Genomic DNA, 286858 nt, shown 5'->3' with positions numbered 1-286858 from the left:
AGGCAGGACACCAGAGAGACAAATAGCAATTCCAAGTGTCAAATAAGAAACATTAGAAGTGCTGTCGGCTGGCAGAGGACTGCAGTAACTCGAGAAGGCTTCCTGGAGGAAGTGGGCTTGAACTGAGCTTTGAAGTAAAGCTTTGTGGGGAGTGACCTCGTTCAGGACACAGCCATGGCCAGGGAAGAGAAGTCCATCTACCCGCTGCCAACTCCGGAAGAGGTAGGTTGCCATGAACGTCATAGGGCCACACAGAGCAGCACGGACTGAATAGCTACGAGTGAGGGGACAGCGAGAACCCCACTCATTTTCTAGCTGTGTGACCTTGAGCAAGATGCTTAGCCTCTCTGTATCTTGATTTCTCCATCTGTAAAATGGGCTTGAATAATTCCTATCTCATTGGTTTGTTTTGAGGGTTAAATGAGATGGGGTACATTTTACTCCAAATACAGGGTCTGGCATGGGGTTGTTGCTTGGTCTGTGTCTGAATGTGTTCCATTCCCTCGTCTTTATATATCTGCATAGGTTCAGGCCTGTGGGTATCTGTGTCCTTGAGGTCCTCAGTGTTGGGGTATTTTGTGTGTTTGAGAGGGAGTGAATTTATTCGCCTCTCCCGGTGGTGAGGGCTGTGGCCCCATTCCTCCTGTGGATAGTGCAGTGGGGACCAGGGGTCCGGATGGAAGGTGTGTAGGCACCCTCGGCCCCCACACAGAAGGGTCCCACACACCTCTGGGTCAGTCACTGTGAAGGCTTAAAAGTAGAAAGAGGAGCAGATAGAGACGGGACAGGGTTGGGTGTGGAGAGTGGCCCCAGCATGCACCTCGGTGACTCCTTGGAGCCCTGGCATTCCAGATGCCCCCGAAAAGGCAGGGTGCCAGGGGTGGGACAGTGACAGTGCAGGTGGGACTCCTCAGGGACCATGGGCTCCCCGTAGGGTATCTGCAGGGGGGTAGGCCAGGGACTGTGGTTGAGGTAGGGCTGAGCTATCGGGGTGGGGGTTGGTGAAGCGGCACGTCAGGGTGGCTCCCGTAGGTTGGTAAGGAAGATGTGGGCTGAGGTGAACAAGCTGCGACTCAGCTCTAGTTCAGTTGTGCCAGGTCCTCACCTCCCAGGAGAAGAGGTGTCTCTCTGATTCCTGGGGACCTGAGGGAAAGCTGACCAGGAAAGTGGCCGCTGTATTGCCCAACCCCCTGCCTCTCCTCCCTCCTTGCGTAGAAACTCGGCTCAGCACATTCCAGCTCTGTGCAGAGCCTAGTAACGTGGGGAAGACAGGGCCCCCGCCCACGTGGGGAAGACTGCCGTGTAAATAAATAACTGAACTTGGTTGTGATTGGTGCTCTGGAAGAGGCCCTGCACTGCTCCGCTCAGGCCCTGGGAGAAGTAGGTGATGCTCACAGGGGCTGGATGCGCTGTCGAGCGGCAGAGGGAGGTAACCTTCGGAGGAAGCGTTGCTCCTTGCACTACCTTAGGGGAGGGGTTGGGGGACCCAGGCAAGGAACAGTATCTCCAAGTTTCCGATACTATTCTCAGACCCATAGCTTAAAGGTAAGTGGGTGAGTTCAAGTGACCCCATCCCTCTTTGCGTTTCCCTGGGCTTCGAGAGCTGGGAGGAGAAAGGCCTGGATTGGAATTCTTGCCTACTGCTCAACAGCTGTGTGTTATGTGGGCATATGATCAACATCTATCTCTAAGTCCTTTTCCCCAGAAGAGACAAGGTTGTGTGTGGAGTAATTCAAATGAGATGCTCCTACTGACATGGTTGGCACAGAGCCTGGTACATAGCAGGGGCTTGATAAACTGTGGCAGCCGCAGCAGCAACAGTATTAATTGTACTGTCCAAGTGGTGGTAGTTGCTCTGATCCAGCAGCCGACCCTGCGGTGGGTGGGTGGGGCCAGGGTTTTTGGGACCAGGATAAAGGAGGGACTTTGTTTGGCCTGGCAGAGGTAAGGGCCAAGGGGCGCAGAAGCCCATTTTTTTCCTATCTTGAGCCATTCCTCAGGACACCGCTCCTTGCCCTGCATGTCACCTGTCCTAGAGGGGAGCCTAGCAGTGCTGCCCTTTGTCCCAGGGGTGGTGAAGGTGTGGGCCCAGCACCTCCTGGAATCCCCTCACCAGAGGTGAGCTTCACTGCCTCTCCTCGGGCATCTTATCCCGGCTGAGTTGCCCTTTGGGGCCCCAGGGTGGGGCAGCTATTGGGCATCTGCAGTGGAGCTGGTAGCAGAGCACATCACTGACACAGGCTGTCACACATCCTGACTTGCTCTGACTCACTTCTCTCTCGTGTCAGCTTCTTCATCTGTGAAACGAGAAGTAGCCCCGAATGAGTTCTCCCACAAACTAAGAGCGATGGTCGCAAGCAGCACTTAACCCCGTGCAGGCGGTGCGCTGCATTTCTCCACAGAACCTTCACATCTGTGTATGAGGTCACTGCTCTTTGTAGTTTCGTTTTACAGATGAGCAGAGTGAGGCTCAGGTGCCAGCACCAGGGCCCTGCATCTAAGTTGGGGAGGAGCCAGGAGCACAACCAGACATGTGAGGACCAGAGTCTGTGACATCCCCTTCCTGGGAGGTGGAGGCTCGGGGTGTTTGGCCACAAGGAGGGCATGGGGTAGAGCAGGATGTGCCAGGGATGCCAGGAATTAAATCCAGGAGGGGAATACCGGGCCTTCCTCACCCCACTCTGTTCTGCCCTCCAGTGTCCTGGGCGTTGCCTCTTTCAAAGGCTCAGAGCCAGGAAACTGGAGGCTGGAGCTCTTGGGGTCTGGACCCACCTTCCATCCTTAGCTTTTCCCAGGGATGGGAAGCCCTGATGCTTGTTGGGGTGGGGGCTCCTATGGCCCTGGTCAGAGAAGAGAGAGCATCAGGAAGGGGGTGTTGGGGGGGGTGGTGAGGCTATCTCGGGGTGGGGTATGCTCAGGCAGGGATGAGTTATCCCTGGGTGAGGCGTGGGTGAGTTCGTGTGGGGGTGGGGCGAGGCTGGCTTGGTGAGGCTTTGAGCCATAGGCAGTGTGGGCTTTCAGGAAGTCTATTTTCTGAGGTGGGAGCTGGAGGGAGGGAGGAGTAGGGCTGCATATGGTTAAAACCCTAGTCTTCAGAGCCAGACAGACCTGGCTTGGAGTCCCAGATCTGCTGTTTTCTGGCTGTGTCACCTTGGGTAAGTTACTTTGCTTGGCTTGCCTTGTTTCCTCATCTGCAAAATGGGGTAAAGAAAGGGTCCTATAGCCAAGGCTTTATTTTTTTCTTTGAAGATTGCCGGGGCTGTTGCTCCTCACGCCCTGAGACCGCTGGCACATGGTGAGGTTGGTGTCCTGGAGTGGTTAGACAGTGGTGGGCAGGGAAATCCCACCAGCGGCTGCTGGACCCCAGGCGTGGTCTGTCACTTGACTCTGGAGTTGCAGAGGACGCCTCTGGCATTACCTTCTGGGTCCCCTAGTCGGAGGAGACGGGGTGCCCGGGGATCCCCCGCCTGCCTGGGGCCGGCAGTGGGCCTGGGCCGCAGCCGCGCGCAGCCGACGCGGCCCGAGGCACCCTCAGCTGCGCCCCCGCCTCCCGGCTGGGCAGGTCCAGCCTCCGGCCGCCCTGCCCCCGCCCGGCCGGCCTCGGGGATTGGCTGGTGAGCGCGCCGCCCCCTGCACACCAGCCTCGCCGGCGGCAGGGAGGGGAGCCAAGCCGGCAGCTGGCCGCCGCCTCCTCTGCAGTGCCTCCCTCCGTGCGCTCCGGCGGGGATAATGGGAGGCCCGCCGGCCCATGCACCAGAGGAGGCCGGCCGAGGTAGAGCGCGCGTAGGGCAGGGAGGGACAGGCTAGCCCGGACGCAGGAGGAGGGGCAATGGCCTTCTGGATCTTGGGAGGGTGGAAAAAGGGAGAAATGAAAACAAAAACACACTGGAAGGCGAATGAGCCCCTTCACCGCGCGTCTGGGCGGCAGCTGGAGGCAGGAAGATGGTCCCCGTTGTCCTTTCTTTCCGAAGAGGCCCCCTCCCTCCCATCCTCCCTCTTCCCCTGCAGCGGTGCTGGAGGGTGCAGCAGAAGGACTTCGGTTCTCTCCTGCTGTCAGCCTGGCTCATCAGTTTCTCTGGCCTCTTTTGCAGGTGGAAATAAAGGCTGGTGAAGGAGCCGGGCCGTGGGGACAAGGGGCTGCTGTCAAGGTACCTTGTGCGTGCTTGTGTGTGTGTGTGTGTGAGAGAGAGAGAGACAGAGAAAGAGAGAGAGAGAGAGACAGACAGAAGGAAAAAAAGAGGGAGGGGGGGAGAGAGAGAGAGAGAGAGAGAGAGGTGGGGGTGAAATGTCTGACTGGATTGGATAAAAATAAAGGGTCTCCTCGGGTGATCCCTTAATCTCCCACTGTGTGTAGCAGCAGCTGAGGGGGAGGGGTGGCGGGGGTGTGGGCGGCCAATGAATTCTCAGGCCTGTGTGGGTTTTGTTTGGATTCTTTTTGCTTTCTCAGCTGGATGGTTTGGGTGCAGTTGGGACTGGATTTGTTGAACTGTGTGTCTGTGTGTTTTTTAAGACATGCAACCCACTCCCCACCCTTGCCCCTGGAAATCTCTCGAGAATGTCCCTGGCACTGTTGGTTTGCTTCCAATCTGCAGAAATCCCTGGGTGGGGAGGGGTGGGGGTAGAGGGGAGGGTAAATTGCGCTCCTGAGTCTGAAGCTGATAGGGTGTCATTAGTCATGCTGCTGTCACCATGGAGATGGCTGGAGGGGAGAGGAGGTGGTGGGGGTGAGGATATTTTGGGTAGGGTGGGGGCTGATGCAACATCATGACTGAGAATCTGGCAGGCAGCTGCTGTTACTCTGTGGCTTGGTGTCTGGGGAAGCAGGAAGGGAATGTTACCAGGTGAGTGGGAAGCGGAGAAGGGGCACTGAGCTGCTTCTCCATGCGGTTGTCTGAAGGTCAGGGCTGGGGTATTTGGGATAGGGCAGGGTCTGGGGGGGTATCAGCCCCTACTAGGAAACGCAGGTTTTCCTCCCAGGTTGACAAGGACCAGGATCAGTAGGTTTCCTTGGGCTTGGCCCCTGTTTTCAGGGCTGGGGACCCTCTGTGATTTTGGGATTACTCAGCAGTATCCTCTGCTGGTCCAGGGCAGAGAAAACAAAGCAGGAGACAGCTCCATGGGGCTGGGCTGTCTAGTTCCAAGCAGAGAGGCTGGGGAAGGCTGGGGACAGGTGGGCAGGGGCAGGACCAGATGGGACTTATCTTAGGAGGGAGGGAGCCCATTCTAGCCCATCTCGGCCCCACCCTCCCCTTGGGCCCCTGGAGCCTGTAGGGAGCTGGGGGAATCTGGTTGCTTCGGGAGCAGGTGGATGAGCTGCTCCTGTCCCCAGACGCTCCTCCGCCTGCTTCCTGGGAAAGCTGTGGGAGGCTCTGTGAGGTGCTGGAAGTCGCACTTTGCCACCTCACTGCCTGGGTGGGGACACTGGCAAGGAGGGGCTCTGCTTCCCTACGTGGGATGGGGGCTCCTGGGCGAGGCAGCAGGGTAGATCAGAAGCTAGGGTGGTTCCTTGGCCTCCTTCCAAGGAACTTGAGGCAAGGAAGTAGTTGGGGGAGGGCAAAAATGTTGCTTCTGGAGCAGCTTCTGGGGTAAAGAGAAGAGCCAGGCGGCATTGGCTTCCCTGGGGAGCTAGGCATGCCTTGCTGAGGCTGGGAGAAGTGGGCGGTCACCTGGGACCAGACCGTGAGAGGCCCCTGAGGCACGCAGAGGGTGGTTGACACTGGCGATGCTGTGGGTGGGGAGGAGAAAGCTGTGAGCTCACTCCACATGCTCTTCTCGGAGCAGAACCCCCAAGTTCCACCTCCACTTCCTCCCCTGGCCTCCCACTGCAGATGGGGAAGTGTAGTCACCGAGTGCGCTGCTGAGGTCTGCGGGCATGGAGATCATGGAGTGCACCTGTTCTGTCCCCCCCCACCCAAAGCAGGACGAGGCGATGAGGACAGATGGGCTCAGGGAGGGTACAGCTCCCTCCCTCCTCTGTGTCTCCGGAGGCTCCTGGGCCAGAGCTTCCCTCTCTGCTGGGAGGAAGGACTGCTGGCAGGTTTGTTTACTCCCGAAAACACCCCCTCCCGTGCGGTGGTTTCTCTTCAGCTCTTTCCAAGTGTGTTCTCCATTATGCCCTGCCTGCAAATATTCTCCTGGCCCCGCAGTCCTGTTGGAAGCTTCCAGCCTAGTACCTTGACGCTTGATCTTGTAGGCATGTGTCAGGGCTACTTGAAAACCAGAGGAAGCCCTTCATCTTCCTCCTTCCTGCTCAGAGTGGAGCCTGAGCTGGCTGTGTTTTTAAAGCTCTGAGGTTGTGTCTGTGCTTGCTTTTATCAAGTTCTCTGTTGAAGAATCACTGCGTCCTTCTGGCACGCCTTGGGTACTGCCAGCAAGCACTGGGAACTGAGTTGCCTGTTCCTGGTGCCGCACCAAGTTTCCTTGGGTGACCAGTTTGGTGCAATGTCCCACATGGCCTGGATGGGGCAGTTTGGCCAGGTGCTCTTCCATCAGCAGGTCATGGTGTAGGAAGACATCGGGTGCATGAGCTCATTCTGAGATCAGGCCAAGACTCTGGCACACAACAAGGGGGTCTCATCATCTGTTCCCATGGGATGGGTGCAGGCTGGGGGAGTTCCGGGGTGAATGGTACTAGTGGCCTGTGGGAATATGCCCACTGACTGTGTGCCAAGTCCTGCCAGGGTTTCAAGAGCATCCATGATGTAGGGTGTGTGGAATTGAGCTTGATAAACACAGGTTATCACTTTGCTGTTTAGTGTGTTATGTGTCTACTACCCACAGTATGTGAAAGACCAAGCCAGAGCACACACTGTTGCTATTGCCTCCTACTTGGCAGCCTGGACAGGAGTGAGTGCCCAGTGCTGAGAGCATCATGCCACCCGACTTTCAGGCTCCCACGCTGCTCCCACGCGCCGCCCCATGGGAATCCTCAATTGGCTGAAGATGGCTGGAAACTATTTTGGGACTCTGCCCAGGATCTTTACCTTCCGTCTCTGCTTTTGACCACTGCAGAAATGCCCCTTTGTTGAGGATCTGTGGTCCTCAATTTTCCGTACACTGTGGGTGACTCCTGCGAGTTTCTTGCCTGCTTTGCTTGCTCTTCCCATTCTCCAGCCCTTTGTGAGGGTCCAGCAGGAACTCTTTTATCTCAGAGGTGCACTTACAAGCAGTCATGAACTTGGGGGGATAGGGCAGCAGGTGAGCATGTCAGGCTAGAGTGAGAAGTGAGCCAACCAGGAGGATTTCGAGTTGAGTTTGAGGACAGGGAGAGGGCTTCCCCAGTCACAGCAAGAATGGCAGTTAGAGTCTCAGGGCTCATTTCCACCTCCTTGGTGACTCCCAACTCATTTTTGAATGTCCTGGGAGAGAGAAAGGACTTTGCAAGGTAGACAGGTGAGCGGGCCCAGGGGAGCCTTCCGGCACACTGCAGCGCCCACAGGGATCGCAGCAGGGCTCCCGCAGCCCTCTTGCCGGCTGGCTGCGGAGGGGCCTGGCCCTGGGCCCCCTCCAGCTGCAGATGGACGTTTCTGCTAGAAATGGTCTTTGTGGTCTTGCCAGCTCCCCTCCCAAAGCCCCGAGGCTGTAGCAAATGGTTTGGCTGGCTGAGAGTGGGTGCAGAGAGTGTGGGAGGGGCTTGGTTTGGCTCAGTTTTTGGGTCTCCCAGTCCTCTGCAGCTCTCTTTCCCACCATGACCTCTAGGCCTTGTTTCCTCTCACACTTGAGAGTCTGGCAGCCAGCCGAGGACTCCCCCTTTGTTCCCAGCATGTCTGCAGTGTCTGAGGAGGAGATGGCTTCCTTGTGGGTTAGTTTAGGAAGCCTTCATGCAGATAGAGGACAGGGATGGCTCAGGCAATTAGACTCTATGGATTGTCATGCTGTCCGGGACTGTGACCCCATCCCCTTCCCGTTCCCTTTTCTCCTTCCTTTGTCTTTGAACATTTACTGAGCATTTACCATGTTCCAGACACAGTAGTGGGTCCTGGAAAATAAGAGAAATCATTATTTTATCTTCACAATACCACTAGAGGCAAGAGACAGTGACTAAATTACCTAAAATCATAGGTCTGTGTGGGTGAACCAGTATTGGCAGTTTTTGTTTTTATATAGTGAAAGCTTTTGATCTTTGTGTCTGGGACTCTGAACTTGTATGAGGCAGACCAAACCCTCGCCCCCAGCTGAGCCTCGCTCTTTACCTTTGCTTTCAGCACTGGCTCAATGGACCTCACGGGACTTTGAAGGAAGAATCAGCATGCCAGGCATGTGTTCAGTAAGTTAGCGTTTCTGGGATCTGGCAATTACAGATTAGGGTAGCGGGGTCAGGAGTGGAACAGCTGGGAAGAGAGCTTAGTTTTGAAAGAAAAATGTTAGCTTTAGATGTGTTGGGTTTGAGATTCAGGTAAGGCTGGATAGAAATACTGTGCTGGACATTTTACCTGGAACCCAAAATTGCCTTCTACGCATTGCACGTGTATGGGCCCTGCAGCTTTGACTGCTTTGGGGGGCTCCCGCGGAGACCCCTGGCTGACACAAGAAGGGTGAGAAAGTGCGGTTGTCCCACTCCTTTTCCTCCCAACCCCCAACTTTCCTTCTCGGGTTCTGTCACTGGCCGGGTTCTGTCACTGGCCATATGGAGATAGATCACTTAATGTCCCTGGTCTTCAGTTTCCTCTGTAAAATAGAGGGGTTACTTTCCAAAGTTAATTTTTCACAAACTAAATGTGGCAAAGGGCCAGGTTTTGTTTTTTTTTTAAATACTTAATTTCCAAAATGTTGCAGACCGGTACACAGTCCTACTTTGTACAAGTAGTTCGCAGCTTACACTACGCATGGCTTGAACGTTAGCACTGTCCAGAATGGTCTGTGAGCCATCGAAGGAGGCGAGTCTGGTGAGCTTGCCCTTGCATGTCGATGCAGGTTCAAATCGCGGTGCTGGCTCCTAGAGGCCTGCTGCCCGTTCCGGCGCTTATGCCGTGGGGGACTGGGGATGAACAATTTACGGGCCATGCCCCGGACGGCACTGCTTTTGAACAGCACTCCTTCTAGGAGAGCAGAGGGTCTCTGTTTTGACTGATACTCCACCCCTTTTTGGGCGTGATTTGCTCTCTCTTCTGTACTGTCCCTCCTGGGGACAGGGCACCAGTTGGAAGAGTAAAGATCTTGCTATCCCAGAGTTTCTCTCAGAGTCCCTCACAAGATTGCTTGCGTCTCAGCCTCTCTAGGTAAGGATGCCTTCTGTTTGCCCAGTCATCTCTGTGAGTTTCAGATTATTCTGATGGAGAAGTGTCAGAACCTGCAGAGCCCCTTCGGGGGCAGGACTCTGTGTGTGAGTGTGAGTAAACGGCGCGACATAGAGGGAAGGGACAGTGAAGGGCGAGGCCAGGTCTCTGGTCGATGCTGGAGTAGACCTGGGCCCTGCAAGACAGTGAAGCTCTGTTGTCTCAGGTAGGGCCCCTTGAATTCTGAGCTTTTCCCATTCATTCAGTGGCTGTCAGTCATATAGAAGTAGAGCCCGTTTCCTCTGATCACAAATTCTGCCCTGGTGTCTGTAAGGACAGACATCCCAATATTTTTGATGGCGTGAGTTTGGGCATCTTCTTCCTATTTCATCCCAATTCCCTCCACAAAGCTTTCTTTCCTGCTGAGGATCTGCTAAAGATTAGACAAAAAGATAAAAATACTAATTTCCTTCTACCCTGGCTGCCCAGTGTAGAGGAGAATGGGGAGGGGGCTGGGGCCAGGTAACACAGTCTTGCCACAAACATATTCCTGAAGAGGCAAACTCCCAAGGACAGTGAGATTAGAGTCCGGGCAAATCCTGGTTACCTCTGTGGCCTGGAGCTCTGTGCCCTTGGTGCTTAAGTAATTGGATTTCTCAACCCCGCCTCCAAGCATTTTTCAGTGTAATCCTAACCTCCTGGGCTTTGCGAAGGAAACAAAGACATTGAAAGGGTTTGCAACTTGTCCCTGACAGGGAGCTCCTCCACTCCCTGCCCTGGTGACTGGGTTTTCCTGCTTTGCTTTCTCTGAAGCATCGACACTCCCCTCCCCAGGAGCCTGCTCTCAGCCTGTGGGCCTTGGGTCCCAGCCCTGCTAAGCAGATGGTGTTTACAGAAGGAGCCAATTCCTGCCAGCCCACCTTCCTGTACCTTAGGAAGGTCCATCTCTGATTCCTGCTGGCCACTCTGCAGAAGGGAGAAGAACCGGGGGGCCAGCAACTTCTGGCCGAGGCAAACACCCTGGAGGGTTCAGGCTGAGAGCCCAGGCAGGATCCCCAGACAGACTCTGTGCTGCACCTTCTCCCTTGAGTGGGCCCCCTGAGCCAAGACACTTCTCTGCTGGCTTAAATGTTCAGGATGGGTTCAGAGGCCACCCCCGGACTACCCCAGGCTCTGCTGGACGGGGAGAGGGGAGGCTGTGCCTTCCGAGTTGGGATCATTGTTGTCCTGCACCCTGTGCTCTGGGGGGACACAGAGATGGATTTTCAGTGGAACGCTGGAGGCTGTGCCTGAGAAATGCCCCCTCCTTCCCCTCTTTCCTGGCGCCATGACCCCTCTCTCTCCTCTCTCTGTGCGCTCCATCCTAGGACACTCTTCATGGCCTTAGCCCATCCTCACTCTTGTCCCTCTTGCTTTGAGCCCAGCTCTAAGTTCTGAACTGAGCAGAGAGGGTCTCTGAGGGCACTGCTTTGTGGAGCGTGGTCCAAGGGCCCCTGTGTCAGAATTGCCTCGGAGCCTGTGAAATGCTGCAGGGCGGCTGGGCCATCTGCTGGGGTCAGACGCATGGGTTCCCATCACACAGCCGGGCAGAGTGGATGCGGGGCGAGGGTGGCGTGGGGTCCCCAGGGATTAGTGATGGAAGCTCTGGGCAGGTGGGCCATGTGGCATCCCCCTCCTCACCGGCCCTGCCACTTGTCCCTGAGCCAGGTCCTATCTGATGATTGAGCTATATGCTGACCTCTGCCCTGTGGCCTTTCTTCCCACTATTATTTCTCCTCGGTTTCCTGTTTTCTAGCTGTGGGTTCCCAGTGCTGTCATTTGGACCCTGGGTAGTATTTAGGGCTTAGCTCTGGGGCCGTGTGGTTGGAGTGGTGTATGTCTTGGGGTTGTCCTGGCAAGTTGTCCAGAGCAGCCTGAACACCCGCTGATGGGGGCCGGGGCCCAGGGTTCTGTGCCCACCCCCTGGGGAGCCCCTCCCCTCACCGAAGGCCGCCTCCTCCCTGCGATGGGCATCGTCCGCATTGGGTCCCTGCCTGAGGTCTGGGGGAAGAGAGACGTGGAGGAGGACCTGGGTGGGTGCCAGGGCACTTCTGCCCTGAACACTAGCTCCCGCCCCCGCAGCCTCCACCAGGATGGGCAGGAGCTGCGCACACGCCTCAGCTTGCCTAGAATTTACAGTGGCCAGTCCCTCTGGTTCAACTAGTTTAGTAGTTTTCAGTCCCATTGCATATTAGAATCATCTGGGAGTTTTTAAAAAAGAAAATATCAATGCCTGGGCCCACGCCCCAGAGAGTCTGATGTCATTGGTCTGGAGTGGAGCCCGGGCCCCAGCATTTCTCACAGCTCCCCAGGTGATTTGGATGTGCCTCCAGGGTTGGGAAGTCACTGCCTTTGTCCAGCTAGGCTTTCCCTGTGTCTCCCATGCCCCTGGGTTGCCCCAGAATTCTTTTCCTCATCCATTGATAATTTCAGTGATAATTAATACAGAGCCTGGAAAAATCAAGGCGGTGAGATATGTCCAACAAAATACTGGGTTGAATGTTCTGTTCCATGAGACGGATCCATGAGTTCAGATTTATTAAAACCAGAGTTTGAGGGGAAACTCTGTAGCAGATGACAGAAACCCAGTATTCTCCTCTCAGTTTTTAATTATTCAAAAACTTTTCATTGAACTACAGCATACACACAAAAAAGCACCCACTGTGTACAGCGTGGTGAGTTTCCCCAAAGTAAACCCACCTGTGTAACCAGCAGCTGGATCAAGAAATGAGAACCGTCACCCCATTGCCATTGTCCAGAGTTTCTGTGGCCTGTGGGCAAAGTCAGGTCAGGCTGTGTGTAATACAGCAATGTGTGCTGGCTTTGAGCCCAGAGGACTTCAGCCTGTCCTCCGCCAGGAACATCGTTCCCCACGTGTGTGGGCATTCCTGAAGCTGAGTGGGTTTTGCAGCCGTAGGGTGCAGGGCAGAGGAATCCCGCAAGCCTTCCCCGGTGTCACCCAATTCCCTGTTACCTTTAGTTCCTCTTCCACCTTTGCCTTTAGGCTTGCCAGTCACCTTGGCTAAATCCAAACATCTGTTTCATGTTTTTGGCTTTTTATTCTCTCTCTTGATTATGCAGATAGTACAAGTTCTTTGGAAAAATTGGGAAGTAGAAAAAAAAATCTAAAAAGAGAAAAGAAAAATTAGGAAGTAGAAATAGAAGGGGAGGAATTCGCCCACAGTTTCGCAACCCTGTTAACCGCTGTTAACGGGAGCCCCCTCCAGACTTGATTGGCTGCGTGCATACACTTGTTTTGTGCTGTTTATAAAAATGGAGTCACGCCGCACCAGAGCCCACTTTTCCTGACGTGATGACTGGCTGGAATGCTCCGTGTGCAGCGCCTACTCTGTGTGGGGCACGGGGGTGGCAGAGTTTCCCTTGTTCGCTCCCCGAATTCTCATGACAGCATGATTTGAAGATGAAATTATATATTTTTCTTTGCCTATTATTAAGATGAATTATTAAGAAATAGTAAGAACATTTCTTAATATTGTACTATCTTTGCATTCTTTGACTATACCGTACTTGATAATGGGGTATTTTTTTAAACATGCTGTTTAATTTGAATTATTAATGTGGGAGTTTTGCATCTGTATTTGTTAATGAAATTGACCTATAATTTTCCTTCTGTGTTTTCATTGTCAGATGTTGGTAGTAGAGTAATAGTGAGTTCACATACTGGATAGTGAAGCTTTGATTCCTTCTTTATACTGTGGAACAATTTAAATAACACAGTTTAAATAATTTTATTCCGTAAGGATTTGGAAAAAATCTGCTTGTGAAACTGAGCCTGGTAGCTTTTCTGAGGGAGGGGTTTTTGTAGCTTTCTGATTTGTTTTTTCCTGTGGCAGTTGGTATAAAATGTTTACTTGGTGTTTCATGTGAAGGTGAACTACTTTCAAATGTATTAGCATAATGTGTATATAGTTACTGCTTTTCAGTTCCCTTAGTATCTGATTTTTTCACTTTCTTAATTTCTAATGTTGTGTATTATTTTTTTCTCTTTTCCTTAATTAGCTTCGCTAGAGTTTTCTGTTACCTGAAAGCGCATAGATTTGTCAGCTGTGTTTTCTGTTTTTTAAAGCTTTAATTTCTGCTTTAGTGTTTATTGTCTTTTCCTTAGGTCCTTTTGGTATGCGCTTTTTCTAGAATCTCAGGTGGATCCTTAGAACACGGTTTTTTGTCCTTTTTCCTTCTTTGATCATAGACACGTTTAAAGCTATGACTTTTTCTCTAAGTTTTACCGCGGCCTCATTGTCCAGGGTTGACGATGTTATGTCTGCTAGAGCTTGCGGGGAGGTGCTGAGGGCCTCCCTACCGTGCAAATGAATGCCAGGTTCTGACTCAGCCTGATCCCCCATCCCCCCAGCTGGAGCCCCATGGAGAGACCCTGCACTTTGGACAACACAAAACCAGAGAGTATAGTTCTTGGTTGCTTTTGGGGGCTTTGTCTCCACACTCCTGGGTAGGCACGTAGTGATAGCTGACCTGCTTAGCACCCAGGGCCTACGGAAACCTTTTTTAACCTAAATAAAGCAAAATCTTTTGAATATATTGCCTAGGCCCAGAGCATCTCCCAAGCCCAAGTAGAAGTTTTAATAGTATTTAGAAAAGCCTCACACATTAGCAGCAGAGGAAATGAAGCTAGAAGCTAAAGAGAGTGAGAGAGGGGGAAAAAACATTTGACTTAGATGGCTCAGCTGAGCTGGCATAGGCCCCAGGTTTGGGTCTTCTTCCCTGTATCTTTCATGTCCTCTAGAAGATACGACCCAGTTGGTGTCCCAGAAGGCGGGAACAGTGTCCTAGGCTGGAGCAGACGGTAGGAGAAGAGACGGATCATAGTGCCCGGAAGACAGGGTGGGCATCTCTTGGGCACAGCCTCCAGCGCAGGGGGTAGGGCAACAGTGACCCCAGCTGGGAAGGCTCGGCCTCCCTTGCGTGGTCGGGGGCGCGTCCTCCGAACCCATCCTGAGCTTGTTTGAGTCAGCAAGAAGTGGCTTGGCCCCGGTGTCCCGCTCAAGGGAGAAGGTGCAGCACCTTGCGGGACAAGTGTTTTTTTTTTTTTAAACTCTTCATCTTGGCTCCATAAAGAGCAGTGAAGGCCGGTGGGGGTGAGGTGGGGTATGGGGGGTGGGTAGAGACAGAGAAGGGGTGGGTTTTGAGGTCAACTAAAAAGCAGTAACACTCATCTTTTTTCTTCTCCCCCAAAATGGAAGAGAAACTTTTGGACATTAAGTAAAAGTAGTACATACCCATTTAAAGAAATAAAATAATATAAAAATATATCATTGGAAACTGAAAATCCTTATTTCTTTTCCATCCCAGCGTAATCTCTATGAACAATTTATACATATATTTCCAGACTTTAAAATGAGTACTGAACTTCCTCTGTTTCCCGCAGAAATGTGTTTGTACCATACTTTTTTATTTTAGAATTCTTATATTTACTCATTGATATGTTGGGGACATCTTCCCACGTCAGTATATCTATCTTAGCCTTTTAAATGGCCATGGAGTCTGTCATTTTATAAGTTTGTTGTAATTTGTTTCTTATTGAAGGACATTTTAATTTCAATATTTTCCAACTATAAATGATGTAATTTACATATTTATAAATGTATTTTTTGTTATTTGTCTAACAACAAAAGTATTTGTATAGGACAGAATCATACAAATGGAGTTTTAATTGACACTACCAAATTACCCTCCCGAAAGGTAACTTGGTAATATCTATCAAATTTACTGTCCCACCTACACTGAATGAGGAATTGCCAGTTTCTTAAAATTATATTTTGACTACGTTACTACGATTGTCCAGGTTTTTTCCCCTGTTGCCCCCTCCCCCCAGCACCGCCCACTCGCTCAGACAGTCCCCACTCCGTTGTTCGTGTCCATGGGCATGTGGCTCAGTTCTTCGGCTGCTCCGCTTCCTCTACTGTCCTTCACCTCCCCCTGGCTGTTCCCCTCACCTCTTCACTCATTCCCCCAAACGCCCCCTCTTATCTGGAACTACCAGTTGTTAATTTTTGCCAATTTGGTAGGTAAAAAAGATATCTCTTATTTTACTTTATTTTATTAATGAACTTGAGAATGTTCTAAGTGTTAACCATTTTGCATTTATTCTGTGTATCACATATTATATCCATTACCCACTTTTAATTAGACTGTCTTTATTGAGCCATAAAGTTCTCATATATTATCAGTATTAACCTCTGTTATATTTTGAAAAAATTGTGGCCTCTGATTTCATCGTGTCTGTCATTTGGACATTTCATTTTTATACAGTTGGAATTCATCAGTATTTTGGCACCCAACTTTTTCCTTTATAGTTTTATTTTAGATACTTAGATCTCTAAGCTGAGACTTATTTTGTATATGGTGTAAGATAGGGATTGAATTTTTCCCAGATAGAAGAGCTATTATGTCCAGTCTTTTATCAAATATTTATTGTTTCCCAAAAGGTTTATAATTCTACCTTACACATTTTATAAATACCCATGTATTCCTGGGTTTTTTTAGGGCCTTTCTTTAGTTCTGTTGAATTATTTGTCTGATGCTGTGTCAGTATTTCATTGTTTTAATTACTGCAGTTTTTATATAACAGTTTGGGGTTTTTTTTTTTAAAATCCTCAAAAACTCATTTTTTCCACAACATTTGTTTGGCTTTTCTTTTGCATTTCCTTTTCCAAATAAGCTTATAAACAACTTGTCAAGTTTTATGAAAAATGTTTGGATTTTTCAGTTGAAATCACATGAAATTTTATAGATTATTTGGAGGAGAATGGACAGCTTTATAATAAATCTTGCCATCCAGGAAATCGGAAGTATATCTTTCTGTGTGTTTTAGTCTTTTCTGTGTGTCCATCAGAGTCCTAGAGTTTTCCTCACGTGGCTCTTACACATTGCTCATTACGTTTGACCCGAGGATGTTGTAGATTTTGTTGTTGCTGCAGTGACTGGGATCTTTGCTGTTAAACTTTTTACCCCGTTGCTGCAGGTATATAAGAAATGCTCTGGTTTTTGTCAGCTGCTCTGTGATGCCATCTCTGGGCCCAAGCAGCCCCTTGTTCCCTCAGTCCCCATCTATGTTGTCTGTACCTCCATAGCAATACTTTAGGGCTTGGTATGAGTTCCTAGTTGGTGAGGTGCTCATCTTACTCAAGCTGATTCCCCAGTACCTGGCACAAAGCCTAGCAAGCAGTAAATCCTTTTAATAAATGCTGTGGAATCAGATTGATGAGAGAGACAATGAGCTTCACCTCCCCAGTGTGACATCCTGGGCCGGTACGAGGATAGAATCTAAAGCAGCCCTGGCTCCAAGCCTGGGGGCTGAGAACCGGACAACAGAGATGGGGCACCTGCCCTACTCCCACAGTAAAGGGAAGGTCCTGGGCCATTTTCCCGCAGGCGGACATCAGGGAGGGGCCCTCGGATCTGATACCTTGTAATTACCCCGGACTGACAGCCCACTAGTCATTAACCCACATTAGTACTAACTAGTAGGGAGCGCTGCCTTCTTGGTTCCCAGACACCTGAAGGCAGCACAGACTTACCTGCAGCTGCTCTCTGGGGACGAGGAGTCATCAAGCCTGAAGCAGAGCTTGTAAAGACCCCTGGTGACATTGGCTCCACGTCCGTGTGCCTGGTTTCCTTAAAGGTAGTAGCTTTCTCCTTCTCCCTGCTGTTTTCTGGAGTCTGTGGCCTACCTGCCCCCCAAGTGATTTCTAGGTGAAGTTCATTCCTATCAGTGTATCAGTCCTCCTCATTGTGTTTGCACTTTAAGCTTGTACTTGTAACTGGGGAATGAAAGACCCTATTTCTTGAAGGAGCTGTCCAGTGCAAGCCTCTGTGCCTTGCGCCCTGCTATCCTGCAGGTCCCTGTCCCTGCGGCCACAAGAGCTAGGGTGGAGATGGAGCTCTCTTGCCTGCCTGGAAAGGCGGGTCTGCCAGGGCCTGTGAAAACGGGGCCCCTCTGGGGCACAGGGGCTTCAGACCTGGAGACGTGAGGACCCTGCTGCGCTTAAGCAGAGGGCAGGAGTCCTGCCCGGGAGAGGGGATCAACTCGGCACACAAAAGGAACCCCAGTTAGAGGGGAGCCGTGAGCTGCTTCCCAGTCAGTCTGTAATGGTCCTCATGCATCTGGTTCAGCATGTCACCAGGTTGTGTTTGACTGTGGCCGTGAACGGTTCCAGTTAGCCTGCGGTCTGTGCTTCCCCTTCCCTTCGACGCTTAGGGCAGCAGAGGAGATAGAAACATTTTCTCTGGCTCCTCTTCTAGTTTACTTAAACCCACCAGGGAAATAGTGGAGCCAGGGGTACACCCGGGACGTTGGGCCCCCACCCCATCCGTGTCTTACTCCCTCTCCTAGTGCCTATGTGGGGTCGGGGAGGAGGGCTGGGGACAGCCGCCATGGGCCCTGCCGGTGAAGTGCCAAGTCCTCGGGCCCCTCATGGCAGCCACGGCTGGATCTCTGCCAGCTCTGGAGGAGCCGCCTTCTCAGGGCACCCAGCAGAAACTCTGACAGATGGGCCTCTGCGAGCCCATGGAGTTGTTCCAAATGACTCCTCCCGGAGCAGAGCGAGCTCTGGCGGTGAAGCTGCGATGCTGGACTGCTCAGGGCTTCAGCCCACCTGTTGCGGGAGGCCTTCCCCACCCCCGCCCCCTGCCCACTTGTTGCCCTCTTTCAGAGAGCAGACGAGCTGACCACCAGCTGGCCGAGCCCAGGAGCGCAGGGCCGCGTGGGTGGGTGGAAGGACTGCTGCCCGCTGCTCCTCCAGAGGACCCTCATGTCACCCAGTGTCTGAACCAGTTGGTTTTCCCCTTTCCTGCGTTCACCCTCAGCCCCATAGGGTTGTGGGAGGAGGGCAGGGACGACCACAGACACACGGGGTTGATCTCTAGGGGTGGGACCTGGGAACCTGCGTCTGTAGCCAGCTCCCTACAGGTGATTCCTCTGGCAGCTGGAGTTTGAGAACTGCCAGTCTGTGGAATAATGTGAAAGGGCTCTGTTTACTTGGGTTCCCAATATTTGATGAGGACTGAAAAGACATGCCTTTAAGGGCTGCCATGATTTGTGAAAAGGCCAGGCCTTACGCAAACATTTGTGAAAAACCAAGAGAGACTTAAGTGTAAAAGCTGTTAAATTTCAGATAAGCTCAAACTCTAGGAAATAGTTAAATTTCTTTGTTAATTTTGTATTATAAAGAATGCAGATTCATTGCAGGAAATCAGGAAGTTCATGTAAGCAAATAGAGAAAATAAAGCACCCATAATTTTACCACTGAGAGAACTCCTGTTAATATTTTGGTAGAATAATCATATGTATTCTAAAATTTTAAATGTCTATTCATTTTTCTACTGATTATCAAAACAATACGTGTTTATTATAAAAATGATTTATTTTTAATTGGTATGAAATTGATGTAAAATGTTTCGATTTGCAAACCTTTCATTGCTGTGTTTAGTTGTGATCTGCATCTCTTTGTGAGTATATTTTTATTGGCTTTACCTATTTTACTTTTGTGAGGTTTTTCTTATGAATTCATAAGAGAGCCTCATATGTTAGTGATATTAACTCTTTATCGTACCTTGGCAAACACTGCAAATGTCTTTTAATTTTTTAATGTTTGTTTTGAGTTTTCTTTGGCAAACATTTTTTTTACATGTTTATACGATCTAGGTTTTTAAAAAAATTTTTTGTCTATTTATTTATTTTAATCCTCACCTAAGGACACGCTTAGATAGGAAGGGAGGGAGAAAAACATCAATTGGTTGCCTCTCACATGCACCCCGACAGAGGACTGAACCTGCAGCCCAGGCGTGCGCCTGACCAGAAGTCCATCCCGAGTCCTTTTGGTTTGTGGGATGATGCTCCAACCAACTGAGCCGCTCTGGTCAGGACTCAAATCTATTTCTAATAGTTTATCGAGTTGATTGTGTTTGCCCGTTGGCCAAACAAAACAGGCACTGCTTTTGTAAATTTAAGAGGAATTGAAGAGATTGGACAGTTATAGGCCAGACCATTGTGTTTCACATTTTAATGTTCATTTAGAACACCTAGAAATCTCTTGCAATTCAGCAGGTCTGGGTGGGGGCTGAGATTCTGCATTTCTAACGACCTCTTAGGTAATGCTGATGCGGCTGGTCATTCGGACCACACTTTAGTAAGGTGGCCAGAGTTTCTACACATGAATGATCACAGAGGTACTTGAGCATTTGGAACACAGTTTTCTGGGTCATCCCCTGGAGATGTCTGGCAGTGCGGCTGAATCCCAGCTGGGCCACATCTGGCTGGGTGACTTAGAGACAGTGCCTTCAACTCTGACCCTGGGGTTCCTTATCTATAAAATGGAGAGACGGTGCTTACCTCAGAGGGATCTCGGAGAACTAAATGAAAGAATAAAGAAGATCAGCGTTTTTTATGAGCTAGAAAAATAATGTAACATAAAATCACTGGGCCTGGTGCCCTTCGCGGGGTTAGTTCTCTGACAAATTTCTACTTCTCTGGTGATTGATATTTTCAGTATTTCTACTTCATGAGTAAATGTTTCTAGAAAATTGTTCTTTCATCCATATTTTTAAAGTTTTAGTAATGAACTTCATCTTATTTACTGACAATGGTATCTTCCTTTTCACTTTTCTAATACTGCTTATTTATATTTTTAAGATGATCATCCTTGCCAGAAGTTTATTTTATTGGTCTTTTGGAGAGTCACTTCTCAGATTCATTTATAAATGCCAGTACATTTTGTTTTAAATCAAATATTTCTGTCTTTATCTCTACAGATTTCATTTTCTTACCTTTCTTAGTTTTTATTTTCTCGCTTCTTAGATGGACACCTTCATATTTTTCCTTCTTATTTAACAAACGTATTTTAGAAGCATGATTTTTTTCTCTGTTAATACTTATTGTTTTCGTTGATATTAATCTTCAGATCTGTAAGTGTGACTTTTTTCCCACAGAAACAACTCTATTTTTATACTCATATCAGTTTATGTATTAATGATATTTAAAGTATGTACTAACCCTAATAAGTACAGCTAGCATAAACAGATTGAAAATAAATGTAATTGTGATTGTTTTCCCCCTTGACCCTGGAATGGTTTAGGAGACTTACTTAGGATTCCCAGATGTTGTATTTCTTTGGTTAGAGAGGGCTCTCCCGGGTCATTCCGGGCTGTGATCCTGTGCTCCACGTGGGCCTGCGTGCTCTGGCAGAGCTTGTGCATGTGTGTCACCGCAGCTTCGGGCTAGCCTTCTGGGGTGCGCAGGAAGAGCCGCCTGTGTCCCCTGTGGGTGGAGGGAATGGGTCTTGAGAGAAGAGCGGGGTGGTCCCTGTTCTGAGGCTCTCGGCTTCTCCTGACAACAGCCAGCCCGGACACTGTCCAGATGGCCCCATCCTACTTGCCTTTTGCTGGTCTGTTCTTGTCCAGGGCCTGCGGTGGCACCTGGGACTCACTGTCACAGGGTGATTGGAAGAGCTGGAGCTTGGGGGAGAGGGGACTTGAGTCGGAGACCCTGAGTCCCAGAGCCCTCCTGCTGCTGCTGTTCCCGTTCCCGTCCGTGAATGCGGATGACATCACTGTCTCACAGAGACGAGAAGAGTCTTACAGATCATCTAGTAACATAACTCTTAAATTTTTTTTTTTCCATTTTGGCATAATTTCAGAGTTTCAGAAAAGTTGCAGGAATAGGACAAAGAATTCTCTTCACTCAGATTCCCAAATAGTAACATTTTACTACATTTGCTTTATTCTTTTCTGTCTCTCTATAATTTTTATTTGAACCATTTGAAAGTAGGTAGGAATACCTACGTGATACCCTTTACATCTGAATACTTAAGGGTGGATTTTCTTTCTTCCTTTAAAAAAAAATTTTTTTTTAAATTTATTTTTAAGGAGAGGGGAAGGGAAGGAGAAAGGGAGGGAGAGAAACATCGATCGGCTGCCTCTCGCACACACCCCAGCCGGGGGCCCAGCCTGCAGCCCAGGCGTGTGCCCTGACCAGAAGTCACACCGGCAGCCTCTCGCTTTGCAGGATGACGCTCAGCCAGCTGAGCCACACTGGTTGGAGCTGAGTGTGGATTTTCTAAAATCACATAAATAACCCCAGTGCAGAGATGAAAATCTGGACATTAACACGGGTACAGCACCACTGCAGACCTAACCTATGGCCCTTCTGAACCCGAATGTCACTGCTTACAGACCTTACTCAAATTCTGTCCCCTGTCACAGCCTCTTCTGTGTTCACACATATTCAGTGGTCAGGCTTTTTGTCTCCTTTATTCTGGGGCAGAGCTTCAGTTTTTCCTGACATTTTAAAATAATTTTAAAAAGCGCATGAGGGCCTTGGCCAGGTGGCTCCGTTGGCTCAGTCGGTTGGAGTGTTGTCCTGTACACGAGAAAACGTTTGTGGGTTGTGGGTTTGATCCCCAGTTAGGACACATACGCGAAGGAACCTGTCAACGTTTCTCTCTCATATCGATGTTTTTCTCTCTCTCATCAATGTTTTTTTCCCCTCTCTCTCTCTCCCTCCCTTTTCCCTTCCCCCATTCCTTTCTCTGTAAAATCAATAAAAATATCCTCAAGTGGGGATTTTTTTTTTTTTTTTTAAAAAGCAGATGAGGAGTGTGAAGCCCAGCTAAGTAAAAAAAATGACTTGTCCAGGGCTTATGGCAAGGCAGCCTTGGGAGAGCGGGGGCTGTGAACCTGGTCTCCGCCGCGGCCCTCTCCTCCTTACACTCCTCTTCCCCCTTCTCCCTGCTCCTGGGGAACACCTGGCTCCTGGGCCTTTATCATCAGCCTAGTCCTCAGGCCGAGAGGTGGGGCAGACCCAGTTCCCCAGGGAACTGCTCTCCCTTGCCCTTCCCTTTTGCCCCTCTGTGTGCAATGCCAGGCCCCAGCACCCCCCCCTCCACCCCTTCCCTTGCTGGTGAGGTGTTGGCAGGGGATCAAGGCCATAGCTCAGGAGAGAGGGACTTTAAAACTGGTCTAGCCACTGCCTCTCCCTTGAGAACCGGGCTGAGGAGGAAGGATCATTGCCTTGGGTAGGGCAGGGCTGCTGCTCCCTGAGGAGTGGCAGCCGCGGGTTGGCGGTGTGGGTATTTAACCCCCCTTGGCAGTTTTGGGATTAGTGGCTGGGCCCTGTTCATCTCAAGCCAAAGTGGGAGCCTGCGATATGTCCCTAGGCTGGGCCGGAGTAAGCAGGTCACCTGTTCACCTGCCCCTGGTCCTCCTGTACAATAGGTTCTGGGGTGGTCATGCGCATTACAAGGGGGACATTGAAGAGAGAACTGCCTGTCAGGTTATCTTGCAGTATCAGCACACTCTTGTATTGTGGGTATGAGAAACGTTCATTTTTTTTTCCAACAAAATGATTTGCGTATGTCTTTTTAAGGGTATGCCAGTTGCTTAATACATATTCTTGTTTTTGTTGTTTTTATTTTACCGAATCTTTTGTGAACTCCCCTTTTCAACTCTTTTTTTTTTAATAACAAGGACCTTTTGAACCAACCTATAATTCCTGTCTCACTCTACCTGCAACTCTGCTTAGCTGACCAGCAGGTTTTATGCCATTGGTTCTTGGATTTAGGGACCCCCGCCTGTGTGTTTTCAGAGCTCACCCTTTTCTTCCTTGCCCCAGAGCTCCCAGCCGCACCCACGCCCTGCGGTCCTGAGACGGTCTCCTGTTAAAGCTCAGCGGTGGCGGGGGGCGTGGCCTCCCCTCTGGACCACCGCCACCTGCCCTGGGATAAGGTCTCTCTTGCTTTTTTCACTTTCACTGGTCACCCAACGGGACATAGAGGGAGGGATAAATGCTGGTGACGGAGTTGTGGAGAAGAATCTTTCACTGAAGTTCCTGTCACTCCTTTTGTCCTTCTCACTCTACCTCCGGGGGCGGCAGGTGGGGGCAGCATCCTGCTGGCTCGACCCGACCCTCCTTGAACGAGTGTTTAGTTTCTGCTTTTGTCTTAAAGCTTCTTACCAAGATGGAGAGGGAGACTATGGTTTACTCTAAAGATTTTTAAAATTGAGATATAATTCACAGAACATACAATTTACCCATTTAAAATGTACAATTCAGTGGTTTTTAGTGTATTCACAGAATTGTGCAACCATCACCACAGTCATTTTCAGAACATTTCCATTGCTCCAGAAAAGAAACCAACAGCAGCCACCCCTCCTTGTTCCCCCCAGTCCCCTCGCCTCAGCAGCCACTCATCTTTTTGTCCCTATGGATTTGTCTTATATGGCCATTTCATATAAATGGAATCACACAATATGCAGCCTTTAGTGTCTGATTTCTTTCACTTAACATAATGTGTTCAAGGTTCATCTATGTTGTAGCGTGTATCAATACTTCATTCCTTTCTATGGTTGCATAATATTCCTCTCCAAGGACAGAAGACTCGAAATACCTAAGCTGTCACCCAAATGAGATGAAACCCTTGTGCTAATGTGATTAAAGTCCTACCTGTTGTTATCCAGGTTTGTTACCTGCAGTCTTTGGGGCTGGTAGAGCCTATCTATTCAGCCAACCAGAGCACTGACTTTGTGCCAGGTTTTCTATCTCTGTCCTCAGAGGAATCAAATGCCCAAAGAGATGTGGGGAAAGAGGAAAAAAACCATCTCAGTAATCACTATGTGCCATGATAGAAAATAGACTTTCAACCTCAGGGGCTATACATATGCTATATATACTAGAAAAAGCATTGCAGCTATTAAAAATGAAACTCTTGAAGAATAGTTGAGACTATGGAAAATACACTACAGAAAGGAAAGAAGTATAGCATTTTTGAAAATCCCAAATAAGCCCTGGCTGGTGTGGCTCAGTGGATTGAGCGCCAGTCTGCGAATTGAAAGGTTGCTGGTTCGATTCCCAGTCTGGGCACATGCTTGGGTTGCTGTCCAAGTCCACAGTTGGGGCATGTGAGAGGCAGCCGATCCATGTATCTCTTGCATGTTTCTCTCTCTCACTCCTTTCCCCTGTCTCTAAAAGTAAATAAATAAAATCTTAAAAAAAAATTTTTTTTAATCTCAAAACAACTTTGCTTCTGAAAATCTAATTTCAGTAATAAATACAATAATTTATACCGAAAAAACCCCAAATATACTCAGTGACTTCCATTTTGTAAATGAAGTCTATGTTGCATAGGAAAGAAAAGGCACCAAATGTAAACTCTGGTCATCTCAGGGAAGCCAGACTCTTGTTTTTACTTCATTTTCCACTTGGCAGTGACAAAACTTCCTGTTCTCCCATCTCTCTCAGCATCTTCAATTGAAACTATTTTTTACCTTCCTCATTATTTTGTTTTCATGACCTTTCTTTATCATTTTGGGTCATCCATCAGGGCTTTCCCTGGCTGTAATGAGTTCTTGTCTGCCTTTGATATTCTATCAGTAACTACACAAAGGGCAGCTTCACTCAGAGATCAACTCACAGTTAATATGAGTTTCATTGAATTCGTCACATGCTCAAAGCCGCGGAGTACATAACAGATTGATGCTGCCACACACGTTTAGAGATAATGGTACAGTGTCTATCCTAAAGGAACCTGTTTTTGAATGGGACCCAAGACAGATCTAAATATCTGGAAAGTCTCTGTCCATGAGGCAGGGACAGCTTGCTCACTGGTGTAGCCCCAGTGCCTAAAAGTGAACCTCACGTAGTAAATGCTCAGTACCTATTCACTGAAGAAATGAATGAATGCATAATTACATGTACCATACGTGAAAAGTGTGGTTGCCATAATGTGCTGATAACATCAGTAGGTGAAATTTCATGATTCCGTGGGGCTTCTGTAGCTATTTCCATTTTTTAAGAAGTACCTTCCCTCTTACGACATTTACATGCACAATTTTACATAGTTGTAATAATCTTCATGTACAGTGTGATATTCTGCTATTTTTAATTCCCATTTTATCCAACATTTTCCCTCAGTGTTTATAGTTTGAGTTTTGATGACTGTATAATGTTCTACTGAGTTGTATCATCATTTACTAAACTGTTGCCCTCATCGTGAGTTTTCAGCTTTCACTAATGTGTAGAAAAAATTTTTGAAGTGCAAATTTACAAACCTAAGTTTCTAGGAGCCTCACTATGAGATGGAAGGGTCTTTATTGCCCTTGATACATTTGTTTGTCTATTTGCTTACCTATTTATTTGTTTACTTATTTTTACTCTTTGAACCAAAAGAGAAGATTGGAATTGTGAATTAGCAGGCACCCTCACTGGGGTGCTGGGGAACATGGGTTTGAGGCTCAGTGGAATGAATGTGTGTCCAACAGTGTTGTGCTGTGGTGAAAGCAGAGGGGATAGCCTGCCAGTGAGCCAACTACTGTGATTGTCCCCATGAGAAATGAGTGAGGAGAAAATGGAAAGAAGGCAGATCTGAAATCTTCTCAAGAGGAGCAGTTGGCAGGGCTAGGCTCTGCTACCGTACGGAAGCATAAAGAGGAAGACATCAAAGAATATGGCAGAGCATCTCAAGATGCCCAGGAAAGGCGGACAGGTGCTAAGTTAGGTTTTAAGTGTGTTGGGTTTAGTGGCACCCAAGTAGGAAGATGTCTCGTAGCTGGAGAGCCTGAGAAGCAGTCCAGGGGAAGGAAGCTGTGGGGCTCCTGGTGCGGGCTGAGCGGTGGAGTGTTGGGTGGAAGTGAGGTTTCCAGGAGAGCTGGGAGGGCGAGGCGGGAAGGGTGGAGAGCAGCTCTGGTGAGGGGGTGGATGGGGGGACAAGAGAATGGTGGAGGTCCAGGATCCTTTGGGGGGACGTGTGGGGTGGGCAGGAGAGGGGGGGTGTGCCTCAGAGAGGCTGGAGGGAAGATGACTCCCACGGTCTTTCTTATCAACCCTGACCCTCAGGGAGGAGATAATGGATGAGGAGGGGCCAGGAGGTCTGTTCCCCTGTTCTCCAACATTGTAGACAAGACTTTGAGACAAACGTGTACAAGAACCCAAGTTACTGGCATCTTTCCATTTTCTGGGCTAACAGACCAGTAGGGACTGTGGATAATGAGACTCTACACAGAGATGTGTTGTGTGATGTTTTTCCAGGGGTTTAGGATAAATAGAATTATCCACACTCCCTGATTCGCTGCCTTCTGGACAGCACCAGGCTTCCCTCGATGGCAGTTTCCCCCTTTTCCATTTCCCAGCCTACTGAGTGAAATTGGTTTTATGGCTGATGGGTGAAGGCTGTTCTGCCAAATAATTATTTTTTCTTCAGATTTTTGGGTGGATAATTTGGGAAGAAATTAATTTCTTCGCATGAAAGGAATTTAAGTCTTCTTGAGTCCTTGGGAAGGGAATGCATGGCGAAAACTCACTAGCCAGGGGTCCAAGTGAGAGGCCGAAGTCCATAGTTACTGAGTCCCCCACGAATGTGGGGGCTTATTCTCCAAAAGATGAGAACTGTGGCAGCTGGGAGGCCAAGGGTATTCACCGTCAACTCTGATGTTAGACTCAACTTTTTGCCACTTGCTAATCATGAGCCTTGGTTAACCACTCTCTGCCTCATTCATTGACCCACTAAAATAGATACTGGCTTGTTGGAAGAATTGCAAGTTTACATATAAACAAAAAGGCCTACTTAATCCATAGTTCCAGAATTTTATCACCCAGCACTCAAAACTGTTAGCCGTTGTCATCATGGTGGTTCTCTAGCCCCTGCCCTTTGCACACACCCGAATGGCCAGTGGGTTATGTGGGATCTTGGAGCACCTTTAGGGAGGGTGCGTGGGACTATTAGTCAAGATCAGTGGACTTGACGTAGGCAGTGTTTCCTTAATCGTGCCCTTAGCTTTTTAGACTTTGGGGTAGGAGGTGAGTGGTGAGAACTGGGTAGGAGCCCGGGTGGGTGGAGCTGTGGGAAACCCCGCCCTTTCTGGGAACCGACGGGGCTTTTCTGGCCTGAGACGTGCGCTGCGTGGCCTGGGCCCAGTACCAAGCGAGTGCTGCTGGAGTGGGGCGGTGTGTGTTTGCACGTGTGTGTACGAGCGCGCGTGTGTACGCGTGCATGTGTTAGGGAGTCGGGGCTCTCGCTGTCTGGCTAAGGAGCCGTGTCAGCGTCCTGACCTGCTTCTCGTGTGCTGGCGGCTTTGGAGGCAGCTGCTGCTCCTTGCGCCAGGCCTCAGATGTGGTCGGCTCAATTTCCTCCCGCTGGCCTCCGGCCGCCAGCACCAGCGGCTTGAGGCAGGGGCTTCCGTCAGAGCGCTGGCTCCCGCTCCGGGCGCAGCTCTAGAGGCTGGAGGGGGAGCTGGTAGAGCAGCCTGCTGCTCGGTTTCCCCCACCCCCACCCTTCCTGCCACGGCTGCCTTAGGGGAGGACCAAGCTGGGGGTGGGTGGCGGTTCTGCGTGGGTTGGAGGTGGAGGGCTTTACTTTGGAGCCCAGCAAGTTACAGAGAACTTTTAAGGGGGGCAGCGGGGTGGGAGCTTCCGAAGACTCAGTACCGCACCTCGGCCAGACCCTGTCTTCCCTCCCCCTGTGCTGCTCGTCTTGTCGAATTTTTCTTGCTTTCCGCATGTGTGATTGTGTGTGTGTGTGTGTGTGTGTGTGTGTTGTTAACAACTCTCTAGCAACAGAAATAGCAAGAAAGTAAGTTCACCCAAAATGCCTTTCCCGGAGGCTCCCTTCCAGTCTTTGTTCGGAGGCGAGCTTAGTTTGTGAAAGTTTCAGGTGTGTGGTAGGTGCTCTTTACTTAATTGCCCCCTCCCCCCACAAAATGTAATACCTACAATAAATTCTGGAGACTGTGAACAACAAAATGTACTCATTCTCTACCATCAGAGGTGAGTCCTGTCGACATTTCTGAAAATTTCCCCTCAGTGTGTGTGTGTGTGTGTGTGTGCGCATTGTTAATGGAATTGAATTCTTACATTGGGCAACATTTTGAATCCTGTTTCTTTTTCTCCACTTCAGATAGTATAAACACTTCCCTTGTCATAAAAACCCTCAGCATCTATAAGTACAAGTATATTCTTAAGTTTCATTTTTATATTTAAGACAGTTCCCTGTTTTTATGTTCTCATTCTGTATAATTTTAAGGAGTTATACATCTAGTGATGAAATACAATGTATTGTAATTTTTCTTATATATAATTTGAAACATACACTTAGTATTTTATATACAGGCACACCTCATTTTATTGCGCTTTGCTTCACTGAGTTTCACAGATGTTGCGCGTGTGTGTTGTTTGTTTGTTTTTTATACAAATCGAAGGCAAGATTCTCCACCATTAAAAAGATTATGACTCACTTTGTTGCGAGTCTGGAACCAAACCCGCAATATCTCCGACATATGCTTATATGTTAAACAGATGAAGCATAATAATAAACACATGTGAATTCCCTACCCAAGTCAAGAACTAGAAAGTTCCCAACCTAACTGAAGCTACCCGGGTGTTTTCCCCAACCCTGTAGCTCTTGTCACCTCCAGGTATAACCACTACCTTGACTTTTGTCAGTCCCTTCCTCTAAGAAATGAGGAGAATCTCAAGTCAACAAGTTTTAAAAGTTTTAATTACATGTTTATTCCTACATGGTACATTTAGTTTTTTTGTTTGAGATTTTTAGAATTGAATTGGTAGACTACAAACTTCTGGAGCTTGCTACTTATTTTATTTATTTATTTATTTTTTACTGAGTGTAGTTTTCCGAGATTCATTCATGTTCCTGTGGTTCATTCTTTGGCACTGCTGTAAAATATTCCGTTGTCCATTCTGTGGTTGGTGGGCACTTAGAATATTTCTGCAATTTGGTTTTTATGCGTCATGCTGCTGTGAGCATAGTGTACACATCTGATGCATGAGTACGAAGGTTCATTTCTCCACCATTGGAATTGCAGAACCATTGGATACATGGTAGCACTGCAAGACCTTTCTGGATTGCTTGCTCTGTTATACCCTCTGCCAGTGGTGTATCAGAAAACGTTTCTGCTAAATGCCACCAGCGCTTAGTGTTAAATTAGAAAGCCTGTTTATGGTGCTTTTTACCAGACTATGTACCTCGTGGTGTTGTTAAGTATTCTTCATTTATTAACTTGTTTAATCGTCATATCAACCCAGAGAGTTTAGGTACTTTTATTAACCCCCCATTTATAGATGAGGAAATAAGACACAGAGAGGTTAACTATTAACCACACATTTAGATGAAGTAGTACACACAGAGAGGCACAGAGAGGTTAAGTAACTTGCCCAAGGTCACGGAGCTAGTAAGCAGTGGGGGCAAGATTTGAAGTCAGCATTCTTGGTCTTAAATTCTGTATACTGGATATAAAATGAAACTCACAGTGGTTTTATTTTGTATTTCTCTGATTACTAGTGAAGTTCAGTATTTTTTTCATACATTTATTTCCCATTCTCCTTTCATGAACTATCATAACGTTTTAAAACCATTTCCCTATTGTAGGGTGCTCAGGTTAGTTGTAATTCTTTACTATTAATACTTCTGGGAAAATCTTCAGCACATGTAAATTTTATTTCTTCTGCTGTCTTACATATTTTGTTTCCATTTCCTGAAATAAGATTAAGAGTAGTATTTAGTGGTTAAAAATGGCTGTGCCCTTCTGAATTGCTGTGTGATCTTGGGAGAGTTACTCCATCTTTCTGTGTTGTGTCCTCATCCGTGGACGTAAGTCTCTACCTGATAGGAGTGTGTGATGATTGGAGGAGATAGATGAGTATGCAGTGATTAGCATGATATTCAGTACATTACAAGAGTGTCCCATCAGAATTATGTAGAGACTTTTCTTAGTTCCTCCTCTTCTTTTCCTTTCCTCCCTGAAGCCACATTGATTACTCTTGGGTCAGAGGGCATGAACAGTCACAGTCCCTGCGCTTCTGCCAGATGTCATGACCTCAGGGAATTTGGCCTCGGTTCAGCTTTTTCCTAAGCATCACCCCAGCTGTTGAGAGATGTGCTCTCTCCATTTTGTAGTAGGAAAATGTCTTACAGATACGTACGTCGTAACCACAAGAACAAGTGCCTCTTCTCACCTTACGCAAGAATACCCTCTGCCAACACGTGATAATCTCGATAAGTTAGGCATAACCTTCCAGGATTTGCTGTCTGCAGAGAGAGTAGCTGTGGAGAGTACAGTCACAGGACCGGGCTAGACAGTGTATACACACACACACACACACACACACACAGGTAAAAAAACTGGCCAATGTGCACATTTTCTCAAAGGTTTCCCTAAAAGTCTCTTTCTTCACTCAGTTTTTTCATTAATAAGTCCCAAGAAAGGAGATCCTCTTAGGAGATGAATAATGGATCAAATCTAGACAGAATGTGCCATGAATACAACCCATGTGCTGTTAGAGGAGTGGGGCTGCCCACTTGAGGGAGAGGAGGAAGGGGTGGAATTCGCGTGGAGGTGGACACTCAGCTCTGGCACTGGGGGGAAGGGTGGAGCTGGAAAGCCCAATTCCTTGGCCAGCGACTGGAGAAATAGAGCAGCTGAGCTGGTGGTGCTGGTGGCCCGGAAAGCATTGGGTGGGATTTATCGGCCAGGTGGGGCCCCGGGGCGCGGGGAGCAGCCACGCTATCTTCAAGTCCCCTGAGAATCCATTCTCGTAGATTCCACTGGGGAGGATGTGCCCCACATTGGCTGCTTCCTGGCCACTGGGAGGTTGACTGCAGACTTTCCATCCTGGATGAAAATATCTCCTTGGACCTGTTTCTTCTAAAATGGCACCTACCTGCCGAGGGTTAGTGGAGCCGCCTGCGGGCCTCGGTGCTCTTCTCACTTCCCCTTTCCTGAAGGCCCTACGAAGATCTGGTCAGTGAGGACTTTGCTGCCTCAAGATAAACAGTTTTTATCTTTGCACATCCCTTTCATAGAGGATCGTTGAGCTGGTTTTGATGGGTTGACCCTCTGAGAGATGGGAAAGCCTTGGAAACCCTGGTGGTGTTTCTGCATCTCTCATTGTGTAATGGACCAAATGAGGTATCTGGAGGGGCTTTGGGGCCCCTCTGGTGGGGAGGCAGGCCGTGGTTGAATACCTGCGGAAGTCGGGGCGGGGGGCAGCTGTGGGAATTTGGAAGCATAAGAAAGGAGTTGGCTGTAGAGCAGGTAGGACCTTTGAGTCCTGACCAGGCAGGACACAGGGACAGATTCCAACAGAGGTTTCCAGAGTCCTCTGAAGGCGAAACTTGTGACTGGGGGTGGCGATGCTGTACGCACACATCAACTCTTCAAGAAGTAGCATGAGAGCCAGGTCTCTTCTGGGATCTGAAAAGGGCATTTACCCTGCTCGTCTTCCAGTAACAAACCCCTGCTGCCCCAGAGGAGGGGAGCACACCCCCAGCCTGGCCAAGACCAAGCCTGGATGGGCCAGAGGCCTCCGGAGACGTTGTGGGACAGGGAAGAGACCTCGTTCAGGCTGGGCGCGCAGGTTTCAGTGAGGAGGGCAGGGCAGGGTTTTGTACCTGGAAAGGTGGCTGTAAGGAGGGCCAGAGCTGACACCTGTGAGGGGCCTCTCTGTGGGTGGGCGGCGCGCCTGTTTCAGGATCAGTTGTCAGGTTCCTGAGTTCCTTGTGACAAAGGCATTCCTGACGGCACTGGCCGTTTTCAGACTTCTCCTGTGTGTGCACGGTGACGGGTGTCGTCACGGAGGAGACCACTAACTGTCCAGAGCTGCTGCGGGCCACCCGCTCAGAGTCCTGGGGTGAAGAGGCTTAAACCAGCCGGGTCTGGGGAGGAAGCAGCAGCAGTTCTTATGGAACACATGCTGAGCTCTCCCTGCGAGGTCCTGAAGGTGCGGGGGAAGCCTAGTGCCCTGGGAGCCCGCAGTGTAGTCGGTAGTGCGCTCTGAGGGAAAGATCCCCAGCAGAAGGCATGCTGACTGTGGGGTCTGGGCCAGACCCTGGCGGGCAGGACTCGTCATGGGGGACTGTAGCAGGAGGCGTTGATTCCGTTCCTCGTCTCCCCCTCTACATTTAATCATTTGCCTCCAGAACCACGCTTTATCCCTGACTCTCTGCTACTGCCTTAGTTCAGGTGCTCGTTATCACTGATCTGGACAGTGGCATTAGTCTCCCAAAGGGTCTTTAGGCCACCAGAATTCAACTCTGCGGTCCTCGCCCTGCCAGAACGCTTGAGCGCCCCTCCTGAGATGCAGATCTGCTCTATTGTGTTCATGCTGTGAGTCGCACACCTGGCCTCCCCACACTTGATGCTCAAGACACACGTGCTGACAGCTCACCCTTCTGCCAACAGTTTGCACTTCCCCAGCCCACCAGGCCTCCTTACGAGTCCGCGCCTTTGCAGTGCTAGCCCCTCCGTCTGCAGTTCCTCCTCCTTCCCCCTCCTCCAAAACACCTGCCCATCTTTCCAGCCTCGTTCTGAAGGTGAAACCTTTCTTGACACACATGTTCACCTGCCCAGAGAGAAGCGACCCCCTCCTACCCTGTATAGACTGTTTGTACTGCACTGATATGCTTTAGGGGCATTTCTTTGTTTATAGGTCTAGTTCTTGCCTTTTACTTTATAAACTTCTTGATGTTGCTAAAATAAAGAGTCTGGCATATTCTTTGGTAAGAAGCCACCCCCAGAATTTAGGGGCATAAAACAACAGTCATTTAATTATGCTCACAGAGACTACCGATCTGGAAGTCAGGAAGGACACAGCGCGCGTAGCTTGTCTCTGTTCCTTGATGGTTAAGGCATCAGCTGGGAAGGCTCAAAAGCTGGAAGTAACTCATTGACTGGACTGGAATCCTCAAAGCCCTTCTTCACTCACACATTTGGCAGGTGACGCCAGCTGTTGGCTGGGGCCTCAGCTGGGCACCTACACACGGCCTCTCCATGTGACCTGGGTTTCCTCACAGCGTGGTGGCCGGGCTCCAAGAGTAAGTGTCCCAAGAGAACTGTGCAGAAGCTGTACTGCCTTGCGTAATCTAGCTTTTAAATCCACGTGGTGTCACTTCCACCACTATCACAAGCCCATCTGGGTTCAAGGGGAGGGAACGAAGACCCCCACCTAGGATAAAAGGAGTGCATGTGGGTAGAGGGATTGTAGCGACCACCTTTGGAAAATGAAGTCAGTCACACATGCTAAGAACTGGGCGCATGCACATGGTGTTCTTAAAATAGGAAGGTTGAGCAAGGAAGAGTTACGAAGCTGGTAGCTGGGAGTCTTGAGGCAGGATGAGATATGATCAACAACAGAGATGGTAGGGTGGAGAAAAGATTCTGTGTGTGCGCGTGTGCACATGTATGATGGGGAAAGGGACTTAGGGGTGTGTAGAGTTGCTTAAAAAAACCACTGTCAGGTTGGAGAATTTTAAGATGTGCACACACTAAAGCCCAATTTAGGAGAGCAGGAACAGAAAGAGAGGAGATGGGATAGAGCATGCATGTTTGGAGTTGTTTGGATCTGAGGACTGGCTGTGTTGAAAGAGTGTGGATGATGTTTGAGCTGGAGACATGGGTGCGTATAAGAACCCTGGCAAAAAAAAGGAGAGTTGGAGAGGGAGCCATTGGAGGTGAGGAGGGGAATTCAGTTCCATTCTAGATGAGCTGACTCACGTGGCCAGAGTTAGCGGGAGGTCAGCTGAGAGGTTCAGACAAAGGGCAGACACTGAGTTGCATCCTCAGTGTGGCGGTTGCCGGAGCCCAGAGGGGAGTGGCGATTGAGGGAGAAACTGTGGAGGGCTTTAGTGCTGGGGCATATCTGAGCTGGGAATTTGAAAGGGCATAAACAGCCCCTGCTCTCTTTGCCCAGCATTGGGCATAAACAGCCCCTGCTCTCTTTGCCCAGCATTGTCCTGCCCGCCTGTCAGCAGTCACCAAGTAACTGCTTGGTTTTCTTTTCAGCATCTCCATTGATTAGAGCTTGCTACCTCCTGGTTGTTAGAGGGACAGGGGTTGGTGGAATTTTTAGTATCCCCACGTATTAAAACTCTTCCCCAAACTGAGCCAAAGTTCTTCTCTCTAAGGCTTTATCCATTTTCTAATTCCACTTTTTAGCACCACTATGAAACAAGTCAAATTCTTTCTCCAAATGACAGACCTGCAGGTGTTTAAAAGACATTGAGTTTTATGTTCTTTAGAATCAAAGGGACCTGTTTGGTTTTTTTTTATGGTTTTGAGCTGTCCGGCTTGCTCTCCTCTGCACCCCCCTCAGGGGTGCAGCCCCAAAGAGAAGCCCATGTTTCAGGAAGGGGCTGTGTGGGCAGAGCAGGGCCATTGCAGCCTGTGCTTCAGGTCCTGTTCTGGTCAGGCCTGTGTGTCCAACTATGGGTTGGGACCCGTTAGTGGACTATGAAATGCAACCTACAAGAAAAAGGGAGGGAAGGAGGGGGTCATTAATCTACTAAGGAGAAATACTATTTTGCAAACTTGTTACATATATAAGTATGTAATAGGTCATGGTATCAAATGTATTTCTCACTGCAGGTTGTAGTAAAAAAACTTGAAAAAACCCTGGGTTACAAGACCCTTTAAAGCTTCCAAGTCGCATCATGTTGGGCGCACCGTCAGAGCCTTCTGCCCCCCCTGAATCCTAAGATACCTTGTGTGCACTAGTCATAAAGCCATCTTTATCTCCTAGTCATTGTTGTGTGCTTCTTCCATCTTTAATTCACACAGCTGTGGTTTGGAGCCTAAGTCGGGGGCCCTGTTTACCCTGTTGGATGTTTTTTCTCTCCAGCTTGTTGACCTTTTGAACTTGGTCCTGTCACTTAACATAGGTTTATTCCTCTCATGTTGAGCGTCTGTCCATTTGGTAAATGTGCCTTTGCTGTCGTTGTTAGTAACTGTGTTGAACAGGGCAGTTCTGAGGACAGAGCGCTGTGGCAGACTTTCCCCTGGGGGACATGCCACGCGCGCTCTGAGCAGGGTCGTTCAGCCAGGTCGTTCAGCCAGCGGTGAGCCGGCCAGCCCGGCCTGTGATTGCTCTCTTGAGCTGGCCCTCAAAGGGGTCCCGGCCGACCTTGTGAAACTTGAATGTCTGCAGCCCAGGTCACAAATGCCAGTACCTGCAAGGGCTTGGCAAGTAACACAAATGAACAAAGTAATAATTTAGGCAGCTGGTAAGTAATCCCTGACCCCTGGCCTTGGTTTCAAGAAATCAGTGCGGAATGGTGAAGCTAGGTATGAGCAGGAGTGGTAGACAGAGTTGCCAGGCAGAAGTGTGGACTCTCAAGATAATCTGAGTTTCATTTGAAATTTGTTTTTTTTTTTAATGTTGGCAAAACAGGCAAATAAAAATGCAACACTGTACAAGTTTCCCCCACTCTCTGAAAGTAGAGTGTTTCTGTGAAACCTGTTGTAAGGTAAAGTGGCATAAAGTATAGAATAACCATTAATTTATATGGAAAAAATTTTGAGCATTCCCAGTTCCTAAATAAACTATCAAATCATACTAAATACACTGAATTATGTCCAATTTTTAAAAAATATTTTATTTATTTATTTTTAGAGAGGGGGCAGAGAGGGAGAAAAAGAGGGAGAGAAACATCAATCAGTTGCCTCTTGCACACCCCCACCTGGCGACCCGGCCTGCAGCTCAGGCACGTGCCTTGACTGGGAATCGAACTGGCAACCTTTCCATTTGCAGACTGGCACTCAATCCACTGAACTGCACCAGCCAGAGCTAAGTCCAGTTTTGTACCAAGCACAACACCCTTACAAGCTCTTTTTAGCTTTTCTGATACCTTAGGACACACCTTGCTGAGGGATGCACGAGATCTAGATAAACCACAGACACGACACAGTTCAGAGTTATGGTGGCTTGATGCTGAGATTCTGAGTGTAGTACACGGGGCAGCTTGGAGGTGCCACGCCTGCTGCTCAGGGTGCTCGCTGCCTCTGCAATGGCTCGCTGCAAAACAAATGCTGAACACTGTTTTCACTTTTTGCCTTTTTTTTGTAAAAGTTAAAATCCTCTGTGGTTTTCTTTCAGTTAAGCGAAAACAAGTACTAATGTCGATGTTTCATAAAAACAAAGCAGCGTAATGCGAACTTTCAAAAAACAGGGGACTCCTGTATAGGCCAAACAAAACAGATCTGTGGCTAATTTGGCCCACAGCCCTTTAATTTGTGACCTATCAGACAGGATGTCTCCTCATCTCCTGCTCCAATAACCACAGGACACAAAGCTGTAAGATTAGTTGGACATTAATGGGTCGATGGCCTTCGTTGAACCTGCCCCCTGTAGTTCCTTTTGTTATCCACTCAGGAATCTTACCTGAGGCTGTTCTCACTCACTGTCCTCATAGGTGAGACAACACTTGTCTTTTACCCACCTACTGGCACCTTCCCCTGAGCGTAGGTTTCCTAAGGATCCCCAGCAAGTGTGAGGAATGTATGAGTGGGCTTCCCTGGCCAGAAAACTGGAATTTAGAATTTCTTCAAGTCTCCCACCTACCCTGGCTTCAGTCCCCACATACCTGTGTCTGCCCTTCCCTTTCTTCTTTTTTTGGTCCAAAGAGCATTTTCCTTCCCAGGGAATTCAGAAGCACAAGAGCGGGCTTTGCCCTTCCTTATTCTTATTCACACACCAAAAATAACTTTTTCAATCCTTTTTGTTGTCTTGACCATTTTGGGGAAGCCTCAGCTCATGTAGCATTGTTCTTCCTTGGCACTGTTTTTGTGCATTTGTGCTTCTCTCTCATGTTTCTTCTTGGTTATGAATGCTCATTTCGGCTTTTATACATGAGCAGGTAAGCTTTGACCACCTCGGATTTTGTAGCCGTGGCAGCCACGTTAGTTTAGGTTTCTAAGACGGAAGGAAGGGAGTACTGGGTCATCAGCCACATTTCCTAGAGGAAAGGTATCTGTTCCTAGTCTTCCACCAGGGGCAGGGAGAGGCCGGCTTATTCTGTGGGCCGTAGGAGGTGGGCGGCCTTTCACTGGGCTCAGAATGTGTTGCTGCCACAGCTACAGGCAAGAAGCACAGAAGTTAGGAAGATTTGTACATTGCCTTGGAGGAACCACCGACTAGTGGCGGAGGCAGCTGCTTGAATAATAATAGTGGCATGTGATAGGTGCTTATAGAGACATCGCTCAGGTGCCATGGGAACCCAGGGGGAAGAGCCACAGGCAATTCTGCCAGCCAGGTTGGGGAGGAGGTGACGTTGTAGGATAAGCCAGAGTAACTTCACAGAGGCTGGGAAAGGCATTCCAGACCGTGAGAATTGCATTGGCAAGGCTCAGGAAAACATGAAGGTCCTTTGTGTTCACAGTTGGGGCAGTGATGCGGATGGTGTGGAGCCACAGGCTGGGGCCTCTGCTCACCTCCCATGGGGCTGACCCCACCCCCCAGGTTCCCAGCACCACTCTGGGGCCCATGCTGGCCATGGGTGCCAGGCTGGGGACTCATATCCTTTTGGTTATCTGTTTGATACACTTAGGCTCCACCTGAGGGACTAATTTTTTTTTTAACTTTTTATTTCAATAGAACTTTAAAACTTACAAAAAAGTTGCAAGAAGAGCACCTAGGATTCCCACATACCCATTTTTTTTACATGTTTCTTTAATTGATCTATAGATATATAGCTATATTTATATGGATATACAGTCACTTGCTGCATAATGACATTTCAGTTAACAACAGACCGCGTATGCGATGATAGTGTACTATAGAGCCTAGGTGTGTAGTAGGCTATACCATCTAGGTTTGTATAAGTGCACTCTATGATGTCTGCACAATGACAAAATCACCTAACAACACAATTCTCAGACCGTATCCCTGTCATTAAATGACACATGACTATAATTTTTTCTGAACCATTTGAGATTAAGTTGGAGATAACTGTGAACCTTCACCCCTGAACATTTCAGTGTGTGTGTGTGCCCCGAGGACAAGGGCATTCCTTTCCATAACGGTGGTGCGAAGATCCAAGTCAAGAAGACTGAGATGGACACAGTATGATCTTATCCATAGCCACATTCAAATTTCATCAGTTGTCCCAATGATGTACTTTATAGCTATTTTTCCCCAGTCCCAGGTCTAACCCATGAACATGCCTCTTGCTAGCCTGTCTCCTTAGTCCCATGTAAGCTGGGAGAGATGTTTGTCTTTCTTGTCTTTGAAATTGGTGAAGGGGACATTCCAGGTGCTTTCTAATATGCCCTCAGTTTGAGTTTATCTGATGTTTTCTCATGATTAGATTCAGGTTATAGTTTTTGGCTGGAGTCCTGTGAGACTAGTGTTAACACCCTTCGCCGTGTATCATATCAAGAGGCACATGATGTTGGTTTGTCCTGATATTTGTGATGCCGGTCACTGGGATCATTTAGTAAAGGTGATGTGTCTCCCACGTTTCTCCACGATGAAGTAACTGTTGTAATTAAGTAACTTTTGAGGACATGTTTTGAGACCAGGTGTGCATCCTGTGCCTTGTCAAGCTTTCTTTTCACCTGCTGGTTGTATATCCACTGACGACTTTCTAAATCCATCATTCCTTCTATATATTTTTTAAATTGGTATTCTACTGTAAGCAGGAGCTTTCCTTTCTGGAGGGATGAATCTTGCAAATTCAACTCTGCATCTTTGTATTAGCTTTTAGCTTGCTGGACCAACTCCTTGGCCCGCGTCCTCTTGCATCCTCCCCACGCTGTGTGCTTTGGTGGACATTGGCTTCCTGGGCTTGGGGAGGGGCCTGGATTGCCTTCCAAGCAGTAATGGGCTTGTCATCAACAAGACCAGCTCAGCATGAGGCAAAACACATGCTGTGTCAGACCATCAGTGTTCCCGCAGGCCTGGGACTGGGACTAGTCCTGTCCCACACCCTGAGCTCACCATGGGCTTAAGTGAGGACAGTAATGGGCAAAGGAAAGAACTGTGGGTCCCTTCCCACAGAGAAGCTGTGGCTGACCCCATTCCTGGCTAAATTTGTTAATCAAACCAAATTTGTCACACATTTTACACTTATGGTACATTATTACTTGGTGTGCTTGGGTAGCTTTCTTTCTTTTCTCTCTCTCTCTCTCTTTCTCTCTCTCTCACACACACACACATACACACAATCAACGTGGTCCTTGCGTCACCTTGGTCATTGCGAATTCAAGGCCTTTCTGTGTGTCCTTAATAAATGCTTAGTTTCCAGGGACCCTCGTCAGTGTCATCGGTCTGAGGCTCCAAAACGTCTGAGCAGCAATCAGAACTCTGCCCTAGGAGCTCTTAAAGCTCAGCCTTCCACTTCTGCCGATGCAGCCATAGCTGGGAAACGGGACATGGGAAGATGAGCTGAGGTTCAGGCTCTGTCAGAGACAGAGGGTTTGCCGGAAAAAACAGGGTTTAGGTGTGCATCTTCGTGGTGTGAAGCAGGACAAGCTTTTCAAATATTATGGCTCATCTTTTTCCTTTTCTCTCTCTCTCTCTCTCTCTCTTTCTCTCTCTCTCTCCAGACAGGCTCAGAGCTCAGCCCAGTTGATGGACCTGTTCCAGGTCAGATGGACTCAGGGCCAGTGTACCATGGGGACTCAAGGCAGCTAAGCACCTCAGGGGCGCCGGTCAATGGTGCTAGAGAACCCGCTGGACCCAGCCTGCTGGGGGCTGGGGGTCCTTGGCGAGTAGACCAGAAGCCCGACTGGGACGCTGCCCCAGGCCCAGCTCACACTGCTCGCCTGGAAGATGCCCACGATCTGGTGGCCTTTTCGGCTGTGGCCGAAGCTGTGTCCTCTTATGGGGCCCTTAGTACCCGGCTCTATGAAACCTTCAACCGTGAGATGAGTCGCGAGGCTGGGAACAACAGCAGGGGACCCCGGTCAGGGCCTGAGAGCTGCCCTGCTGGCAGCGAAGACCTTGACACGCTGCAGACGGCACTGGCCCTTGCTCGGCATGGCATGAAACCACCCAACTGCAACTGCGATGGCCCAGAATGCCCTGACTACCTCGAGTGGCTGGAGGGGAAGATCAAGTCTGTGGTCGTGGAGGGAGGGGAGGAGCGGCCCAGGCTCCCAGGGACTCTGCCTCCTGGTGAGGCTAGCCTCCCAGCACCAGGCACCAGGCCGCTCCTCAGCTCTGAGGTCCCCCAGATCCCTCCCCCTCCGCCTCCCCCTCCCCCAGAGGGCCTGCCTCTGTCCCAGAATGCCCTGAGCATCGCCAAGGAAAAAAACATCAGCCTGCAGACCGCCATCGCCATCGAAGCCCTCACACAGCTCTCCTCTGCCCTGCCCCAGCCTTCTCACTCCACCTCCCAGGCTTCTTGCCCCCTTCCTGAGGCCTTGTCCCCTCCTGCTCCTTTCAGATCTCCCCAGTCCTACCTCCGGGCCCCCTCGTGGCCTGTGGTCCCCCCTGAAGAGCCCCCATCCTTTGTTCCCGAGAGCCCTGCCTTCCCCCCCGCCACTCCTAGAACAGAGTTTCCTGAAGCCTGGGGCACTGACACCCCACCAGCAACTCCCCGGAGCTCTTGGCCCATGCCCCGCCCAAGCCCTGACCCCATGGCTGAACTGGAGCAGTTGTTGGGCACTGCCAGTGATTACATCCAGTCAGTATTCAAGCGGCCCGAGGCCCTGCCCACCAAGCCCAAAGTCAAGGTTGAGGCACCCTCTTCCTCCCCAGCCCCAGCCCCAGCCCCAGCCCCATCCCCCATTCTCCAGAGGGAGGCCCCCACGCCATCCTTGGAGCCCAGCACCCACCAGAAGGCCCAGGCTGCCCTGCAGCAGCACCTCCACCATAAGCGCAGTCTCTTCCTGGACCAGGCCCACGATGCCTCCTTTCCTGCTTCCACGGAGCCTCCTGCTCCGGGCTGGTGGGTACCGTCAAGCTCACCTGTCCCGCGGCCTCTGGATAGACCGCCCAAGGAGAAGAAAAAGAAGCCCCTGACACCAGCTGGAGGTCCCCTGGGAGCCGAGAAAGCCACTCCTGGGATCAAGCCCACTGTCCGGAAGCCCATTCAGATCAAGAAGTCCAGGCCACGGGAAGCACAGCCTCTCTTCCCGCCTCTGCGGCAAATCGTCCTAGAAGGGCTGAGGCCCCCAGCCACCGAGGATGCGCAGGCACATCCACCTGCCCCTGTCCCTGCCTCACAGGGCTCTGCTGTCCCCCTGCCCCCAGAACCTTCTCTTGCGCTATTTGCACCTAGTCCCTCCGGGGACAGCCTGCTGCCCCCTACTCAGGAAATGAGGTCCCCCAGCCCCATGGCAACCCTGCAGCCAGGCTCTGCTGGCCCTCTTCCCCCCACCGATGACAAGCTGGAAGAGCTCATCCGGCAGTTTGAAGCGGAATTTGGGGATAGCTTTGGGCTTCCTGGCCCCCCGTCGGTGCCCATTCAGGACCCTGAGAACCAGCCAACGTGTCTCCCAGCCCCCGAGAGCCCTTTCGCTACCCGCTCCCCCAAACAAATCAAAATCGAGTCTTCAGGAGCCGTGACTGTGCTCTCAACCACCTGCTTCCATTCAGAGGAGGGAGGCCAGGAGGCCACGCCCACCAAGGCCGAGAACCCACTCACACCCACCCTCAGTGGTTTTCTGGAGTCACCTCTTAAGTACCTGGACACACCCACCAAGAGTCTGCTGGACACACCTGCCAAGAGAGCCCAGGCCGAGTTCCCCACCTGCGACTGTGTCGGTAATTGCCCCTGGGTGTCAGGGAAGGGCAAAGGGATGTGGCCCGGTGGGCTCTGGGTCCTAGGGCTCTGTCTTTCATCCGGCAAATAGTTACGATGTGTCAGCCAGCACTCGGGGGGTCTGGGGACACAGAAATCAGCTCACAGGCCGATGGAAAAGACATTGAAGGGAACTAATGATGGTGTTTTGTGGTGCGTGGCATGACAGTAGAGGTGGGCACAGGTGCTCTGTCGCACAGATTGAGGTAAAGGCATCCTGGAGGCCTTCCTGTGGGAGGTGATGCTTGTGCTGAAGCCTGAGCTTGGTGGCTGTGAGAGGGCTGTGAGACTTCTTGGTCTGGGGGGAGCAGAAAGGGAGGAGGGGTATGGGAATGAACAGAAGGTGGCTTGAGAAGCAGGCAGGGGCCAGATCTTGCAGGGCCCAGCGAGCCAAGGTTGAGAGTTTGACTTGCTCTCATTGGTAATAGTGAGCCCCTGAGGATGTTAAAGCAAGTAATGACTGTTTGCTTCTGAAAGACTCTTGTGGCCTGTGGTGGAGAGGAAGGATTGGTGGGGGACCTGTAAGAAAGGTGTCTTGAGTCCAGCAAGAAATCACAAGGGTCTGGATTGAAAGAGTGGGTGGGTGAGGGGCGCCGAGTGAGTGAGCGGGTGTGAGCGCCTCCGAGGAGGAGGGAAGGTAGGATGAGGGCAGCTTGGGTCTCCGCCTTGGTGGCACTGGTCGCTGAGAACACGGGCTTGGAGGAGAGGTGGTGATTTCTGTTTGGACAACCTGAGTTTGGAGGGGCCGAGAGACTGGAATCTGGGTTAGGGGTTGGGATGTAGTGAGCTGCTGGTGGCGGTTGAAGCTGTGGTGTGATGAGAGCACTGAGGAATTGGGTCCATTTTTTGCCTCCCAGAAGCCTTCCAGGCTTCTAGACGCAGTCCTGAGCCTGGGAGGGCTGTCCCCATGGACTTCGCTGTCTGGGGCAGGTGGCGGCGGGGGGCATGCAGGCGGGGGTTGCACTTGATGCGTTGGCTCCAGGGGCACCTTAGACTCCAGCTCTCTGGTATTTATAGAGAGTTCCCTAAAAGAGATGTGTGTCCCTGATGTTGACCAAAAAACAGGTTGATGGTGGTGATGATGAGCACGTTGAATTTTTGAGATTTTATGATATATAGGTTCTCCAAAACAGGCTGTCTTCTTTGCTTGTAAAATAGATTAGGATCAGGTCCACTGTGTGATTTGTTGAGACATTGTGTCCCTGTCAAATGGGGAGGAGCTGGGCTGTACTGCCCAGCCCAGCTACCCCAGACGCCTGGGCGCAGGGCAGGGGAGCATGACAAGGAATCACTTGGGGAGCAGGGCAGAATTGGCTCCAGGGCTTCTTTCTAGGGGTGGACAAAAACGTGCGGGGTCCTGCTGGACGCCCACAGACATGCTGCAGTGTTGTGGTTCCACTGAGGACCAGCCCTGGACCTGACTAACAATGGTATGACTTTGAGGGCCCCTTATTTCCCAGCATTTGGGAGAGGCTTGTTCTGATCATAGGAGTTGGGCTCCCTTTGCCCTCTTCTCCCTTTGTGTGTTTGTATGTCTGTCCCCTCGGACTTGTGTTTAGTGCATTGTTAGGTGTTTCTGCTCCTCCAGGGTAGGAAGTATCCTTACCTAGTGCTTTGGACATACTGATCCTTACTAAATGTTTCAATTGTGGGATTCAATTATATGGGCATTATGTTTGATCAAACTAGGTTTTTTTTTTTTAAATTTGAATTCTAATTCCATCATTTCCTCATGCATAAAATAAAAATAATAATAGTACCCGCTTTCCAGGGCTGTTGTGAGGAGAAAATTAGTTAATATGTGTGAAGCTCTTAGAACCTTAGAGAACATAGTATGCTCTCTAGAAGTGTTCACCGTTATCAAGCTTGTTGAATGCAATGAGGCAAGAAAAAGAAGTAAAAATATATATACTGGGTTGGCCAAAAAGTCTGTGTAGTTTTTTCTGTAAAAGAGAAGACATTTTTCATTTTCACCAATAACTTTATTGATTTGGATATTTTGAGTATGTCGGCTATCTCCCGCTGTAGACTCTAGTGGGTAGAGGCCAGGGGTGCTACTAAACATCTTCCAATGCATGAGATGGCCCCACCGCAAAGAATTATTTGGCCAAAATGCCAGTAATACCAAGAAACTTTGCAAACCACTTCTGACACATTCAGTCAGTCACAGCACCTTCTCCACACACTGCAGAAATCTTTTTCTGGTTTCAGTTGTGTTTTTACCTTTCTTCAAATAATGAAGCATAGTATGCCAAAAATGTTGCTCATTTTCTTCCATTTTCACTATTAAAATGGCTGCAGAAAAATTCACCAATTCTGATAAGTTTTTTTAAAATGCACACTGGTATGACAGCTGTCACAACACAATCTAGCAAAATTGTTTCTAATGAAGTTAAAGACAACTAAGACTACCAGAGCCATCGTATGGAAAAAAACAAACAAACTTTTTGACCAACCCAATATTATAAAGAAGAAAAGTGTTGGCTGTTGCTTTATTCATCAGTCATTGATTGATTACCTTGCTCTGTGCTAGGGAAATAGTCCATCTCTGAAGGACTTCGTGGTTTGTTTGAAGAGACAATATAAACGGTAAAATATTCAGTCGCCCATTCAACAGGTGTCTGCCAGGTACCTGTGCTGCCATATGGAAATGCCCTGAGCTGTAAGAGCACTCTGAAACACCAGGCTTGGTTGTCATTATGGAGGGTAATGTTTTATTTAACAAATTCTTGTTCAGAGTCTTGAAAAATGCAGTGAACACAGATGGGGAGAGACAAGAAGGGGGACCCTCCAGACCGAGGAATGCATGAGCACAGTCTTCGGGGTAGCAAGGAGCAAGCTAGCAGGAGGTAAGACCAGTAGTGCAGGGGTAGACCTGAACCCTCTGCATTCTCCTGTGTTCCTTGCCCCAGAGGCCCCTCACCTCACCCCACCCCACCCTGAGATGACAGGTCTTGGCTTTGCAGCTAGTGGGCAAAAGTGCAGGCAGTAGACTGTCAGCATGAGAGAAACCCGGCAGTGGCCGCGCTGGCAGCTGTTGCCTTGGCAGACGGGGAAGGAGATGAGGGGAGCGGAGATCCCCCGCTGCCAGTCACTTACAGCTCCGGTCATGTCTAGTGCTAAACAAAGAATTAGAACCAAACCTGCCCTGTGAAAAAATACAGAGAAAAGACTAGAAGGAAGTACATCAACAGTGGTCAGACTATGGGTGACTTTTCCCTGATTGGTATTCTGAATTTTCTGTAGTGAAATATATGTACTTTATAATCAGGAAATATTTTTGAAAGTACATCCTAGAAATAGCACGGAAGATGGATTGGTGAAGGGTGATAATATTTTTTTAAGTATATTTTATTGATTATGCTATTACAGTTGTCTCATTTTCTTTCTGCCTTTTGTCCCCTTCCGCCCTGCACCCTCCTTCCCTCCCTCCAGCATCCCCCGCTCCTTAGTTCATGTCCATGGGTCGTACATATAAGTTCTTTGACTTCTCCACTTCCTATACTATTCTTAACCTCCCCTTGTCTGTTTTGTACCTACCAATTATGCTTCTTATTCCCTGTACCTTTTCCCCCATTCTCCCCCTCCCCTTCCCTGCTGATAACCCCCCATGTGAGCTCCATTTCTGTGGTTCTGTTCCTGTTCTGGTTGTTTGCTTAGTTTGGTTTTGTTTTTTAGGTTCAGTTGTTGACAGTTGTAAGTGTGTTGTCATTTTACTGTTCATAGTTTTGATCTTTTTCTTAGATAAGTCCCTTTAACATTCCGTATAATAAGGACTTGGTGGTAATGAACTCCTTTAACTTGACCTTATCTGGGAAACTCTTTATCTGCCCTTCCATTCTACATGATAGCTTTGCTGGATAGAGTAATCTTGGTTGTAGGTCCTTGCCTACAGAAGTATTTCACAACTTCAAGTACTTCTTTCCAGCCCCTTCTTGCCTGTAAGGTTTCTTTTGAGAAACCAGTTGATAGTCTTATGGGAACTCCTTTGTAGTTAACTATCTCCTTTTCTCTTGCTGCTTTTCAGATTCTCTCCTTATCTTTAATCTTGGGCAATTTAATTATGATATGTCTTGGTGTGTGCTTCCTTGGGTCCAACGTCTTTGGGACTCGCTGAACTTCCTGGACTAGCATGTCTATTTTTTTCACCAGATTGGGGGAGTTCTCCTTTGTTATTTTTTCAAATAAGTTTTCAATTTCTTGCTCTTCCTCTTCCTCTGGCACCCCTATGATTTGGATGTTAGAACATTTAAAGTGGTCCCAGAAGTTTCGAAGCCTCTTATCTTTTTTTTTTTTTTTTTTTTTTTTTGAATTCTTGTTTCTCCACTCTGTTCCAGTTGAATGTTTATTTCTTCCTTCTGTTCCAAATTGTTGATTTCAGTCCTGGTTTTCTTCCTTCACTGTTGGTTCCCTGTGTGCTTTTCTTTATTTCACTTTGCATAGCCTTCATTTCTTGCTCTATTTTGTGCCTGTATGCAATTATTCTTGTGAGCATCTTGATTACCAGTGTTTTGAACTCTGCATCTGATAGGTTGGCAATCTCCTCATCACTTAGTTACTTTTCTGGAGTTTTGATCTATTCTCTCATTATGGCCATATTTCTTTGTTTCAGCACACCTGTTACATTGTTAAGGAGCCTTCGGTATCTCCAGGGCTGGGTCACTTCGCTGCACTGTGGTGTAGCCTGGCTAAATGTTTCTTCTTTAAGTCCTTGGTTGTTGACTTCCATACAGTTCTATTTTCTGGCAGTTCTGATTGTTTTTTGTTTTTAAATCGGTTGTTGTTCTTTTGGTTGTGTGAGGAAGTGAAGCATATATACCTACACCTTCATCTTGGCTGGAAGAAGGGTGATAATCTTGTTGCAAGACATCAGTTAAGAAGAAGAAGCAGATGATGATGATGATGATGATGATGATGATGATGATAACAACATAATAAAACCTTGTCCAATTTCAGGCATGGTTCCAAGTACTTTACAGTCACCACCTCATTCAAGTCTCATAACATCCATATGAGGAGGATACTGTCAGTACTATAGTTCCATCTTCATTATGAAGAAAGTAAAGTTAGATTAAGTAATTTACCCAGGCCATAAAGCTAGCAGATGGTGGAAGTGATATTTGAACCTAGGCAATGGGACTCTTACGCATTTTATACAGTGACTGAGATTGTTTAGTTGAGAAATGAGTCCTAACCCCAACAGTGGTATTAGGAATCATGAGGGCCAAAGAAAAAGGGATGCAGTTGGAAACAGTTTCTAGAGGTGCTGGGGTTTGTGTTGGGGAAAGCCATCCTATTTTGCAGAAATGTCTGGACCCCGCATCTGGACAGGTGCTTCCATCAACTGCTGTGGCTGCATGGCGTTTGTGAACTTGGGCTCAGGACAAAGGTTAGGAATAAAGCTGCTCACTCTGGGATTCATGTCAGATGGGAACCATCTTCTCTTCCAGAAACTCACCCCTCAGCAGTGATAGGTAGAGGGGTGCAGATTGTATGCCAGTGTGAGGAAGAATTTCCATAGAAGTGGCAGTGAAATTTGGAGATGCCCTTAAGAGCTTACAATAAATGATTGATACTTACTATAAAAACAACTTTATAAATGCATGAAAATGTTGTATAGCAAAAGAAACAGTATTCAAGGTCTCTGGTGATTTTTGCCAAATACACAACTTTGGCCAATGTGGGCATCACCAGGTAACCAAAGACCCAGGCACCAAGAGCATTGTTTTATCCTTGTTTTAAGACCATGGGGCTTCTGAAGGAATGGACGGGATTCATATGGCCTCGTTCTGTGAATCTGGAAATACTAGAATTAAAGACACTCTTGGAAGCTTTAAAGAAATAAATTTAAAAGTCCTGAAAGGAAACGCCTCACTTCAGAAGGTAGTATAACACATACAGGTTTGAGAAAACTTAACACATGTTGAAGTTCCACATTGAATCATTAGGGGAAGAGAGTATTGATATAGTTCTAATATTCTGAGGCACACATTGGAGATCCTGCCAGCCACCCCTTAACCATCCTGTAAGCACTGTCAGGGATAGGGCAGCCAGCTGCAGGCCTGGGGGCTAGGCCCTTTTGTATTTTATCTATTCTCAGAAGTAGGGAAATTCACAAAGAGAGCCAGTTTAGGAGGAATGGATCGAGAGGATGTTTTAGTAGGAAAAGCATCCTTTGAGATCATCTGCTTATCATTTTATAGATAAAGAAATAGGTCTGTGTTTACTTTTAAGTTTAGTCCTGATGTCTCTGAGGCACCCTTCACAGGTAGCTGTAAGCACATGAGGAGACAGGGATATTAGGAGTTGCCTTTATAGAGATGCTGTATTTTTACCCAGTTGATCATCCTGCCCTTAAAGAGTAGTCAAAGACCAACACAAGAAAAATATCTCCTTTGCCTGAAGTGTGATGACATTTTGGCTGAGAAAGGGATGTCATCCTGCAAATGTGGCTGACCGCAGGATCCACTGGGTCACCTCAGTGTGGACCACAGTCTGAGTAGGGGACACAGAGACTCATCTCTGTTTACAATCATGTAAAGTCTACTTTCTGCAGTTTTTTATGAGAATGTATTTCCACCGTTGCATTCAGTTTGAGATAAAGAGGAACTTCATCATTTATTTATTTATTTATTTATTTTTTAAGTAGTGGGATATTTGGACACCAGTATAAAGGTGGGGAATCTGACTCTGGGTAAGAGGGTATCACAGAGACCTTCCTGGAGGAGGTGACGGCTGATCTGAGTTTTAAAGGATAAGAGAAGTTTAATAGATCAAGAAGGAAAAGGTAGAGTGTTCCAGGCAAAGGGACATAGAGCTATGGAGATGAGAAAACACAGAGAATTACAAGTCATTCCGGTGTGACCAGTGTGTTAGATGAAAGATTGGGAGTGGCCAGAGAGGAAAGTTTCAGGGTGAGTGGGGATGCTACCAAAGGCAGAGAAACCAGTTTGCAAGCTCAGGCAAAGTTCAGGCAAGAAATAATAGGTGCCTGAACTGAAAAGGACATTGAGCAGGAGGGAGGAGAGGAGGGGGTTGATAAGAGAAAGAATAAGGAAAGGAATGAATCGGCTCAGTGACCAGTTGGATTTGGGAGTAAGGGGGAAGAAGCAGTCACCGGTGAATTCTGAGTTGCCAGGTTGGGTGACTGACGGGGCGGGATGGTGGTGCTCTTCGCCAAGATGTGAAATACTGGGAGGGAAGCAAGTTTGGACGCGCAGCCTTTGAGCTGTCTGGGGGGGTGTGTCTGGTTGGATCTGTGAGTTGGAGGTTCTTCAGCAACCTGATGGTAGCTGAAGTTTCCGTTAGAGTCATTTCACCAGGCTGAATATGCAGATGGAGAAGAGAGCTGAAAACACAGGACACCGACATTCTGGGGAGAGAAGGTCGAACAGGAGGCTCCGGGGGAGGTGTGGGAGAGATGGGGGAAGAAATTGAGGAGGGAGTAGGGTAAAGAGCGCGCGGACAGTGTGGGGGGCGGAGGGGGCTGACAGCGCCAGTGCTGAAGAGGAGTCAGGATTTAGGGCTGGTTCTTCTTTGTCCTCTCTTATTTATTATATGTGTATGTGCTCTAGTGTTTCGAGTTAAATCCCAGGTTCATTAAAAATAGGGACAGACTATTACATTTCTAAAGCATCTAGACTGGTGCTGAGCATATGGTAAGTTCTTCCCATACAGAGTGGGGCAAAAGTAGGTTTAAAGTTGTGAGTGCACGAAACACATAGTTTAGTCTTGCATTATTACTTATTAATTACTTTCCATGTGAACAACTGTAAACCTACTTTTGCCCCACCCTGTATTTTTTTGTCAACCGGTCAACCTTATTTTACCTATATATTTAAACTCTACAAAGACATCAGATTGGTTTAGGCCTATCTTTGTAGAGTTTACAGAGTTATCAGTGAATATGCCCCAATCAGTGACAAAGCCTCTAATCTTTGTCTTCAGTGAACATGCCCATTGTTACAAAGGTATTTCTGCCTCCTGCCGGCAGACCCTCCATGCTACCCATGAACTTATAGGCAGCCGATGTGAGATTTTAATTAAAAAAAAAAAAAGTTCATCTGGTACACCCGAACCAGGGTAGGCCCCAACCCCTTACCTCCCCTCTGTGTGGGTTTGCGACTTGCAGGAGGTGTTGGGCTGGCAGCCATTGACGGTCCTCGAAGTGGAACCTAATCAGCTATGTAAGCTTAGGCTGTTTGGCTCTAAACCCACTAACATTACAGCAGGAAACTGAGGCATTATATTGGATTGTTTGGAAAAAGAGGATAAGCTGCAATAAAACCTTTGTGTGATCTTGACACCTATGTATTAATTGTGCGCCAGTTATCAACTGCCTCTCTGTATCAGTGTCAGAGAGAAGTTCCTTAGCCTAGATCTGTACCCGGCAGGAGGGCCCTCACTGGGGAAGTGTGGGTGCCCCTTTTCCTGTTAGGCAGTAAGGAGGAGTTTCTTGTATTCTGTATCTCTTGCTGATAGCAGAGAGGATACATTTCACTTTCTCCCCTTCCTAGTGCAGAAGTGGAACAGAGCATATTTTCTATATTAATGAGTTTAAAATTAAGTGCACAGGGCAAAGAAAAGCACCTAGAGCCACATAACCAGTGTTTGTCAAAAACTGGACTTTTTTCTCCTGAGCTCTGCCCTAGAACTTTCTACTATGTATTTTAGGGGGTGGGGGGAAGAAACTTCTGCTCTCACTGCTCAAGGTGAGACATGAGACAGATTTTTCTTTAAGGAGGGTTGAGCCGTTTTCTTGCTCTGACACTTTTACCTCTTTGGAGAAGGAAGAACTATTATACTGGGGACTAAAAGGGAAAACGGTGACTTAACAGCAAGACAGTAAAATATTCCTTTCCTGAAATGTAGTGAAAGAAACCAAAAGAAACAAAAATAGAAGGGAAATTTCATTAACTGAAGTTTGGAAATAGCCCCAAATTTCAAGGGCTGTCTGCCAGTCTAAGGTCAATTTGAATTAAAATAAAGCATGACACATACTCAGTACTGGTATACAACTCCCACTATTGAGAAACACAATAGTGGAGGCTCAGAGGGACCCGACAGCTGGGAGAGATAGGCTGGAGACCACCCATCTAGATGGCATGCTCTTTGGAAAAATCAGGATTGTAAACAGGCCCCCTCTTCCTCTTTGCTGCAGCTTCTGATGGGGATAAGGTGCGGGGCAAGGACGGTTGGCTGGAGACATGGGAAACCATATCCTAGGAGCTAGCTTTGTAACCAAGGGCCAGCAGCACCAAACAAAGGCCATTGTGCAGAGAGAAATACTTGCCGAACCACCCAACAAAAGTCCTGCAAACCGTGGGGCTTTATTTTAACTTGATGTCTTATCAGAATGACCAGCTCACTCCCGTAGGAGGAAATAAACCAGAATCTTAACATTAGGACAGAGTACAACCCAACCCACAATGCACAAATACAGAGGTGTTGGCCTCAACAAACAGAGAGCGTGAGATGGAATTTCCTAGTTCCAACTGTCCCTAGCCAGCCCCAAGTCCTCCCATCCCCCCTCAGGCTGCTGAACTTTTAAACTAATAATTGAAACATTTGTGACATCAGTTCTCTAGCCTAATTTCTAAGAGAAGAATTTGAGCAGGTCCAGGTAGAGTGCAATGAGGAGATTCTACTCATTTTATTTTTGAGCAAATAAGTCCAGACTGGTGGCTTTCCACTGGGGGCTGTTTTTATCCCTCTTTTCCCCAGAGGACATTGGACAGTGTCTTGAGAGCATTTTTCACTGTCACAACCAGTGTGGTGCTACTGGCATCTAGTGGGTAGAGCTAGGCGTGCGGTTAAACCTTCAACCAGGCACAGGTCAGCCCCCACGGTAATTATCCAGCCCAGAGTGTCAGGAGTGCCGAGGAGGAGAAATCCTGGTGATCAATTTCCTCCATTGAAAGATTAATGAATAAGCAAATAAACACTAAATCCAACATACACCCCATTCAAATTCTGAGGGGGAAGTAGAGGGATTAATGTAATACTTAAAATGAAGGTTTATATTAGAAAATAAGAGTTTGAACAATTTAGTTATACCTTCAAGGAAGTTGAATAGAATGTTCACAGTGAAGCCAGAAATGAGCGATGAGGTGCTAGAATAAAGTTACAGAGAAGTCACAAGAGGTACGGATTGAATTCCGCAAGAAGCCTGTCCTCGTACAGGCGTTTGCAACTGTACAGGAACTGCAAAAGGCAGAGTCAGAGTTACCGAAACAGCAAATCAGTGAGGAGGAGAAATGGACTTGAAAGAGTGCTCCAGAAGAGGAAAAGAAAGCAGCAACGAGCATCGTTAGAGTGGAGATAAAGGGAGGGTGGGGGTGGGGGCGGGGGCGGGGATACTGCACACGGATTCAGTGTGTGGGAATGCGGAGTCATTCATTGGGTCTCCTGAAGAGCACAGAACAAACCAAACAAAGGCAAGGGTCAAAGAATAAAAAAACTTTTCTAGAGTGAAAAATCGACAATGATCCTGAAGAAGTTGTTGAATTTCAAGAATGAAGTGCCTACACATAAATTAATCAAAAAATTAAGTTGGTCACACATACTTAGTTTTTCAAACATTTTTTTTTTACCTTAAAAAATACTGTCTTAAAAACATTCTTTTAATTGAAACACACGTGTAGGAAAGTATGTAAATCTTAAGCACACAGCTCAATATGGTTTTACAAAAGGCTTATACTTGTGTAACCACAACTAGATCATGAAACAACTTTACCAGCCCCTCAGGGGTCCCCTCAGGCCCCTCCCCAGTTATGGCGCCTGACCCTCTCAAGCAAACTCTGGCCTGCAGACCAAATCTGGCCCACAGCTGTGAGCTGAAGACAATTACTACGTTTTCAAATGGTTTTAAAAAATCAAAAGAAAAATACCTCAATAGTCATGAAAATTACATGAAGTCCCAATTTCAGTGTGCGTGAGTTTTCATGAAACACAGCCATGCTCATTTATTTATGCCTTATCCGTGGCTGCTTTTGCACTGCATCAGCGAGGATGAGTAGTTGTCACAGAAACTGCATGCCCTGCGAAGCCTGAAATGGTTGCTATTGCCATGTGTCCCTTAACATAAAAAGCTTGCTGACCCCTGTCCTGAGGTAACCACTATTCTAACTTCTAACATTGATCAGTTTTGCCTGTCCTTGAACTTCATATGCATGGAATCATGTATATATGCATACTTTTTCATATTCTGTCGTCTTTTGTTCAGTGTTGTATTTGTGAGATTCAGCTGTGCGTGGGTAGTAGTACCTGTAGTTTGCTCATTCTCAGTGTTGTAATTTATTTTATGAATATACCATCATTTATCCATTAGATGGTTTATAGTCCTTTGGACTGGTTCCAATTTGGAGTTCTAAATCATGCTGATATAAGAGTTTCTTATACATGTCTCTTGGTACATGTACATATACACTCACATGTTTCTGTAGGGTGTGCACCTAGGATGGGAATTGTGTGTTCAGCTCTAGAAGGGATTCTCCATTTTCCAAAGCGGTTGTAACGGTTGGAGCTCCTGTCAGCAGTGCCCCACATCCTCACCAGCAGGGGAAGGGGATGTGAACAGTCTTTCTGCCATTGTGGTAGGTGTATAATCCCATCTCCTTGTGGCTTTAATTTGCATTTCCCTGATGACTAATGTGGTTCAGCAGCTTTTCGTAGGTCCCCTTTTGTGGAGTGCCTGTTCAAGCCGTTCGCCCATCTCTCTTTTGTATTCCTGTCTTTGTCTTATTGCTTGGGAAGTGTCTTATATTTATTCTAGATAGGAGTTCTTTGTTGGATATACGTATTGCAGTTCTCAGAATACTGAGATAAAAAGTCTGACCTAAGAATTTTCTATCCAATAAAGTTGATATTCACATGTAAAGCCTCCATAAAAATATTTCCAAATAGGGGATAACTCATTTTCTGGAGATGAATCAAATAAGTGGCAGACTGGGGAAGCTGTGGTATGAAGGGGCCGGCAGGGAACACTAAATGGGTTCAAATATTAAGTCTGAATTTAAATAATTGCGATAATTATTTTTTTCCAAGACCACAGGTAATATGTTTACTTTATACTTGAAGTAAACTTATTTTTGTATTAAAGATCCCTTTTATAATAGAGAGGAAACAAACATGTTCACAAGGACACCAACAAAAAGCAGGAGGTAAAGTGAGAGAAGAGGCAGGAGAAATTATGAAGGTACTGACCTCTTTCTCTCCTGAAGTACCATTACCATCACTAAAAACATACTGTAGACTTTTCAGTATACGGGGGCGGGGGGATGGTGGGTAAAAAGAAAATACAAAATTATAACAAGAGAGAGGAAAGAAAGAAAACAAGGAAATAGAAACATGGAAAATAAAGTGACAAAACACTATGCATATGTCACAACAATAAATGTTAAGTAGGGTAAACTCACCTATTGATTTTAATATTAAAGGTATTAAGCAGCACCAAGAAGGTTAATAAACCTTATTTCACTATAGAAAACAGAAACGTATTGGTCACTGATTCAGAGCATCATATATAATATATGTACTGTATGTTGTATGCATATATAAAATGAGGGTATGTATAAAAATTAGGATACTGGTAATTAAATTTGTAAGTGTCTATTAGTTTTATAACTAAGCATACTTGGTTATAAGTCCAGTTTCTTCCCATAGAATGCCTTCCCTCTGATACAGACACATACTTAGGGAAAGGGATGCAATGAAAGGAAGCAGTACTTCCGTAAGGCTCCTCGGGCTGCCGTGCAAACTGCTGAACGGGAGCGAGTGCCTTTGGTTTTGTTGGCTCCTGCGCCTGTGTCTGCCCTTTGTGCTTTCATGGCTTTCCCCAGAGAAACCTGGCCGTTTGGCTTCCACGTTGGCTTGGTTTTGGAGTTTCATACCTTTTTCCTAGCTGCTGGGATAGAGTTGCGAAGATTTGGCCTGCATCGTCTCCTTGAAAATCTCCTTTCTCTGCCCTTAACAATGTAAGTTTTGAGTTTTTCTGATTCGGGGCACAAGGTAGTTCCCAAGAGCTACATTACGTTCTCGTTCCAATGTAAGACCCTGCAGTCAATCCATTACTTTGACTTTTCTCCAGATAATAGACACTGGAATAGAGCCCAGAAGTTCTGGCATGTCCTTATGTTTCATTTTCTGTATGCTGTGTAATATCCTAGTGCCTATAAAAAGCTTTCAGACCACTACCTCCAGCATACACATTCTTGTGTTCTCCTTCCTCATCCGCCTCGATCTCCTCCCTCCCCCACATCATGTGCTCCCTTCTGTAATTCCCTCTGTCTCGCCATTCAAAATAGTGTGTATTTGGAGCAGGTCATTTTTAATCCTCTAGTTGAAAATATTCATGAAATATTTAAGCATCGATAGGTTGAACTGTACTAGGCACCTTATATCTCATATAGTAATCAACAATTCTAAATAAAGTGTGGAGACTTTAGTTTCACTGCTTTAAGGATCATAAGGGTTGTAGTAACCTGACTGAGGTCATAAATTGGATTGGCGGAGTTCGGACAGCGGCCACCTGCTGAGTTCATGTAATGCACCAAACACTGCACTTAGACCTGTGGAAGGCATGAGGGTTAGAGGATGGGAAGGTCACCCCTCACAGTTGCCCAGGGCTCTGCAAAATCCATGTTCATTCTGCTTTTCCATGGTAACAGTTAAAATGAACTATGATATGTGCTTTGACATTTCTGTTGCATGCAGGGTGCTCTGGGAATCGATAGGAAAAATGAACCTGAGAGGTGCAGTAGGGTGTCACAGGAAAGGAGGCATTTGAAACGAGGCCTGAAAAGATGAGTTTTCCAAAGAGGGAAATAAAGGAAGACACTTCGTTGTCAATGAGAAAATGTTAAAGACTGGGATGTTGCCTGAATGTGGGGAAGGAGCTGTGGAGGCCGTTGCAGGATGCAAGGCGGGGAGGGGTGCAGAGGCCTCCGCGGGGGCCCTGGGGACCGTGCTCTGGAATTTGGGTTCCGTCTTCTGTGGAGCGTGGAGTCATCAGTGGCAAGTGATACGGTCAGATTTCTGCTTTGGCAGTATACATGGTGCTGTTGGGTAGGATGACCTAGGAGGACTGAGGCCAGCCAAGGACCATGGCAGTAATTCAGGCAAGAGCCTGACCCAGGTCATTAGTGGGGGGTGAAGAGCCTCCATGAGCAGAAGCCCTAAGTGGTAGGCAACTTGCATCAATTTACGGGGCTGCACACAGGGCCAGACTTGCTCTTACACTCATCGTTAGTGTGCATGTTGGCCTATACACCTTCATGCTTGCATATGTGTGCGTATATACTGATCTATCTGTGATTGTGTGTATACTAACTGAAATATTATACATGCTATACTGAAACTTGCTTGTTTTCCCACTTAAAATACTTGGAGGTCATTTTTTTATCAGTAAATCTTGAGCTACCTGATGCCTTTTGATAAGTGGTTAGTATTTTATTATATGAATGTAACGTAATGTATTTATAACACATAATGTATTATGATGGACATTGAGATTTTGGATACTGTGCCATTACAGATGACATGGTGACTCTTCTAGTATGTACATATTTTGCACATGTGAATGTATATCCAAATTCCTAGAAATAAATTCCTGCAAGGATTTGACATTTCTTTGAAATTGCTGAGTCAAATGGATGGGGCAGTTGTGCTTTTACGGTATTGCTAAATTACTTCCCATACTGCCTGTTTTCCTATACCTGCACCAACACAAGAAGTTATCAGACTTTGATGGTGACTCATCTGAAAGGTAAAACTGGTACCTTTACATATATTTGAGCCATTTTCATCTCCCTTTAAAAGAACCATTTTTGTCCTTTTTTCATTTTTCTGTTGCGTTATTGACCTTATTTAGCCATGGGAGCTCTTGATATAGTAAGGAAATTAGCCTTTTGTCTGGTGTGAGGTTCAGCTATTTCTTCCCAGTGTAGTATTTATCTTTTGATAGTAATTACTACAAGTTTTTCTTTAGTTAAATCTATCAGGATTTTTTTGTCGAATATACAGGGCTTCTAAACTTCATGTCATATATGTAGAGATCTTACCACTTCATGATTATTTTTAAAAATCTTTCTTTCTTTTTCTTCCAGATACTTGTATAGTGTATTTGCTTGTATTTAAAGCTTTCAATCATTTAGAATGTGTTTTGGGATAGGATGTTAAGTATGGATCAAACTTTTCTCCCCGTCGTCCCAACACCACGCCTGAAAAAATTAATCTTGCCTGTTGACTTGAAATGCTGCGAGTTACCTTCTTACGTGTGGGTCTTACCCACCGAGCCAGATGACGAGCTTCGTAAGGGCCCAGTCAGTTACTATTCTGTCGTGTTTCCCCATAAAGCTGAGCAACATGTTTTGCATAGAACAAGTACATTAATATTTTTACATTTTAAAAATTGTATATTCCATATATTGTATAGAAAAGTACACAAAACATTCATATACTATTTAATGAAAATTTATAAGATAAACACTTGTGTAAACACCACCTAGACCAGGAAATAGACCTTTCCCAGTTTCCCAGGCGTCCCCTGTAAATACCCTTCCAAACACACTCCTCCCCTGTCGCGCACAGGTAACCGTTCTCTTCAATTGTGACAATGATCTCCTCATTTTTCTTTAACTCAAGGTTGAACCATATGAAATTACCTTTTTTCTGTAGGTAAAAAACTGTTGAATATCTGCAATTTTATATTTTAGCCTCTTTACCACCTGTGGATCTCTAAACAGTATAGTTTAGTTGAGCCTGGTTTTGAATATTATTTCAAAGTAATCTTGCTGTATTTGTCCTGTGCTGTTCTTCTTCCACTCACTGTGGAGTAGTATTCAGTCTTGCCGCTGCAGGTTGTCCGTTCTCGTGATGGATGGATGCCATTGTATGACTCAGCTACATTTCATTTATCTGTGCCACTGTTGCTGGGTTATGGGTTGTTTCCACTTTTGACTACTGCAAATAATGTTGCTCTGAAAATCCTTGTATATATTTCGATGCATGTGGCCAAGATTTCCTCTGAGATAGACAGGATCAGCAAGTTAGGGCCCCTTGCTTAGTTTTTTGTTTTTGTCTTTTTATTTTTTAACTTTTGATTTTGAAATAATTTTACATTTATAGTAGAGTTATAAAGTTGGTACAGAGAGTTCCTGTACTCTCTCTACCTAGCTTCCCCTAACATGTCTTACACAATTATGGTGTATTTAAAATGCGTTCTTCCACTAAGGTATCTTTTCTGTTCTAGGACCCAGTGTAGGGCACCACGCTGCATTTAGTTGTCTTGCCTCCTTAGATATGAAACAAACTTTTTAACTGTAGTGTACTATTTATATAAAGTTCTCTATAACACATCCATGTTGTGTGAATCAATGGTTGCTTCCCTTTAAAAAAAATTTTTTCGTGAACTTTACATGCCCTGGTTGGTGTGGCTCAGTGGATTGAGTGCCAGCCTCTGAACCAAAGGGTCACTGGTTCGATTCCCAGCCAGGGCACGTGCCTGGGTTGTGGGCCAGGTCCCCAGTTGGGGGCATGTGAGAAGCAGCCACACATTGATGTTTTTCTCCCTCTCTTTCTCCCTCCCTTCCCCGTCTCTAAAAAAGTAAATAAATAAAAATCTTTTAAAAAAATAAGTGAACTTTACATAACATAAAATTAATAATTTTAAAGTGCATAAGTTAGTGGCATTTAGTACATTCAAGTGTTGTGCAACCACCACCTGCCTCCTTCCAAAATATTTTCATCACTCCAAAATAAAACCCAATAAGTGGTTACTTTGTGTTTCTCTCTCTTCCCCGCCTCTGGCAACCACCAGTCTGCTTTCTGTTTCTATGAATTTACTCATTCTGGATATTTTATATGAATGGAATCATGCAATATGTGATCTTTCATGTCTGGATTCTTTCATTTAGCCTAATGTTTTTGAGGTTTAGCCACATTGTGGCATGAATCAGGACTTCATTCATTTCTTCTTAGAATTGTAAAATACACATAACATAAAATTTGCCATTTTCACCATTTTTAAGTATATCCTGTAGTAGCATTACTGTCATTCACAATATTGTGCAACCATCACGACTTTCCATTTCTAAAACCTTTTCCTCACCCTAAACAGAAACGCTGCCCCCAGTAAGTAATAGTAGTAACTCCAGCTTCCCCCTGTCCCCCCCAGGCCTCGATAATCTCCAACTTTTATGTCAATAAATTTGCCTATTCTAGAAAATTCGTATGAGTGGAATCATGCAATATTTGTCCTTCTTGTGCCTGGCCTGTTTCTCTTAGCCTAATATTTTCAAGGCTCATCTGTGTTGTAGCAGGTGCCAGACTTGATTCTTTTTTGTGGTAGACTAATATTGCATGGCCAGACCACATTTTGTTCTTCTGTTGGTGGCCACTTGTGCTGTTTTCACCTTCGGCTCTTGTGAATAATGCTGCTGTGAACATGGGATACAGGTACCGCTGGGTCCTTGCTTTCAGGCCATTTGTGTGGATACCTGAGTGGAGTTGCTGGCCGACCCCTGGTCTAGAATATGTATGATGATAAGCTAAATTCCAGTGTGGTTGGACCACAGTGTTGACAGCACCTGGTTTTATTATATTTTAAAATTATTGCCAATTTGGCCTGTGTGTGGTGGTATTTCATTTAATTTGTATTTCCTGATCTCTAATGCGGTTGAACACACTGTCTCATGTGTATAAGCCATTTGAATTTCCTGTTTTGTACTGTGCCCATTAATTTTCCTATTGGTTTGCCTTTCCAAATGAATGTTGATGAATGTTGTCTCCAATTAATGTTTACTCTGTGTTTCTGCAGAACAAATAGTGGAGAAAGATGAAGGTCCGTATTACACCCACCTGGGATCTGGCCCCACGGTAGCCTCTATCCGGGAACTCATGGAGGAGCGGTGAGTGCTGCACAGATGTCCAAGAAGAAGTGGACAAGTTGTTAAGAGAACATGGATTTTAAACACCTCTCACTTTCACTGTCTTGTGCTAGACAACATACAGAAAGGAATGTTGGTATTCCGACTGTGGAAGGGTGAACGTGGGGTTCTCACTGCTGTTGCTTCTGGGTTTCTTTCTGTCGATGGGTCTGCCCTCCATCCCTCTCCCTCTCCCCCTTTCCTCTCTCCCTCTTTCTCTCTCTTGAAACATTTCTTTATGGAAGAAATGTGGTAAATGGTTATATGTCTTACAGAATTTCCCATGGTCTGAATTTTGCTGCTAGCTTTCCTGTAGTGTGTTTAATAGGTCTTCTGCCCTATGTCCTATAAATTGGTAGTTAGATCTAAAGGCTTGATCAGAATCCGATTGTTTTTCTTTCTTTTTTTCCCAAAAATACTTAATAGGTGATATTTTGTACCTCAGTTAGGAGGCATGTATTGTCTCATCGTTGGCCAGTGGTTGCCTCCTGAGTCCTTTTGACGTGATCCTAGGAGTGTAGCATAGCTTTCTTGATTTTTCGCATGACAAGATGTCCTGGGCTCACACCGTACATTTATCCAAGAAGTCCCGGTTCCTTTCATTGTGGGAAAAAGTATTTAGAAAACAGACTCTGGGCGCTGGGCATGCTCATTGCCACTGGGGTGCTCCTTGAAAGAACGAAGATGTGTGTGTGGGTTTTTTATTTTTGTTATTGTTTAGAGATTAAACACATTGTGAGTTTATATTGACACTTCTAACTCAAACTGAAGACTGTAGGGTTTTTACTTAATATCTCTTTTTTGGTTCTGAGTCACTCAAATTCTCTGTGACTCAGCTTTCTTATCTGCAAGATGGAGTGATAGAAGTGCACAAACTGCAGGAGAGTTGTGAGGACAAACTGAGTTGATTGTACATAAAGCACTTAGTGTTTACAAGTACTACGTAGAGTGTCTACCTCATATGCCCATGGGCCGACTGCATTATTTTGTAACAAACATTAGTATTTCATTAGTAAAGGCAAAGATTATGTAGACATAAACATGTTTGTTCATACATATACATACATGTGTGGCAGGCTGAGTGGCTCCAAGTTTCCACAAATTTGGGAACCAGAGTTTGTCTGACTAGGGGAGCCAGATTAATCCTTTCATTAATATAGCAGGGAACATGATTTTTAATTAGATAACTCAGAGCATCCCTGAGTGAATAAAAGGTAAGGTGCATGGAGGACAGTGAACTGCTGTAATCACTCTTGATTGCCCTGTACCATCTGGAAACATTTATATTCGAAGTGGCCCATTAGAAAAGCAGTTGGTCAGAGACCCAGTCTGCAGATTCAGGCCTGGTGCACCCCTGAGTCAATGAGAAAGCCACACACTTAAAACAGGGTGTGTGCTGTATGTGCACGCCTGCGTGGTGCAGTTTCATTGGGAGGGGCATTGTCTTGGCCGTTGATTTTTTGTAAGGAATTCTCACACTAATATTTGCAGGTGGAGGGCTGCCGGAGAGCCAGATGTGCAAGTTTGTTCTGGGATACCATGTGTGTGTGTTTCTTGGTCACAATTTTACGAGATTTCTGGATAGCTGTCTAAATAACTTTTAGTTATAGAAGACTTATGTTTTCAAACGGGTTAAGAGATAGTGATAAAGTTGAGATTTCTTCATTCTTTTCCTCGTTGCTTTAAAAATAACAGCCAAGTATAGATTCTTCAGAAACTGATCCAAGGGAGGAGTTTCTTCAAGACCAGGAATATTTGTGTTTTTCCTCAGTAACTGGTTTATTTTTATCTTGAGGACCTTGTAAATCATGTAACAGCTTGTGTTTGCATCTTTATGTTGGCTGCTCGTAAGCTTAGAGCCAGATTTGTGTACCCCCATTAGGAGGAATGTAATTTCTCATCTTTGGCCTGTGGGAGCCTATTCAAGTTCACTCCTGAGTCCTTCCGACCCTGAGGAGTCTCCGTTAGCTTCCTTGATTTCTCATGGGATGAAATGTTCCCAGTTCATCTCAAAATTACACACAAGACCCCACTCTTTGCATTTTGTGTACCAGCATTGTTTCTGTCTGTTTCCACCTTTCCTCTGATGCTGTCGCTTGCTGTTTTTATCATATAGACATGTCTTTAAGTTCTTATGGAACAAGAAGGGGAATGAACGATTGATGAAAAGCGCTTGGTCGGAGTCTAGTTTATGAATGATTCAGGCTGTCTCTTTCCCTAGACCTTCCCGCTTCCTGCTTCCTCCGCAAGGACCACTCCGCTCTCAGGAGGTGGCCAAAGGCGGGAGGGGAAGCAAAGGGAAACCAAGGAGACACTGGTGCTTTTAGCTTACCTTGTAGAGATGTGGGGGAAGGCAAGGGAGTCAAAAGGGAGCCCTACAATATTATCCCAGGTTATTAGGTGCTCTCTCCCTCCTGGTGACGCAGCTTCTCATTGTCACTGATGGTCGAAGTTGCTTGTTCAATCGTGTGTCTGAGAACAGTGTGCTGCTTAGAGCATATAGCCTCTAGCTGGAAGAGGATTCTCTGCAGACAAGGAGTTCATTAAAGGTTCATTCTAGAAATGAAGAACCAGCACTATTCCTCTGAGTAGTGAGGAGCTGCTCTCATTACTGTGTGGCAGAGGTAACCCCGAGGAAGCACCACTTTAGATCAGTGGTTCTCATACTTGAGGTGCTTCAGTCCTTTGGAGGGCTTGGGAAGGCACAGGTTATGGATTCCCAGCCCCAAGTCTGTGACCTAGCCGGTCTGGGGGTGACCCCGGAGCATGCTCTCCTCCCGGGTTGCTAGGGGATGCTGGTCCTGCCCCCACCCTTGAAGAACCACTGGCTAGGATGATCAAGTTACCCTTGGGGATAAGGTTTCAGCCCATTCTTGCAGGCTTCGTTTAGGGTCTGGGAATTCATCTGGATTCTAAAAGGGCCTCTTGATGATAGGCAAGAATGTAAGACATTTAAGAAGAAAAAAAAATCTAGAGTCAGTTGGTTGTCTTTAAACACTGAGACAGTTCTGGTGTAAAAAAAAAAAAAGAAAGAAAGAAATCTAGCTGATCATTCAGTGCTTGGCCCTTTTATTTGCTCTGGAATATGAAGTTCACGGCAGGAAGCTTTTCTCGCAAGGGTGGGATGGTGGGGCAGGTCCTAGCCAGGAAGCCCGAGTCAGTGTCCTCAGCTCACCCTCCTGTGGGGAACACGATATCCTGTCCGTTCTGGTGAGAGCAGTGTGGTCGCCTCCGGCTGTTCTTCCCACAGCGACCCCAGCACTCAACGAGCGCCCAGCCTCTGCCCTCATGGGCCGCTTCCTGATAAATCTTTCTGAATTGAAGGTTTTCCGGGACCCAGACAAAAGTGGCACTATCTGGTCTTGTCTTCTTGAGCCAGACCACGCTGTGTAAACTCCCCAGAGTGCTGTCTGCAAGCACATTCTATACGGGACTCACATAGCCTTAGAATTTTAATGTGGTAATTATCAGAAACAGTTTTCGCCTCTTCACGGAGACCTTGGGTGAAATGGAGAACTCAGAGAAACCTTAGATCAGCATTTTTAAAATATTAGTTCTCTTTCCAATTACAGAAATAAAACATGTCTGTAAGAATCCTTTTCAAAAAAGTTTAGTGTAAATAAAGCTCTTTAGCAATTCGGCTTCCTAGAAGAAACTAAAAAAAAAAAAAAAAAAAAAAATGCTTACCTTTAAATTTTTTGTAAGCATTTACAAAGATCTACAAATGGATATAAAGAAATTTTTAACTAAGTGGGATCAGTCACACTGTACCCACTGTTTGCAGCTGCTTCCCTCTTCCTTAACTTCGTCCATGTCAATACATGTAATTCTGTCGCATCCTTTTAGATGGCTACATGGTTTTCATTGTATGAAAATTTATTATATTTTATTTAGCCAGTCCTATGCTGGACACTTAAGCTGTTCCTAATTTTTCCGTTATTGGTACAACAATGAATATCTTGTTCTAAATCTTGGCGTATTTGCACAATTATTTCGGGTAGAGATTTCTAGAAGTGGAGTGAGATAGAGCACATGTATAATTGTGTATGTATGTTAACAACATATATAACTGTAATAGCTATTATAACATTACCCCCTATTAAATAGTCTATTAAAATGATATGCTGTGACCAAAATTGGATTCACTATAGAAATCCAAGGATAGTTTGATTTGGAAAATAGGTTAAAATAGCATTCCATGTTAATTGACCAAATGGGAAAAACCATTCAGTTATCTCGCTCCATAGAAGCTAAAAATGTATTTGATGAAAGTAATCAATTTTTTAACATTTAAAAAATGTATTAAATTTATTGGGGTGACACTGGTTAATAAAGGTAATCAATTCTTGGTTAAAAGCCCTTAGAGCAGGAGACCCTTTTAAAGTAAGGAAGCCTCTGTCTCTGTTCCATAATCAGTGAGCCTCCTGCTCCGTGATGAATAGCCGGGAGCATTGCCGGTAAAGTCAGGAAATATGCCAAGATGCCTGCTAGCGCTTCGGTAGTGCTGGTCAGTACCGAGATAAGAGACTTGAAATAGAGGCTTAAAGAGTTGAAAAGGAGGAGGTGGCAAATGACCACTATTTACAGGTGATATGATACTATACCTGAAAATAAAAAGCTATTAAAAATAATTCAGTAAGATGACTGTTTACATTATTAAGAATAATTGATGTTTGTTGGATGAAGTTCCTTCATGCCAAGAACTTCAAAGCACTTTAAATAATGCACTCCATGTGGATTATACCTTGTTTGATCTTTTTCCCAAGCCTAGGAGGAAGAAATCATTTTTATCTCCATTTTACAGTTGAGGAAACTGAGGCTTAGAAAAGTTCAGTCATTTGGCCGCCGCACTTACAGCAAGAAAGTTGCTGGGCTGGCAGTGCAGCCCGGCCTGTCTGACCTCCAAGGCTGCACTTTAAGCGCCATTACCCCCAGCTAGTTGTGTGGCCTTGAGCAGCCAGTTCCGCTCTGGGGGCCATAGTTCCATCCGCTCTGTAGGTGCTTTGGTTAATTAGGGCTCTCAGGATCCCTGGGCGAGTGCACGTGTCTGTGGGCCAGGGCAGAGCGTGTGCGGGAACCGGTGTGTTTACTGTCCGAGGGAATCTCGGAGCCAGTTTGTGCTTTGAAGGATCGATCCTCCCGGGCCGCAGCTGTCCTCATCATGTTCAAGTCAGCTGGAGATTGTTGAAAGAGAACAATAAGGATTTCCCCATTTGATTTCTTTGTTTAGTTGAATTTATAAGTAGCTAGCTCTCAGGGCGGCCGGGCTAATGGGGCTAGACAGAAACGCTTGTGTTTGGCCCTTGGTTTGCCTATCTTCCTAGCAGCTCAGAGCCAATAATCAGGCACAGTTTGCTGGACTTCTCCCTGGGACAGAACTGGGCCAGGTAGACCAGAGGCCTTGGGAACCTGGAAGTGGCCACTGTGTCCCCAGAGGCTTTTAGCGCAGAATAAACATTTACACCTTTCTCTTTCTTTTCTGTTGCCCCCACAGTAACTAGAAACCCACTGAGGCTTGCCTTCTTACTGTAAGTTGCTCTCCTTTGGGTTCCTCTGAGCGAAGGGTGCTTCTGTCTCCCTCTCCAGGTATGGAGAGAAGGGGAAAGCCATCCGGATCGAGAAGGTCATCTACACGGGGAAGGAGGGGAAGAGCTCACGTGGCTGCCCCATCGCAAAGTGGGTGAGTATTGTGACCCCGCCGCCCAGGCTGTGCCTCACTCTCCAGCACCGGGGTGTGGGGAGGAGGCAGGCCTGTCTGCTGTCCAGGGAACCTTGGAGCTGGCCTCTGGTGCTTGGTCAGGGTCCTTTTCCCCCAGTCTCAGCTATTGATCTCCTTTGGCTTTGATGCCGGTCCTGGGCACCCCGGGCTGGCCTCGGAACTGCTCTAGTCACTAGACTTGGCTCACACCGTCCCTACATTTGAGGCTGGAGATGGCGTCCAGCTGAAGCCACTGCAGACTCCTCAGCCCCCTCCGTGTGCCCGCAGTTTCTGGTGGTTCCATCCTGTCTGGAATGGGCTAGTAGGTCCGGCAGGGTCAGGGACAGCCTTGCTTCTGAGCCACTGTCTCTTGGAAGGCAACCTGGGTGTCTCAGCAGGGAGATGTCCGCAACTCAGACCCCGATTTCACCCAGAGTTTTCTGACCTTACACTTCCAGTCCACAAAGAGATTTCTAGAGTCACTGCAGCATGAGGAACAGCAGCAAGGTCACCGCGTGGCTGTGAGCCCCACGTTGTGCTGGGTGCATGGGAGGGGGACATGCAGGGAAAGTGGAAAGCCCTGTCCCTGTGTTCCAGCTGCTTATGATGCCGAGAGACACAAAATAAAATCACAGAGCATGAATAACCGAGGTTGACGTTTGAGAGGCAGGCTTGGTGCCATAGTGCTCGGGCAGGGACACCAGTGAAGGGAGGGGCGTCAGGCCAGGTTCCCCAGAGAAGGTGGGTGTGCTTGGGGCCGTGAATGCAAGGCCTCGCCGACAGGCCGAGGGGAGAGCAGAGCGTTCCCTGGTGAGGAGAGCTGTGTGGGCTGAGGCAGAAGGGCAGAGGGAACGTGCACACGGACAGCCTGGAGTGAGGGACGGTGGTCAGTGACCTTTGTCAGCCTGTGTCTATCTGTGCACATGCCTGTTCTTACCTGGTATCTACCCCATGCCTTTGCACCTTTGTGTTTCATGAAGGCTCAAAGCAGGAACTTGTGGCCCAGAGGTGTGTTTTGGTTAGCAGGTAAGGCTTCCTTTAAAATTTCGAAGGAAATTCTGACACATCTTACAACCCAGATGAACCTTGAACACATTTTGCTAAATGAAATAAGCCAGTCACAGAAAGACAAATACTACATGATTCCACTTACGTGAGGTACCCAGAATAGTCAAACTCATGGGGCAAGAAGGTAGAAGGGTAGTTACCAAGGGAATGGAGAGTTAGCGTTTAATGAGGACAGAGTTTCTGTTTTGGAAGATGGAAAAGTTCTGGAGATGGAAAACTTCTGGTGCTGATTGCACAACAGTGTGAATGTACTTAATGCCTCTGAACTGTGCACTTAAAAATAGCTAAAATAGTAAATTTTATGTGATGTATGTTTTACCACAATAAAAAAAAGTTAGATTTGGTGCTCACGTCTTTTTTAAGGAGAGACTGCACGTAATAATCTGGATTCCTATTTTCTTCTTACAGAGTTGCTAGAGACAGCCGCATTAGGCTGGAATTCCCTTTAAGCAGTGGTTGATGAAGGCGAGGCCTTGCTTCCTCCTTTTGAAGTTGCAAGTGCTTTTTGCTTTGTCATGGTCCACACCACTCCCTCGTCTTACATCTTGTCCGTTTTCCTCATTTTTGTCGCCTGCCTGGAGGCGCCTTCGACACTGACATACCCGTGACTGAGTCTGTCTCCAGCTCAGAGTGTCCTGTCCTCCGGACCCCGCCGTTGGGCCCGCTGGAGATAGGCACTCAGGTGCTGCGAAGGGCCTCCGCCCTGCTCGTTCCCATCAACAGCGCCGACCAGTGCCACCACCAGGAAACACCACCTGCTCGCGCTCCCACAGCACAGAGTGTGGAAGTCACTTAAGACTTTTCCCTGTCCCTCCCTTCCTGTATTCAGGTGGTCCCAAAATCACCTTTCTCCTAAATGTCTCTGGAATTCATTCCTTTTCCTATTTTATTCCCCGCTGCCCTAGTTCAGGCCTTCATGCTTATGTTATACCTGGTCTCCCAGTCTCCCCCTCCCAACCGTCTGTCCCCCCATTCTGTAGCATGGAGCTGTTTACATAAGCAAGTCCCTGCTTATGGACCTTGGAGCCCCTTCCTTAGTCCTTGTCCCTCAGTCTGCCACTCAGAGCCCGTCCCAAATCCCCACTTCATCCACACCTACATCTTACCTGGTTACAGAGTTACGTGGGATCTTTGGGGAGATTCAGCCCCCTCCCTCCTCTCCAGCTCCCGGGACTCTGTGCCCTGACCTACTGTCTGGTGAGCCAGGACAGAGCTGTGGGAATGAGTGGGGACTGGGCGGGGGGGCCCGGGAGGGAACGGCCAGATCCTGAGGAGCAGAGCAGCGTGGGCCCCAGGCCTTTGCTTCTGAGGCAGCTGCCTGATTGAGATATAACTCCCCTACTAGTGACCCATGTAAAGTATATAATTCAGTGGGTTTTGGTATATTACATTATTGATTTTTAAAAATTGTATTGAAAAGGACATAAAATTTGCCATTTTAACCATTTTTAAGTATACAGTTCAGTGGCATCAACTACATGCATGTAGTGATGCAACCATCACCGCAACCTATTCCAAAACTTTGTCGTCCTACCACACTGAAACCCTCTGTCCAGTAAACAAGCTCTCTCCATCCTCCTTTCCCCAGCACCTGGCAGCTACCATTCTACTCTCTCTGTGGATTTGCCTATTCTAGGTGCCTCATGAAAGGGGAACCGTATGATATCTGTGCTCCTGTGTCTGGCCTCTTTCACTTAGCCTAACGTTCTCCAGGTTCATCCACACGCTGTGGCATGTGTCAGAATTTTGTTCCTTCTTAAGATAGACTAACACTGCATTGTATGGATAGACCACATTGTGTTTTTCTGTTCATCAACTGATGGACCCCAGGCTATGTCTGTCGTTGGCTGTTGCAAATAACGCTGCTCGGAACATGGGGCTACAAGTATCTGCTGGAGTCTCCGCTCTCAGTTCCCTTGGTTATATCCCTAGGAGTGGAATTGACTAGTTATATGGTAATTTTATGTCTAGCTTTTTGAGGAACTGCCGAAAGCTGTTTTCCATGGCACCAAGGTCCTTGCTTTTTAACCAAATACATACAGATGTGCAGCATTTTCTCTGAAAATGTTTTAGGATGACATAAAATTCTCCTAATATATTTTGGCTTACAGTTTTACCTTTGTATCTGTATTCCTAAGTCTACATATGTCATTAATAACTTAGCTTTTGTAATAATCATCATCTTAAAAAGATAACTTTCGTGTTTTTCGTTTCCTAATTATAATGGTCTCAGCCTCCGTGGTTGTGACCCCCCGCAGGGCCCTGCCCCCCTGGTGCGGTCCGCAGAGGTGAGGCGTGAGGCGTCCTGTGCAGAGGAGCGAGGGGCCTGGCTCCCTGCTGTTAACGGCCCCTGCCCCGCCCCTGTCCCTGCAGGTGATCCGCAGGCACACACTGGAGGAGAAGCTGCTCTGCCTGGTGCGGCACCGGGCGGGCCACCACTGTCAGAACGCCGTGATCGTCATCCTCATCCTGGCCTGGGAGGGCATCCCCCGCAGCCTGGGAGACACCCTGTACCAGGAGCTCACCGACACCCTCCGGAAGTATGGGAACCCCACCAGCCGGAGATGTGGCCTCAATGACGAGTACGTGGGCAGGGCCCTGGGCGGCGGCAGCAGGGACTCTGGGCGGCTCTGGGGAAAACACTTGTCCCATTCAAGACGCTGTTTGCCTGCGGTGGAAGGAATACTTCCCCACAGTCCCAACCTGGGTTCTGGGTCCTGGCCGGGGACGGTCTGTCGACGTGGCTCAGCGTTGCTGTTGTACCTGATCAAACCTGAGACTGTAATGATGGGAACAAGTGTGGAAAAGTGTGTAAGTGCCCCACTAATACAGGGCATCAGTGATAGTCACAAAACCCCCCCTGAGATGAGGGGGGTTTTTTCCATTTTTTAAATTAAGGTGTTTTTACTTACCATAAAATTTATCCTTTGGGGTATACAGTTTGAAGAGTTTTGACGAATGTTTACAGTGATGTCGCAACGACCATCATAATCAAGATACAGAACAGCTCCATCATCCAAAAAAATTCCCTCATGCCCCTTTAGGGACAGACCCTCCCCCTGCCCCAGCAACCACCGATCTTGTTTCCCATCCCTACATGTTCGCCTTTTCGAGAACATTATATAAGGGGATCCATATGGTGTGTAGCCTTTTGAGTCTGTCTCCTTCCCCTGAACACAGCGTTCCCACACATCTGTGGGTGTGCAGCAGGGGCCCGCTCCTTTTCACTGCTGAGGAGTAGTCCACTGCAGGGATGTACCGCAGTCTGTCCGTCCCCCCAGTTGAGGAGCATGTGGGTGGTTTCTGGATTTGATTAAGGTTTGAATTGTTACATCAAGTATTTGTTTAAAGGCCTGTAAGCACCTGGGCCTGCAGAAGCAGGTGTGTTTAAACCTTGTGGTGCATATCGTTCCTGTCTGTGTGGTCTGCTTTAGAGCTGGTCAAGGTCTTAAAGTTAAGGCAAAGTATAAACCTTACTGGTTTTTCACTAGATTCTTCCCCCCGTGTCTCAAACAACCCACGTGCTCCTCCCAGCAGCAGACTCTCAGACCTCCAGGCTCAGGAGTGGGAACAGAAGAGGCTGCAGAGAGGGGCCTCTCTATCCAGTGAAACTTGAGAAAGGGAGTGAGGGTGGGAAGGATGTGGTCCCAGCCACTGGGAGTCCAGTGGATGCCAGACCCCAGCCGGGCCTCCCTCTGAGGGAGGAGGAAGACTCCACAACAAAGAAACCTATCTATGCCCAACACGTGATGTGTGTTGCAGCCGGACCTGCGCTTGCCAAGGCAAAGACCCCAACACCTGCGGTGCCTCCTTCTCCTTTGGTTGTTCCTGGAGCATGTACTTCAACGGCTGCAAATACGCTCGGAGCAAGACACCTCGCAAGTTCCGCCTCGCAGGGGACAACCCCAAAGAGGTGAGGAGCTCTAGGGAGCAGCAGGACCCCCCGCTCACCCTGTCACACCGCATGTCTTTAATTTTCTGGTGGGATTAACACACACAACTCAGATGTACAGAAAATGGAGCTTGCTTTATTTTTGTTAACTGACCTTATCTCGCTGTGAAATAAGGTTACATGGGAAGGTGCAATGAGGGAAAAATTAGGTTTCCCAGTTACAAGTGCTTTAGACTCTTCCAGTTTAAAACCATTTCTTTAAAGTAAATATTCATATTTCTCATTAGAATCTGACCCTTTTAAAGGGTAATTTCTTTCCTTTTTCTTCCCAAGACCTCTTTCTGGGCCTCGGAGGTGTCAGGAAGAGGGACCCTGGCCCTTGGCCCATTCTCTGGGCCAGTGCCGAACTTCCCGAGGCGTCCCTCATCCTGCCTGGTAGCTGGCAGGACACCTGTGTGCGGTTGTCCAGTTTTCTCCTTACCAGGGGCCCGGCCCGCTCCCTGGGCACTGGGCTGGCATCTGTAAGGTATGGCCTCGAGGTCTGAGGCCTCCTCTCTGCAGTTTCCTCATTGGAGGCCAGGCCTTCTTCCCAACCCAGCGACAGTGGGACTGGAGGCCTCTGGGTCTACGCTGATGGCCATGCTCAGGCTGTGGCAACCAGGAGCACCAGGTCAGGCCACCGCCCACTCTGCCACTTCCCCTCTCTTGACCATGGGATGAAGGCTACCGGAGAGGTGGTCTGCACTTGGAGTTCCAAGTGCAAAGAAGGTGCATGCGTGTCTTGGCTCTCTCCCTCCATTTCTCCTCCAGCCTCCCTGCCTCTCTCCTGCCTGAGCTCCCGCAAGGGTGGCATTCCGGGTCCCTTTGCTAGGTTCCACGCAGCATCTTGACCCCAGTGACTAGGACTCAAATCTCTCTTAAGCTCCTCAAACCAGAGGCACTTCCCCCTTTTCCACATGCAGGGACTCCCCTGGCGCACATTTTTCTACACCAGAAATGAACTCCTATGCTCAGACTTCCAGCTTTGCTTTTCAGAAACAAAAGGAAGCATTTTCAAATTTAGAGCCTTTTTTTTCCCCTTAAAGCCTGCCTGTTAGACTATTGTGTGAGCGAGTCTGATAGCCTGGCTTGACCCTGGAATCTTATTTAGGACAGCATCTGCTCTCCCTGAAGGTCCCTGAAAGCCGTTGCCTCAATGGATGCAGGAGCCTCAGGGCCACCAAGAGCTAGGAGATACCAGGAATGAAAATGCATTAGTTTAATTTCTCACAAATACTTCCCTTATTCCATCAGCTACTGTTTCTGTGTACTTACTAAGTGCTGGGTACTCTGCCCAGCACCTCACAGGTATCTCAGTGAATTTCACAATGCCCTTATGACCTAGGCACATTACTCCTTACTTTCTAGGTGAAGCACGTGGCTTGCCCAAGGCAATAGGGTAGTAACGGGGAAGCCACGCTTTAAGCTCAGGTCTCTGTCTTTCTGGAGCTTGTGAGCTTCACCTTTGCTATCCTGGCTTTGGGTCTATGGTGCTGGTGGCCGCATCGGGGCGGCAGCCAGGGAGGGGCAGTTGTGGATGGCAGCCATTGGTCTCTTTCATTTTTAATCCTATGAATTTGGTTCTTTTTTTCTTCCTTCCTCCTCCTGCTTTCTTCCATGAAAACTCTTCATGCCTTCTTTGGAATCTCTTCGAGGCCCACGAAGAGCTTCTGCCACCCTACTTGCTATCCTCAGAGGGCCCGAGATTGGCTGTGGACACCTGAAACTTTCACCACGTGTAGCTGGGGGGCTGCTGCTTCGCTTAGGGCGGAGCTGTGCTTTGGAACCTTCAGTGATGATGGGAATGTTCTCTGCTTTCTAGTACAGGAGCCACAGGTGCTACATGTAGCTATTGGGCATTTGAAACGTGGCTGGTACAACAGAGGGACTGAATTGTAATTTTAATTAAAATTCATTTATATTTCAGTAGCCACACATGGCTTGTGAGTAACACATGTGATGGTGCCAGGTATAGAGGATGGAGCTTTGCAATCTGTCCGTATTCCTGGCTCAGGACGGACTCTGGGCCTGGCCAGCTGTGAACTTCTAGCACAGACCTTGACCACACCTCTCAGCCAGTGTTTGTCTGTGTGTAACATGGGAAGGAGGATCCGCACTCATTGCTCCTGCCTTCTCGTGCTGCCATACCACCCTCGAACCTAGGGTGTGGAGCGCTTGCAAGCACTGGGCTGGAAGAACAGTAGCTTAGCAGTCAGGATGGCTACCGGTGGCTTTTTCTGGTGCACTTGTGTCTCCAGCTTTAAAGCAGACATGGCATACCATCCCCCTCACAGAAGGAACGCTGTGAAACAGTCTGGTGGCGCCTTGTCTCCGATCTCCCTGCTGGAAGCCCAGTGGCGGTTCTGGGGTGGTGGCCGATTCCCAGTGTGCAGAGCTGGCTGGTCGGGCTGCTCTGGACGTGTGACCGCTCTTCTCCCCACAGGAGGAAGTGCTCCGGAAGAGTTTCCAGGACCTGGCCACCGAAGTCGCTCCCCTGTACAAGCGGCTGGCCCCCCAGGCCTACCAGAACCAGGTACTGAGTCCTGGGCCTTTCTCTGCCCACACACCATCACCATCCCTGCCCAGGTGTCCTGAGGTGGGGCTCCGCACAGGAAAGGCCCAGCCAGAGATGGGTCAGTGATGTGGCTCTTTGACAAGACCCCTTTTTCACACCACACTGACTGCATCCCAGTCCGACCCTCCTCCATCCTTGGTCTTCAACCCCCTCTGCCGCCTCTGGTCTGGTTGCTACTGGTGAGGCTTGAGTTGCTCTCCTCTGTCACTTGGACCGCACCTCTATCCTAGGGTGTGGAGCACTCCAGAGCGAGAACCATTTTTATGCGTCTGAGTAGCACATTAAATTCCCCTCCAGACAAGGCGAGGGGCATTTGAGATAACCCGTGAGGAAGTGATTCCTGCCGGGGCCTCAGCCAGAAAACCTCCACCCTGCAGCCCAAAGGCAGGGCAGCTGTGATCCTGAACTTCCCTTCCCCAAGGCCCGGCCTACCCAGGTGCATAATCAGGGCCACTTACCTCAGGTCACGTGAGCAGCTCTCCCTGGTCATCCTTGCAGGTGACCAATGAGGAAATAGCGATCGACTGCCGCCTGGGGCTAAAGGAAGGGCGGCCCTTCTCGGGGGTCACGGCCTGCATGGACTTCTGTGCCCACGCCCACAAGGACCAGCATAACCTCTACAACGGCTGCACAGTGGTAAGGGAGCCTGTGTGCTGTCACAGGCCCACGGGACCCCACAGCTCCACGGGACCACCCCGGGGTGGGCTGACTAGTCTGTGTGAACACAATCCAAGCAGGCAAGGGATGAAGTGGACAGGTGGGCTCGAGGAGGGAGGGACCTAGACACAAACTCTTAGATGCTGGCACTACCCGGCCAGACCGCCCGCCCCTGCCCACCTTTCTGAGGAAACCCTCGCCAGATCCGGGCCCTGGCCTGGCCTTGTGTTCTGTGATTAGGTGAGTGCCACAGACTGCAGCTCCTTGGGCACAGAGCCCCCCAGTTATCTGAAGTGTGGTTCCAGGTCTCTGTGAACATGTGGCTTAAAAAATCCAAACACCCTCTCGATTCATTCACTCAACGAATGTTTACTGTGTCCAGATATAGCTTTAGATGCCAGGGAATAAAACACACCATGTCCTTCCCAAGTATGTGATCTGATCTGCTGTTCGATAGAGGTGAAGGCTCTGAGGAAAAGATCAAAGCAGGCAAGGGATGAAATGATGGGAGATATTTCAGAGACAGAGAGGCCGCTGTGAGGAGGGGCACCTGAGCTAAGACGTGAATAAGTGAGGGAGTAAGGAGCTGAATGTGGGGGTGGAGTGCTCCGGGCAGAAGGACCGGCCCAGGCCCAGGCCCAGGCCCAGTCCCGGGGGGATGAGGGCCAGGGCGCAGGCGCAGGCCAGGGCGCAGGGAGCCCCAGAGGCCCGGCGGGGCTGCGGGTTGTGCACTAAGTGTGATGGGAAGTCCGTGGAGGGCTCTTGAGCTGCGAGTAGTAAGATCTCACTTATAAAGTTAGACAAGCTCTCTTGCTCCAGCAGATGGAAAATAAAGTATGTGGGGCTGGGGGAGAGGAGGGTGGGAAAGAATCAGAAGAAGGAGGTCAGTCATGTAGGAGGCAGGGACCGTTGTCTCGGCCAGGTGTGACAAGGCTTGGGCGGGAATGACAGTGAGGAGAGGGGGGCAAGTAGACAGATTTTGGGTGATTTTGAAGATACGGCTGAGAGGATTTACTGATGGACTGGATATAGGATCAGAGAGCGAAGACTGGAGGACCACTCTAAGGTTTTTAGCAAAGGCAGTTGGACAAGTGTTGGTGTTATTTATCGAGATACAGAATAATGGAGGAAGACCAATTTGGGGGTGAAAAAAATTAAGAATTCTGTTTTGGGTGCTTGCTAGATGTCCAGGGGGAGATGCGGGATAGGCAGCGGGGAGGAAGGATCTGGAGAGATGGACGTGGGGCTGGAGGGCATGCAGGCCATGGTGAGAGCCGCGAGGCTGATGCCGTCAGCAGGGGGAGCGCGCGTGGGGGTCCGGGCTGGAGTGGGACCCCCCGAGGGGGTGAGGCCTGCTCTCCTCTTTGTTCTAACCTGGATGTGGGCAGGCAGGGCTCCCGAGGACTGGGGAGGAGGCAAGGGCACCGGCACGTTCAACTGAAAGGGGCCCCAGGTCTGGTGTAGCTTGTGTCCCCATGGAGATGGATGACCCAGCCCTAGGATTCCATTTCTCGGCCTTGTCTTCCTTCTCCATGTCCAAGGCTGAGAAGCAAGATGGGGCAGGCTTCTGTCTCCACTCTGTTGTGGGGGTTTCTAGCTGAAATAGGGAAAGGGAGGTGGGCTGTCCAGGATTAGGAGAGGTGTGGGGAGGAGGACAGGGCAGCAGGAGAAAGGAGCACAAGGTGGTTATTTGGATCTCAGCCTCTAGAGTTTGGAGTGAAAAAATGTGAAGTTTTTCCAAAATGAATAATGTATTTTACTAATTGAACAACTATTCATTGTAAAAACATTTAAATAACATAAGAAAGTATAAGTAAAGTAAAAATTGCCTGAAATTCCATAGAAATAACTAGTGTTAGCATTTTGATGACCATTCATTCAGACACCTGAATGTGTGTGTGTGTGTTCACATACAGCTGTATAAATTTCACATAAATGGGATCCCTTGCTTTCTCCCTCTCTTCTCTCTCTAAATATGAAGGGTGGGAGGGAGGGAAGAAGGGAGGAAGGAAGGAAGGAAGCAAGCTTAAAAATTAAAAAAGAATTGTGTATAAATTGAGCCCTGGTCAGTGAGGCTCAGTTGGTTGGAGCAAACCGAAAGGCTGCAGGTTTGATTGCCAGTCAGGGCACATGTGAGAGGTAACCGATAGATGCTGAAAAGAACTTTGTACAAATTGAAATGTCTGTGTACTTATCCTCAGAACAACCAATAAAATCTTAATTAAGAAAGAAAAAAAAAAGTAGAGAGTAAACTTGAGGGAAAAACTCAAACCTTGTTAGTAATCGGAGAAATGCAAACCAGTGAGATACATTTTGATAATGAGCAAAAAGTTTTTAAGAAATTGACGGCAAAATTATCGGCAAAAGTATAGGAATATTGAAACGTACATTCTGCCAATATGGGTTAAACACTGGTGATAATTATTGTGGGTAGCTTAGCAATATGTGGCAGTTCAACTTCATAGTTTTTAGTCTAAGGAATTAAGTATCCTAAAAATGTTAGCCAAAGGATAATGTATTATTTATGATAGGTAAAAATTCAAAACAAGTTTAAATGGTAATGAAGGCTTAGGTAAATTAATGTGTTGATACAGTAGAACCAGCTCTTAAATCATACTGAAGGAGAATATTTACTGTAGTTTTTAAAATGAAGTTATAGAACCACATGCGTAATATGAAAGTGTTTACAGGGATTGTATCTGGGCGATGGGATTAGGGAGATAATTTTTACTTCCTTTTTGCTGGTCTAAGTTTTCTATAACCAACACATGCAGTTTTCAATAAAAAAAAAAGTTATTTTAAGAGCAAAAGGAGGCCGAGTGTTGGGGCACAGAGGGTAACGGTGGGAGGTCTGAGGCTAGGAGATTTGGCAGCTGTGGCAATTATGCTGGTCGGGAGGGCGGAGCACATCTCCCAGCCCTGAGCTGACCCCCTGCCCGCCATGTGACCCTGGGCCAGTCATCTCACCCCTCTCAGCCTTATTAACACCGCAGGAGACAGTGTGAATGGACATGCTTTGAAAGCTATAGAGCAGACTGAATGTTGGTGATACTGTTCCTCTGTGGACCAAGAAAGAGATGCTTTTTAGACCCTCCAAGGGGCAAGAGGGAGCACTAGGGCCAAGTGGATGGCTGGTGCTGGGGCTGCGTGGGGAAGGGGTGTCATCAGTGGTGGATGCTCAGCTCCTCCTCCCAGCACTGGGCTCCTCCAACTCTGTGCCCCTCCTCTCTCCGCTGGGGCAGGTCTGCACCCTGACCAAGGAAGACAATCGCTGCGTGGGCAAGATTCCCGAGGACGAGCAGTTGCACGTGCTACCCCTGTACAAGATGGCCACCACGGATGAGTTTGGCAGCGAGGAGAACCAGAACGCCAAGGTGGGCAGTGGGGCCATCCAGGTGCTTACCGCCTTCCCCCGCGAGGTCCGGCGCCTGCCAGAACCAGCCAAGTCCTGCCGCCAGCGGCAGCTGGAAGCCAGAAGGGCGGCAGCTGAGAAGAAGAAGATTCAGAAGGAGAAACTAAGCACCCCAGAGAAGATCAAACAGGAGGCCCTGGAGCTGGCTGGCATCTCCACTGACCCAGGTGTGTGGGGAGCAGGCATCCACCGGGGGCGGGGTGTGGGTGCTGTTGGGTGGTGGATCTGGACAGCTCCCTCGCTGCCCCCGCCCTCCCTCAAGATCACAGGAGAGTCCTGGGGCGCCTCTCAGCCACCTGGACTATCCCATTTTCTTAATTTCGTCAGCCAGGGTGAGCGCCCCAACAGTCCCAGGACACCAAACCTGGCAGGCCATACCTGGGGAGCCAGTGTAAGGAGATTGTCTTATCTTCCCAAAGAGGAGCTGGGTTTGCACTCCAGCTTGCCTGCTGCCTCCCTGAGAGTCTGCGGAGGGCCCCGTGGCTTTAGGCACATGGGCCGCAGTGGGGCAGCAGGGCGGCCGGCTCTCCCTTCTCCTGGCCCTTGCCCCTGCAGTGGCCAGCAGGAGGGGAGGTGCTTCAGTGAGGACTTGTGCATTCGCAGGGGCTGGGAGAAGGAGGAGTGATGCGGACGGCGCTGTGCGCTCTGTGAGCCACTTCTCCCCAGGCTTCGGCAGGTCTCGCGGGGGGGCGGGGGCGTGATGGTCAGCACCCAGAGCAAGTCCGGCCTTGCTTGCGGAGGGAACGTCTGAGGGAGAGGAGCGGGGGCTTCTCTCCCCAGTCCTCCTGCCCAGGGCCTTGGCCTGCTGTGGCTCTGCCTGCTTCTTCTCTGCCTTACCTCCTGTTCTCCCCAGGTCTGTCTCTGAAGGGTGGATTGTCCCAGCAGAGCCTGAAGCCCTCGCTCAAGGTGGAGCCACAGAACCACTTCAGCTCCTTCAAGTACAGCAGCAACACGGTGGTGGAGAGCTACTCGGTGCTGGGCAACTGCCGGCCTTCGGACCCGTACAGCATGAACAGCGTCTACTCCTACCACTCCTACTATGCACAGCCCAGCCTGACCTCCGTCAATGGCTTCCACTCCAAGTACGCTCTTCCGTCATTCAGCTACTACAGCTTTCCATCCAGCAACCCCGTCTTCCCCTCTCAGTTCCTGGGGCCTGGCACCTGGGGGCACAGTGGCAGCAACTGCAGTTTCGAGAAGAAGCCAGACCTCCACGCTCTGCACAACAGCCTGAGCCCGGCCTACGGTGGTGCTGAGTTTGCCGAGCTGCCTGGCCAGGCTGTTCCCACAGACACCCACCATCCCACTCCTCACCACCAGCAGCCTGCTTATCCAGGCCCCAAGGAGTACCTGCTTCCCAAGGCTCCCCAGATCCACCCAGTGTCCAGGGACCCCTCTCCCTTTGCACAGAGCTCCAACTGCTACAACAGATCCATCAAACAAGAGCCAGTAGACCCACTGGTCCAGGCTGAATCTGTACCCAGAGACCCTGGTAAGATGGGCAAAACACCTTTGCCCGAGGCATCTCAGAATGGAGGACACAGTCACCTATGGGGACAGTACTCAGGAGGCCCAAGCATGTCCCCCAAGAGGACTAACAGTGTGGGTGGCAGCTGGGGCATGTTCCCTCCAGGGGAGAGCCCTGCCATCATGCCCGATAAGATCGGTTCTTTTGGAGCTGGCTGCCTGACTCCTTCCCCCTTCCCAGATGGCCAGTGGGGGCTGTTCCCTGGCGAGGGGCCGCAGCCGGCTTCCCAGCCTGGAGGACGGCTGCGAGGCAAACCGTGGAGCCCCTGCAAGTTTGGGAACAACACGTCGGCCTTGGCCGGGCCCAGCCTGACTGAGAAGCCATGGGGGATAGGGGCAGGGGATTTCAACTCTGCCCTGAAAGGTGGTCCTGGGTTCCAGGACAAGTTGTGGAGCCCCCTGAAAGGGGAGGAGGGACGGATTGCAACCCCGGGGGCAGGCCAGCTGGACAAAGCCTGGCAGTCCTTTGGCGTGCCCTTGGGCTCCGGCGAGAAGCTGTTTGGGGCCCTGAAGTCCGAGGAGAAGCTGTGGGATCCCTTCAGCCTGGACGAGGGGACAGCCGAGGAGCCTCCCAACAAGGGGGTGGTGAAGGAGGAGAAGGGCGGTGTGGAGGAGGAAGAGGAGGAGCTGTGGTCCGACAGCGAACACAACTTTCTGGATGAGAACATCGGCGGCGTGGCTGTGGCCCCCGCCCACGGCTCCATCCTCATCGAGTGTGCCCGGCGGGAGCTGCACGCCACCACGCCCCTCAAGAAACCCAACCGCTGCCACCCCACCCGCATCTCGCTGGTCTTCTACCAGCACAAGAACCTCAACCAGCCCAATCACGGGCTGGCCCTCTGGGAGGCCAAGATGAAGCAGCTGGCAGAGAGGGCGCGGGCGCGGCAGGAGGAGGCCGCCCGGCTGGGCCTGGGCCAGCAGGAGGCCAAGCTCTATGGGAAGAAGCGCAAGTGGGGGGGTGCCGTGGTCACCGAGCCCCAGCATAAGGAGAAGGGGATTGTCCCTACCCGGCAGGCGCTGGCTGTGCCCACAGACTCCGCGGTCACCGTGTCCTCCTACGCCTACACGAAGGTCACTGGTCCCTACAGCCGCTGGATCTAGGTGCCAGGGTGCCAGGGTGCCAGCGTACCTCAGCATCGGGCCCGGCCCGAGCTGCCTCTGTGGTGCTTTTGCCCTCAACACCTGGGGGCGGGTTGGGGGTGCAGAAGTCTTTTTATCTATATATACATATATAGATACGCATATATATGTATTTATGGTCCAAACCTCAGAACTGACCCGCCCCTCCCTTCCCCCCACCTCCCCAGCACTTTGAAGAAGAAGCTACGGCTGTCGGGTGATTTTTTTCGGGAATTTAATATTTATATCTCCACATTGGCTTTTTCCCCCCTTGTTAGGGGGGACTTTTATTTTCTCTTGTTTTTAAAACTCTATCCTTGTATATCACAATAATGGAAAGAAAGTTTATAGTGTCCTTTCACAAAGGAGTAGTTTTAAATTCCATTTAAAAATGTGTATTTATTGGATTTTTTAAAAGCGACAATAGTAATGGTAAAGGATGGTCAGGATAGGCCAGAAGTGCTCGTTCCTGCCCAGTCTGGCTGGGCCCGGCGAGCCTGGCCCTCTAGGGAGCTGACGAGGTTCTCTCAGCCACCTGCCCCTCATGAGCCAAGTGCAGACTGTAGCTACCCAGTCCGTCCCTCTGGACAGATCCGCCTTCCTTTCATGGGAGGGAGCCCTCAGGATGGCTTCTGTCCTCTCCGGGAGGATGGAAGAATCTGTAGAAAAACATCTGGGGCCCCTTTTCCAGGCACCGGCTTGGTGTTGGGGGGAGGGGGCAGGTGCACCCCAGGCCAGGCACCTGAGAGGCTGATGTAGATTTCCCCAGAAACCAGGTTGGAAGTAGACAGCTTCAAGCTTGCTAGTCTCCACACTGAATCCTCTCTGTCCGTTATTTATCAAGTCACATGATGTCATGGTTCCCTAGGCAGCACCTTGTGATGGAGCTGGAGTTGAGAGGCTCTTAGGAGCCTTTTTCCACCAAGTCAACAAGCCAATGAATAATACTGGGCTGAAGGAATTTGTCTTATTGGCAATATTTAAACAACGCCCCAAAGTCCATGCTGATATTGAAAAAGGGCTACTGTATCTTTAAAAACAAGAAGCTGAACCCAAGCTGTGAAAAGCCAGCCTTGCCGTCCGTGCAGTGCTGTGCAGAGCCTGGTGCTGTAGTATTGTGCTGGGACTTCCTTGGCTTTCAGGCAGGTCTCATCCTGCAGGAGCTCAGCACACCAGTGTAACAGCAGTTAACACATCTCTCCTTATTCCTGGATTTTCCCATTGGGTAATGGTGCATGCCTCACACCCGAGCCCGCCCCCTCTATGCTATCACTTGGGGGTGGGCCTACATGTAACAATTTTAAAATACAAGAGTCAAACGTTTTCAGCTGGTAGCTATGATTTTCCTCCCTAATTGGTGCCATTTCTCTATTCAGTCATTTTCTCCTTTCCTTCCTCCCCTCCTCACCCACTTCAACACACTCGTTCAAAAATTCTGGTGCATTCGTTCAGTTCTTTGAAATAAGAATGTGGTGCTTAATTTTCACGACATTGTTGAGAGAGGTTGGGCCTGACAGGTGGAAGCCGCATTTGTGGACAGCAGGTCGCACCTCTTGGCAGGTTGGTTTTCCCTGTGGCACGAGCAGCAGTGATGTCAGTGTGGACGCGTGGTGAACGGGAGGCTTCGTTAGGACACACGGAGGGGAACGTGGCCACACAGTGAGTGACCACCGAGCCCGGAGAGAAACGTCAGATATTTATTGAGCAGTTTTATTCAGATGTGGGTCTTCCTAAAACGAGTTTAACAATCAGATGACGATGCTGAAGGCAAGTCCCTGAGCTTCCAGGTGCCTTGTTTAGTAGGAGCTGAGAGCTGCCCGCTGGGTGTTTACTGTAACGGTCCAGAAGCACTGGCGGAGGGTCGCTGTGAGATGTCCTGAGCATTTGTGTGGTCTGGTTTTAACTGTAAATAGTGAAAGATTTTTTTAAGCACTTTTGCCTAGATTTAAACAGCAACTTGAAAAAATAAAGTATGTTTTAACATGTAATTGTGGGAGAAATTGTAAATAGTAGCTGAATATTTAACGTGCTTTGTCTATCCTTCACTTTTACCATATTCTGTAAAGTTGCATTTATTTTACAGGACAAAAATGAAATATTATTGCTTTTGAAATAAATACCCAAGAGCTTATCAGGATTTAGAATTATTCAGAACTCAGAATTATAGGAAAACCTCTGACCTTCAGTTTGACAAGCTAAAGGAAGCAGAGTCTTTAATGAGCATGCTGATTTTCTAGTTTTGAGGAAAAGTTGGGTCCTTTAAATGCTATTTTGCTTATCGCATCAGTACTTTTATGCAGGTCTCATTTGACTCCGTGCTTAGGTAGATACGGGGGTGCCTTGAAAACTTCATTTTAAATGATCTTAAGCAAGAAATACAATATTTTACGAAACATTTGGAGAATGTGACCGTCTGTATGGCGCGGGAAAGCCCCAGGTTGGCTGTTGGTTTGGAAGGTCCCGAGTGTAACCCAGGTGATTCTGATACTTGGCATGTGTGAGTCTTCCTGATGTATGTTAAATACACTCTTTCCCTCATCGCCCTTTGGTAGCAAAGCCATTAGATGAAAAGAGAATCCAATACAAGCTCAAAGCATGTGGTATCTGTCCTCCCTGCCCCCGCCCCCCCGCAAGCTCAAACAGCCTTTGGTGCATAAATTTCTAGATTAGCAAACAGGCTGCTGAGAGGTGAGTCGAGAGGCAGTCTCCGCCGGACGTCCCCATCCCCTCCGAACGGTGTCCCGGAAGTTAGGTGGTGCTGTTGCCATGCTCAAGCCCATGCTGATTTGTACACACTACATGTATAACCTACCTCAAATCTCAGTCATTAAAATTAGCATGCTTTAGACGTATATTTAAAAAGTAACTATGCACAGCTCTTTATCCCCCCCTTGCTGCTGAAGGTTTCTTAAAGAGAAAAATCAAATTTTTATTTTTTACTGGCACTATCATTTTTTAAGTCCTAAAGATGATTAACAGACATTTTTATCATGAGAAGAAAAATAAAGCCATTGCAACTAAAGAACCTAACAGCATGACCAAGTTTTAAGAGTAGTATTATAGCAACAGAAAACAGTGGAGTCTTACAGTCATCTCCCCAGTGTGCCCATCCACAGACACCATCCACATGCAGCGCTGACGATTGGTTCCTCTTGTTTTGTTTTGTTTCCCATGCCTTTTGTGTGCAAGGAAAGTGCTTGCAAAGTTCTGTGCTAAGAGATTTTTAAAATAAAAATTGCTTCTCGGCAGGTTCTCACAAAATAACTGGTGCTAGCTTAGGAAACCATTATCTAACCATCAGAAATCTTGACTAAAGGTGTGTATTTCATGGATTTTGAGATGTTTTGTTTTCTTTGTTTTTTTTGGCGGGGCCTCAGTTTCCCACCCACTGGCTTCGTGGGCACTGCTTTGCCTTCTCCCTGAGATGACACTGGTGCGTGGAAAGAGGTCCCACCCTGCCCCTGCTTGGTCCTTCCACCAGCCTCTCTTGGGTACCGTACCGTGCAGAGCAAGGGATTTTCAAAGTGCTAAAGCAAGGAAAGAAGTAGCAGCGCTTAACTGTTTTGTACTTAGCAGCAGTAGGTGTGTGAGGGCGGTTGACGATGAGTTGGTAACCTGATTTCATTGAGAGAAATCCAGCCAGACTTTGTGACAGTCACAGACCAAGGCAAAGCTGGTGGACCATTTAAATGACATCCCTGACGTGCCTCTACCAATCTCTTTCCTTTTGTTACTGAAGTGTGTTTTATGGACTAGGAAGCATTTTTATGAATTGAAATAGTCTAAATCAAATGGTGCTATGGTGTTTTAATGTGACTGTCCTTGATCCTGTTCCTGCTGAGGTGCTATTGAGGTTCTGAAACCACAACCAACCAAAAACAAGGTGGGCTCCAGTCTCTCTCGGCTTTTTTTCCCCCTCCCTATTTTGGTGCTGTCTCCTTAGACCCCTGTTTACTGTGCTGTCACCTGGTCTGAGCAGTATTTCTGTTTTGTTTTATTGTTCCTGCCTTGGTGGCCAAACGCAGAAAGGCAAGTCGCAAAGGCAGCTGGCTCCCTGCTGCGAAGGGGCGAGGGGCTGCCTGGCTTGGCTGGTGCTCTAGTTTCATATCTGTCTTCTCAGGCCTAGTGAGAAAGGAAGGGTGAAGGGCTTCTTTTTCTTCTTCTTCTTTTTTTTTTTAGGAAGGGGAGTCAGGTTCTCCTGCCTCTTCTAACATGGCAGGCATTCTCATAGCCAAGGACACACGTTCTGCAGCCCAGGGTGCCAAGTAGACCTCTCTGAGAGTCCCAAAGGTGCTCTGCATGCCAAGGCGGACCACAGGATCTCCCTCCTCCCCCGGCGCTGGCCAGGGCCGTGGTGGGCGAGGGCCTGGGCTCCTTCCTTGGCTCCTCACAGCCTTTGCCCCAGTGTTGCTTCTGCCCCTCATTGGTAACCCCCTCATGGTCAAACTAAAGGAAGGAGCTTTCTTTGCTCCCTCAATGCCACTGAGGCTGCTTTTTAGTTGGTGCTATTCTAAATTTCTTCTTGGGTCCACAAAAGTTGATGTTTTAAAAACTCAACAGGAAGCTCCATTTTGTGTCATCCACTGTCACGACAATTTTTTTTAAATACCTCAAAAACAGGACATCACGACAACTTCAGTAACCTAGATTCTGTGAGGGTCTGATACCTGCAGCTTGTCCATTTGATGATGTACTTGACCTTGAAGTATCTGAGGTCACTTCATTTTTTATTCTTCAGCAAATGGCAGACCACCTTAAGGAAGGAGCATGGTTGACTTTATTTCATTTTCTTCTTAAGTTTTGCTCTTCAAGAAAATGTGAATTTCCTGTGCCCATCTCATTGAGCTTTTTCAGTCATTGTTGCTGTCATTTGAAATGACTCCCTCAAAACCTAGTTTTATTAGCCAGCTGCATCTACGATCGTACATGGCTATTTCAACATACCCTGGACCAAAATGAACACTTTTTGAGGTGCGTACTCCCAGCATAGGTTATACAGCCCCACACTCACACCTGCAAAGTTTCTTCCTACGTGTGAGGCCCGGCTTGGCACTCCCAGCCCTTCTTCCTGCAGAGCTGCCTGCAAGAGCAAAGCAATAGGCTTCTCCCCTGAACAGAGACTGCAGCACAGAAATGCAAGGTCTAACGTTGCTTTTTGCCTCAGAATCAGTGAGTGATTTGGCCTACTTCCTCGTTTGCTTCTATTCTGATATCAGGGATGCTTTTTGTAGTGGTATTATTTGCGCTCTCTTCTCACTTTGACTACCCGTCATTCAGGGATAACTTGTCACTATTCGCGTGGGGATTTAAAAAAATACCATTTGACTCATTTGAACATCCAAATTTTCTTGGTTCCAGAACTTTTTTTTCTTTCGAGGGGAAAAAGGAGGAGAAAAACAGGAGTGATGTTTCTTTTTCATGTACTCCAATTTAAAAAGAAACAAGGGCAGGCCATTTTGTGGCATATAAATCCATTAGATTTAATTTCAGACCCCTGTAGCTTTTTGATGTGTTTTATTTCTTCTCTCTTTGAATTCCTGTTTGGTTACTTGGCTTCCAATGGAGGTGAACTTAACAACCATACTTGAATATTCCGTCTTGACTTTGTAACTGTGGCTACTTGAAATGAAGTTTATCTGGGGTTGATGGATGAATGGTAGATTTTTGCAATGTCTCAAGGCAATAGGATGTGTATTATTAAACTGTAGATATTCTTAGTACAGTAAATTTATGCTGATAATTTTATTTTGTATAATTTTTACCTTTTTGTTAATATTTTCCCTCCCACTTTATTGGTTTGCCTCCTGAGCTACCCCTCCTTACCCTCCCTTCTCCCCCAGTGTTTCAGTAAATTTAATTTAGGGTGCCTAGAAATTGCAAGTATGTATCCTTTTTTGATTTGTATTTTATTATAATTTACACAAACAACTGGGTTTGTGAACTGTATTACTCCTGGTATCTTTAAAATATTGTGGGTGTTTTAATAAATTTTATATTTATTTTTTGCACTCAAATTCAGTGTGGGTCCTTCTTTCTGCGTCCCCTCCCCCTTGAAGCAAGCCCCAGTCGGGGTATTTAAGGCTCACTAAGTCCTCTCTCTCTCTGTGCATTGCAGATGCACAGACAAAGCTCTCGCTGATAGTAGCAATGATTGAGTCTGTCCTCCCATTCTGCCACCTGCAAAAAGTAATGTTGAAAAGTTACCAGCTGTTAAAACTGGCCAGAAAGGGGCAACAGAAGTGGCCATTTTCTCATGTGTTTCTCCTTTTGCTTTCTTTCCTTTTTATCTTTGTTCCCTTTTTTCATTCAATTTGGAGACCAACGCTTTCCCCTCGCCCCATTAAAGTCGTTCACTTCTGTTGTTATGTTTGCTAAAGGATCCCTAATCCTGTTCCAGTCCGATGGCCTGAATCCATGTCTAGTAGGGAGGGCCAAATACGGGGACTAGTTTCTGCTGTCCTTGGGGCAAGGAGCTTTCCCACAAGGTCCCATCTTGGGGCTGTCAAAAGTATCAGGAAAATGGCAGGTAAAAGATGCTCTTAGTTCAGATTGCCAGTTTGGGTTGCTGGTCTTGAAAAGGAACTATAAATCAAGGAAAGCAAAAGAGAGAAGGGTACTTGGGAGGGGAAACCATCCTCTCCTGCTTGAAACATGGGACTGAAACGGATTCAGCATCTCAGAGACAAGCAACCCAGCTGTCCATGAGCCCTCAGCACTCTTTCTAGTTGATGCCAACATCCTGCTAGGTCACTAGACGGGAGAGCGCCTCTCCGAGGGCATCGGAGTGAAAGCCCCACACTCCTAATGGGGCTCCAGAGGACAGGCTCTGAGGCTTTCCTCTGCATTTCATTTCCCTCGCAGTGGACCCCAGGGAATGCTGGGCAGGCGTGGCTATGCAGGATCGTCATACACGTCTGCGTGTTTTACAGAAGTGGAATCACACTGCTCGGTAAACTGCTTCTTTCCACTTGACACCTTTGAGTTGAAAGAGCCCTAGTCCTGTCCCCTGTTCCAGGGCCTGAGGTGAGGACCAGGAGATTCCTGCCTCTGCAGGTGCTGACTCACTGCTGGATAACTATAAATATGCTTGCTTCTCTTCTTACACAAATTCCATGTTAAACATAGAAAAGTTAGAGGACTGGAGTTTTTTTAAATGTTTCTGAAATCCCATTACAAGAGAACCACATCTTGGTTACAAACATTTTCTAAGTGTGTAAATATAACCATATGTATACATACATTTTAAAATGGAATAATACTTTGCTGTAATCTTTTTTTCATTTAATATATCTTTAAATACCAGTCATACAGAACTACATCTTTTTAAAGAATTTCCTGTATTTCGTCGTATGGCTATGGAAGCATTGAATCATTCATACTATGACTGAACTCTGAAATCCCAACTTGTTGCAATTATAAATTGAACCAATCTAAACCTGCCTCCATCTAAGTCCCACCCACTGAATTTCTTCCTACTCTAAAAAGCATACCAGCTAATCCCTCGGTCACACAACCACATCCTTAATTCCCTGAGCCTTCTTGTGACATAGCTCTAGATTCTCTCCAAACCCACCCCTGTTCCCCATCTTTAACACCTGGAGTACCTTATATTGGGATTTCTAGAAATGAACACTTTGTTCCAGATGGGATCTGACTGGTTTAAGCCAAGCACAGAGACACTAAGGAACCCCACAACCTGGACATGCCATTTTAATAAACACACACCGAGGCTCGGTGAAAAGGACATGGCTCCCTCACTTCCCAAGTGTGTGATGTGAGATGAGCCATTGCATCTCACATCATTTTATTTGTCTATAAAGCAGGCTAATGAAACTACTAAAGATTGAAACAGCGATTAAGAAAAAAAAAAACCTGCAGTGAAAGTACCAGGTATTCAGGCATGGCAGGTGATAGATGCCATCATTATCGCTCATGACAGATAAAACTATAGGGCACTAAAGTGTCCAAGACTAGTCGTAACTCACATAGTGACCTCTTAGGTGAACTACTGCCAAGTCAGTTCCCCCAACCCCCACCTTTATGCAATTCATCTTGTTTTTAATTCTACACACAGCACTTGAAATTTAGCCTTCTTAAGTGGACTGTTTAACTCATCCCCTCTTCTGTTTTGGATCTTAATTCTGTCAGCATTGGTTTTCCCTACCGAGCTCATCAGCCTTATCCCAGGTTCTGCTGCTGATGCTCTTGTAGGCTTAACCTCAGAGAGCTGTTAGTCATCTTTATGTCTCCCATGAACTCTGAAAATAATAGACACTCATCATCCTGTAAGAGGAAATGAGTCCTTTCATACCCCCGAGGCATGGTGGTTCTAGTGAAAATATGTTCAACACATACAACCCAGGGCACATTTGTCAGAGCCACAAGCACCATTGAAGACACACGAGGACCACACAGAGAACACCGTCAAAGCTCATCAAAATCTAGGTCCTTCCAACTCCATGCCCACTCCTACCTCTGGAAGCCTTGGCAGATACCTACTGTACTCTACCAAGAAGCCCGATTCCAGGCCCAGGAAGCTTCCCTGTTTCCTTTCCCGTCAAACATTTTCATCACTTTCCTTCCCACACACTGATCCTTACTCCTCTGGGCTAACTGCCCCCCATGTTTTCCCTTGGTTTGTATCCTTTGCTTTCCCTTTGCAAGGGGCTTCATCCACTCTCCGCTTTCTGCGGCCCCTCCCCTCCCTGTACTCTCAGGTCCCTCAGCCTAATCCTGCCCTGAGACCCTCATATTCACTACCTTTCGTGCTCCTTCCTTTTGCTACCACATTTCTGCAGGTGTGGACAACCTCCTGGCTTCAACTCCCACACCACTCACTCACCTGTGCTCTTGTCTCTCCAGAAAGAGCTGTCTTCTAGGCCAAGGATCCTGTTCTCACTCACCCGGCCTCCCCCAGAAGACTCTGTGGACCACTGAAACCTTCCACTCCTGGGCTGTACCACCAGTAACTGCATTGTCTCAGGGCCCTAAAGCTCTCGTGGCCCCTTTGTGCATTTATGTCCTTTAAATACAGATGCCCCCAAAAGAATGAGCTCAGTATTTGCCATGGCCTATAGGCTTCCCCTCAGAGGCCTCGTTCAGCCACGAGCCTTCAACTCTGACCCCAATGCTGATGATTTCCAAAACTGTGTCTTGCCCTGACCTCCCGTGTGTGTTCTGGCTGCTGGATAGCTCTGAGGGGCTATTTGACAGGGCCAAAGTCTTAACACACCTAAAACTGGCTCCTTAACTCTCTGCCAAATTTCCCTCTGGCTACTAATGGCCTCCTCATTCTCTTGGTCACATCTGACACCTACCAAGTCTGGATTCTATCCCCTCAATGTCTTCAATCCTGCCTTCCTTGCCACCAATATTAGCAACCCACACTGTGCATTTCCACAGGCTGGGTGCATTGCAGAAGTCTGGACGGGCGCCACCCATACAGACCACTGTGTGGGCTTTGGTCCTTGGCATTGACTCCTCAGCCATGAGCAGGGGCAAGCTGGAAGAAGACCCACTAAAGTGGGGGCCCAAGGCAGAGGCTTCTCATACTGACCTAAAACGAGACCTTTCAGAAAAATTAAGTGATTGCCCAAGACTACCCAGCTAAGAAGCGGCAGACCCACACTCAAACCTGGGTGTGCCTAACATCAAAGCCGATGCCCTGTCCAAACGTACCCCTTTCTCCTGCATCTTAGCGCATGTCCCTGAGGGACACACATGGTCCTCACTCGCAGGAATCTACCCACAAGCAGAGCTTAGGGCATGGCCAGCACCCTAGCCGTCTACAGACACAAGAGGCCCTGGTTACAACAAGGTGGGTGGGCAGGGAGATGTGTGCCGTTTGGAGCTTTTTCAAAGGCCATTGATATTTGAAGTCTGCATTGTAGTGCCCATTTGATCTCCCTGCCCTTCACACTAAAGCCAATCTCTCCTTATCCAGCTAGTCTTCCTACCAACCAGATGGGGTGATACTCTGTCCCTGTACCACTCCTCAATCGCTCCCCTTTGGGTACAGCTCTCAGGCTAAGGTACAACATTTTAACTTTGTCATAGGGCCCTGCAGGACCTGGCCCCAGCTTGGACCTCTGGTACCACTGCAGACCGCTTGGTGTCTTTCTCTGGTTATCTTAATATCTCACCCCCCCACCCCCAGTGGCTTCTCAAATATGAAGTGGCTTTTCAGCTAATGGCACTGCAAGTAATACCACCAAGAACTCACTCCCTTTATTTATTTATTTTTTTACGATTTAGTTATTTTTAGAGAGGGGGGAACAGAGGGAGATCAAGAGGGAGAGAAACATCGGTGTGCAAGAGAAATTTCAAATTGGTTGCCTCTTGCATGCTCCCAACCTGGGACCTGGCCCACAACCTAGGCATGTGCTCTGACCAGGAATTGAACCAGCAGCCTTTCACTTTGCCACATCCAACCCACTGAGCCACACTGATCAGGGCAAGAATTTATTCCTTTTAAAATCCATTAAAATATTGACATAAACTACAAAGCAACTCCAAATAAATTATCAATGAGAACAAAAAGATCAACAAGAGTTTACTTAAAGCAGCATGAATAAACAGGAAACCAAGTTATCTGACACCAAAGAGAATCTTACTGCATAACGAACAACAGACATTAGGACTCCAAAGACCAGCAATGAGCCCTTTGCAAGAAATAAAAAGTTAGACCGTGATTGCAATCTATTTTCAAGATTTTAAGATTATTTAGGAGGGGTTTCTGTGGGCTGCCAGGGTGCGGTGTGTCCTGTGGACAGAGCTGTCAGCACCAAGCCGGCCCTGGCCCAGGTGAGGCGGGGAGAAAGGGGTTGGGGGTGCGGATAAGATGCGGCAGGGAGGGGAATGGAAGGAGAAGAGGAGGGGACTGACGGGGTCTGTGTTTTGACGGCATCATTCTGGCTGCTGGGTCAGCGGTGAGAAGTGCTGCCCAGAAACAGGAAACATGAAGTCAGACGGGCGGTGAGGAGCCCTAAAGCTGGGGTCTCTGTTTTCGCAGGGTGCTCATAGAAAGACTGCCTCCTTGGGAAAGCAAACTTGTTTCTGTTGACATTCTTACTATTGCTTCGGTTACCATTTTAACAATATATGTGTCCTGCAGAGGAGCACATTTTTAAATGACTTACTCTTTAATAAACATTATAGTCTATAGGCAAATTAATTCCAAGTCAGTCCCTGCCACGTGGACTCAGCCACGTGCTTTTTTAAAAAAAAAATGATTACTGTCATTTGGTTTAAAGTGGGGTTTTCCCTGGCTTCGTTTACTTCGCAATTTTTTCAATTTATTTTTTGTTGGAAAATGGACATCACATAAAACTTACTATTTTAATTATTTACTAGTTGACAATTCAGTGGCACCGAATACATTCACAAGGTGCAATCATCACCATCCGTCTCCAGACGGTTTTATCATCCCCAGCAAAAATCCCGTACCACTGGGCGCCACCTCCCCACTCGCCCCTCTTCCAGCCCCGCACAACCACCTTCCTGCTCTCTGTCTCTATGCATTTGATTACTTCTGTACTTCACATAAGGGAAATCATACTGCGACAGGCTGTTAGAGAGACATGAACAGAGCGAGGACAGTGGGCAGACAGAAGGCACCAGGGTGGAGAGCCCCAGGTGCCTAGCAATGGGCAAAGCTGGGAAACAGGACCTCACCCCTAGGGTAACCTTCCCTCCCCTAGCATATCACCGGTCATGTGGTTTGGACCCCCTGACCTTTCCTCCCTTAGGGACAACATCAAGGCCTCAGCTGTGTGTCAGCTCCAGGCCCAGAAAAGCAGCAAAACCAGACAAGCAATGCCATGGCCGACATCAGGACCAGATGTATGGACTAATGACTCCCTGCCCTGGTGCCCACCAATCAGTGGAGACCATAATGCATCCGTTGTTGTTCAAAGTAGTGACAGTTCCTTTCTTTTTATTGCTGTATCCTATCATGTCCTGTGGTCAGAATGATTTGTTTATTCCTCGCCCAGTTCGTGGGCATCTGGATTGCTTCCAGTTAACTGCACTTTATTTGTATATCTTAATATAAACCAGAAATAATTCTGTATCAGTTTATAGAGTTCTTTCTTACTCTCTTCCCTCCAGTTTTTTTTCACTGTGGATTTTATTTTTTATTTTAGTTTTTCCATTACCATTTATCCTCCTTACACTGCGCCCCCCTGCAATCACCACACTGCTGTCCGTGTCCATGCGTCCTTTTTCCTTTTTTCCCACCACTTTTATTAGCTTTTTCAAATAACAGCTTTTTGGGGGGCATAAAGCATAAAATTCACCCTGTTAAAGTGTACAATTCCATCATTTTTAGTATGTTCATAAAATTGTGCATGAATCGACACTTTATAATTCCAAAATATTTTCCTCACCCCAAAAAGAAACTCCAAACCTATTAGCAGTCACACCCTATCCCTAACCCTAAGGATTTGCATATTTTTGGCATTTCATGCAAATGGAACAATATGTTGCCTTTTGTGTCTGGCTTCTTTCACTGGGCATAACATTTCCAAGGTTCATCCACATTGTAGCATGTATCGGTACTTCATTCCCGTTTACAGCCTTATAATATTTATTGTATGAATATGCCACATTTTGTTTACCCATTCAGCAACTGATAGACTTTTGGATCATTTCCACTTTTGGCTATTATGAACAAAGCTATGAATATTCATGCACAAGTTTTTGTGTGGACATATGTTTGTCCTTCTCTTGGGTAGATACCTAGGAGTGAAATTGCTGGGTCCTGTGGTAACTCTGTTTAACCTTTTGAGAAACTGTCAGACTGTTTTCCAAAGCAGCTGCCCCACCAGCATATATGAGAGTTCCAATTTCTCCATGTCTTCTCCATATTTGTTACTGTTCATGCTTTGCTTTGCTTCTAGCAAGGCTAGTGGTTGTGAAGTGCTAGCTCACTGTAGCTTTAATACTTATTTTCCTAACGGCTAATCTTATTGAGAAGCGTTTCATGTGCGTTTTGGTCCTATGCATATTTCTTTGGTGAAATATCTATTCAGATCTTCACCTAGAAGCCTGAGCAGCAGCGCCGCCGAGTCCAAGCTGGCAGCGGAAGCAGGGGCCGAGGGCCCACAGGAAGAGCAACGCTATGGGCTGTCCTGGGGGCGGCGGGGGCAGGACACCACCCCCGAACGGCAGGTGAAGCTCAAGACCATGATCGTGATCTACCAGAGCCACAAGAACTTAATTCCTTCCCCCACTTTAATTCAGTCTCAAGGGCTCCAAGGCCTTGTCAAAATTCCCCCAAATAATCCTGTCAATAAAGTGCATACTTTTAACTTCGATTTTTCAAACGTAGGTAAAGACAGCCCTCAGGGCAGCTTTGACTGCATCCAACTAAGACGTTCTCCAGCTCTGGAGCCTCCCAGCTCAGCTGCCTGGGATTTAGACAAGATAAAATTACAGTGTGTGCAACATGCTGCTGGTATCAGATAACATGAGAAAGAATGACCCGGGCAGTGGAGGAATCCCACAACCGAAGCACAAAAGTTATCAAACCTGGGGGACCATAGGTGGGAAACAGACACAGATTCAGAGAACACCTCAGGCTGTTTTAGATGCAGAGCCTGAGAGGGAAAGGTCAACCCCCGCAAGCTCCCAAGAACTATGGAAGCAGCAGTGTTCCTCAGAGGCCACACAGAGACAGGGTGGTTCGTATACTGGCACTGAAGTCCTATAGGAAACCTGAGCTTCTGGCGCAACTGCAGAAAGATGGTGTCAATCACAAAGACAAGGACTTCCCCAGAGCAATTCTGCAACAGGTAGCCAATCTGAATCCTAAGGACGTCTCATAAACCATAAAGGATTATGTTTTTAAAGAGTTTCAGAGAGAGTGGCCTGGATACAAACCAATAGAGGGTCATTAGAGCAAGTGCTCTCAGGAAAACGAAATCCATCTTGATGCTGTTGGCACCAGCCATTCTGTATGTTCTAGTTGAGACGCTGCATCTTCTCCTCAGAAACAGCTTTTAGATTCAGATTTCATTGATCCTTTAATGAATAAAAAAGCCTGAGCCCTGGCTAAGTGGCTCAGTTTGTTGGAGTGTCAGCAAATACACCAAAAGGTTGCGGGTTCAATTCCTGGGTTGGGGGGGTGGGGTGATGAACGGGAGACAACTCGTCCATGTTTCTCTCGCACATCACTGTTTCTCTCTCTCTCTCTCTCTCTCTCTCTCTCTCTCTCTCTCTCTCTCTCTCTCAAATCAGCATGTCCTCAGGTTTGGGTAAAAAAAAAACCCAAACCCTTCAACATTTTACCTGACAGATAGAGCACTGCCAACATTAAAGGGTTACATCAATTCCACTAGTGAAAAATCTGCCCTGCGCCTCCCGCTGCCCTTGTTCTCCCCACTGCTCCACCACTGCCTTCAAACCACCTGCGCAGCTAACTCCAGTTCCCCTAGCACTTCATTCAGGAGGGCCAGGGGACTCCAGACCTACCTGTTTCAGTCAAAACAGTAGTATCTGTGAGGACCAGCTAGACAAATACACCTCTAGGACTTCTCTGGAAACCTTAGCCTCTGATTCAGTCCTAAGCCTATGGGAGAAAGCCATTCAATGTCTCACCAAAAAGAAATCTGAAAAGCACGAGGACAAGGATCTTAAGAGATGAGGGGGTTGCCAAGCTGAGTAACTCCAGTCCAGATTTCAGTGAAGGAGTTCGAGAGGGTTGCACTGCCTCCACAGAGCCTTCTTCTATTGCACTCACAGATTATTTGATAAAACATATGCTATCATCCCCAATGAGCAACGTCAGGATTACAAGGATGACTTCGATGTGGAGTTGAATGGGTACAGGGCTTTGCACACCAGAACAGACACTGTAGCTAGGAGATTCATCAAACCAGATGCACAATGAAGTGACTTCCTCCAGGCTCAAAAGAGTATCAGAATGTTCACGAAGAAGTCTTAAAAAAATATCCGAAGATCAAGCAGTTTCATCCCAATTGCCATGAAGTTATTACCTACATGAAATATGTATTCAAAGATTTTTTTTCTTCATCCTGGATGCCAGGAATATAAAAAAGAGCAGATATATTTAACCATAACACACTGTGATTCATCAAACAGCACAAACTTTCATTTCATGGGGTTTTTCTGTTGACATTCATTTAAACTATCACTTGTCTTACCATGTGGGAACATAAGTTATGTCAAAAATGTAAGGATTTTCAACTAATGTTGCTTCAAGTTGTGTTGTCTTATCGTATTGTCTTTTCAAAGTGCTGCCAGTCAAAAAGAGAGGAATTATGCTTACAAATCTGTTTTGAAATGTTTGCCAAAATTTTGATAGTATCTACAGTAAAGTTGTTTGTCCCCAGGGAAAAAAATCTTTTGCCTATTTTTAAGTTGGGTTATTTGTCTTTATTGTTGAGTTGTGTCAACTCTTTTTTTCCTCTCTATTTTTTTTAAAGATTTTATTTATTTTTAAGGGAGGGAGAAAGAGAAGGAGAGAAACATTGATGGGTTGTCTCTTGCATGCCCCCAACTGGGGACCTGGCCTGCAACCCAGGCATGTATCCTGACCAGGAGTTGAACCAATGACTTTTTGGTCTGCAGGCTGACACTCAGTCCGCTGAGTGACACTAGCCAGAGCTGAATTCTTTATATATGCTTTCCTCTAATATTTGTGTGATTGCCTTTCTAACATTTAGATCTCTGATACATCTGCCTTTTTTTCCTGTTTATGGTGTAAAAATGGATCCAATTTTATTTTTCCAAGTTGTTCTTTAGTTGTCTCAACACCATTAATTACGAATATCTATCTCTTTCCCAGTAAGTTGAGATGCCATCTTGTTATATATTAAATTTCTGTACTCTGGTCTCTCTAGCCTCTTCCTCTAGTCAGTCTATGCATGTGCCAGTACCTCACTATTTTAATAGTATATTATATTTGTATTTATAGTATATTTTAATACTAATATTTATAGTGTATTTTAACATCTGGTAGGGCTAGTGTGCCCTCATTGCTCTTCATTTTTGGGAGGTTCCTGGCGATTCTTTTATGTTTCTTTTTCTATATGAACTTCATTTTAATTAAGTTTATTGGGGTAACATTTGTTAATAAAGTATTATAGGTTTCAAGTGTACATCTCTATGATGTACATTCTGCGTATTGCACTGTGTGCCCACCACCCAAACTCAAATCATCTTCTGTCACCATATATTTTGCCCCCTTTACCCTTTACTACCTCCCCACCCCCTTCCCTCTGATAACCACTATACTGTTGTCTGTGTCTATGAATTTCAGTTTTATAGCTAATATATGAGTGAAATCATATGGTTCTTAGCTTTTTCTGACCGACTTACTGCGCTTAGCATAATATTATCAAGTCCCTCAGGGTTGAGGCGAATGGTAGTATTTCATCTTTTCCTATAGCTGAGTAGTATTCCATAGTATGTATGTACCACATTTTCTTTGTCTAATCCTCTTTTGAAGAACACTTTGGTTGTCTCCATGTCTTCACCATTGTGAATGATGCTGCAATAGACATAGGGGTGACTATGCCTTTGAGAATAGATGTTTTTGTTTTTCCAGTAGATGCCCAGAAGAGGGATTGCTGGGCCATATGATAACTCTGTTGTTCATTTTTTCAAGGACTGCCATACTGTTTTCTATAGTGGCTATACCAGTTTACATTTCCACCAACAAAGAATGAGAGTTTCGTCTTCTCCACAGCCTCTCCAACATTTATTATTACCTGTCTTGTTGATAATAACCGGTCTAAAAGCTATGAGGTGGTATCTCATTGTAGTTTTGATTTGCATTTCCCTAATAGCTAGTGAAGTTGAGCCTCATTTCATATATCTGTTGGCTATTTGTATGTCTTCTTGGGAGAAGTGTCTGTTTAGGTCCTCTGCCCAATTTTTTAAAATCCTCACCCGAGGATATGTTTACTGATTTTAGAGAGAGAGGAAGGGAGAGAGAGAGAGAGAAATATTGATGTGAGAGAGAAACACCAATCCATTGCTTCCCTTACATGCCTCAACTGGGAATCGAATGCACAATCTAGGTATGTGTCTTCAGCAGAGATGAACCTGCAGCCTTTGTTTGGTGCACGGGATGACACTCCAACCAACTGAGCCACCCAGACAGGGCTCCTTTGCCCATTTTTTAATTGGATTGTTTGTTTGGTTGGTTGGTTGGTTGGTGTTGAGTTGTATGACTTCTTTATGATTTTGGATATTAGCCTCTTTTTGGAGATGTTGTTTGCAAATATCATCTTCCATTGGTTGGTTGCCTTTTTGTTTTGTTGTTGGTTTCTTTTGCTGCGCAAAAGCTTTTCAGTTTGCTATATAGTCCCATTCATTTATTCTTGCCTTTACTTCCCTTGCCTTTGGGATCAATATGAACTTTAAAATAAACTTGCCTAGTGCCAGAAAAAAAATACTTGTTGATACTTTCATTCGACTTGCATTAAATGTATAGTTTCTTGGAACTGACATTTTTATATTGTGTTCCTCTATTCCAAAATAAGATTATATTTTCCATTTGTCCAAGTCTGCTTCTGTATCTTTTAGGATGCTTTAAAGTTTTCCTCATATAGGTTTCTTGTTAAGTTTATTCCTACATATATTATCTTTTCATGTTACACTGTAAATGAGGCTTTCTTTCACTTTCATTTTATCTTCTAACTGGTTATTGTTTTTATATGTGAAGGCTATTGATTTTGTATGTTAATTTTGTATGTTGCTCTTTTATTGAATTCTTTTATTATTTGAGTTAGCTTTAAAATAAATGGTTTTGGGATTTCTAGCTATGCTATGCCATCTGCATATAGAGATAGTTTTACCTTTTCCAATTCTTATGCTCTAATTCTCTTTTCATCTAATTGCATTGGCTAGTAATTCCAGTATGATGCTAAATAATAGTAGAGATTATGGGTATTCTTGCCTTGTTTATGATGCCCGCTAAGTATGATGCTAATTCTAGAACTGCCATATAGAGATATAATCATGCTTTTATTTTTTTAATAGTTAAATTTTATATTAATTTTTTAATTTTTAAATCATGTGTATCCTATTACAGTTGTCTCAGTTTTTCCCCCTTTACTCCCCTCCACCCATCCCACCCCACCCCCCGCTCCCACAGTCAGTTCCCACTCTGCTGTCCATGTCCATGGGCCATTCATACATGTTCTTTGTTTAGTCCCTCCTCCTTCTTTTAAAAACCCACTATTTTATTGGCTGTTTTGATCAGGAATAAAAGTTAAATTTTGTCAAAAGGCACAAACCTGGAGAATATATAGTAAATTATACTAATGGATTTCCAAATATATACTATTTCTGCTTTTTTCCACAACACACTTGGGCTATTAGGTTAGAAATGTAATATTTTATTTAACTTGTGAGATTGATTTATAGTTTTCATTTTAATGCTAGTTACATCAGATTTACATATTAATCTTGTACTTGCTTTACAAAAGGGTTTGGCAGTTTTCCTTCATTTTTTAGTCTCTGGAGAAATTTATGCCACATTGAAATTATATGGTATTTAAAAGTTTGCTAGAATTCCCCTATCCATAGGTAGTAAGTTTATTATTTTATGGAGATTGGCCTGTTGATGCTTTCAATCTCTACAGGGATCAATTTTGGTAAACTGTATTTTCCTGAAATTATTCATTTTAATCTGTGTTTTGAAATTTATGTAAAGTTGTATAAAATAATCTCATTTTTAAACTTCCTTTGTTCCAGTGGTTATTTCCCCACGCTACTCCTTATTTTGTATTTTTGTGCTTTCTTCCCTTTTTTATTAGTTTAGTTATTGGCTTGTTGATCTTGTTAATTTTCCCAAGGAAACAGCATTTTGATTTATTATTTCTACTATCTTTTGTTTCTTACCTAATTAATTTATACTTTTATGCATATTTTTAAGTTTTTTTTGTTTTGTTTTGTTTTGTTTTGAGACAGGGGAAGAGAGGGAGAAAGAGAGGGAAACATCAATGGGTTGCCTCTCATATGCACCCGCATGGAGGGAGCAGGACCAAACCACACCCAGGCAAGTGCCCTGACCAGAATCAAAGAGCCAGCCTTTTGGGCTACAGGACGTTGCTCCAACCAATTGACCCACACCACCCAGGGCACAAAGGATTTTGTTTGTTTGCGCATTTGTTATTTTTGTTGTTGTTGTTCTAGTCAGCCTGTGAATCTAGGAACAAAGTTCCTTCTAGAAAAAACCTTTTTCCTGAATTAAGGTTATTATCAATACATATACCTGTGAACATGAGCCCTTGTTCCACATGGCAAATGTTTACCACAGGAGCAAGCTACACCTGTCACTTCTGAGACATTGTCTACACCATACTTTGTAACTCTGAAATTTTGGTTGAAGTTTTAGATTATTGAGGTTAATTATCCAATGATGGTTGGATAATGACATTGTCTACACCATACTTTATAACTCTAAAACTTTGGCTAAAATTTTAGATTATTTAGGTTAATTATCCAGTGATGGTATTCCATTTCATGTTTAGCTTTGGCTTAACATATTATGCCATATGGTCCACTTGTACTGGGAAGAGGGGAAGGAAGTTGGACGGGTACAGTCTAGTTTAGGGGTGGCCATGAGAGAAAGGAATGAGGAGGCAGAGGGAAGTCAGGCTTGAAGTGCCAGGAGAAGACCCATCAGTGGCCCCAGAGTCATGTTACCACTAGCGCTCTGGAACAGTTCATGGGCCGCCTCCCATCTCATACGAGAGGGCCTCTAGGATTTGCAGGTTCCTCCTCAGGGCGCTCCAAGCCCTGCGCACTGCATCGCAGGGCTGATTGGGCTTCTTTCCCCGGGCTGCTCCATCCCTGGGGCCAGGATCCGAGCTCCCTCCCGGAGCAGTCTATTCCTGAGCCTGGCAGGCAGCCTCCGCGGCAGCAGAGGGCGGCCTCTCGGTGACAGCTTTGTGCCAGGGCCCGGTGCAGGGTCACAAGCTTCCAGGGCGTTGGCAGCGGACGTCCACATTCCTCCGTTTGTCCCTCTCCCAGGTCTGCGCGCATGTGGCCTGGAGGAACGCGTGTGGTCGCTTCTGGAGTTGGGCAAATATCCTGGTCATTTACAAATTAAAGTACCCAGGGCAGGTGCTGGGGTTGGGTGGGCGGGGCCAGTTGCTCAGGTCGTTTTTTGCTGAAGAGCGACAGGCAGGAGGGCCCGCTGATGAGACTCACTTGGAGGCCGAGAGGAGTGTGGAGGCAGACAGATGGTGAGGGAGCAGACCGCCGAGCCGCGGCCGCGGCCGCCTGCACTGGTACTGGGCCACTGTGCTCCGGGGTCAGTTTGATTTAGGAAAACACACACATTGGGAAATTGGTATTCTTGAGAAATACATCGCATTCGTTAGTCAAGGAAAGCACAGAGATTGAACTCTGCTATGCAAGGCAACTCCGGAATCTTTTGCGGAAGCACCAACCTAGAAGGAACTCGGAGGAAGAATACAGGAATACATCATGTAAAGCTTTCTTAACACCCTGGGAGCAAAATGAGCGACCACACTGTGCAGCACTATCTTATCTTCAAGAACATGACCTCCCAGATCACTCTGGATTTAACGGGCTACGTTCAAGACCTGAGCAGGAGTGGAAATCGCCCTTTCATAAGGAAAAAGGAACCACCCATAGATACTTGCGGGAAGCACCTAAAATCAAGTAAAAGAAGACTTGAGAGGGATTGCAAAAAGACCAAGAAAGCACAGTAGTATTTTCAGAAAACGATGCTGACATGAATTTTAAAAGTAGATGTCCAAACAGCACACCAGCAAGCTCGAAAGCGTCCCCATTGACAGAGGACAGCAAAGGGGATCAGTCCTCAATTCTTCAAGAAATTCGACCATGAGCTGCATAAATATTACCGTCTTCATATTTCCAACATCCTTCAGAAAATGCAAGATATGGAGGGAAGGAGGATAGTCAGCACTGGAGAAATCACTGGAGACACATAGTGGGGTGATCAACAGGCAATAACAATCAACGGGAAATGGTTGGCAGCTGAATCAATAATCAGGAAAATGTCACAGCTGATAATAGAAACTTTGGAGTCAGAATTTGAGCCTCCTTGGAGACATCTGAAGAGGACATTCAGCCAGTCTGATAACCGTCCTTCAAATTCCAGAGAAGGCAAATCAGAGGACAAAACTGGTAGCAAATCCAAAGGAAAGTTAACTTTTATAAAAATAAATGTCTCCCTTGCCCTGGCTGGTGTGGCTCAGCGGATTGAATGCCAGCCTGTGAACCAAAGGGTCACTGGTTTGATTCCCAGTCAGGGCACACGCCTGGGTTGCGGACCAGGTCCCCAGTGGGGGTTACACAAAAGACAACCACATATTAATGTTTCTCTCCCTCCATTTCTCTAAAAATAAATAAAATCTTTAAAAATAAAAAAATAAATGTCTCCCAAACAGAAAAGGTAATCCTTTGTTTCAGTGAGGTCATGATCTCCAAACCCCAAATTCACTGCTTCAAAAGACTGAAATGTAGGGATTCCACACCAGAGGATTGCAGCAGTCTTCCACCTCAACAAAGAAAGAAGAAGCTATAAAAGAAAGTCAATGAATTAAATAGTTTTCCTCAGCTGGTTTGACTCTAATCAAGTTTCTCTTGCTAAGATGGAGTTTTACATTGAAAGCTGACAACTGCTAGTTTATAACTGTGTCATTTGACTTCTGACAAACAATTCTTTTGGCAGCATTTATAAATAACCAAAAAGTGTTGGGTTCTACCTTCTAAGCATTATATCTGAATCAAAAATATAGCATAATGGAGGTACAGAAGACTGAAGCTCTCTTATGTATATATATTGGCTGCCATAATTTGAAATACATTAGAATGCTACATATGTAACTTAATAAATTGTCTATACCAGTTTGTTAAATTTTACCGTCATTTATTTAGAGGAAACTGTGAAAATAAAATCTCACACCTCTTGAGTGAAGAAGTGTATCAGAAAATACTTAAACTAGGAGACTCTAGATGGTGGAGGAGTGAGTGGAAGTCACACTGACCTCCTCCCAGGACCAAGCTAGAATTACAACAAAGTTGTGAAGAAATCACCTGGAAAACAACTGAATAATAGTGAAGGAGGAGCCTTATAACCTCAGACAAACAGAAGAATCAGTTTTAGCACAATCTAACTGGTAAGGAGTATGGTAGAGACTCGAGAAGGCATGCGGGGCCCCCACGGGCAGCAGCAGCAGAAGGATATTGAAACGGTCAGTTGGATCCCTCTGAGAAGAGTGGGGTCTAAACCATAAGCAGAGATCTCCAGCCTACAGCACCAGAGCCCAAAAAGTACAGATAACAGCCAGCTGAGAAAAGAAGCAGGGTTAGTCTCTGCCAGAGACAGGCGGCTGGAGATGCAAAGAGCCATTTAAAGGGCCGACGCATAAATTTTTATTTGCAGTCACTTACCCTCGTCTCTGGGAAAGGCAGGGCAGAGTGGGCTACAAATGCCTGAGGAGAGACTGAGGAAGGAGGCTCTGGGGAGAGAACTGAGAAAGTAGCTGGTGAGATCCCGGTGCTGACTCATCCCCCGTATGGCAGCAGCCATCTTGCTCAGGCAGAGACCACTCCCCCTGAGCGGCAACAGCCTGAAAGGACACAATAGCCCCGCCCCCAGGAGGGACTTGACCCTGCTGAGTATAGAGTGGCAACCACAGATAGTAGATCCGTGGCTAAAGGGGGCGCAAAGTGGTCTAGAGACACTCAAGGAAAGACTGGAGACTGAGGCTTTGGAGAGAGAACAGAGAGAGCAGCCAGCTGGATCCTGGTGCTGACTCCTCCCCAATATGGCAGCAGCCACCTGGCTCAGGCAGACCACTCCCTTGAGCAGCAGCAGTGTGAGAGGGCCCAATAACCCTGGCTGGTGTGGCTCAGCTGGCATTCAATCTGCTGAGCCACACCAGCCAGGGCAAGGGAGACATTTATTTTTATAAAAGGTAACTTTCCTTTGGATTTGCTACCAGTTTTGTCCTCTGATTTGCCTTCTCTGGAATTTGAAGGACGGTTATCAGACTGGCTGAATGTCCTCTTCAGATGTCTCCAAGCCAGCCTACTGAATGCAGAGTGACTCTAAGCCAGCCTACTGAATGCAGTGACTCTTTAGTGTCTCTAAGCCAGCCTACTGAATGCAGAGTGACTAAATTAACAGCTGAAGGAGTCAGCCACAGACAGTAGATTCCTGGAAGTCTCAAACAGACTGCCTAAGTACAGACAGGGTCAACATCTGACATCAACAGAGGCAGATCCAGAAAGAAAAAACAGCGGTCTCCTACCATAGAAGTTCACACCACAAAGTCAGGAAATCAAGACAGATTAGTTTAAAAAGCAGAAGCAAAAAAGAAGAGTTTCACAAATAATGGGAAGGCAAAGAAACACCCCCCAATCAAAGGGAAAGGAGGAAACTCCAGAAAGAGAACTAAATGAAATAGAGGCAAGTAAACTATCAGATACTGAGTTCAAAACAACAGCTCTAAGGAAGCTCAATAGCTCAGTGAGCTCAGAGAGGATTACCAAAAACTACAGGGAAACTATGAGGAACTTACCGCAAACTATATCAGCATGAAAAAGGACACAGAAATTATCAATGAGACAGGAAGAAATGAAGATTACAATTTCTGAATTGAGGAACACAGTAGAAGGCATCAAAAGCAGTCTAGATGAAGCAGAGGATTGAATCAGCAAGCTGGAAGACAAGATAGAAGAAAGCTCCCAGAAGGAGCAAGAAAATGAAAAAAGACTCAGAAAGAATGAAGAGGCATTTATGGAAAGGCAGAACAACCTGAAATGTAATAATATCCATATAATAGGGATACCAGAAGGAGAAGAGGAGGAGGAAGGGATAGAGAACCTGTTTGAAAAAGTAGTAATGGAAAACTTCCCTAATTTGTGGAGAGAAAAAGTCACACAAGTTGAGGAAGCACAGAGGGTCCCATTCTAGAAACCCAGTGAGGCCCACTCCAAGACGCATCATCATTAAAATGGCAAATATCGAAGACAAACAGAGAATCCTAAAGGCAGCAAGGGAGAAACAGGTAGTAACATGCAAGGGAGCCTGGATACGGCTAGCAGCTGACTTCTCAACAGAAACACTACAAGCCAGAAAGGAAAGGCAATAAATACTCCAAGTAATGAAAAGCAAAGGCCTGCAACCAAGACTGCTCTACCCAGCAAGGCTCTCAATTAAAATGGAAGACAAAATAAGGGATTTCCCAGACAAAAGCAGGCTAAAACAATACACCTCCACCAAACCAGCATTGCAAAATATGCTAAAGGGACTGCTTTAAGAAGATGAAGAAAAAGAGTCTATGATTACCCAATTCCTTTCACAGTCACCAATACTTGATATCAGCAATATTTGTAATACTTATTAATCTGATTGTGACAATGATGTATTATTTTGTTACTTTATTATTTGTTGAAACTAAAACTGTTTTTATATATATCTTGCCTATTTCTATTATTTTTAAAAAAGCTTTAAATGACTTATTGGTATTCTTTATCCATTTTTTATTAAATGTTTGTAGAATTTTTTCCCTAAACCTCCCCCACAAAACTATTAACCCTTTTTTAGATGTGTTGCAAATACTCTCCTATTCTATTACTTGCCCTTTTTTTATATGTATATTATTTATACATGTTTAACACCTTAAATGTTTAATATAATCATATTGTCAATATTTTACTTTATAGCTTCTGGGTTTGAATATGTTACTTGAGGGTAAGAAAAATATTTTGTATTTTCTCCTAAAACTCCTTAGATTTTACATACTGATTTTTAACTCACCTGAATATTTTTTGTATAATGTGTGAAATAGGGCTCTATATTTATTTTATTTCAAGTAATAGTGGTCCATGCACCTTATTTGTTGAATAAGCCTTATTTTCCCCATTGATTTAAAATATCAATTGAATCATATATTACATTGTTAGATATATACATTCGTTTCTAGAATGCTCCTTTTATTTCATTGATTTACTTGATTATTTCTGTGCTGGCGTCATGTTTTAATTGCTGAGACTTTATAATGGATTTAAATTTTTTGATATTTTATAATAGACCTTGACATTTAAAAAATAAATAAATAAAATCAAGCTGCATTAAAAAAAAAACTTAAACTACACATTTGTACTTTTCCTTAAATGTGGTTAAGGTCATGTATACTTTATCATGATTATCCTGTCATTTGATCCCAACCGAAAGCTGGAAAAAGTTTGGTCAATTAACCCGTTCATTTTTAATTATGATACCAATTGATCCGTCCACCAAACAGACATTGTAGATCAAATGTTCGAATGCTGTACAAACACACTCACAATGCAAGCAGTGAATGCCTACTTCTTAATCATTTTGGGTCTATATCAGCTGGAGGTTTTGTGGCAAGAGTAATTGTGTTCAGCTCACACTTTCCTAGGCTGAGCTATAACCAGAATGCAGTGAGGCAGTGACTGTAGGAACACAGAGACACAAAGCTCCTCATATTCTTTCAAAGGGTAGATTTTTAAATCATTGGCATCTTTAACACCTAAATTTTGAGCTTGCTGGAATTTTTTAAAAGCAGTAAATGTAAAGCCTCGCTTTAAAAAATAATATGATTAACTTTGGCCAAAATAAAATGAAATGTTCTTTAAATGAAACCATCTTTGAAGAAATCTGGTCACATGAATAGACAGCTACCAAACCCAGTACTTAATCTTGCCCACTAACGAGATCGACCCAGAGATCACATAAAACCAGCCGTAAATAGGTCAGAAGGAGGGCTTCGGGTTGAGATTTTCCTTTTTTAAAAAACTGTTACTTTGGAAAAAACATGTATTCATATCTCTCCTACTTTTAGAAAGGAAAATTAGGTTCCTGCCTTTACATGTGGGCTCATTTCATAAGCTGAGGTCAGAGAATCACATAGTGGCAGGAGAGGCTCACGGATGGCTCTGGATGGTGGTGGATCAAGGTTCCGGCAGTGAGTTAGCTCCCGTTTACTGGGGTTACTAAGGTGCACTGGAGCAGACTTTACTCAACGGCAGCCTGACTTACAACTGTAATTTTTTAAATGTTGAAATTAAAATTTCTTTTTATTAAAATTATTATGCCCTCACTGATGTGATACTGATGAAGCTGCTATCTTGACCCAGACCTCTTCAGGCTGAGGGGTCGGTTCTCCTTTCTAAGCATTATAACAAGAAAATCAGCTGACCCTTAAACCGAGGGGATTTTTTTAGAGACCCATAAATGCTTCCTTTCCCCCACCTCAGCACTAGTAAATTACCTGCTTTAGGCATTTAACCAAACGAATGGGAGGCTGAAAATATTAAAATCTGACCTTCCTAGCCCTAACTGGTATGGCTCAGTTGGTTGGGCATCGTCCTGCAAAGCAAAAAGTCAATGGTTTCATCCCTGTTCAGTGCACATGCCTGGGTTGTGGGTTCGGCCCCTGATTGGAACATGTATTAGAGGCAACTGATTGGTGTTTCATGTCGATGTTTCTCTCCCTCTCTTTCTCCCTCCCTTCCCCCTCTCTAAAAATAAATAAATAAAATCTTTTTTAAAAAATAGAATAAAATCTGACCTTTTTATATCAGATGATGAACTCATTTCCAAACTATTAATTGTTAGAGAAAACAAACTAAACCCCCAAAAGCCTAAAACAGAGCAAGTCAACAGTAGCTTCTAAAAACCTGCCTTGAAAAATATCCTGTTCTTTGAAGCCTTTTTTCTTTAGACTTGTGCAAATTTGATTCAGAAAATAGCTCAGTTGATTTGTTATTGAGCAAGGATTGTGTATGGGGCAGGGTTGTATGCATAAACATATAATCATTGTTTTAAGTTTTATGCCTCAGCATGGAGAACAGATGAAAATGGGGGACATTGACTAAACAGGTTAAAATATTTTGTAGTTTTAGTTCTTCTAGTCAATGTCTGACGTACTAGAAAAAGTACTGAAACAATTTCCAAAGCATCAGGAATTTCCATTTCTACCCAAAGTATTTGTTTTCTTCCAACATTTCTCCGTTAAATAAAAGAAAGAAAATTCCCAACATGGAATTTTCCAACATGTGTATAAAGTTTTTTTCCTTTTTTTTACCGGTTGATAGTAACACACCTACAGGTCAAAAATGCATGTGTAGAAGCTTTTCCTTCCTAAGCTTGTTTATAAATCTATCAGACCTCACCAGCCAATGCCTTCCTTTATACTCACCCTGTTGGGATGAAGCTGCTATTTCCTGATGTTCCTAACACAGGCAGTTGTTTGATTTTTAATAACACCAATGCACTTCTTTAGTGTGGTGTCTAAGATGTGGTTATTTAAAGTTTGCCAAAATGTTTAGAATAGCGTAACTTTCAAATGGTCGAATGGATTGTGATTTCTTCTGTGGTCTTGATTTTTTCAAAATTGCTTTCTGTCAAACACATTCATACAGAATATATTTGTATGTACTGATACTTAAAAACTAAAGGGTCATCCAAAACAAGGTCAGCCTGACAAACTGTCATGGCCAAGAAGAGCCTGAGGAGCCATGACAACTAATGTAATGTGGTATTGTAAGGAGAGACCTCGTAAAAGACATAAGGGAAAAACTAAGGAAATCTGCATAAACAAAACAATGGGCTTTAATTTGCAATACTGTGTCAGTGCTGATTCATTGTTAACGAAAGTACCACAGTAGCGCTGAGCCTGCCTTCCTTCCTTCCTTCCTTCCTTCCTTCCTTCCTTCCTTCCTTCCTTCCTTCCTTCCTTCTTTCCTTCCTTCTAAGAGAGAGGGGAAGGGAGGGAGAAAGAGAAGAAGAGGAACATCCATCCATGGCTCCTACCCACCCTCACCGGGACCAAACCTGCAACCCAGGCCATGTTCCCTGATGGCGAATCAAACTGGAGACCTTTCGCTTTGCCAGATGGTGCCCCACCAATGAGCCATGCTGGTCAGGGCAGTAGAATAAGCCCTTAACTGGGGAAACTGGGTGGGGTGTAGAGGAATTCTGTACCATCTTCTCAATTTTCTGTCAATCTGAAACTGTTCCAACAAGTTACAGAAAGTTGTATAAACTGCTCTAAAAATAGTTTATAAGATAAAAAACTGAAGTTATTAGTTGAACTTCAGTTGTTTGTTTAAACTTTTTACTCTTTTACCCATTCGTTTAGCTGCTTATTCTGCTCCCTAACGACCTTTTGTTTTCATAACTGCTGGGGAGGTGCTTGCTGGATGCTACACAGGAAAGGATCATAGACACTTGGGTTCTGAATAAATTGCATTTGAGTAAAGGTCATCATGTTTGTTTCTTTTTATTATTATTCTAAAAGAAAATGTCTGGTGCCCTGGCCCGTTTGGCTTAGTTGTTTGGGCAATGTCCAGTGAACAGAAAGGTCGCCAGTTTGATTCCAGGTCAGGGCACATGCCTGGGTTGCTGGTTCAGCCCTGGTCTGGGGGCTTAAGGAAGGCAACCAATCTCTCTCTCTCTCAATCTCTCTCTCTCTCTCTCTCATTGGATGTTTCTCTCCCTCTCTTTCTCCCTCCCTTCTCCCGCCCCCCCTCCTCCCCAAAAAAGTCTGGCATCTTTTAGTTGTACCTTTTTATCTGCTTCTCTAATAAACATATTTGTCTCAAAAAAATTAAAGTGCATAAATGTTATTTTAAATTCACAGTAACATGGTACCTTACCACAATCTCTGAGATCAATATCCTGAAATGAAGTTCCTGACTATAATTAATCCTACCAGCATTATTAGAGCAAGAGCAAACGTAAAAGGTGTCGAAAGTCAGGTTCATTGCACAAGGAGCTGAGATGCCCTCCAGCGGGTGCTGGGGAAGCGTTGTGGGAGGTGAGCAGTGTGGCCTGGGGTTCCTTAGGATGCCTAAGCAAGCCAGCTGTGCCGCCTCAGGCCGCGGGGTTCAGATACGTGCTGCATTATAGAGTCTTCTGGAGAAAGTGCTGGGGAGAAACGCGGTGGGGCCAGGCCTGCTCTGCTCCAGGTGCTCCCAGGGAGCCAGTCAAAGCGGGTGTCACGGATCTGCAGGCCAGATCCCACCAGGTGAGGTCAGGGGACTCAGCTGGCAGTGGCGCTCTCCCGCCCTTTACCCTGTGGAATTCAGGGCGTTTGGTGAGGTCTCCCAGACGGGTGGAAGGTGGAGGTGAGCAGGCAAACTGCCGCACGTGCGGCAGCTCCCTGGAGGGCCAAGGGGGTGCGCTGGGCAGGCCTTACTGGAGTACCCCTCATGACATCTCCCAGGCAGTCCTTTGCTTCTCTTTACCTGCCCATTCTCTCCATTTTCCTGATTTGAATGCCCAGCTTTGTTTGCCCTGTGCTTTACACTAGTTCTTAGTAGCTCCATGGCCTGGGTATCCCTGGGCCACCCTTTCCAGTTTGGAGTCCTAAGAAAGGGAATTGGAACTATCGACCCCTTGCCAACAGATGTGTGCCAACAGGTCCTGACCCAGCTTGCAGGCCAGCCTGTCCCATGACCACTACCTGGGTGGCCTAGTCAGGGGTGAGAGGGGCCCTGCGGGAACCCATGGAACCAAGCGGGTCTGAGGGGGTGCTGTGGGCAGGGCCCTTCCCCTTAGGTTGACTTGCTTAGTCAGCAAGCACCTACCTCAGGACTGAATTTTCCACTGGAAAACTACAGTTTTTAAAGACACTTAGCTCAGAAAATGTATCATCTTTCATAATTCAGCAGTTTCCACAAGAGCACTTAATCAAAAACCTAGGAGTTGGCTCTATCAGATGCAATGTTATACTCTGGCCACTAAGATGAACAATTTCTTTTTTAATCGACTAAAAAGAAACCCTGTGATTTCTCTTCCAACTTTCCTTTTAATTTTGGTGGAAGAACAACTTGGGCGGCGGGGGGGCTACTTTAAAATTTTCTTGTTGCCAGATTTGGGTGCAGACATGCAGAACTGATCGGATTGACACATTTCGCTGGGTTGAGAGCCCCCGGGGGTGGGGGTGGGGGTGAAGCAGAGGGGAGAGTGCAAGTTTCTTGCGTGTCCCCAGACTCCCAGGAGGTTTGCTAGGCCACATCACCTTTTCCTCCAGTTGTGAACACCTGTTGCTTTGTTCCAGCCTCTTCTTTGGAGAACAGAAGCCCTACTTCTTTTGGCAACTGCCCCTCTTCACTCCAGTCAAGAGGGGCTCTAGTGCACATCTGGATGCCAGCTGATTAGTCCAGAGTGGCTCCTGATTCAATAGGGGCAGATCAGAGGCCTTCCCTGGAACTTGGAAGGAACGTATGCCCTTCTCATGGCTTGGACATTAAGAAATAAAAATTAAAGTATGGTGTCAGGTGGGTACTGGGCATATCAGAGGGAACACTTTGTAAAGTATATGATTGTCTAACCACTATGGTGTATACCTGACACAAACACAAAATGCTGAATGTAAACTGTAATTGAAAAATAAAATAAAAATATGTACAAAAATTAAGAGCTACTGGCAATATAATTACCGCTAATATGGTGAAAGCCAGTGCAGAGTGAGAGGTAATAATGCTGATCTGTGGAGGGAAGCAGACAGGGGATGCACAGGCCTGGTGGCATCGTTGTTCCTGACATTTAGCTGTGCCCATCCTTCCTGCAGCTTGGCTCTTCCGCCCTTACTCCAATATGTGAAATGCCCCAGCGCTCCCAGTAATGCACAGTGCCAGTCATCTACCCCTGCCCGAGTCGATGCACCATGGCATCGATTTGCGCACCCCTCAACTGGCATCACTTGCCCCCAATTCAAAGTCCGGGGCAGAGCTCTGTTTGGCTGAGACTCGATCATCTCTGCCTGTGCCTTACTTTCAAGGGAGCTAGGAAAGCAGGACTCTACAGCTTCTGTTGCGGGGAGGTGGGCTCCACCTTCCACCAACATGCAAAGGATGGGGGGTCGTCAAACACAGGAGAAAGACCATGGTCCGGGCAGCCGCAGCTCCTGGGAGTCCACTCCAGGGGGCAAGAAACCAAGGGTCCAAGGTCACTCTTGTAAGAAGTTTGGAGGGGAAAGGAAAGAGAGTGGTAAACTATGGGAACAGAAAAACCAAAGGATGCTTTCTTTTGAGCAGTTTCATAGATGAGAAACAAGGAAGTCTTATGACAAAAGTAGCTGGCGCTCCATTCTGCCTCTACAGCAGCAGAACGGAACTGTCCAAAGATGAGACCATTCTGGACAAAAGCACATTACTTCTGAAATAAAGGAACTAGAAGCATTACAAAAGACTCAGTTGTCTGGTGCCTTTAATTAACCTCGAAATAGATAACATATTCTTCTATAATTATAATATGGAAATGTCTATGAACAAAATAGATACATTTTTTGGCAAATGCCTAGGAAAGATTGGTCAAGTTCATCCAAGGTTGTAAGCAGCAGTATCTATGCAGCCGAGGCGTGGTCAGTGTTTGGGGACAGAGGTAAATATCCGCAATCCATGCATTCCTTTGATTTCTTCTTTTAGAGCCTAAATAAGTAAGAGATTATCATCATTTTTTTTGTATTTGACAGTGATTACAAAAAGTCCCTCTGAGAGTATCTTTATATAGCTCTATGTCTGTAGGAGACGTTGCATACACATTTTGTTTTGGCAGTTTTTCCTTTTTTGGAAAACAATACACTTTTCATTTTTTTGAGTCAGCATCTAACCTGGCTCAAAAATAAAGACACAGTGACCTCTCCCTCCCACACCCGTCCTCTATCCCCCAGCTCTACCTCCATCCCAAACAGAGAACTGTTGCTAGTTTCTGTGCATCTTTGCAAGGATTTAAAAATGCATATTCAAGCTCATATGAATACATAGTCTACCTCACACTAACTTTTTAAAATAAAAATGGTAGCACTTCAAACACAGTGTTCTACACTTTGCTTTAAATAAAGCTGTAAAATAATTGAGACTTGTTTAAGGATGGACCGCTGGAGTTTATAATCAGTGCAGAGGAAGACTCAAAGTCCTTTATAGTAGATCCAAATCTGATCATTGCAGTGGGGTGGACTTTTTTTTTCCATTCTGTCCAGTAATCTCTCTTCCCCTGGGAAACAGTTCCTTTAACTGTGTACTGCTGGTGGGACCACCAACTGGCCTGGTATTGAGGGATCTACGCGCCCTTGGCCCAGCCTGTTTGGCTCAGGTGTGACGCATGATCCAAAGTGGGCCAATTGGAATCTCCCCTGGGATTTTTTAGTATGGCGCCTTCTCTCTTGGGTCACTATACTGGAATAATGTCAGTCAGAGGCAGCTGGGGGCCACGGTGCCCACCAAGAAGCAAAAGCCCATCTCCTGTAGGAGAAAATGAGGCTAACACACAGAAGGTGAAAGTTCAGAGAGGACAGGAAAGAGTGCAAGCAAATGAACTTGTTTAAGACCCTGAATCTAGATATGCTAGAAACCAGATAACAAAGGGGCCAATTCATTCCCTTTGTTTGCTTATGTTAGTTTCAACTTGTTCTCTGTCACTTCCAAGTAAAAGAATCCAAATACATGGTCAGATTTATCAAGTAAGGAGTCTTAGAGATAATCTTGTCCTATCCCCTTCTTAGCTAAAAAGGATATAGAGAGTTTACTCCTTATCCAAAGTCCACAAGTGACTAGCAGATAGGCCCCGAACCTGGATATCCTGCTGTCCTGGACATGCCTGTCCAGCTGGTTCCTGTCCAGCCCTGATGCTGGGAGCTGCTGTTGTGCTGGGAGCCAGGGAGCGGCCCCACAATCTCCATGTTCACATACAAGCCTCCTCAGCTCTACAGACAAGCAGAAATGCCCCCGGAAAGAACCTCACGTCATCTCTGGGGGAAGGGCACACAGGTCCCCGGGCCACAGACTCTCTGCTGTCTGCAGGCACAGAATGCTTCCTAGAGGCTGTCCCTGTATCTGTACCAAGGCCACAGTCCCTAACGCCAGCATGGCCAGGCAAGGGCGCAATCACACCTTCACACGAAAGGCCTCGACCCCCTGTGTCCTAAGCGATGCCTTCTCCCAGCTCTCCACCAGCCTTCTGACGGCTCCCCGACACAAGTCACAGGTCTTACAGCTACAGCGGGCCCCTGGGTCAGTTTACAGTTGAGGAAACTGAGGCCCTGGAGGGGAAGTGAATTGGCCAAAGTCCCACAGTTTATAAGATGGAGCTTGGGTAAACATATTTCAGCATCTGCTATGCCCACAGGCACACGAGGGGGCAGACTAAGGCAGGCCGCACAGGGGATTGGGAATCCCAGGCCAGGAGAGCCGGGCTGGACTCTGTGGGCAACCAGGGCACACACCGAAGAGCTCTGAGCTGGGGAGACACAGACAGAGGCACCCTTGGGGGAGGGAGGTGATGGGCAGACAGGAAAGAGGCCAGAGAAGGGGAGAGGGCAACTGCTATTTACCAAGTGCCTTCCACATGCCAGCATGAGGCGGGCATGTGTGGTCAATACCTCATGCGATCTTTGCCAAAGGGGAAACTGAGGCTCAGATCCCACTGTGAAGCAGAGGGCTGAGTCGGGGCTCACTCTTCCCCCTACAGCTGCTCCCCAGCGTGGAAACAGGATGGAGGGGCTAGAAACACTTGTCATCCCGGCATCCCTGGGGCCTGGTCCAAAGCAAATGCCGGTGACTATTCCAGAAGAGAAGGCTGACGAACTGTGGGAGCTGGGAGAGGCTGGGCCACGAGTCAGCAGGGTCCCAGAGGGACAGTGAGCTCACCTAAGGGTGGAGCAGGTGTGAGTTGTGGTGGCAGGGCCCCCCCGCCCCCTGCCCCCCGCCCCCATCCGCAGGGAATCAAGCAGAGACTGGTCTGGAGGAGCGCAGTGGCTGCTGTTCCACCCGACTGTCCAGACCCCCGCACGCCTTTGGGCTGCAGGCAGCCACGTGCAAAGTGAAGGGTTGGGCTCCATGATGATCCAAACAGAGATCCAGAAGGGACCAGTGCGCGCAGGGCTGACAGGGCCAAGGACAGAAGGCAGGGACTTAAGTAGCCAGGATTTGAGGCAGGAAATGCTGGAGTCAGAGGGAAGGCATTCATCCCTGCTGGGCAGGTAGGGAGGCAGCATTTGAGCTGGACAGAGGAGGGAGGAAGGGAGGCCTGCAGGAGGTCTGGTCTGGGCAAAGATCCAGATGTACAGAGGCCAGTGGGCAGGGGCGGAGGGAGGGTGCGCGCCAAGACAGGCAGGGAAGGCCTCAACGGCAATCTGGCACACCTGAGCTGGACGGGTAAGTGGCCAAAGAGGAGATTCTCATGACCAAAACTGTGCTTTACAAACGTCAAACTACCATATTTTGCCATGTATAATGTGCTTCTGTGTATAGCGCACACCTACTTTTCTGGCCCAGACTTTCAGGAAAAAAAATCTTTCATTTTAATTCAATTATTTATTTATTTATACTTAGAAACAAAACTGATTATCGTATTCCAGTGTATTATTTTGTATACAGACATTGTTACTGCTTTCTAGAGTTACAATTTTAAAGCATAAGCATAAATAAAAAATTAAAAACATTTATGTAGACATGGAATTAGTACTACCCATGTTTAATGTGCACCTTTATTTTCCCCTAAAAAATTTGGGCAAAAACTACAAATTATACAAGGCAAAATACAGTACTTCACAATGTTCAAAGCTTAAAAAAAATGATGTGAAGACTGAAATTAATTCCAAGTAAAATAACTGTAGATGATAAATAAACTTGGCCTTGTGTGCTTAAATCTGATGTTTCCGGCCTTTATTGCCTGTCACTGGGTCTGGAGGAGCTGAAACAATTCTTGACCATGCTGTGCCTCAATTTACCCATCTGTAAGGAGGTTCTAAAGAGAGGCTAAAAAAATCTTCAAAGCTGGGAAAATGCATCTTTTAGTATTCCTACACTTGTTTTCAATTTTGAATAAAAGTCATATCATATTTGCCCAGGTATCCACCTGCATATCTGCAATCGGATTCCAGACTATATTTTTCTCAGGTCCTAAGTCCTGTTTGCATGGCTGCGATATTGCATTATTCCTTTCCAGGGCTGCAAGTAAAATCCCATTGCCACTCGGCAGGCCCTTCCAGATGGAGGAGGCTGGTAGTGGAGGAGCGTTTTTGCCACTACTGACCTGATTTACCATCTGGTGCTGCTGGACAGTCCTCTTCTCCTTAAATTCTTCTGACTCAATTTGGATTTCATACATTGCCCCACAGCCTCCTGCAATAAATGCAATTTGAAAGCGCCTCAATTATTAAGTTAAGGCAGCCACAGTCCCACGTGTCCTCGAAGTACCGTTTCACCTCAAGGAGCTCTGAATACTACTAATCAGCAGAAAGTTGCTAAGGCTGTTAGAAAAAAGGTCATGGCTTTCACTCTGATCACACACTCCTCCTGGCAGGCTGCCTCCATCTAGAACGTGTTCCTCTCTGTACAGGCACTTGTGCCACCCAGGATTATTATTTGTGGAACAGAAAAGATAAGGCACAAGGTACGGAAAATGTCAGAAATGTAGGTTTTCCTAGTATTTCCTTTTACTGAGCCAACAAATGCCATGAAGGAGGGTGGGAGGGATTGAATTTCAGTGTTCCGCCTTCAAAAAATACCAGCAATCTTTTCAAGTACCAAACTACACTAAAATTCGGTCTGAAAGTTGTGTGATAATATCCGAAAGAAAAGAAAGGAACATGGAATTGCAAGAGAGACAGAGACATAGCATTGCAGTACAAACGGCAGACATGTGGGCCCCGGAGCGGCTGGGGTCTCCCAGCACCTCCTGCTCTATAAGCAGCACTGAGTATTTCATACGGGACTTCTCCCGGGACACATAAGAATTCAAATTCTTATGTGGTGGACTTATCCTCCCCCGACCAAGCTTTGTCTCCACACGGCTAGAGAGCTAGTGCTGATGCCTGATGAGAAAACATGCCGCTCTGGCATGAAACAACCTGGGCAAGAAAGAGAATATCCCCTGCGCTGCTAACGCCAGGCCACTGCTCTGCCATGCTCCTCTTCTGAGCTCTAGGAGGCCAAGCTTTGGTTAAACCAAAGTTCTCAGCCTCAATTCCCTTTCTGTACTCAGTCCACAACTGGGAAGAGTCAGACAGGAGGTCAGTTCCAGCTCAGCCCTGCTTGGGCCTGGGGGCAGGTGCAGGACTGACGACATCAAGGCCTCCGCGTTGCTCTGAGTGCTCACCCGACCTACCATTTCAAAGGATCTTTAGACTAATTTCCTCTAGTTTTCAGAATAAAAACTTTCTTTTTTTTTTCTTTCTCTTTAATCCTCATACAAGGGCATTTTTTCATTGCTTTTTATTTTATTTTTAAATATATTTTATTGATTATGCTTTTACAGTTGTCCCAATTTTTCCCCCTTTGCCCCCCTCCACCTGCAATTCCCTCCATTCCCTCCCCCAACCCCCCACTTAGTTCATGTCTGTGGGTCGTGCATTTAAGTTCCTTGGCTACTCCATTTTCTATACTGTTCTTAATGTTCCCTGCCTATTTTGTACCTACCAATTTGTACTTTTTAATCCCTGCACCTTTTCCCCCATTCTCCCTCTTCCCCCTCCCAACTGATAACCCTCAAACCGATCTCCTTATCTATGATTCTGTACCTGTTCTGGTTGTTTGCATTTGGATTGTTATCCAAAGTTTGTCATTTGGATTCAATTATTGACAGTTGTGAATTTATTGCCATTTAAATGTTCATCGTTCTGATCTTCTTTTTCTTCTATAATTTCCCTTAGCATTTCATATAATAATGGCTTGGTGGTGATGAACTCCTTTAGTTTTACCTTATCTGGGAAGCACTTTATCCGCCCTTCAATCCAGAGTGATAGCTTTTCTGGATAGAATAATCTAGGTTGTAAGTCCTTGCTTTTCATCACTTTGAATACTTCTTGCCAGTACCTTCTAGCCTGCAAAGTTTCTTTTGAGAAATCAGCTGAAATTCTTATGGGACCTCTTTTGTAGGTAACTATCTGCTTTTCTCTTGCTGCTTTTAAGATTCTCTCTTTATCTTTAACCTTTGGCATTTTGGTTATGAAGTGTCTTGGTGTGGTCCTGTTTGGGACCATCTTGTTTGGGACTCTCTGTGCTTCCTGGGCTTGTATGTCTATTTCCTTTACCAAATTAAGGAAGTTTTATTTCATTATATTTTCAAATAAGTTTTCAATTTCTTGCTCTTCCTCTTCTTCTGGCACCCCTCTGATTTGGATGTTGGTAAGTGTAAATATGTCCCAGAGGCTCCTTATTCAATTCTCATTTTTTTAAAATCCTTTTTTCTTCTTGTTCTGGCTGAATGCTTTTTTCTTCTTTGTGTTCCAAATCATTGATTTGATCCTTTGCTTCATCCACTCCACTGTTGGTTCCCTGTAAATTTTTATTTCACTTAATGTAAACTTTATTTCTGCCTGGGTCTTTTTTATGCTTTTAAAGTACCCAGTTGAGTTCCTGGAGTATCCTGATAACCAGGGTTTTCAACTCCGCATCTGGTAGGTGGCTTATCTCCATTTCATTTAGTTCTTTTTCTGGGGTTTTGTTCTGTTCTTTCATTTGGGCCATATTTCTTTGCTTCCCCATTTTGGCAGCCTCCCTGTGTTTGTTTCTGTGTATTAGGTAGAGCTGCTTTGACTCCCTGTCTTAGTAGTGTGGCCTATTGTAGAAAAGTGTACCTGTAAGTTGTATGGGGTGGAGCCTTAGGTAATTGCCAGGGTGGGGCAACTCATGTCACCTCTCCGTTGCTCTGAGTAGGGGAGGGCTCAGAGAGGGGACAATGCCGCTGCCTGGCCTCTGGAGTTTTCTCTGGGAAGAAGCTGCCTCTCAGCACTTGCCCTGTTGCCAGTCACTTCACTCTCTCATGCCACTGGTGTTCTTCCAGCTGTTGCCCTGGTGCTGAATCCCTGAGAAGGTGGGTCTGCATGAGTCTTAAAGGGCATGCAGGCCCTTTAAGAGGTGTCTCTTGAGAACCCCACAATGTCTTCCACTGCTCCAATCGCCACTGGATTTTATAACCAGTAGTTATGGGGACTTATCTTCTGGCACTGGAACCCTGGGCTAAGTGGTCTGGTCTGGAGCTGGGATCCCTTGCTCCCAAGGTGTCCCTCCCAATTTTTATCCACCACACATGGATGTGGGACCACTTGACCACATCTGCATGTTTGTCCTTGCCTCTCTGTGCCTCTCCGTCTCTCCCCACCTCTCAGCACCTTTCTGCACATCTCTGCATCTCCACCCCTCCTGCCCACCTGGATGAATATGATTGTTTAAATCCTTGGTTGTCGGACTTCCATACAGCTCAATTTTCTGACAATTCTGGGTGATATTTGTTTTGTAGTCTAGTTGTAATTTTTGCTATAGTTGTAAGAGGAGGCAAGGTGTGTTTACCTATGCCTCCATCTTGACTGGCTCTGGAATGCTTTTTTAAAACAGTGAGTACAAAGAATAAAAAGGTAGAGGCGCTGGGGGACCACACTACAGCAGTGCTCCTTCATTGCTTTTTAGAGAGAGAGGAAAAGAGAGAAGGAAAGAGAGAAACATTGATTCGACAGAGGAGCATTGATTAGCTGCCTCCCATATGCGCCCAAACTGGGGACCAAATCTGCAACCAAAGTTGTGTCCTGCCCACGAATTGAACCTGCAACCTTTTGGATATGGGATGATGCTCCAACCAAATGAGCTACACCAACCAGGGTACCATTTCTTTTTATTATTTATTTTTAAGAGAGGAAGTAGGGAAGAGGGGGAGAGAGAGAGTGAGAGAGAAAGAGGGAAATGTCGATTTGTTCCACTTATTTATGCATTCATTGGTTGATTCTTGCTATGTGCCTTGACCAAGGGTTGAACTTGAAACTTTGGCATGTCAGGATGATACTTTACTACCCACTGAGCTACCCAGCCAGGGGAAGAAACCACTTTCTACACCTTTTCCCAATCCTTGTAAATATTATGTCCTCAGAAAAACCTGTGAGCCATTGTGGCAATGCAGAGTGGCAGAGCAGAGTGGCCAAGACCGAGGGTGGGTGTGCCGAGTCAAGGGCACACCCACTGCCAAGCTGCTCCATGGGTGTGTCTAGAAAAAGGCCTTATCATCCCCATCCTGTGGGTGCAGAAGGTGATTGCCCAGCCTGCCCTTAACACAAAGCCAGCCTGAGCTGTGAGGTGCCAGTGGCCATATGAGAAAGGCAGGGTCTGACTGGGGCAGGAAACTGGGCTCAGGCCAGAGTCTGCCCTGGGTCCTGGTCCTGGTTCTGTCACCTCCTCCCTAAGAGAGACTGGGTAGGTTCCTCAGCCTCCCTGGGCTCATCTCCTCATGGAAAAAGTGAGGCAGTTACTTTCCTCAAAGGGACAGTTCCACTTGGGGTCCACTCCAACTCTGACATTCAAGGGTATCAGAAGAATGTGGGGAAATTTTTGTAAAGCCCACCTCGCAGTCAAATTAAAGATGGTGGACCAGAGCCCAGGGGTGACTGAGAGAGACCTTGTCCCCACAGTTTCCCTCGATGTTTCTGTATCCCCACAAATATATCCACATCTGCCCCAAATCCACACCTACTGAGAAGTGATCAAATTCCCTCTGCTAAGCCACACCTCCCAACCCCACACTCTGCCCCGCCAGAGGGCAAAATCCTACCAAACTCTGTGAGAAGATGAAAGAAAAGCTTACCTGAAATGTCAGTGACTTTGATAGTTGTAGCTTGAGGAAAGTTTTCTTTGAGAATTTGGGTTACTTTGAGCTCCCCCTCAGTCTGCGAGGCAAACATCCGCTGGACATAGTGTAGAAGAGGAAGCTACCACAAAAGAGAGAAGAGTCATGGCTGAGCAAGACAACGCTGCCCCCAGTGTCATTCTGCACCCATCTGGGCCACTGTGCAGGACCTGTCTGCCATTTTCCTTCTGGGCAGGGCCAGCACAGCCATGGGCTGAGTCAGAGGGACTGTGTGGTGTCAGGTGTCCATTTATGCTCCACAGGATGCAGAATAAACTGTCTTGTGGTGGAGGTAGGGGTAGTTGTAAATAACTCACTTTCACTCTACAGACAAGGCCCCAAACCCCATTCAATAGATGTTTAACTTGTAATGATAATGCCATGGGATACTATCATGATGCCAGTTTTATAAGTGAGAAAACAGGCATTAAGTAATGTGCCCGAGGCTGGATCCACGAGTAAAAAGCAGAGCTGGGACAGGCCAGGCAGCGGTGCCCTGCTACCCCTCGGTGTAACTGACCACGCACTTGCTGAGGGGGCCAGACAGCCCCACCCTTTAGGCCTGGTTAACATTCCAGTCTCCGCAGTGGGATATGACCTTGTGACCTGCTGCTCAGTAAGCCAGCAACCCTTCGCTACGTGAACAAATTCGCACTGAGGAAAAGCAGCAGAATCCTGTTAAACAACCTGAAGGAGAAATATTCCTGAATTTTTTACCATTGGCAACCACTCTCCCTCCTCCTCTAATGGCTACCACAGTGAGCCAGTGCTTCTGAGGGGAACATATCTCAACCCTTAGGGATGAAAGGGCAGAAAATCAGGTCTGCAGCCCCTTGACTGGGTTGATAATGACAAGGGAGACTGAAAAGAGTATGGCAGGCCTTGAAGGTCAGGCTAAAGATTTTAGACTTAGGCATCTTGGTGCCAAAGTGACCTGCACAAAGCAATGCCTTCTGAAGCTAGCCAGGAAAGATGCTCGGGCGGGAGCAGCACCAGCTTGGGTCCCTGACTGGAGGAGGATGGCAGGTAGGAAAGCACCGGCACTGTTTATCAAGGGCCGGTGCTGAAGGTGCCTCCCCTCCACCTCTCAGTCCTGCCCATCCTCAAGCCTTTCGCGATGGCCCAGCCCACAGCAGGGTCCTGTGTTACAGAATCTCAGGGCACCTTCTTTGAAGTGACCTGGACACTGGCGCTTTCACCAACTGCTCTCAAATGCTAAGACTGAGTCTGTCCTGCTACTGCCACCTTCCAGAGCTGAGCCTGGGGTAGGCCCTCAGGAGGACTTGGGTGATAAATGGATGGATGGATGGATGAATGAATGAGATGGGGAAGAGCCACACAATTCAGCACATGGCTACTCGGCAGCCGCATAGAAGTCTGGGAGGCCGTTGATTTGGACTTAGGCTCTGTGGAGGGAGACAAACGATGTTGTAGACCCGGTTAAGAACGGGGTGTGCGGTGGGGTGGAGCCTCTTCTGAGGAAGGCGCCTTGCGGGGCAAAGCCAGCGAATAATCATGTGGCAGGCGGAAGGGTAATCACTAAGGAGTGAGGGTAGTTAGCACTGCAGATTGCTTGGGAGAAGCCTTCCCTTCATCTTAGCAGCTTTGTGGGGCAACGGCCTTTAAGCAGGCAATCTACTGACAAAAGCCCCAGATGTTGCCGGCCCACGCTAGAAGTCACCAGTAGAACTGTTTTCGAGAGGCAGATTCAAGACCAGCAGGGGAGAAGGAGGAATATGGGAGAAAAGAGAAAGAAGTGGATGAAGTGAGGAAAGGATGAATCAGAAAGGGGGAGAGAAAATTAGGAGAGCGCGTGGTGAGTGCCCTCTGCTGGGCTTCGACTCCGGGTGTGTGGGATTTTCGGCGGGCCAAGGTCAACGAAGCCAGAGGACGTTCCCACAGTCCAGACCCCGCCACACTGCCAGACACCCACGCCGTGACTATGGGCTGGCTATGACTCCTATGTGTTCGACTCGATAGATCAACGCTGCCTGCCCGTGCCGGCTATATTACGGCTGTTAAGGTGTCTGTTTCCCTCGGCCGACCTCCACCCAGCTCGGGAGGACCCCCAGCGCTACAGGCCCTGACACTTCTCCAATGCCGGTTGCCCCAGCCCACTGAATGAACGAACCAAGGAATGAATGAATGACAGAAAGGACGGGGAGCCCCCTGCCCCGGCCACGCGGGCCCTCCGCAGCTCCCGCCCCGGGGCGTGCTCACCCCGCGGATCCGGCGGAGCAAAATCGCTGCCGCGGCCGGGCTCCACGCCGCCATACCCGGCCGACGCGACCCGCCGCCCGAGGCCGCCGCGTCTTCCGAAAGGCGCGGAGCCCGGGACCGAAAGCCGCCGCGGTGGGCAAGGCCGCCCCCTGCCGCCCGGAGGCCGCGGGCCGTCCGCCCCACCTTCCGCAGGGGCAGGTCAGTGTCCCAAGCACGCCACTTCGAACAAGTCGCACCGCCCGCTCAGAGCCCCACCTTGCCCCGCGCTTTCGCGGCGCTCCGACACCCTCCCTTCGGCATTGTTCCACCAGCGGGTCCATCCCCCTCAGCCTAGAAACACTACTCAGCGACCTTCCTTTCTGCCTTACCTTCAGCCCAGTGCCCCTCGTGTCCCGGCGGAACTTCACTACACCCCACCCCCAGCCCCCGCCCCGCAACCTGGCTTTTCAACTGAGGAGTTTGGGTTTCTTCCTCTAGAAAAGGGGAGCCGAGGGAGGACTCTAAGCAGGGATGTCGTTTTCAGGTTTGCGTTTTAGGAAAGTCAACTTGGCTCCTGCGAAGGACTGTAAAGGGCTGGATTGGAACTGAGGAGGGAAGCTCTCAATCGAGATGAAACTTGAGACCGAACTAGAGTAGCGGCAGCAGGGGAAGGAGGAGTGGATCGAGATATTTGGGAGGTGAATGGAATGCAGCGACTGGATTAGGGATGAGGAAAGCGTCTGGGATGATTCCCAAGTGTCCGGCTTGAACAATGAAATGAGGAGGAACACGCTGGGCGTGAGGGGGAGCGACAAATTCAGCTTTGGACTTGCCTGAGTTTAAGGTACCTGCGCGACACAGCCCACCAGAGGCGTAGGCTCCACCGGCCGTGGAGTCCCAAGAATGTAGTGGAAGCTGACAGCAGGAGGTATGATTGTCGGAAAAAAACAAAAAACAAAAACAAAAACAAAAAACTGCCCGGCCTCTGGAGTACATCAGACAGAAGTTAAGGCGAAAATTCTACCAAGCCCTTTCTCTAGCTGTATTTGTTTGCAGCACGTAGTCTCGTATATACTGTAGCCTTTACCAGTTCTTTTTACTATTTAATTCCGCCTATCCAAGCAATAACCTGCGTTTCAAATGAATGGGTTGGTCAGACCTACAGTTTTTTGGTGGTTGTTTTTAAAAAGATTTTATTTATTTATTTTTAGAGAGAGGAAGGGAGGGAGTCAAAAAGAGGGACACAGAAACATCTTCATGAGAGAGAAACAACGGATGGGTTCCCTCTCGCCCTCCCCCAAATGGGGACCTGGCACACAACTCAGGCTTGTGCCCTCACCGGGGATCAACCCGTGACCTTTCTGTTTGCTGGACGAGGCCCAACCCATTGGGCCACACCAGTCAGACTATATCTGTTTGAAGTGCTCAGCTATGCTCATTCATTCCAGTATTAATCGAGTGACTCCTATGTCTTGGGTCTCATTAAATTCTTCTTTGAATTACTGCAATAGCCTCTAACATTTTTTTGTTGACTGCTTAAAAATTATGTTTCGAGTATCAAGGACTTTTTTTTTCACTGATGTCAACAATATAATAAAAACTGCCAAAAATATTTTATCTATTGGTGTAGTGGTGAACCACCCCTTTGCAACTCAAGCCACATAGTTCAGGTGAGGAGTGATCACTAGACCCAGGTCTGTCCAGTCAGACACAAGGATTGGTTTAGGGTTGGTCACAATGAGAAATGGCTGAGGGAATTTTCTATATTATTAATCTTTAATTAACTAAAGATTATTTCCAACTGGATTGCCAACCTGGTAGAAAGCCTACTGCTGGCGGCAGTCTTTGCAACTCTTGTGGCAGAGCCACTTTGGAAATGAAGCAGATACAGAAGCAAGCAGAGCGGAGAGGAGACAAGTTTGACATTACTTGTGCAACTGGAAACCAGCAGTGCCAGATGAGTACTAAAGTTCTTTTAGTTGGCTAACTTAAAAATAAAAAGAACTTTCAAAATGAGAAGCAAACAAGTGTTTGTCTGAGATCAGTAAGAATAGGTATTTGCAAATTATTCAGGTAGAAGCCCACAGATAATGTTCTGATTAGGCAACAAAGGCAATGAGTATTTATGAGAAAGGAAAGGGAACAATTACATCAATAGAAGGAAGCATTTCTATTGGTGCAGATACCTTAGTGATGTTTATTTTTAAGTGTTTTTAATTTTCAGTCCAGTAGTCCTAACAGCTGTTTTGTTATCTTTGCAAACAGTTCTTTGGGAAACAAGGTTGCTTAGGCCCAATCCATTATTCCAAGGTTTGAGTTGTAAGGCATGCAAGGCAGTTCCCCTGGCATGGCAGATACAGCTTCATTTTGAAATGTCTGTTTATATTTTTGTGTACATGTAGTTTGTCACTTGTAACTAAGAGACCCATGTTAAAGTCACTGATTTGTATTTGCAGAATTTCTTCTTTCCTTTATTGAAAATCACTACTTATCTCCAAAGTTCTTCCCATAATTTAACAAGTGCTCGCATGACCTGTTACTTTGGACTACTTTGCCCTAGTATTCTCCCCTGCTTTTCCACACTGCTATCAGCACCATCTGAGATGAAAATCTGTCCATTATTTGCTTAAAATCCTTGACTCCCCATCATCTACAGGCAAAACCCAAGTTCTTCCATATGACTTATCTCCTACCTACCTGAAATCTACCCTTTGCTAATGACTGCTTGTACCTCCTTGTACAAGCTATGCTACAAGTTTGATTATGCACTTACCCATCTTTTACGCCAATTCAAGCCTTTCTTCTCCAGAGAGCCACCTCTGACTGCCCCTCAGTAAACTTAAGGGCCCACAACTTGTATATAACTTTTATTGCACATACAGGCCTTTAGTACTATGTATGTTTCTCTCCCACTGGCCCATAAGCTCCATGAAAGGATCTTGTTTTATTCACTTATTGTATAATCAATGGCCCAGGATGGTATGAGACAAAAAGTGTATGCATTGTAATTACTGAACATAACTGACAGTGGTTTAACAATTCTGGTTCCACAGCAAATCTGAACATTTTCAGAAAAGGATTTATAGAACCACCTCACCAATCTTGGGCTTCCAAATTAATTAAACTGTTAAATTAATTAACAGTTAAAGGGTGATTTTTCTTTTTTATGACAGCTGCAAATAAAAGGCTAGTTTCATTCTAAGTATAATGCCTTTAGTCCCAGGTCTCTCTCTTCTGCACTTTAATTTTTGTTCTGAACTTGAGATTCTCTTACCTTCACTCATGTCGGTCCATGACCACTCCCAGCTTTCATAGCTACATTTACATCTGAGCTGACTGCAGAAAACTCCTTAGGTAGGATATCTTTGAATACACCTTTTATACCTTATCAGTAAAAAATTAACTGCAGCCATTTTATAGAGCCTCCTAGCATTTTGAACACAGAATTTTGAAAAAATGCAATTTAGAGGAAAAGAGACTTACCTCACTATGAAAGAGCTATTTGAAGTCTGAGCTTTTGTGACACTGAAAAAGTCCTAACATACATCTCAATTGCCAACCCCTTCCCCAGGCTGCTCTAAGGGTTAATGTGATAGCCCGCTGAAGGACTGCCCTAAAACAGGTAGGTTCCTCTAAGGAACTGGTAATCAAAGTGATGGTCAGCCACAAGATAAGCTTGGCCTGAACTGGAAACAGTAATCTACTTCCTTCATTTAGCAAATATGCTACAAAAAAATGTCAGGTGAGCTAAACAGTGTGCTCGGATACTTACATTCTGGTGAAAACCCTTTATCTTTTCACAGAGCAGCAGCCAGTCCAAGCTTTTGGACCATCCAGATCTTTTAAATAATGTTGCTATAAACTCTGAACCCTTAAGTAAAACCAGAAACTTTCCCCCAGTCTCTCTTGCAGCCAGGACTGAGGTATGTGATCTAGGAACTGTCAATCAAAGGAATCTGTGTTAAGTTTTTTAGGTAAAATCCTTCATTCTGGTCAAGACACACGTATCTAGCTTTTGGGAGTCCACAGACTGACATCTAGTGGTCAGCGATAAGGGTGCAGGCTGTGTGCCCACATTGAGCCCTACAGCGATGGGGTATTTCTTTGCTGGAAAAGGATCAAGGCATGGATTTGGACATAGTTTTTGCTGTGCAGCTTTGAAGCCTGACTCCTGCCTTTCCAAACATTATTTATACTACTCATTTATAAAGGTTGAAATAACTTTCAAATTTAACCCTTAGACATCCATACAAACAATATTTTTGTGGTCAATTTTAAGCCTAATAAAAAAGAACTGTCTCCCAAAATCCAAAACTGACTAGTTTTTACCCGTATCTTAGACAATGAGTGTTACCCCATATTATTTAGTCACACTCATTTTTTAATTTTAACTCTATTCAAAAAAGGTCAAAACTATTTGACCTTTTCAATAGGTCAAAGCTATTTTGAATAGACCTAAAAGTTAGTTCTAATAGTTCTCCAATATTGAAAAATCACTCACTGGGAGGAGGGGGGTTGTCTTTCAGATAATGCTGAGTACTCAGTTTCAACACCAGAAAATTAAGGAACCCAGTCTCTCCTCTTCCCTTTCCTGTCTCAGAACCAGGAAAGTACAAGAGGTCAAGAGCTTGGAGACTAATTGTTTCCCCAGGATGAGTTTTAGCCACTGCACCCCTATTTCTAAGAGTTAAGAAAAAATTTTAATTACTAAATGATAACAAAGACAACCTTCTACAGAAGCTGCAAAGTTATCAAGTTTCAAAAATAAGCGTGTTGAGACATAGACTTTAGTCATTTCTTTCTTTCAATATATTTTATTCTGATGAAGTTACAAAAGTAGATACAAAATACTTCTTTTTAAAGTACAGTTAACTGACTTAGAAAAATAGATAAAGCCCCGAAAGGTTTAAAAATACAACATAAATTTTTTTGTAAAGAACATTTAAAAATATTTTAGATGGTAACCAAGACTAACTTATGCAAGCTATTTTTCTATATAGACCAAACATAGAATGTTCTATAACCTATAGCACACTGGCAATCCATTTGGATTTACAGAATACTTGTTTGGAATAGAATCTGATGAGAGAAAAAACCCAAGTCAATTTCAATGCAGTTGCTTCAATAAAATTAACTGCTATCACATATAATATCCCCCCAAAGGCTTTTACAGTCTTTAATATCAAAATGATGCAGAAACACAGAAAGACTGGGGGACTATTTTCCCTCAGTATTGTGCCAGAATTCTACAATAGTAAATCCACGTATTGAGCAGGTATCAGGAGGAAATAATATCCTGGTGGAAGGTGCTCAGTTTGGTGTCCCAGCCGTATTTTTTGGCTACAGCCAAGAGACAGGCTCCTCTAACCAGGCAGAGGTAACACCAGTGCCATAACTGGGGCTGCCTGGAAACAAATTTCTGGGACTTACATTCTTTGGGCCTGGTTTTTTATGCTTCTGAGGTAATAATGTTAAGTATCGAAGCTCCACTTCTAGCATAACCTCACTATTCAGACAAAGGCCAACAGTATAACCAGGAAACCTCAGCAATGTTTGCAAAAGTTAGAATCACCAGCAGGATTCCTCCTCTTGCCTCACACTACTAGGACAACTTTCCTTTAGTTGTTATCAGAGTCCTGATGACTACTCATTTGCATATCTTGAGCTTGCAGCCAGGTGAGCTAGGACTCTACAAATTTTTGAAAGGAAATACTTGGTTAGCGTGTGGCCCTCTAAAATCACTTTATTCAGTCTGGAGAATAAAGGATACATTTGGCTGTCAATACAAAAACTGCAGTATGCACATCATTGTCCAAAAGTTTTTGTAAAGGCCTGGAAATAAAAGCACCAAAGGATTAACTGCATAATTTACAAAGCACTCTCCACCCCATGATTGTTACCAGGCAGGAGGAGTAGATCGGACACCCAGAGATGACTAGTGATTGGGAGGGGGTCAGGGTAGGGAGAGCTGTCAAACAGGCAGATCCTGGGCACAGGGAGATAAATCAAAAGTAAGAGGAGTCAAAGACAGGCTGATTTCTTCCAACTCTTCAAAAGCTGGCCCTCTAGTCAAGTCAGGAAGGGGCCACCCTCTCCCCATTCCTCCAGCTCTCCTGCCCTCAACTCCCTGGCCTTGGATGTAAACAAACAATACTAACACTGAAGTTCAGGTGCACTGTTGGTTAAGCCAGATTAGCACGGGAACCTGGTGATGTTTTTATTTTTTAAAAAGGACATTCTGATTCTCAAATTACCAACAATTGTATTTGAGTCATTAATAAACTGCCTTTACAGTATTGTAATGTGACCATCTTTGGTTCATTTTGAGGCTGAATCAAGAAGAGAGGGAGGACTTCTAGCACTGAAAATAAATGGAGAAAAGTGAGAACTCTCTTGTTTGAGAATATTTGAAATATTAGAGATGATAATGAAAGTACAACCCTGGTTGAGAAATCTAATTTTATTCCTTGCAGGCTTAATTAAAGCCATTGAGAGAGGAAGTAACATTCTCAGTGGCACCTAGAAACCTGCTTTCTTGGTTGTGAATGATCAACATAAACATACAGCTCACCTAACAGGGACCTCTGAATAAACTTAAAATGTAGTTTGCAAATGTCTTACAGAAGGCTTTTCTTTTATTTTGTATGTGATTATCCCAATCTTTAATTTCTGAAACGAGATATGATTTCTGCCTAAATAAGATGAAATGTTTTGTTTCCTTTAAAATTATGTATATATTTGCTACTTTACTGAAATTGAGTTACAAAAATGGCGTGTCTAAGCAACTCTTTCCTTTATACTCCAGTGGAATAATAAAAAAATAACAAAAACCCTATCAAAACTAACCTTTGCCAAACCCTCAAGAGGTTGGTGAGTACTTTGCAAAAGTCACAACTCTGAAACAGGATGATAAACTTAAAGTGGTGCCAGTCTGGCAAGTCTTTAGTGCACCTGTGCCTCAATACATTTACACAGCATTTACTAAATCCTATAAACCTAATGAAAATCAAATCTGTTCCTCGCTAACAGGGAAGATTTTTACTTGAATAGAAACAGAATAATTTCAAGTTTTGATACAAAAACAATTAACAGGATAAAACCCCTATCAGGGCTCAATCCATTCTTTGTTATTAACAGAATGAAGGTTTTTTTTTTCACTTATTCCTCCTATTTTTTTTCTCATTTAAACACACGCACACACACAAATATACACAGGCAAGAACCGGTGACACACCAAACTTTGGGCTGTGTTATAAAATGTGTACACCTTTCAAGGTTTTTTATTGTGGTTTTCCTTAAGTTTAATCCTTATTGGGATAAAGTTGGTGCATTTCTATAGCACTCTTCACTAAGTCTCAAGCCACAATAAAAACATATAGAATTATTTAAAAAAGGAAACTCAAAACAAAACAATCAAGTAATCTGAGTACTTTTCTTCCATTCTCCTAGCCAGATTTTCAAGGCCTCTGAAAGACAACGTGAATGAAAATAGTGGTTTGAGACCTAAATTTGTCATAATTTTTTGGAAGTTTGCCTTTTGTCAGCCAAAAGTTACATGTTCAAATTAATCTGAATGAAGCATTCTAAAAAAATCTACAAAACCACCTTTAGATGCTCTCAAAAAATTATTTCTGATACATACATACTAGGAGCTAGGAAACATTTAGATATGTTCATATGTGAATAAAGTCCCAAAAACAGATTAAAAAATAAAATCACTTTAGAAATAACTTTGGTTACTCCCATACATGTTATAACAATTTAAATTGCAATCATGGATTTTGAAAAAATATACATATATGTATTATCTATAAAAACACTAGTATACAACTTCAAACTAAAAGGTTATCCAAAGGGACACAAATGTTCTAAATCTTTAGGAAACTTGAAAATACCTCTTCTATTTATAAAATAAAAGCGGAATAAAACTGATCTGAGTTTTGAGGAAATCTGTTGTGGAAACTTGCTAATAAATTATTGGTGGAAATTCTTAGTATCCATTATGCTGTAACCTGAAACAGACTAAATCATTTTCTTTAGTAAAAGAATCCACATGTTAAAACCAAGTGTAACTCAGTGACAGTAACAGGAGTGGTCACAGAGTGCCTCAGATTTGGCTGCGTCCTGAATTTCTCACTCTGAAGATATTAGGTCAACCTACCTTTGGGACAATTTTATCAGTAGATGCAGCCAACAGGTCTTTATATCCTGTTTTTTTTTAAAGTCTGTATCACTAGTCTCTAATAGATAGCAATGATATAGCTCTAGCAGAAGATGAAGCAAGAGAGTAACTGTGTTCTAGAAGAAACATTTATCTGTCTTTTGATCCAAGCTTTTCAATTAATTCCTGAAGAGGTGCCAACTCACGCCTATCGATCAGATTAAACTCCTAAAAAGAGAAGAAAAATAAAATTTTAAAATAGAGTTAAAAATAAAATTATGTACATGTCATTCAGAGAAGGTATTCCCAATCCTAGTTTTCTGAAATCCAAAAGAATGATGAAATGGGCTCTGTGAATATTTTAAAATGAAATCATTTTTTACTCCTTTTTAAAATACAGGGGACTTATTAAATAAGCAACTGTACATAATAGCATGATGTTCACTGTGTAAAACATTAAAATCAAAACTGAGTATGTTTCCATTTACACAGAAATTATCTGAAAACTGTATACTGAACCTTTGGTAGTGGCCACCTCTGGGGCAGTAGACCTTTATTTATTTATTTACATATCTATATCTATATATATCTCTATAGATATATATATCTACCTACAGCTATACTGTAGGTCTATGCCAAGCAACAATCTCAGAAGGAAAATAGAGAAGAGCACAGTACCACCTCCTTTGTATGATCCATAGAACTGTCTAATACACGATATCGACTATGGAGCTGCTGGTTTTTCCACCAAAAAATAATATCTGGACATATTTATAGTTTGCATATATTGGGTTGGCCAAAATATCCGTTAACATTTCTTCTGTGTAACAGCTCTCACACCCTTAGCTGTCTTTAACTTCATTCAAAACAGTTTTTGTTAGATTGTATTGTGACAGCTGACGTTATCAAGGTACATTAAATAAACAACTTAGCAAAATTGGTGAATTTTTGTGCAGCCATTTTAATACTGAAGATGGTAGAAGATACACAACATTTTTAGTGTATTATGCTTTATTATTTCAAGAAAAGTAAAAATGCACGTGAAATACAAGATTTGTGCAGTGTATGGAGAAAGTGCTGTGACTGGATCCAGCATGTCAAGAGTGGTGTGTGAAGTTTCTTGGTACTATTGACATTTTGGCCAAATAATTCTTTGCTGTAAGGCTGTCTTACGCATTGGAAGATGTTTAGAAGCACCCCTGATCTCCACTCACTAGAAGCCAATAGTGGGAGATAGCTGACATACTCAAAATATCCAAATCAATAAAGTTATTGGTGAAAATGAAAAATATGTCTTTTATTTTATGGAAAAAACTTAATAGACTTTTTGGCCAACCCAAACAGAATTCCACTATCTCTAAAGTGAGGCTAAAGGAGCACCAATTCTTTAATATCTTTTTCAAACAATGTGAATTATACTGATCTTTACACAGTTTCAATTCCAACTAAGGGTTCATAAGGAAATGAGTCACATTTCTGAAGGCAGTAGGCTTTTTTGAAGTTTCTAGCTGCTGCCTGCACAAGCTTTGGCCTTAGGTGGTGGGACTTTTGGAAACTGAACCCAAGACAGCAGGTAACAAGTTCTTCCACAAGTTTCTCTTCCAGGCATAAACATCTCATGAAACAATCCTACTTCAGACATTTCTCAGTGTCCTCCCACCCAGCAGTGGTGGAACAGAAGGGTATGGACAAGTTTCTTGAATTTTTGGTGCTCTTTGTCATATCCTAACCAGAGACCTGGGCAGTCAGAGGCAAAAAGCCAAAATGGAGGTGATGCTTTCTATGCTGCTAAACACATCAATGAAATAAACAATGTGGCAAAGAGAGCCCTGCTTAAAGTTAGCTTTATATCTATAAATAAGACTCTATAAATTGGTCTTTATTAAAGTTACCAAGCTAAGTATGTCGAAGTCAAAGGAGACAGAAATCAACATGGTTCAACTTACCTGAACAAAGAAAATAAAGTGCTTAAAGGAGGTGTTGAGGTGGGCCTCCTCTTGCAGCTGCATCACAGAATCAAAGTGCTGGTGATAAATATGGGCATACACCCTGAATAGACGCTTTAGAATGGTCTTTGCCACAGACATAAAGTTTTTGGGAAATGGGACACCTATAAAAAATATACATATCATTAGTCTTTATCCAATTGAACAGCAGAAGCTTTAGATATGGCCATGAACAACTCTGATAAACATACACATTCACAAATTCAAGTCTACTGCCATATATTTTTTTAAAAGGCAAGGGAAAAAAGAATCCCAAACCTAAGTATATGAGATATATTCACATACCACTTTTTCTGACTGCCTTAGAATAGCAGGTCACAGGTATCAGAAGTTATATATAAGAAGTTACTGAATCAAAGTTAAAATAAAACTAATTTTAGTAGTTTAATATTGAAGAGTTTCTTTGTAAGATTAAATGCCACAAGAATAAACATTTTGACTGTAAACAGAAAATTTTTACTTTTTGTAATCTGTAACTCTAAAAAACTTTTTTTACACTCAACTAAGACTGGAAACTCTTCTAAGCAAAAGGGAAAAAAAGGCACATTTCACTTCAAGTGATCATAATCTACCATTTACAAGCATTTTATCTTCTGAATTATTCTTGAAAAGACAGTTTTCTTAAACTAGAAGTTACAAACTTTTATTTTTAAAATTTTCATTTTTCTACAGTCTAAGAAGGAACAGACTTCCTGAAAAAGCAAAGAAGGGCATATCTCTATTTTTCAAAGAAAATAAACACCTTCTTAGAAAAGAAATGGGGAAGGGTTTGGTCATGTCTCTCCAAGCAGTGCAGGTAGGGATGCAACTGGTTACTTCCTGAGTATTTTGGCTGACAAGACCAAAGTCTCTTAGAAGGTAGGGATAGGAGAAAAACAATACAACTGGCACGGAATACAGTAAATGAACACCTAAGAATGTATCTGCTTCCAGAATCACCTAGATTAGCTGCCCTTAAAGGTCTGTTCCAGAACATTACTCCTGAAACATTTTCTTTCTTTTATCCTTACGAGGACAAAAGCTAAAACACTTTCTCTTTCCCTGCATTTTCTCAATTAGTCCTTAGTAGCTTGAAATTTGGTATATTTTGCCTTTGTAAACTTATTTTTGTGGGGGATTCCCCCCCTTTCAAGCATTATTCTGGAGTATATATGGGTATGTTTTTGTGAAATAGGGCTTCTATTCACGTACTGAAAGATGGATTTTTATGTCAAACTCCTTTTCTCTCAGAATTTACAAATGGATGTCTTGCTAATAAAAGGAACAGTGATAACTTGGATATACTAGTTTAAAAATGAACAATAAATTTTGTCTAACATGAGTATATAATTGGCTTAAGTAAGATGTAGATAATAGCTTAATGAGAGGAGAAAGAATTCTAGAACATCGGAATAAATTATTGATGAGTGGGACACAGAGAAAAGAGAATTAAGGCAAAACTATTCTTTATCTTCCATGAGAGGAAAACTTTAATGAATAAAGAAATATAATTTGTTTTAAGCTAAGCACCTTCCATGCTGAATTTAACAGAAACATTCAATCACAGTCAATATACAACAATGAATCTATGAGAAAGGAAATAAAATGCTTAATAATAGAATGGAAAAACTGACTAGTAGCAAACAGACCAAGTGTAACATGATATAACTTTTTCTCCTGAAAAAAACCTTTAATTAGACTTCAAAAAAGGAATCTGCTATGATCTGAATATTTGTGTCAGTGCACCCCTCCGTCCCCTGGCAAAATCCGTATGTTGAAGTCCTAACCTCCTGTGTGGTATCACTAGTAAATGGAGCTTTTGGGAGGTGATTAGGTCACGAGGGCAGATCCCTCATGAATGGGAGTAATGCCCTTATAAAAAGAGGCCCCAAAGAGTTACCCTTCCACTATGTGAGGACAGGTGAGAGGCTGGCAATCTGCAGCCTGGAAGTGAAACTCCCCCAGAACCCAAACATGCTGACATCTCGATTGCAGACTTGCAGCCTTTAAAACTTTGAGAAATAAATTTCTCTTGTTTATATGCCAGCCTCTCTCTGGCATTTTTGTTACAGCAGCCCAAACAGATAAGACAGGATACAACAATATGTTGTTCATAAGACACCCTTACACTAAAAATGACAAGTCTCAAACTCATTAATAAATACCAATTCCAAAATCTTATTCAAAATATCAGCAAATAAAAAACAGTCTTTCAGGCAAACATAGAAAAAAATAATGGAGAAAAACTTATGGCTATCAACAACACATACTGGAAAAGTAGCTGATAAAACTCTACAACCATACACCTCACTTAAAAAAATGTATAAAGTAAGATTCCTGCTTAATGCTAAGTACTAGACGTACTCATAAAAGGAAATGAGAAAAGGATGTTTGCCATTATCGCCATTAGTCAGCAATGCTCTGGAAGTACTAGTTGGTAAGTACAATTAGGAAAGAGTTACACAAGAAGTATACATTAGGAGAAAGAAGCAACATCACTATTATCTTAATATAATGGAACTGTATGCTTTAAAAACACAAGAAAACAAACCCAAAACAACAGAAACATTCAAAATCTGACGATCAATTATAAAGTTTATATAAAAATCAACAGCTTTTCTACATACTAAACATTAACCAGATGGAAACCAAGTATCTATAAAAAACATTAAATGCCTACAAATAAACCTAAGAAACTTGAAGTATTAGCATAAAGTAAACTATAGAATTTTACAAGAGGAAATAATAAGTAAGAGACTTAAAAAAATGAAGAATATACCTTGTTCTTGGATAGGAAAACTCAGTATTGTCAAGAAAACAAGAATCCCTGTATTAATCTACAAATTGAATGAAATCATAATAAAAATTTTTTGTTTTTTGTTTTTTTACCTTGAAAAAAATGATTGCAAGTTCTTTGGAAGGACAAATATCCTAAAATAGTCATGAATATTCTGAAAAGAGCAAGGAAGAGAGACTAGCCCTACAAGATGCTCAAAGATATGCAGCCATGGTTAATTAAAACTGTGGAATTTCTATAGGAACAGACAGAGATTAAAAGACTCCAAAATATATGGCAACTTCATAATCAGGGGAGAAAAGACTCATGTGTTTGATAAGTAGCCTTATCAAACTGGACAACCTGACTAGTATTTATAATTGGGGGGAAAAAATGAAGGGCAGAGTAAGAAAAAAATTCCTGACCAAGCAAAGACTAAAATGTAAAAACAAATCACAAAAGTACTAAATGAAAACACAAGACAAATATTCTTTTAATACTGGAGCAGGGAAAACCTTTCTAATCATTGATTAAAATCCAGATGTCATTAAAAAGAAGATTAATAAGACAAAATAAGAAAGTTATATATAATAGCAAAAACGCTTCATGAATACATTTAAGACAAAAGGCAACCTGGGTAAAAATACATAAAGCATTTCTGATAAAAAAGCAAGTATCCTTAACATCCAAAGGATATAGAGAAAACACACAATGATCGGTAGAACAGTAAAATGCTCACTCTCATCAATATCTTAAAAATGTACCTTAAAACAAATTTATTTACACAAATTATAAAAATTTAAAAATGAGTAACAACCAGTCCTGGTAAAGGAACACAGACACAAACGTGTCTGGAAGAAGTACACATTTATAATCTTTTTGGAAAGAAATTTGGCAGTCCCTGTTACTTTTTTTTCTTTTTTAAAGGAATAGAGAGTTAAAAAGCACACATTTAGCCCTGGCTGGTGTGGCTCAGTGGTCTGAGTGCTGGCCTGTGAGCCAAAGGGTTGCTGGTTTGATTCCCAGTCAGGGCACATGCCTAGGTTGTAGGCCAGGTCCCCAGTAGGACTGCATGAGAGACAACCACACATTGATGTTTCTCTCCGTCTCTTTCTCCTTTCCTTCCCCGCTCTCTAAAAATAATTTTTTTTTAAAAGTACACATTTATCACCAAAAAAGAAAACAGTTCTACAACATTAACTCACCAATCTTAGAAGGAAAAAGAGTTTCATCATCAAGTTGATCTTGAACCCAAGTCATCAAATAGTCAATGTATTTTGGTGCAGAACATTTGATTGGCTTTTTAATATTAGTACCATCTGCCCAATGATACTCGTATCTGAAGAGGAAAAGGTATTATGGATAAAGTTTTCACATTAACAAATGTGCAAACTGTAATCAAAGTAGGTTCACACTTTGTCAACACAAGTTATATAAAGTTATATATATTTTATATATATATATATATATATATATATATATATAAAACTTTAGTAAATTAACTAAACTTCTACTGAAGATTATTGAGTTTCCTATATAGAATTATTTTGAAATGCGATGGTTATGACTGGAAGAAAAAGAGAAGATAATGTGGCAGTTGGCAGTGCTAGAATATAACACAACCCTGGGAAAGATAAAAGAACTTCATTCCTGACTGTCAGGCAGAAGGTGCTGTGGACTGGGGAAGGGACTGATGGATCACCACATTCTGAGATCCTTGGCCACCAAGTTATCACCAACAGGTCAAGATTATAAAAACCCATTTCTTGGAAAGGGTGTTAAAGAAACATCTTTAAGCATGCATCTTTTGCACCCTCACCTTTGCTGAGCTAGAGTGATTAACAAGACTTCCAGAGAACTTCACTGTATAAAGCATTTAAGCCATAGATAAGTTTAGTTTTCCTATTCATTTTACTTAAATTTCTTTTAAAGAAATTTGAGAACTAAAATTTAAAACACAAAATAAAAACATCCCTCCTAAAACACTGTAATAAAAATATGACTATGAACTCACTGGGGATCTATGTATCCTTTATACCTGTAGCAAATTTAGAAAAGATAAGTTTTCCCCCCAAGGTAAATAAATATCTTAATACCATCTATCATCACATAAAATCAATCATTCACTATAGTGAAAAGACTGGAAGGAAAAACCTAAATCACACATCATCACACCTTGAAACATTATGGGTGACAAAGAGTTCCATCTATTTCTCAATATTTCTTGAAATTTATTATAGGCAAAATTTTAAAATCTAGCATCTTTAAGCCAGATTGCTAAAGCAGCAAAATTTAGAAGTAATTAACACCAAATAAGCACATACAAAAAAGAATCAAATATTAGAGTCAACTACATACCTGATTTCAAGAAATTATTTTAAAAACCATAAAAAGAACCATAATGTTAATAAAATTCTAATTTTTTTTCTTTTATTCCTCCAATTCAACATTGACCTTACTATAATGCAATTACAAAATCAAACACTAAGGACCAAATGGCAAAGTATTTAGTAATAACTAAAAGCTTATAGGTAAGCATTCAAAAATTTGTAATATTGAACTGCTTTTACACAGGCAGACAAGAAAAACAAAAAAATATTATTTAATTTCTATCAACTAGTGATTGTCTTTACTTAGTAATCCAAAGACCTATATAAAAAGGAGTAACCTGTACCTTGGACCTGCAGACATGACTGGACAGCTTGCTTCAGTGCAGAATTCTGTAATAGTTCCATATAACATGTTAATCTGGTTGAAGAAATCCACAGCTGGAAAGATAATAGAATTGTGTTAAAATATATATGTAAATACAACAAAACATCAGACCTCTCAGTTGAAAGAAAAATAGATTAGGTACTCAAATTCTTGGGAAATTCAACAATCTAGGATACTGTAAATTCTAAGCTGTCACACCTAAGTAAACTTTTAATATACATTCATTTTTAATATACTAAGCTTTTAAACAGCATATAATAGCAAAAAAAATAAAATCAGACATACTTCTAACTTAATGGTAACTATTACATCATTAGCATATACAATTTGATTATACCCAAGGGAATAAAAAAAAGCCACAGTTTCTATTCATGTGGACCAGACATGAACAGAACCATGAACAGAAATGATATTTGAGTGAATAAAGAGTTGTGCAATACACTGTGAGTCAGAAGGCATATTGGCTGTTATCAATAGGCATTTAAAAAATCTAATACATCATTAAAAAAAATTGAGGCTATGCATATTGAGGACATAAAAAAGACATGGGATAATGTCTCTTGACCTGGATTTTTCCACCAACAGAAGGCACAAATTAAAAGTAAATAATACAACATGTAAAAAGGTAGTTATACATGTAAGTGCCATAGTTCAGAACAAAGGCAACATTTTAACAGTTGAGGTTGTCCAGGAGTACTTTCTAAAGAAGCTTCAGCTACATGTGCAAAATAATGAAAGGAATGGGGTGAGTGAAACAACTTAATTGACTAAAACATACTCTGTACAAAGAGAACCCCGTAAGCCTTAAAACCACACAAGTTTTTAAAAATGTTTTAGTTCCCTATCTAAAGGAGTACCTAAAAATCCATGAGGGCTTTTCCAAGTTTCTTAAAAAACATATTAAAGGTACTTTGTACAAAACTCCCTTACTGACAAACCTTTCTCTTAGTCATGTTTCTAAGAAAGTGATACTTAGGCATTCAATATTCTTTTAAAACCATTATGTTCAGATGGTGTGCTAGTTTATTGGTCTAAAGCAGTAATTTTCAGCTGATGTGTCAAAAGAATTTTTAAAACATGCAATACATGACTGTTTAGTCAGGGGCACTGACCTCTTTTCCCTCAGATTATCAAATTAAAAAATGGTAACAGCCGACACAACAATAGCCATCTGGAGTGAACCAATCAAAATTATACCAATTCTTTTTTTTTTGTCACAGTGCCAAAAAATATATTTTTTGGTGTGCTGCAGAATTTAGTAACTAGTTTATGTGCCATGAGATGAAGGTTAAAAATCACTGGTCTGAAGCAAGTGCTCTCCAAATGTGATCCAGGGATTCCCTGTTTTTGGGGGGTCCGGGGGGATCTGTGAGGCTGGAACGATTTCATTTGCTCTTTTCACTCTCATTCCCTCAGGAGGCACATGGGAGTTATCCAGTGGCTCCAAGATGTGTGATAACCACAACAGACTGAAGGCAGGAGGAGACATGAGAATCCAGCTGTCTCCTATTAAGCCAGACATTTAAAAAGATTTGCAAAGATGAAAACAATGCCAAATTTCTCACTAAAATTTATTTTGAAAAAGTCATTTTTATTAAAATATTATATCACTATCCAATGGGTTTATTATTATTTTTAGATGAATCTAAAAATGAGCAATATTTAAAATTTCTAACACAATAAGTATCACTAGATATAACCTATACAATTAAAAGCTCTTTGGAGTTCTGAATAATGTTTTATAAAAATTTTATTTATTTTTAGAGAGACAAGAAGGGAGGAAGAGAGGGAGAGAAACACCAACTGGCTGCCTCTTGCACACCCCCAACCAGAAACCTGGCGACAACTGACGCATGCACCCTGACCTGGAACAGAACAAGTGACCCCTCGGTTCACAGGCTGGTGCTCAACACACTGAGCCACACCAGCCAGGGCTGGGGTTCTCAATCATTTTTAAAAGAATAAAGGGATCCTGAGACCAAAAGGATTGAAAACAGCTCATCTGGAGCACGAAGTCACAAAGAAAAATCTAGGCGTGAAGACGGCCAACAAAAACCTTCAGAATAAAAGATGATAATGTGAATAAGGTTTAAAAAAGGGGGCATCTTTTCTAAATATGTAATACTTCACATGACTCACATATCAAGAAATAAAGAAATATACAGTGAAAATAATCTAAATTCTAACTACTACAAATCCCCCCACACGTAACTACTATATTAATTTTTTTCTTTAAAAGTGCCCTGTAAGTTTCTTTGCCCTGACTTACACAAAAAGTAATATATTACATAGTTCTACACGTTTTTTCTTTAGTGATATGAATAATGGCATTTTAATGAGTTGAGAAAAATAAAATTTTTCTTAATGTGGTTCCTAGGAAAATTTAAATTACATTTGTATCTTACATTATTTTTTGAAAGATTTTGAAAGACTTTATTTATTTACTTTTAGAGAGAGGGGAAGGGAAAAGGAGACAGAGAGAAATATCAGTGTGCAAGAGATGCATTGATCTGTCACCCCTTACATGCCTCCAACTGGAGACCTGAACCGCAACCCTGGATTGTGCCCTGACTGGTAATTGAACCAGCGACCTTTTGATATGCAGGCTGGTGCTCAATCCACTCAGCCATTCCAGCCAGGGCTTCTTTTTTAAGATTTTAAAAAATATTTTTATTTATTGGTATTAGAGAGAGAGAAAAGGAAGAGAGAGAGAGAGAGAAGGGGAGAAAAGGAGGGAGATGAGAGAAAGAGGGAGAGAGAGATTTGTTTGTTGTTCCACTTATTTATGCATTCACTGGTTGCTTCTTGTATGTGCCCTGACGTGAGATTAAATCCACAACCTTGATGTGTATCTGATGATGATGACCAACTGAGCTACTAGGCCAGGGCCAGAAATGATACACTGTAAACATTCAAATCTCTAGCCTCAGCATATTCTTCTATGCCTTGCCCTCACTTTCTTGAACTCAAGAGTGACTTTCAGGTCGTGGGTCCCACCATTGTCTCCCATCTCTCAAATTCCTATGACAGCTCTTAAATCCCAACAAATAAGTGACTGAAGGTACGAACTGTGATCGACTTTTCCGTATACGTGGTAGGCAGATGAGAGCTTCTGGGAGTGGAAGCACAACTATACAGATGGATTCCCTACAAAGTCATGTTCCACCACAGGTAGAATCTTTGCACTTATCAATCTTTTATTTACCCTTACTCAGCTCCATGCTCCCCAGAAATTACCTCATCATTACCTCATCAAAACACTCATCATTTCTCTTTAAGTCTCTCTATTCAACCACAAAAGCTACAACCATGTACTTACATGTTTCTTACAGATAATCTATTATATTACAACTCTTATGTACAAAATAAAATTCATTTACAAAAAGATTTTGGCAGAACCTTCCTATAAGCCAGAAAAGTTGAATGTTTTTAAAAACTTACTGTTAACAGCAATCCATTCATTGAGATCCTCTCCCTCTGGCAACATAACAGCTTGTCTCAGATTTCCACTTCCTAGAGTTGCTTCTGCATGTTTTAAGAGTTCATATTGATGAGACCCTTCAGGGATATTCTTCTTTGGTTTGAATGTTTTAGAAGAGCGGCTGCTGCTGTTAGGTTAAAAGAAAAAGTATATCAATTTTAGGACTAGAAGCAGAATGGCATAATTTTAATGGCATAATTTTAATGGCATAATATAAACTCTCTGTAAAATAAAATTAAAAAAAATACTCCCTGCAAAGTGCCAGGATTTGGAGGGCAGGGAGAGTTGATCACAATAAAAGAATGCTTTAAATTTCTTTTCTCATGTAGAAACAGAATTAGTAGCACAATTTCACAAAGAAGACAATTTAACTACACCTCATGAAGCAGATTGGTATAATAAAAAGGGCACTTGAACCAAAAGAAGAAAAAACCTGGATTTTAGTCCTTGATCTGCAGCTCTCTCCGTGACTGCTTGAGAAACCTAACCTTCTTTTGGCTTCTATTTCTACCTACACAAAATGGTGCTGGGACAGAAGTAACCCTAAGGTTCCAATAGCTCAAAAAAAGTTTTTATATCAAAATATCTAGGATGCCATCAAAGCAAACCACAGCCTAAGTAACACTTTTTTTTAAAAGTTTTTAGCAGGAAAAATGAGACAGAGACAACTGGGTATTGGGGGGAAAAAAAGAAACCTTTATTCCTATCTGTATACACCATCCACAAAGAAGGTCTTCTTAACATGTCACGAAACCCAGAAACCTTATATGAATGGATTTCAAATCTTAACAATTAAAACTTCAGTAACAGTCCTGGCTGGTATGGCTTAGTGGATTAAGCGCCAGCCTGCAAACCAGAAGGTCGCTGGTTCAATTCCCAGTCAGGGTACAAGCCTGGGCTGCTGGCCAGGTCCCCAGTTGGAGGCATGTGAGAGGCAACCAATTGATGTATCTCTTGTACAGTGAGGTTTCTCTCTTTCTCTTTCTCCCTCCCTTCCCCTCTAAAAATAAAATAAAATCTTAAAAAAAATACAACCTTCAGTGAAAAAACACAACAAAAAACAAATAACAAAAAAAGTACTTGCAACATGTATTTCAAAGGATAAACTGGATAATAATGGGCTTCTATAATCTGTTAAGACAAATGGGCTAAGGAAATGACTAGGCAATACAGAAGGAAAAATACAATGATCAATGAAATCTGAAAAGCTGTTTAATTAAAGTAAGATTTATTCTTCCTTAACTGAGTGTCAAAAGTTAAAACAATCAACGTGAAGTGTGGTGAAAATGTAAAGTGTTTCTGGGAGAACAATATGGCAGTATATGTTACAAATGAAATGCTCCTCCATTTACCTCTTCCGCTTCTAAGTATCTCCCTTAGATATGGGTATGGATGTGTTTTCCAAGATTATTTTTAATAATGAAAAACCTTGGAAACAATCCTAAGACTTATCAGAATGACTAAATAAACTATGATATATCCACATCATGGAGTATTGTAGTTAAACAAGATAGGACAAGATAGAGCTACATGTGTTTACATGAAAAGATCTCAAAGACATGGTTAAAACAAAACCAAATGTACAGCAGGAGCCCATCTTTGTTTTTTCTTTTTAATTATATTTTATTGTTTATGCTATTACAGCTGTCCTAACTTTCCCCCCTTAGCCCCTCTCCCACCCCTTGTCCATGTCTATGGATCATGCATATATGTTCTTTGGCTACTCTACTCCCTATGCTTTACATCCCCAATTATTCTGTAACTGCAACTGTACTTCTTAACCTTGTCATCTTTAGGAGTCCATTCTGTAAATACACAGAAAGTATCATAAAGGATACACGTCAAATTGATACTGGTGACTACTTTAAAGAATGGGAAAAGAATAGGACTGTGGGCTTTACTTCATCTGAGTAATATAAATTTTAAATAAGACTGATTAAAAAGTAAAATCAGCCCTGTGTGGTGGCAAATTGAGCGCCAGCCTGCAAACCAAAGGGTTGTCGGTTCAATTCCCAGTCAGGGTGAATGCCTGGGTTGCAGGCCAGGTCCTCAGTACACCCCGTGAGAGGCAACCAAACATTGATGTTTCTCTCTCTCTCCCTCTTTCTCCTCTGTCTAAAAATAAATAAATAAAATAAAAGTAAAATCAAATATGGACAGTTTTTGACATGGTAAATGCCTACATTTAAATGGGAAGTACTAAATGAGATGGAATGGCCTTTTACAGATAGAAAGCTGTGAATGACAGGAAGTTAAATCTGGAAAACACGAACCAACGGCTCAATATTTAAATATGACCTTTGTCTAAATTGACTTGTGATTCAAATGACACCATCAAGACAAGTGAAAACAATCCACAAAATGGGAGAAAATATTTGCAAATCATAGATGTAAGAGTGACTTGTATCAGAGAGAAAGAATTCTTGCAACTCAGAAATAGAAAGAATCCAAATTAAAAATGGCCAAAGGTTATCAACCATAGTTAAAAACAAAATTTTTTTAAATGGTCAGAAGACCTGAATAAACATTACCCCAAAAAATACATATATACAAATGGCGAATAAGCACGTGAAAGGATACTTCACCTCCTTAGTCATTAGGGAAATGCAAATTTGCATCACAATGAGATACTGTGCCATTTTACATCCACTTCTGATGGTTAGAATCCAAAAGACAAGGGCTAGTGAGAGTGTGGGGGAAATGAAATTCAAAGCTGGTGTGAATGCAAAATGGTGCAGTGCTTTGAAAAAGCTTGGCAGTTCCTCAAAAGATTAAACAGTTACCATGTAACTGAGCAACTCCTCTCCTAGGTGTAATACCCAAGAAAAATGAACAAATATAACCAATACAAAAAAATCTGTAGTACATAAAAGTTCATAGCAGCATTATTCATAAAACCCAAAAAGTGGAAACTCAAATATCTATCAAAAGAAAGTTCAAAAGAAATATACAGCCTCATTTACGTTCAAAGAGCAACTAAGCAACGTGCATACACAAACATACCGCCAAATAAACATTAACTCATAAGAAAAAGACTTGAGGGACGGGAGAGATTATTCTAGTAATATAGACATTTGCAATTAAAATATAAATCATACAGGCTTTTTGACATGGTAATCATATTTTGGAGCCTATACCCTAAAAAAAAAAAAAAATATCAAAAGGAGGGAAAAAGCGATTTGGACAAAGATATTTTCAGTAGTACTAATTTATAAGTAGCAAAAGAACCCAGATTTCTCACAATAAGGAACTAGGTATACTAATTCTAGTTATGAAACATGTAATTTTAAAATGTAATAAAAATGTCAAATATGAGGGTAATGTCCGTAACTGAAAATGGATATTTATTTAATCATACAACATATATTTAAGCAATACGTAGAGAGCGCTACCTGAGAAGAATGAATAAGGTGCTAAAGCAATCTTTCTCAAACTGCAGCACTCCACGTTTTCCTGGGGCGGCATTTTTCCGCGGGGGTAACAATACTGACGGTAATAAAACGGGACAAACGGTGGAGTAAAAGGCTAAGTCAGCAGGAATCGTTACTAGAAGGCTCCAGACTGGAGAGAAACTGGGAGCCCGTGGCTGCGCCCCCCAGGTTGTCCCCGCGCCCTCAGGGGTGTTGGGGCGGAAAAGTTTGGAGGCGCAACGGCCCTCGGGGCCTTCTCGCTCCGTTTCCTTTGCGTCGACTTTTCATCTCTGTCTACCCTCGGCCCACATCCTAGCCTCTCCTGCAACCCCAAACCGGGGCAAGGCAAGCGCCGGCCACTTCCACCCCGGAGCCGACCCTCGCCTCAGCCGCCGGCTCGCCCCTCCCCGACCTCCACCCTCAACGCGCAGCCCGGGACCCCTCGGTCGGACCCCACTCACAAGAGGAAGCTCATCTTTTATCCTTAGACGGGAGGGGAGGGGCCGCTGGCCCCTGCCGCGGTCAGGTTTCGGAGCCCGCACGGGAACTGAGAGGTAGCGAACAGTCCTTAGACCGCCGAAGGCGAAAGCACTGGCCACCGTTGCTCCGAGCCGGGGTCCAGCGGATATAACCCAACGTAAACGGCTGCGCCCACCTTGCCCGCCTCCCCCACCTAGCAGAGCCAAAATGCGGAACCAGAATAATCTCGCGAGAAAAGGCTTCGTTTAGCCCCGCCCCTCCCCCCAGCCGAAAAGTACTGAGTTTGCCCCTTTTTGCCCCACCCTCTTTTACAACTCACCCAATCACCATCCCACAGGCCGGGACTTCCTTCTCTGGGAGGCGGGGTGGGATTGCGGTCCTAGGCCCCGCGGAGTGTCTGGCGAAGTTTTTGGCCCAGCGTGTTGGTGTTGGTTTACGTTTCCTAAATAGCGTGGGACGTCTATGAACGCTGCAGTTTAAAAAAATTTAATTTGATATTTAAGTCGAGATGTAATTCACATAGCACAAAAGTCACCCTTTTAAAATATATGCTCCAGTGGGATTTCTCGTATGTTTACAGAGCTGTGCAACCCTCACGACTATTTAAGAGTATTTTCATATTCTAAAAGAGTTTCACCACAAAAAGAAAGAGGTACCCTTTAGTAGTCCTCCTTCTTCTCAACTCCTGGCAGCAACTACTCTACCTTCTTTTTATATGCATTTGCCTAAACTGGACATTTGATATAAATGGAACCATATATAATGTTTCCAAGATTCATCTATTTTGTAACATATGTCAGTACTTCATTCCTCTTTATAGATGAATAATATTTAATTGTATGAATATACCTTACTTTGTTTATCCATTCATCTACTGTTGGACATTTCCTTTTCTACTTTTTAGCTATTATCAATATGTTACTAGGAACATTACCCGGTTTTATGTTAACAAATTAATTTTCTTGAGTATACTCGTATATCTAAGAGTGGCTAGTTCATGAGGGGAAGCAGAGTTTGCCATCCCAAAATATCCCTTTTGGGATATTGATTTTTTTTTTAGCTATTTATTTTCAAGAAACAAAAGACTCAGAAAGAACCTCTAATTGCCCCTAAAATAAGTTAGATAGAGGATCTGCTCAAGAAAGGGAGTTATTCCCATATGTAACTAAAGCTTAATATGAATTAAGTATGACAGACAGGGAGGAACCTAGTAAGACCCTCTGATCAAATTCCTCTCTGTGTCCCATTGTTACGTTTATTTACCAGGCATTTGTTTTTTCATCAACCTTCACCCATCCCCTTCTTTTAGCTCTAGAGGGCATATAAGCCTTAACTGCCAATCTGTCCACCAGTCCTATATTCATAGGGAATCCTTATATGTGCATACATAATAATTTTGATCATTGTCTCCTGTTACTCTGTCTCGTTAGATTATTAGTCCTGTCAGAAGAATTTAGAAATGTAGAAGTAAAATATTTTTTCCTCGCCACACTTATATGGTAACTTTTTGAGGAACTGTCAGACCTTTCCAAATAAGCTGTACCATTTTATATTCCCACTGGCAAATGTCAAGGGTTTAAATGTGTTCTCATTCTCAATAACATTTGCCATTGTCTATCTTTTTTATTACAGCCATCCTAGTGGGTATGAAGTGGTATCTCACTGTGATTTCGATTTGTATTTCCTTGTTGGCTGATGCTGAGAATCGTTTTCTGTGCTTATTGGCCATTTGAAACAAATGTATTTTATCATACTTTCAAGTTAGCTCAGGCCTGCAAAAGAACCATCCAACAACTCAAAAGGGCCTCTGGTCCAATAATAGTCTTTATTCAGTCTCCATAACATCACCAAGCCTTTTTTCTTCAATACCCCTAAGTCCAGATTCTGCACCCTGTCTACCCTCCCACAAAACTTGTCTCACCAAGCTCTCTAGTGTCTTAGTTTATAAATCCTATGGGCATTTTTTAGTCATTATCTTACTTACTTACTTATCTTAATTCTCTCTGGTCCATCCTACCAGATTCCTCATTGATCACAGTGATTTTATTTATTCAAGAATATCTTTGTTACTCCTGTGTTCTGGCTTCTATATGGTAGGAGTTGGGGTACAGAGAAGAGGAGGCCGTGGCTGAATTTGTGGTAATAGTCTACTTCAGCTAGGTATTTTTGGTGGCAAGTGACAATAATCCACACTGTTCATATTTCCACCAGAACTATCTTACATTTTCTTTCCCACTAGACTGTAAATTCTTTTGTGGGACAGAGATGTAGACTGTTCATTTGTCATGCCCAGTGCTCAGCGTAGTGCCTAACACACAGAAATGACTCAATAAGTGCTCATTGAATGAACGAAGGGGTATATATACTGGAAATCCCAATCTATTAGAAGAGATTGATACAGAAATAAGTGGTAATTAGTACAGTATTACCAGTACTGATAAGATAAAAGGCAGAACAATTCTGGGCTTTTTATGACTTGGCCTTTAGTTTTCTGGTTTTCTAGCTTTGTTGCTCAAGGCAGTAATACTTGGGCTCTTTCCCCTGGACCTCGCTGAGTCCCTGCTCCCGTCCTTGCAATTCTTTCTCCCTGGAATGCCTCAGCATCCACATCATATTCTGTCCTTTAAGATCAAGCCTGAAATCCTCTTTTCTTCCTCTGTAGCCCTTTATCCATATCCTTCTTACAATATATAATTATAGTTCCAGTTTTTAAAAAGTGGTACTTACATATAAACAGCTGTTGTGTTAGGTGGTAGGAATTTGAAGGTATATGTTCTCTTCTACTTTTTTTACTGTTCCAATTTTTCTCTAATAAGCAAATATCCATATTATTTTCAAACTTTTTTTAAAAAAGAGAAGCAAGATAGAATAGTCACTAAGAAGCTCATATTTTAGAGGTGATGGTCTGGACTGAATCCTGCTAGTGCTACTTAATAACTATATGACCTTGATTATTTTCATAACATTTTGCTTCAGTTTTCTCATCTGTAAAATGAAGGGGGGCAATCTCATAGTGTTGTGAGGATTAAGTGAAAGGTAAAGAACTCACTTAGTTCTTAGAATGTAGATACATTCAATCAACATTTGCTATTTAAAAAGGAAGAAATTTTGACATGTCTTATCACCTCTAAACGATGACCAGCTTCCTGAAAGAAATCCCTGTTTATGTTTATATTTTGCCTGTGTCTACTATGTGGTCTTGTATCAAAACAGATCTTCAGTCTACGGCCATACCATCCTGAATGTGCCTGGTCTTGTCAGAATAGATATTCAGCAAATATTTGCTAAATGAATGCAATTGGATATTTGGCTAAATATTATTTTAGACCAATATTTTTAAACTGACAAGGTCCCTTAACTTCAGAAGTTTTGTGTGGCTTGGGAAGTAGTTGCATCTGTTTGCCCAGAGAGTACTTTCTCTCTCTCTCTCTTTCTCCCTGCCCCACCCCTCCCAGCCCGATGGGTTTCCCCAGGTGAGAACAAACTTTCATTAAATGGCAGTGAAATAACCAGATACAGCAGTATATATTTTCAGGAAGGAATGGAAGTGCCTGGATACTTCGCCAAACACTTTTACAAGGAAGCCATGTAGGAAAACCACAGAGACATATCACTAGGATACTGGATTGAGAGCCACAAGGAAAGTCCTATGTTGGTTTGGTACCTTTGGCTTATAAGAAAGAACATAGCCATTAAATGCTAAAGCAGTGGTTTAAACTGGAAACCAAATCTATGTGTGTTGGATACCAAAGTGTTTTCTATGAGAATTTTTTATATGGTGTTTTCAGTTTGTAACACATACTTTCTCTCACACACAATTATTTTAGACTGTGTGGTCTAATAGAAATATAATGTATGATTTAAATTTTCTAGTACATGTATTTTTTAAAGCAAAAATAAACAAAAATCCCTGATGAAATTAATCTTGATAATATATTTTATTTAACCTAATACTGTATATCTGAAACAATGTGATTTTTTAACAAGGAATCAGTTAAAAATTTTAAAATGAGATATTTTACTTTTTTTCATTCTAAGTCATCAAAATATGATGTGAAGTTATTTTAAATCTATAGCTCAATTTGAACTAGGCACATTTCAAGTGCTCAGTAGCCACATGTGGCTAGTGGCTGCCATATTGGACATCACAATTCTAGGTCAACTGTATGATCTTGTTATAAACACAATTTCAGTATCATGGGTTCACTTGTGCTTGCTCTTGTTGGTACCAAAATGCCAAGTTGTTGCTATCTAATGAAACATTAACAGAAGCATACAATATGAAAACAATGCAGTAGCACCATGTGTTAGTCATATGACACCTTGTAGGAATGAAAAAAACAAGGAAAAGGAAAATTATAGGAGAATTCAGTCACAGCTCAGCAAGTGGTGATACTGGATGCCCAGCGCAAGAGAAAATCATGTTGCAAGTGATTTTGTTTCATCCAAAAATCACCTGTCATATTAAATAATGATCTTATTTTGATTTTAACTTTTGTAGTTTTTTGGTGTTTAGTTAATAACCATGTGTGATTTGATAGTGGTGTAAGCCGCACTGCGCGGCAGCTAGATGGGGGTGTCGCCGCGGGGGACCTCCGCACAGAGAGCATGGAGCTCCCTGAACCTGAGGGAAACCGGCTGGGGCCAGCTGAGGTGGGAGCAGGGCTCTGAATCCCGCAGAGCCCTCCCCGGGTTGTCACAGATGAGGGGGATAAACACAAATCGTTGCAAACATTTCTCTGTTTGCCGGGAGAGCAGACGGGGCACTTCCCTCTCACCGGAGAAGGCCGTGGCACATCCCTCTGGTGGAGAAGGCCCTGTTGCCCTTTGTTCCAAGGCTTTTATTGAAAATCTTATCAGTGGGGCTAGTAACAGGAATGCATACGTAATCTCGTTACATTAGTATGTTAAGTTTCACAGAGAATAGATGCTTTTAAGAAAACAAGTGACAGGAATACACTGATTTACATGGGTCTGAGAGGAGACTAGTATAAACAAAAGAGAAAGAAGATAAGGGCAAGTGCCTTAATGATAAAGGGTAAGGGGTGTAAATTATGTGAAGGTCCTTCACCTGGCCAGAGATCTCAGGGAGGAACAGAGCACACTCTAAAGAATTAACTTTTAGGCCTGTTTTATCTGGCAACCGCCAGACCTGATTTGGAGCTGACTCCTGCACTGCTTCAGGCCTGAGCCAGGTGTGGGGAGGGAACCACCAAGAGATAAGGGGACTGCTTCTCGGCTGCAATGAGGACTCCGGCCGTGTCCAAGCCAAGCCGAGAAGTGCGGGGGCCTTTTTGCCCCTTCTTTGTGTCACCCAATTTCTTGTCTGCTGCCTATATCGGGGGATGCATGGCTTAGGTTGCCCCTCTCCCGAGGTCTTACCCGTCATTGACAGGGACCATCACAAGGCAAAGCAGAGAGGCAGGAGCTACACACCTGCCGGGGTGGGGGTGGGGACAGGCCAAGTCTCCTCAGAAGCCTGTTACTCCAAGGCCTCCTGATTATTTCCAGCCTTGGGGCCCTCCAGCCTGTTGGCAGCATTACAGCTCCTGAAACCAGGCAGGGCGTTCCCCAACAGATATAAAAGCTATAAACAAGGATACTTATAGATATGTATTTTTATAATTATGTTATTTAAATAATGTAATTACCATAAAAATATTTCCAGAGAGCATGCGGAGAAAGGAATTTATGAAAGTCCCCTTCCCCTCTCAATGACATCGTTCTTCAAGTTGGAGAACCACTGAGGATATGGAAGTTCAGCTATGTGTTAGGAAAAGCTTTCAGCAGGATAGTGAGATTTGGGAGCCTTAGGGATTTGGGAAAAATCCTTGGCCAATATTTGAACTAGATATTAATAAAGATAGGATGAGAGAGAGAGCACGTGCTAATTGCTGCAATTTGATCTCCCCAGACACCCCTATAGTTTACAAAGACTGGGAAGGTTTTACTCTTTCCTTGGATCAGCTGGTCAGTGAGCTCACTGCATACCATCTGGTCATAGCACATGCTTGAAAGCAGAAGCTAAGCAGCAAATTATAAGCCACCAGGACTGACTTCCCTAAACCACCGCCACCCCCTCAACCCCATTTCCCCCACGCCCATTCATCACACAGTTCCTCTTTCCAGCTCCCTGAGCAGGATTTGCAACCTTGCATTTTCATTCTGTGTAAGTGACCTATCTCATCATTTGCAAAACTCCAACTTTACCCGAACAGCCATGCCTATGCAGGGCCTCTTCCCACTGTGGTCACAGTAAGATTTTTGCCCGTCCCAACTAGTTGGTGCTCTCTGGGGTAGCCTGTGTTTTAGACACTATCACAAGTGGGTGAAAAAAAGATAATAAAGTTGCTAAACTGTGCTTTCTGTCATCTTAAGATTCAGGTCAAAGATTATGAAGGAGAAATCCCAATTTATCAGACATGAAAATTTCCACTTTGGTCTAAAGTCAAAGGTCAGACCTCTGTTAGTCATGTACATTGGTGGATAAAATACATGGCCCTTCTGGAGATTACGTTCAGTTGGAGAAGATATTAATCAATTACACAGTAAGTACTAAAAGGAAAAGCACAGAATGTATTAAGAATATTTAGAGAGTGTAACAGGCCAGGAGAGACCAAAGAGACTGGAGAGTCTTAGGACATGTTATTCAGGCCAACAGCCCAGAAGATGAGTTAACTGAATGAAGAAAGAGGGAAGATCTTCTGCTTGGAGTCAACACCATGTGCAATGGTTTTGAAGCAGGTAAGAGTTCACTATGGTCAAGAAACTAAAAGAGCCAATGTGATGAGAATGTGGTAGGCAGAGGGAAAGGAAAGGGGGCTGAAACCAGCCACCAAGCTTATTTGAAGGAAGGTGGCCAGCCATTGAAAGGTTTTCAGGAGAAAGATGATACCATCTACACTTTAAAACGCTGAGTCAGCTCTGGCTGCTGTGGCTCAGTGGATTGAGGGCTGGACTGAGAAGCAAAGGGTCGCTGGTTCGATTCCCAGTCAGGGCACATGCCTGGGTTGGGGGCCAGGTCCCCAGTAGGGGGTGCATGGGAGGCAACCACACAGTGATGTTTCTCTCCCTCTCTCTCTCCCCCCCTTTCCCTCTTTCTAAAAATAAATAAATAAAATCTTTAAAAATTAAAAAAAAAAAAAAAAGCTGAATCAGTTAAGATTCAACTATAGCTATTCTATTGTCTGGGCAGAAGATGGAGTTGACCTGGACTAGATCGATGGAGAGTAATAGGTGGAACTGACATCTCTTCTGGAAAAAGAATATACAGGTCTCAACAATGAGCTGGATGTGAGTCAAGGCTGAATCCTGTGTTTCTGGCGCAATCAACTAACTGGGAGCTGGTTGTTTCTAATTATACTGAGATGGAAAAGCAGCTTTGGGGGTAGATCAGTTCTGTTTTAAATATATTAGGTCTGAAATGTCGATAATACAGATATACACAGATCTGGAGCTCAGAGAAGAGGCCAGGATGGAGATAAATTTTAAAGTTGTCAGCATATAGATATGTACAAGCATGGCAGCGGATGAAATAGCAAGGGAAAAGAGTAAGGGGTGCCAGCAGAGAACCTTGATAAGCCCTGATATCTAAAGGCTGCATACAGGAGAATATTCTGGCAAAGGAGACTGAGGAAGAACAGTAAGAGAAGCAGGAGGGATGTGATAAAAGCAAGAGCAGAGTATTGAAGAATAAGAGAGGGGTCAATTCTATGGAAGGGCCTTCAAAGTTCCAGTACGACAGGCCTGAAGGGAGAGCCACGGAAGCGGTGACTGTGGGGAATCTCCTGACAGCACCCTCATCTCCAGGCTCCGCTGCAGTGATTCGGAGAGAAGCCTTGTAAATGCCATGGGTGTGGGGGAAGGGATTCAGGCAGGAACAAGATGTACTGATGAAAATCTTTGTCACCCAGGCATGTCCTGCGGCACTCACTGAAGAGGCCTCCTTTGAAAATGTACTCTTGAGTGAGAAATGGTGACAAAAATTTGGGTCATGGCTTTCAGCCATGGTGTGACCTCAACAGCCCTGGAGTTTTTAATACCTTTCTTTTCTTCTTCTTTTTGTATCTTTTCCTTTGCTATCCTAACTCTAATTTCCTAACTGTGCGCCTAGGGCAAGTTATTTAATCCCTTTGTGCCTCAATCTCTTCATCTTTAAAATAAGGATACTGGTAAAAACATCAGAGGATTGAATAATACATGTAAAGTACTCAAAACAGTGCCTAGTATATTTGGCTATTATTATAAGACTCAGAAACTAAAGTTTGTGCTATTGACTTCTTTTAAAGTTCAAGAACAATTGTATGTGTGTCTTAAAAAAAAAAAAAGGAAAAAAACTGGGTTTGAAAATTAGATCTGCCATTTACCAGCTGTATGATCTTAGGAAAGTTACTAACCTCTCTATGCCTCAGTTTCCTCATCTATAAAATGGGGATAATAGTACACTACTTTATAGGGTTACTGTGAAGTTGAAATGAGTTATTATGCATAAACATTTAGAACAGGCCTGACACATAGTAAGTGCTACCTGTCAGTTGTGTTATTCTCTGCAAGAAATCATTTCCCTCAACATTGCTATCATCTTTAATCTTGAATACATTTATAATAAAATCAGGACAAATAGTGTATAGAAACATTTTCATGATAAAATACATGTTATAATTTTTTGTAATTACTTGTAAGGAAATAGGCAAAAAACACAATGAATTGACATCTAAGTTCTGAAGTTTGGAAGACAAACAATATTTTCAATAATGGTTTTCAGTGCTATGTGAATCATGTATCTTTTTTTGGACTGATTTTATTTTTTCCCTAGTTTGTTTTTTTTAACCATCTAGTAAAGCATCAGCTGTATTCTTTTTTAAAAATCATACAAAATTTTGTAAATCTTTAAAATTTAATGAGTTCTTTTTAGGAGGCCAAAATTAAGAAAAAGGAAGAAGAGGAAAAAGAGAGGAAGGGAGGAAAGAAGGAAGGTAAAAAGGACGAAGTAAGGAAAGGAAGGCTTATTAGAGTATAATTTTCAGGAAGAATCATTTCCTTAAATGTTCTGTAACCTTGTCAGGATTACTTGTCCTGCATTCTGGCCAAAGCATTCTGCCAAAGTCCCGTCTTCAGTCTGACCTAACACAATAGTGACAGGCATGTTTCATGGGAGAACATGAGTTTGGATGAAGAAAAACCCATGTTTAATCCTGGTACCGCCATTATTAGCTGGTGACCATGGGCAAATTACCTTTGTAAATTTGTCTCTTATTCTATAATACAGAGATAATAATATAATGACCTCAGAGGAATGATACAATTACATGAGTAATGTAGGGAAGTGTCTGGCACAGTTGCTGGCATTTGGCTAATGTCTATCAATTTAGTTCCCTTCTTCCTGACCCTCTGACTTCCTGTCCCCTTTCCTATCTTGTTAAATAAGGTCCCCTTGCTTCTTGAAATTAGAAGCAGACTAATTTGTATCTCTTTCACAAATACTGTCCCCCTCCAAGATCTAGAGGAGTCCCTTCAGTTTTCTCTAACAAGAAAGAAAAAAATTAAAGAACCTAAATCTTGAAAATTCTGAGGCTGATATTCTCCAACCACAGGATCCTTAAACAGTTGCCCCTTCCACCCCACCAATGGTTCATAAAGGAGATATACAAAGGGTCCCTGTAAATCACTGAAGGGTTTTGTGCAGTCTTCTCTATGAAGTTTCTAGTATTTAATGAGCTGGGGTGCACTGTCTATGAAACTTTAGGTTCCCTTTTCCCAGTCTGCCTTAAGACTGCCAAAAAGGCTGAACATACTCCTCAGCCTTCTTTCCCAGTCTATACTTTCGCTATGGCCATAAAGGTGACCCTAGTTTAAAGGCAAGGAGGACTTTACCATGAATCAGTGGCCCTTCCTGTAAGCTCCCAGGACCCTCTGGGCATACCTCTGTCACCTGCCCACTGAGCCACTAACATGATTTGTCTTTCATCCTGCTAGGCTAGAAACCTGGTTGGGTCAAGTTTGCACCTTATTTAACTTTTTTATATCCTTACTCCCAAGTACAATGCCATTTATCTAAACCTGGGTGTCTCTGATTGGTGATATAGTGTGTCATTTTGTCTCTGCTTCTTAGTCCTTTTTGGTAGATGTGCGTGTGTGCGCGCGCATGCGCGCGTGTGTGTAACAGGCATATGAATTGCTTTTAGAGTAAGAAAAAAAGGCGTGGCCCTCTCTGGCTGGATGTTTTGGAGACTGGGCTGTCCTGCTCTAGTTCTGTCTGCTTTACTGGTATTGAAATAAAAGGCATACTGGCCAAGAATTAGAATGTTCTGAGATGAGAGAAATTCAGGGAATATGGAATGGATAGGCATGGCCCAGGCTGGCCTTGGGTGAAAGCAGGGTCATGGTCCAGGTGTCATTATTAATTTCCCTGGCAAGGGATCCTAGGGTATGATGATGGGGGTGTGGGAAGACAGGTTTTATCAATTGGAAAAGAAATACTTTAATATTTTCACAATCGTAATGGCTATCCTGTTGCATGCAGACTTTTTATAAGCTCTAGGTTATAAGGGGTGAAACTTCAGTGCCAGGCATAATCCTTGCTTTGAAAGTGCTCAGAAATGATAAATGTTCCTTGATTTCTTCAGGTTAGTCAGTTAAAATGGAAGTTCGACCTGTGGCGGAATGGGTTGGAGACCATAAACTCTGTGGTTCCTTCCAGACATGCCAGCTCTGTGCGTTCCACCACCATTGCCTCTGCTACCCAACGGTTATCTCTTGCCCATTCGTATAGTTTTAAGTGATTTTGCCTGTGTGTGGCCTGGATTCCTCCCAATCAGTCTATAAGACATGCAGGCCCACATCAAGTGGAGGGCCAGAGGCAAGGCTTTCATGTCCCGCCCACCTGGGGGTGGAGCCTGCCTCATCCTGTTGGGTGAGTGACTTTAGGTACATGGCCAAGTCTCTCTGAGTCTGTTCTTTTTTTAAAGATTTTATTTAATTATTTTTAAAGAGAAGGGAAAAGAGGAAGAAAGATAGGGAGAGAAATATCACTGTATGGTGCTTCTCATGCACACCCCACCGGGGACCTGGCCCGCAACCCAGGCTTGTGTCCTAGCTGGGAATCAAATTTGCAGGCCAGCACCCAATCCACTGAGCTACACCAGCCAGGGTTGAGTCTCAGTTCTTTCAACTCAAGTCAGGAGGATGATACCTACCTTACATGGTTGGTGGAATTAAAGAATATAGTTTTGAATCCAGTGCCTGGAACAGATTAAGTCCTCAATAAATGGTAGCTAATATTAAAAGCAAAGACTCTGAAGCCAGACTGTCTGGGTTCAATCCCTGCCCCTCCCCTTACTAGCTTTGTGACCTCGGACACATTTCTTAAACCCCTTGTGCCTCATTTCCCATTTGTAAGATGCATATAATAATAACATTTACTTCATGGGGTTATTGTGAGAATTAAATAGGATTATATACACAAAGTGCTTAAAACAATGTCTGACACATTGCAAGTGTTCAATAAAGCTTAACTATTATAAAAAAGATAATTAATAGAAGTTTGGTCACTCAGGCACTTTGTGCTTGCATGATTGAGATGAGTTATGAGATATGAATTGTGTTGGTTGAATAAGCCCACATCATACTGGGACAGATAAACAGGTGCACTGAAATAGGAGTGTTCCTACATGCTATGATAACCCAGAGGAGAGGGCAGTTCATTCTGCCTATTCATACTTGTTGGAGCAAAAATACTATTTTGCCAGTGTGTGGTCCTGATACTCTTTTATGTGCCAATAAAACATTGGGGCCACTTAATGTGGAGGCCTACAGGCAAAACTTTTAAGTCAGAATGTCTGGGGGTGCAGCCTTAAGGGGTGGGTAGCCGTGCGTGGTTCTGGAGAAAAGAAAGAGGTGGGGAAGCAAACAGTGGACAGAAGTGCAGGATGTGCTCAGTGGAGAGCAGAGCAAAGAGAGAGTAGGCAGCAGGCTCGTTAGGGCCTGAGCATCTTCACTGTACAGAATTTGCACTAAAAATTGCACCATGAGGTATTTTTGTTAAATGATTTTTCAGTATAATACTGTGAGAGCACAGAAGCAAATCCTTTTGTTAAGCATATTAAAAATATATATAACAATGTTCTCATGGTTTCATTCTTGAGAGTTCACATTTTGCAAAAACATAATTTCCAAAATTTTGTGAAATGGTGAGAGGGTTAGGCCTCTTAAAATCTGTGCATGTTTGGTTTCTTTCCCTCTGTAGGACATGCTCTGACCCTATATAGCCTTTCATATATGCTGTCTTGAGAGTTTATTTTTCTTAGTTTATTTTCTGGTTCACTATATGTCTGTCTACCTTGTCCCCAAGTGCCATGAAGGCAGAAATCTTACTGATTTTCTTTTTTTATTTTTGAAACAATTTCAGACACAGAAAAATTGCAGGAAAAATTCAAAGAATGCTTGTACATTCTTTATTAAATTACCCGGTTGTTAATGTGTTACATTCGCAATATGCTTTATTAGTTTCTTTTTATGTATATATATTGTTATGGATTAAATTGTGTCCCCAATTCATATGTTGAAGCTCTACCCCTAGTACCTTAGAATATGCCTGTATTTGGAAATAGAGCCTATAAAGTTAAAATGAGGTCTTCAGAGTGGGTCCTAATCCAATCTGAGTGGTGTCCTTATAAAAGAAAAGATTAAGACATACGAAGAAGGACAACACAGGTGTCCTGTTGCAGAGAAAAGGCCAGCAAGAGAGCAGCCATATGTACGTCAAAGAGAGAGGTCTCAAGAGAAACCAAGCCTGCCATACCTTGATATTTGGCTTCCAGCTTCCAGAACTGGGAGAAAATAAATTTCTGTTGTTTAAACCAGTCAATATGTGCTATTTTGTTATGGCAGCCTTAACAAAGTAGTATTATATTATATTATATTATATTGTAATATAATTTCAGAACCATTTGAAAGTAAGTTTCAGATATGATGTCCCTTCATTGCTAAAAGCAAGTACATTTGCTTCTATAGCCAAACTTTGAATAGTTAAATCAGAAAATTAACACCGATACCATGATATTAGCTGATCTACAGACCTTATTAACATTTTGCTAATTGCTCTATAATGTCCTTTATAGCAAAAGAAAAAGAGAGGGAAGAGTGAAAGAAAGACAGAAAAAGAATTTTGTTCAGAAATCATACATTATGTTTAATTGTCATATCCAGACTCCTTTAACCTAAAACAGTTCCTCTTATTATGTCTTTCAAAAAGACATTTTGAACTGCCGGCCAAGATGGAGGCATAGGTAGATACACTTTGCCTCCTTGCACAACCAAAAGAAGGACAACAACAAATTTAAAAACAAAAAATAACCAGATCGGACAGAATATCAAACTGTACGGAAGTCTGACAACCAAGGAGTTAAAGAAGAAACATTGATCCAGACCAGTAGGAGGGACGGCGATGGGCAGCCAGGGCAGAGAGGATATGCAGCAAGGTGGTGGCTGGCCGACGGGGCAGTCTCACACTTGTGTGCAGATACACACGGAGGAACAGCTGGGGAGCAAGAACCCCACAATCCAGGGATCCAGTGCAGTAAAAGAAAGACTCAAAACTCTGGCTGTAAAAAACTGTGGGGGATGTGGCAGTGGAATTAACTCCCAGCCTCACAGGAGAGTTCGTTGGAGACACCCATGGAATCCTAGAACGTACACAAACCCACCCACCCAAGAATCAGCACCAGAAAGGCCCAATTTGCTCCTGGGTAGTGGGGTAAGTGTCTGAAAACCTGCGGAGAGCCGAGGAAGCGTCATTGTTCCCTCTCAGACCCCTCCCCCACGTACAGCGCCACAACACCGCAACCTGGGTTGCCCCACCCTGGGGGATACCTAAGCCTCTGCCCCTTACAATGTAACAAGTGGTCTGAGACAAAGGAATATGGCCCAAATGAAAGAACAGATCAAAGATCCAAAAATAGAACTAAGCAATGAAGAGATATCAGATGCATAGTTCAAAACACTGGTAATCAGGATCATCTCAGAATTATTTGAGTATGGTCGCAAAATGGAGGAAAAAGTGAAGGTTATGCAAAGTAAAATAAAAATATACAGGGAATCAACAGTGAAGGATAGGAAACCAGGACTCAAATCAACAATTTGGAGTAGAAGGAAGAGATAAATATTCGACCAGAACAGAACAAAGAAACAAGAGTAAAAAAAAATGAGGAGAGGCTTAGGAACCTCTGGAACAACTTTAAATGTTCCAACATTGAAATTATAGGGATGCCAGAAAGAGAAGAGAAAGAGCAAGATACTGAAAACTTATCTGAGACAATAATGAAGGAGAACCTCCCCAATCTGGCCAAGGAAATAGACTTCCAGGAGATCCAGGAAGCTCAGAGAGTCCCAAAGTAGTTGGACCCAGGGAAGCACACACCAAGGCACATCATAGTTACATTACCCAAGATTAAAGGTAAGGAGAGAATCTTAAAAGCAGCAAGAGAAAGGATAGACTTAACTAGAAAGTAGTGCCCATAAAGCTATCAGCAGATTTCTCGAAAGAAACATTGCAGGCAAGAAGGGCTGGAAAGAAGTTTTCACAGTCATGAAAGGCAAGGACCTACATCCAAGATTTACTCTATCCAGCAGAGCTATCATGTAGAATGGAAGGGCAGATAAAGTGCTTCCCAGATAAGGTAAAGTTGAAGGAGTTCAACATCACCAAGCCCTTACTATATGAAATGTTAAAGGGACTTATCTAAGAAAAAGAAGAAGATCAAAAACTATGAACAGTAAAATGACGACAACTCACAACTATAAACAACTGAACCTAAAAACAAAAACAAAAACAAACTAAGCAAACAACTAGGACAGGAACAGAATCACAGAAATGGAGATCACAGGGAGGGTTATCAGGGGAGGGAGGAGAATGGGCGAAAAGGTACAGGGAATAAGAAGCATAAATAGTAGGTACAAAATAGACAGGGGGAGGTTAAGAATAGTATAGCAAATGGAGAAGCCAAAGAAATCAGATGTATGACCCATGGACATGAACTAAGGGGAAGAGGAGGGGATGCTGGTGGGAGGGGGGTGCACAGTGGAGGGGGATAAAGGGGAGAAAAAATGGGACAACTGTAATAGCCTAATCAATAAAATATATATTTAAAAAATAAAATAAAAGTTATTTCATAAAAAAAGACATTTTATCATTTTCAAAAAGCACAGGCTACTTGTCTTGTAGAATGTCTCTCAGTTTGGGCTTGTCTGATATTTCCTTAATGATTACATTAAGGTCTACTAGTATATTCCAAAATTTCAGAAATAGGGCTTTTTCCTGGACTTTTAATGTTTCAGGTCTATCATGTCTCCTCTCAAGGTATAAATGAAAAATCAGCAACCTTTTTTAGGGAACTGAATGAACTAGGAAAATCACTTCATTCAAGGATTATGAAGTGATGTGCCCTCCTCAGCGCATCATACCTGGGGGCATACAGTATGTCTGTCCCCATTATTGGTGGTGTTAACTTTGATCACTTGTTTAAGGTGAAAACTGTAGGTTTCTCGACTGCAAATTTACCCTATTAAGAAGTATTTTATTAAATACTTAAAGTATTAAGTACTTTATTATGTATTAAGAAGAGTTTGAGACTATGCAAATAAGGCAGCCAGATAAAATACAGGAATCCCAATTTAATTTAAATTTCAGATAACAAATTTTTTTTTAGTGTATGTATGACCCTCCTCCCAAATTACTTATCTAAAATTCAAATTTAATTGGGTGTCATATTGTCATGGGGAGGGCCGCATGGGGCGTTCCTGGATCTGAAGTTTACTGTCTGGAGCCAGCTGAGGAAGGAGCGGGGCTCTGAATCCCGCAGAGCCTGTCCCGGGGTTGTCACAGATTGGGGGGGCGGGAATAAACACGAGTCATCACAAACACTTCTCTGTTTGCCAGGAAAGGGGCCATGTATCTTCCTTCAAGTGGAGAAGGCCCCAAACCCCTGTGCTCAATGGCTTCTACTGAGAACCATTTGCGCACGGGGTATACAGCAAAGCTCATCAATCAATGTCAAAAGGCTATGTTAACAGAAAACAAATAGAAGTCACAGATAACAATCGAAGGACCACAGAAGATCGTCCTCATGTCAGGGTCTGTGAATACTGTAAATTTCCTTCCCAGTACAAGCTGGTTATCATAGATTTTGAGGGAACAACAAACCATGCTTCGAGGAACTGAACTTCTAGGCTTGATTTGTCCAGGGAATCGCCCGATCCAGTTTAGGGCTGTACCTGCCTTTAGTACTGTTTCAAGCCTGAGCCAGGTGGGTGGGGCAGAGCTGCCAAGAGATAAGGAGACTTCTTTCGGATAGAAGGAGGACCCTCATAAGCCGAGCCGAGGGGTGCAGGCCTTTTTGCCCTTTCTCCATGTCTCCCAAGTCCCTGACCTGCTGCCCATATCAGCTGTGTCTGGCTTAGGTTGTCCCTGCTCTTGATATATCTTACCTGTTATTGACTACCAACCATCACAGGGCCAAGCAGGGTGATGTGAGGGAGGCAGGGGCTGCGCCCCTGCCAGGGGGACAGGTTTCATCTCCTCAGTGGCCTGTTTTCCCAAGGCCTCCTTGATTATTTCCAGCCTTGGGGCCCTCTCACCTGTCTGCTGGGCTACAGTCCCTGAAACCAGACAGGGAGTTTCCCAATATCGTATTTTTTAAGCATATAAGATATAGTTTATTTTTTTTTAATTTTATTTTTCAATTACAGTTTACATTTGATGTCATTTTGTATTAGTTTCAAGTTCATCTTGTATTTTTAGTTGCAGGATCTGGGAACGCTTTATGTGAGTATCTTGTTCCAAATTCAACTTCACCCAATTGTTTTGACATCCATTGACGATTCTGAATCAATGGCTTGCCAAAAGTTATATTCTAACTCCATCATTCTACATTTATTAGTTGGCATTTTACCTACCTTTTTATCCTCTCTTTACAGTGACTGGCGCACCATAAGCGCTAAAATAATAGCTCAAGCAAGGAATGAACAAACGCTCGGGTTGGCGGGGCTTTGGTGACCAGCTGCATCTGGCAGGGGTTTGCCTTTCTCAGCCAATCACCGCATGGACCAGAGCCTTCCGAGCCTTCCAGCTCCCGGCTCTTCTTACTCCAATTATAAGCAAAGCTTTGCTGGACACAGACCAATGGGTGCCAGCGGGAGGTGGGGCCTGACACGCGCCAGCGGTATAATTGTGCTGCCCGCGCGCGCGCTTCTCTCTGAGCACAGTCACCCGTGCGGGCTATGGCTGCCTCTTCCCTCGTGTCTACGTTTGCCACTCGGCTGCTCCGGCCCGCACAGAACTGCGGCTTCCGCCAACGTCCCCTCCATCTCTCGGCAGTTCGGTGAGAGAGCTGGGAGCTGGGGCAGTGCCAAAAGTCGAGGGGAACCGAGCGCTGGGGCCGCCTGGGCTCCAAGGGACTCCAAGGGAGTTCCTGAGCATTTGGGTCCGGAGCGGTGGTGGCCACCGAGAGGGGTGTGGCGCGGCGACGTGGCAGCAGAACGCGACCGCATGCAGCGTGCTGGGTGCTAGCTCGGCGGGGTGGGCTGTTACTAGTTGTCCACCTTTCGGAGGGAGCCTGTCTCTCGCAGGCTCGCGGCATCGCCCATTCACGGCGCCCGTCCACCGGTGGGACGGGGTCCCGGGTGCGGAGCAAAGGCACTGGCGGGTTCTGGGGCGCCTCGATTTACGCGAATTTATGGAAGCTACCGGTCAGAACTTGCCGGCTGCCTTTGGCGGTGATGCGAGATCCGCTTTGGGGAAAGCAGAGAAGACGCTTTGGCGAGCGCGGGGAAGGATTCAGAATGAGCAGCCTTAAGCGACCGTCCTTTCTCGGCACCCTAGTGGTGAAGGGGGTTGGTGCAGTCTGACGAAATCCTTTAGCTGTCTTGCTCCCGGGGTACCCGCATTTCCCCCACTTCCAGGAGGTGGGTGTGGCTCGCGCCATCCCTTTCCCTTCCAAGAGAATAAAAGTGCGGTAGTCACTAGCTTGGACTGCCGCCCACCCAGAGCAGGTCTGCGCCGGGCTGAGTCAACCAGAGGTGGTAAATACCGGGGAGGAGAAGAGAAGCTCTTTGCGTTTTCATAGGGAGGTAATAGGTTTTTCCTGATTTTTCTGGCCATCAAACTCATTCTTAAATCTCTGTTGAAGAGTCTTGAGGAGGGAGGGGGAGGTGCTGTGATTTCTCTGCCCAAATCTGTGCACTCTTCCTTTCATCTTTAGAGTCATTTCATTGGCCTGAGACCTAAGCCTTGTAACAGCAGCCCTTTCTTTCATACGGACACCGTGCTGTGCTAGGCTGTTGCAAATTCAGAGGTGATAACAACTTTTTTCTATAGTGGAACTCTCCTGTCAAGGGGCAGAACACGTGTGTAATTTCCTCTCGGTGTAAAAATGTTATTAGAGACACTTCCAAGGTGCTGTAGAAGTACAGAATGCAGCTTAATGCTCTCTTAGAAAAAGACTAGGGAGGAGACACTCAAGGCTTTCCTTGGTCTGACCCTGACCTGTGTCTCCTGCCCCATCTCTCATTACTGTCTATTCTCCTCCCACTTCCTTCATCAGTTATGGTCATCATGGGTCTGTGACTTTTAAGAATGAAAAGAAATTTATTATAAAGGTCCTCTAATTCATTGCCTGAAAAACTGGAACAGTTTGCTTGCTCTACAATAACAAATGCCTTCCTTTCACTTGTCTTTCTGAATGACTTGCAAGTAGACTTGCCAGCCTCTGAAAGCAATATTCTGCTTGTTATTTATGGTTCCATTGTATTGCTTTGATTACTGCTGGCTGGTAAAACTTTTTTAAAAAATATGAGTCTAAACATTTTCCTTTTTTTGGGGATTGGGAAGTTGGTGTAAGGGTTCCAGGAACATAAACTCATGGTTAGAGGGAGACTTCTGTAGTCTAGGAGACAATGGGGTATAGGGAAAAATGGACTTTGGAGGCAGAAGTTTGAATTTGTTTCTTCTAGCCTCAGTTTCCCCTTCTGCATAGCAGGGTTAATATACTAGCCCCAAGGTAACTGAATAATATATGCAAAACTCTTAGCAAAGTATCTAGTGTATAGTAGATGTTAGTTCCATCCTGCTTTGTGTATTCACTCATTTCTGGTTCTATTAATTAGTGGATACTAGTTTCTAAATTAGTATCCATGAAGTTTCTTTCTAAAGTAACCTGATCATGAATTGTAAAATTCACTTAAATGTTCATTTTTCATGGAAAATTACAGTACTGTTAGCTGTTGAATTAGGAGGAAAGTGAAGATGCTACTGGCTTGGATCTTAGTTTTGAATTTTATTTGACTAATCCTCATGAATTTTTTCTAGTTCATAATTTTAATGGGAATTTTTCTAAACACATTTGTGAAAGCGCTTGATTGCGAACTAAGTAACATTAGCTAACATAGTAAACACATTTTGAATTTCCTGTGGAACTGAGCTGAGTCTGTATTTCTGTTTATTTGGGTGCAGCAGTTACTTCATATGCCCTTTGGCAAAAAAAAAAGATGATGGGAAGTTAAGTAATGACTTACTTGCAGGACTGTGTTTCACATTTTGTAGAGTCTGATTGGCAGAGGAGGGATGAAACAGCTACATTATGAGAAATATTCAGGCACGGTGCATTGTGGCTTTTTTTATTGTTGTACTTTTTGACAATTTTTTTTAAAGCAAATTGGCATAACATCCAGAACCTGCCTTTAGGACTTGGAACACTGGGTTCTCCTAGAACCATGTGTTCCTAATGTCAGTGTAGCATTCTTAGCCCAAATGTGCTGTTACCATTTTCTCTAAGTTTATTGCTTTCAAAAGGAGCTTTTTAACAAAGTGTAAGCTAAGTCTTTCTCACTGGATATTTATGTATGTATCTCTGTATATAAATACATCTACTGCATAGTAAGCATTCATATTTATGTATCTATTATATATTAAGGGTACCTTCGTATGTATGTGCGAATATAAATTTAACCAATAGAAGAGAGTGAGAAATTGATTTTTATTGAATATATGTGCCTGGAAGTTTATATATGTTATTTCATTCAATCTAAATGAGTATCCTAAGCCCTGTGTAAGTAATCTTTCACTCTATAGTGTCCTAAGGTCTTGAAAGCATTTCTGGGCTAGGGCAGGTATTCCTGGAACTAATATAGATCAGGCATGTTGCTGGGTATTTGTATCAGCAAAGCCCTTTCAATGAAGTCCCCTTCAACTCTAGTTCTGAAATGGATTTGTAAATAGTAACATGTTTTCAGTTCCTTAATGTACCATGGGTATATATGAAATGCTATCATTATTTTGTGCTATGCTAGTACTATTGCATGAAATCTGGGTAAAAGTATTTGGTTAGCTATAAAATTATATTTTCTTAACATCTCACAAGATGCAAATACAGATTAATATAAGGTTTAGGTATAAAATGACTGCAGTGTATCTAAGACATTAAGATTTAAAGTAATAGTGCAAATAAAAAGCAGGCGTTGAAGTCTTAAAGGCTGTTAAAACTTTAAAATTCTATTTTAATTAGCAGGCCTTCAGAATTCATCCTATCTGACCATACAAGACATCGAGTACCTTGATGTTATCCTTGAGAATTAAATATGTGCCATAAGAAGAAATAGATTGTTTTAATGTTTCAAACAACTGTAATTCATTGGCCTTGCGATTGGAGCATTCCTCATGAAACTGGGAGCACAAACGTAAAGACTTGTTTTCAGTGGCATCTTTTTGCCCAAGGAACAGATGCTTATCCTACTTTAAGGAATGGGAACTTATAAGGATTTGTGTGGAAAGAAGAAAACCAGGAATCTTCCATATTGGAACCCAGAAAGAGCTGTATAACTAGTTCCTATTGTGGTTAAAGCCTTTCGAAGATGTACATGTGGTTTTGGTAACTGGAGGCTTCTCCAGATCCCGAGTTTCCTCATTGCCCAACCCCAGCAATTTTCCCTCCATCTGACTGCTCTTCCCTTTGTCATGTGACTGGCTGCTAACAACACAGGCAAAACACAAACTACAAATGGTATATTAGCATATGGGAAATACTATTTAACCTCATAGTGGTGAAAGGGTCAAATAAACAATGCAAATTAAAACAAATACACACACACACACACACTATCAGTTTATGTGTGTGTAAATTGCCTATCAATTTGTGAATCATCAGGAGGCAGGATTCTGTGGCATGAAGGACCTAGACTCTGGATTCAGACAGAGGTGATATGAGGCCCAGCTTCACCAAGTACTAGCTGCCAGATACGTAAACTCTTGAGCTTCAGATTAATGATAGTAGCTGTTTCAATCAACTTTATTGTCCTAAACACATAGTTGGATACAGATTTCCCACCTTGAACTTGTTCTTCCCATTTCACTTGTTCCTCAGATTAGGCACCATGTATTTTAATCTAAACTTTAATTTTTGGGTATTTTTTCCCAATGCTATTAAGAAATAACTGACATACACCACAGTGTCAGTTTAAGGTGTACAGCATGATGGCTTGATTACTTATATTGTGAAATGATGACCACAATAGGTTTCATTAATATCCATCATGTCATACAGGTACAATAAAAAAAATTTTTCTCCTTGTGATGAAAACTCTTAAGATCTACTCTCTTAACAACTTTCCTGTATATCACACAGCAGTGTTAACTATAATCATCATGTTGTACATTACATTCCTGGTACTTATTTATCTTATAACTGGAAATTTGTACCTTTTGATCACTTTCCTCCAATTCCCCCTCCTCCCACCCCTCAAAATTTTGGGTATTTAATAACTCTTTTTGTAGTCTGACCTTTTTTATAAAAATTCAAGCCAGTATTTGGTTTTGTGACTCTCTTTTCTTCTGCAGAAATGAAGCTGTTGTCATTTCTGGAAAGAAACTTGCTCAACAGATCAAGCAGGAAGTGCGTCAGGAGGTGGAAGAGTGGGTGGCATCGGGCAACAAACGGCCATACCTGAGTGTGGTTCTGGTTGGTGAGAATCCTGCAAGTCACTCCTATGTCCTCAACAAAACTAGGGCCGCTGCAGATGTGGGTATGTGTCGCTCTCAGATCCCAACTGCTTTTAAATTGAGGATTCTTTGAAGCAAACTCCACTGTAATTTATTTTTCTTTTTTTCTGAGTAGAAACCCAAGCTGAGGAAGCTCATGTGATTGAACTACAGCCAGAACTGTGTCAAAAAGAGATCAGGGTGTATCTGTTGGGGAGGCTTATAATTAGGTCAGAAGAACTATGGTTTTTCTTATCTTTGCCTGTTTCTTAGTTTTAACATTGGACAGGTGGCCTTGAACGCAGTTTACGTCTGCTTTCCTAGAGCAGCAATGAGAGTATTGGGGTGTTTGAGCACTTGTAGATTAAGGCAACAGAGTGTTAGGGGGAAGACTGGGGAGACCTCAGTGATGTAGCCTAGGACATAGTATAGAGTTGGAGGAAATGAATGACTCTGACTTCTGGGAAATAGCTTTTGATTTCTTCACCAGTTGGCGACGCCAATTAAATCCTGCAGTTTAAAAGTGGTTGAAGTTTTGAATGCGGAAGGCATGGGTCTGGGTGATGGGAGACTTGTGTTCTAGGTCTCACTGTGGCACAGACTTTGCGTGTGGGCAGACCAGAAGTGGGTGGGCTCACCCATGGGTCAGTAGTCTGAGCAAGTGCCCTGCGCTGCCGAAAGGACCGGTGTGGCTGGGCAGTGATACTGGACTGTGAGCCCTTGGTATGCTCTTACCTGTTTTTCTTTTTTTCAATTGGTGTACTCTATTCTTTACTAGTGAAGAGTGAGACCTCCCTTCTCATTGGAAAACCTTTAAATCCCTCTAGAAAAGAGCAAGCCGTGGCTTTCTAAAACATTGGGAGGTACCATGCTCCAGTGGGAAAAGAGGGACTTTGGAACAGGAAGATTGGCTTTGTCACTGGCTGGCTTATTCCAATTTCACTGTGCCTCAGTGTCCTGTCTATAGAATGAGGTTAATGAGGATTACATAGAATAATATATGGAAAATGTCAAGCCAGCCTTCTCTAGTGTATGTATTTGTGAAGCTACTGTTTTATGTTCCTTTTGAGCTCATTCAAGCTTTTCGGCTACCAGGGTGAGTGCGATAGTAAAAAACTTCAGCGGTAGAAGACTGGCAGGCAACATAGCATTGCTCTTCAAATGCCTCAATATTTTTTAACTTCAAAATTTTCTTACAGGAATTAACAGTGAGACAATTGTGAAACCAGTTTCAATTTCGGAGGAAGAACTGTTGAATTTAATCAACAAACTAAATAACGATGATAAAGTAGATGGCCTCCTTGTTCAGCTGCCCCTTCCAGGTGGGTTTTGGGCTCCACCACTTAAAATGATTTCTGGGGAGTGGAGAGGCTTGGTTACTTTACACAGCTGGCTGCTTGTGTAAATTTGACTCAAAGGGGAGGTAAACTTGAGTGAATGTTTTATTAAATATGGGGCAGGCCTACTCACTGAGCAGAGTTTGCCACCCTAAAATATGCCATTGGGGATATTGATTATTTTAAGCTGGTTATTTTCAAGAAACAAAAGACTCCCGCAGAACCTTTAACCTTCCCTTGAACTGCCTAAAAGAATTTAGATAGAGGACCTGCTCCAAAAAGAGGGAGATAGCATCACCGGTAACTATGGTTTAATGTGTTCTAGGTGTGATATAATCTAGCAAGCCCCTTGGTCAAAGTCTTCTCTGTATCTTGTTGGTAAAGATGGCCCAGCAAACGTGTATTTACCAAATATTTGCTTTTCCATTCATCTCCATGTGAATTACCTTCGCGCCCTTTGCTGTCCCCTCCCGCCCTTTGCAGTCCCCAACCACCACACTGCCTCTCCTTAGCTCAAGGTTGCACAGACGCCTTAACTGCCCAACCCGTCCTGGGTCTCATATTCGTATGGATCCCGCATATATACATATGTAATAAATTTGGATATTTTCTCTTGTTACTCTGTCTCATGTTAAGTTGATTATTAGTTCAGCCAGAACACTTTACAAAGTTAGGAGGAAAAATAATTTTAACCTCCCCCATGTCAGAATACTAGTTAACTCCTTGATTTGGCATTGAGATCTTGATACAAAAACCAGTACAGACAAGCAGTTGTACAAGAGGATATTGGCTTTGATATTGGCATTTGGCTTTGCTTGATGTGTTCCTTCTGTGCAGATGGAAGAAATAAGTCATGGAATCAAGCAGAACCAAGTTGTAGAAGGAGAACAGATTTGTGCACCAAACCAGATAACCTGGAGTCAAGCAGTACTAACTATGCAACCATGACTTAAGGCCACTGCTCTGCTTTCTTTTCAGACCACATAGATGAGAGAAAGATCTGCAATGCTGTTTCTCCAGACAAGGATGTGGATGGCTTTCATGTAATTAATGTGGGGCGAATGTGTTTGGACCAGTATTCCATGTTACCGGCTACCCCGTGGGGTGTGTGGGAAATAATTAAGCGAACTGGTAAGCGTACCCCAAGTTGTATGTCTGTGGTAGTATTATAAAAGCAGTACTTGCACATGGTAAAAGAGTGAAAACTCCCACCCATGACCTCGTGCCATTCCCCAGAGCTTTTCTCTTTTAGCGGTTGCCTACAACTGTTTTAGTTATTTCATCCGGAAGCCTCAGTGAAGGAAACTTTAAATTTTAACAGTGGTGCTAGTGCACATTCATGTAACATTTTGTAGGGTACAAAACATTTTCTTTAAACTTCACTATGTGTAGGAGTGATAATGCCAATCGTTTGATGAGGCAATACGCTTAGAGTTCTTTTGCTGTCACAATTAGGTTCACATCCTAGGCTGTCCCCTTCCTTTTCCTTTGGTGCCCTGAGACAGTATGGCATCGCTTTTAAAGCAAATGTGTGTGTGTGTGTGTGTGTGTGCGCGTGCGCGTGTAAATATATGTGTGTGTGTTATTTATTTATTTATTATTTTAATAGGCATTCCAACCCTTGGGAAGAATGTGGTTGTAGCTGGAAGGTCAAAAAATGTCGGAATGCCCATTGCAATGTTACTACACACTGACGGAGCCCACGAACGTCCTGGCGGTAAGCAAGTTGCTTTCAGTTGCTTCTCCCTGAAGTGAGAACCTTCACAGGCTCCCTTGTGGGTGTTTGGAAGTGTCAACTTTGTTAAACTTCCAAGGAGACATTGTATTTGTGTTTGCATTTGTTGCAATTTTGTTAACAGATATTTAGGGTGTAATCTTTGTAGGAGAAGCTGTACTCAGTGTCACTTGGGAATTTATTTATATTCATTTATTATGGAACTCGTTCAACAATGGATATACCTCAGAAATGAATCTGAGTTTTGAGTATAAGCATGGTTGTAGGCAATTAGACATTTTTAGTTAATGTTTTGATAGTTGGAGCTAAAAAACAATTCTTAACTCAAAGTTAGTATCCTGTTCTATGTTATTTGGTAGGAAAAAAATCTTAGACCATTGCAAAGGATTAAATTAATGTGACTGTAATGTGTCATTATGTTAAATTTTGTTAATTTGCTTGAGAAAAGTCCTCAAATCACTTATCATATGATTATCATAATATGACTCTACATGATTATATCAGAAATAATGTTAAGATATTTCCAGATATCTCTTAGCACACTTAAAAAACAAAAACAAACAAACCTGGAGTAATTCTAATGATATTTCATTTAGAAAGTTAAAAATCCTTGAAAAATTGTTAAATAGGGTAAGGAATAAATCTAGTTATATATGATTCCAAAGAGTGGAGCTAAGACTAACAAGTAAAAGTTACAAGAAATTGAGTATTAATTAAAAAAAAAAAAAAAAGATAATTGGTTGTCCAGAAAAATATGGCATTGGATTTAGTCAATTATTTCTTCAGAGATGTTGAATTTCTACAGTGATTTGCCCCGTTGATACCTAGTCCCATCCTAGGTTTGACTCAGAAATCAAGAGGCTTAATTTTTAACTTCTAGGTGATGCCACTGTCACAATATCTCATCGATACACTCCCAAAGAGCAGCTGAAGAAACATACAATTCTTGCAGATATTGTGGTCTCTGCTGCAGGTAAGGACACCAGGGAGGGGACGGACAGGCATCAGCAGACAGACCTCTCCCCTCAGAGTTGGCCTCCTCACCGCCACCCCATTCCTTGTTACCCTGGGACAGCGATTTCCCACCGGTGCGCTGCAGGAAGTTTTAAAACATGCAACACGTGACCATTTAGTCAGGGGCACTGACCTCTTTTCCCTTAGTTTGTCAAATAAAAAAGTGACGACAGCCAGCATAACAATAGCCATCCAGAGTGAATGAATCAAAATTATACCTGCATTTTCATCAAATCAGCAAAAAATATATTTCTCGGTGTGCCATGGAATTTCAGTCATTAGTTTATGTGTGCCAGAAGATGAACAAGGTTGAAAACCACTGCCCTAGGACGACACTGTGAGTGACCTACAATATGAGGAAAGTGTTGTGGTTGGCATAGTGGTTTCTGTCATTTCATTGTAGACTAGATAGATGAATGTTATTTCTATAGCCTCAAAAGATTTCTATTTACTATATGAAGTTTAAGTGTTTCCTTGGTTAATGGTTCTTGTAGGGTTGGTTTGGTTTGGTTTTTTAAAGATTTTATTTATTTATTAGAGAGGGGGAAAGAGTGAGAAAGAGAGGGAGAGAGATGTCAATGTGCAGTTGCCTTGTGGTTGCCACTCACGTGCCCCCTACTGGAGACTTGGCCCACAACCCAGGCATGTGCTCTTACTGGGAATTGAACCAGCGACCCTTTGGTTCACAGGCCAGCACTCAATCCACTGAGCCACACCAGCCAGGGTTGTTCTTGTAGGTTTTTTATAAAACGAGCTAATTATTTCTTCCAGGTCTCTTGCAATTGAAATTACATAAGAATCTAACAGGCGGAATCTTCTTTTCCGTACTAAAATGATCATCCCTGTCTCCATTTCCAGGCATTCCAAATTTGATCACAGCAGATATGATCAAGGAAGGGGCAGCTGTCATTGATGTGGGAATAAATAGAGTTCTGGATCCTATTACTGCGAAACCCAAGTTAGTTGGAGATGTAGATTTTGAAGGTAAATAGTATAATTTTTTAAAAAATATAAAATCAACAAATACTACCTTTAATGGACATTTAGAATTGATCATTTACTTTTTCTTTAACTTTCAAACTTGTATTACCCTGGTAATACCGTTTAAAATGCTTTTTTCAGGGGTGGAGGAATTGAGGAAAAAAGGACCAAGCACTCATGGATGTGGACAACAGTGTTTCGATTGCTAGAGGGTGGGGGGTATCAGGTAATGGGAAAAAAGATAAACATATATTTTTAAAAAATGCTTTTCATTGACTTGGCGTGGTGAACACACAATACAGTATACAGGTGATATACTATAGAATTGTACACCTGAAACCTATGTAATTTTATGAACCAATGTCACTCCAGTAAATTCAATAAAAAATAAAATAAATCACAAAAAATATATAGCACTTTCACAGGTCCTCCCCCTGGCAGTGGGGCTGGGATTTGGTAGCTGGTGCTGAAAGAAAACCCTTGAGTGCGTCCTTGCCCTGGGACTGTGCCAGTGGCAGCTGTCACTCAATGGCACAGAGAAAAGTAAATACATTAAAAAAAATACTGAAAAGAATCATTGCTTAAAAGGATAAGATTCGTGTACCTGAAAAGATATTCTAACCTTTGGCTGTAAAGATCAATTTTCTGTGAAAAAGGGGAAAAATGCTTTCCATAAGAATTAAAAGAAATCTTTTTTTAAAAAAGGTAGACATTAGAATTATTTTAGGTGTTTCTATAATAAAATAATGGAGAACGGGTATAAACTTCTCAGGGAATTGTATTTCCGTGGAGTCATTTCATAATTAAAACAACTTATTGTTAAGACTTTTTAACATCTGAAAATTGAAGGAAATGATTTTCCTAAACCATTGAGTCTCCTAGAGAGTTCTACAGATTTCTCATTTTCACATTGAGAGGGGAGATCCCAGACCTGGAATGTTAAAACAATCCAGGAAAAAGCCATATTATTGAAACTTTGGAATTTGCTAGTAGATACCTCCTTTCAGTTCTTAATTATGTTTATCTGAGTTTTATGCTGATATCCCTATTTCTAGCTTTCTCTCTCTATTAAAGCTGTCAGAACCAAGCCTAAATATCTAAGTATTTTCTCTTTAAAATTGGGTTAAAAAAAATCTTGCTTCTTACTTCCTGAAAATTAGTTTGTTTGGTACTTTGGGCGAACAGTATAAATAAATATAGTAGATAAATAGAGTAAAATTAAGAAAATATTGTAGGTAGGTATTAATTGAGGCAATGCTTGTTATTATTTTTATAGGTATACCTCCCGTACAGTTAACCTATTGAGATGTTTCTTTTTTGATATGGAGGAAAAAGCGTGACTGGTAGATTACAGGTTATTTAGATGTATAAATATTCATCAAACGATTCTGCTTGTTATGTGCATGTTATTCTGTTATTATGTCCAAAAGCCTTTATTCCTGAGTTATTTGATGTGATATTTTTATGAGTTTGAGGCTTATGAAAGTGCTTTTGAATATTTTTGCTTTTTCTTTGAGTACTTCTTCCATGATATGTTAAAATACACACATTTCCTTTGTCAAAATTAAAGCAGTCTGCCTCTCTTGTTTCTGTACAGGAGTCCGGAAGAAAGCTGGTTACATCACTCCCGTCCCTGGAGGTGTTGGTCCCATGACAGTGGCGATGCTAATGAAAAATACCATTATTGCTGCAAAAAAGGTGCTGAGACTTGAAGAGCAGGAAGTACTGAAGCCTAAAGAGCGTGGAGTGGCGACTAATTAATTATTGTGTCTTCTGTGTCATGAACAGTACTCGAAGTCAGTTCAAGAGACAAAACAGACCAATAGAAATGCAGTATTTTTTATTTATTCTACTGACATGGTTTTATACGATGTTTTGTATTTATTGAAAGTTGAAATTAAACGGTGGGTGTTTGCACACAGAGGTCTTCAGTACCTTACCAGGGAGCACCCATTGTCAAGCTGGGTCATGTGACCTAGCCATAAGAGAAGCCATTAACTCAGTGATTGCCATGGGGGACATTGTCATTGAGAATGGCTGCTTAACTTGGTCAGGCCGCTTCAGTTACGATCTGCCTTTTCTAGGACTGCATTTCCCAAGTGCTATTCCAATAAAAGTTGATACTCACTTTAGGTTCCAAACCTTTTGAGTTCAGCTGGTCAAACCAAAGGAAAAAATGTTGCTAGAGAAAATTAGGGAAAAAGTAAGAAGGAAGAAATGATTGTACATGAGTGGAAAGGAATTTACCCTAATTTTGTACGTGTTGACTGATAACCAGAATAAAAGCTACATGTTAATAGTATCCTGTCATTTTATAGCTTAGTCAGTCTTCGGGAAAATGGCTATGGTTGTTCCATGTGCTGTTAGCTCTTGTTTTATATATGTTACCATTGATGAAGCCTCCCCATTTTAGTTTTCTGGGATCAAAAGGCTTACTTTATAAATTATTCATGTATATTATCCTATTTGGTTTTTCTTATAAACCTCATTGTTCAGTTTTTGTACTGTCGGGGTTACCTGTGTGGTTTCTTTGGTAGGTCTCGAAACCTGTTTTTGAAAAGCAAAACTTGGGCTTGATGATCATCAGGGCAGCTTGTATAAGTATGCAACTTACTTTTCCACCAAAGAATTGTCAGCAGCTGCCTGCTTTTCTCAGATGCACCTATTTATTGGCTTTCCCCAATCAGTTTTTGAGACCTTGCGTTAATATTGAATTTCATCTGACTTTCTGATTAAAGATTTTTGTTTGTTTGTTTTAATAAAACACTTCTGACTGGTATGATATGAGTTTCTGAAATACTTCCCTGCTGTTGTATCATCTTAGTTGTGACCTAACCATAGTTAATTTTTCTCATTGGATAAAATTGATCTAGCTATTTCTTTATTTGGTAATACCCACACCTATGTCTTAAACAAGATGGTTTAAAGAGCTGTGGAGAAACCAGCCTAGTCCATTTAGTCTTATATCACAAGATATAATGGACTCTCTCTTTCCCTCCTTCCCTCTGTGTGTGTGTGTGTGTGTGTGTGTGTAAACATTTTTTAAATTTGTGTGTGTGTTTGAGGTGACAGATTGGAAGGAATTGGCTGTGCGCATTTCGAGGCTGGGGTAGGCCCCTGTGTCTTCCCCACCAGGACTGGGTAGTTTGGCTCTCACACAGGCAGAAGCTGCTCCAGTTGCAGGCAACTTGGGGCAGACAGAGAAAGGAGAACAATGAGGAGGTGACCTATTCCCTCCTGTTCCTCTGCCAGCTGACTTTATTCGGATAATTTTCTGGACATGAAAGAAGATGACAGTTTGCTGGAGATGTTTCTGTAAGTGAGATGGAGCTGGTGTCCATCAGCCAGCCTGCTGACTTACCTCAATTATTAAACATGGAGCAAGATGAGCAGACAGGATTACATTTTATTGAATTGTAGTTACAAGTGGAAAAAAGTACTGACCTCTACTGCACAGAGAAATAATATGTCAACCTGTTAAAGGCTATCAAAATTAAAATGTTCATGTATATACAAAACATAAATGACATATAAGATGAAAATTCCAGTGATCAATTTACAACAAAAATAAATTGTTTTTCAGCTTGTTTGATTAATCAAGCACTTTTACTCCTGAATCCATAACATTTCTACAATTTAATTTGGACAAAGTGCTATTGAAAGTTAGCCAAGATTTAAGAGTGAAATGTTAAGGGTAGATTGTTAGCTCTCCCAGGACTGGTCTAGATGAAGATGAAGAGTTTATGCTTAAACTCAGGCGATGGCTCTGGATTAGTGAGCAGCTAAGTAATTCTGCTGCTGTCAGCAGTGGCAGAGGTATAGGGCTTTACTTCTTGGCAGAATCCCTTGAAAGGAAGCTCGGAGATTTAATTTAAAAATTAAGAGACTTCTATGGACCAGTACTAAGCTTTGGGAATTACAGAGACATTTAACTCTTCTGGTACTCAAGGTGTTAATCTAGTGTCATCGGTCTTTTAAAAAATAGGAAGCAATAAAGAAAAAGCACCTGCGTTTGTCATCTCGAGTAAATGTAACTCTAACCAAAGTGATTAACTCAAGATTCAAATCCTTAGTTGTTTTATGTCAGATGCATTGTGGCTGTGAGGCACATAGCAGTTGCTAAATAAACATGGTTGAGGTTTGTTAAACATGGATTGAAGATGAAAGATTGATCTTGTTTTATGAGGAAAGGGTTTGCTTCATTAATTACAGGTTTTAATCTATCCAACTTGCTTTCAGTCATTCCTTTAAAGTACTAGTCTAATATTACAAAGTTATAATCTTCCAGAATTTGACATCAGGTTTGCCTGGCATGCAATGTTCATGTGAATGGGAGTTTGACTTTGGGAATCAGGCCATTGAAAACTTGCAGGAAGTACTACCTACATGCCCAGAAATTGGATCCTGGGAATGGAAAACCGTGATATTAATGCAAAGGATCACTTTATTGATTTAATGTGGTTTCAGATTTTACACTAATAATCATTTTAAAAACATCTACTCAAATTGTTGGTTCTTTAACAGACGTTGAAACTGGCTTTTCAGTCTGGGAGAGCACCAGTCACACTTCTGTGCCAGAGCAAGGCCCATAATGCTGACAGGCCAAACTCTTCCTACATCCTTAGCAAATGGAATGAGATGGAGAGAACAGACAGGACCTTTAAGCATTTCCTAATATGCAAAATTGCAAGACAAATTCTTTCAACCTTGCTCTATTGAAGTAAGAGTATTTTAATTGTTCTTTCAAAATCATCTAGACACTTCAAAAACATTCTCAACTGATAATTTATTTTAAATAAAAATGGACTATTGCCCCTTTACCTTAACTATGGTTTTGGGAGGTAAGCATTTTTTTTTTTCATTTCAAAAGAAAGGTTATAATTTCTATGCTGGACTGCATTTTAAAATAAGATATAACATTTTGCTTTATTTCATAACTACAAAGGGAAGGGGAAGAGCTTTGCACCTAAGTAGTACTTTACACTGACAGATCTCCAGTTTTCTATCAAGCAGAATAATGGATCTGTGTGGTAAATAAGGAAACAGGCTCAGAAAAGTCCAGTGTTGTGGCCCAGACCCCTACAATGGAGACTGAACCGTGCCCTCGCTCTGTGCCCCATCTGCGGATGCTGTGTCCTAGAGGGTGGTCTCACCGTCAGCTTCTCTTCCAAACATGTCCGTGTCTGTAAAGTCACACTCTGGCTCCATCTCTATCTTCACCTGTGGCACCATGAACACTGGGCTCTGTGAGTAGTTGAAAGCAGGTGAAGCTGGACAGGAAATTTTGAAGTGCAAGGTGATGCTGGACGAGAAAAAGGAGGGGAGCATGTTTTATCTAGTGTTTGGTCTCTTCTGTGCTATCCCCCAGAGCAGGGCTCTAAATGCAAGTAGGTCTGTCTTTGCCTAGGAAATCTTAACACATCACAGGAACTAGCAATAGCCTATCTGCTTGGTCTTCGGCTGTAATCAGTACTGTTCTTGTCCTGTTTCACCCTATTGTTCATATTGCTGCCAAAGTGAACTTTCTGGATCACAAACCTCTCTGGTTCCCCTGCCTAAGTTTTCCTATGGTTTCCCACTGTTCAAAACACAGTCTCCCAGCTCCGTAGCGCGGCAGGCTCCTGTGCCCACGCTCCTGTTTACTCATAGTGTGACTGCTCCATCCACCCTTGTGTTCTTTGCCCTGAGTGTGTGGTCTGTTTTCAAATGGTATTTCCAGCCTATTCTCGTGGCCTGAAATGCCCATTTCTCCCTCCGCGCTCTCCACTCCTGTCTGTCATTCCTAGGTGGTCCAGACTAGGCAAATCATCCCTTAGACCTCTGTTGTTTCTCTTACTTGTGCTCCATTGTTCTTGGCACAAGGTGCTGGGTGTCCTCGTTCACGTGCCCGTCTTTCTGTAACCCCAGGGATTAAGCCTCTGCCTGGGAGATCATGATGCTTAAGCGTTGTTAAACTACATCATGTCGCTAAGCCTTTTTCTTTACAGAAACGGAATCCTGCTGCTTAGTGGTCTCTGCTTCCATCTGCTTTCACAGATTTGGTAAAACACTGGTGCAGCTGGGAGGTGCCACTGCCAGTTACTAAATCTGCTGCTGTTCTGACCTTGTCCCACGCTTTGCGTCATTTAACAGCGTTTTTTAAATGCCCTGTCTTGGTCCAAATTCTCTCTCCACTGACTGAAATTGGCATAATTAGAGATTCAATTTAGTGTAGGCTACTTTAAAATGAAAAGTCAGGATAGACAGACTGCTTTTTCCCTTAACACATTTACATATAAAGGTGGGTGACTTTAAGGGTGTAAGAGCCTTGGTTGGGGAGGTGGGAAGAGAAGGCAGGCAGAGGCGTCATCGGGACACAGGATGCTCCTGGGCTACAGCAGCCTTGGGCTCGCTGCCTGGGCGGCCTGTGCTGGTGATGAGCATCTCCTCATCCCGGCGTGTGATAACAGCTCTGACTTACAACTCAGAAGATCCCGTACACATTTCCTAAAGCCTCTTGAGAGAGTGCACGTAAGCGAAGGTTTGTCTGCCTCTAGACTTTGGACAGCCTGTGCTTTTCCTGTTGGCCCAGCACGGGGTGATTTCTGCCCAGTTCAGGGCACAGTGGACAAGCAGGACTGCCCCTACCCTCTTCCATGGCAGGAACTGAGGCCGACTTTCTTGCCTCTGAATTGCTTTTCCAGTTTTGAGCACCCCGTGTTTTCAACCATCAGGTAGTCCCATTTTCTTCACGGGCGGCTTCCCCCTTAGAGCAGGTGGGAATTACACTGTTGGCAGGGGACTCCTGGGGACCAGGTGTCGAATCCTTTCTGGACTGTTCTCATCTCCACCTAATCTTTGATAGTTAGTTAACTTTCCTTGATACCTTTTCTGACTTTTGCTAATTAACTATGCTGTTATTTTATTCCACAGAGCACTAGATTACCTGATATTTTGACCCTTAGAGTTCCTTTATTCTGGCTTTCAACAATATATATTTAAGTCATATCTAGTTTTCCCCTATGTTGCTTTCTATTTTTCAGTATTTATTTTTACTTTCCATTTTACCTAATATCTTATAATAATTTCTTTTTCTAAGGTTGAATACCTTTTTGCATTGTAATTATGTGGAGTTTTTGTTGTTGTTGTTGTTGTTGTTGTTTTTTCAATAAGAGGGAAAATTTGTTACTGGACACCAAATAATCAGGCCTGTAAGCCTATCTCTCCATGGTGGGCCACAGAGGTCTTTTCCTGAGCTACTGGCCAGCCTGGGAGGTCCTAGGCCCTCAACCTTCCCGCCCTTATTTAGTGTTTTATCCAACAGGTTCATGGCTGTTACCTGCGATCAAGTTCTGAGTCACTGAAGGAAGAGTCAGAATGAGTAACTCCAACTGGAAGATCTTTTTCCTGGCAGGAAAATTAAAATGTCAGGTGTGGAGCAGGCTTGAGGACTATATTGGAGTATATCCTCTTTTTCCAGCACTTCCGGCGCCCATTTCTTCTCCTTTCTATCCTCTAGTCCCATGGCCAACCAACACTGCATAAGAGGAACACCGGGCCCTCACAGGGATGGGTGATTTAGTCATTCCTTCACCTCGAAGGCTCAGCCAGGTTAGGTGGGTGGGAGGGATGGGGAGGGCCAGGGAAGGGTGAGAAAAGGTGATAGAATTACACAAATAGGAAAGAGAGAAGAAGAATGAGAAGATCAAAGACACATCTGATGGAGAGTGATGGGAAGCCGTTCAAGGGCTCTTGACGGGGCCCGCAGGATCCCCTGTCTGGGTCTTTGAGGAAAGTGGCGAGCTCTGTCTTTGGGGCAACGGGGTCTGGACTCAGGTTGGGAACTCAAGCTGTGCTGTCTTAATGACTGGACTCTCTACTCATAGGGAGCTGAGGCTGTGAGGGGGTAAAGGCAGCAACAGAATCCCCCAAGGTCTTCATAAGCAACACCTTACCCATCCCAGGAGGCCCAAGATGCTTTCAGCAGGTGCGAGATGCTTGTGACTTGTACAGAATAACAGCCCAACTACTGGGACCTTCTAAGTTATAATCCAAGTGCAATATACCCGTTTCTCTAAAGGACAGCTCAGCTTGGATTTGAGCTCTCATTCATCTCAATAATCCCTGGGAAACATGGGAGGCTTAGTGGGTCATGTTCATATGAGTGTGGTCTGAAACAATGCAAGAGCGGACCAGGTGGTGCCACAGGCATCTGGGGGCACCAGGGCAAAGGAAGGAATGAGAAATTTTGCCTAGAGTGAAGACTGGTCACTGGAATTGGCAGGGTTGGTCTGAGCTTTCCCTCTGGTTGGAGTCCCAATCCTCATGGTGTGGTTCTGTTTGAACTCTGCCTAGCACAGTGGTCCTCTAGCATCTAAGACCATTAGATCCCCTGAATTAAAGATGGAAGTTCCTTGAGGAAGAGGTGGAGGGTTAGTAGTAAGGAAGGGAAAGACGCCATGTGTTTTACTTACTGGCAATGCAGTGGATACCATTTTGGGGGTCACTTTGGACACTTTCCATGGGGATCTTTATAACTGAGGGAGGAGGGAACTGGGGCTGGAGAGAAACAGTGGGAAAAGCTGATAAACACCACCAATAAAATAGCTTTGGCTTTCTTTCCAAGACAGAAAATACATACACCCACAGTGTGCGAACTGCCATCTTTATATCCAGACTAAACAGTTAGGGGGGCTGCAAACGCTCTTGGGCCCACCGAGGGCACATCACACGGTGAGTGTGCTGTCCTGGACGGGACGGACCTCTCCCGGGAACATCACCCAGAACAGTTTCAACTGTAGTGATGACTCGTCACTTGGGAGTGAACCTCACATTGATGCTGTGTGAGGACGTGTGTAAAATGAATTTGTGTAAATTAAATCCGTTTTTCCATTGAATAGATCAACAATCCAGAGATATTTTTCCCCAACCCTGGAATAGTTTCGGGCACATGGTAGCCACTCAAATATTTATTGAATGAATCAATGAAAGAATAAGTATTTTTCTTTAAAAGGCACTTAGACTCTCAGTTTCTTTGTTCTCAGAATCTATCTCTGCAAATCATCTGAACTGTCAATGAAAAATGTGAAGGAATGAAGGGCCCTTCCTGGAGGAGGAAGTAACTAGGACCAGGGGAGTTTGGGTTTCTGACTATCATCAGAAGATGGGCTTCATCGCCACCAATCAGTCAGCAAGGATTCACCTAAGAACAGTTTCGATCTGCAAAAGGCAACATCACTAGGAGAACAATTCAAGGATGATGCAGGGATGTGGTTTTAAGTCAGACTGGGAGAATGGGAGCCAGGCATGATATTAGGAGATGTCACGGGCAGCTTAATATACCGGAAATGATCAGAGTCCAAGTCCGGAATGGTTTTCTTAATTCCCTCTAGGACATTTAGCCATATGTCCGTCTTGGGTGAATCACTTCCCTTTTGGGGGACAGTTTCATCATCTGTAATGAGTAGTTGAACTAGGCAATCTTTTTGCCTAACATTTTGTGATTTACTGTAAGTTCTGGACTGGCTTCTTGTCTATTGACTCCCTGAGTGTTTGGGGAGGTTGGGCAGGAAGGAAACATGGGAGAAGAGAGGGGTAGTCAGGGCCACCGAGTGGTTTCGGGCACTTGGAGAATGTGGTCAACCTCCTTTCACTGAGGACACATCCCTCTTCCCCCATCTCACTCCCTGAAACCTGAGGGGCAGGACCAAGCAAGCCTTGTCCCCAGTCCTCCCGTCTGTCCAGGAGCTCAGGGTATGAGTAAGTTCCCATCAAACCCCTCCCCCGAGCCTGCTCCATTCTTTAGAATTCAGTCCTTACAACCTCCAAGTGGAGCCAGGCTCGGCCCTGTTCCCTCAAGGGCTGCACCGCTGTTGAAAATGGCCCCACGGAGCCCGTAGGAATGGGAAAGGGCGGGCTTAGCCAACCAACACTTCCCTGCGTGGGGTGCTCTTTCACTCTGGCCCACCCTGACACAGCCACATAAACAGACAAGCTCTCAGCACCCCAGACCAAGGTGAGCAGAAGCCTCAGCTCTCCTGGGCTGGGTCGCCGCAGGCCACCTGCGGAGCTGCCCTATCCCTGGCCCCGGCAGAAGTGGAGGAAGGGTCTCTTGACCTCTCCCCTAGGCCCAGGCCTCACATCCTCCCCACCTCCTCGTCACTGTCCTCGTGAGCCCCTTTCCTTCTCTTTTTCTTCTTATCCATCTCCTTTTTCTCCTTCTCTGGGAGGATATTGTCAATCCAGGCCAGTTCGTGCTGGGAGAAGATGAGGTCCAGCAGCCTTCGGACGATGATGAGGCCCAGGATCTGCAGTGAGAGTTCAGAGAAAATTATAGGCTCAAGTTCCCAAACTTGGGCAGTTTTTTCTGCCTCAGTCAGCCATGTTCAACGACTTGTTCTGGACAGTGCCTTTGGAACCATCTCAAAGCTCCCACAACCCATCATTCACCGCCTCCTGCCCACCTTGGATCCTGTCAGGTTTTCCGCAGTCGAGTGACAACGCCCACCAGTGACCCACGGAGACAGAGCCTGTGATGACGGAGGCGGGGAGCCAGGTAGAGACCATGGGCTAGAGAACTACAGCTATTCTTTAAATCAGTGCTCCTCAAACTCGAGCTCGCATCAAACCACCTGGCAGGCTGTTAATATGTACACACACTGCTGGGTGCTGAGGACCCTAATGAGAAGCCCGGGTCAGAAATCGCTTACGTAGAGCCCCCCCAGGAGGGCACATTTCATATCCTACCTCTGTGTCCTCACTTTGGCCTCAACTCCAGCCCTGCAGGTTTGGGGGCCCCTCAGGGCTTTCCCTGGGTGTTAGTTCATTGGCCCCAGTTCCCCCAGCCAGGGCCCAGGGCTCCTTCCCTCTGGTGGGGTTATTTAGGAGCTGGAGGCAATTTGTTTTTGGCTTTTTTATTCTTCTCACTTTTTATTTTGGAATATTTTCAAACTTATATAATAAAATTTGCTAGAAAAGTCACAGGACTCTCATGCACTTTCCTCAAATGTCATGTTAATGACATGGGACTTTGGACTGATCCTAGTTCTTCCACCCCGCCCCCACCCTACCCTACACCGCACTTATCTTTCCGAATTCACTTAGTTTGAGTGGTGGAAGGATTTATACTGAATTTCAGCAGTGAGGACCTTAGTTTTCTTGTTGTATTTGCCTAGCTTCTCCACTCTGCCCCAGAGTAGGGGAGACTGGGTGGCCTTTGCATTCTTGCTGAGCCTCGCCCCCTGGGCCGGGGGTAGGTGGGGGCTCGCCCCCTCACTGCAGGGTCACAGGCCTTCTTCCCCTGCCCTCCTCTCTGGTTTCCCCATCCCATCTGGCCTGGACTTACAACCCCAATCTTGTTCTGTGCTTGCCTGAGAAGAGAAGAGGGCCGGGCCATCTGGGTGGAGAAGGTGAGGGAGGACCTCCCTGTGGACACCCACCCAGGCTGAATCCATGCAACGGGAGGGGGATGCCGGCCCCATCTTACCATGACCGGGAAGATGATGGCAGCCACGGTGGATTTGAGGATCCAGAGCACCGCCAGGCAGAGGATCTGCACCAGGGTGAAGAGGTGGATCCGGCGCAGGGGCACGTGCCGCAGGAAGGCATGGTCCGGCTGGTGCTTGGCTGGCATCAGGAAGAGCTTGCAGCGCTCCCAGAACTGGTGAGGACAGCATGGGGCTCAGCCAGTAGATGGGACCCGGGTGGCCCTGCTGGGGGCTTGGGGTGTGGGGGAAGTGTTGGTTTGGTGGGGCCTCATAGAGAGGAGTCCCTGGTCAGGCGTTAAGGACACACGGAAAGAGAACCGGAGGTTTAGGAGGACACACAGCAGGAGGTCTTTCAGGGCTTGGGCCCCGAGTGAGGGCTCCAGCCCTGCCGCTGGCTGCAGGCGAGCACTGTCTGCAGTCAAAGAAAGTGCAACTTCATTGCAACACCAATAATTCAAAACATCCTGCTGTTGCATGGTAAGTAAAGAAGGAAACAAAATGTTTTCTTCTGCCAGAGGTACTTTAGAGAAGTCAGACATGGAGTGAAATGCTCACCGGAGTCAGCCCGATCTGGGTTTTGGATTCAGAGCCTCAGTTTCTTCATCTATAAAATTGGTTATCAGAGGACCTGCTTTTACAGACTTAATTATATAACACCTATAAAGTGCCAAGTCATTTTACTTGGCAAATGGTAAATGGTAGTCTTGTTATTGTTTCATTGAACTGGGAAAGTGAGCACTTGGGGCCTTGGGGCCTTGGGGCCTTGGGGCCTTGGTGACATGGACCTGGTCGTGGACTGCCGACACCAAGGGGAGGGCCTTACCTGGATGCCATTCAGGGAAGCCACGCCCATGTAGAGGAAGACTCCGTACAGCACTGGCATGGGGATGTACTGAAATGAGAGGTGGAAGTGGAGCTTTGGACTGAGCCTATGCCCGTGGCAAGCTGTCGGCTGCCCTGCTCTGTACGAGACTGTCTGCCAAGTTGCAGAGGCTCTCCCAAGGCGGTGAAGGGGCTGGCTGTTTGGAGGAAGGGAGGGCCCGAGAGCAGACCTGGAGCCAGTGGGGAGGGAGATGGTCTCTGGGGCTCTTCTGCCATCTGCTCTACCTGGGGGGGCCAGGCCAGTGTGCGGCTCTTCGCCCAGCCTTGTCCCCCACTTCAGGCCCTGCAGAAGCCATGTGGTCTGAAGACATAGTTTCTGGAACACGAGAAAGCTCCATGGACAGCCCCCTGCTTTTCCTGGCTGTCCCTTCCCACCTCCAGTCCCAGCCTCAGGGTCCCCAAAGCTGTGCTACTCAGCTTGTAGAGAAGGCACCTTTAGTGAGCTGACCTATACATGAGCAGGGAGTACCTGCTGATTAACAAAACTCATGCACCATATGTGATCATATAACAATAAAGAAGAAACAAAATAGAATGTATATACAAGCCACCACTAATCTCCAAGTAACCACTAGTGCTTTGGTGGGTGTCTCTCCTTCTGATCGTGCTCACAGGTAGATTGTTCAAAAACAGGATCATATTATTGATACTGGTCTACAATCATCATTATGACTCTTTAGAGGCCTTTTGAGGTATTTCACCGCTATCTCTCTAAGCTGTGGCTCTTCTTCTCTCTTTCTCTTTCTCTGCATCGTGCTTGCCATGACGAACCAGGCTGCCCTGCCTCAGGCCCGGGGTTGCCATGTCGGAACATGTGAGAGAACTGTGCCCGTTAGACACCATTGCAGAATGTCAGTAAATCTAACCAAATAAACATCATCTTTCTTAAAATAAACTAAACCATGTCCATTTTTGAAACGTAAAGTAGGGTTTAAACCCGCCTGCTGTAAACCTCAGTCTAAGACATTTGAGGTGAAGGAAAGGAAACGTGGGGCCGGGGCATCATTCTGTTTGTACACGGCTTCTGAGAGTTTTGCCTGATTGTGAACCCAGGGAAAAATCTAGATGAACAACACTGTCCTAATCATGCCCAAAGTGGCAGGAATTGACAAATAAATTTGTAAGTAAATGGCAGCTATAGTCCATAATAGCACAAATTTAAGATGGCTTACATCTTCCCTTTGCTCTCGGGAGTGTGAAAACTGCATCAAACAGGAGCACTGAGCTAAGTCTTCGATCATTTGTAGTTAACCTCTGACTGATTATCAAGCGTAGGAGATTATTTCCAGTCCTGTTATTCGCAGGCTCAAGCAGCCTTTCCAGCAAATCGCAAAGGCGCAGGACCTCATATTCCCACCAGTGATGGGGCCGTGATCTAGAATTCTAGATTAATTGGCACAAATCTGCCTTGGATCCCCAGGGAAAAGCTCTTTTCCAATACTAATGACACAGTAAAGTGGCAAAAAAAAAAAGTGCTTCTAAGTGCCAGCTTTATACCACCTGTTAAAGCACTCAACAATGATCACAGTCCCACAAACATAAGGACATCACGGCCTTCCTGTGGAATTGGAGGCTGAGACCATGAGACTAACATGGGGTTCAGAGGGGGAGCTTCAGACCCGGTCAGGAGATCCTCGGAGGCGGAATGTAGAAATCCACAGTTCCGAAGGGCTGTGGAAAAGTGCAGGCTAAAAGCAAACAAAACAAAACTTCAGGGTTTGGGATGGACTGGGAAGCTGACTGTAAGTCATTTATGCTGCCCATGGATGCTTTATCTCCCAGTGCCCTCATTTGGTGAGGTAACCAAAGATTTGCAAGTTGGCAATGGAAGGACTGAAGATTACTACTGGTCCTCTCAAAATAAACCCCACTGTGTCTAAATCAGTACAACTATCCTCTGAGAGGGAGGGAGGGAGAGAGAGAGAGATTTCATCTCTTGCTGCTCAGAGTGTGGTCTTTGGTCCAGCATTACTGGCATCACCTGTGAGCTTGTTAAAAATGCAGAATTTTGGGTCCCACCCAGAACTACTGAATCAATGTCTTCTGTTAACAAGATTCCAGGTGATTTTTTAGACATTAAACTTTGAGAAACCCTAGAACAGAACTCTACTGGAGGAATTGGTACAAAGACAAGTAGAGTTAATGACTGATATAGAACATTAAAAGAAACACTAGTAACTGAATCTAATTGACACTCTCTAAAATTTGTAGCATCAGGTCCCCTCCCCTCTGTTGGCTACATGTGCAAGAAATAAAGATTTCAACTAAAGTATGCTTTTGTGCAGATAGCTCTCCAGGCTAAGTTCTCTATGATTCTAGAACTCAGCTATGCCTAAGACACGGGCAAACTTATAGTTGCAAAAAGTTACACAAGCTTTTCTAAAAAAAGTTTCTTAAAAATATTTATTTATTTTCAGAAAGAAGAGAAAGGAGGGAGAAAGAGGGGGAGAGAAACATCGATGTGCAAAAGAAACATCAATGGGTTTCCTCTCACACATCCCCAACTGGGGACATGGCCCACCACCCAGGCATGTGCCGTGACTGGGAATCATTCATAGGCCAGCGCTCAATCCACTGAGCCACACCAGCTAGGGGTAAACAAGCTTTATAGAAACATTTCTTGATTGGAAATAAGTGCAGGGATTAAATCTAAGATGTTATATCTGGATTGTTACGATATGCTTTTCTTAAACTGGCTATATAAATTATGTCTTCTCTGACTGAAGATCAATCTAGTATTCAAGATTGGTGTCAGCTGATGATAATGCTTTAATCACTAAACTAATGATTTTGAAGCTTATCTTTTTTTATTAGACATTCTTTTATTTTCCTTTGTTAAGATAAAAGAAACTCGAGCAGGATAGTTGTTGGGTTGTGATGGGGAAGTCTTTCCTTGAAGAGACTCTTGACACTTCATTCCCAGGAGCAGCCTTGGGTGAAATGATTCTTGGAAGAAGCATGTGTAAAGTTGTCCACTTCCCCTGAAAACCTGTCTTTATGAAAAGGTATATACCTTCATATAATGGAATCAGAATCCTAAATCTGACCAAGGAAAATCTAGATGGGCCTTCTTTGCTATAAAATTTATCAAATAGATTGAGGGAAGAGTGAAGATAGGGAATATATAAAATACAGTCTTTACACCAACCTGCTAAATTTAACATTATGAAGGTTGAGGCATGAGGAAAGACTCCATTCTTGTCCTAACTAGCCTTGGGACTTAATTTTTTTTTTTAATTTTCCAGTTCTGTGGCAATGCCTGTATATATACATATCTGAACCTGCATGTAAACCTCTGATTACATGCCTGAAGGACCCACATATCCAGGCCAGCTGATAAGCTCCTGAACGACAGGTATATGTATCCACCTGGCATAGATTATCCAGATTATTGGCGGAACCAGACCACCTGACACCCATCTTCTGGACCACTCGACATGCATCACCCTGACTGCCTGACATCTGCCTGATAGCCGCCCAGGACCCATCCCAGGCCTGAGGATGTGGGACTGGCCCTGACGGATGTGGCTCAGTAGGTTAGGTGCCATCCTGCAAACTGTAAGGTCGCTGGTTCTGGTTCAATTCTCAGGGCACATGCCTGGGTTGTGGGCCAGGTCCCCAGTTGGGGCACATGCATGAGGCAACCAATTGATGTTTCCCTTGCACATTCATATTTCTCTCCCTCTCTTTCTCTCTCCCTCCTCCTCTCTCTAAAACAAAACAACAACGAAAAACTTTAGGAAACAAGTGCAGAACTGGTAATCCTTAAGAATGTACTGTTTACTGTAAGAAATTTTAACCTTCCTCTCTTCTTTGGAACACCTCTGGGTTTTTGCCTAGCTGTGTTCTGATCGCACCAAGACCCTTGAATAAATACCATTTATTTCTAGCAAGGCCTCCAGATTCTCTTTGAGTTTGTTCAACAGATTATTTGATGGTTAAACAAAACATTATATTTTCCACTCTTATTGTAAAAGAACATGGGCAGGATTTTTCAAATTCTCTTGTGATTAAATGCAGACAATATCAGAGCATTTGGAGCTATGGGATCCATGGGAACTTCTCCAAGATGGTCAGGGTAATAATGGCACCCCCTTATGATGCCCCATATCTGGCATCTTACTCTCTTAATAGAGCCCATTTATTTTATAAGGTGCATAAATTAATACACAAATACAGTGCACTGGTTAGAAAAGTTACAGCATTTGAGCCAAGAACTGCAGCAGAAAGGAGTTCTGTGACAGCTTAAATTAGAAAACTATTTCATATCACCCAAAAATGAGCGTTATGACTACGCATCATTAAGGATGACCATGAAAGGCTTTAGTAATGTCAACTCTTCTGCACAGAATTAATTTCATTTCAATGATTTTAAGTACAAGGTCTGTCCAGAAAAAGTCCAGCCATTGTTAATATAATAAGAACAGTTTGTGTAACATTGATATAACTTGGCAGCCAAGGAGAAGGGACTGGAATGTACGAACAATGCGTGAACAATGCTGATATCACTGTACTAGTCAGCAGGGGCAGGTAGACGCCATTGAGTGAGCATGTGTACTGTGTGGCCATCACATTCAAAATGACTGAGTGAGTAGAGCAAGGAATCTGCATTAACCTTGAACATTCCTCCGTGGAAACTATTCAGATGATTCAGAAGGCTTTTGGATGATGCAATGAGTGCAGCACAAATAAAAGTGTGGTACAAATACTTTCAAAGATGGTCAAGAATCTCTTGAAAGTGACCCATGTTCTGGAAAGCCTGCAACAAGCAGAACACCTGAGAATGTTGAACGTGTATGGGCTGCAGTCAACAAAGATTGGTGACTGAACATTGTGAGAACTGTAAGCTGATCTGGGGATTCCAAAAACTACTGTGTCTGAGATTTAGACACAGGATCTTGGCAATAAATGTGTCATGGCAAAATTCGTTCTGCGGCTCTGCTACCAGAGCAGAAGGAACATTGTACTGCAGCTGCTAATGACTTGATTCAAACCACTACCAATGAACCAGATTTCCTCAAGGTCATGCAGGAGGTGAATTGCGGATCTATGGCTACGATCCAGAAATGAAGGCCCAGATGTCCCAATGGAAGTCGCCTGGTTCTCCATGCCCAAAGAAGGCACGGCAAAGTCACAGCAAGATCAAGACCATATTAACATTGATTTTTGATTGGGAAAGTGTTGTCCATCAGGACTACACCCCTCCAGGACAAACAATGAGTATTTGTACAATGAATATTACTACCTCAATGTTCTTCATCAGTTGAGAGATGCAATATGATGAAATCGTCTGCAGCTACTGGCAACTGGTGATTGGCAGCTTCACCATGACAATGCACCAACTCATGCATAATGTCTCATGCAGAGTTTTTTTGGTGAAGCATCCAATCACCCAGGTGATTCAGCACCCCTACAGCTTATATTTGGTGCCCCGCAACTTCTGGATTTTCCCAAACTAAGATCACCTTTGAAAGGGAAGAGATATCAGACCGTTGATGAGATTCAGGAAAATACAATGGGATAGCTGATGGAGATTCCAACAAAGCATTTAGTAGAGTGTTTTAAACAGTGGAAGGGATGCTGGGAGAACTGTGTGAGGTCCTAAGGTGCCTACTTTGAAGGGGACTGAGGCATCATTGTCCTCTGTACCATATTTCTTGTATCTTGTATTTTCTTCGATAGATGTCTCCATTTTTCATAGTACTGGCTGGATACTTCCTGGACAGACCTCATCTACTTTGTGGATATGCTATTTATATTCAGAAGATGGATGACATTAGTGCCAAAGCAAAAATTTACTAAATTAGATATGTCAAGCATATGAATGCAAAAGCCTAGAAAATTTACACTTATAATAAGTACATCTACAAGATAACTGAGCACCTTGTAAATGAAACAAAGGAGGGAAACTGTAACGGAATTTTCAAACTGCTTTGTGTTTTATTCCAATGTGAGTAAGAGCTGGTGATAAAAGACTCAATCACTGAACACTCCCCACAGGCGGGGTGGCATGCCTTGGACTGCTGAGCTCCCTCTCATAGGGACACTGTCATCCACAAAAGGCTTCAGGAACTTTTGACCCCTAAAGCAGATTGTTCGTAGATTTGAGCCTTTTTATGCAAATCCTTGTCTGTTAAACAGTTTCAGGACCAACCAGCACGATGGTTATTTGGAAATTAAAATTAAATATTCTCTGGCCATTTAAAATACTCTTTTAAATAAACAAAATGCCTGCTCATCTGCATGCAACCTGTTTTCTGAACAATGGAAACATCCTTTAAAAAAAATATTCAGGCTCAAACCTGCTGTTTGGGTTGCTCAGCACTGGGTCTCAAGCTAGAAATGTTTTCCATTGTAAATGAATCAATGAATGGCATGGTTCTTCAGTTTTTTTTTACAAGGCCACCCCTGAGTGAGTTGTTCTGAGATATTCAAAAGGGGGAAAATATCTGCAAAAGACTGGAGCAACTACAATTAAGATTAACTCAAGAAAGGAAAGTCTTTGTAGGCATTGATTATGTGGAAGGGCCATTGATAGGTGCTATGGGCCAAACTGTGTGCCCACAGATTCATATGTTGAAGTCCTAACCCTCAGTACCTCAGCATGAGGACACACACTCTGAAGATGCTCCAATTTGATTTCATCTCTTGCAACTGGTCTGGAGAGACATGAGCAAGAGGAACTTCAGACTGTGTGGGAAAAAATCACTTGTGTGCCCAGACATGCAAGACAGAAAAGCAGAAAACAGGCCTCAAGAACACTTAGAGAAGCTTCCCTGCTTCATGTCTTAAACTTCCGAAAATGGTGAGCAAGGAGGCCTCTAGCCAGCCATAAACAAAGGAGCGTGGAAACACCACCGGCTCAGGAAAGCTCCTGATCTAAGCAAGGATGAAACTCGGCAGAACTTTGTGAGGGAAGAGTGTTTCACAGAAAAGTGAGGGTGGACCCTGGGAGGGGTGGATAGAGCAGCGAGGACTGCCAGCTGCTCATAATAAATGACACAATAGTCTAGAAAACGATGATGATGAAGTATCTCTTTGGCCTAATAGAATCCTGCCTTTTCAGGGACGATGTGGGAACCTTTCTCCCACCTCTGAGGCATCAGGCCAGTGGTTTCCAGGCAGACAGAGCCTTTTAGGAGGACGCAGAGTCTTACCTTCAGGATAGGAGCCAGGAAGACAGAGATCCCGGTCAGGATGAAGACAATGGTGCCGGTCACTCTCTGTTCCCTGGCAGGGAAGAGCACATAGTGAAGTAGACTAGGATATGCTGAATGATCATTACAACCCTCAGGCCCTCTGTGGGCGCCTCAGGGTTATGCCCAAGGCTGGGGCCTCTGCCTTGTTCCCCATTCCAGAGAGTAAGCCCGCTGCCCAAGGCCAGCTGACAGACACATGAGAAGACAGGGAGCCCTGGCAGAGGTGACAGCATTTTGAAGGGGGGTTTGGAAGGTTGTCCAGCATAGTAACTAATACGGGGGGCTGTTTGACCCAGACTGACTTAAGTGGCTTTGCCACTTACTAGTTGTGTAGTACCACCTAAGCAGAAGAGAGGTGGGTTGTTGTGAGGTTGAAACGGGATATAAAGTGCTTATTATCTCTGCCCTTTGACTGTAATAAGATCCCACGTTTGCAGGCCATGACTAATGAGGACTCGGGGGAAGGGTGCCCAGCTGCTGGCAGAGCAGGTATGGGGGTGGGAGAGCAGGTGGGTTTTCCTGTGTGCACAGGTCCAGACACAATGCAGGCGGGGGAGCCGGAGGTGCTGGGGCAGACGGCTCAGGCCCAGCTACCTGGGGCTCAGGGGTCTGGGCGGGACCCTGCCCTGACCAGAGAAGTCTCGCTTGGGGCAGGCCGGGCAAGTCAGGTCTCCTGAGGCAGAGGGGAGACGGCCATAGGACAGCCACTTCTGAGAATGCCAGCGACTGCCATGGGCTCACCGTGGAGGCCCTAAGAGGTGGAAGATGTGCTTCTCTGTCTGAAACAGATCAAGGGTTTGACATGGGGCATGAGAGGAACACAGGCGACAGGCCATGGGCCACAGCCCAGGGGTGGGAACTGTCCCAGAAGGCTTTCTGGAAGAATGAAGATTGAGCAGAACCCAAACCCACAGGAGGGCATTGGGGGATGGTGGGGGCAGGGCATCTTAAAAAGGAGACAAAGGGACAGGTCAGAAGTGGCCTGCGGGGCTCTTGAGTGGCCTCTACATGATAGGTGAGAGCTGAGAGTGTGTATGGGCCATGGAGGTGTGTTGCTTGGAATCTATTAAGAAAAAAAGCACCACTTACAATTGAATTGTTGTCTCCCTCCTCCCTTCCATCAGGAACGTCACTCCTATCCCTGTGGCTCCTGGGCTGTCCCAGCAGGGGCCACTTTTGCTCAAACTCCTTGACGTTAAGAAAAACCTGCTTCCCCTCCTCCAAACTGACCATCCCACTCAGGTGGTCCCCAGGCCTGGAGCCCCACCTACCTGACCCCCAGGAATTGGGGCTGCTCCCCTGGGGCACTGGTCTCCGTTTCCATCTTGAGGCTGTCGATGTGGGCGATGGAGATGACCGTGGCCGCCACGTACCAGGGGAGCCCCATGAAGGAGCACAGGGCCATCAGGATGCCCACCCAGAACAGGTCCAGATGGTAGCCCGCTGCCTTCTGCAGGGACAGCGGGAGAGGAGAAGCTGTCTAGGAGCCCGCGGCTGACCATCGTTTGGGGTGGGGTGGGTTAGACAGACATCTCCCCAGCGCAGTCATTTGGTGGAACATGGTTCAAGGGCTCCCCTTGACTTTCTGGAGGGGACTCTGAGGGGGCCGCTGTCTTGAAGGGCTCAAGGCTTACCAGCCCAGGGTTTGGTGAGCCAGGGAAGGGACACAGGTGAGTGAGGAGAGGAGGGACTTGGAATGGCCCTGGGCTTGCGTCCTTAGGAAGAAGGGCTCATAACAAGTGGCCACAATATCTCTGCAGTTCCTGAAAGGGGCCCAGGCTGGGACAGGCCCTAGACCAGTGATTTTCAGCCTTTTTCACCTCATGGCACATAAATTAATTACTTAAATTCTGCAGCACACCAAAAAAAATACATTTTTTGCTGCTCTGATGAAAAATCGGTATAATTTTGATTCCTTCATACCGGATGGCTGTTGTTGTGTTGGCTATTGTCATTTTATTAGTTGGCCATCTAAGGGAAAAGAGGTCAGTGCCCCTGACTAAACAGTCAGGTATTGCATGTTTTAAAAGTTTTTGCGGCCCACCCATTGAAAATCACTGCCTTAAACCAAACCTGGGGTGGTCGAGGTTGGGATGGGGGAGAGGGCAGCCCGAATCTCCTCAGACCCAGAGGTAGGGTGGGGAGTTGCAGGACCAGGAGAGCTAGGAATGCTCCTCGGTCTCATAGTTCTGGGTCAAAATGCCAGTGTTAGGATCTGCTCAGATTGCCAAATTCACTGTCAGGAGGCACAGAGCTGGAGGGTCTCTTTGGGAGAAGCAAGGTACCCAGTGGCCCACCCTGGACTTGGTCCTGGTCTTTGGATCAAGTCACCCTGGGCCTGGTGGCCTTGTTGCATCTGGCGGTCACATTTCTCCCCACACACCAGAACTCCAGTCTTCATATTTTACTACACAAAGAGCCCAGGACTTTGATGGATGCACCATAGGCCTTCTTCATTCCTTCTGACTTTGTGGGAAGAGAGAGGTCGTGCCCCTGCTCCTAGAGCCAGCCTTACCCTCAGCTTATTCTCCTTCCGGTTGACGATGACAGCTGTGATCTGCTGGTCCATGAATATCAGGATGGTCACCAGCAGGGCAGGCAGGATGCTCGCTGGGTACACCCACCACGGGTTCTTCCCAAAGGGGGCCACGAACCAGCCTCGGTCTGGCCGCGTGGGCTGAGTGGAGCAAACAGAGAGGGCCTTTCTGCTCTCCCTCGTCCCAGTGCACTTGCCACCCAGGGCCCCCTCTCCCCGCCTTCCTGCCGGTCTTCCACCTGGAGTACTTTCTGAGTGCAATCTTTTCCCTTACCGACATGGGCACCTGCAGCTTTAGAACAAAGAGACCCCGAGGCAAACAGATGTGGGAAGGACCCTGTGTCTGCAGAGCTAAGGGGATCATATGTGGCGGCTGCCTGGGGTTGGTTAGGAAACAAGGAGATACTCAGAGGATGTGGGGAAGGAGCTTGCAGTCACTGCATAATTGCAAACTAAAAAGGAGCAGAAATAAGGCTTAACAGGCAAGAAGAAAAAATTTGATGGGCTGAGTGCCTGATGCTCCTGCCTCTCCTTGAACTCGCCTGACTGGGAAGCCTTACAGAATTGTCTGTAAAACACCAAATATCAATTCAAACTTACATATTGAAATATAAGGGATTACCTGTGCAGGAGCTGGGCTGAAGTTTATCTTTTGTTTTACTTAAGAGGTACTTTAATTTTCTAGGCCAACACCAGTTGTATGAGATGTGTTTCATCTCCTTAGGAGAACCCTGAAGTAATATTGTGAAAGTCAAGCCCTCAAAATTAGGAAGGGCCAGTTCCAGGATCTGTACCTCCCAGCCTGGTGCCCCTTATGAGGCAGGGCCTTAAGCTCAGCTGCAAGCAAATGGCGTAAACTCTGGGCTAGCAGGGAATTTGTGAAGCAAATTCTCCTTGATGCTGGTCTGGGCCCACAGTTCAAGAATCACTGTTCTAAGGGATCATTTTCACCAGAACCCAGGCGGCCCAGCTTGCAGACTGCCAGGAGTCAGGGAGCTGTAGGCTCTCAAGTGGAAATCAAGGGACTTCAACTAGATTCCAGCACCTTGCCCACCCTCTGGCTACACAGTGGGGTTTCATTGTGAACATGGCCATAGAGCATGTGACAGTTTGACCACCACAGAGGGGAAAGGACCTGCAGCTGGTGGGCAGCAGAGCTAATGCCCAGAGCAAACCTTGATGACACTGGGCACGTGCAGCTTGGGGGTTTCCAGACCGAAACAGGCATCGACACCACAGAAGAACAGGATGGAGAAGACAATGGAGAAGTCAGCTACTAGGGCCCGGACCTGTGGAAAGATGAGCGAGTGAGCACAGTACCAGCTCATCTGCAGGTGGACCCTGTCCTCATGCGGCAAAGAGGAGAATGATTAAGAGCTTGGGCTCAGCCCAGGCTCAAAGCCTGGCTCAGCCCTTGCCTGGTATGTAATTTTGGGGACACATGTCATCTCTTGGAGCCTCAGTTTTTCCATCTGTTAAATGGGGATAAGATAGCATCTACCTCATAGGCATAAGTGAGCTATGATGCATTCAAGGAGCTTGGCATATACTTGTCCAAGTGGGAATTGTCCACGTGGCATAGCAGCCATTGCTGACATTTTTTTGGTATGACAGATGGAACTGGGTCACCCAGGAGGGGTGGTAAGGACAAGGGCTGAATTCTGAAGAAAATTTTAGCTCCTAAAAATGTGTGACAGATTGTTGCACCGCCACCCAGGCCGGGGAGGAAAGGCCCCCAACTCTGCTGGGGACCCCTGGCTACTCTCAGACCTTCTGTCCACTAAGAGTCCTTGGCCTCTTGCTCCTCTGATTCAGGAGGCCTGTCCGAGGCCAGGCCCTGGACCGCACCCCACTGCCCCCGGCCGCCCTTCCACACCACCAGATGCGCTGTCACCTTTTCTGTGTCTCTTCAGAGACAGCAGTTTCTAGAGAACAATGGGGAAGGCAGTTAGGAAGGCAGGGGTGGGTTACATTTGGTACAATGAGTTCATTCCCTGTACCTCCTACTGCCCTTTAAAACTGGTATTAAAATATCATATGCAATTAATTCAAAACCCACATAGTATAAAAGCAAAGCCCTCCCTTCCCCTTTCCTCTCTCCAGCCCCCCTTCTGGATACACCCATATGTCTGTTTGATTTTAGTTGTTCTGCTGGTTTCCTTCATGTCACTAACACGTATGTTATACTTTTATATTTTGATTTACTCATTTAAGACATTATCTATAGATAAGGATTTAGCTTATTTGCACTATGCCTTCTGCTCTTTCCTTGTTCCCAAATATTTGAGACTTGTTTTTAAATTCCTTCCAAAGGTTTCCTTTGCACTTTCAAGATATATAATCAAACCTCTCTTTCCACTAACTTTTGCGCGTCTCCCTCCTCCTCCGTGGCCTTGGGAGGCCAGGCTTGCTGCCTGCCCTCCCCGCCCCTCCCCCCACCCCTCCCAGCCTCTGACAGCTCCCCTTCCACCTGTACATTGTCAAAGCCGAGAACGCTCATATTCTCTTCTGTAAACATATGTCCTCTGTGTTTTATCTATAAGTTGATTCTAAAAGTTGAAAATCAATAACAGCTTTATATTATGATGATCCTATAAAACATTGGTCACACAGAACCAAGCGGTATGCTAGGTTTATACTTGTTTTCCTACAACATTTCTAGCATCCAGATCAAAAAGTTAAGTTAAACCATATGAATTTGCCATTTTTTTGTACGTCAAAACAGTCAAATACACAGCAGGTCTTCAAACAGCATCATTTCATTCAACATTGTTTTGTTACAATGTTGATGAGGAAAAAAAAATCCGTTCCTGGCCCGGGCCGCTGTCTGTGTGGAGTTGGCACAGTCTCCCCATGTCTGCGTGGTTTTGCTCCAATTTTCTCCCACATCCCAAAGATGTGCAAATGAGGTGAATTGGCGTGTCTACACTGGCCCAGTCGGAGTGTGGGTGTGTGTGATGCACCTTGAGATGGAAGGGTGTCCTGTCCAGGCTGGGTCTGGCCTGGCACCCTGAGCTGCTGGATCAGCCCCAGCCCTCGCAACCCTAAAGTGGAATAAGCCAGTTGGGAAAGAATTTCTTACTTGTTTTTATTAATCTTTCTTAAATGTATATATAGTGCACACTTATTTCAATGTTTAATATTATATGGGCTTTGGGTCTTTATTTAGAAGTTTGGTGATATTTTTGTGACCAGAAATAAGCGTAGGAACTTAACTCTTGCTTATAACAATTAGCCTATGGTAAAACTGGTTTTCTCATATGTTATTTTGCTTAAAGCCACAGCTTCCAAGAACCTATCAATGACGTTGAGAACTTACCGTAGGAAATTTCACATGGTCCAACCTAATATAACGATGAATATAATCAACAGCCATGAACTCCCTCCTGCTTTAAGAAATATTAATGTACCTGTTCAGTCAGTGCCTTTCCTCCCATCCAGGGGCATCCCTGTCCCTCCTTTCTGGAGAGAACCACTGGTCTGGATTTGGAGTTTATTATTCCTATGAATGTCTTTATACATTTACTAAATATGTATATAACCCTAAACTAAATATGGCATTGTTTTGCACGTTTTAAACTTTTACATAAATGGTGTCATATTGTTTGTAATCTGCAATTTACTTTATTTGCTCAACATTATGTCTGTGATATTCTTGTGGGTAGAGGTAGTTTATGTGACTGCATTGCACCTTAATGTTTGTATGATTGTTTTTCATTTACTTCTTTATTCTGCCATGGATGGATACATTTAGATTATTTTCATTGTTTTCCTCTTAGAATCTTATACCCGTGTGAGTTTCTCTGGGCTGCAGACCTGGCAAAGGGCAGGTTGAAGATCATACCCACCCTCCGCTCTATCAGAGAGCGCCCGTTGTTTTCTAAACTGGATGTGCCTGTTTGCTCTCCCACACACTGCTTTTCACCTCCAACACTTGGAATCCCAAGCCTTTTACATTTTTTCCAATCTGATGGGTGTAAAATGGTCTCATTCTTCTTTGCAACACTGAATTCCAGGAGGCAACAGTGCAATTTGTGAGTAATTTGAGGGAAGAAAAAAGGTGGTGGTTAAAGAATTTCATGCCACATGAATTATAGTTCATCCTTCAGGAAAAGGCATTCTCAGATGTAGCTACTGCTCTAGAATTTTTATGTAAGAGGTGACAGGGATATAATCTGAATGGAAGCAGGAAAGAAGGAAGAAAATTTGTCTTGAAGATGCATTTGTGTGGCAAGCACACTGTTTTTTTTTTTAACTCAGTTTATATAGTGCAAATCTTCCTAAAGAAACTTTCATTTAATCTTTATGAAATATCGGGAAAAGTCCAATTATTCATACCAAAAATTTTTATTATTGTTACTATGAGTAGTCGCAGTAATATCTTTTTTGGGTGGCTTTAGGAGAGAGCTCATGAGGTTTATGGTGGAAGAGAGTTGCTAAAATTCTTCTGAGTGCCCCTCCCCATGGCACAGCCATTGTTCAAATGTGCAAGTGCTGTTTTGATTAATTAATGTTTTATTCTAGTCACAGAACAGAAAATAAAATTAAAACTAGCAGTTAGCCTTTACAAAAGCATTAAAAATCAAGTATCTAAGGATAAATCTAATAAAAAATGTGCAAGACCTCAAGGCCAAAACTTGTAGAACATTATGGAAGGAAAGAAGACCTTAATAAATATGAAGTATATCATTTTCATAGATCAAAAGACTCAAAATTTAAAGGGTGTCAGTTTTCCCCAAATTGACACATAGAATCAATATAGTCTTAAAAATTCCAACAACTTTTTATTTTGGTGAAAGCCAAGATGATTCTAAAACTTATGTGGAGCCCTTGAGCACCGGCCTACAATCCAAAGGGTTGCTGGTTCGATTCCCAGTCAGGGCACATGCCTGGGTTGTGGGCCAGGTCCCCAGTTGGGGGCGTGTGAGAGGCAACTGGTTGATGTATCTCTCACACATCAATGTTTCTCTTCCTCTTTCTCCTTCCTTTCCCATTTCTCTAAAAAGAAGTAAATAAAATCTTTAAAAAAACCAACCTTACATTGGAATGCAAAAGGCCAAAGCATTATTGAAAAAGAAAGAAAAAGAGGGAGAGGTTGGACCGTAAGATATACAGACTTATTATAAGCCATACACATGAAGATTGTGATATTGACATACAAATAAACCAAGGAAACAGAATAAAGAACCTAGAAATCGACCCCATTGTGTGTGAAATTTAATATGGCAAAGGAAGTATCTTAGTGCAGTGGGAGAAAGAATGGTCTTTTAAAAAAAAATTTCTGGAACAACTTTGTTATACAAAAACAAAGAAATACCATCTCATACTGTATGTAAAAAGCAATTCTGAGAGATTGTAGATCTAACATGAAAGGGAAGCAATAAAACTTTTAGAAGATAACATAAGAAAATATCTTCTGTGCAATATTTTCCTTGAGGAAAATTTTGATATATTAGGTTACAGTAAAACTAAGAATTTCTATTAATAGAAAGATACCATTAAGAATGTTAAAAAGAGTGGGAGAAGATATTTGCAACATACTGGAAAAATAAAAATTTAAAAAACACAAGGAGTTAGTTACTACTACACAAAAAGGGTAAAAATAAAAGTATGGCAATAACACAAAGTGTTGTCACTGACAACAAAGGGACCCAGTTCCTTCTGACTCCAAGTCTGTGCTCTTAACTTGAAAAACCTCAGCGAGCCAGCGTTGCTGTGTCTGTCCATCCTGTGAGTGAGCCGGAATCCTCTGAGGGAGATCTTGCAAACAATCTATTGGTCCCTTCCTAACTGTAAAGTGAGCTTACCTTGGTAGGGAAATAGCGGCTGAATTTGAACTTTTTCAGGGCCAGGGTCATGGAGTATGTCCCGAAGAAAAGGATGAAGGACAGGAGTGCCAGGTCTGGGATGAACCGGCAGGAATTCCCGAGCAGGTGCCCACCATAGTTCAGACATTCCTTCTTGCTCAGCAGGGACCAGTCCAGCGCTGTGAGGTTAAGGGGGTTGTACTTGAAGACCAAGCACAGGAGAGAAAGGGTCAGGGCTGTCCAGGTGGGTCAGACGTGGCCTCCCCTGCCGTGCCCAGGCAGCCCACACGCCCCTCCCGCTCTCCGTGGCCCTCCTGCACCATGGAGCCCGGCAACACAATGATGCTCCTGGGGACAGGCTGCTCTAAGGGATGACCAACGGAGGCTCCCTGGGAAGATTAGAAGCTGGGACGTGTTTTTTCATTGTGTTCTAGGGTGCACTGCTGTGCTAGCACGGAGGAGGAGCAGAGGGGGGATGCCTTCCCCCTCAAAAGGCCTTGCCCCCCGCTCAGTTAATCAACCTTGGTCCCGTCAGCACCTCCTTCCTGGAGTGCCTCACACTTACTCTCTCCCCACCCCTAGGGGCTTCCACATACGGGCTCACCCCCCACCCCATCAGAACCCTCTTGGGCCAGTTGCTTTGGCCATTTCCCCTTTTGGTGTCCCGAATGCCTAAAATCCAGGGCACACACAATTTATATATATAAATATATACACACACACATACACATACACACATATATGAATATACTCGTATATTATATATTCTTATGTATATTCCTATACATATATTCATATATACATATATATGTTCCTAAGTGTATATATGTGTGCACACATACACATATATATATACCCACATATATATGCATACATATGTTTCTGAGTATAATAAAAGGAGAATAATTTATCATAAAATTTAATATGTAAATGTTCAGGAAACTACATAATGAAAAAAATACTTGCAACTATAAAGGATGTTTTATTTTTTTATTTTTAAAAGATTTTATTTATTTTTAAAGGGAGGGGAAGGAAGGGAAAAAGAGAGGGAGAGAAACATTGATGCGCAAGAGATACATCAGTCAGTTGGTTGCCTCTTGCACGTCCCCAGCTGGGGACCTGGTCCACAACCCCGGCGTGTGCCCTGACTGGGAATCAAACCAGTGACCTTTTGGTTCACAGGCTGGCATTCAATCCAGTGAGCCACACCAGCCAGGGCAATAAAGGATGTTTTAGATTAAGAGGAATGTGGTGGTTTGACATAATGACAGTCTCCAATGAATCATGCCTCCTTGTGTCCAGGCTCCTTTGCAAGGTGACATTGACAGTTCTCCCATCAACAGGTTTCTCCACCCCTTTAAATCTGGGCCCCCCCTGGGCCGACTTAGGCCAATAGAATGGGGTGAAAGTGGTTTCTAAGCAGAGGCCTCAAGGAGCCTTGCAGCACCCGCTCTCACTCTAGAACCCTGAGACCACCATGCTGTGAGAAAGCTCCGGGTTGGAGAAAACCACATGAGAGAGGCGCCCAGCCATCTGCTGAATGTCAGGGTATCCCTCAGTCACCGGAGGGATTAAAAATGCCCCCTGCAGGGTAGCATGCCTCTACTGCCCCACTGGTCTGGCCCAACATCTCTCTGCCAGCTCATCTCTTGTGGTTTTCCTGTGCAATCCACACCCTCGCACCGTCTCAGCCCGATGGTCCACTCACTGCCCTGGAACAGCTTTGTGCTTTTCCTGTGTGCCTTTCTGTCTATGCTGGTCCCTCAATCTGGATTATATTTCTATCCATGGAACCAAATTTTCAAGCCTTTAAGACCAGACTGCATTCCAGTTTCTCCCTGAGGCTTTCCCCTCTGGCTTGGAAGTACGCATCTGGCCCGTATGACACATGGCATTCTTGGCCTGTGCTGCCCATTACCTTCCAGGTTCATCTCCACAGGCTTATTAATATACCATCAAGTCTGAGGGCGGAGCTATTACATTTGTCCCAATTTCCCCCCTTTGCTCCCCTCCACTTGGTACCCCTGTTCCCTCCAGCCATCCCCCGTCCTTAGTTCCTGTCTGTGGCTCATGCATATAAGTTATTTGGCTTCTCCACTTCCTATACTGTTCTTAACATCTCCCTGTCTATTTTGAACCTACCTATTTGTGCTTCCTAATCGCTCCACCTTTTCCCCCATTCTCCCCCTTCCCCCTCCCAACTGAATACCCTCCAAATAATCTCCATATCTTCCCTGGCTTTTGTGGCTCAGTGGATTGAGTACTGGCCTGCAAAGCAAAGGGTCGCTGGTTCAATTCCCAGTCAGAGCACATGTCTGGGTTGCAGGACAGGTCCCGACTAGGGGGCGCTCAAAGAGGCAACCACACATTGATCTTTCTCTCCCTCTTTCTCCCACCCTTCTTCCTCTCTAAAAATAAATAAATTTAAAAAATAATCTCCATATCTATGATTCTGTTTCTGTTCTGCTTGTTTGCTTAGTTTGTTTTTTAGATTCAATTGTTGATAGTTGTGAATTTATTGCCATTTTAATGTTTATAGTTTTGAGTCTCTTCTTTTTCTTATATAAGTACCTTTATCATTTCATATAAATAATGGCTTGGTGAGGATGAACACCTTCAGTTTTACCTTGTCTGGGAATCACTTCATCTGCCCTTCCATTCTAAATAATAATTTTGCTGGGTAGAGTAATCTAGGCTGTAGGTCCTTGTTTTTCATCACTTTGATACTTCTTGCAGTACCTTCTAGCCTGCAAAGTTTCTTTTGAGAAATCGGCTGACAGTCTCATGGGGACTCCTTTGTAGGTAACTATCTGCTTTTCTCTTGCTGCTTTTAAGATCCTCTCTTTATCTATAACCTTTGGCATTTTAATTATGATGTGTCTTGGTGTGGTCCTCTTTGTGTCTATCTTGTTTGGGACCTTCTGGACTTGCATGTCTATTTCCTTCACCACATTAGGGAAGTTTTCTTTCATTATTTTTTCAAATAAGTTTTCAATTTCTTGCTCTTTTTCTTCTCCTTCAAGAATCCCTGTTATTTGAATGGTGACACATTTGACATTGTCTCAGAGGCTCCTTAGCTTATCCTTGTTTTTTGGATCCTTCTTTTTTTTTTTTTTTCTTGCTGTTTTGACTGAATGTTTTTTTCTTCCTTGTGTTCCAAATCATTGATTTGATTCTTGGCCTCATTCACTCCACTGTTGGTTCCCTGTTGATTTTTCTTTATTTCACTTAGTGTAAGCTTCATTTCTGCCAGGGTCTTTTTTATACTATTGAAGTACCCAATGAGTTCCTTGAGCATCCTAATAACCAGTGTTTTGAACTCTGCATCTGGTAGATTGCTTCTCTCCATTTTGTTTAGTTCTTTTTCTGGAGTTTTCTTCTGTTCTTTCATTTTGGCTATGTTTCTTTGTCTCCTCATTTTGGCAGCCTCCCTGGGTTAGTTTCTATGTATTAGGTGAGGCTGCTTTGACTCCCTGCCATAGTAGCAGTGCCTGTTGTAGAAAAGCACATGGGTAGGTTGGATAAGGGTGAGCCTTAGGTCATTGCCAGGGTGGGGCAACCACGTGAACCAGGCTGACGGAATCTCTGCTATGGTGTTGCCACACTGTGGTTCTGTGTGGGGGAGGGCTCTGCTGTCTGGCCTCTGGAGTTGTGTCCAGAAGGAAGCTATCCCTTGGTACTCGCCCTGATGCCAGACACTTCAATTTCTCCCTGTAGCCACTGGTGCCATTACAGCTGCTGCCCCAGTGCTGAAGCCCAGAAGGAGAGAGTCTGTGTAAGTCTTAAGCCCATTGCAGTTCCTTTAAGAGGAGATGCCTAAGAACCTTGCAATTTCTTCTGCTGCCCCAACCCCCACTGGTCTTTACAGCCATAAGTTAGGGGGACTGATCTTCCTGGCAATATAACCCTGGGCTTGTCTGGTGTGGGGCTGCAATACCTCGCTCCTGAGGTATTTCTCCAATTTTTTCCACCTGTTTGATGTCTCCACGTCTCTGCCCCTCCTACCTACCTGGATGAATGTGACTTTTTAAATTCCTTGGTTGTCAGATTTCTATACAGCTCAATTTTCTGACGATTCTGGGTAATAGTTGTTTCATATTTTAGTTGTAATTTTTGCTATGGTTGTGCAAGCAGGCAAGCCGTGTTTACCTACACCTCCAATATGACCAGAAGTCCCCCAAGTCTCTTTCTTACAGGTTGTTTTATACCTCACAGCATACCCAGCACTTGCACATAATGACTGTTCAGACATAGGTGCTAACTGATTCCATTCTTCCTCTCTCCAAATCGGACACTGGAAAAAATCTTTGGTTAAATTGCCAACTGAGCAGTCAGCTATCTGTGTGGGGGTAACCGAAGGAGCCACCCTGCAGACATAAGAGGGTCAAGAATCTCCCTAAGGGCTAAAAGGTGCTACCTTTCACCTAGTTTTTGGACTTCCCACCATTGGAGCCTGAACATTTATACATTAAGTTTTTTAAATATATATTAAATTTTATTATAAATTACTCCCTTTTTATTCCTCCTAGTAATGAGGGCCACTGTTCATTATTATTAGAAAAAGCAGGCCAGATCTGAGGGCCTGGGGACACGTGAGCACAAATGACAGATCAGGTTCAGTAACCAGGAAGCATGAATAAATTTTGGGGGGCTGAGGAGGGGCATTGTTGGGCGGGAACTGGGGATCCTGGTGCGTAGAAAGACAAGGAAGAAGATAGAAAGGTGAATGGGAAACTTTGTTCATGGTGGTGTTTGCGCAGCCCTATTTATCATTCCTCACATCTACCTCTCCTTTGTGTGTGTGCATGTGTGTGTGATATTTATGCACATAGACCTAATGGAATGAGGCAGATTCTACAATGGGATTTGGACAGTAGATACATAAAATAAAAATGTGCATTGACAAGGCTCCACAGGTGACCATGACGGGCCCCTGGGGCTGCCCTTGCAAGTCGGGGCTGCCCTTGCGAGTCCGGGTTGCCATAAGGTAGCCTCAGTTTCCCAACTTTTCTCATTCTCCCCACAAACAAAAGCTACCCAGTATCTGATGTAAGAGGAAAGGACTTACCAGAGAAGTGTTGGTGTTTGGTGGCAGCAGGGTTGACGCATTGAACCCGGTGGTGTTTGCTGTGGGTGAGCACAGGACATAGAGGGAGTCAGCAGCTGCCGGGCAGGAAGGCGGCGACCACTCGCTCCAGGCCCCCACCCTTTCACATCGTCCTCCAGTTCCTTAGGGCCAAGGATGGCTCCATGGTGAGGGCAGCTCATTGAACTCTCGCCCCACTTCCCTCTCCTCAGTTTGTCCAGGGAAGACGGGGTGGTGGGGGAGCCCGGCTGCAGCTCTGACAGACCAGTTGGGCCAGACTAAGACAGCTCCTGTCTGATGCTGAAGGAGTGGCTTTAAAGCCTGACGTAAGGGATCCACTGCCAAGACACAAATCAGCGCATGACGGGCCCTGTGAATCCCTACCAGACGCTGGACCATGTCTGTGCTCTTAGACTTAAACATTTTCAAAGAACTTGCCCTATGCCATGAACCATGCCAAATCCTTACACACAACACCTGGCTATGCTCCTAAATCTGAAAGAAGCCTCCCCATTTTAAAGAGGAGGCAACTGAGGCCCAGAGAGGTTAAGAACTTGCCGATTGCCCAAGGTCACACAACTCGCACTTGAAGGAGCCATGATCAATCCCAGGCAGGCTGGCCCAGAGCTCCTACACCCCAGCTCCACACAGCAGCATCCTTCCCTCTCCTGCTCCTCTCTGCATGTGCTTCCTTTCTTTCCTGCCCCATCCATATGTGCTGTGTGGTGTGTGGGGTGGGTGGGTGTGTGCATGTGTGTGTGTGTGTGTGTGTATGTATATATATATATATATATATATATATATATAAACATATTTCTTTTTTTAGGTCAGTGGGGCCTGTAAGAACCCTTCAGCTTTGATATTATCTTCTCTAAACTGCCCCTCGAGTGCAAGCTGAGGAAAACTAAACCCTGGTCCCAGCCTCAGCATCCCTAACTCTAAGCGGAGCATGTGACTGTTCCCATCAGGAGTCATGCGAAGAGCTGAGAGGAACTGTGACCCCCTCCCTGGGGGATATGGCCATTCATTATAAAGGCGGCCACAGCAGGCCACGGGCTTCCTTCCCTCTCGCTCCTGCACGGCATGGGGAGAGGAGAAGGGCCGAGTCCTCCTCACCAGCCCCCCAGCCCCCAGTGCAGGCTGCCTGAGCAGTACCTCTGCGGCAGTTTTGAGGATGGAGGAGGCTGCCAGGCAGTTTGCTGGTAACAAATCTGAAATGCATTGCAAGCCCCACTTGGCTCCTGCTGTCTGTGGTTAGGAACCCAGAGGGAAGAAGAGGTTATTTTTGAAGGTTCCTTCAGCCCCCAACAAGCTGTCAGGTGGTGGATGTGACCACGGGGCCCCTCTAAGCTGCCCACTTCTGTGGAAATTGGGGCTGGAAGTGGCTGAAGGATTAAGCTTTGACCCAGGACACAGCACTCCTAGAAGCTGTACAACCCAGAGGATTGTTAACGATTATTCTGAAGGAAGCTTCATTTCATAGAAATCAGAGACATTCGCTGCCTTTCTTCACACCATTGACCAAGAGAACATGATGCACAATTAACAACAGAGAAGAAAAGGTGGGCAGGAAGGCCGACTCAGGGCGACCCACGCAAATGCTAGAGGGCTCCCAGCTCACGCCGAGCCTGGCGGGCTCGATTCCTTCCCGCTGCCAAGGCTGCCACGCCGGGCATTCCTTGATGTCTTCTGCTTAGGCTTAGCCATTCTTTCATACCAAGAACTTTGTAGGATTTATCTGAAAGCCATTTTGAGATGAAGGAAGAAATATAACATGGAAAATTCCAGAGAGTATCCAAGTATCAGATATTTTAAAAGTCCAGTGTTTGTAAATGATACTCACTTGGGATTGAAAGCAGCCAAGTCAGTGTGTGCAGCACATAAATAGAATACAAATCAGTTACAATGGAAACAAGATTAAATTTAAAAAGAGTGTCCCCAGAGTGCCGATGAGTGATAGTGTGCCAGAGTCTGGCTGGGTTTTGCGATAAAACTAGGAATATGGAACAATTAGTAAGCAAGTAATCCATGGACTTGGAAAGAGTCCACCTCCCCCCTCCCCTAGACAGTCTCCAAAATGTCTAGAACTTTCTTTTTCATATTCTCCTAATCAAAACCAACTAGCCCTGGGTCGAGTTCCCTCATTCTCTGCAAAGAAACTGAAAATCCAATTTTACTGGGGTTAGCGGTTAATAATGCGCCATTATTAATGAATAATTTAATGGAGCAATTGTTCTCAAACTTAAACATTAATCAGAATCACCCAAAAGGCTTGTTAATATGCAGCTGGCCCTACCCTAGGCTTCCTGATTCAGCAAGCCTGGGAGGTAGGGCCCAAGAATTTGCATTTCTAACGAGTTCTTAGATGGTACTGATGCTGCTGGTTGGGGGGGACACACTTTGAGAACCATGACAACAGCAAGATCCAAAAGGATGAGGCCACAGAGGCACCCGGGCAAGGCCCGAGGCGGGGGGCGAGGGGGGCGAGGGGATGGGGGGGGCACTATTTGAAGGCAGGTGAACTTCATTAAGCCTACCTGGCATGCCCCTGTTTCTAGGGCACCCTTAGATTTGTTTTTTTCTGTGGACACATGATGCTTAGAAGGGCCAAAAATCCACATTTTGGACCCTAGAATTTAGATTGCTTCTCAAAGAGAGCAAGGACATGTACTTCCAAAAGCTTTGTATTCAGTGCACAGAACCCTCCACCCAGAGGGCACCAGCAGCCCTGGGAGTGCCCTGCTGGGGCTGAGGCTGGGAGGCAGCACTGTCTGGATGGCAGGACGGGAGAGAGCCTGCAGGCGGGATCTCCTCGATTCCCTGTGCCAGCAACACGCTCCCGCTCAGGACAAAGGACAGCTTTACCTATCATTGGATATTGATGGAATGTTAAAATTAATGTTGGAAAAAATAAGTCTAGACTTTGTTATGAAATCAGTGCAGTGATGTAGGAAGAGAGGATACAACCACAACTACACTCCCTGAGGTCAGGACATCTTCATCTCCACAGGCCTAAAGTATGGAACATAGTAATAGTGCAATAAATATTTTCAATTGACTTATGATGAATTTTTTTATTGATAGTATTATTAAGGGGCTGAACAACACACTATCTACTTATTTCCTCCAACCCCATGGAACACCTCACGAGTTCTAGGAGACTGGCAAGGGCCAGCATTGAGGTCTCTTTTACAGCTGGGAAAACTAAGGCTCACCGTGACCTTGGGTGGTCTCTGGACCTTCGTTTGCTCTCTGTGTTTACAGCCTGGTGGTGCTCAGGCGTGTACAGCGGGATCTCCAGCCCCTGCTCTGTAGCATTCTGGACACTCCGGGCACATCCCATGGAAGGCTCTTCAGGACACGATCATGACTGAGGGGGGCCAGGGGTTCAGACCATGGGAAGCCCTATCTTTACAGGTGACAGTTTTTTTGGTCAGAGAAGAACTGTAAGAGCAGCGCTGAGCATTACCAGGTTGACCATTTGGTTGATTCAGCTTCCTGTCCAGTGTAGGGATTTTTAATAATACCTTTGGCAGATGGATATCTAGGTAGAGCCCAAGTAGCTTGAGACACCCTGAGGGGGCCCACACCTCTCAGAGTGGAGGCTCCCACCACTGTAAGTTCTTCCCCGAATTCCCTGAATCTGGTTCCCTGAGGCTCCCTGGTCCTCGTTCTGCATCCTGTGGTTACACAGGGTGAATCTGGCCTCCCTGTGACATGACAGTCCTTTCTCACACCTCTCCAACATGCCGAATAACCCCAGGGCCGCCAACAATTATTCAAATGACATGGTTGCCAGACCCGCTTCCACCCTGGCTGCCCCTCTCCCCTGGAAGTATCCCTGTCCGTAGGCATGTTCCTCCTCTGCTGTGACCTCACCCGATGTCCTATGGAGAGCTCACAGTATCCTGCTCTTGGAAGCTGGGAAGCATTCCTGACAGGCGTGGCCTTCCCCTCCCTCCACATGGAGGCGAAGCAGGCCTCCTTCCCGTCCCGGGGCACCCTTGTTCACCCCCGATCACAGCCCTGAGCCCTGGTATCCTGGCCCTAATTAGAGCTATTATACTTTCCCCTGGGTTTTCTTCCAAACACTGGTTTCAAAACTCTGCATTTGCTCCCTTGGGGCAGTAGGTGTCCTTCAAAGCAAGCTTACCCTCCTGCATTTGAGTAGAGACATGTGACGGAGGGAAGTGAGAAGGTGGGTGGGTGGGGGCCCAGGGCACCACTGGGGTTACCGGTCACCTGTGTCTGGAGCAACACACTCGCATTTGTAGGTGGTGATGGAGTCGGGCTTAAAGTCCACGTTGATGGGGTAGTACTTGAAGGCACTGATCATCTTCTTGATGGCATCGTAGATGAAGATGAAGCTGATGAGGGTGGAGAAGCCCTCCTCAGTGAAGCGGGTGATATACTTGATAATGAAGCTGGCGTCTGCGGCCACCAAGATAAGGCACTGGACAGCTGAGTGTAGGCCAATCCAGAGGCGGAACTCCATGTAGTCCAAGCCATTGCCTCTGGAAGGCAGAGGAAAGTGGGGGGCCTCCAGCCCAGCGTTCTGGGCTGTGCTTGGCTCCCCAGGCACACCCTGACTGGCTCGTCTGCCCCTGCTGTGGCACAGGTGGCCCCCGGCCCCACAACTGCAAGAGGACGGGAGACAGGGACAATCCCTGGGTGGGGTTGTCTTTGAGAACTCTGAAAACGGATCTCATGAGGGTGGCAGGAAGGTGTTAAGACATCTCATTTCTCACAATTTGGTCACAAACACCCAGAGTGGATGAAAAAAACAAGGTATTTCAGACAGAGCCGGGGCAGGCCTTGGAAATGGCCTCATGTTACAGAGGAGGCAGCTGAGCCTGGAGCGGGCACAGGAGCTACCCGGCCAGCACGTAGCCTTCTGACCTCCAGCTCATGACTTTCAATACACTGCCCTGGCTCCCAAGTCATCACTGCTCACAAGCAGAGTGGTATGAATTCTCTCCTCTCCTCTTGCCTGGGGGTCTCCCTATCAGCTGAGTGACTACGCGCTAAGATGGCTTAAAGGCAGGCAGCCAGAGGGAGCCAGAGGGACCCCCGGCAGCCTTCCGCAGAGGTTCAGACGGCGGTGGTGCCCCTCGCCCCTGCCGCCCCCTTGCGGCCACTCCGCAGCCCGGGGTTCAGCAGGCTGCCCCCAGTGCGAGGGCAAGCACCGGGGGCCACCAGGAACACCTACTTGCTAAAGTCAAAGAGGAGCTTCTCGAAGATGAGGATGGGCCCTGTGCTGCTCAGGATGATGAGAGGCTGTCCCGAGAAGAGGCAGAACAGGGAGCCGGCCATGGCAGTGCCCAGGAAGCTCTCCATCACCCCCTGGGGGCACAAGGAATGTGAGGCTCCGTGGAAGCAGGAGAAGGGGTCTCTGGGCACAAAATGGAACGCAGCCCCCTCCCCAGGGGCCCAGGCCACGGTGCTCATCCTTTATTCCAGGCCCTCTGCTTCCCAAATCCTGCGCCACAACGCCCACAATCGCCAGCACCACTCTCTCTCATTCCATTTGGGAGAAGGTCTCATGTGACTCCCTTCGGGCACCCTAGGACCTGGAAAACAGGGCTGCGGATGGCTCTGCTGGTCCCCATGCCCATTCTACTCCCAGAGGACAGCCCATTTCTCTCTCCAATCATTTAGTCATTGAAGCATCTGTTAGGTGCTTTTGGAGGTTCGACCATCCATTCATTCAAAATTCATTAAGTGCCTACTATGTATCAGGCATTGTGCTAGATATTGGGGACCCATCAGCAGACGAGACAAAGCATTTTCAGACTAGTGGGAGATATAGACAAGTAATCAAGCAATGTCCACACAGCAGAGTGTCTTAGCCTCAGCACACTGACATTTCGAGCTTGATAACTCTTTGTTGTGAGGGGCTGTGCTGTGCATTGCAGGATGGTGAGCAGCACGGTGAGCAGCACCCCTGGCCTCTACCCACTAGATGCCAGTAGCAACCCCTCCCCGTTGTGACAACCCAAACTATCTCTAGATATTGTCCCATGTCTCCTGGCGGCGGTGGGGGGCGGGGGGCAATGTTCAAAATCATTCTTTGTTGAGAATCTCTGCTAATGAGTGTGATAAACTGGGATAAGGCCAGGGCACACACAGTAGGAGTGAAGCAGAAGTCAGGAAGGCCCGTCCAGACATACATGGGCCTGGAACCATATGACATATTGGTCCCTATCAGTATCCAGAAACTGATACCCGAAACTTGAGCAGGGTATTGACTAGGAAAAGAGGGCAAGTGCAGTGATCAGGAAGAGCATCCCAGGAAGAGGGAACAGCGTTTACAAAGGCTGGACACGCAGGGAGCATGCCTTGAAGAACGGAAAGGTGGTCAGGATTGGTGGAAAACAGAACGCAGAATGAGCGAGGAGGTCAGGAATCTAGGAAAGGGAGTCCTGGGGGATGAGGTGTGAGGGGCCTGTAGGACCATGTCCGGAGGGCCGCTCGGGGAAGCTGGAGCTGTGAGTCGATACATGAACAGCTGGGTGAACCATGGTTCACTCGCTGTGCCGGTGGAACAGCAGGTCTGGAGGGAAGATAATGAAATGCAAAGTAGGCCCTGTGAGCTGGGGGATCCCGAGGGGCCGCTGTACAGACATGCCCAGAGGTGGCTGGGTGTGGGGGCTGCAGCTCAGGAAAGTGGTATGGGCTGCAGGCAGGCATTCATCGCAATTCACCGGGGAACGGGGATTTTCACCTTAATGTTCTGAGCTTTCTAATGGCTCTCTCTGGAGCGCCCCCTTCAGAGAAGACCCTTGCTTGGAGCTCAGGCTAGTGTCTGCTGAGTGGAAGTTTCCCCCAGGGAGCCTTGTGTCATTGTTGTGGTAACAGTTTACCATCTTTCTAAAAGTGTCTTAACTCCAAGCTAAGAATTTAAGGTTAGTTTCTTTAAAAAAAAAAATAGTGTGGGGAGAAGGCCACAATTAGCAGCTTATTAACTGTGCTGATTAAGTTCATTCAGTCCATCAGTGGGGAAAGTATCAAACAGAGCAGATGATTCCCCTTAAAAGTTTGCTCCACTTACATCGTCCTTAAATTTTGTCGTTAGTAACATGATTTAGTCTTATATCTTTTAATAAAGTGGGCTTGTTACTAATTTTTTGAAGGGTAAAGGATTTTTCAAAGTGGTAGACTGAATCTGGATGGTAGATGAAACCCAGGATTTGGCGTGGGGATTACGGGACGAAGCTCCTTACCGCCACCTGGTGGCAGAATATTTTACTGAGGTTTGCACTCTAGGCTCTGGCCAACAGCGTGCACACACCTGGTAATTGTCAGTGGCATCCCCCAGAAGCCCGCCAAAGGTGATGGCGTTGGTGATGCAGCCCAGGTAGATGAAGAGGATGGCAGAGATGGACTGAATGTGGATGCCATCGTAGAAGTCACTGAGGAACCAGGGCAGCTTCCTCTTCACATCCAGACACAGGCCACCGAAGAACCTGCTTAAGACAGGACCGAGCGCTGCTTTCTCACCACACAAATAGTGCAGGTGCAGGGCTATTGACCAGAGTCTGCAGAGTCTGGGCTGAGGAAGGGGGCTTGGCTAGGAGTGCATGGGGGTGGGGGTCTTTCCACCAGAACATTTGAGACCAGGGAAGAACTCTCTCAGGACTGAAAGTCTGTGGTTGGCGCCATCTCCTCTGGGAAGGGTGAGCATAGGCAGCCTGGACGGGAGAGGGGAGGCCTGATGGGAAGGTGCCCTGGGGAACGGAACACGCCCTGGGAGACGGAAATCCTGGGTCCATCGGCAGCCGTTCTCCTCGGTCCTTGATCATGCACAGGGCACCTGTGCTTGGTAAACACAGCTGTGTCCAAATTTAGGAGACAGAGGCATCCCAGATTATAACAAAGATTTGTTGTGTCCTCCCAAAACATATATTGAAATCTTCACCTGTGAATGTGACCTTATTTGGAAATAGGGCCTTTGTAGACGTAGTGAAATTAAGATGGTGTTATTAGGGTGGGTCCGAATTCAGTATGGTTGGTGTTCTCAGAAGAAGAGAAAAGTGCCACAGGAAGACAGAAGCACAAAGAGAACAGCACGTGACGACAGAGGAGGAATTGCAGCAGCTGCCGGAGGGGAACGGCGAGGACTGACGCAGCACCAGAGCTACGGAGACGGAGACGCAAGGAAGGGTTCTACCGAGAGGCTCAGAGGGAGCGCAACCCTGCTGACGTTTTGATTCAGTACTTCTAGGCTTCAGAACTGTGAGAAAATAAATTTCTGTTGTTTAAACCACCTAGTATGTGATACCTGGTTATGGCAGCCCTGGAAAACTAAGAGAGGTAACAAAGGGTGTCTAGAGAAAAGTATGAGTTCTTCCACTTCTGTGCTAGGTCCCACTTCCCTTCTCCTCGGGGAGCTTTCTGGGGGGTGCAGGAGGGGTTTTGAGGGTAAGGGACGGAAAAGAGTACATTGACCAGACCTCGTGGCCAGGCCCCACAGAGCGGTGTGGGTGCTGCTGGGAGAGGCGGGGGAGGTTCCTATGGGTGGGTGGGTGGGAGACACGTCTAAAGGGTGCTGGCATCACTGTCAGGCCTGGGGTGGGCACCTTCCTGTCCAGATAAGCTCTTCCCCGATTTCATGCACGGCTGGCATTTCTCTGTCATCGCCGCTGCTCCCTCCGCCGACCCCACCACCGCCGCTGCCACCTCCAGGGCCACCTCCTGCAGTCGCGCCGCCTCCCGCCACAGAGCCGTTCATCTGACCCAGCTCGGCCAGGGAGAATACGGATTTCCTGGAAGAAGAGGGACGTGGGACAGTGTGGCTCCCAATCCTAGGAAGGTCTCACCCCCTACGGCACTGTCCCCAGAATACCTCTTACTTCTCCAACAAAAATCATAAAATATCTTAAAATACAGAGGAAATGCAGGAAATGATAGACTGATACCCACACATAAGTCACCCAGCTTTTATAGATGTTCAAATTCAGCATATCTATTTCTGATTTTTTTAAAAAGAGAAATAAAATGAGAGTGGAGGGAAAAAAGTCTAAGTCCATGTACACTGACATCTTCCTTTTAAATCCCCCCTGCCCAGAAAGAAAACAGCCAGACTTGAAGCTTCATTTGTATCACACCCCCAGCTGCCACCCCTCCGTTCGCACGCTCACCTCTTGTCCGCAGAGGGCACCTTCTTGGGGGGCTCGATTCGGATATTTGGGTCCCATTCTCCAGGGGGAAGGACAATGACCTCATCCAGAAACTCATCAATCCCAGCGATCAGATCGTCCCGATTGCGGGCTTTGTAGGCCACGTCGCTGAAGAGCTGGCAGCGAAGAGAAAAAGAAAGGTCAGCCCTGGCCTAAGTCCCCTTGTTACCCAACTCCTGGGAGCACACCGCACACAGTTTCAAAGAAAATCACTTTGAACGATTGCTGTTGCTGCCGATTTGCTCTGTTTTTGAAAGGAGAACAATAGCTCAGCAGGTGTAACATGGCCCAGTGGAAAACAGCAAGGTCTCTTATGTTCCTGCTTTCACACTTTGGTTGCGTGACCTAACCTTTCTACTTTCAGTTTTGCACAGAGCAAGCTCATTGGAAAACCTGTGCAGAGCCCAGTCTGAGAAGCTCAGCTATTTTAAATCTGTTGATAACTTCCTAGCCCTTCATCCTTGGAGGGTCAGGCTGCCTCATTCCACATTGTCTCCAGAGGGTTTTTTCTGACTTTCACATCTGATTGGATCATGCCTATGTTTAAAGTCTGCTGAGCTCCCATCACTCTGGGAACAGAGTGTGAACTCTCGCTCCACCCACAGCCTCTGTACGGTCTCCCACTCTCCTCTCTGTTTTCCCTGCTGCTCTCGAAGCTCTAACACTGAGCTGACACTCAACAGCTTCCATCCAGCTTCTCTGTCTCTGAATCTTGGCCCCTGTTCCCTTTGTCTGGACTGCCCGCCTCCTAGGCCTGTGCTGGGTCTACCTACCTCCTGCTTGTCAACAGCTTTAAAGCCCCACATACGTGAAGTCTCCCCTGACTTCCTGGATTATACAGGGTCTGGCACAAATAACACTCTCTTTTTATCACATAAAAATCTTTTATTACAAAATCATAAGCATGTAATTTTGTAACATAAGAATACCACACTCAAGCACACCATATGACATTTTAGGTGAAATGTTCAAATTGTTGTCCATCTCACGCAAGACATTCCTGTACCCTACCAACCACACTCAAGCAGGCGTTGCTTCTGCCGGACCCTGTAGGTATGTCTCCTCTACTCAGTTGATGCTCCTAAAGGGCAGTGACTATTCCCTCATTCTTATAATCCTCAGCGCCCTACACACAGCCCGGCACACAGAAGGTATTAAAATGTGCCTGTTGGATAAATGAATGAGTGAAGGTACAGTGCCTGATTCAGGAGCCACGGCATTCGGGAATACGTGTTTGTTACCACTCACATCGTCTACCATGAGGGTTGCAATGGCTCGGCCAATTTCATTGTAGGACTTTGCTCTCCCACAGGGTCCCAGCAGTATGAACAGAAATCTGCAAAGATGAAGGAGAGGAGGAGGGAAGCGAAAAGGAAATAGAAGCAGGGGAAGAGAAGGATTCTCTGTCTCCAAGCAATATCCACTTAATTTATTAACTGGCTGTAAACTTGTCCCTTCCCTTCTTTTGACTCCCATGTTCACTTTGGAGAGACGTCGCCTCTCCATCCCGCTAGCCGCCCCTTGAGCACCCTCCCCGTGCCCCGGTGTCCCAGAGCCCACCCAAAGGCACCTCTCCCAGCAGCTGGCTCCTGCTTTAGAATGATTATTGTGAATGAACTCTCTAAAAACTCTCACCTAGTCAAGGTTTCCCTCCCCAGCCAATTCCCTAACTGTCCTAGGTTTTAGGGGTGTCTCCAGCAGCACTGTGTGCTGACTGCAGGGACAGCTAGTCGCCTGAGGACAGGTGGGGTGGGCATATTTCAAGGCCCTCACCTGGTGGGGACGGGCACCTCGGTCACTCCTCCCAGCATGGCCGACTGGATGAGACGCACGAAGGCGATGAAGGGCTGGTCCAGGAAGTCCACCTCTCCCACTAGCACGTTGGAGGCTTCTGAGTCCTTGGGGATCTTCTTCATGAATTTGTTTTTCCGCTGGTCAAGGAGGGAAAAAGAGACTCCCATGGATACTCACATGCAGGGGTTCGGCTCCCTCTCCCCCACCCCCTTCAGATTGCTGTGGAGGCCCAACTTTGAAAAGTCCTCCCAGCCTTTCTCAAGAGACTCAAAGAAATAACCACTCTCCCCCATTCTGCAGATGACACGCAACGGGTGTTAACCCCAGGGACCAACTAAACCTTTGCAAATGGGAAGGAACAGGCAATGACTTGGTCCCTAGGATGTTCTTTGACGGGTAAAAAATGTGCTCAACTCAAATGTCAGCTGAGGGGTCAGAGAAGAGGGCCCCGGTCGCATCCCCCAGCCTCTGCAGCTCACACGGAGGGGGTCACGGCTCTTACACTCCAGCTCCCCACCCCTCCCTCTCTGCCTCCCCCTGGGCCGCTGCGGAAGGGATGTGCTGGGCCCTTCCGATAGCAGGGCAGATGCACTTTTTTTTTCACTTTGCCACCTGCTTCCTCGCTGACAGGAACCCCTGGACCACGCCTCCAAGTTTGTGGGAGACTTCCAGACCTCCGAGTCGCCTGCTTGGGACCTCCCAGGAAACTCATAACTTCTGAGACTTGACAACTCTGACTGTCCAGGTGCCCTCTTGCCTGTCCCTCCAGCTAGTGTCTGTTCAGGCCAGGAAGGTCAAATAGAGAGAGCAAGTGGCATTTGAGGGGAGGGGCGCTGGAGACAAGCCCTCTTCCCAAACTCATTTCCACCGTCTGCGTTTTTGACATCATTCCTAGGCTAAGACACTGGCTCCTCCTGAGTCCTCTTTTATGATGGAAATGCCCCCAGGAAGGTCACATACAAGCTTACATCTCAGGATGCACTCATTTTTCAGATCACTTTCCCTTTGGGCAGCCAAGGGGATGGGCAAGGGACAGGGATAGCTTAGTAGCGCGTAGGTGGGGAGAAAGCATGCGGGAGGGCGGGGCAGGTGGAAGTCCATAGTGGCCAACAAAGGTAGGAACGGCCCAGAAGATGGTGGTGAGCACTCCAGAGAGATCCTATGGATGCCACAAGTTCGCCACCCATTTCTCCTGGGTCTCTCCTGTGGGCACAGAAATGTCCGTTTCTCGTAAGCTCAGTGAAGACGCAGGTGCTTTGCGCCGCTTTCTATAGCAAGGAGGGGTCAGTTGAGGGCGCGGGCTTGGCCGGCAGGCCCAGAGCCGCCCGACTCTCTCACGGAGGGTGTGATGCCCAGGGTCGGGGGACTGCCAGCGTGGGAAAAGGCGGGGAGCAAGGGCTGCACCCTTGTAATCTTTTAAATCCAATCAAAAATGAAAACTCTCTACAACTACCCAGGAAACAGCCCCAAGGACTACTAATGCCGTGAGAACAAGCGAGGGCAGGAGTTAACGGGTAGGCCAGAGTCCCCACAACTCAAAAAGTCCCTTTGTCCCAGCTGCAGTCAGCTGAGTCATGAACAGCGTTCTTCAGGGTGGAGGGCTTGGTGTGCCAGGGCGGCCGAGGCCGCCTGCCCGCTCTGCGCCCACCGCATCAGGCGGGGAGCAGGTCCAGGGGACAAGGGGGGGGATGGCAGGAGTGCCCTGGAGAACGAGGCTTTGAAAACAACACAGCTTTGGGGCAGCCCAACAAGCACCCATAATCCAGGAGAGGAGAGAACTTGAGACAGGGTGGTGGTCCTCCCTTGTCGGCAGTGATACATTTGGTGAGGAGCCCGGTCTGGATGGTGACATCCCAGAAATGGGCCATGCTGCTATTCTGGCCACGCTGGCTTGGCCACACTGGCTTGGCCACGGTGTGGACCAGGGCCCTGCTGACCCCTCTTCCTGAACCATGAGGAGTCTGGTCCAGCTCTGCCGAGTGACTGCATACAACTCTGCTCTCTGAACCTACCCTCTGCTCCCAGGGAACCTGCGGGACTGCCCCGGGTGGTCGTGGAGCCATAGCAATGGAGCCTGCAGAGCAACCACCTCTGGCCTTGAACGTAAAGAGCGCCCACTGGTGGACAAACTGCTGCTCCCACAAGCCATTGCTGCTGCATACTGAGAAGCAGCATGACGTGATCAGTTAGAAAAGCTGGACCTTGGGCACTGCACTCCTATCCCTAAATCAAGGCAGCACTCCCTGGGAAAGTGACAGCTAGTATTCTTCTTACCACTTAGACATTAATTAAAATAGGTTGTGAATGACCTTGACTAGGCAGCGCTTCCTTATCATGGCTCCACTGCTTGTGCGCATGACTGAACTCAAGTGGGGATCTTCTCTGAATAATATCCCAGAATACTTGCTCCTCGGTCACTTCCAGGTGAAGGGCTCCAGAGGCAGACTGCCTGGGTCAAATCATGGTTCTGCCATGCTTCGGCCGCGTGAACTTGGGTGTGTTATTTAACTGCTTTAAGCCTCGTGTTCTCCTCGGTAGACTGGAGATGATAGTAGTACCTTCATGACTCACAGGAAACGCTTGGTATGGTGTAGTGCATGCAGTGTGTGTGCATTTTAAATGTTAGTTGACGCTGTTATCATTGTCAGTTCATTATTTTGGCCACCAAAGGGCCCTTGGGACCCTGACATGAGGGACTGCTTTTGTTTTGCCTGCCACCAAACTTGGGGTGCCTCGGAGGCCAGGCCCTCACCCAAGGTCCTGAGAAGTCCTCACCAAATTTCCGGTTTCTTTCATCACCTTTCTTCCTACTCCTGGGGGCCCAAGAAAGGGGCCCACGACAAGAGGGCTTCTGCAGGGGTTGTGAGGGAAGCTCCTCTGGGCTTCCCCTCGGGGTACAGTCAGAGGGTCCCTGGCTGTGGGCCTTAGAACATGGGCTCAGCCTGTTCGTAGGATTCTGATCTCCCCCAGAGGATTGCAGCCAAGCTGGTGGGAGATCAGAACTGGCTTCATCCTGGCCCGGCCAAGGGGAAGACACACTGTTGGGCAGCCCCATTGATTCACTATCACTGCTGTCCCCACAAAGAGGCCCTATTGCTGGTCTCTCCCAGCCCAGACCCCCAGTCCATCTTTAAAGGTACGTGTGTGTCACACAGGAGGCGAAACTCTGTGTGCTGGTCTTCTCTCTCTAACAAAGCTCAAGCTCAGAGACAGCTGGCACTTTACGAGACCATGCTTCTCTGGCCCGCACACCTCCCAGAGGCCGGCACAGAGCCAGTACTGGGGGCTCAGTCAATACCCAAGCGATGGACTGGGCAGCATCCCCAAGGCAGCCCAGAGATTCCCACCAACCCCACCCCCACCCCCGTGTCCTTCCTGGAGACTCCTGTTCCTTCAGGAGAGGGAGTCCTGCCCAAAGGGGCTCCCTGCCCATGAAACCAAAGGCTTCATCACGCCCTGGCCCTTCACCGCAGCCCAGGGCAGGGGCTTTACTACCTGGTCAGTGTTTGGGGTGCGAGAAATATCATTCATGCTTCTGCTCTGGGCATGACCTAGGAGAGAAGGGAAAACACGCCCATCAGGAGAAGCCAAGCTCTCACAGGTCTTTTCCCCTGGGTCCTTACACGTGTCTCTCTCTCGTCATAACCACAGGGAGAGCCCCTCTCCTCTCATCCCGCAGCCCCCGTGAGCGAGCCTCTGTTCTCTTTTCTTCTCTTCAATGGCAGCTTTGTCTTTTAAAAGTACTTTCTTTTAAAAAAATTCTTTTTTAAAAATTCTTACCCAAGGATTATTGATTATTGATTTTCCAGAGATAGAGAGAGACACCAATGTCAGAGAGACACATCCATTGGTTGTCTCTGTACATCATCCAACTGGGGATCAAACCCACCACTTAGGTATGTGCCCTGACCAGGGATCGAACCTGCAACCTTTTGGTGTACAGGATGATGCTCCAACCAATTGACCCTCGTGGCCAGGGCAATGGCAGCTTTCTTAAAAGAGCTGCCAGACTCCAGGTTCTACTTCTGCCTTCTTACTCCTCAGCCTGCTGCATTCTCGTCTCTACCCTCCACCCCCAACCCTGTGCCCCATCCCTCCGCCCCCATCCCTCCGCCCTGGGTAGAGACCAAGATGTGATGTCTGTTCTGTGCCAGACCCTGGGGGTGGATAGGGACACTGATACATTATCAGGCCAGGACTCAGGTGTCACTAAACTTGGAATTTTTGGAGAGCGAAGATGAGTTTCACCTCCGTCCCCCATGACCCATGACAGCCTTTAAAGATGTCCAGGGATTTGGGGCGGCAGAAGGAGGAAAGTGGGCTTCCCACGGGGAGAGCAGTGGCAGCGGCTTATTTGGGCTGCCCAGTAGTTCCTCCCTTTGGTTAAGGCAGGAGCCAGTCAGCCAGGTCCACGGGTTGTGTTCAGGCCTGTTATGTCTTGGTTTCCTGTGGCTCCCTCGCCTTATTTCCATCCAGGATCCTCTCCTGCTAGGCTCCCCCCCAGGGTCTTGTTTTGCCCTCTCTCCCTGCAGAGGCTTTAACCCCTTCCATCCGTGGTCAGTCAGACCACTCCTGTCTCTTCCACATCCACACCTAGGCCGAGGATGCCCACGGGGGGTCTCTAGGGCAGCTTTCTCTCCTGAGCCCCAGACTCCTCTAGCACCTTAGCGGGGAAACCAAACTCACTGTCTTCCACCAGATGACTCCCCCCACAGATCCTACGCCACCCAGTGCCGCTCCCTCCCTCCCATGGGCAATCAGAGCCAAGATCGACTCTCCTTTTTTCCTCACCTCCTTCCTCCCAGGCATCATCTCCCCGCTTGGCCTCCCCTCTGTTCTTGTTCTCACAACCCTGAGGCAGGACCAGTCTCTTGCTTCCAATCTCCCCTTCTAGTTTATCGCTTCTCAAATAAAAATCTGATCAAGGTCTGCCCCTGCTTAAAACTTCTTAGGGGTCCCCACTACACTCAGAATAAAGGTTGGGCTTTTTTTGCAGGGCACAGAGGTCCCTTCAATGGGACCCTCTTTCCTGCAGACCCTACATTCCTGGTGAACTGAGCTGCTCTGTTTCCCTGAATACACAGCACCGCCCACCCCACCCCAACACACAGTGCCTTCCTTTTGCCTGCTGTTTGCGTCCTTTGCTTAGAACATGTTTCTTCTTCCTGGAAAATGCCTATTTATTCTCCAAGACTGAGGCTAGCGATCCTCCTCACTGAGCTTTCCCGGGCACCACCTTGGTAGGGGGCAGCTGCCCACAATGCTGCAGTCGCTTGCTCATGCCTTTTATCTGGGTCCCCACCACTGCAGCGCAGCACGGGGTGACCTCATACACCGAGTAACTGAGCTGGAGGCCCGCCTGAAGACATTCGCTGCCTGCTCACTGCTGCCCCCTGGCCTCCCTATGTGGAATAACCAAGTCCAAGGGAAACTAAGAGGATCCCGGGTCACTGAGAACAGAGGAAAAAGCCTGAGGCAAACTGCAGCTGAGGCTCTGGCATGGGCCACGTCTCCTCTCAAGTCATCCCTCAGGCCAGGTAGGGGCACAGCCCTGGGCTGTGCTTGTTCATATATTGGCATTTCAGTAAATGTATTAAAGGAAGACAGGATTGTTATTTTTTCACTGCCTTTCTTTTTTATTTTCTAAGTTCCCTCTTCTCTTTGCCTCACAGCTCACTGCTCCTGTTCATCCCTGATGAACTGCTTGAAAGCACCCTGTCTGCAACCAGACACCTCACAAGCCCCCTCCCCATTCCTGGCACTCAGGGGGCAGTGGCTGCCAGCGTTTTATTGTCATGGTGGCCCGAGACTATTACCCAGTGGTGGAACATTCTCTGTCCAGGGGGAAAGTAACTCACCTGTTCTTAATTCTGTTTCTAGGAAAGCTTCTTACCAAAAACAGGGCTAATGATCGATTTTACAAAAACAAAGGTAGGGCCCTGGCTGGTGTGGCTCAGGAGCAGACTGAGGGCCTGACTGTGGATCGAAAGGTTGTTGGTTGGATTTCCATTCAGGGCGCATGCCTGGTTTGTGGGCCAGGTCCCCAGTTGGGGGCGTGCAAGAGGCAACAGATGATGTTTCTCTCACACGTCAGTGTTTCTCTCCCTATGTCTTCCTCCCTCCTCTCTAAAAATAAATAAATAAAATACTTTTTCAAAAAAAGCAAAAGTAGAGAGACTAAGATACAACCGCCTAGCATGTAGGATGGGGTATTGATTATGTGAAGACTTGATTTAGAGCTGCATTTTTCAGAATAATTATATAGAAAATTGTGGTAGTAAATTAGGCCCTGAGAGCAGGCCAAGTTTCAGGGCACCGTTAGAGCTTTCCTGATGTCGCCCTGAGAATGCTAGACGGATCCTGGGCTGTATCTCCTCTGCCTTCGCAGGTATGGGAAAGACGACATCCCACAGCTGCCACAGCCCAGGCGAAGGTGACACGAAGAAGCTGTGGCACGGTGGTGGAGGACACACTCACACAGACGGCCGTAATTCGTGCTTTGCTGCATCCTCAGGTCCTCGGTGGAGCGGCGTAGGCTGGGGCCGGCTGTGGGGCTCCGGGCCGGGCTTCGATCTGAGAGGAGGAAGAAAGGCAGTTTGCCTCAGCAGCCCGGCTGGACTGGCGCAGCCTCTCCCATTAATGTGGTCCACAATTTATCATCATTTCACCTAAATAAAGCTGGGCTACAAGACCTGTCTTGTCGCCTTCCAGTAACAAGGCTGTTTTTGGTTGTTTTGGTTTTTGTTCTTGTTTGGGGGGCTTTTTTTGGAAGCAAGTTCATAGTCTGAACAAGATTAGAGAAAATATTTGTACTGTTGAAAATGAGGTAGACAACCAAGTGCTTAAAGAGGAACAGGTGTTGCAGGCACAGTGGCTTCATCCCTGATTGCACCACTTATGGGCTGCATGACCTAAGCAAGTAACTTAACTTCTCTGCGCCTCAGGCTCCTCATTTGTAAAATAGGGATGACAGGAACAGTACTTAGTCACAGGGTTACGTGAGGAGGAAGTGAGTTAACGCACTTCAGTGCTGGAACATGGTAGGAGCTGAGTATGAATCTGCTGTTATGATATACTAAGTATGCCGCCATTTCAAACAGTTCATCTAATGAGATGCCTCAAAGCTCCTTATTGAGCAACTTTATCAGCTCTGTTCTGCTTACTGCATTTATCCGACAGGTCCAGCAAGGTTAGTGTCTGGGCTTCATGACTCAGGTGTCGAGAGTGGAGGGCTGCCAGTCTGAGATGTGTGGAGGGAACAAGCCACTCTCCCTAGTGGCCACCAGCTTGGTAGCCAGAGTGACACCAGCTGCCAGGTCTCTCAGCCCTGGCACCTCGAGATGACCCATCCCCTTCTACCATCCTGATGTGCTTCGCTTTCTGCTGAGGCTCCTGACTCCTCTTAGGGGGTTCAGTGGGAAAAACCAAGCCCTTCCCATAAGCACCCCATTTCCACAGCATTTGGCTACCCTGACTGCTAGTAAGAACCTCCTGAGGAGCTTTCTAAACAACCTGTTCCCAGGCCACACCTCAGACCAAGTGAATACAAGTCTCCAGGGTGGGGCCTAGTCCTGAGGACACATTCCATATTCCCAGGTGACTGAAACGCACAGCCCAGGCAGAGAATCAGCTCTTCCTAGAAGTGGTTCTGCTCTGGTGGTGGGGACGACATTGGGGTGTGGCTGGGGTTGCTGCAGGCCTGCTAGAGGAGGCAGTTGAGGAACCCCCAGAACCTCAGAATTTCTCCAGGACTGTGAAGTCTGGGAAGCTTCCAAATTGCCAGGACTCTCTGGTCACAGACATGGGCTCACCGAAGCACCGGGGCGGACACCAGCCCCCGCGGGCCCAAGGCCCACCAGCCCGTGGCTGGACTCACTGGCAGTGGAGGAGACGGACTTTCCGATGTCGACCAAGGAGCGGTGGATGGGCTTCTTGGTTTGGTGACGGTGTTTCCTCAAGAGGACGTAGCTGACCCTCTCCCGGAGTTCTGGCCGCAGGAGGCCGTCCTCAATTTGCTTCTCAATGACATCATCTAAATGGGAATCAAACACGCCTCATCCATCTCTCTGCGTGGGGATAAGGTGACCAGGGGTGTGGGAGGTTTCAGTTACCTCTGTTATTTGCGGGATTAAAAGTGAGCCGAAGGACGCAGGGGATGGGGAAATAGTCCTGGCTTTGACGCAAGCTATCGAAACCGGCAAATCACGAACTCTCGGGCTCCTGCGATGTAAAACACTATGTGCGTGCACGTGTGCGCGCCCTTACATGAGTGCATGTTTATGTGTGTGGAATTCTCTGCTCTATCAATTCTATTGTCAAAAGTAAATGAAATCATACACATGAAAGTGCCCCAAGAAACATAAAATACTGTGTTAAATGGTTTTAGTCCTAACGTGAATTCTCTTTAGGAAAGTATTTTGGGTAAAACACTTCTGGCAAAATTGAACGTGCTACAGCAAAATTCACAAAAAGTTTTAGGAATGATAAGACAAGACAGCCACTCCCTTTGCCACTTCACTAAATGAGAGCGAATTTCCTAAAGATGAATGATGATTCATTTACCTGGACCAGAAACAGGTTGCCATGGCAACAGGTATCTCCGCCCACACTAGGAAGCCCCACTCCCTTTTGCTGCCTTGCTAGATGCTATTTCCGAGGCTGATCTTTTCCTCCGTTGGAACTCTACGTGGGGCTGAAACTTAGAGCGACTGTGATTTGCCTTGGGAGCATCAGACCCAAAGCCTGGTCTCTGCAGAATCAGGGAATCAGGTAGGTGTCAGAGGTGAGATGTCACATAGACAGAGGTTGGGCAGGAGGCAGGAGGAGAAGAGCTGCCCTGTTTTGGGGGGACCTCAGCGGCCCCTGCCTCACCTATGATCTGTGGTAAGGAGCCGCTGTCCAAATCCAGCAGCACCGTTCCGGTCTGCAGGCAGGTCCGGAGCTCGAAGAGGCTGTGCAGGGACAGTGTGGCCACGTGGGGCTTGCTCCAGCGTTCGCCTCCTTCCTCCACCTTTTCTTCAAACTTTATCCACCTGGAAGGGGTAAGGGCGGGGCTCAGCATGGTCAGTGTCCTCAGGGGGAGCCCCTAGCTGGGTCTCCTCAGGAGAATGGTGTTGGCCTGCAAGTTACTCTCTGCACGATGTCTCGGCGTTGGTTCTAGACTCACAGGCGGAGGACCTCTTAGGGACCCCCTCACTCTGTCCTCCACTCCTCCTGATGCTGTCATGCTCAGGGCAAAGTGGCACCCAGAGAATGACCATAAAAGGGCACGAGGACTCTTTCAGGGGTGGTGGGAATGTTCTAAATTTGGATTTGGTGATGGTTGCACAACTTTGCACATTTCCTAAAAATCATTTAACTCTACACTTAAAATGAGGGAACTTTATGGTATTTTATAAAAACAAAGCTGTTAAAAAAAAGTTTTAGCTGGAACCTGGCTACCTGGAGCTGGTCACACATGTGTTCAGTGACTGCTTGACGGGGTGTGGTTGCTGGGAGCAGAGAAAGTATTTCCTGACAAAAATATTTCCCCACCGGCTCTAATGAAGGGCCTGAGGTTTTTAAGCAGCCACTCTGAATTTTGGTCCTGAGAGTTCGGGTTAAAATGCAAATGTCCTCTGAGGAAGGAAAGAAATTAAACCAACGGTGTGTAGGAATTTGTCCTTTCTTCGCAGGCTGGGTGGAGGGGGCCCCATCGGAACACCCAGGGTAGAGGTTGCACCGTCCTGTATTCCCCTGCAGAGGGCAGCACCGGACCGCCCAGAGCGGGGCCAGCTAGCTCGGCTTTCTAAGTTGTCAGCTCCAAATTACTGGGAAGCTTCAAGCTATTTCAATAAAAATCCCAAGGGAGTTTGTTGTTGTTGTTGTTGTTGTTGTTGTTGTTGTTGTTTGACCATGACTATTAATTCTAAAGTTCTGAGAAAGATAATGTCTGAGAATGGTTAGGAAAAGTCTAAAAAAAGAAGAATGGGGATGAGACATGCTCCTAGTAAATTTTAAAAAACCCAAAACACTTGCTAAAAGGCTTCAATCATTAAAACAGTGTGGTTCTAGTCCAGGTATTGACATAGGGATCATGGGACAACAGTCAGAAACAGACCTGGACCCCCACAGAAACATGGGTTTTGACGAAGGAGTTGTTTAAAAGATGACCAACCTAAAAATTAAAAAGTTACTTCTCACCAAATACAATATTAAATTCCATGTGGATTAAAACCTAAACATAAAAATAAATCTATCATAGAATGTTACTGAGCTTTAAAAAGGAAGGACATTCTGACACAGGTCATGGATGAAACTTGAAGACACTGTGCTAGCTGAAATAAGCCAGTCATAAGAGCCAAATACTGGATGATTCCACTTTCATGAGGGACCTAGCGTAGGCAAATTCATAGAGGCAGAAAGTAGAATGGTGGGTGCCGGAGCTGAAGCAAGCGGGGAGTGAGTATCAGTTACTGTGTGAAGGGTACGGAGTTTCAGTTTTGTGAGAGGAAAAGAGTTCTCGGGAGGATGATGGTAATGGTTACGCAACAGTGTGAATGGACTTACTGCCACTGAACTGTACACATAAAGGTGGTTACAATGGTTAAAGTACATGTTGTGTACATTGTACCACAATAAAAGTAAATAAATAAATAACAAAATCTACAAACAAAAATATTAAGGTACTGGAAGAGAATACAAGAGTGTATTCTTATATTCTTGGTTGTGGAGAAAGACTTCCTCCACATATAAAACCATAAAGAAAAAAGTGAAAAAATGTTGTTACATGAAAATAAACTAAACTAAAACTTCTACATAACAAAATAAGATAAATTAATTTCAAAGAAAGACAACATACTTGGAAAATATTGGCAAAAAACAGGGCATCAAAGGACTGATATTTATAATATAACAAAGCTCTTTCACAGCAATAAAAAAATTTAAATTATGCAACTGAAAAGTGAACAATTCTGAAAAGAAATAAAAATGGCCAATAGACATGAAAAGATGCTCAAGTTTACTAGTAATTAAGGACATTGAAATTACTGTAAATTAACATTGTTTACTTCTCATATTGGCAAAACTTAGTAAGACTAACAACTTCCTGTGTTGCTGAAAATGGGGGGGATTAGCACTCAATTACTGGATATCTGTATATAGTATATATATAGTATGTATGTATATATTATATGTAGCATTTTTAACATTTTTATTGATTTTAGAGAGAGAGAAAGAAAAAGAGAGGAACATTGATTTGTTGTTTCACTTATTTATGCTTTCATTGGTTGACTTTTGTATGTGCCCTGACTGTGGATCAAACCCACAACCTTGGTATATCAGGATGATGCTCTTATCCACTGAGCTACTCTACCAGGGCCGTTATATGTAGTACGTTTACACTATACTAGCTGCACAGCCTTCTTGGTGTGGGGAATTGGGCAGCCTCTCTCAAAATCAGCATGCACAGTTTTTAAAAAGATTTTATTTATTTAGTTTTTAAAGATTTATTTATTTTTAGAGAAGGGAAGGGAAGGAGAAAGAGAGGGAGAGAAACATCAGTGTCCAGTTGCACCTCATGCACCCCTGCTGGGGACCTGGCCTGCAACCTAGGCATGTGCCCTACATGGGGAATCGAACCGGTGACCCTTCGGTTCACAGGCCAGCACTCAGTCCACTGAGCCACACCAGTTAGGGCAGCATGCATGTTTTTTTGACCCAGTAGTTCCATTTCTGGGAGATTATCACAGGCATATCAGCACACATCTGCACACAGTAATATGCATACCAGGAGGTTTACTGGCACTTCACCCTCAGGTGAAGAACTACCACCAGTTTTCAGTAGAGTCATGGTCACATCCATGCCCTTTGTCCATGCTACCAAAAATACCTCTCAGAGGTAAAAAGCCTGAGGACGAACTATGCGTACTGACAGGAGAGACAATTCCATCCCATTTTATGAAACACACACATACACACACCTGCGTGTTTGTGCACATGTGTCTGAAAATGCTCAGCAGAAATTTTGGAAAGATACTTGCCAAGTGGTTAACAATGGTTACTTCTGAGGATAGGATTGGGGTTGTGGGTGGGGGAGGATTTAAGAGACTTTCACTCTATTTGGGTTAATTAGAGCACAGCCTGTGGAGTTGGATGACCAGGTTTCAAATCCCAGCTCCATTATTTACTAGCTGTGGACCACGGGCAAGTTACTTATCTCTCATCACCTTTGTTCTCTTTAACAGATAGTAATTAGAGCAGTGCCTGGCACATAATGCACTCTGTTATTGTTAGCGTTGAACATAAAAATAAAGACTATTGCTTTTGTAATTTTAGAAACAATAAAAAAATAAGAAGGTAAAGGAGTTCAAAGCTCTCCCAACCAGAAGACACCATAGTTGGTATTTCAATGACTATCATTGTAAATCTTTGTGTGCAAGAACACACCATGCACACACAATTTTACATTATGGACATCACAAGGGAATAAAATCTAATGGACAGCCTTTCATGTTTATTAAATTCATATTATTTTAAAGGCCCTTTAGTATTCTATTGCAGGAATGGACCATATTGATATGAATAATCCTCACTTGGTCGATATTTATTTAGGTTATTTCTAATTATTCTTTATTATAAACAAAGATGGTTTGAATATCCTTAGCCCCTGCCCAATAATTTCCTTAGGATAAACTCTTAAGAGGTGAAATTGTTATGTCTGCACATTTCTAAGTATATGACATACATTTTCAAACTGTTCTCCAGAAATCTTGCCAATATACTCTTCCCAATGTCTGGGAGACCTCACACTTCCCTGAAGTCTCCCAATGTCTAATACTATCATTCTTTTTCACCTTTGTTTAGTTGGTAATTGAAAAATCATATTATATTTGTGTTCTTTTGGTTACTAGTGGGATTGAACATCCTTTCCTTTGCCAGATTCCCTCTTTACACAATTGTGTGAGTACTTTGCATTATCAATGTTTAACATCCTAATTGAATACCTTTATTTGAGATCAGTTAACCAAGGTGCCTGGCAGGCCCTTGGGGGCTTGAATGGAGCCAGGATGGGAGGTCTGGTTAGAGGAAGCCTGGGAGGTGAAGACCTGAAACATGCAGCCTGGAGCAGACACCACAGATCCTTGCCTTGGAGACTCATCCAAGTGTCACTGACTTTTTTAAGTGGAAAGATCTATTTAGGGGAACATCACTTAAATTATGGTACATCCAAATATGGATGTCAGCAATACAAAATTTTTCTAAGAAGTTGTATTAACATAAGGGTTTGCAAGGAAGAGATGACAGGACAAGTCATCCCTTGACCAAATGTTTTGGTCAAGAGGATGCTCACCTTTTCCCTGAGAGTCTTTCTTCTATTCAGCAATCACTTTGTCCTTTCCACCACCACCCCCAAAATACACAAAATAAATTATACTGTTAGCTTGTCACTGAAGACCCTGTTGCTACTCCACAGCCTTGCTCCTCCCCACCCACTCACCCAAAGATGATGTGTCCGAGTGCAGGGGCCACTTGAACTGATTTCTCTCTACACTGTCTCCTAAACATCCTGGGGAACATCCTCGGGCAGCTCTCCCCATGACATCCCATTCTTAGCTTTCTGCCTGCACAAATGCACCTCCACCCAGAAGGAGGTGGGAGAGCATGCCTCCTCTTTGAAATATCCTCTGTTAATTCCAGGTATCAAGGACAGTCGGTCCTCTCAGCCTCCCAGGACTTCAACTATTTACACTGTGTTAGGCCCATGCAAAAATTAGCTCTGTATACAAATAGCCAAAGGCTCCAACCCACCTGGGCTGCCTGCAGAAAAACAAAGCTACCTATTCCTGGGTTCAGGGTAATGCCAGAACTAGATTTCTGCTACTCGCATCCCTAACTGGATTTCCAAAAATTCACTTGACAACTTCAAAAGTACTTGACAACTTCACTAGGAACACCTCTCCCATCCTCCTTGCAGCTATTTCAGGAATCAAGATGAAACCACGAGCCTGTGACCTGGAACTTAATTTTGTGTTTTTAATGGCTACGGCTAGAAACAGAGCTCACTTTCACTTTGAGTGGGACTTGGAAACATGGAGGACTCAAGACCTGCAACAGTGGCGACCTATTAGAATTTCCTGGAAAGATTTTAAAGATACTGCTGCCTGAATGGCTAACCCATCAGGAGGGTGGTCTGCCCGTGGAAGCTCCTGGGTTATTAGACTGTGCCCTGAGGGTCAGAGCCCTTGCTCTGAAACCATATAGAACTGTGGGACTAGAGATAGTTGGACCTGTCTGGGATCCCAGTGCAGGCAAGCTGCTCTATGCACATGTCCCATTCTCCTTACACAAGAGGGCGCATGGCCTCTTTCCCTTAGAATGGCTCTGAGAACACCAGGTGAAAGAGTGGAACTGGAAATCCAGAGTGCAACCAGAAATCCTGAGCCTCGGAGAATCACGATGGCAGAGGAGTGAGTGGAGGTCACACTGACCTCCTCCCAGGACCAACCTAGAATTACAACTAAATGGTGGAGAAATCACCTGGAACAAACAACTGAACAATAGCAAGAGAGGGGCCTTGTAACCTCGGAGACAGAAGAATCAGCTTTAGTGCAATCTAACTGGTAAGGAGAGTGGTCAGGACTAGAGAAGGCAGGTGGGGAGCCCGTGGGCGGCAGCACCAGAAAGATATCGAAAGGGCCAGTTGGATCCCCCTGAGAAGAGCGGGGTCTAAACCATTAGCAGGGATCTCCAGCCTACAGCACCAGGGCCCAAAAAGTACACAGAAAACAGCCAGCTGTGAAAAGTGGCAGGGCTGCTCTCTGCCAGAGACAGGCAGCTGGAGAAGCAAAGAACCGTTTAAAGGGCCAACACATAAATTTTTATTTTCAGCCACTTACCCTGGTCTCCAGCAAAGGCAGGGCCAGAGTGGGCTGGAGACACCTGAGGAAAGACTGAGGAAGGAGGCTTTGGGGAGAGAACTGAGAGAGTAGCCGGCAAGATCTCAGTGCTGACTCCACCCCAGTACAGCAGCAGCCATCTTGCTCAGGCACAGACCACTCTCCCTGAGCGGCAGCAGCATCAGGGGACCCAATAGCCCTGCCCCCAGGTGGAATTCCATCCTGCCCTGTGCTGCCTAAGCCTCCCACTGAGTGCAGAGTAGCAGCTACAGATAGTAGATCCCTGGCTAAAGGGGGCACAGAGTGATCTGGAGACACTTGAGGAGAGACTGGGGAAAGAGGCTTTGGGGAGAGAACAGAGAGAGTAGCCAGTGGGATCCCAGTGCTGACTCCTCCCCCATATGGAAGCAGCCATCTTGCTCAGGCAGAGACCACTCCCCTGAGTGGCAGCACTGTGAGAAGAAACAACCCCATCCCCAGGAGGGACTCTGTCCCGCCCTGAGCTGTCTAAGCTGCCTGCTGAGTGCAGCGTGACTAGATTAACAGCTGAAGGAGACAGCCAGAGACAGTAGATTCCTGAAAGTCTCGAACAGACTGCCGAAGGTCAGATAAGAACAACATCTGACATCATCAGAGGCAGATCCAGAAAGAAAAAACAGCAGTCTCCTACCATAGAAGTTCACACCACAAAGTCAGGAAATCAAGACAGATCAATTTAAGAATCAGAAGCAAAAAAAGAAGAGTCTCACAAATAATGAGAAGACAAAGAAATACTCCCTACTCAAAGGGAAAGGAGGAATCCCTAGAAAGAGAACTAAATGAAATAGAGGCAAGCAAACTATCAGATACTGAGTTCCAAGCAACAGTTATAAGGAAGCTCAATGAGCTCAAAGAGAATTACCAAAAACTACAGAGAAACTACGAGGAACTTACTGCAAACTATATCAGCATGAAAAAGGACATAGAAACTATCAGTAAGAGACAGGAGGAAATGAAGAATACAATTTCTGAATTGAAGAACACAGTAGAAGGAATTCAAAGCAGGCTAGATGAAGCTGAGGATCGAATCAGCAAGCTGGAAGAGAAGGTAGAAAAAAGCTCCCAGAAAGAGCAAGAAAATTAAAAAAAGACTCAAAAAGAATAAAGAGACATTTAGGGAAATGCAGAACAACCTGAAATGTAATAATATCTGTATAATAGGAATACCAAAAGGAGAAGAGGATGTTTGAAAAAATAATGATGGAAAACTTCCCTAACTTGAGTCACACAAGTCGAGGAAGCACAGCAGGTCCCATTCAAGAGGAAACCAATGAGGGCCACTCCAAGATACATCATTAACATGGCAAATATCAAAGACAAACAGAGATTCCTAAAGGCAGCAAGGGAGAAAGAGGTAGTAACATATAAGGGAGCCCCGATATGGCTAGCAGCTGACTTCTCAACAGAAACACTGCAAGCCAGGAGGGAGTGACAAGAAATATTCCAAGTAATGAAAAGCAAAGGCTTACAATCAAGACTGCTCTACCCATCAAGGCTCTCAATTAAAATGGAAGGCGAAATAAAGAATTTCTCAGACAAAAGAAGGCTAAAAGAATACACCTCTACCAAACCAGCACTGCAAAATATGCTAAAGGGACTGCTTTAAGATGAAGAAAAAGAGTCTATGAATACCCAGTTTCTTTCACAGTTGCCAATATTTGATATTACCAATATTTTTAATATGTATTAATCTGATTGTGACAATGATGTGTTCTTTTAATTGTTCCTTTTAAACTTGTTTTTGTATCTAAAAAACTAAACCTGTTTTTGTATTTAAAAAAAAAAAAAAAAGGAAAATCCTGAGCCTCTTTCCTAGCATGGCCATGCTATGCTTTTGTTTCTTAATGCACATACAAATCACCTGTGGATCTTGTTAAAAATGAATATTCTGGTTGAGCAGGCCCATTATGGGGTCCAAGATCTGCATCTCTGACAAGCACCCAGGCGTGCTGATGCTGCTGGTCGGCAAGTCACCGTGAAGGATTATAGGGCTATACAGTACAATGTCCTTTCTTTGTTTTTCAGATCTGATCCCTTCTTTCTCCATTGCCTAGCAAGTGTGTCACTTCCTCTAAAAGCCTCTCCCAGTTATCCTACTAATTTCTCTGATAACAAACACTTGGGACAGGGTTTTCACTCTTAAGCATGCGTCAGTATCACCTGAAAGGTTGATTACTGGGCCCCACCCCAGAGTTTCTGATCTCATAGGTCTGTGTGGATCGGAGGGAGTGCCAAGTACTTGGACATTTCTAACAAGTGCCCAGGTGATGCTAACGTTACTGCCCCAGGGACCACACTTTAAGAACCACCATCCTGGGACCCTGCCGGTGTGGCTCAGTTGGTTGGAGCGTTGCCCTGTAACCAAAAGGTTGCAGGTTTGATTTCCTGTCATGGCACATGCCTAGGCTGCGGGGTGGATCCAGAGGCAACCAATCAATGCTTCTCTCCCACATCAATGTTACTCTCTTTCCATTCCTCCCTCTCTAAAAGCAATGAAAAAGTGTCCTTGGGTGAAGGGAAAAAAACAACACTATCCTGGGACAATGATTCTTAAATTCGTTTGCACATAAAAGTACCTTAAATGCTTTTAAAATCTCTAAGTTAGGTCTCATAGAGCACTTTACATCAGAATATCTGAATGGGAACCAGGCAACTCTGCTAGGGACTGTTGTAGGTAAAATGCCTGACTTCTGGGGCTCAGAGGCTAAAATAAAACTAATTGTAGTCAATGTGTTTCCCTGTTGTTTGGTATATATAGATGGTCCCCGCCGTACAATGGTTTGACTTTTGATTTTTTTGACTTTACGATGGTGTGAAGGTGACAGGCATTCACTAGAAACCACACTTTGGATTTTTAACTTTGCTCTGTTCCCAGACCAGTGACACTGCCCAGTAATTTACTCACATGCTGCGGGGTGGCAGCGCGAGCCTCGGCTCCCGGGGAGCCACGCCATCACCGGGGTAAATAACCAGTTTACTGTGCACTGTGTTGCCAGCATTTTTTGGACATTATGTTTTGTGTGTTTGCATCTCATCATGTCCATAAAAATGCCTGCTTTTGGTGAGAAGAAGAGGAAGGCACTTACTCTTGAGATGACATCCAGGATAACTGCCCAGCTCTAGGTGTGTGTTCTGCGCATGTTGAAGGTAGGCTAGGCTGAGCCCCGACATTCTGTAGGGTAAGGTGCATTCAATGCATTTGCGACTTACAGCATTTTCAACTTACAATGGATTTATGGGGACTTAACCCCATGGTAAGTTGAGGAGCATCTGTACCTGCCTCCCCAAATAGACACCAGGTTTCTTGAGAACAGGGACTGCTTCTTCTCTGGGGTCCCTTGCCTAGAGCAGACCTCATGAAATGTGTGTGCCCTCCTGCCTGAGGGTAACAAGGCCTCACTGATCTCTTTGGGGGAAGCCCGGCTATGAGGAAATGACTGAGAAAAAGAAAGCTCCACAATTATGGGGTTTGCATGTGTTTTAAAATACTCAATACAATCTAAGCGGTGACCATCATAGTCTAGTAATGTCGCAGGCATATACACAAAGATCAGCTGGGCAGGAGCTGCCTTCTGAGGGAGGCAGGCACCACCGCCTATGAAATAGTCTTGTGAAAGCATCAGACAGGAACCAGATAAGCCTGGACCCAACTAGACCTTTAGAGGACAAACAGGGGAGGGGAATCTGTTAGACACCACCACAGGGACACAGTGAGCAAAACCCAGAGTATGCAAAACCACACAGGAAAAATGATGCAGCTTCTTTAGCAATAACAACTGCAGAGGAGAAATAAAGGAGGGGGAATATGTAGATTAGATGTAATTTATGAGATGTATCTCCCAAAAGCAATGTGTGGACCAATCATATTTTTTTCAAAAAAATGAGTTAATCTGGGAAATATGGATACTGCCTGGACAATTCAATAAAAGTTAAAAATTCCTGTCATTTTTTTAAAAAAAGATGGGACAAGTGCTATTGTGACTATGATAAAAAGAAAGAAGCCGTTACCCCAAAGAATTGAAAACGGGGTCTTGAAGGTACTTTTGTACATCCATGTTCAAAGCAGCATTATTCCTAATAGCTAAAATGTGGAGCAACCCGAGTCTCCACTAATGGATGAACAGAAAACAAAATGTGGTGCATACTGCCAGTGGAATCTGATTGAGTCGTAAAAGAAGGAAAATCCTGATACACGCTACAGCAGGTAGGAACCTTGGGGACATTATGTAAAGTGAAACAAATCAGTGATGAAAGACAAATAGCATATGATTCTACTTTTAGAATCGTCAAAATCATAGAGACAGAAAGTAGAAGGGTGGTTTCCAGGGAGGGAGGAGGGGGAGTTACTGTCTAATGGGTAGAGATTCAGTCTATAAGGTGAAGAGAGCCATGGAGATGGATGGTGGTGATGGTTGCACAACATTTACTGTCACTAAAATGAATTTAATACTAAAATATACACTTAAAAATAGTCAAGACGGTCAATTTTATGTTAAGTATATTTTACTACAATAAAAATAACTGGAAAAGGGAGAGGCCTTATTTTTTAGAGACACATACTGAAATGCCACAGCTGGGACGAAACGGTGTCCAGGGTGTGTATCAGCAACATCGCTGTCTGGGTCTGGGGTGGGGGTGGGGAGAGAGACACAGATGGCTCGCGAGTTCGCCAGGAACCCTTCATGCTGGGTGGTGGGTACGTGGGGGGCTCATTCTACTGCATACAAATTTGTATAAAGCTGAGCTTTCCATTATAAAGTGTTTAACCCCTTTTCAGAATGAACAAAGGAATGGGCCCTTTAAGAAGCCTCTAACCAAAGCCAGGTTTAAACTCTTAGAAGCCCGAATGCGTGGTTCATGTGTGATCCCAAGCAGCTCACTGCAGAGTGACCTTTATGCCACGGTTGACTTCAGAAAGTGGGAAATTAGAGTTGGAGAACCAGGTCAAGGGGAAAGAAAGCCCCTGAGCTGGAAGAGGACTCTCAGGGATTTTGTCTGGGCCCGGGCGGGTGTCAGCTGCTCCTCCCCCACCTGAAATGGAGCTAAACAGAAACTCCAACCAAGAGTCACATGTTTCAGAAAGCAGTTCTCTGACACACAAAGGGGGTCCAGAACTGAGGCCTTTCCTGTGACTAGTAACGCAGTCACAGAAACGATTAGAGGAAGTTGCTGTTCAGTTAATGCCAAGAGAGGTAGAAAGTGTAGGGGGCAAGATCCCAGGTAGAACCACGGGTTTCCAACACTCAGACCACGGGATGTGGGAACAAGAGGGCAGGTCTGCTTAAAGGAGGATCTGGGAACTGCTGTGCACTGAGAGGCCTGAGGTCTAGGTCCCTCCTCAGGTGGAGACTAAATGATAACCCACAGTAACCCTGTCCCGGCTGGCTTACAGAGCAGCAGCTTTCAGCCTTAGCTGCATTAGGAACATCTGGGAGCTTTTAACACATTCCAATACCCAGGCTGAACCCCACACCAATGACATCAGAATTTCAGGGGCTTGAGAATCAGAGTTCAGTGCTTTTTAAAAAGAAGAGACAGGTCTTTGAGAAGATAAAACAAGGCACGAGCCATTAGGTTAGATAAGAGTAAAACCTGAAGAATATAGAAAAGTATTGTGATTGGAGTGAAGGACCTTTCTTTCTGTACTTATTTTGCATATTATTATCATTAAGTTGTGTCCTGGTGAATTTGTTTTCAAAAATTCCCTTTAGAACATCCTAATTTTAAAGACGTTTTTTAAAAATGTAATTGCCTATAAAATACAACCTTTTATCTTAGGGTTATATGGCCTCTAAACCTTTGAGACTTGTATTTGTGTGAATTTGTTTCTCAGGTGAAGTTAAGTTCCCTCTCCTGAAAGTTGTAAAATATGCACCCACATTGTGGTAACTCTCTCTGAGCGGCCTCATGGACTTTAGTCAGTTGCTCTCCCGTCCCCACTCCACTGCCCATCTTCTTAAGAGCTGACATCCATGTATTAGTTACAAAGGGTCAAGACATGGTGTTTTTGCTTTCTGTCTACTGGTAATAAATTTTGTGACTCTAACTGATGTATTGATTAAAAGTAATAGGAGTGTGAGTTTCCCCTATTATCTAGCAAAGCTAGTTAGCTCCACATTGGGTCATGTCAGGGATCTGAATTTTTCAGCAGAAACCAAACGTCAGTGTGAATTCTCTTATGGGCCAATGAAGAGTTTTTCTAGAGATGTCTGAGGAACCATCAGATACTCCCAGGTTGTCTTTGACAGAAGCACCAAAAGATAATTTATGGGAGGAAAGTTTTTCAGAATGGAACCTCCTAAGCAAATTCTTGCCCATTCCTATGATTCCTGTTTTTTTGGCTTAAACAACAGAAATTTATTGTCTCACAGTTCTAGAAGCTAGAAGCCCAGTATCAAGGTATCAGCAGAGTCAGTTTCCTCTGGGGCCCCTGTCCTTGGTTTGCAGGCAGCCGTCTTCCACCTGTGTCCACACATGGTCTTCCCTCTGTATCTGTCTCTGTCCAAATTCCCTCTCCTTACACACCAGTCAGATTAGATTAGGACCCACCCTAATGGCTTCATTTTAATTTAATCTTCTCTTTAAAGGCCCTATCTCAAATACAGTCACATTCTGAGGTCCTTATCATTCTTATAATTTATTTGGCAAATTACTACTGCATAATGCCAGCACATGCATTAAAATATGTGAAATAATGAAAAAGTTGTTTCCACAACTGATTAAAGCTACACATATGGTGTGTATGTGCACAAATCAAACGTGACAGTGAATTTGAAAGATCGTAAAGTAAAAAAGACTGAGTGGGCAAGCATGGTTCAAGGGTCAACGTGCACATACAGAAGTTTAGTAGGTCCCCGGGGGGCTGATGGGCCCCAGAAAGCCCTGATAGGGGCCCAGACCAGACCCAGAAACCTGCCTTTTTATTGCCCCAGGGATGATTAGGTCCAAAGTTGTTGTCTAATGCACACCAGGTTCACAAGGGCTGATTTATAAACACAAAGGCCAATTTATTTAATTTACAATGAGGTTTACTACAGTTATAGGAGTTAATGATTCATATCTTCTAGCCTTTGCATTCTCTCTTTACAAGCAGACCTACAGGGAAAGTCAAATTATAATCAGAGAGATATAGACTCAGAATGAGGCATATTGACTAACTGATTAAAATATTTAATGGATTCAGAATAAGCTCTCTGGAATCCTTCAACTCTACAAATGAGATTTGCCTAAGACTGGGACCAGTCAGGTGGGAACTCTGTCTTAGACTATTTGGAATTAACCCCACAGGCTCCCCTGGCTGACTAACAACCTGTGATTGAAAGTATTTCCTTTTGCTGGCCTCGGAGTCTCCTCTAAGGGCCTTTGGTTATGCAGTGCAATTTGGGTGCTGCTGTAGACCCACTTCTTCCCAAAAGTGCACCTAGGAGTCAGCCGGCAGGTACGCGGCAGAGGCGTGGCGTTCCAGGAGCCGTGGTGAATGGAAAGGGGGCGTGCGCATCCTGCAAGCTCACGCGTTTGGCGGGGGTCTGTCCTGCTGCACATCATGTCTTCATTCGGGGGAAAGGGGAGCCCACAGCTATATGAATGCCACCGGACAAAGCTACTGGCAAATTCTGAGCTGGCTTCTTCAGGGAAAGGCTTCTGCAGACAGTGCTCTGAAGGCTGCTGCTCTGTGCCCCGCAGGTATTTGTAATTAGCCCCATGGGACTGTCATTTACAGACTTGTCCACCTCACCCAGAGTCTGCTGGCACCTTCTCCTCACTGCCCCTCAGGGGAGGCCCTCTCTTCCACCTCTGCTATTCAGAGCCTGCTTCAAAGGCCATGTGACAGAGCCTCCCCAGGGACTTGAAGAAACAGCTCCTTCCTTTGGCTCCATTGCACTTTGTGTCCTTTATCACAAAGCACAGTAACACTAACAAAGGCTAAAGCTTACTGAGCGCTTTCTGCGTGCCAGGTGCTACACTGAGACTTTAAGTGTAGTATCTCATCTAATCCTCAAATTATTGCTGCTCCCACAGGTAGGCCTGTGACAAGATTCATTGTACAGGAGAAGGGGCCAAGATTCTGAGGATAAGGCACCTGCCCAAGATCACGCAGCTTGTAAGAGACAGGGTTTGAGGACAAGCCTTTTGACCCTAGAGCTGTGTTCTCTCCGCTTCACACACCCTGCCCTGAGGTGGAGTTATCTGTGTATGTGAGCACATAACTGGCTCTTACACTAGGTCAGGAGCCGGAAAGCCATGCCCTTCGGGCTGAAAGCACCCTATAGCCTGTTTTTGTATGAGTGTTTTTTACATTTTTAAAGGGGTGTAAAAAAGGAGAAGAAAAAGAGCAAGAAATATATGAGCCAAAAGCTTAAAATAGTTATAATCTGGCCCTTAGAAAATAGTTGTTGACATTTGTGCTAGGTCATAAGCATTTTAGGAACAGATTCATATCTTACTTGTTAAATTCTTCCACAGGACCTAAAACACGACATTATCTGAAATGTTTTTAAAATAAAAGAAGAAAGGTGTGGATAAGATATTTTCCAAAGTTCTCACAGAGCTGCAGCTTGGAGCTTCCACTTTTCCACAGCCCTAGGGACTGAGGTAGCACTGCAGTGACATTAGTGAATGTCCACGTACCGAGACAGGGTATGGTCTCCAAGGTGCTTGTCTAAGACAGGGATGGGTTTGCAAAATTCTATCTATGGCTTATACTCTCGTGGACGACTTGAAGAATTCCGTGAGTTCTGGTTGGTGTAATAACTGAGGCCAAAGGATAGATTATGTAAAAGTGCATATCTTCACTACTACATATACGTAAAAGACATATTTGGGGTGTCCACTCTGTTGCCATCCATGGAGATGTGTGCCCCAGGCCATGGCCAGCCCTTCCCATACCCCACCCCCACCCTGTAACTCTGATCTGGGTCACAGCGACAAGACAACAAAAGCTAGGCAAATCAGATTCTCTGTGAAGAATTAGGAACGAGGTTGAGGAGCAGCCAGGAACTCTGTGATGATCCCGTCGAGGAGGGTAGGTATAAACACGGGGGGCTGAGAAACGACCAAGGGCGGAGACAAGCAGAACAAGCCTGCCTGGTTTCCCGGGTCCAGCCCTTGAGAGACTGGAGGTCCTCCTGTGTTCTGCTGCTGCTTCCTCCTTTTGCATAAGTTAACTTGCGTGGCCTTCTGTTAACATGCAGCCTAAAATGTCCTGACAATGACGGTGGCATTTTACTCTATTGGGCACCATGCAGAGGGCCGGTTGGCTCACGTGAGCTTAGGCTGTGGCTGCTGAAGACGGACGTATCAGATGGGGCTCTCGGCTTAGCACGAAGGGCTCCTGCCGGAGGGTTTTCGGGGGGGACCATTCCCTTGGTACCTCTAGAGCCTGACAGGTCTGATCCTAACAAGATGGGGCACAACAACCAAAATCAATGCGTAGATCTTGTTTTGATTCTAAGCTGTACACACTAACAGTAAAAAGGTGTTTTTAAGACAGTAAGGGAAATTTGAATCTAGATTGGGTGCCTCATCAAATTAAGGAACTGTTCTCAGTCATGTTAGGAGATATGATGGCACTGTGGTTGTGTTTACAAAAGAGGTCTAACTTCATAAAGATGTGTACTAAAGTGTCTATAACAACTGAGATTTTCTTTAAAGTATTCCAGCAAAAACAAAATAAAATCGCTAAGAGCAAACAAAAATTAGTGGTGGATATACATAAGTATTAATCATTGATGAAAGTAGGTAATGGATACATAGGGCTTTATTACACTATTCTCCCTACTTTTGTGTTTAAAATTTTCCACAATAAAAAGTTGAAAAATATATATTTAGATATTTAAATAATTATACATAATTTATACTGCATTATATATATGGATAAATCAAGTGGGGTCTTGGCTTGCAAGGTGGTCTGATGGTGGGGTTCCTCCCCTGCAACTGTGGGACCTGTCCAAGGATGTCCTCTCTTACAGGGAGGGGGCCTCTCCTGATGCCCAGCCTCCAGGGCTCCGAGGAGCTGCCAGCCAGTCATGGGAGAGCCCCTGTCCTCTCTCCTCACTTATCTCTCCTACCTGTCACAGTCACGGACCAGCTAATCTGATCTTACCATCCTGGATCCACTGTTTGATGGCCCTGCATCACTGCATGACTGTCTCCATGGCTGTGGACTGCTGCTTCCCCAACCTAACGGCAGGCCCTTTGAAGGTGCCCTCCCCCTGGACGGTTAGGCCTCATGCCGTCCCTTCACAAGCTGTGCTAACTGTAAGTGATCACTAAGTCTCTGGGGGGATGAATGCCCTAGCACAGCGCCCATTCTGTGCTCACACAGCTTGAAGATGAGGGCACTGCCTGGAGCCAGGGCCTCCAAGACCTGGGGAAACCATGCCCACATCTACCTCAAACTTGATCCAGGTTCTGATTCATATAAAATGACTTTTTCCTGCTAGCCCAACAGAAGCATCAGGTAGGTATCAGTGTTTGGCTAGTGGAGGGAGAGGGAAGGACCATGTTAGGTATTGGATGTGGAAGTAGCTTGATATTGACAGGCTGGTAGATAAGCATCAAGTTCATCAACCTTAAGAACTCTCTTCTGACCATAAATCTCCATGCATTCGTCCGGTAAAGATGGCGGTATAGGTAGACATGGCTCGCCTCTTTGCACAACCACATCAAAATTACAACTAAAATATAGAATAACCATCACTCAGAAATTGAAATGAATGGAAATCTAACAACTATGGAATTAAAGAAACCATCCAGACTGGTCGGAGGGACAGAGATGTGGAATGGGCCAGTCCCACACCCATAAGTGATGGATAAAAATTTGGGAGGGATATGTCGGGAGCAAGGAGTCCCAGACCCACCCCAGGCCCCCCAGCACAGGGTTCTAATGCCAGCAAGATAAGTTCCCATAACATCTGGCTGCAAAAACCAGTGAGGATTAAGTCAGTGGAAGAAACTTCTGGAGTCCCAAGCAGCTCTTCTTAAAAAACCCACACATGGACTCACCTACTCAGACTCCCTCCCTCTGAGCTCTAGCACCGAGTAGAAGCTTGAAAGGCACCAGGGGTATACAGGGAGGAGCCGAAGTGTCTGGCATCAAGGCAAGCAGGAGTCATTGTCCCTTTCCTAAACTCTACCCTACAGAGTTGGCAAGCTGGCGCCATATCACCCTGGCTAACACTGCCCTACCCTGGAGATCCCCAGAGACTCCATCCCACCCAAATTACAGGCCCATCCAAACTGCTTTTCCATATGAATGGCTGGTCTTAGCTCGTGCTGCACAACTTCCTAAATCCTCTCAAACAAGCAATAGCCAGCCTCAGTGAGCCCCAGGCCTGGCACTAGCAGTAACCAGCCCAGATTCACAGCTTGACTTCACCTGGGACTTTCCAAGCCCAGCACAAGTAGCAGCCATCTCAGATCACTATAGCTCATGCTGGGTGGCCCTGGGTAAAACACTGGGGTAGAGGTGGGGGGTACTGACCTTAGCTAGTACTACTCAGGAAACCTCAGGGCCAGCGCACCCGGTTACAGACCACATCGGAGCACCACCACCCTGCCCCTGCACAGCTGATCCTCCACAGAGGGCAGAGGTTGGGGGTCAGTGGTCACAGCCAGTCCTTGCAGCTGCCTGGCCTGGGTAAATCCCTCCCATTGACCTGCCAACAGCAATCAAGTCTCAACTACAAGGTAAGGGTGTACTCGGCCTACATGAAACGCACACCTTGTGTGCCCAGCTTGGGTGATAGGGGAGGCTGTGTCACTGGACCCTACAGGACAACTACTACATTAGGCCACACTATCAACCCATTAAGTCATAGCAGCTCTACCTAATATGTAGAAACAAACTGAGGAGACAAAGAGACTGGCCCAAATTAAAGAACAAGTCAAAACTCTGGAAAAGAACTAAACAACCTAGCAGATGCAGAGTTCAAAACACTGGTTATAAGGATGCTCAAGGAACTTAGTGAGGACATTAACAGCATAAAAAAGATCCAGTCAGAAATGAAGGATACACTAATTGAAATAAAGAAAAATTTATAGGGAAACAACAGTAGAGTGGATGAAGCTGAAAATTAAATCAATGCTATGGAATATAAGGAAGCAAGGAACAACCAATCAGAAAAACAAAGAATCCAAAAAAAAATGAGGATAGAATAAGCAGCGCCTGGGACAACTTCAAGAGGCCCAACATTCACATCATAGGTACGTGAGAAGCAGAAGAGAAAGAGCCAGGGGTGCTGAGTGGAGGCGGGGCAAAGGGGGGAAAATCAGGACAACTGTAATAACATAATCACTAAAATATAATTTAAAAAACAAATACATAAAATATAATTTAAATAAGATCTCCATGTGCGGCTCTACTGTCGTGGAACAGGACAGCCAGTGGCCCTCAGCTGCTCACCCGCCCAGGACCACACGGCCATCTGCAGCTCCTGCAGCAGCTCTCCAGTCTCCTCCCTCCTTCAGCAAGGGAGCGGTCTGGGAGCCACCAGCCCAGAACTCCCTCAACTCTGCTAGGAGCCCCCAAACCTCGCTGCAGGTGCCCTGCCCTCTTCTTCTTCAGCCCCGTCGCCGGGGAGAGGTGTGGGCCTTCTCGGCTGGAGGAGCCCCACAACCTGTACCCGGGGCCCTGAACCCTCCATCCAGCAGGCCCTCTCTGCTTCTTGCATCTTTAAACCCTTCTGTTTCATCTGGCCCCTTCCTGCTTGCCTACAATATGCTCACATCTCTTTCATCCTCAAAAATAAGAAACAAAAGCCTCCCTTGACCCCACGTTCCCCTTGAAAGACTCCCCAAACTCCTGCCCTCCTAGACAAGTATCTTGGAAAACCTGCTCAACTGAACCCACCTTCATCCTTCTGACTCTCCTCTTCACCCTCTACCTCCATCCCTCCCTGGAGACTGTTCAGGTCTCTCCATCCTGTGGATACTCAGCAGTTCTTCCTCCACTTGGTGGCCCCTCCCTCTACCTTAATGTTCCCCTGCCCTGGTTTCTAGGACACAGCACTCTGCTTGTCCCCCTCTCTCTCCAGCTGCTCCTGCACAGTCTCCACTGTGGGTTCCGCTTCCTCTACCCAACCCTTAAATGTCAGTGTCCCCAGGGGCTCTGTCCTGGGCACTCTCCTCACTTCACAGAAAGGCAACCGTATCCTTTCCTTCGGGTTTGATTTCCATTTAGATGCTGACCCCAGATCTCTGTGTCTATCGACATGGTGACCATCCCCACTTGGAGTGTCCTCAGATATAACGTCCAAAATGGAACCCGTCATCAGCCTCCCCCAAACAAAACAAAGCAGCGTTCCCAACACAACAAAACCTACTACTGCTCTTGTGCTTCCTTAACTTGCTCAGACTGGAAAGCTGCGCATCTCCCTGACTGTCCTTCTCCCTGATGTGCCATGAGTCCTGAAATCCTGTTAGCTCTACCTTTAAGACACCTCTCAGATTCAGTAAAAAAAAAGGTCAGGGATTAGGGAGGAGAGAGGAATGAACAGGCAGAACACAGATGATCTTTAGGGCAGTGAAACTACTCTATCTGATACTATTATGGTAGATACGTGTCATTGTATGTCCAAATCCTCAGGAGGTACAGCACTCAGAGAAACCCTTATGTAAGCTGTGGACTTTGGACGATAACGATGTGTCGATGTAGGTTGATCAATAGTAACAAATGTGCCCCTCTCAGGGAGGATGTTGATAATGGGGGATGCTATGCATGTGCAGGGGTGGGGGGCACACGGGAACTCTGTACCTCTAAACACTTTTACTACTAACACTGCTATTAAAAATAAAGTATATTTAAAGGGATATATAATATTAAATTAAATGCTCAAAAATATGTCTACAATTCCTTAATCCCTCTGCCAACCTATGGTTCGGGGGTTTGTCTTCTCTCACCTGGAGCAGCCCCATAACTGGCTGGGTCTTGCCTGAGCGATCTCTTTCAAACAGACAACCCTGACCCTTTCCCACCCCATACCCCCCAGCGGGCCTCTGAAGCCTCAGCATCCAGTTCAACCTCCACAGCATGGCCTGTAGAGGACCTGCCACTGCCACTTCCAGCCGCCTGCTCTAGAGTCCAGCCACAGGGAACTTCTGCTTCTTCCTCTGTGTGTCTGCTTTCCCGGGTCCAGGGCCTCTTCCCCCTCCCGTACCCTCTCCTGGCTATCCTTGTCCCATACTTCAGGTCTCAGCGTGAACACCTCTTCCTTCGGGACAGCTTTGACCCCTCTTGCTGGTTAGGTGCCCTGTGCTCCGCTTTCAGAGCACCCCTGTCACCAGGTGCCCGGTTATCCACCTCTGTGCCTCATTAGACTGAGAGGAGGGGTGGCATCTGCTGTGTTTATTTTTGTATCTCCAGCACTGGCTCAAGCTTACAGGTAGTAAACCCTTAGTAAATATTAGCTGAATGAATGGATAAGGTTTCTTGGCTCCCGGACTTAGAGCTCTCAGCTTCCTAGTCTGTTCTATGCATGGGGTGGTCAGCTCTGGTCTCCAAAGGGTGACCCCAGGTGGGTGGTGAGAGCAGAGGGCTTGGGCGCGTTGTGTCCCGGACGGAGGAATGCGCTCGCAGGGCACCCTACAAGAGCTTGAGCAGGAGCAGTTTAGGGTTGAGACAAGTTCAGGCTCCCCACCCCCGCCCATGGGCAGAGTGAGAAAGCATCCCCACCTGCGTGCCGAGAACCACTCAGGGCTTTTGAAAATGTCCTGATCTGGTTTGACCCAACTAAGCTGACCCACTTCCCGTGCCCCTCTTTCCGTCCTTTCCTGGTAGTTGCAGGAAGGTTCTCAGGACACGTGTCTCATAAGAACTTTCTGGCAAGTTCATACTTTTGGTCTTTTCTGAGATCAGAGGCAGCCTGGATTTGAAATGTACTTTCAGAGCTCTTGGAAGGCTCTAATCTCTGGGCATTTCTGAGTAACCCCGAAGGGCCCTCCACGTTTGGGCGGGTTCCAGCTCAGGTCGTTCTTCCCTGTCTGACCTTGCACCGAGGCAGACTGGGCCTTCAGAGAAGATGGAATTCTGGGTGAACTGTTTGCTGGCAGCAGGGGGGTTGTGGCCCCCACCCGACCTGACCCAGACCTCCCTTCAGGGAAGGTCAGTATCAGCAGCCAGCTGCATTTCCCTCTCAGGGAAAGCTAAAGAGACAGAGCTAGTAAAAATCTATTTCATGAACAGCCTGACCTACCAGCATTGATCACGTTAGACATGATGCCCACAGTCCCAATTATGCACAGAGGGGCAAGGCTCAGAGGAGCTCAAAAAGCCATATAATTCCATCCAGGGGCGACTGCTTCCCCAGGGGCCTGAAACATCCCTCAAACTAATAACCCCTGGCAAAGCACAGCCAGGGAAAATTCCTTGCGGATTTGAGAATTTCACTCTGTTAATCTCCTAACGCAATAAAGTAAACACTCCTGCAGCAAATTAAATACTTTTCTCAAAGGGTTCCCTCCCCCGTTCTCTTTGATGTGGGTATAGACCTGTAACCCTCCCAGGGCCTGAGTGTCTCCATGAGGGGTCGGCCCCACTCCCTACCATTTTCTCCTGTTATTCCAAGGAGGCCCAGAGCCCACCAGAATTTGCTAATTTTTGGATTCTGGAAACTTCTGAGAGCTCTGATTTCCCTGAGGAGATTCTACAACCCATCAGCTGAGGGAAATGCTTCCCAGTCTTTTGTGAGGGATAACAGGTCTCCAACAGGCCTGGCCCCAAGCACCTCTACTATCCAGTTTGCCTGAAGGGATCCTCAGCACAACTGTCCAGGCCAAGGCGGACTTGCTGGCCAGCAGTCCACCCTTCCTCTGACCTCTCTAGAAGCTTGTTGGCCATACCTCCAAAAGATTGCCGGAAACCGGATGAGGTTAGCTGGGGAGAAGATTAAAGGAGGCTGGGGTAGAGAAAGGGGGCTCGCGGTAAGGAAGCCCTGAGCGCCTCTCCCCGCACTGCTGCCTGCCCCCAGCCTGTCCTTCAAGCTGCTCCTCTCAGATCTGTCTGGATTCAGCAATTTTAACTTACAGTCGCCACTTTCCTCTCAATATTGGTTTGAGGTTATAGTGGCGTCCTGCCCAGGTCACCTCGGATGCTGTCCTCAGAAAGCCTGCCTTGTGGGAAAACCCACCGGCTTGCTGATGGCAACGGTCAGGCACCTTTATATTTCAGGAGGAGCTTCCTTTCAGAAACATCATCATCTACAGTTTGTCCATTTCATTGTGGGGTTTGCAGTGTGAACGCTGTGGATTCTAGAAAGTAGGTATTTTATCTATGGGGATGGAAAACCAGGTCTCAGAGAGACCAGAAAGTGGGTATTTTATCTATGGGGACAGATAATCTGGTCTCAGGGAGACTAGAAAGTGGATATTTTATCTATGAGGGCAGACAACCAGATCTCGGAGAGACACTAGAAAGGGGCTGTTTTATCTATGGGGACAGATGACCAGGTCCCCGAGAGCCCTGAGGCCTTCCCAGCAAGGGCTCTGGGTGCATGTGACAGGCTGTCCTGGCAGGTCTGGAATTGTCGCCAGGGGTTCCGGATGCAGACCTTGCCACAGTGAGAAGGCTCCCTCTCCCTACGGGGCCACAGAGAAGGCCATTCTCAACTTTCCTTTTATTTGTCCCCTTGGACAAGAAAGGCACTTGCTCAGGGAGGCACTAGCCCCTCACAGCCATTAAGCCACAATAGCGCAGACTGGGCCCTAGTCATCTGAAATGTCCTCCCTTCTCTTGTCAAGCCGGGACAGATGCCCCAGACTCTGTGGCTGTCCCTGTTTATCGCCCACTCCCATGGCGTTGCCTCCAGATTTATGTCCTGCCGTGGAAATCAAAACAGAGTCTCTGGAAGCTGGAGGAAGGAGAGAGAGGCAGCTGACCACGTGAGGAAAAGCATGACCAAGTGCCTACGTCCTCACGCTGGGGAGTCAGACAGGCCTGGGCTAGAATCTGGACTCAGCTACCTGCACCCTCTGACCCTTGAGAGCTATTTACCACTCTGAACCTCAGTATCTTCATCTGTAAAATAGTAGTTCCCTCCTTCTCAGTGTCATTGTGCAGCCTGAATTAGACGAGCCTGTGAGTTGTTTAGCACATAGTCAGGGCTCACTGAATGGGCTGATGAGAAGAGATTCAGTGGCTTCCGGATTGGGACTGGGCCCAGCCGTGAGCCTGGGAGGTCATTCCTTCCCAGAGGCCTGCAAGGATTTGCTAGTCCTCCTAATGGCCTTTCTTCCTGGAGAGGACGAAGCTTGGGGATGTCACAGCCTGCTCCTCTTGGCTCTGCAGAGCAGCTACCCAGGGGAATGCGGTTGTTGGGGTGGGAAGGACCCAGGTCATGGCAGGGGGCAGCTGCCAGGCTGGGCATCACGGTGGCCCCCAGGCAGAGCCAGTGCTGGGCACAGGGGGCCCATGCATCCTCAGCCGGGGCAATATCAGCCCCAACAGGGCAAAAACTGGTTCTTAGAGGAGCAAAAAAGTTTTAGATATTACAATGGTTTGTGGCCATCCAAAGCTCAACCCTACCTGACAACACCTGATTTCTTAATAGTATTTATTTCTATTTTATATTATTTTTTATTGAATTTATTGGGGTAACATTGGTTAATAAAATTATATAGGTTTCAGGGGTACAATTCTATAATATGTCTTTTTTTTTTTAAATTCTCACCCAAGGGTATGTGTATTGATTTTAGAGAAAGGAAGGGAGAGAGAAAAACATCGATGTGAGAGTCATCTCAGTAGGATTTAATTTCTCTCATTAGAAATAAAGTAAATTCTAATTTAATAAAGTTAGCTTGAATTAAAATTTCCTTGGGGTGGGGGATGCTAATCAAAAACGGATGAGCGGCATTGGTGTGGTCTATCTCCCTGTGGTGTGGACTCACTCGGCTTTCTGCCCAGGGTCCCCCCTCCTCTCACCAGCCCCTCCTGCTACCCCCTACCACATCCTTCTTCCCCTTGGGCTCTCGGCAGCATCCGGCGCTGCTCGCCAGGCCAGTTCAGAGTTCACTCTCTTCTGGGCGATGGCCCACCCTACTCCTTGCCCCGAGCCTCCTTAGGCTCCCGTGGCTGCACCGCCCCGTTCCTCCCTCCAGCCTTCTGGCTCTTCCCTTCCTTCCACTGTCCCACAGACACAGCTCTCCGCTCCCCACCCCTGCTTCCCCAGCTCCACGCTGCTTGTCCGTCCGCACTCCCGCGGCCCCGCTGCGGCACGCCGTCCGCACTCCCTCCGGCACACACTCTCTCCCTCCCTGTCCACCTCAGCCGGCTTCGTGCTTCCCTTTCTCCTGTGGTATTTAGTTTGGACCATTTGACACAAAAGAATATATGCCCTTGTGTTATTCTCTCATGGTCTCATGGGTATCTGGTCTATCTTCTGACTCAGGTTTTAATTTCTTAAAGGATAAAGAGAAAGTTGTAAGTTTCTGTTTGCTCCTTACTGTCCAACCCAGTTCTGGATACCAAAGAAGGCAGAAGGAAAGGTTTTTAGGGACCAGGAAGCACCCTGCGGAACTCTAGTTGCAAGGTGCCCCTGGTTGGTGGTCTTCCCCGCGGGAGGGCCAGCTCAGTCTGGGCCCTGGGCGGAGCGCAACGGAGCCCCGTCTGCCTCCCACCTGGGGCTCCGCCTCACCTGGCTGACTCCTTCCACTCCATCTGGTCACCGTCGTGCTGCAGAGTGTCCATCTCTGTGAAGAGGGTGGGGTTGGGAGCCTCATCTTCCTCCCCCAGGATGTCCTGGAGCTGCTCAGCAGCTGGAGACCCTGCAAAGAGAGGACAGCAGAGTCCGCTGAGTGCCTTGTGGGAGACAGCCGGCTGCGGGGTCAACTGCAATGGAGCAGGAGCCAAGAGCAAGGGAAAAGTATTTCCTGATTGAATAAAACTAAGTCCAGCTTCTGGGTGAAGCTGGATTCAAGTCTCTGTGCGTTGGATGTGGATGAGATATTCTTTGGGATAACAGAGATGAAAGGATTTACTCTGCATTCAAAATCCAGGGTCATGCAGCTGACAATGAAGAGGGGTAGAAAATGGTCAACGCCAGGTCAGCAGCAAGGACTGGGAACAGAAAAGTGAAGTGAGAAAAATTCTGGCCCAACTTCAGCATAAAAAACCCAGAGGGCCCCCTTTCGCAGTGGGCCCCAAACCAGTCAGCTCCCAGCACTGGCCTTGAAGGGGCAGTCAGCCACGTGAAGGGACAGGCTTGCGCCAGGGAGCCACGTGGGCTGACTTTCTACAGGGGTAAGAAGACAGCCTGTTCCTGAGCTCCTGGCCTGCTTTCTAACTGCCCACTGGATGTCACCTCCCAGATGTGTCTCTGGCACCTCAAAAGTTAGCATCCAGACACTGAACATGTGCCCTTCCCCAGACATACTTTTCCTCTCTTCCTTATTCCTTCTCTTCTTTCCTTTCATCTTGCCTTCCTCCCTCCCTTCCTTCCTTTCTCTTAATATTTAATAAATGCCTACTATGTTCCAGGAGTCATTGTACGTGTTGAAAAACAAAACTGTGAAGAAGGCCTATATGTCCTTGCTTTCTTAAACTTCTGTTCTAGTGGAAGAGACAAGCAATAAACAAATAAATCCATAAATGATTATTTCAGGTAGTGATAAGTGTTCTGAAAAAAATAAATAAAATGATTGGGGAGCTACATTAGAGAGCATGGTCAAGAAAGGCCTCTCTGAGGAGGCTGTGTTTGAGTTGTGATGGGAAGGATGGGCGAAGCTACTGCGTGTATCTGGAAGAAGAATGCTCCAGCGTTTCAAAGACCTGGAGGTGGGAATGTGCTGTCACTGTGTCTAGGGCATGGTGTGCAAGAGAGTGTGACCTCACGTTGAATGTCTTGGTTAAAGGCACAACTGTCCACCCAACTGCACAGGCCAGGCACCCAGGAGTCACCTGCACCCCACCTCTTCCTCTCACCTCCACTCCCACATTGCCAGTTTTCAAGAATATATTCCCTCCTCACCAATCCCGCCGTCGCTGCCCTGGTTCAGTCTCTCACTGACACTCCCCTGGGCTCCCCCAAGGCTTCCCTTCCTCTGAACCTCCTCCATCCCCTCAGTTCATCCTCCCCTTTGGCCTGCACTTAATCTCTTCATGGACTTCCAATGGTCAATAATTTCAGCTATGCTTTCATTATGCCTTCCACCCTTACTCCTTAAATTCCCAGTAAGACCAGCCAGCCAATTCCCAGCCCAGAATTCACTAGCCCAGGCTTCCTCTCTGCGGCTGTGCCCTGGGGGTGCAGGGAGAGGCAGCAGGGTGCAGTGGGACAGTGGAGTCAGGATGCCTTCAATCCAACTAGACACAGGTATGAATCTCAGAGTTGCCCCTTCTTCAAGAGTGAAGTCTGAGTGAACCAAGGTGTTGAGAGGAATAAATCAGATAGGGAGCGTGAGACACGTGACAAGGGGCCTGGAATGTAACAGGTGCTAATCCCCTTCACCACCAACTCCGCACCCAGCCTTGCAAGCCCAGCTGAAGAAAACCACCCAACTATGTAAACGGGGGGCTCCCTCTCTAGCAGGTTTCTACTCATCCTTGTCAGCACCCTTTCCAGTATCCCTCAGTGCCATCCCTAACCTTTGCTCCTCATTTCAAACCTCTTGAACCATCTCTTACCCCACTTCACCAAGAAAACACAGGCCTCCAGGCATGAAATCCATCCACTTCTTCCCCTCTGGTCCTTCTATGCACTGCCACTGTTGCGCTCCACCTTTGAACAAAGGACTCCTACCTCCACCTTGATCTCTGGCCCCATCCATTCCATTCTGCTGGATCCTTATTTCATCAACTAGCTTTTCCTTACCTAGGTCTTCAACTTCCCTCTCTCCTCCTCTTTCTCTAGCCTATAAAAGAGCTCTTATACCTTAGGATGTCCTCCCCCGATCCTGCCTGCCTTCCAAACTCTCTTCATCTCCTTTTCCCCCCAAGTTCTTAAAGGCGTTGTCTGCATCTGTTGCCTGCACTTCCTCCCTACTCAGTCGCTTTCCGAGCTGCTGCAACTGGTCCAGCCCGGCCACACTAAAGACATCGACTAAAGCGGAAATTTCAAAATGGCAGCCCAAAGACCTGTATAATTCAGCCTCATAGAGTATAAAAGTTTTTGACATTGTGGCTAACATAAAAAGAAAAACAACACTGAGATCTCATTTAAAATCCATATTTCTGACTTTTCCTGAAAATGCAGATGCTCTGATAACCGTGCCAGCATTCCTGTTTGGCAATTATCAATTAGAGCTGAGTAATGGCTGCCTTCCTTAGCTGGGTATATGTATTTTAGTTTGCCACAGTTCCCACTACTCCCTACCACCCTCCTAATCTCATTTATGTTAGGCACCAGAGTTTACAACACCATCCTCAGACCTCTCTTGTTATCTCATCCTTGAAACAGAATGTTCATAAAATCAATCAAACTACCAGCGCTGCAAAGCTAGGGACTGGCTCTTCTCTCTGGGACATCAGTGCTCCCTCTGAACTGAAATGCTGCTCTTGGCTCTCACAACATAGCACTTTCTTGGTATTTTCCCCTATTGCTTTGAGGCCTCCTTCTCAATATCCTTCCCCAGTCCTTCTTGCCATCTCACTTAAATCTTGGTTTTACCCCAGGCCACTCCTGTCTCCAGGCCCCGCCTGTACCGAGCATCTCTGACTGCCAGCTGGGAGCTCTCCATCTGGGAGTCCTGCAGCCTACGTAAGTCAACCTCAACATATTCAAAACAGCTCTTCGTCCCTCCTTCCCGCACCCCGATGCTGCCCTCCTCTGTTTCGATTACTAGCACCCCTAACGACCCAGCCATCCAGGCAAGACATGTTGGACTTACTATAGAAGCCTCCTTCTCCTTCGCCATCCAGGTCCAAGCAAACACTGACTTCCTTCATTTTCTTCCTTAAACATTTCTTCTCTCTCTCTCTTTCCCCGACCCATCGCCACATTCTTGGTTCTCAGGATCTCTTGTTCCTCTCACTGCAATAGGCACCCACTGTTCCCACAGTTTCTGGTTGCCCCACCCATCCCCATTCCCTATGTAAGAGCAGAGGTGCCTTTTATAACATGTCAAACATGTTTGCGTGGCAGACGGCTGGGAATCCCCATAAAATATTGTGCACGTAAGTTAGAAATAAGTTTACTAGCAGAGAGTATTATTAATTTATCTGTACATAGCTCAATGGATCTCATTTATTTAAACAGATTTTATTTGTTAATTTTTTATTACTTTAAACTTACATCTTTTTCATCTGCTTACTAATAGCTGACACTTGCTAGGATACACCAGAAGTTTAAAGAAATTTTATAGCAGAAAAACTAACACTTGAACAAATAACATTACTTTTTCTTTATATTGGGAGCAGACTAACTGCTTGATTCTGAGAGGGCTCACTAATTCTCCATGTGATCAGAGTTCAAGAACTATTGTTCTAAAATGTAGATTTAATCATATTACTCTCCAGGTGATGGACCTTCAATGGCTCTTGATTACCTAGAGCCTAGGGTCTATGACATGGCTCAAGACGTCCCTTGTGACTTGGACCTAACTTGCCTTTCTAGGTTCTGTCATGTCCCTCAGCCAAATGCCCTGGACCCCAGCCACCACGGACCCCAGCAGCATGTACCCCAGCTACCCTCAACTCTAGCCACCCCTGACTCCAGCCATTCTTGACCCCAGATACCCCCGACCCCAGTCACACTTGAACCCAGATATCCTAGGCCCCACATGCCCTGGACCCCAGCCACATCAGACCACACACAGTTCTCTGAAAAGGAAGTCACATCACTCCTTGGACCTTTGTGCCTACCATTCCCTGAGACTGAGTCCCCTTCCCCCTCCAGGGCCAGATAAGAAGGCAAGTAAATGGAGAGATGAGGCAGGGCAGAGAGCAGGATCCCTGAGCGAGTCCGGTCTGGGGCATTACCTGCTCCCTGGAACAGCTGAGGGCTGGGGTCTCCAGCTGTCGGCACTGCCTCTGGCCCCAGCCTGTTTCTGCTGCTGCCACCCCAGCCACCGGCCACCGCTTCCACACTGTCCGCTTCCTGGCCGGGCACAACAAACTCACTTTTGTTTCCAGTTAAGCACCAGGGGAGGCGTGGGGCAAGGAGAAGGAGAGGTGGGTGGGGTGGAGGTGGTGGGGGGAGAGAAAGAGAAAAGAGATAGAGAAGGAAACCTAGAATGACTGGGAAGGTAGAGAGTGAGGACTATATGTGAGAGAGAAAAGAAATGTAGTAAATGTAAGAGAGAAAAGCTGCACTGAAGTAAAGATACTGTGAGTATGAGAGAGTGTTTGAGGGGGGCGGTGAGAGAGAGAGAGAGATTCTCAGGTGCACTGGCAGAAGAGGGCTCTGCGGCTGCAGCGGAACCTCAAACAGGCAGCCAGGTCCCCGCAGCTGCAGGCCATTGAGGGGACTGGCAGAACTGCCCGCCCCCGCCCCCGTGGGCCCTTCCCATCGTGCCCTCAAGCTCCGGGAATGCTCAGGCACCTCTCTTCAGGCCTCTTTATAAAGGCAGAGGTAGGATTTGCCTTGAGACTCCCCGGGGCCTCCTTAAGAGCCTTGGCCCGCAGGTGAGCTGGCTGGGGTGGCCTGGCAGGGCAGGCCCCTCGGCCACAGGCCACACAGCCTGGTGTGACGGTGGGGCTGTTGGGGAGAAGGTGGCTGTGGGGCCTCACGTTTCACAGCAACCACACCAGCAGCTGGTTTCTCTCTTCCCCAACTTTGAACCCAAACTCCGGATTCTCTCCCTCTTCATCTACTTCTAAGACAGAGTCCCAAATGTCGTCACCCAGGAGGTGTTTTCTGAGAGTCTGTGGGCAGTGGGAACTGGCCACTTCAGGGTATGCGGTGAACCCCACCAAGGAATTATTTTCTCTGCTGAGAAACTCCTAATCTCCTGGGTTCGGTTCAACAAGTGCTTACTGAGTACTTAGAATGTGCCAAGGTTGATTAGAGGTCACTGAGCGGCTGCTGCTCCAAGGAGCTCTGAACCCTGAATTCTCTATGGCTTACCGCTGGGAGGGGGCTCAGCAGTCGTCCAGTCAGACCCTTCACTTCACGGATGAGAAAACTGAGACCCAGTTTACAGCACAGAGGCCCCAGCAGGCCCCGGTGAGGGGAGCAAACACCACCATCAAGGAGTTCCTGGCTTGGTGGGCTCCTCAGCAGGCAGAACAAGGAGGGGGATGGGTCCCTCCGAGGGCCGCAGGCTCTACAGCTCCCACCGCACAGCGCGTCCTGTGCACCACTGGGCAGCCACTACACACCACACCGAGTCAGGCAGGGGCTGTGTGCGACCTTGACCCCCAGAGAAATACCAGAGAGGCCACCAAGAGTGCCAGAGAATCCTCTTTGTGTGGTATTGTCACAGCCCTGACTGGGTCCAACTCTTGACTCTGCCAATTACTAGCATTAGGGTGTTGGCAAGGCGCTAAGCTCTCTGAGACTCGGTTTTCCCATCTATAAAGTGGGAACTTTCACACTTACCTCACTGGATTGTGGTGGCCATTGAGATAATATATGTGATGTGGTTGGCATAGTGCTTGTCATCCACCTGTCACCCACTAAATTATATCGCTATTTTTGTTGTTGCCAACAAGTGATACCTTTCTTCCTTATGACCGTCACCTGCCTGGCCCTTCTAACACTCCAAGGGCTCAATCCTTTTCAGCTTCTAAATGTCCATGCTGCTCCCAAGCTGCTCCTCTGCCCTGCCACGCTGAGGCTGCTCTCCTCTCCCTGCTCCGCCCGGCTGCCCAGGGAAGGGTTAGCACACCACATGCTGGGCTCCTGGATCAGGTGGCTGTAGTGCACCGCAGGTCCCACATGCATGCATCATGCTAGAAGTTAATCCATGGGATGAGCCCTGGCTGGTGTGGCTCAGTGGATTGAGTGCTGGCCTGCGAACCGAAAGGTCACTGGTTTGATTCCCAGTCAGTGCACATGCCTGGGTTGTGGGCCAGTCCCCAGTAGGGGGCATGTGAGAGGCAACCACACATTGATGTTTCTCTCCCTCTCTTTCTCCCTCCCTTCCCCTCAGTCTAAAAATAAATAAATATAATCTTAAAAAAAAAAAAAAGTTAATCCACGGAATGAGACATGCCACAGGTAATAGCCCCTCTGGTCTGTATCTCACAGTGAGTCATATAGCAACACCCAACTGCAGGAATAAACTCAATCAGCTGTTAGTTGCTGGAAGAAAAACAACCTCGGTGGGAACAAGCTTCAGGAAGCACACTAAAAGAAGCAACCAGAAGCAGGCTTTTACTAGGTGGGAGCTGTCCGGTCATCGGATGAGCAAAGGACAAAATGACCTATAGATTGTGAATAGGCAAGCCTTCAGCCCCCAATGGAGACCCATGAGGACCCTGTCCAGGTGGTTCAGCTCGTTGGAGCAAATTCCCATACACCCAAACGTTGCAAGATCAATTCCTTGTCAGGGCACACATGAGAGAAAACCAATAGATGTTTCTCTCTCACATCCATGTTTCTCTCTCTCTCTCTCCCCACCCCACCCCCCTCTCTAAAATTTATATACATATCCTTGGGTGAAGATTTAAAACAAAGACCCTGTAGGTATTTAGGGTTTTAAGGAAGTCAGCACGATACTTGGTCTTAGAGTTCCTGTCTCTGGACCAGTCCCTTCAGAGTCTCCCTCTCTCTTAGCCTCCACACCAACTGCCAGACGGCCAGCGTCTGTCTTGATGAGGTCAGAGTCTGTTTTGCTCACATTATGCTGCTGGCCCCCAACACAGGGCTCACATGGCATGGACACCCAGTAAATATTGGCTGGGTGCGTGAATTTTACTAACACTTGCAAGCGTATCAGCAGGGATTAGGCTCAGCAAGGAAAGTGTCAAGAACAAGGAAATGGAGCTGGGGTGATGCTGGGTGGGGACTTTGGTAGCTCAAGGCCAGAGTATTGGGGAATGGGAGGCAAACCTGAGGGTTCCAAAGTCATGCTTGGAACTGGGGAAGTTATTCTTGGGAGGGGACTTGAAGGCCCCAAGTTCTAGTTTCATGGACAGTAAAGTTCTTTTTTTTTTAATTTCTTTTTTAAAGATGTTATTTATTTATTTTTAGGCAGAGGGGAAGGGAGGGAGAAAGAGAGGGAAAGAAACATCAATGTGTGGTTGCCTCTCACATGCCCCTTACCAGGGACCTGGCCCGCAACCCAGGCCTGTGCCCTGACTGGGAATCGAATAGTGACCACTTTGTTGGCAAGCTGACATTCAATCGACTGAGCCACACCAGAGAGGGCTAAAGCTGTTTCTAGAAAGCTGTCCATAAACTCCAAATGTGCTTCCTGAGAGAGGAAGAGGAAAGAATCTGCCTGCTCATACTGTTTATGGGAGCCCCTCCTGTTCTAGGTAGTTTGGGGGATGTTGGCCTAAACCATGCCCCTCCCTGCAAAAGGATGGCCTTTTGGCAGCTGTATTTGTGCGATGCGTGACCTGTGCCCCTTGGCCACAGTTCATGGGACCAGGGACAGTTGCTGGCTACCTGGCCCAAGCCCGGAAGTTTTGAATTGAGTCTCTGAGGCAGCCGGCCCTCTCCCAATGGTTTCTGGAAGAGAGAGAACATAAACAGGAAGGTGAGGACACAGAGGGCCAGGAAAGGCTGCAAAAGGGGGAATGAAGCAAATTTCCAGGAAAAGTATGGGGAAGAAGCCATGCAGTCCCTGACAGGTGACTGAGAGGGTGCAGCTCCCACCCTTGAACCTGGCTGGTTGTTCTGCTTTGGGACTGTGAGAAACTCCTTTGTTGTTATAATATAATCTCTCTCTCTCTCTCTCTCTCTCTCTCTCTCTCACGCAAACACGCGCACACACGCACACGCACACTCCCTCCTTGCCAAGCCAGCTCAAATAGGATTCTGATACTCATAATAAAATTACCTTTTTAATCATAAGTACTCCTTATATGAAATTCTAGTGTATGATATTTTCTTCTGTGTACCTTCTTCAAAACTGGAGGGGTAAGACTTAAAAGAATGTTGAGTTACTGTAGTAAGAACAGTTAGAATAATAAAAGAGAGGGCAGAGCAAAGGCAGAGTAGGCAGAAAGGCAGGAGGGAAGGAAGGAAGGAAGGAAGAAAGGAAGGAAGGAAGGGGGGGGCAGGGAGCGGGGAGGGAATACGCCCTGGCCCAGGCCCAGGGAGGCAGCTGTGTCAGAGGGGTGGCAGAGCCCAGCAAGTGCGTCGCTGGCTTCCCGAAGTGCTCTTGGCTAGAATCAAGGCTGGAAGGTCTCTGTTGGGCAAGGGGAGACTTGGCCAAGGCTGGTTGAGAAACTCAAATAAGAGACCCTACAACCCTCCCCCGCCAAGCCCCCCCCCCACTCTGTTTCTCCGGGAGCCCCGTGGGAGGGGCATCCACCTCAGTGTGAAGTCAGGGAGGCCGCAGGGGAAAGCCCACGTTGACACTGTTCTCGCTGGAGCCCCCCCCAGGAGGCGATTCTGGCGTTCCCGGAGAACCAAAACAGTGCAAGGCAACTATTTGTAGCGTGTCCATTATTTCTAATTTATGACATATAAAGTGTCACCGATTGTATTCACTCCGCATATGGTCCTTATTGTTTTGTTTTAGTGAATATAAATGCAGTAAAGTAAATAAACTGTTATTTAAAATCAAAACAGAGAAGCTACTGCTTTTCCTGTCTAAGTCAAAAGGGGCCTGGGGGGCCTGGCTCCTGCAACTGAGTGTGGCACTGCCTTCTCCCTCTTGCAGACGTTGGTGGGGAGGGGGTGGGGGGGAAGGAACTGTCAAGGCCTCTTGGGGGCCTTCTAGGCTGCAGGGCTAGACTTAGGGGAGATGGTCTTAGCCAACACTGTGTGTGTCTTTAGCTGTGCAAAAATGAGCCCTGAGCCAAGGGGAGGGGCAAAGGGAAATGCAAGTGACTAAAAAGTGAGGGGAGTGACTGGGGACAGGGAGAGGACTCGAGAACAGCTGACCAGAAAACCACCTTTCTCTCCTCTACAGATCATCTTGGGGTGGCTTCAATCTTTAGTGATCCCAAGATTGTTCAATATCTAGCAAATAGAAGAAGGACTTACTAATTTTCACACCCTTGCCACTGGAAGGATCTCGTAAGGCCTTGGTACCAATCAGCCTAGCCAAACCAATATCCACTTGTAGAAGAAAAAGATTTGGGTTCCTTGCTCTTAGATTAGGTTAATATATGAAGTCTGTCTAGAAGGTGTGCAGCTGTGTCATAAGAAAAATAGAGACATTTATTGAAGAAGATACAAGATACGGAAACATTGTACATAGGACAATGCTGCCTCAGTCCCCTCAAAGTAGGCACCTTGGGACCTCACACAGTTCCCTCAGTTGCCATCAGCTACCCCATCATATTTTCCTGAATCTCATTGATGGTCTGACATCTCTTCCCTTTCAAAGGTGATTTTAGTTTTGGGCAAAGCCAGAAGTCGCAGGGTGCCAAATCTGGGCTGTAGTGGGGGTGAGTCACCTGAGTGATTTAATGTTTTGCCAAAAAAGTCTGTATGAGATATAATGCATGAGTGGGCGTGTTGTTATGATGAAGTTCTCAATCACCAGTTGCCCATAGCTGTGGCCTTCCGAATCATCCGAATAGCTTCAGTGGAGGAAAGTTAAAGCTTAATGCAAAATTTGATGCAGATTCATTGCTCTACTCGCTCAGTCACTTTGAATGCGATGGCCACACAGTTCACATGCTCACTCAAGGGCATCTACTGCCCCCACTGACTAGTACAGTGAAGTCATCATTGTTCACTCTTGCACGTTCCAGTCTACCCTCCTTAGCTGCCAGGTTTTATCGATGCCTCACAAATTGTTCTCAACATATTAACAATGGCTGGATATTTTCCAGACAGACCTCGTATATCAACTGAATTAATAAAGGGTCTGGCAGAAGTAATGCCTGCTTGCATGTGGTTGTTAGGGTAATAATACTGGTGTAATAAAATATTAGTTTTACTTTGAACATTTCCCCTAAAATGTCATATGGTGTGTTTGAGTGTGATATTGTTATGTTATAGAATTACATGCCTATGATTTTGTAATAAAAGATTCTGTAATAAAAAGGGGTGTTATTTGTGCCATACCCTGTATATTTTAAGTGCCTACCATGCATCATCAACCATGTGAAGTATTTTATATCTGCTTATATAACGGTTAGCAACTTACAACAACTTAGCGTGATCGACAGTCTTCATTTGCTTGGGACTGACCTGGGTTTGGCACTGAAAGTCCCATGTCCCTTGTCTTGGGAAACCCCTTAGTCCCAGGAAAACTGAAGCAGTTGATCATCCTATAACCATTTTTCCCTCTACAGATGAAGATATCAAGACTCCAGGGACTTGGCTGACATTGTTTTTTTGGATCTTGGCTCCAGTTCTTATTACCTGCCTAGAAAAGTGAAAGTACGGCCTTCTTTCTAAAGATGCTTCTGTCTACTCACTCCTAATGGCCTCTCAAGAGGTTCTCAGAGCCAGGAAATGCATTCTTTGCAGTGTAGGAAGTATGGCTCTTACTGATCCTCACCACAGCCTGATAATTCTACTCTTCATATATGCTCTGCTTGAGTTGAAATTGATTGGTTGCTGAGTATTGACTTCCTAAAATTACATTCACATTGGGGGTAGGGGTGATAAGGAGAGAGAGAGAATAAACAAACCAACTGCTATGGCATATTATTCCCTACCTACTTACTCCTTTCACCATAAGGCAACTTGGCTCCTTGGAAGGATGTCATTCTCAGCATGTATTGAATGTGGCGACTGACCAATAATAGCCTCTTACAAAGGACAGCACATACAGGCTTTGAAGTCCACAGACCTGTTTCCAAATCCCAGCTTCACTGATTCCAGCTGCATCACACTATATCTCTTTGAACTTTGATTTCCCAATATGAAGGTGGGAATAGTAATATCTCCCTTTTATTAATACTATACATTTAGTTAATAAAATGATAATGAACTACCATTTCATAGATACAAAGCTCCCTCACACACATGGGTTTGCTGGATCCTGGCCATTATTCAGTGAGGCAGGAAATAAAGTGTCTCCTGTCAATATTTCATCGGTATAGCCTGCTTCGTGTGCAGGCCCTACCAGATTTAGCCCCCCTGCCTGGCCCAGCTCCCCTGCATTCTGCATGATACCCTTCCAGTGCAGTGGGAGTTCCCACTGGGGCAATGTGGCCAGGCCAGCAGGACCTCCTGCTTGAACCGTCTGGATGGATTCATGGAATAGACAGGACACTCAGAGAGGAAAAACACATGTGGTCAGGAGCCAAGGGGAAGCTGGAGATTCAGGCAATTATTGAACCTAGATGATGCAGGTAAACAGGATCCTGGTCCTGTTCTGTCCTCCCTTCCACAGGTCATTGTCACCGACCCTGTGATGGAGCAGGGTTTGTATCTGCCTCACATGTACAGTGCCCCATTGGCTTGGAAGAAGTGAATGACTGAGAGGTCATTCTACCCTCTCCACCGCCCCATGGAGAAGGGCAGGAACAGGCTCGGCCCCCCTGCAGAAAAACTGCCGCAGCTGTTGGCTTTCTAGCAGGCTTTGAGGCTCATTTCAGTCAGCTCATCTACAGCTGGGTCTGGGTTGCATTCTTAGGGGTAAGTGGATTCTATGAGAATTTTTAAATTTTGTGTTTCCTTTATCAGATATAGGGGGAAAACTTTTCCATTGTTATAATTTAAAACTGGAATACATTTTTATGAGCTAAAACCTTAGTTAATTAAGATACTGTTTTCAGACTAAGACTTGATATCCCCATGGGGCTCTACAAATGTACAAATTCATTTTCATGCATCCACAAGAAGTTATTTTCTTCTTAAAAGGGGTCTCTGCTTTGCTCTGGTTTGAAAGACACAGCCCAAAATTGCCTGTCTTCCTACACAGTTCAATTCTCACTCCCCAGTTTCACAGCCACCAGAGATAAGCCAATAACATGTGCATATAGTATGGGAACAGCAGGCTGTAAAAGGGATAAACCAGATGTACAAATGTCCCTAAGGAGTCTACATTCTCTCCCCTCTGGTTCCAGGTAAAACCAATGTCCCCTTAACTATACCAAAAACCACCAAAACAATCCACCATCCATGACACCATGTGATGCACTATATTACATCAATAAGTACTACCCGTTAGGCCTCCTCCAAACCTTCTGAGCAGAGAGCACCAACTCTAAACCACTTACCTCTTCCCTGGCTCAGGAGGGACCCAGCAGACTCAACTTGCCAAGGGCGACTTCATCCCTGAATGTGGGGCGGCAGTGGGTGACAGGGGGATACCCCTTAAAATTGAGCCTGAGGCATCCATTGCCAACATGGCGGGCAGGAGGTTTCCCACCAGGCTTGGTCTCCTCTGGCTCTCTGATGTTCCTGCCCCTGAGCATGTGTGCACATGCATATGCATGTGTGTGTGCGCGCGTGTGTGTACAGGCATATTTTAATCAGCCCCATCTCTTACCCTGGACACATCCGAAGGACTCCCCATTAACCCATCTCCCACACAGATGAGACAGGATAGTGAGAAGATAGGAAAGTTCCCTGGCAAATGGATTAGGGAAACTGAGACAGAGAGCTGGACACACCGGCCGGGCAATTCACGCCAGGTGCAGATGGTCACCAGGGTGGAAGACCAGGCAGGTGTAAAACGGGAAAGAAGGACCTCGTCGCCAGGGTAACCTCTCCTCCCCTGGCCTTTCCCCTCTGGAGATAACTCCTAGGCCTCAGTTGTATTTCAGCTCCAGGCCTGGAAAAGCAGCAAAACCTGGTGGGTGATGCCCAGAACAACCGCAATGACCAAAGACCCCCTGCCCTGGCGCTGACCGGTCAGTGGAGAGCATGACCCTAAAAGGACACTCCTAGGGAACTGACGCCTATTCTACTAAAACCCTTCCCTGAGACCTCTCCTAAGCCTCCCGCCGTTAAGAAAGAACCAAAAGCCTCAGTACAAAGGACCCAGCATGCACTGCTCCCCCTTTGGGGGTGGGGCGTATTTTCTTTCCTTTCTTCTCTCCCCTATCCCACCATTTCTTTCTTAACAGGCAGTAGCCATCCAGCAGCTTGTCCCAGGCTAACCCCCTGAACCTGTCCCCAAAGCCTCCTCTCCTCTGACTTCCCAGTGAGCTAAGGCAGGCCAAGGGCCCCCGTTGCCCCCTCTATGCTCAGCCCTTCCATGTTGCACTGTCCCCAGCTTTAATAAATGGATCCTCACAGTCACCTGGACTCGTGCTGTGAGATCTTTCCTACATGAAGTCAGGAACCCACGCACCACAGCTGGCCCCAGGCAGACCCGCCCAGGGCCGGGCCCCTGTCTGCTAACATGGACACACGTGCTCTGGAAAGACCACAGGCCCTAGGAGACCCGGCGCCTGAGCGGTGTTCAGGCAGCTGTGGGGTTGCGGTGGCTCTGAAGGCCTTTGGGAGCACGTGTGTCCGATCTTCTCCCACTGGGACCCTAAAACCCTGTTGTTGCCTCTGACCTTCTTTTGAAGGTTTAGATGATAAAATCACTAATTTTGCCTTGCTCAAGATAGTACAAATATGTAACAGAAACCAATTAAATACCATTTATTAGGCAGATTTGGGATATGATGGGGGTAAAATTATGTCCCTAGAAACAGTAAAGTCTCAAAGTAATAAAATGTCACAGTTGTGCTCTAAGAATTCTAGTTTTTTCACTCCTCTCAAGATTGATTTCTTTCTTTCCAGGGAAAGAACAGAAGACTGATTTTTAATCAGCTCAGGGCTAGTTTCTGCAGTAGAAGAGAAGCCCTCGGGGCTTCGCCGGCCTGGGAGAACGCCTCCGAGGGGTCTGCAGCCCCCGGCAGGGTCCCAGACCTCTCTGTGCGCCCTCCAGCCGGGGCGAGGGGGCAGGCTGGGGGCCGTGGAAGGAGGGATTCTGTGTTCCGAGCACAGTGCCCCGCGCCCAGCAGTCATGCTCGTACTGGTTCTTAGGGCAGCAGCCATGTGGCCTCCAGGAATTTAGAAACGAGGGAAAGAATTTCTGAGCATCAAACCATGAAGTCAACATGGAGTGGCTCAGAGCGGAGGGCTCCGGGTCACCGCAGAGAGATGAGGCTCGGCCTGCCTAACGGTGACCCTGGCAGAGAGGCCACCTGCAATGGCGGCAGCAGAGCTGAGGGGGACGGAGAGGCCTGAGCCACGGTCTCCAGAGAGTCCCTCCTGCCCTGCCATGCCCCGTCTGCACCCACAAGCAGATGGCTCCCCAGGATGCGCCCCTGAAGCACTCACGGGTCCTGCCGGCATGGTCCACGCTGCTGTCCCCGCTGCTTCCCCTGCTCCCCACGCCGGTCAGTTCCTGGGCTGGCGCGTCTGGCCTCAGGCGCCAGCAGACCTTTTGCTGGCCTGCCTGATGTCCTCTCTGGTCTCTTTTCCTTTGAGGGTAACTGGGGACTGAAAGCCCAATGTGGATGGAATGGGAATCTGTGGGCACCACACAAAAGAGGGGGGAAGCAAGAGTTAATAAAAGTTGGCATTTCTCCTCACATCGTCCAGTTACAAAAAGCTAAGTCCAAAAGCAAAATGGAAGACTTGGGATTCCTGGGCAGGGCTGCTGCCCCAAGACTTGGAGTTGGTAAAATCCCATTTCTGAGCACCCCAGCAGTTGTGGGGGAAAGACAGGCTTGGTGCTATAGTTAGACTCTGTCAGCAGGAGCAGGATTCCCAACCCCCCGCTGTTGCTCACTCATCCAGCGCAGTGACAACCACATGGCCCTCGGTGGGTCATAGATTTAGTCCAAAAGGCCAGGCTCCTCTTTGATTGTTATAGAAAAGCTGTATGCACCTCTATCGAGGGTCATTTTTTACTAACAACCAAGGGCTACATGAACTACTTATCAGAAAAGCAAGTTATTAAATTAAAACCACAATGAGATATCATCTCACATCTGTCAGAATGGCTCTCATCAATAAATCAACAAACTACAAAGGCTGGTGAGGATGTGGAGAAAGGGAATCCTTTTGCACTGTTGGTGGGAATGCAGAATAGTGCGGCCACTATGGAAAGCAGTATGGAGATACCCCAAAATATTAAACATGGGTCTGCCTTTCGATCCAGCTATCCTGCTTCTGGGACTATATCCGAAGGAACCCAAAACACTAACTCAAAGGAACATAAGCACCTCTATATTCATTGCAGCATTATTTACAATCGCCAAAACATGGAAGCAGCCCAAGTGTCCATCAGTGGATGAGTGGATAAAACAATTATGGGACATTTACAAAATGGAATACTACTCAGCCTTAAAAAAGAAGAAAATTTTACCCTTTGAGACAGTGTAGGTGGACCTGGAGGACATTATGCTAAGTGACATAAGCCAGTCAGAGAAAGACAAGTACCACACAATTTCATTCGTATGTGGAATCTAATGAAGAAACTGAACTAACAAGGAAAATGGGGCCAGACTTACGGATGGAGGGCAGGATGACAGCTGGGGGCGGGGTGAGGGGTGGAGGGATTGAGCAAAAAGGAAGAAGGACTCATGGAGACGGACAACAGTGTGGGGATTGCTGGGGCGGGGTGGTATAAGGGGACTAAATGGGAATGAAAAACTACAATAAAGATCAAAAGAAACAAACAAAATAATAATAACAAAGTTAAAAAAAGAAAAAGAAAGCGAGTTATTAAGGATTTCTCAAAGCTGCTTATGTAAACTAGACTTTTCAAGAACTACAGTTACCAACAACCTTCAATTTAGATCCCACTAGGAAGCCTGGCTGCTATGTAAAGCCCCACGAGGTCTGCGCCACAGAAGCACCTGAAATCCTCAAAGCCCTCAGGAAGGACATTCTGCTATCAGCTTCTCATCAGTGTTGTCTTGCACTGGTCAACGATTTTTAAAAGTAATTAATAGGCCCTGGCCAAATAGCTTAGTTGGTTAGAGCATCATCTAGATACAGCAAGGTTGTGGGCTTAATCCCCAGTCAGGGCACATACAAGAATCAACCACTGAATGCATTGATTAGTGGAACAACGCATCTCTTCTCTGTCTCTCCCCCCGTCCCCTTCCTCTCTCTAAAAAAATCAATAAAATATAAAAAATTAAAGTAAATAATTAATAGATTGCTTAGTACAGCTTTAAATGTACAGAATGACCAAGCAGATACTACATAGATTCCCAGGTACCTATCACACCATACCCCCACCTCCACAAAGTTTCTTCTATTTTCTCATTGAGGTATAATTGACATATAACATTGTATTTGTTTCAGGTATACAACAAAATGATTTGATATATGTATATACTGTAAAATGATTACTACAGTAAATTTAGTTAAATCCATCACCACACAGTCACATTTTTGGTGCATGCTGAGAACTTTTAAGATCTACTTTTAGCAACTTTCAAATATACCATTCAGACTGTTAAGTATAGTCACCGTGCTATACAGTAGATCACTACAACTTAATTACCTTATAACTGGAAGTTTGTACCTTTGACAGCCGTTATGTGTTTTGTCCATTCCCTTCCACCTGCCTTTGGCAACCACTAATCTGTTCTCTGCTTCTATGAGTTTGTGTTTTTTAGGTTCCACATACAAATGAGATCATACAGTATTTGTCTTTGTCTGTATGACTTATTCCACTTAGCATAATGCCTTCAAAGTCCATCCATGCTGCTGTAAATGGCAGGATTTCCTTCTTTCTCACAACTAATATATATTGAATATATCACATTTTCTTTATCCATTCACCCACTTTTGGACATTGTGGTTGCTTCCATACCTTAGCTACTGTAAATAATGCTGCAATAAATAGGGGGATGCAGACATCTCTTCAAGATAATGATTTTGTTTCTTTCAGATATATACCCAGAAGTGGGATTGCTGGATCACATGGTAGTTGTATTTTTAATTTTTTGAGGGACCTCCATACTGTTTTCCATAGTGGCTGTACCAACTCACATTCCAACCAAGAGTGTACAGGGTCCCCTTTTCTCCACACCCTTGCCAACATTTATCTCTTGTCTTTTTGATAATACCCATCCTAACAGGTATGAGGTGGTATTTCATTGTGATTTTGATTTGCATTTCCCTGATAATTAATGATGTTTAGCACCTTTCAGATATCTGTTGGCCATTGGATATCTTCTTTGGAAAAATATCTATTTAGTTCCTCTGACCATTTTTTAATTGGATTGTTTTTTTGTTTTGTTTTGCTATTAAGTTGTATGAGTTCTTTATGTATTTTGGATATTAACTCCTTATCAGCTATGTAATTTGCAAATATTTTCTCTCATTCTATAGGCTGCCTTTTCATTTTGTGAATGGTTTCCTTTGCTATACAGAAGTTTTTTGGTTTGATGGAATCCCAATTGTTTACTTCTGTTTCTGTTGCCTTTGCTTTGGGTGTCAAATCCACAAATCAATCAATCAATCATTGCCAAGACCATGTCAAGGAACTTACCCCCAATATTTTATTCTAGCAGTTACATAGTTTCAGGTCTTAATGTTCAAGTACTTTATCCATTTTGAGTTGATTTTGTGTTTTGTGTGAGATAGTGGTCCAGTTTATTCATTTGCATGTGGTTGTCCAGTTTTCACATCACCATTTATTAAAGAGACTATCCTTTCCACACTGTACATTCTTGGCTATTCTGTTGTAAATTGAGCATGTTTGTGGGTTTATTTCTGGGCTCTGTTCTGTTCCATTGATGCATATGTTTGTTTTTATACAAAGACCATACAGTCTTGATAACTATAGCTTGGTAATATAGTTTGAAATCAGGACATATGGTGCCTCCAGTTTTGTTCTTTTTCAAGATTACTTGGCAATTTGGGGTCTTTTGTGGTTCCACACAAAAATTTTTTTTTGGTTCCATACAAATTTTAGGGTTATTTGTTCTATTTCTGTGAAAAATGCCCTTGGAATTTTTATAAAGATTGTATTAAATCTGTAGATTACTTCAAATAGTACAGACATTTTAACAATATTAATTTTTCCAAATCATGAGAATGAGATTCCTACTTATTTGTGTCTTCTTCAGTTTCTTTCATCAATATCTTAGAATTTTCAGTGTACAAGGCTTTTGCGTCCTCGGTTAAATTTATTTATTCCTAAGTACTTTATTCTTCTCATTGCATTTGTAAACAAGATTGTTTTCTTTCTGATAGTTGTCATTAATGTGTAAAAATGCAACTGACTTTTGGTATGTTGATTTTGTATCCTGCAACTTCACTGAGTTTATTTATTAGTTCTGACAGTTTTTTTTTTTGGTGGAGTCTTTAGGGTTTTCTATATATGAGATCATATCATCTGCAAAGAGAGACAGTTTCATGTATTTGGATGCTTTTCTGTTTTTATTTTTATTTATTTACTTATTTTGCCTAATTTCTCTGGCTAGGATTTGCAGTGCTGTGTTAATAAAAGTGGTAATAGTGGGCATCTTTATCCTGTTACTGATCGTAGAGGAAGAGCTTTCAGCTTTTCAAGATCTACACTAACTTGATTTTTATTTTTTTTCTTGGAAGGAAAGACTGCCTCTTGGTTCAAACTCCTGAAAGGCACATGCTGGGTGCCCAGAGTTTGCTGACTGCAGATATCATACAGAAATCACATCTAGCTAAACCTTGAAGAGCCAGCTGCCCTGCACACTCCCTGGCTTTTCCTTCACTTGTCTATGGTCATGGACATCTCTCTGGTCATCTGGGACTCAGTGCCTTCATCTGTCAATGAGGAATAAGAAATCTTTTCTCTACTGGTTGAACAGGTTTTTGAGAAGATAGCATGAGATGGTATATGGGAGCGTGATTATGAAAATTGTAAGCAGCTTTACACATGAAGTATATGCTTATGAAAGGAATCAGGAGAGATGGCTGTCAGGGAAATATTTCACTTTCCGTCCCAGTTCTACTTTATCCCCCCCACCCCCGACTCCCCATCATCAGTGTGGCCATTTAATTTAGCCAGTGAACTGTGGGGAAGGGCTGACTCTCTTGCTTTGCTCTCTGGGACCTCTTCTCCCACTGTGAACATCTCGCAGTTTGCTCAGGACTATGCCAAGTTCTCCCAGGAACCCCTCTCTCCTTTGGCATCGACACAGTGGCTCTGCACATCCTGCAGCTCGGCAAGCATCCGGCGGGGCAGCGAGATCAGTGTTTCCCTCCAAGTGGTGCAGAGGTAGTGGTGAGGCACGGCCTGTCTGCTTGCCTCTTCATAAGCCCTGTGGCTGCTCCTTTGAGTGTAGGATCCTTAGGGCCTCTGAGTCAGCAGTTCTGGAGCAAAAGGAATACCTCCACTCAGCACCCTCTCGCACTGGTTTTAACTGAACTGCCATTTTTAGAATCTATAAAATGTTGATATTTGGTATTTAGTATAGTTTGTTGATCTTGTAAAATTAGGTGAGTTTAATTTTGAGCCCTAACCCATACAAGCAAAGTGCTAGTGTCCTAGCACTTTGTGTCCTATCTGCAGCCTGACCGTGTGGTCCCTTTAAGACACAGTGAAGGCTGGTCCCACTCGACCTAGAGGAGACACTGTGGGTGGTTCAGGAAAATGGACCAGCTCTCTAGCTTCACCAGCTGGAAAGGTTGTTATGAGGATATTCAAGGAATTCTCAGACCCTCCTGGGATTTGCATCCTTTCTCAAAGCGACCTTACCTTCCTGATTCTGACATCGCCTCCTGTAGTTAGCAGGGTCCAGCCTCCCTACCCCAGCCTTCTCCTCCGCCACCTTCATAACTATAAAGTAAAGAGGAACACAGCTTCAAAATGTGCACAACACAAAAAAGGTAGAAAGGTTTAAATCCACACTCAGAGTTGGAGTCCTTAATACAGATGAAAAAAATTAAGGCAAAAGGATGTATAAACAAATTGAAGAAATTCAACTATCTATCTGCAGCAAATAGAAAACACACTTTTTTTTTTCAATTACAAATGGAACATTTACAAAGAGGGCATGTTTACTAGGTCACAGAAAAACCTTAGTAAATTTTGAAGATTTTGTACCATATTTCCATAGAAAATACACATGTTTAGATACTAAAAATAATTTCTAATTATGGGTTTAATAGGAAATCACAATGAAAATTATTAAATATTTAGAACTCAACAATTACAACTACTACATATTGAAACTTGTGGGGTACGACACACTTAGAGGGAAGAAGGAAGTAAGGAAGGATGGATGAAAGGAAAGAAGGAAGAAAATAAATGTGATAAGCATTCAACTAAAGAACCTAGAAAAAGAACAGGAGAGAAAACCCAAAGAAAGAAGAATGTAAATATAAAAGATAAAAGAAAAAATAATGAAATAGAAAACAATCAAGCATAGAGGTGGTTAATAAATCCAAAGGCAATTTTTGAAAAGATTATTAAAATAGGCAAACCATGCAAAACTAATCAAGGAGAAAAGAGCACATTCTCCTTGATAAGTAAACATTAAGAAAAAAGAGACATCCACCCTGGCTGGTGTGGCTCAGTGGGTTGAGTGCCGGCCTGTGAACTGAAATGTCACCGGTTTGATTCCTAGTCAGGGCACATGGCTGGGTTGTGGGCCAGGTCCCCAGTTGGGGGTGTGTAAGAGGCAGCCAATCTATGTTTCTCTCATGTATCAATGTTTCCTTCTCTTTCTCCCTCCCTTCCACTTTCTCTAACAAAAAAAATAAAATCTTAAAAAAAGGACATCCTAAAATATAATAGACAAATTTTAATTTACAAATGAATGCCATGAAAATACATTTTTCATGTTATGTCAATATATATCTTTTGTTTTTTGCTCTATCCCTCCATCCTCCTATGCCAATACATTTTAACTTAGATAATAAATGATAGCTACTTTGTAATGTGCCAAACCCTATCATAAATGCTCTGCGTGTATGACTTAATTGAATCTTCTCACAACCGTATGAAATAAATATCATTATTATTTCCATCTTACAGATGAAGTAACTGAAGCAGGAAGAGCTTACTTGACTGCTGAAATGGAGGAACAGGGATTCAAAACCAGAAAATTCTGTTTCTTGAACTATAGCTCTTAGTACAAAGCTAATGAATGAATGCTTTATTAGAAAAATAACATAAGTAATCAAAATTGACTTGAGAAGAATTAGAAAACCCAAAATAACCAATAACCACTAAGTGAAATGATTATTGGAGAGGCATCTCAACTAGCCACATATATTGATAATTATTGAAGTTGGATTATAGGTACTGAAGGACCTACCCTGTCCTTTTTTTTCCCTTGGCTCCCATCATATTATTTTGTTATTTTTGTTATGTTTGAATTCTTTCTATATGTAATTAAAAGAAAAATAAACATCAGAAGTAGTTTTAAAAGAATATTTTATCTAAACCTTCAAGGCTTAGACAGTCTCTAACTTACACAAAAGTGGTTTTCGAAAGTAGGAAAAGAAGGAACTAGAAGCAGTAGATACATCTGAAGACCAGAATTTAGGGTGGGACTGAAAACAGGGGAGCTGGCTGAAAATCTTCATGTCAGTTGAGCCCTCAGATCTCTCTCCTAGGCCCTAGCCTTCTAGACACCCTGCCACCAAGCAGAAAAAAGGGGGGGCGGTTTACACCAGGCAGGCCCTGGAGAGCTGAGAGCAGAAGGAGTCATTTCTCTGATGGGGGAGGAGGTTTAAGTCAAGGCAGCTAGACATGCAGCCCCGCCTCATTGACTCCTGGGACACTGACCAAGCGTCCACGCTCCAGGTGGGAGACTGGGGGGCTTACAGGTTCTCACGTTTTGGGAACATCTGACCACATGGTGAGGGCGCCAGCCAATTGTCCAGCAGAGGTTCCTCAATGACAGCTGTGCTATAGCACTCGAGAGCAGTCAGTATTCAAAAGAGCTCAAAGTGAGGTTTCAGAAGGTGCCACACCCTCCCCCAAATAAAATGCAAGAGATTTGATTCACTCCTTGAGAAAATGGAAGAACTTAAGGGAGTGACAAAAATCAAAAAATGCAAAGAAAAAGAAAGGCAATCAGAAACACCAGGGAAAAACTAAAAGTACAAGAAATAAAATGTGATCATGGTACAGAATCATGAGCATGAACACTGCTTTTTGAATTAACTAAAAACAGTGATGATATATCTGCATTGAGAGGACAAAGAAGAGGAGATGAGTGTGGTGTAAGATAGTTACATATTCACCTGTGAGGTGGCTAATTTCTAACTTTGATAAACAGCAGAATATATTTGTGTTTTATTAGAAGGGTATCACTAATCAATAGAAAGCGCTTTCCAGCTGGTTGTCTTTGGGAAGTGGAACTGGGGGACGAGTGGAAAGCTGGGATGGGGTTCTGTTGCTTTTTTATTGTGTATTCTCGCATGTGTTGATTGATTTTTTGCACCATGGTTATATATTATATTTATTTTAAGGCAAATAATCCAATATGACCCATGTAGTCCCACTGTGTGCTTAAATCTACTCGTTAAAAGTGAATCATGTTTAAAATACTCAGAACTATAAGACAAAGAACCCCTTCAGACCGAGGTTCTCAGACTTCCGCGCGCGTCTGCGTCGCCCGGAGGGCCGGTGAGAGCCATTGGGCCCACAGCGCCGAGGCGGCCGGTCGGAGGCGCGGCCTGAGAGGCAGCGGGCCCGCCCTTTCCAGGGCTGCAGCCGCCCAAGGTGTGGTCCAGGCACCATACTTTGAGAACCAGTGGTTTAAGGAAATAGCTTTTAATTTATATTTTCTATTAAATTGAATCTCCATGCACTGAGTTTGCTTCGCATACATAACAATATCACATCTTTTCATTCAAACCAGGGCACTGGCTACGGATACGTTTAGTGAGGAGGCACTGACTGGTAGCGTCCTATAGATCAGTGACTTTTTTGAGAGTTGACATCTTTCTCCTTTCTGGCCTGGCAGGAGGAGTAAAGAGAACTACCTCGTAATTGCTTAGGGTTGATGCTGCCTCTCCCCAGCCGCAAACTGGAAAGGCCAAGTGGCTCAGCCTGGCCAGTCTAACACGGCTCATTCCCCAGCCACAGACGCTGCGGTGACCGGTGCCCAAAGGGGGGCCAACCGGAACTCTTCCCAGGACACCCCCACTTGATCCCTCCGGAATCGCGGCCTCCCTCTGCTCCGGCCTCGCGAGGCTGATAAGGAGCTTGGGGCAGTGCTGCCTTGCCTGCCACGTGGAGGGCAGCACCCAAGGAACAGAGCACTGATAACACGGTAACTCCGGAGTCCGCGCGGTCGGAACCGGCCTCCTCAGTTGTGTGGAGCAGATGAATTCCCTTTATCTTTTTCTCACCTTTGAGCTGGGTTTCTGACACTTGCAGTCAACAGTTCCTGACTAATACAAAGCAAAGAGTTTCCCAACATGTTTTTAAAATGTGTCCTTTCATGTTTGAAATCCTATAGATTTTCAGATTGGAAACCAAACAAAAGTGAATACAGAATGACAACACAGATGCAAGCAGAGAAGAAAACGCTGCAGACTCTAGAAGCCTGGAGACGCAGTGCGGCTCCCGCTCAGGGGGAGGCGCACCCCGCGGGCCGGCACTGGTGAGCCCACGGCCTTCCGCGTCGCCAGGGATGTGCAGGAGCAGCAGCAGACTGGGCGCTGCCCCGGGCCATCTTCAACGGAAGCGTCCATTGGAAGCCAGACGTTGGCGGTAAGGCAAGTGTTTAGATTAACGATTGCTCTGATGGACAGCTGCAGGGCTTGTCCTAAAAATTCCCAATTATGACCAGACCCATGGCACAAAATTTCCATCTCCAGCATTTCGTATAATGTATGTTAATTGAATGTCGGGTACCTTGCTTTCATAATCTCCTTTAATCCTGACCAAATTTCATGGGGTGCCTAATTTCCACCCCCATTTTTCAGAGAATTAAGCAATTTTTTCCTGTGCCACAGAGCCAGGCATGATGGAGCCACGATTCACATTGGAATCTCTCTGATTCCTGGACCCAAGGAAGGGAGGGAGGAAGAAGAGAAGAGAAAGAAATGAAGGCATGAGATGGGGAGGGGGTTCCAGGCCCTTCCTGGGGTTTAGCTGAATTCCTGTCACTCCCAATGGCCTTATAGTACCCGCCCCCCTTTTTCTCTTCTACTAGTTTCAGTTGATTTGAGATACTTGTATCCAAAGGATATTAACTGGTACAAACATCCACTACAATATGTTGCCAAAGGAATTGTGTTAGCAACACACCAGCTCCTGCCCTGTAGCAAAGGAAAGACCTGGTAACAGTTTCTCCTATGCCAGCCCCTCCACTGCCCCACTAGCCACGGGTCATTTTCCATCCATCTTTAGAGCATAGATGGTCTCAGTGGGAAACATGGCTTTACGGTGAGGGCTCAGACCAAATTCTCTTCTGTTCTGAGTCACTTAAGGGCCCCATTCCACTTCAGTGCCCTGGCTACCCGTCTAGGATCCTATCTGGCATCCCTGAGAATCCAAACTCTACTGACAAAATCAATGCCCTAAGCCTATAAGGCTAAGGACCAGAGAGCCACACCGGCAAACAAACGCAGAGGGCTGCTACCTGCACGGCCTCCATAGCCACCGAAGCAAGGAGGTAACTGGCGACAGGGCCCGCCTTGGGGGCAGACAGCGCATTCTGACCATCGGAACCCTGGTGACTGGATCACCTGTGAGTTGGCTCTCCACCCCACCCCATCCACCAGGGCACATCAGTTTAGTCCAACCAACCCACTGTGTTCCAGACATTTGCAGTAGACACTGGAAGCAGAACAATAGTTTAATTACTAGGGAAAAGGGGGAAAATATGTCCTTGAGATAACAAGTCCTCAAGATTAGACATCATGTCTCTGAAAGAAAATTAACTAGAAAAAAAGTTGTGCCACATTCTTCATTTAGCCTTTTGAGAACTCCCCCCCTACCCCCCACCCCCCGCCCTATCTTTCAAGCCTCTTGAGCTTATACCTAAGAACACAGCCCAACAATGTATCCAGTGAACCTCTCTGAGAGCCCAAAGTAGTTCAGAAAAGGGCTCCTCTGGGATTATTTTGTGAACTGAATTGACAAGACTGACACAGGGGCATGCTGAGCTTTAAAAAGCAAAACTGGAAGCTAGAGAAAGGCCCCCCTCCCAACAGATGGCTTTTCTATTGCCCTGCGCCCCCCCCCCCGCCGCCCCCACCATGGATGCTCCCAAAGGAAAGGCAAAACAAACAACAAAATATCCCCAAGCAAACGAGTAACAAAACCAGGTACTGTATCCAAAACCTCACAACAGAAATGTGTGCTGAAAGGAGACGGGCCATTATTCAGTTTCTATCCCAAAACGTTACATTAACAGATGTCATTTATCTTCCCACAGTTTTCTGGGAAAGAGGCAAATCTCAGGACTTTTTCTTACTTTATAAATATGTCAGCCAATCTCCTAAGTGTGGCAAAGATGACGAAATGTACGTGCTGAGGTGGGAAAGATTCTCAGTCCCATCTGAGGAGAACCAAAAAATATCGCTCACCAGGGTGTCCGAGAGAACGCGTCTCCTGTCATTTCTGTTCTCCCTTTCCTGTAGCGTGATGTTTGTGCCCCAAACCAGTGAACTCGAGGCACCGGGGTGACTAATACAGTATAATCTTTTTTAAGAAAAGGCAAATATCCGAAGTTCTTTTGGAGGATTTATCCAGCTTTCATGGTGTTTTCCTTCTCGGTGTGCGAAGCTCAGTCTTCAATGTTCTGCGCTCTTACTGAGAAGCACCTCTTCCCTGGTCTGCACAGCATGGTCTGCTGTCCCTGAAGCTCCAAGGCACAAACTTACCTTCACAGTCCTGGCACCAGAAACCGCGAGCCAGACCCCAGGAAGGCCAGAGTCACTCTGTTGCTGTTGGATGGCAAGAAGGACACTCTGTGACTTCTAGGCTGAGCAGTATTTGGGGCATTGTTGATCGACGTGTGGGGCTCAGTGGCGGCCAGCCATGTGACCGGGGTGGGGGAAGGGACACTCCTGCAGGGCGAGCCTGTTGGCTAGCAGACCAGGGCAGCGGTGCAGGGCCTAACCGAGCTGGCGGTGATCATAGGCTGATGTCTCTGCTCTAAATTTCTTCTGGGATTTTAACTTAGTGATCTTTTTATGGCAGTGTTATGTTTCAGCCGGGTTTTGAAATGTTGGTTTATCTCCCTGCAGAGTTTCTATCCCAGGTACTTTCTAAATTCTGTCTTGGAAGGATGTTAGAGGTGAAGGTCTAAAAGCCCTTAGAGGTGATCCAGACACCCCAGGGTCACCCATTTTATAGCACGCGGTGGCCCATCCAGGAGCCTGCAGAAGCCTGGGTCTAATATTATACACTGAGGTGACCCTGGATGGCCGGCACCCAAAATTACAACTTCCTTGAATATCTTTAACCTATAAGTTGTTAAGTTTGAAGACTGCTGAGATGCCAATAGTAGATCTCCTCCACATTGCAGGTATCTGAATCTGCACCTATCAGGTTAGGGCGTGGCTTGGACGTTGTGGTAGTGTGTACGTGCAGTGAGTTTGTATAAACATGCATACTTCTGTTTATTATCTAATCACAATCTTCATTAAGTGCTTCAAGGAGATCTTTTTGGAGGGATCGGGGGACATCAAGAGCTGGAGTGGTCCTGGATCTCAAAGACCTTGAAGACGTCTCGAGACCAGAGCCATACGAGTGACCTTCTAGTTCACTTCCGCCTCTCTACCCAGCGGTCTGTGCTGGCTGCCTGCTCACAGGTAGCCGTGATGGCAGAAATGGCAGGGGTGGAAGTGGTCAGCGGAATTGTAGGTGTAGCAATGTGGTAACTGGGCATCAATGGATGTGGTAAGGTGTAGATGAAGAAGGTGGAGGTGGTAGAAGGGTAGATGGAGGTGGTGAGGTGCAGACGGACGCGGTGGAGGTGGTGGCAGCATAGATGGAGGTGGTGAGGGATAATTAGAAACGGCGGAGACAATGATGGTGATGGAGGAAGGGAGGAGAAGGCCTCCTAAATGGTCGAGTAAGAGATTCGTGTTACTGACAGCGATGCTGATGACCCTGCATGAACTTGACCTGCTGTGATTACAAGCATAAAATTATAAAGCCTTGGCATTAAAAGACTAGAGAACCTTATTCTGTCCTCAGGGTTGTGTGACTTTGGAGCAGTGTTTGCACTTAATAAATAGTGGCTTGTTATGGGGAACACATCTCTCGCGAAGCACTTTACCCTCCCTTACCAAGTAGAAGCTTCTGTCCTTCCTGAAGTCTTAAGAAAAACACCCTCTCCTCACCTCCAGCTCCTCACCCACTCCTGCCTAGTGGAGGATGAGCGGCTCGTGTGTTTGACAATTCTGAAAGAATAAAATGGTCGTGTGCCACGACTCACCCTTCTGAAAGCCTCCTGCCCAGAGAAGGTCTGAACTGCTCTCCTTTCCTGCTCTCTTCACACTAAAGTTTCCAGCACAGGTTCTGGCCCAGGTAGGGAGTCCTTCAGGGCTGAGTAGGTAAGTTTGAGTCTAGGGGAAAATTAAGAAGCCTGGTCGTTATACACCCCAAACCAAATTCTCCAGTCAGCTTTATCTGTTATAAAGCTATCTTGATTTCTAGCTCTCTGACTTCTGTTATTTTATTTTGCATTTGATCCCAAGCATAAAGGAAAAATCATGAACAAGTAACACCTTCAAATTCCAGTGCTGATGAATTAATAAAAGAACCTACCTGGAGCTGATGGGGCTAAATGGTCTCTAAGTTTCCTTTAAGCTCTAACATCCTGTGATTGTTTGAATCTGTATCTCTGGAGCATAACAAACAAATATTCATGGAGCAGGGATGAAGGTTCAGACTCTCAGTGGACAACTTCCTAATCTCTGACTCTCTTCCTTCCTGCTTTTCAGCCCCATGAAGACCTGAGTCTTCACACGTCTTCCTCTCCTCCACCCCAACTAATCCCTCATGGCTTCATCTACTGCTCCCTCTGGCTGGACCCCGCGATGAATCCCTTTGGTCTCCCCTCACTGATACCCATAAACTTGGGCCTCTGCCCTGCAAAGCTCTTAACTCAGCCCACCATTAACCTTCTTGCCCAGCACTAAGCTACCTTTCATCTCTGGAGAAAGCCTCTCTTCACAGGGAGAGAACAGAGCCAATACACAGAGTGGCAGAGGGTGTGTGTGCGTGAGTGTGTGACTGAGAGATGGAATGGGGAAAGAGAGCCAGACTTCGTCCCACGAGACTTACCATCAACTCCATCCCTGTCCTTCCCCATGGTTTGGTTTTAAGAGTGAAAAACTATTGAGAGAGGATCCAGCTATCCCCTTTCTCTCCTCCCCGCTCCCTCTGGCCTCTTTCCACATTATGCCAAGGAGACTGGTTCACCAGCGGGCTTTGAGCACTAGGGTAACTGCCTGAGGCTTCCAGTCCTTCCTCACCACCCAAGTGGTGCAGCTGAGACCCATGTATTGGCTTGAGAGGAGGAAATGATTGGACCCAATGGTTTCCAGTCAGAGGCATTTTTACACTTGGCAGTATGGGGAGACATTTTTGGCTGTCAGACTGAGAGGAGAGTACTGCTTGCCTCTAGTGGGCAGAGGCAGGGATACCGCTAACATCCTGCAATGCACAAGACACCCTGCACAACAAAGAATTAGCTGGACCCCAGCTGGCAACAGTGCTGAGGTGGAGAAATCCTGAATGAGACCGTTCGGCCCCCTCTGGTTCTAGGCCCTAGGTTCCATCTAACTCAGGCTGGAAGAGCGCTCCACATGGGCCCACCTCAACCATGGGCCCTTCAAGGAGGGAGGAGAGGCAAAGAGTCTTACTAATTTGCAACTTTTGACCTCTGTGCATCCATTTCCTTTAGAGATTGACAGACAGAGGTGGCTACTCACAAGGACAGATTCCCTCCCATCTCCTGGCCAAATGCCACTGAACGCCCCTGGGTTTAACCCATAGCAGGATTTAGGTGGGACTGACAGAGGGCCATGCGTGTGGTGGGGGGCGAGTTTCCATGAAGAGAGAACGAGCTTCCTACACTGGAGAGGTCTGCACGTTTCAGGCTTTGATGTTGGCGGGAGTATAGATTCAGGCAGGGGCCCCAGCAGGCTTATCTAGAACTTGACCCACAAGAGAGCCCCCAAGAGCTGAGCGAGACTCATTCCAGTGTGTGTAATTTTTGGCTCTCAGATTGTTTGTGCCAAGCTTTAGCAGGTGGTACAAGACTGGCTGTCCCAGATTCTTGTTGACTTTTGCTGCTTTTGAACTGTATCCAGGGTTGAGGAGGGAACATATTGTGATGGTGTCAGCACTATACAGGAGGGGGCGGGGGGGGTGGGAGAGAGAGAGAGAGAGAGAGAGAGAGAGAGAGAGATGAGAAGTATGTTACAGGAAAGTTGAGAAACCCAAAGAGGCCAGGCTCAGGCGATGCAGTGCAAGGGGCCTCTCCCTTCCCCATCTCCACCACGCCCGATGCCCGCCCTGGCCTGTGGCCGGCCAGCCGCAGCGCGGACCTTGGCTCACCCTGCACCAGCCACATGGCGCATCCTGCTGCTCCTGTAACACCTTGAGCTCATTCCCACCACAGGACCTTTGCAGTTACTGTTTCCCCAACCTTTGGCATGTAATGAACTCTCTGATGAAATGCCATCTACCTAAAAAGCCCTCCCTGACCAAGCCTTCTAAAATGCCCCTCTCTGGTGCTTAACTTTGCCTTCTTTGTCTAGATGCCATTTCCACTCAAAACCATATTCCATGTTTATTTGTTTACTCATTTATTGTCTGTTCCTCCAATATAGCAGAGACTTTGTCTTGTTCACTGATGTCTCCCTGATACCTAGAATAGAGGCTCAGAAATAGTTGGGTTCAAATCCTGGCTCTAACTGTGGGATCTTGGGCAAGCTACTTTCTCTCTCCCCACCCCACCCCTCTCTTTCTCTCTCCCCTCCCCCTTCAGTTTCTATCACCGAGAAATTGGAATACTAATGTCTACCTTGATTTGTTATGAGAACTGATTTGAATTGATATATCTATATCTATATATAAATATAGATAGCATAAATATATATCTATATAAATATCTATATCTATGTAAGGATATAGCTATAGATATAGGTATATAAAATCTTAAGTCAATGTGTGTCCCATAGGAAATAATTAGTATTAACTAACAATATTATTATAATTACTGCGCTCCCAGGAAGCTCACAGCGCGCTGACTGTGAGGAGCGGGTGGCATTCCTGAGCGGAGCAGTCCTAGCTTCTCTGGGAACCAAGACCCCGCGGCACTCCCTGAACCAGGCCCCTTTCCTACCTCTGCGCCTGCTCTCTGCTGCCCTCTGGAGGCCTGGGCTGGAGAATAACAAAAGCTGAATTTCTTAGGTATTCATCAGGTGCTTGTATTTCCCAGAGAAGAAGGCTTTACTACTGGAGAGCGGCAGTCTCTTTACTTAAGCGGCAGGACTCCCAAGGCCACAGGCTTGGACATTGACAGAGCTGCCACTGGAGTCATAGGTATGGTTGGGAATCATTGAGGCCACAGAGGACCTGAAGGTACCTGGGAACTCATCCCTCAGACAGTCCCTAGAAGGGACCCAGAGCAAGCTCACCTCTCCCTGACCCCAGGCTGTACTTCCCAGGCCAGAAAACAGTATATGGCCATCTCCGCCACCCTGAGCCACCCTGAGCCACCCTGAAAAGCCACTCCTCACCCTGTGCCGCATTTTCTGTCGGAGTGTATGTGATCTCCATACTGTCCACCTAAAATAACAGGGCTATGGGACCATTTTGGGGGTAGTTCATTAATGAACCACCAACACTGCCGATTAAAAGATATAATGTGGGGAGAGTTATAAAAATAGATACGGGATGCTAGGGAATATAATATTGTAATAACTATGTATGTCAGATGGGTAGATGGGTACAGATTATTAGGGTGATCACTTTGTAAGTTATATAACTGTCTAATCACTGTGTTGTATACCTGACACTAATATAGTACTGCATGTCAACTGTGGTTGGAAAAAGTTAAATAAAAAATAAAAGATATAATGTGAAAAAAGATTTTATTTTTGATAGTGACAAAACTCCTAGAACATCTCAAAGTAAACTTATCTGGAAATGCATGTCTTATATGAAGATGTATGATAAAATTTTGCTGAGAAACATAAAATAAGGTACCATACTCCTGGATGGAAAAACTGATTAGGGCAAATTATGTTAAATATTCAGAAATTTATATACATTTTTAAATACAATTTCAATGACACTGGATGCAAATGACAAAAAATCATGATTAATAAATAGCTCATAATTTATTGAGCTTTTGTCATGTTTCTCATAGTTCTACAGTCAGGATTAAATGAACTAATACACGTAAAACATTTAGAACAGTGCTTGGCAAGTATAAGCTCTTAATTGATATGAACCACTGTCTTCCTCATTTACAGATGAGGAAACTGAAGCTCTAAGAGGGTACGTAACCCGCCCAACTTCATGTAGCTGGTAAGTCGCTGAACTGGTTTGTGGGGTGGGGTAGTGAGGCTTTCCTAAAAGATACAGACAACTATAAAATCATAATAAAGCAGGAAGCACACTTTATGTAAGACATTTGTGTACCTTGCAAAATAATGTTTTGAAAGATTAGCCAGTGCCTCCTACTGCCTCTTTACCTCTTTTCCTTCCCCTCCCCACCCCCACCCCCTGCTAAAATAGCCAGACCATTCCATGGGAAGGTGCCTCAGGGCAGGGTGCAGGAAAGAGGGAAGAAGAGGTTAAAAGGAGCCTCTTCCTTTAGGGAGATAGAAAAGACTCCTGGCCTAGACCCCTGCTGAGGTGTGGACAAAGATGGCTGTGAGGAAGACCAAGGCTGCCTCCACCCTTCAGCCACTGTGGCACGAGGACAAGGGGAGAGACTGAGCTCCACAACGACCTGCAGGCACCAACCAGCAAGGGCTGGATGGCAAAAGGACAGCTGACGGCAAGCATAGGTGCCTCTGTAGGGCTGTAGAGTCTAGAACCCTGCTCTCTACCCCATTCCTACCCTAAAATGTGAACTCAGAACCAACAGGGATTTAAGTGTAAGCACCGTTTAAAAAATGGGGTCTTAAAATATAGATGAAGAATTAAAAAAAAAGTTTCTTATGCCCCTGAGTTTGGGGGCTGAAACTGGTATTCCAAATAAGAGATTTTTAAAAAGAAAATAGTGTTGAGAAGATGTACTATTTTTTAAGATTTCTTTTAGAGAAGAAGTTTGGGCAGTGGACGATAGTAATAACTGAATAATTTGTTGGCCTCAGTGCATTTATCTTTGCCCTGAAAATTAAATGTGACTGTTTCATAAGACTTGGGGTTCGACTTGCATCCCGGTTTGCCCTGGAGAGTCACCATCTGCTCTGTTGTCTTGGACTCATTATTAGCAGTGCACTGTTCATTCTCCAAAGGTTCTGGTTTAGACAGTAGGGTATGTGGTTATCCTACTTAAGATTTTAAAATGAGATTGATCCCACCCTGACCCATGCGGCTCAGTTGGTTGGGTGTTGATTGGGTGACCCCAAAGTGAAAGGTCACTGGTTCAACTCCCCATTAGGGCACATACCTGGGTTGCAGGTTCAGTCCCTGGATGGGGAATCTGTGAAAGGCAACTGATCGACGTTTCTCACATCGATGTTTCTCTCCTTCTCTTTCTCCTTCCCTACTCCTCTCTAAAAATAAATAAATCAATAAATCTTTTAAAACTGAGACTTATCCCATGGTGGGCCAACTCTGAGTTAAGGGCTATGAAACAGAAAGTAAGGGTTTCCAGGCAGGTGTGGCTGGAGGCCAGTGGGTCAACCAAATGAAGCCTCCGGCGAGCTGAGAATCTCACCTGCGTGGGAAAGGAAGGGCAGGTGTTGCCTCATGAGAGGACTCGTGGTGATGTTGAAGGTCAGGTGCTGTGTGGAGTTGAGAAGACAGTAGCGGGATCAGAGTGGGATGTTTGGACTTGATATTTCAGACGTGGAGCAGCTTGGGGCAGCAGCATGGCCCTTGTTATGAGCACGGGAGCAGGGGGGAGAGGAAGAGCTCTCATTGCATTTTGGGACAGGAATTGGGCAGCTAGTGAGAGACTGGGAGGGGGCCTGGCTACTCTGTACCCTTTTACTCCCATTGGATTTTGAATTTTGTGACTGTATTACCTATTCATAAAAAAATCTGTAAATAAAATTAAAAAGTAAAGGAATCCAGGATACCTTGCCCATAGATTCTTCTACATCAACAGTGAGAAGAGGAAGAAGAAGGGGGGAAGGGGAAGGAGGGAGGAGGAGAAGAAGAAGAAAATTAGAGCCACCGGGAAATGCCATTTTTCACTTTTCAGATTGGCAAAACATCAAAGAGTTCACAGCTGCAACAATAGAAGGAAGTAGGCCCTCCGCACACGGGCTGGTGAGACTGCAGAGGGGCACAGACTCTGTGCGGCCACTTAGGTAACACATATTTTGAGTAGCAGCAAATCCTTGTCTAGGAAGTTATCTTACAGCGAGACTCCCACCTGTGGGCAAAGAAGCATGTGGTTTGCAGCAGTTCCTCACCTCCCTGCATTATGTCAGAGGGTTCTCATGGAAATTAAATGATATAAAACATGGAAAAGATGTGAAAGACGGCCTGGCACCTCTTAAGTGCTCAGTGAGTGCTGGCTGTTATTATTACAACATCGTGGCAGCAAACCATTGGAAACAAACAAATGGCCATCAGTAGGGGACTGATTAAAAAAAAAAGGTTTTGTTGTACATTGGAAAACTATGAAGCTTTTAAATAGAATGAGGATACTCTTTACACAGGGCTATCAAATGACCTCTTAGAAATATTGTTAGACGGGGGGAAAAAGTTTAGAAGAATGTTTATGATCTGCCAGCATTTGCATGTGGGGTGTGCCTTTGGGAGCACAGCCTCTTCAGGAAAAGAGTCACAAGAAATTGGTAACAGTGGTGATTCCTGCGATGGAAACTGGGAGGCAAGGACTCAGGGTCCACTGTATAGCCTCTTGTAAGTTTTATATTGTCCACCATAGGGATTTATTCTCTATTCAAAAACAAATAAATTCCACTTCTGGATATACATCCAACAGAATTGAAAGCCAGGACTCAAACAGATACTTGTCCACCGATGTTCATTACTCACAGCATTACTCACAGTAGCCAAAGGCAGAGACAACCCCAATGTTCTTCGATAGATGAAGAGATTAAAAAAAATGACTTATACATCCAATGGATTATTATTCAGCCTTAAACAGGAAGGAAATTCTGACATGTGCTACAACATGGATGAAACTTAAGGACATTATGCTCAGTAAGATAAGCCAGTCACAAAAAGGCACTGTATGATCCCATTTATATGAGGTACCTAGAAAAGCCAAATTCACAGAGCCACAAAATGGGATAGGGATTATCAGGGGCTGGAGGGAGGGAAGGACGGGGGCCCAGCTGTAACGAGAGCAGCGTCCCAGCTGGGGTGATGAAAAAGTTCTGGAGACGGATGGGGTGATGGTTATAATGACGATGTGAACATACTTAATGCCATTGAACTGTACACTCAAAAATAGTTAAAATGGTAAATTTTATGCTGCCCATATTTTATCACAAAAAACAATGAAATAATTTTAATAATAAAAATGGTCCTAGGGGACTAAATGGTAATGGAAAAAAATACAGTTAAATTTTTAAAAATAATTTAATTGCTGATAATTTTTTTTTAAATAGTCCTGTCTTACCTTCATTGGAGTTATGTTAAATGTAGGGATTAATTACAAGGAGCTGTACTGTATGAGCCACAACAAAGAATGGCCCTGTCCCCAAAAGGACTCTAGGTCTCCAAATCCATGCCAGGTGAACCTGCTTTGCTGACTGGCTTTTAGGGGGTTCATCGTACACAGCAGAGGCGAAAGGCTGAGCCAGGAACAGGGAGGAGGGCAGCTTCATCCAAGACAGGGAACGAAAAGGAAGGGAAGAGGTAATGGGTGGAGGCAAAAGCAGAGGAAATTCCCACCTGACCACATAGACTTTCTCCATGAGGGATGAGGTGAGAGGTGAGAACATGAGGTGGTGGTATTTTGAGGGGAGTGGAAAGGTTGGCCTTTGAGGAGAATAACAGTGAAGTCAGACTAGGAATGTGTATAAGAATCTCCACGTTCCACTGAGGAGCCCAGTGATCACAAATGTACAGAGTTTTCCTGGTCCTCTTCCCTCTTCCCCCTCCCCAGGCAGCAACCCTTTGTAGCTAAATAAGTGAGAAAGAGTAGAAACCAGGACTCCCCAACCTCCACAGGTTTCTCTTTTTCGGCAGCACCAAACTAGGATAGGAAGAGGCTGTACACTGAGATTGAAGTTTGGATTATTATTGGATGAACACTATAATTACTGAAATGAGGCTGAGACCAAGGGTGACCAGGACAATCATGCAACTTGTCAAAATTTCATCCAGGGGCAGAGCAAGATCTAGGCCTACAAAATAAACTTTAAAGAACAGTAATAGGCAAAAATCAAGTTGCTTTCTGATTTTGCTCTGTGAGTCATGCTTGTTCAATGGAATAGCTTCAGTTGTTAATTAACATGCATATGTCTTGCATCTCTCACTAGGTTGTAAGCTCTCTGAGGGCAAGGCCCACGTGCTATTTATGCTTATATGGCTCCCAGAGCCTAGCAAGGTGCCTTACAGGTACACAGTAGGCATTGAAATGGCAGCTGACTGAATTGCTGACCAAGAGGCATTACTGCATACAAGGCAGAACTGGGCCATTACTGTACTTATATTGTGCCTGGCATAGAGCAGGTAAGTAACAAGACTTGGCTGAACTGAACTGACTCTTCCAAAAGAAAGAGCTTGAGTTCTAGGAATCTGATATAAAATGATGTTGCAGCCCTAGGTGGTGTGGCTCAGTGGATTGACCGCCAGCCTGTGAACCAAAGGGTCACCTGTTGATTCCCCCTCAGGGCACATGCCTGGGTGGTGGGCCAGGTCCCCACTTGGGGACGCATGAGAGGCAACTACACATTGATGTTTCTCTCCCTCTCTTTCTCCCTCCCTTCACCTTTCTCTAAAAATAAATAAAATCCTTTTTAAAAAATGGAGTTGAGGACTTCCGGTCAAGATGGAGGTGTAGGTGGATACACTTTGCCTCCTCCCACAACCAAAAGAGGGACAGCAACAAATTTAAAAACAAAAAATAATCAGAACTGCCTGAAAATGGAACTGTATGGAAGTCTGACAACCAAGGTGCTAAAGAAGAAACATTTCAACCAGATCAGTAGGAGGGGCAGAGATGGGCAGCTGAGGTGGAGAGGACACATGGAAAGGCAGTGTCTGGAGGACCTGGTGGGTGAGGCAGCAGCTGGCAGACTGGGCAGTTCCACATTTGTGTGTGGATAAACTGGGAGGAACACCTGGGGAGAGAGACCCTGCAACCCAGGGTTCCAGTGCAGGAAAAGAAAACCTCAAAACCTCTGGCTGTAAAAAACCAGGGTATGTGGCAGCAGGAGAAACTCCCAGCTTCATAGGAGAGTTCATCAGAGAGACCCACAGGACCCTAGAGTGCACACAAACCCACCCATCTGGGAATCAGTACCAGAAGAGCCCAACTTGCTTGTGGGTAGTGGGGAAGTGACCGGAAGCCAGCAGAGAGCCGAGCAAGCAGTGTTGTTCCCTCTCTGACACCTCCCCAACATACAGTGTCACAACCCAGCGACCTGGGTTGCCCCACCCTGACGAATACCTAAGGCTCTGCCCCTTTCAATGTAACAGGCACATCAAGACAAAGTAATATGGCCCAAATGAAAGAACAAAGTTCCAAAAATAAAACTAAGCAATGAAGAGATATCAGATGCACAATTCAAAACACTCATAATCAGGATGCTCACAGAAATGGTTGAGTATGGTTGCAAAACGGAGGAAAAGGTGAAGGCTATTCAAAGTGAAATAAATAAAAATACACAGGGAACCAACAGTAAAGGTAAGGAAACCAGGACTCAAATCAATGGTTTGAAGCAGAACGAAGAGATAAATATTCAACCAGAATGGAATGAAGAAACAAGGATTCAAAAAAAAAAAAAAAAAATGAGGAGAGGCTTAGGAACTTCTGAGACACTTTAAATGTTCCAACATCCAGATCATAGGGGGGCCAGAAGAAGAGGAAGAGCAAGAAATTGAAAACTTATTTGAGACAATAATGAAAGAGAACTTCCCTAATCTGGCCAAGGAAATAGACTTACAGGAGATCCAGGAAGCTCAGAGAGTCCCAAAGAAGTGGGACCCAAGGAAGCACACACCAAGGCACATCATAATTACATTACCCAAGATGAAAGATAAGGAGAGAATCTTAAAAGCAGCAAGAGAAAAGGATAGAGTTAACTAGAAAGTAGTGCCCGTGAAGCTATCAGCTGATTTCTCAAAAGAAACATTGCAGATGAGAAGGGGCTAGAAAGAAGTATTCGAAGTCCTGAAAGGCAAGGGCCT

General features: G+C 45.5%; 5 protein-coding genes, 1 non-coding gene and 1 pseudogene across 10 annotated transcripts in view; 4 read left to right on the top strand and 3 right to left on the bottom strand.

The window, feature by feature from the left end:
- TET3 (tet methylcytosine dioxygenase 3) overlaps positions 1–79714 on the top strand; it is a 90089-nt gene extending 10375 nt beyond the window's left edge. The window contains exons 1-11 of one of the 3 annotated variants that reach the window (XM_054593554.1): positions 3749–3772; positions 4092–4148; positions 39612–41775; positions 59628–59718; positions 65323–65416; positions 68876–69084; positions 70265–70415; positions 72877–72966; positions 73507–73644; positions 76908–77244; positions 77931–79714. In XM_054593554.1, coding sequence (XP_054449529.1) covers positions 3749–3772; positions 4092–4148; positions 39612–41775; positions 59628–59718; positions 65323–65416; positions 68876–69084; positions 70265–70415; positions 72877–72966; positions 73507–73644; positions 76908–77244; positions 77931–79705 — 5130 coding nt within the window. In that variant the 3' untranslated portion in view covers positions 79706–79714. Of the gene's footprint in view, positions 1–3748; positions 3773–4091; positions 4149–4782; positions 4842–39611; positions 41776–59627; positions 59719–65322; positions 65417–68875; positions 69085–70264; positions 70416–72876; positions 72967–73506; positions 73645–76907; positions 77245–77930 lie in introns of those variants that run through there. The other 2 variants (XM_054593553.1, XM_054593555.1) reach the window with 2 other exon arrangements.
- A 13008-nt stretch (positions 79715–92722) lies between these two features.
- LOC129086826 (RNA polymerase II elongation factor ELL2-like) lies at positions 92723–94777 on the top strand (annotated as a pseudogene).
- Positions 94778–110934: 16157 nt separating this feature from the next.
- Positions 110935–121707, bottom strand: BOLA3 (bolA family member 3). Its single transcript, XM_054593582.1, has 4 exons — positions 121569–121707; positions 119307–119430; positions 114771–114859; positions 110935–111166 (listed from the first exon to the last, which is right to left on the bottom strand). The coding sequence occupies exons 1-4, from the start codon at positions 121620–121622 to the stop codon at positions 111101–111103; spliced, it is 333 nt and encodes a 110-aa protein (XP_054449557.1). The 5' UTR covers positions 121623–121707; the 3' UTR covers positions 110935–111100.
- Positions 121708–126333: 4626 nt separating this feature from the next.
- Positions 126334–144744, bottom strand: MOB1A (MOB kinase activator 1A). The gene is made up of 6 exons (XM_054593489.1): positions 144537–144744; positions 140626–140792; positions 137144–137237; positions 135675–135808; positions 131655–131818; positions 126334–129936 (listed from the first exon to the last, which is right to left on the bottom strand). The coding sequence occupies exons 1-6, from the start codon at positions 144548–144550 to the stop codon at positions 129859–129861; spliced, it is 651 nt and encodes a 216-aa protein (XP_054449464.1). The 5' UTR covers positions 144551–144744; the 3' UTR covers positions 126334–129858.
- A 17064-nt stretch (positions 144745–161808) lies between these two features.
- Positions 161809–173985, top strand: MTHFD2 (methylenetetrahydrofolate dehydrogenase (NADP+ dependent) 2, methenyltetrahydrofolate cyclohydrolase). The gene is made up of 8 exons (XM_054593561.1): positions 161809–161930; positions 166439–166623; positions 167779–167901; positions 168895–169047; positions 169526–169633; positions 170532–170624; positions 171524–171649; positions 173244–173985. The coding sequence occupies exons 1-8, from the start codon at positions 161830–161832 to the stop codon at positions 173405–173407; spliced, it is 1053 nt and encodes a 350-aa protein (XP_054449536.1). The 5' UTR covers positions 161809–161829; the 3' UTR covers positions 173408–173985.
- On the top strand, positions 172057–172185 carry LOC129086868 (small nucleolar RNA SNORA30/SNORA37 family). Its single transcript, XR_008530861.1, has one exon. It is a non-coding gene; the product is annotated as a small nucleolar RNA SNORA30/SNORA37 family (small nucleolar RNA).
- A 1331-nt stretch (positions 173986–175316) lies between the features above and the next one.
- SLC4A5 (solute carrier family 4 member 5) lies at positions 175317–269189 on the bottom strand. 3 transcript variants are annotated; one of them, XM_054593589.1, is made up of 26 exons: positions 269111–269189; positions 263743–263934; positions 249136–249265; positions 224466–224626; positions 223471–223626; positions 222072–222167; positions 219090–219145; positions 215574–215731; positions 215049–215136; positions 213762–213916; positions 213201–213386; positions 211913–212087; positions 209831–209964; positions 208864–209135; positions 204604–204662; positions 199536–199736; positions 194904–195017; positions 193708–193869; positions 192464–192642; positions 191151–191223; positions 183935–184003; positions 183111–183284; positions 181777–181932; positions 180100–180184; positions 178965–179032; positions 176816–176948 (listed from the first exon to the last, which is right to left on the bottom strand). In XM_054593589.1, exons 1-25 carry the CDS (start codon positions 269187–269189, stop codon positions 178998–179000), a joined length of 3345 nt encoding a protein of 1114 aa, XP_054449564.1. In that variant the 3' UTR covers positions 176816–176948; positions 178965–178997. The 3 variants fall into 3 exon arrangements, with proteins under 3 accessions (XP_054449563.1, XP_054449566.1, XP_054449564.1); XM_054593588.1 differs by lacking the exon at positions 180100–180184 and having other exon boundaries at positions 175317–176948; XM_054593591.1 differs by lacking the exons at positions 180100–180184; positions 263743–263934; positions 269111–269189 and adding an exon at positions 253416–253695 and having other exon boundaries at positions 175317–176948.
- Between the last annotated feature and the right edge of the window lie 17669 nt (positions 269190–286858).

This window comes from Pteronotus mesoamericanus, unplaced genomic scaffold (assembly GCF_021234165.1).
Source record: "Pteronotus mesoamericanus isolate MK-2021 breed Mesoamerican mustached bat unplaced genomic scaffold, CSHL_Meso_final scaffold_45, whole genome shotgun sequence".
Lineage (NCBI taxonomy): Eukaryota > Metazoa > Chordata > Mammalia > Chiroptera > Mormoopidae > Pteronotus > Pteronotus mesoamericanus.
The sequence above is the reverse complement of the archived record's forward strand: the minus strand, read 5'-3'. Positions and strand labels throughout refer to the sequence as shown.

What these genes read in the sequence shown, in the direction of transcription:
- MTHFD2 (XM_054593561.1), top strand. Translation starts at nt 161,830, where the DNA reads ATGGCTGCCTCTTCCCTCGTGTCTACGTTTGCCACTCGGCTGCTCCGG. An exon ending in GGAAATAATTAAGCGAACTG is followed by an intron (nt 169,048 to 169,525) that starts GTAAGCGTACCC and finishes TTATTTTAATAG; the next exon opens with GCATTCCAACCCTTGGGAAG. An exon ending in TATTGTGGTCTCTGCTGCAG is followed by an intron (nt 170,625 to 171,523) that starts GTAAGGACACCA and finishes CTCCATTTCCAG; the next exon opens with GCATTCCAAATTTGATCACA.
- SLC4A5 (XM_054593588.1), bottom strand. Translation starts at nt 269,189, where the DNA reads ATGAAGGTGGCGGAGGAGAAGGCTGGGGTAGGGAGGCTGGACCCTGCT. An exon ending in GTGTGTTGCTCCAGACACAG is followed by an intron (nt 204,663 to 208,863) that starts GTGACCGGTAAC and finishes GCTCACCCACAG; the next exon opens with CAAACACCACCGGGTTCAAT. An exon ending in GACTCAGAACTTGATCGCAG is followed by an intron (nt 176,949 to 178,964) that starts GTAACAGCCATG and finishes TTTCTCGTCCAG; the next exon opens with CATCACCTTGCACTTCAAAA.
- MOB1A (XM_054593489.1), bottom strand. An exon ending in GTCATGTCTGCAGGTCCAAG is followed by an intron (nt 135,809 to 137,143) that starts GTACAGGTTACT and finishes TTTCCTCTTCAG; the next exon opens with ATACGAGTATCATTGGGCAG. An exon ending in TCTTTTTCCTTCTAAGATTG is followed by an intron (nt 131,819 to 135,674) that starts GTGAGTTAATGT and finishes TATTTTTTATAG; the next exon opens with GTGTCCCATTTCCCAAAAAC.
- BOLA3 (XM_054593582.1), bottom strand. Translation starts at nt 121,622, where the DNA reads ATGGCGGCGTGGAGCCCGGCCGCGGCAGCGATTTTGCTCCGCCGGATC. An exon ending in TGCTCCGCCGGATCCGCGGG is followed by an intron (nt 119,431 to 121,568) that starts GTGAGCACGCCC and finishes CTTTTGTGGTAG; the next exon opens with CTTCCTCTTCTACACTATGT. An exon ending in CAAAGTCACTGACATTTCAG is followed by an intron (nt 114,860 to 119,306) that starts GTAAGCTTTTCT and finishes CATTTATTGCAG; the next exon opens with GAGGCTGTGGGGCAATGTAT.